The sequence below is a fragment of the Pagrus major genome, chromosome 17 (assembly GCF_040436345.1).
Source record: "Pagrus major chromosome 17, Pma_NU_1.0".
NCBI lineage: Eukaryota > Metazoa > Chordata > Actinopteri > Spariformes > Sparidae > Pagrus > Pagrus major.
In genome coordinates this window covers 17,039,810-17,294,083 of record NC_133231.1, presented here as the reverse complement: position 1 = coordinate 17,294,083, position 254,274 = coordinate 17,039,810, and the positions used below count along the sequence as shown (strand labels likewise).

The following is a 254,274-nucleotide window of genomic DNA, read 5'->3' as shown; positions in this document are numbered from 1 at the left end:
TTTAAATAAATGGTGTCAATAGTGAAGAAGTACTATAACCCACCAGGTAAGGCAGACTTGGACATGAGAGGAAGCCCTCCTCCTGGCGTACTCAGCAACCTGAAAATTAAAAAAGTCCCTCCGGAGCTGCTGAGAACAATAATTCACAACACCCAATCACGAGACGCGTATTTTTCAGTCAGCGTCCTAATTCTGACCAATGATGAGCCCCGGGGGGCGGGGGGAAGCCTTGACGCACTGAGGCTCGTGATTGACGCAAGCCTTGTTTCTAAATTTAGGACGGAGGCAGAGTGAGATAGCATAGAGCCCATTCATTGTAACGGGGCGGGCCCGACTATTTTAGCGTTGTGATTGTGATCCAGCCAAGCCAAATATAGTCGTAGACAGGTATTTTTAGCCGTAAAGCGCGTCCCCGTTTTCATTCGGCGACCTGGGCCATACAGTTTGACATGAGCCACGGCTCCAAAATCAGCACACTCAGTGTTAACCTGCTTTTCCGTAGGGGGATAGTTTTACAGTCAGCTGATATTACCGTCATACCCAGAGAGAAACAACTGTAGTCCCGAGCTGTCGACAGTAAAACAGGTTCTCTCTTCACCCGGGGACAAGGTTGGAAAAGCGGGGGAATGAAAAGACCATTGATCAACAGGTTTGTGAATGTGAAGGCTTGCAGCTTAGCGCCGCTGCTGCGCGCTGCTTCTTCCTCACCAGCTCAGCACACACTTGAGGCGTTTTTAGCTGAGAGGACCGGTCGGAGGAAAGCCACTGTAGTCAGGCTGCACGCCGCTGCTGAAGGGGAAGTTATAGCGGTCAGGGCGAGAAGCTGGAGGCTGAAGGTGTTTCAATAATGGAAAAAGAAACAGCCGTGCGTACACTTTACGCACTCAATATGTGCCAGTCCGCCCAGGGAAATCCCTCTCCTGTGTTCCACCTTCATACAGATGTTAGCTGACCTGCAAGAAAGCAAGACATACATGTGCTTATTATGCATGTGCGCACCAAAACATCCAGTGACCCACATTCTCCCAGTTTATGTCATTCACGTGTGCAGTGAAATGGTCAGGGGATACAACCTGTTCCCGTGAAGTTTGTTTGTAACGTGCCTGAAGAGTGAGTGTGGTGATTAATGTTGGAGAACACATGTGGTCACTCCCACAGTGCCAGGATCAGCTGCAGGGCATGCAGGTCACATGCGGCCAGGCCTCAGACTGCCAGGGACTCCAGTCTGACAGGGTGGCCAGGATTTCCCCTCTTCATTCACATTTATACACAGTTACTATTCACACCTGCTCAAACACTTGAGTAGTTTGTAGTATTGTCTGATGACTGAACAGCTTGACTGGCAGGTGCAGTAACTGCAGAGTGGATACTGCATCCTTACTCCAGGTATCATGACTTCCTCACTGACTCACTGAGTTTTAATTTTATAATTCTGACTTTTTAATCTCATAATTTACTTTTTATTTCAGACTTATGACTTTTTATCCCACAATTGACTTTTTAACTCACGATTCCGACTGTTTATCTCGTAATTGACTTTGTATTTCAGACTTATGACTTTTTAACTCATAATTATGACTTTTTTTAATCTCATAATTATAACTTTATCACATCACCATGACTTAATTTATCTCATAATTATGACTCACGGTGGGATTAAAAAAAAAAATCATTGTCACCTGTTTGTTTTTTGTTTTTTTTAAAGTAAACTCTTGGAGATGGGCTTCCATAGAAGTGACAAGACAATTATACATTATTTCTAAGTTGACCTAATTCCATCTTCATGGCTTTTTGGGGCAAAACATATCCTATAGGCATAGATCACAAGTTTTTCTGCATGTCCTGTTCTGTTGTCTCTCTCATCAGAATCGTAAAGCGATGCTTGGGTCATGTAGGGTGAACTGTTATAAATGGATAATTTGTTTTATAGAGGAGGCTTTGACAATTATTTAATTATTTCACAATGTTCCCTCTCAGTATCTATGAGCATGCTTTAGAGGTTAACATTGTGAATGGATCATTTATCCTCTAATTGTCTTTATAACTCGTCAGCTTCCTTGTTTGTGTCCCTCTCCTTGTCTCTGTGTCCCACCTGCCCGGTCTCTCTCCCGCTCCTCCTGGCTCCTCAGAGGGTATCAGCTGCCTTGGCTGTGACCTCACCATGGTGACGTGTAATCCAGATTAACCTGCTCTCTTATTCCGCCAGACATGGAAGTGATTAGAGATTATGACCGTGTCCTTTTAATAGAATTGGACGTGTGGGTAATCAACTGCGTCCACCAGCGTCGCGTGTCAGGTGACGACCCACTCACACACACACACACAGTTGTACCCACATGCACAAAGCACTTGTTTTTGTCAACAAACAGGACACTGCATGGGTTTGGTTGCATATATTTCTTTGGACACTCAACCCAATATTTTACCATATCCTGGGGCTTCAACTAATAATTATTTTCATTACTGTTCGTTTCTTTTGTCAAACTAACAGTCCAAAACCCCAAAACTTGCCATTTAGTATCATAAATGACAAACAAACACAGATACGTTCAAATGTGTTTGTGTCATAGGTTATGTACCATATGGACATTTCTACAAAAAGAAATCACGAAAGCCGTCTTTGCCGACCAAAACAGGTATTTTAAGCCAAAGCATGATGTTTTCCTAAACCTAACCAAGTGGTTTTTGTGCCTAAACATAAGCAGACAAAAGTACAGCGTTGTGATGAGAGAGGAAGTCAAATTTTCAAGTTTTAACTCTGCCAACAGTTATTCTGGCGATTGGGACGAAAAAAATTATATTTTTTCTACATGAAAACATATAAACAAACATAAAACAGTCCATTTCCTCTTTGCGAAACATACACTTTCTGGCTTTTTCAGGAACCTGAGCTACCTTATCTCAACAACTGGCTCGGTGCTGAAGGAAGAGAGAATACATTTTAGAAATGTAAAAGACAATTTGGCAACAAACACTGCCTTCATAGGAGGGTGTGTGCTGAGTGTGTGCATGTTTCTCCTGTCTGTCTGTCTATGAAGTTAGTGCCCTTGAGAGTTCATCTCTTTTTACTTCCATCTTTAAAGGACACCTACGTCCTGAATTAGAGCAGAATTAGAAATGCCATATTTAATCACATACTTGGGGAAAAAGGCTGTTGGAAAAGGAAAAAAAAGGTGTGCAGTTTTGTTAACCAACATTACCAACCCAAAAGTTAAAAATTAAAAATCTATTCATCAAACAGTTTGTTCTTTGTAACCTCTATTCTTGTCCTCGTTCTCGCTGCCATTCATCCAATATCCTGTTTAATCTGCTGCTTTTATTCTGCTACTATTTAGTTTTACAAAACAGGAAAGGGAAAAGTCAAAACTTACTGAAAACAAGGTCAATCCCATCCCCAGACATTGGTCGTGCTTGCAAATGGTGGCCAATTTGTGACAGACAAAAAAAGAACATCTTGAATGAATGTTGGGTGAATTTTGGTTCCACGTACTTTTTCCACCAGGCAAATTGAATTTTACAAATCAAATAAATTCCTTTTGTTCTTCCTTTTCTTCCCGCATCTAAAACTAATTATTCGGCAATAAAGAATAACACTGACAGTTTGAGTGTCTGCTGCCACTGTACTGAACTGTTAAACGCTGCAGACTTGTCAGTATTGTCAGATTTATGATAGAGGAAGTCAGTCCTTTGCATAAAAAGTGCTTCGTTGCTTGCTTGTGCACAGTTGTGGTATATGAACACTGGTCCAGCATCTTTAGGCCTTCTGTGCGGAGCCGCTGACTATATGGTGGCCATATTGTGCCGAGACGCTCTGGCTTATCGCAAAGCAGAAGTGAAAAGTGATTGTGTCAGTTTGAATGAGCTCTCTATGTCTACGGCCAAGGCACCAGCACTCAGCGCTCTGGTGACACTGGAGAAAGAGGAGAGCGGAGAAAGAGAGAAACAGAGGAAGGCTTTTATCTTCGTGTCACCAAATCTGCTCCAACTGTACGTCAGAGTGCAGGCGAGGACGGGAGGGGGCGGGGGTGCGGGGGAGAGGACTGCTGGCGCAATGGCAGGGCGCTCAATGGTGGCATTCTTCCCTTTCCTGCGGACACACAGACAACACAACACACGCACACACAGCCGCACCAGGGGGATTCCCCTCGGGAGTACCCAAGTGAAGTAACACAACCCATCACTGCCTTATCACACCAGTGCCCAAAGACAGGAGAGAGGAGTGTTTCCATGAACCGTGGCACAGGAGGTGTACTGTATATCACTCAGGGATTGTGGGCCATTATATGATGCTATCATGATGTGTTTTTCACTTTTTTAAACGTGTGTGTGTGTGTGTGTGTGTGTGTCGAGAGAGAGTGGGGGGTAATGCGCAGCAGCTTGTGCGTAATGTTCTGTAGTTTCCCTCGCTTGTTTGATGGCAGATTTATCACCTCCGTTTTTACGACCCTGCAGTGAAATTGGACTGCATGATTCAACGCTTTATGTGTACATTTTGGAGGTTGTGTGAGTCAATCCCAGCGCCATGTTTGTTTTCGCTCTTGTGTGCATTTATCTGTGTTCCTCTGTGTGTGTTCAGCGGTGCCAGTTTTTACACGACCTCCTCCACCATGAAACCATGCACTTCTCTTCATTGGCATTCTAGCTGAGCAAGTGAATGTTGTGCGATGCGTGCGCAGGATAATTTGCATGGTCCTAAAGAAATGTGTGGATTTAAGCTGCTACATTTATCCTGTCAGATCCATCATCTAGTAGATGACACAGGCTTGTTCTGGCTGTATGGAGAGGTGTACAGGTGCAAGGCTCTTGTGTGGTGTTTCTCAAATCACCTCAGAAATCTATCCTGAAGCACTTACAGAGAAGCTTCTTTAAGCTCCATATGAAAAGAACGGTGTATACATGCCTCTCACACACATATACACACACTGTTGTGAGCAGCAGGTGTGTGTCAGGCAGGATCCAGCAGGCAACAACACATGACAGTGTCTGCTACTTCATACTTTCTTAAGTGGCTCATTATCTCACTGATGCCAACCCCCCCCCAGTTATATCGTCAGCCTCTCAGACTGAATCACATACAAAATAAAAAAAAAAAGTCAGATTAAAGTCTGGATTAAATATTTAAGTTAAAAGGTGGAGTAGACACTTACATAATCATTGTCAGGTTTTGTGATCGAAGCTGCAATTCACTGAAACTGGCTCGACCACTTTATAATAACTATTATTGTGAGTATTGAAAGTTTGTCTACACCCTTTGAGCCTGGGTATGCTGGCAGACAAGGCAGATATGTCTCATTATTAGCCAGTCTGCAGTTATGTGCAGGGGCGGATCAAATGCAAGAGTGCAGACGCAGAGACGGTAGTGGCTGACAGTAGTCATTCCGTTTTTAATGAGAGACTGCAGCGACAACAGATCAGTAATTAAAAGTAGGATTTGTATTGTGGAGTTTGGACTGTTGATGGACAGGCTTATCAGTCATGTCAGTTACACACAGATTAAAACAGGTTCTGAACAACAAGGATCCCATGCGAGTGATGTCGCATTCACACCCTTAATCACACCCAGGTTTATTGACAGAGCAGGTATTTGTCATGAATATAATGTCCCCCTCAATTTAGAAATGTTTTTTTCTTCTTGTTACTTCACCTACATGTTGCAGAATGTATATGTACAATTTGACACTATAACACTATAATGTTCCTCAGTGCACACCTTAAATTTGTTTAATACGTGTAAGTACAGGCATGAGTTTGTGACGTGTCGACCAGTTTGGAAGCCAGTTGTGGTCCAATATGCAGCTCGCAAGTGGGAGGCGAAATATTTTGCATATTCATAGATGCTGGAGTTTTCAGTGATGGAGAAGGAGTAGGTGTAATTTAAAATTAGACATTTTCAACAATGTACTGTTTGGTTGAACTTTTTTGGGAAGAGTTGAGAGTATTTTCATATTTCTTTAAACATGTCTGGATGGGATCTTTAACCCTAAGATGCTCATTGTTTCCAAATTCTATATTAAAAGAGTAACTCCACCAATTTTACCCACAGCATAGTTGTGATAAAGTAATATAAAGCCTTTGATGGTTTCAGAGGAAGCTGCATGTAATCTGATAAATTGATGTTCCTCAGTGGCTAACGTGGCTGTGTTGCTTAACTGCTGTGGGTCACGTGTGTGTTTGTTCACACAGATAGCGTCACTGTTGCCACTGCCTGCACTATCTTTCTACTTGGAGTTTGCCTTTGATAATTATCAATAAGGATGATGACATGATTTTCCTTTACCCCAGATGAGAGAGCGAGAGAGAGAGAGAGAGAGGGGGGGAGAGATAGAGAGAGACAGAGAAAGGAGGGACTTCACCTGTTTTGTATATTCTCTTCATGTCTGTGACATATTCTACAGATATGGACATTAAAACTGTAGTGAAACGCTGGTGTGATGTCGATATAATTGGCCACAGATTGTTTTCAGGTGTATTTTTGCAGAGAACTGCTCACATGTTGAGGAAAAAATAGGCAAGACTCCAGATCTCTGGATGAAGCGCTGCTGCAGCCCTGCTCTAACCTGTTTACATGGGTACCAAAATGAAAAGCAATATGTTCTGCCATGCGCACATGCACCGCTCACGCAGGGTATGTGCCCCAGCCATAAGCATCGTGGGTAATGTAGTCCACTGGCCTAGCGTTGCACTCCCATTGCACTCCTATAACACTGTTAGACTCAGACAGTTTGAAAACAAATGATCCAAATCAATACAGCAGAACAGAGAGGCAGAGATATTGCCTTTGTTATTCCACACATTCTTTTTTTCCTGGTGACTACATTACCCACAATGCAACTTAGCAACTGAGTGACATCACTGGAGGCAATGTATCAGATAATAGGCAGCTTCCTCTGGAGCCACAAAAGGACTCCCCAAGACCCGTAAACACACTTTACTGTGTAAAACTGGAGGAGTTAACTTTAACCTTTAACTTTGCATGCCACAAAAGGTCACACAAAAAGCCCTGAAGACAATGAACACAATGGAATTTTGACATTTAGAAATTTTGGTATTGAGCAACAGCATCAGATGAAACATTTCCAGGCACATGTCTGCCAGCTGTTCATAGTTTTGGACACTGAATCCCAAAACTGTCTAGTTTTTAATCGATTCTGTGTCTGTGGTCGCTTAGGTCATCCTGCATTTAAAAAAAAAGAAAAAAATCTTTTCAATAAATAACCATGCACCTGCCAGTCAGAAGCCCAGCCTCTGACCTGTCATGTGAGGTAACTGGAAAAAAACAAACTGTGTCACTACTGCAGGTATTAAGTTTACAACTTAACTACCGGCGGCGAATTTAAGTGTGCGTGGGTGCAATTTGTAAGATAGTGTGTGAGTGGAAATATTTGAACAGTGGGTGTATGAGTCACCTTCGTGTGGGCAGTTGTTTAAAGGCCATTTTCTAGGAGATGTCAGAAACAGGAACATCTATTAGTATATGTGTGTAATAAGGTGTGTGATGTGGTTTCGTCATTTTAGTTGAAACATCGCAGGATTCCCCCTCTGATCGTGTTGAGATCGAGATATCAGACAACAAACGGCAGAATCTCCTCGTGGCTCAGGCAGTAGAAAACACCCACAGTGAGCGGTGAAGTAAGTGACATGAAGCAAATGTTTGATGCAATCTATAAATAAGCTTAATATGAAACATGCTGGTGAGGGCCTAGAATGATGCAGTGGATGTTATTTTTAAAGCTTGGGAATTTCAGCTGCAGGTGACAGTGACAGTGACAGTATTTTAAGTATCTGGCGATGAATTTACTTGTATTTGTGCCCGTGTGAGAAACAGTTGCCCTTTAGTTATTCACATATGTGCCCTTCTTTGGGGAGACACTCATGCCACCTGGATGACTGCCCTGCACGCCTCAATTAGTTTCACCTCCGCTCATGCCACTCCCACACCTTCAGTCCAGGTATTTGCCTGACAGCTTGTAATTGTAGTTCGGGCTTACTTCATATAAAGGAGTGATGACATTTCAGTAGCTGAGTCAGTGTCTTCGTCGCCCTTCAGATATTCAACACTTGAGCAGAATGTGTGTGTTTGTGTGTGTATTCTGTGATTTTTACTCAGCGTATGGGGTCTAAATATGTGCACGGTGTTTGACGCTCAGAGTAATGACACTCTGGGTCACACACTGACCACATGGGCATGTGCACGGGCAGACACACACACACATACACACACACACGCCCACTCACACTTGCAGATAAACAAGTGGTTGCATTTCTGCATGAGTCACAGCCGTGGGCAGAGGTGGAAAGTTTCCTTGTTTGGGCTATTCCCCCCTGCTGACACTTTTTGATACTTTTTTGAAGTATCTGATGCGTCTCTGATTACAGATCAACTCGAAGTGGTCAGTGGATCAAAAACCAAATATTTCCCCTCTCTTGCTCACTGACAGAAAAAAACACATGATGTATTACAGACAGTCAATACAATCACCAGAATAAATGATGACAATGTATGTTTCTGCAAAACCATTGACATGTTGAAACTTTACATTTCTTTAGGTGCAATCTTCTTTTTAAATTGTGACAACGCTGCTTATCATCTGGTTAGGTTTAGGTACAAAAACCTCTTGGTTAAGCTTAGTTTATGCTTCTGCGTCAGGTCGACGGCGTACCTACGCCGTAGCTACGCCGTCGACGCAGACCCCTACGCCGTAGCCTGACGTGCACCTCCAAAAAATCCTAACTACGCGTCGCGTTGACGCGGACCGTAAGCGCTGTGATTGGTCCGCTCAGAACGTAATTTCCGGCAGTTGCTTTTTCCGATCGTACAGACCACCTCCGCAAACGTCTTCTCTGTCGCCTGCGCTTTAACATTTACAATATAAGCATTTGTTCTTCAATATTGATCCAACTCCAAATACAGCTGCTCCACCTCGGTCGCCATTGTTTACTGTTGTTTACTGTGACCGGAAGAAAAAGCAAGGATTCGGCTATAACCCCTGAAACCACACAGCCACACCCCCCTGGCGGCATGGCGGTGAATTGCAGAGCAACGCGGACCCTCGACGCAGAACTTCGAATGCTCAACAACGGCGTCACGTCGACGGTGTAGGTACGGCGTCGACGTGACGCAGAAGCATAAACTAAGCTTTAGGGTTAGTCGCGCTGTCTTAAATATTGAGGGGGACAAAAAAGTAGTTTGATGAGATCCTCTCTTGAGGAAACTGTGTGCTTGGCTGTCCTGTCACTGTAACAGACTTCAGGTGCAGGGAATAACAACATTTTGCACTGCAAACAAAAGAAAAATCACCAAAGAAAACAAAACATTCTGCAATCAATCATCTGAACCGTAGTTGTACAAAATCTGGTTTTACGCCATTGTAATTTACTTTAGCCTGACACGTAGCTGCTAACTTGCTCTATATATCCAATGGTTTCGCGATACAAATGTCTCTCAATGGTCTCTTGCTTAGCAGGCATCTTTTGTAGCTATCACGTCCTCCTCCAGAGTCAAACCCAGTATCAAGGCAGTGTGTGAAATAGTGATGAAATGTGATCTATAGGAGTTTAGGAGCACATTGGCATGAAGGGTCAATTTTTGTGTGGCACAAATTCGTGTCTAACTATTTAAAAAACTGATTGTAACATATAACCACAAATCACGATCTTTCCCTAACTATGATTTGACACTTATTATAGAGATGTTGGGATGATATATATGAAATGCACAACGGTAATGCATCCGTGGTTTACAGAAATGTACAATTCCAACATTTTATTCTTGCAGCTGGGATGTATCACACACAGGCTGTATTGAATTTAAAAATAGTAGTGCAAGAGGTTTAAAAAGGAATAGTTCAAACTCCCTATCCTGCTACATTTACTGCTTTTACTTTTAGAAATAATACTCTTGCTGACATGGTGTATCATGCCCTGTTGGATTATGTGTCCTCATTTATGAGATTAGTGGTGCTCTATTATAGGACTTTTTCAAAGCAGACATTCTGACTTTTCATGGTAGGAAAAGCTCAGGTGTTAGTAATAACAATGACAGTGGCTTTGTTCTATTCAAAAATCACAGTAAGCCGTAACTGTGCGACAGTTAGTCATTATGCACAGTGTCATGCAGGAACCTGAACTTGAAGCATGCAACTGTCATTTTATTATTTTTCGACTGTGACATGTCAGAATGTCTTCCTTAGAAGTGCCTAAAAGTGAGTTTGTTCTGAAGGAGATCTGATGAACAGTATATATAAGCTAACCCAGGTACAATATATTAAAAATGTGTTTTATATTGTACTGTCATTGCAAATGAATGTTAAATACAAAGACTGATACAAACTATGCTAATAACCACAGAATATTATTACTAGTAATACATCTACTACCAAAAAGGACAACTTTGTTTTGCATTATTTTTACAATGTTATTTATTGTTAACATCAATGTTCCTCTTACTTAATGTTAATGTTATGTATGTAATTTTATGTTATTTTCAATTAGGTGCATAGTTCGTATTTAAGTCTTAAGAAGTTTTAATTACAGCTGCAACAATTAGTCACCTTATGGATTAGTCAACTGAAAGAAAATTATTTGGTTGCTATTTGGGTGCTCGATTAATTGTTTCAAGCAAAATGCTCAGTATTTGCTGGTGCCACCTTCTCAAAAGAGGATTCAGTGCTTCTTTAGATCATATGTGATCATAAATTTAATATTTTTGGTTTTGTTAATCGAACAAAGGGAGCAATTCAACAAGAGAACTTGGGTTTCTGGGAAGCTGCAGTGGCTGATTTTCACTTCTTTTTAAATTTTTACAGACTAAACGATACATCTTGAAATATTTGGAAGATTATCATAAGATGCAGCCGTAGTTTTATCTCTTGAGAAGATAAAACTTTGACTGATCTGCTTGGGGAAAAATAATGAGGAAAACTTGCCTTTCTCCCTTTACCTCCCCGGAAGTGCCCTTGAGCAAGACCCTGAACCCGCAACAGATCCCAACAGATCAGACTGTGGTTGTACTGAGCGGCCGCCAGCCAGGAGTGAAAGTGTGTAAGCGGGTGACGTTACAGGGCGTACCTGTCAGTTGTGTTGCTCTGGGTGAGCTTAAGGTAAAAAAAACCTCTTTGCAGTAATCAGCCATGTTTAACAAAGCTAAATGATCTAGTCTGTTGTGTTGCATCATCACAGTAAATGTTCTTGTCAGCTGAAGTCTGTTTAAAATCTCACGGCTGTTTGACTTTGCATTGCAAGTATTCAGCTTTGTGCCCGACTGTGGTACTCAGGTCCAAAACACCTTGATTGAGACATTTATTGATTTGTTTTTTTTCAATTATCCATCCAAGGGTTAACAAATACTGACAACCAGCCAAGCTTCCGTTCACTCACTCTTTCATAGTGCATGAATGAAATGCCGTGCAGAGACTCAATTGTTCAGGAGACATAATACGTTTATGCTAAATGAACTTCAGGTACGCAGTTCAGCTTAGAGGGAACAGCAAATCTTGGCTCTCAGGGACAAACTTGTCTGATCATGTCTTCTCCCGTGTCTGTCTGTGAGTGAGCACACGTGTGTATTAGTATGTGAGCGCTTGTATCTACAAGTTTATCTTTTACCAGTTGACTCATTACATGTCATAATTAGTCAGAACCCCATCAACCTTTGATATTTAGTTCAGTGTAGGTGAATGGGATTAAAATCATTCTTCAATGCAGTGTCACCAGTTTAACTTTTAACACACAAACCTTTAGAAAGGTTCAAGGATGGCTGACTTACATAACTGGCCTTGTGCGATCTGCAGTTAGCTACGAGTGTTCATTCTAAATATGCAGACATTTTTCTGGAAAATAAACATAAAAGTGATGCAATTAAATAATTCTTGACAGGTTTGTAGATTGCTTAAAAGTTTTAATCTTTAGGGAGTTTTCAAACCTGCTTATTTTGGTTCACAAAGATCCTCCTCCGAAGAGTTCCTGTGAAACCTAAATAAATGCAGTGGGCGCAAAACGAGGAACTTCATAAGAAAATTAATCATTTTTATGAAGAGTTGACAAGCATTGATATTCCCCCTTATTCACCACAAAATGTCCCTAAAACTATCATTGTTAAAAACAACTCAATATCACATGGTATTGGATGAACTTGCAAATTCTTGGATGGTGTGACGCTAAAACTGTCTGCCTTAAGTTTATGCAGAAGTGTCTAACTCGACACTCACATGACATTATTTAGTATATTTCATCATCTGACAATGTGAAGCATATTTCCGTCAGACAAAACCAGAAACTAAACACCAGTTTCACTTCTTACTTGGGTCTCATTTTGAGAGCTGTTGGTATTTCAGGTTGGAACATTTACTTACTAACCGTGCTTTAAAACTGATCTGAGAGCGAGATCTGCTCTCAAAAACATTTATTGTGCAAATCGAGGGCGAAAGTGACATTTTACCAATCTCACAAGAGAGCCAAACAAAAAAATTTGCATCCTTTGTTCTGACTTTGTTTATTAAATTCAATCTTAAATATTAAAACTTCATAAACATGACGTGTTGAAAAAAAACCCTTTTTGTTTTATTCATTTTACTTGTTGGTATTTGATTGAAAACTCTGGATCAGTTTAGAATTCACGTGCCCTTTTGGCAATAGAAAGAGCTCATCAAGAGCTCTCATTTGATAGATATCGCTCATTTTTACCCGCTCCTCTGGTTGAAATGTAAAATACAGCAGTAGGTATATAAAGATTTTTAATGGCTTGAAATATGAAGGTTATAAGGGGAAGGAAATTGTGTTTTCTCATCTTGCTCTATGACCAAAGATTGCTCGACAAGCTGAGGTAAGAGTTTTGTTCGTCTGCACAATTAAAACATAGTAAAACAAGTATGATAATGAAACTTAACAGATGTGTCCAGGGGAGAAAGGAAGCAAAAGGCTTACACTACAAATCCTCTCTAATATGGAAAAATAACATCAAGTGTTATCAAACATCGGGACAGGAATAAAAAAGGACAAATCAAAGACAGGCAAAAAAGAAAAAGTAAAAAGAAAAGAAACTTAAAAAAATCAAATAAAAGGTAAAACGTAGTTGTTTCCTATGAAGTTATGAAATCGTCATTAAATGTTCATTAAATGGACAGGAATGATCTTGAATAACCTCATGCAGTTGCCGTCATTACTTCCGGCCTTGTCGTTGACGTCAACAAGAAACTTTCACAAGTTTGAAAATATTTCATTTCTTGTTCTGTCTTCTTCGATCTCCTTCGATCTCATTATTAAAGGTCAAAGTGCGCTTTAACGTGTTACGGCGTCTCATTTGTGATTAACATCTTGCACAAGAGAATCCATTTTGTTATTTAAGTTGTCTTAGCCCTCGGCTTTGACCTTTTCCTTAAGTAAAGTTCACCTCTTATGATTCACTGTATTTCACCTCTGACTTTTAAATTCCATCTCCTTCTCACGATTGAAACCCGGCAACAATTACCTGGGTACGGGAATCTAACGTATGCAACATGGCGTACCGTGGCTGCTGCGTGGGCATTAACCAGCAATAAACCCAAACCACCCATGTGTGCTATTGTGATCTTCCCAGAAGTCCTCGGTGCGCAGTGAGAGACACTCCCAGAAATTTCCATAAAAAAGACTGGTGCATTAGGACTACCCTCCTGATGTAAGACCAGCTGCATACCTGAAAAGCAAGTATTTACGCATGCCGCTCCCCGTAACTGGAAGCGCTGACTTGTTGTGTGGGAGTGCAGTGCCCAAAAATGCTGACATAATTTGCTGCTGATGCAAGATGTTCAGAGGGAGTTCCAGCGTCATGTGTAATTTTCAGGAATATTGGAAATCAAAGATCTGTTTAATTGTCAGTACGCCTACATCTGAACGCCCATCTGCTTGTGAAACTACAACACAGTGAAATTATGTTTAAAAAAACATCTTTTTGCATCATTTGAAGACGTGCGCTCCCAGTGTTCTCTCCCACACACACACACACACACACACTCAGCTGACCACATAATAGAGCTCCAACCACACTGGAGGTTTCTGAGGCTCGAGGTTCTGCCAAGTTGAGACCACCGAGGTCCTGCTTTCTCTCTTCAAAGCTCTGATGCATACATAATGATCTGCTGCAGTTTGATCTCTATGTAGGTCACTTGGAAGTGTGACAGCTATTGTGAAATCAAGCAACCAGTGGACATAATCTGAACCCTGCTCGTAAACATTTGTTATCTAAACACTACGTAATGGTTTTCATACGTTCGATCAAGGCAAATGGCAGAAGAGCTCGATTATGAGATGTCAGCAGCAGCAGCTGCTCTTTAGAAAAAGGCAAGGTCGTTTTCTTTAAAGCATTACAACTTTTTGGAACACATATTTTCACCTTTACATGTAATGTTGATTCTGTTATCATTGGGGAAAAATGGCTGTGAACAAAAGCCGGCAGGTTGTAAACTGAAAAATGGTCAAAATCAAAGCAGCAAAGGCTGAGGTATCCTGACTCTTCGTTGGGTCAGGCCCCTAAAACGAAGAAACCTACAATTCCCATTATGCAACTCAGTAGAGTGATGACCTGATGTCATCATCTGTGTTATTTTTCAGAACTTTTGAAAGTCTCTTTTAGAGCCACAGAAGAAATAACACAGCAGAGTAGCTCTTGAGTGAACAGAACTTTATATATACGTCACACTATATTGTGCAGGCGGAAACCTAGATCTCCATGAATGGATCTTACACCGTACCAATCACGCTAAGAAAGAGGATTAGTGTCTTGTTACCTTGGAGAATGCTGGTTCCAGTTAAGTGACAGGAGACAGTGGAAGTAACGTCCATAATTTGCACGAGGTATCATGAGCACTAGGAATAAGGTGGATCGAAATAGGTAAAAATTAGCTTCTCTCTATCGTTAGCGATGTTGTTTCTACATATCTGTGAAGAAATGTATTTATTTGCATTGACTACTAGGGGCCTATGTAACACAAAACACAACTGTGTGGAAACAAGGTGTTAAAATAAACTCCAGCATTTAGTTCACTCTGGCCAGCCATCCATTTTTCAAAAAGTTTAAAGGTGTGTTTCCTAAACTTTTGGTAGAAACTGTTCTCTGTTCAAACTGTCCTTGTGAAGGCTATTATTACAGTAGTGATGCAGCAGTGAGCTGTGCCTTGTAAGTCAGCAGTGCGTTAGTGTGAAATATCTGTGATTGAGTGCTATTGATCCTGCGGTGATTAGTGGGAGTGACCATCAGAGCGGCTTTGGCTCTGTCACTGGGACGAAGGAGACAGCACATCTCCCCTCCCTTTCTGTTGAATAATCTGCTTACTCACCGGATGTGATTCACCTAACTAACTCTGTTAGAGAGAGGGTTGTGTTGTCTAAATGTTTGGTCAGTAATGTTGTGTAATGTTTGGAAAGTTGTGTGCTTATGAGATAAATAACTTCATCGGGGCCTCGTTCTGGCTGGCTGCTGTGCTGCTTTGAAATCCACATCCAATAAGTGGCTGAGGGGTCATTAGAAAACGACGGTGACGTTATTGTTTTGGATTGTACTGTGAACGCAGAGAATAATTCTGACTGGCCGAAGAATGTGTGTAGCTATTGGGGGACATTTATTCCAAGAACCCCACAATATGATGAATTTTATAATTAATTTTTTAAGTATATTTTGATATCTGTAATGTGGTCATCGTGTTAGCTACATGCTCTCCTTGTCGCCCTGTATATTTTGGTGGCAGATCATCATGGATCGTTCCTTAACCAAAGGAATGTGTTCGTTAGCTAGAAAATGATTTGTGTGCGTCATGGAGGCCTGAAGCGATTTTAAAACAATTTTTACTTTACTTTAACTTTAAAAACTTTTTAACTCACCTGTAATGTAAGGATTGCCCAGAGGTGTAATTATTTATTTTAAGGCCTCTAGATCATGTGTTAATTATTACATGATATGTTAAAAAGTCGTTTTTCTTGAGATCTCGAGAAAATTATTACGTGAACTCTGGAAAACAACATTTGTTCTTCCGTGATACTGACATATATAACTCATGATCTCAAGAAAACAAGTAAAATGTAGCTTGTTAACACGGTAAAACAAAGGAAATAATTTCTTTGACCCATGACCATATAGGGCTTCCGTAGACGACATTACAGCTAGTGTAGTACTGCATGAGAGGGAACGACCTTTTGATTTCTTGTGATAATATGTTGATTTATCTTGTGTTCTGGAGATAAGGACATAAATTAATCTGTTATCATGTGAAAACCTTTGATATCTCGAAATAACAGCATTAACAAAAATAATTGCACCTATTTGGCCGTTATGGGCTTCCATAGAATGAGTTTCTGCCATCCTCAATACAGTATTACGGTCTGACTTAAGGGATCAATATACTTTGCACAACATACGTCATGCATTTCCTCCATCAATTTCAACACCATGAACTGGTGCGGCTTGACTCAGTTTGACTCAGCACTGCAGGGATTTCCATTTTCCATTAGAACAAGGCTACTGAAGGTGTGTCTTGATGATCCTCTTGTCTTGAATTGTGCTCAAAGGAGCGGCTGTAAATACTCTTCCTTCCTGCATTGCTATCTAAGAATAGCCGTTAACAAAGCTCCGCTAAATACATGTTTCTTTTTCTGTCAATTCTTCACGATAAAAATACCTTGTTATTAAGTTTTTTTATTATGAAGCAGTGAAGTCAGGAAGTGTTGGATTTTCATCAGCAGTAACTTAACACAACTTCTGAAACAGTTTAAGCGAACATGATGAAACTGTAGAATACAGCAGATGTCTGAAAGTACAAACAGAAACACAGGAGAGAAACTAAACTTCAAACCACAGAGATTCAGTTAAAGCTACTAAAGTACTGAGAGCTGAAAGCAGAGACTTTTAAAATTGCCTTTCGAGTTGAGACTCGTAACACAGGCTTGCTTGCGGGGGAGAAAGGGGGTCGTCATGGGTTGGCCACGGTCGCGTTAGCCCCCCTCCGGAGAAGTTTCACCTTCACCGTGTGGCTCAACTCGGCAAAAAGTGAATTTATCAAAAGAATATGAAGAAATAACAGGTTTAGACGTCTATTAATTGTGTTGCAGAGATATCTACTGAAGTTAGCATGCTAAAATGCTAGCCCCAGCCCTTTCTGTCTCATTATACCTCTCCCTGCTCCCAGTCTGGACTGCTAGCTGCACGGCTAACTTGCCAATGCAACCTACAGTTAGCAGCAATTAGGAGTCTGGAGCGTTTGAAGTGACCTTTGACAGGTGGCCAATTCTTACATATCATTTCTCCTGGTCGTCTTTTTTCTTCTTCTGTGGTTTATGGCCTGCATGCATCTCACGTTTGCTTTATCACTTTTTTTAGTCATTGGGAATGTCTGTCTAGTTGTCCGTGTCCTCATGTGCGTGCTAGTAAGGCGTAAGATACAAACAACAACAGGAACGTGCAAAATAAAAGATTGCTCCACAGCGTCAATGGCAGGCCATGACATCTGCCCCTCCTCCCCCACAACACCGTCACCATCACTGTGTCTGCTCCACTCACCTCCTACGTTACTCTTTGTTCCTCTTTTTCTGTTCCTGGGTACACTGTCCTCTCTCTGTTGCCCTCTCTTTAAACTTACCACTCAGTCCTTCCTCTGCTCTCTCTTTCCCTCCTTGTGTTCCTTCGCTCCATGAGGGGGAACTTCCACTGCAGCTTCTATCCAGGAACAGACTTCCACTGTGGAAACACGGCTAAATAATACTGCTCCGGTTCGCTTTCCACACTGAGCAGGGGAGGGGGGGGGAGCAGGGCTTCATGTCACTGCACATTTCCACTTGTTAACGTACAAATGATTTCAAAATAACCTGGCAGCACATGCGGGTACGGACATTAGAGAAAGATCCCGTTTTATCTCACCATCCATCATCGGCAGCACTCCCATTCAAATAACAGCTGAACTTGCAGCGAACATCCAAAACAACTGCAACATGCAAAGCAGGGATCTATATCTGTCACTGTGTTCGTCTATTTTTTTTATCTTCTCCTGAAAGACAGCTGCTGTAATTGGTCACTTATCAGCTTTAATGGATACACGTAGTTAGGAGCTTTAGGGAGAACACACACTCACACACACACACACATGCACACACCCAGGAAACACAGGAAGAGTCATCATATTCAAAGCAGACAGGAATAGAAACAGAATACATGAGGTAACCACAGTGGCGTAAGCAGTAGCCATTACCTCAACAATGACCATGAGTAGTAGCCTTTATTGTGTCTGGTTGTGTGTGTGTGTGTGTGTGTGTAAAGGCACATGCGGCTGTCAAAGATGTCTTTTCCATGGTCAAGATACTCCTTTTCTCCATGAACGTATCTGGTCTTTACATAAGGTATGCCTGGGACTTACATAATTCCTGGCGCTTTAAGTTTCTGTGTGTGTGTGTGTGTATCTGGAAAGCTTGTGGAACTGCAATTGTGTGAGAGTGTGTGTATGTGTGTGTGTCCGTGACGCCTTGGAAGCTCTCCTGGCCACGACTGTGGAAATGCTCCACTGCCCCACTCCGCTCGGTGGGGACAGTGGTGGAGAGGCGGGCGGATGGATGGATGGATGGATGGATGAATGAATGGGGTGTGGGGGCTCTGATGGAGGAGAGGAACTGTTGGACTGTGGCGCTGCCAGAGAGACGGTGGCAGGATGAGAGAGGAAAAGTTGTACTTGCTTCAATCTTATGTAAAGTAGGCTGCCTCTGTTTTTTACTTGGCTGCAGGGTTTAACTTGATGTGACAGGCTTTATGTCATATCACTGTCCCAGTTCATTTTGTGTTTTGTTCTTTTTGTGACTGGTGCTACAAGAAGCACATCAAACTTCTTAAGTGCTTTAAGTAACTACTATAAACAGTCAGTTGGTTCTGTATCAGCTGCTCTGATGCACATCTGTCTCTGGATCTGCGAGTGACACAAAAGACGCTTTAAAATCCAGTATGAGTGGTCAGAGCGTCCTGACTGAGATGCATCCTGATTTTTATCTGATTTGCAAAACTTACTTTTCATTTTTTTGTCTGTCCAGACTCCCTCAAATCAGTCCTTATACAGTCTGGATATGCCAAAAAACATAGTCTTAGTAAAAATAAATAAATATCTTTTTTTTTTTCTAGCAGGGCGCACCATTCACACACCAGACTATCTGTACGCAACATGAAATATTTATTTTTCAACTTGTCCAGTACTTTGTTTTATGGCTAGATACCTGCAGAACTAACAACATTCCCATTAGCATCGGATTTAATTTATCTTTAGTGTGAATTAGCAAATGTTAGCATGCTAAAATGCTATAAGAAGTGATGACGACCTGCTAAACATGTTGACGTCATTGTAATCATGTTAGCGTACTGATGTTAGCATCAAGCTCAAAGTACTGCTGTATCAGCACAACACCTTACAGAGCTGCTAGCATGGCTGTAGACTCTTGTTAATATACAATTCATAGTGACAGTTGAGTTTTTGTCGTCACTTGATTTTGGTGGATGTTTTCTGCACACTCGAGGATTGTTTTGATTGTGAAAATCTCAATAACTAATCAAATACATGATTTAATAAATGAATCATATCTTTGTAAAGCCTAAAATATTAAACTTTTGTACTTTTTTCCCTTTGTGTGCAGCACTGAGTTATATAGTCTTATAGTCAACATTGCTTTTAATTTTTCCCCATAATTTCCAACGTTAACATCATCTCCTTGGTGTAATACCTGCTTAGAGTCTTGTGACAAGTCAGATGACATTGCCCTGCTGACATGTAAATAAAATATTTAGTGGACTATTTTCAGCTCTCTCTCGTTTGTCTTTTGTGTGATGAAGCGCGATGAAACTCACCACATAGGTGTTAATGTATTCATTTATATTCATTCTTGTGTATTTCACTGTGCAGAAGTAACTTTTTCTTCTGTATCGGAGGGACTGTCCTTACTTTGCATGATGGGAAGCCCCATTTGGAGCTGTGTCCTGCTATGGATTTGCATGCTGCATGCATGCTGCGGGTACATGCCATGCAAGTTCACTGTAACAACCCGCCTGATTGAGCACCTACCTATAGATTATTAGCTGTAAGGGTGCCTCTCTGAAGTCCATGTCTTCTGTTTTGTCTTTGTCTCCTGTTGTACATGAGACAGGAATTCATCCCGAGAGGCAGCATGTGTGTGTATGAGTGTGTGTCTTTCTTGTAGTGGAAACTCTTTGGGAATCTATGCCATGGAATGTCTGGGCAGGATTCCCTCTTTTCCCCAGCGGAGCGGACCATTCACACACACGGCTATCTGTACGCAACATGAACACGTAGCACAGCAAGAGCATGGAAACACATGTCCGTTTGTGTGGACTTAACCTCATCGTACAGTTCATGAGATTTTCGCTTTGGGCTACTCAGTCCAAATTTTGATTTACATGAGGATGTGTTACCAAATCACTAAAACAAAAACTGCCTCTGTCTGTCTGTCACATCTGCTTTTCCCCTCGGCTCTATCTGACTTCTGACTGCTCTCACTTTCTCTGACTTTTCCTCTCTCTTGCTCTTCTTCCCCCTTCAGTGGAATGCAACTTGAGTTTGACCTTGTGACTCATCTCTCCCACACTGACCACACCAGCGCTGTCTATCCTATACAGACGCACTGCTGACCCGGACTCTCATACAGCACAACACACACACACACACGCACACACACACACTCCTACGCTCACAGGCACACACACACAAGCACACACACACACACACACACTGTTGCGTCACTCTCCTGTGGTGTGGCCTGTAACTACTAGACAGCTGTTCCTGCTTAGCTGTCATGTCAGCCATGATGTCAAAGCTTTGTTGTGTGTGATTGCTGACGTATGACTGCGTCCTGTGTATGTGGGAGACACAATGTAGGCGAATGTCGCTCCTGTGTGACAGCGTCGTGGTCGAAACGGTCAACTGATCTACGACCTTCTAGCCTACAGTCAAGCTTTTGCGTCTTTCTTGTTACCACACTGTAAAAACGTGTTAAGTTTGGATCACAGAGGCGACTTACACTGCTACAGATGCACTAGTGACACAGACCTCATGTAGGCATTTGTGTGATACAGTGAAAACATTGCACTTTAAAGTTTAACTCAGAGCTGACTGTAGCTTCAGAGATGAAATGTCAGAACACAAAAGAGAAAGTTAAACCTACAATAATATTTTAAGATGTCTTGTTTTTAATGATACGTCCAGTTTATTACAAGTTGGATGTCATTTTTATAGTGTTGGCCATCATTTCTATCAGTTATGGAAGCATTGCACTCACCAAATTAAGTGCAGAGTTTTGGGCACTTGGTGGCATTGCTACAGTGAAGCCTGACGGGGCAAAACACATTCAGACAGGTTGCAAAAATCGCTAGTTTATCTAAATTTCTTTATCTGAAGTTCAAAGAGTACTCCAACAAGTACGCATTGCAGTAAACACTGCCAGACTCACAATGAGCAGTTAAAAAAAGGATCACAATCGATGCTGAGATATCATCTTATTGATGTCAAACCCTGGCGCCTACATCACCCGCAATAGTGGCTAATGTAGCAGATGAGGAGCGAGCTACAGAGGTGTAGTAAACTCACTCCACACCTCTAGATTGTTTTATTTCCAAACTTGTAGTTCTCAACCAACTCTGAGTCAAGTGACATCACTTGAGGCAATTTATCAGACTTTGCGCAACTCCCACTGGGGCTATAAAAGGCTATGTGCAACTTCTTTCACATATGAAGTAGTACTCCCCAAGACCTGTAAAACAGGCTTTGATGATAATTTGGTGCAATCATGTCCACGGAAAGGTGTGTTTACACACCTATGGCAATTATGGTTCAAAGTTGACCAAGGAAGTTGGATGGATGGATGTTTGTAACAGACAGTGTAGGTAACAGTTATTTTACCTTTCTTTGTCTCTTCCAATTAAGCTTGAGTTACTGTGTGTTGGTACTTTGGACCTGCTCCAAAATGGACCAATGGGGAAACTACTTGAACCCGATATAAACTAATCAAAAAAGGGAACCTGCCAGAAATGAGGACAATTAAAATCTAAAATGTGATGGACCGAAGGGTAAACCCACTGTGACATCACCTATTGGTTTGTAGATTACTGTTTTGAAGCCTCAAGTCGGGCATTATGGCCATTGCTATCTGTTTTTAGTTTTTTTTAGCAGGAAGTGACCATATTTGGAGAGCAGGGCAGATCAGGGAACGATAATGAGAACTGACAACACGTCATGGTAGCGACCTGTCAATCATAAGGTAGCCACACGCTAAAGCATGCTCTGCTTTATCGTCTATTTTCCTCTAAATGGGACCACAATTTACCAAATGAACATCATGGCAGCAGCCTGACCAGCCGCCAGTGAAAGAGGAGAAGTACAAGTAATTTCCCCCTGAACATCAAGATTCACACTCTGTCTCATGTGGAAAAAATCCAACTTATGCCCTGTAATAATGATGATGCGCCATATGATCAGAGCTGATCGCGAGTCCATCTGGATCTACTCATGTACTAAATATGTTGACACACAGACTTGAGCCTCAATGTATTACAAAGGGACCATATGTGATTAGATTAGAATCTTTTTGACCTGGCAAACTCTGGTCCTGGGTCGGGTCTACAAGGAACCGAGCGGACATGTTAAGACCTCCCATTCATATCCAAATGTTTGAATTAAAAGCAGTTTATCTGGGTTTTTAATGATCTGTAGTAGATAGTGTGGCAGCAGGAGCTGTTTTGACAAAAAGCCTGTTTTCTTCTCTAAACTGGGTCAGGCAGAACTGCATTTGTGTGAAAAGTAAAAAAAAAGACGAAAGTGTGTCATTACTTATTTAAATATTCAATTGCACAGGATTAAAATTGTGCGTATGTGTGCACTTATGTGTGTGTATGTGTGTGTGTCCAGTCATGGTCACCATGGTGAAGTCCTACTAAAAATCGTCATGACAACTCAATCCATCGACAGCCATGTTGTAAGCCAAAACACGTAACCGTCTCCTACGCATCAACACCATTCACACATGCGCGCACGCACACGCTCGCACACACACACACACAACAAAGACGCCCACATGCACAACGACGTATACAACGAGTGTCAAAATAGAGTTACTTGTTGATGAGATTAAATTAGTGTGTTGTTTACCCTGCTCAGACTGATGTAAGAGATGAGCGCTCCTGTGATACAGCTACGACTTTTAATATCACTCTGTTAAGGCTCCTTTCTTATGTAGAACTGCAGTCGGACATGTTATAAATGTTGTATTGTTGAACATTTAGCAGAATGTGAATCCAAAACCAAAAAGGTAGAAGTGATGATAGACAACAGAAACATCTGTGTGTGCCTTTGAGAGAGAAGGGCCAGCAGCATGTGCCTGAAGGTGGTGTCACCCTGGGGACTCTCACCACCAGCTTACCCCAGTCACCTCAACACGCACACACTCGCACACACAAAACACACCCTGCCCCCAGCATCTACACTACTCGATGCTCGCGATAGAAGCCCCCCTCATCCGTTCCTGTATCTGACCCATTTTCCTGTGTACACTGAGCGGCCCTGCCACCCACCCCTCCTTGTTTCCACTGGGGTGGAAAACACTAGTGGAGTGGGAAAAAAAGAGGGGAGTAGGAGGACAGGGGAAGTGGAAGACGAGCTCAAGGGGGGAGGAAAATATCAGGGTGAGTGAGTGCGTCCATTAACCCCCCCAGAGGTACACCGCGGGGCGGCGAGGGGATTGGCCCATGTGTTTGTGCGTGTGTTTATGTGTTTTTGCTTATGTGTTAGTGGAAGGTTGGAGTTGTTTCTGAAAAATACATCGAAAACATCCTCTATCTCTCTCTTTCTCATGCTATGATGTCCTGTGCTGAGAACATCAGAAAACCTTTCAGTTTGGCCCCTTGTTAACCTCAACTAGCACAGCTGGTTGGTTTTTAATGTTTCATTCCATTAATGGAGCTCTTTTTAACAATTTGAAGCAATTTACATTTATTAATCACTTTTTCAGCGGCCATGCATTGAAACATGACATGAAAATTCAGACGTTTCCCGTCTGTCTTGGTTGCCTATACAAACCTGTGGATGATGCGTTTAAGTTGTTTAATGCTGCTGGACTGTGAATTTCTTTGTGAAGGCCTCGGGTCAGATTTTCTGTGACAATCCAAAGGATGTGACTTTATGCATGTTCTCGAGTAGCTCTCTCTGCTCTGCTAACAGAGAGCAACAGTGGCTAATGTTAGTTAAGAATTAAAGTCCGCTAACATGAACTATCAACTGGCTTCCAACACAGAGCCCCTTTAAAGAGACACTCAAGTTGCCGTGATTTGAGGGCGAAAACATGAATTAGGAATGTTTACATCGACAGTTCCGGAGGCATTAAACTAGGCTACACAAAGCATACCCCATTAGAAATGCCGGTATGCCATTGTGTATGGCAGTAATAGACAGAGTAGAGGAAGAAGAGGTTGTAAACTGGAAACAAAACCAGTTGTGTGCCAAATGCCAATAAACCTCAAAGAAGAAAAGGAAACTATACTTGTCGCCTTGGCTATCTACGAGAGAAAAATAGACAGAAGTCTTCATTTCCATTGGGCAAGTTGTGAATATTATTTCATATCAGCTAGTATTGGTATTAATACCCAGGAAGAAACAGAAGGTGGAAACAGCTTCTTCGTCTTCTTCTTCATCTTCTTCCCTTGGAGCAGCTGATCAGTCAGAGTTAAATATTCGTGTTTTCAAAAGATGTGCATTAAAATACACTGATGGAAACACAGCACAGACATCCTGTCACTCTCTAGTGCCTGTACGGGAAACACCGGATCTTACACTTTGCACAATACAACTTTTTGTTAGAGATTAAGGTTTGTTAAACCCTCCATATGTGTTAAAATGGCCACTTTTATCAAACTGCACGCCCCCAGATGACCTTTCATGTTGGCAAATCTGATAAACTTGGGTGATGCTATTTGAGTAATATAGAGACTTGACAAAGCTCCCCCAGAACCACAGAAGCCATTAAAATATTTTACAACTGTTTCCCCAGACTGAGTGGCACTTCCCTATTGTATAAATTGACTATGACATATAAAATCAATGTGTTGCATCTTTAACGTGGTGGCTTGGTATTGAACTCACACCTTTCAAGCAGCAATTGGTTTCCACTCATTTCAGTACACTACGAAAATCACCTTGTAGAGACTAGAAAGCTAGTTCAGATATCTGAGTCGTCTTTATTTTCGTGTCAGCGTTGGGACATCCTCATGTAGCAACGTGGGTCCTTGTTTGTTGATGCAATCAAGCACTCATGGGGAACTCCAACTTCTGACATGGGATGTCAACAATAAACAATACAAGGAACTACAGTATCACAGTGACATCATGTTTTATGTGTTTTCTTATTATTTCCTGATTCCTCTGGTTTTGAATTTCATACGTAACCTATGACTTCAATCTTCCTTGAATGCCATACATGGAGTATTTATAGCAGTATGTGCTTGTAACTCCACTTCCAGCCCCAATATGTTTCATATATATATTTGAAGTAGACTTTTTAGCAATGTACAGTATGTAGGTTCTTGTGTAAAAGATCTTGAAAGTTAAAAAGGTCAAAGTTCCCACCAACAGACCCACAGAGAACACTGCTCCTGAAACACTTGGATATTTCATATTTTGCCTTTCCTGGCAATGTTGATGAGCCACAGTGTTCGCCAAATATTTTTAACAAATATCTTGATTTTATGCTCAAAGTCTGGGAGCCATGCGTCATCCTCCAATAGGGGCTATAAAAGCAGCGTTGCTCCGATAACAAATGGGGCAGTGCATAGTGTGTGAGTGGTCGCGCAAGAGAAGGAGAGATAGCTCAGGTGGTTGTGTTTAGAGCAGACTGGTGTTAGTGACCAAAGCAGAAGGGAAAGTTAAGCAGAGAAGTTGTCTAGTGTCAGTAAATGTCCAGTATAGGTTACAGTTTGACCATGAATAAACTCTGCAGCTCCTCAATACACAAGACGAACTTCTGTTTGCGTGACAGCTATCACTATTCCTGCTTATATCCCTGCTGCTGGTCCATGCTAATAATCCATGCTAAGGATGTTGATTTTGCCAGAATGGCAGTCTAGTTGTGATAGTAATAACTACGTATGACTAATCACGCCCCATCTTCTGTTTGAGGAGGAACATTTACCATTGGACAGGAAGACACACTGACTGGAGGGGGGGCTTTAATTCAGAGAATTTGTTACATCATCATGTCACACATTTGCATAAATCATGCCTAGTGACTAGTTTAGCATGTACGAATTGATTTAGCACAGCTGCTCTGTTGTTGTTAGCTGTGCTGGCTCAGGCGTGTGTGAGCTGACCAATCACAGCAGACTGGTTGTTCAGGAGGGGGGACCTTAAAGAGACAGGACAGGAGAGGGGGAATACAGAGCTGCAGCACTCGACAGAATGAGAAAACGAAGAGAGTGTGTCTTCTTTAAAAAGAATGGACACAAATAGAAAAGTTATGATATGCCTTAGAAAATGTTTTTTTATCAGTATAAATATTATCTCATTTGTAGATGAAGGCCCAGGTCATGATGTGATCCTTAAATGGTGGTAATGATTTGTGATTATTGAGCATTACATTTGTTCAGTCTTTGAAGCAGAAAGTGTATCTATGTTGTCTCTTCTGATATCAGCATTAATTGGGCCTACATTTCAAGTTTCAGTGAAAAACGAAAACACAGCACAGACTGGGTAACACCTACGTTTCACTAATCATGTTGCATGCAAATGAAGCCAGTTCTCTCGATACTCACACAGTCCTGTGGGGTTTGAGGTTTAAACTGAACGACTGGGATGGCCCAGACAATCTGCCATGTTTTCCTCTGAATCCTTTGGTCACAAAGCGAGCAGGTTTGTGGTCCAGTGATCAAGGTAGTGACAACGACACCCACGCGACTCTCACATGCTGGTTTCATCCTGTTACCATGTGATGTAAATGGAAGTGAAAACACCCACTCTCTCCTCGGTGCCAATCATATGACATCAGTATTGCAATGACACAGCTTTATTATCACCTTGGTAGTCATGTGGGTTATTTCAGACCAGACAGTAGGATTAGAAAGTGGCTGATTGGTTGGTTAGTGATACGGATTTGAAACAGTGTGTTGGTGTGTCTGCGTCTCAGTACATATAAAAACAAGTTACTATATCATATGAGCAGTGGTGGATGAAGTATAACGATCATTTTCTGAAGTTACCACACTGTGAAAATACTCCACTACGAGGAAAAGTCCTGCATTCAAAACTAAAATAAAAGTATGTATAAGTATTATCAGCAAACTATATTTAAAGTACTCACTTTGCAGCAAAATGATCATGTTCAAGGTTGTGCTCATTTGAACTACTTTATATACTGTTGGCTTGTTTAATCTACAGCTATGCATCATATTCTTTAAGATCACCATATGTTTGTAGGGTTGCTGTCCTATAAGAACCATGTAACTCTAAAAAGTCACATTTCAGAAAGATCACATTTGGAGATGCATTGTTTTCACTGGACAGGGAGGGTATGAAAAACTGAAACGTAACTAGTAACTATAGCTGCCAGCCAAATGTAGTGGAGTGAAAAGTACCTTATTCCTCCCTTAAATGAAGTGGAGTAAAGTACTTTGAATTTGTACTTAAGTAGAGTACTTGAGCACTGATGGAATGTAACTAAGTACATTTACTCATGAGTCTACTGTCATCGTAGAATTTGTGAGGTACTTGTACTGTACTTCAGTATTTCCACTTCCTGCTATATATTACACTTCCACTCCACTACAGTTTGGAGACAAATATTTTACTTTTTACATCACTACTTTTGTTTGATAACTTTAGTTAGTAGTTACTTTACAGATTACATGCTGCATCAGAGCCAAAGTAACAGTTTTTTTTAAATCAAGTTATTTTATCAGCAATTTGCTAATCAGAAAAATGGTGAATATCAGAGCTGATAATCGGTCGACCCATAGTATATACCCCCAGCATATACAGGCATGTAAATATATGTATGATTTACTTTTACTGGTAAATTTAATACTTAGGTATATTTTTTTTGCCAGAAAATTACTTTTGTGTGTGTGTGTGTGTGTGTGTGTGTGTGTGTGTGCGTGTGTGTGTGTGTGTGTGTGTGACTTAAAACTACAACACATTGCATCAGATCCACCACTGGAAGACTGTGTCGGTGTTTGTGGCAAGGAAGTGTGCACTTTCACTGGTTGCTGTTGTGTCTATGTGTGTTTGTGCATGTCTGTATTTTGCATATGTGTTGTGTGTCTGTGTGCGCGTGTCTGTATTTGTGTATGTGCTAATCCTGGAGAGTGAGATGGACACTTCCGCTCTTTATCTATAAATATACCTTCCACCTTGCATCACTTCCTCTTTCTGACACACCATGCATGCAAACACACACACACACACACACACACACACACACACACACACACACACACACACACACACACTTACGTATAGGTGCGTGTAACTTAACAACGCTTAACAATTTCCTTATCTGCCATTGCGTGGTAACCAGGCTGTGTGTGCGTTTGATTGTGCGTCTGCCCGTGTGTGTGAGTGGAAAGTGGTTTGGTGTAATGGCACAACGTGTGGGCTGGGAAGCAGCTGGTGACTCCAGTTAACATGCTTGGATGCACAAAGGCCTGTGCAACAGAGGGCTACTATATCTGTGATAGCACGTACTGTATGTATATACATTTATGGGTGCGCGTGAGTGTGTCTGCGTGTGTCATCGTCGAGTGTGACTTACTGAGAAAGAGAGTTGGAAAGTGGTGTCTCACTACGTGACGTAGGTTTCTGGTGTTTTCCAAACCAAAGAAGTGGAACTAGCTGTGACGAGGATGTGATGTCATCATCAGTCTTTATTTCTCACTCTAACTGCGGCCCCGCGCCTCACGCTACTCTTTTGTCGCTTTCTTTTTGTCTGTGTCTATATTTCCGTCTGTCTTGTCTCCGTACAGTATCTGTCTCCCTGTCTTTATCTCTCCCTCGTTGCACTGTAGGGGAGTAGGCGTTTGCTGGCTGTTTTTCTTTTTTCTTTTTTTTATGAATGGGATGTGTTGTTTACTCTCTGAGAGAGCTATTTCTGTCAGCGCGATGATGAACACATACAGTGTGACCACACTAACTTCCTCCTCTATAGCCCTGCTTCCTCTGATTGGCTAAGGCTCGCCTCTCAATGGCAAAAGGCTGTGCGTCTTCGAGGTAGTTGCGAATGTGTGTTTTTTCTTTTTTGTGGGAGTACTTGTGTGTGTGTGCGTATATGCATGTGGGCCAGAGTGTTGAGGGGTCTCAGCAGGCCTTGTTCAGATATAATTGATAAAAACATCCTGTTTCCAAGGGAGAAAGAAACAGTTAGAATTTTTTTCCAAATGATGTCATACAGCCCACAATGAAAAGAAAATTTATATTTCAAAGTTTGTCTGCAGCAGCCTCACAGCTATCAAGTCTTTTACAACTTTCTTAATAGAAGGAAACACTGAAGAAACAAAAACTGAAGCACTGACCACTTTTGCCTAAGACTAAAAATATGTTATATTATTAAAGATCTGTTCATATTCATAACAATCTGAATAAATTAAGCTTTCTTATCAGCAGTGAGATTTCATGTTAGCCCCCTTACCTGCCTACTGAAGCGGTTTTGTACTTGCTGTCACTACAGCCTCCTCAAGTCTTTACAAAATAAATTGCACACACAGCTTATGCACACACTTGTATGTAAGCTCTGACACACAGAGACAGTGGCTGGAGGGCATTTACGCTCACATACTTTAAATGAATCCACCACGGTTTGGATAATGCGTACATGTAAAGCCTGCGGTTGTATTTTTTATGGGATGATCACAGGACATGTGCAGTCCTGTGCCTAATGACCCCTGTGTGCTGTCAATATGCACAATAACCGTGAGTTTGTGTGCTTGTGTGTGAGTGTGTGTGGTAGCGGTATGTGTGGGAGGAGGTGTTTGATTGATGTGTGAATGCGTTGGGCTTGTAGGGTTGGGGGTTTAAAATGATAGAGGTTGTGTCAGGGGGCACCGGGGTCACAGTGACTTTCACTTCATCCTTTTCTTATGTGATTTTGATGAAGGGCAGCGTGCAGAAAGTCACGGCCTCATGTTTGAATTCCCTGTGGTCTTGTGTTGCTTCTTGGACAGTTCAGATGAAGAGCTGAATGTTTAATTAGCATGCCATAAAGAATCTGCAGTAACAAGCCACATACAGCGCTTGAAAACACAAACACAGACGAGCACACACATGCAAGCTCGCACAATAAAGCTCCCACATATTAATATTCTCTACTGTACGCTACAAACTCGTCTAATTCAGTCACAAGGTCTCTGTTGTGGACACTCTTTTTCGTTTATTGTGTGTGTGTGTGTGTGTGTGTGTTTGTGTCCTGATTAGCGCGTTACTAATCAAATCATAGTTAAACTATAAGGTCAAGTTAATTCTCCTTAATTACAAAAAACACATTTATACCATTTTCACACCAAAATTAGCACGTACATGCAGGTTTTCAAAACCCTCTCCAAATAGGCAATTGACACCTTTCCCATTGCCAGTAGATGAGTTTGCCTCTCTGTTTTTGTTCTGCTATGTCACGTTCAACATCACAAACACGCCGGAAAACAGGGAACAGCAGAAAGCAGCATGGAGGCCTGTGACAGTGTTATGGTGGTTACTTTTTTATGTCTTTAATTTCAGTCTGTCTTTAAAACTCAGTGGTGCCCGAATGAGGCTCAAGTACAGCTTGAAGAGATGGATGGATATCTAGTTATGTGCCAACATACTTAAAGGGTAAGTTCACATAAAAAATTGTATTCAGTCATTTTCTACTCACCCCCATGCTGATAGGTGAAGTTTCGTAGTCTACAAAACATTTCTGGAGCTTCGTAGCAAAACAGTGTTGCAGCATTCTCCTAACCAACTGAAGTAGATGGGGACTTGTTTGGAAATGTAACCCCAACTGGAAAAAAAACCATAACATGGCTCCATACAGCTCGTACAGTGTAAACCAACTCTTCAGAAGCCCAGAGATCCTAAATTGATTTCAGAAGACATTATTTCCACCCTTGACACATGGTTGAGCATGCACCTACTTCAGATGGGGTACATGCTAACGCTGTAAGCTTAGCAGCTATGACGAAAAAATATGTCAATAAAGTTTATTCAAATCAATTTAGGATCTCCAGGCTTCTGGAGACTTGAGCCAGATGAGTTGTATAGAGCCATTTTAATTTTTTTGTTTCAGTTGTTTTTTTTATGTTTTAAAACAAGTCCCCATCTACTTCAGTTGTTGAGGAGAATGCTGCAACACTGTTGTGCTGTAAAGTTCCTGAAATGTTTTGTGAACTACAAAATTTCACCTGACTTTCCGTCAGCATGAGGGTGAGTAGATAATGACTGAATTTTCATTTTTGGGTGAACTTTTCCTTTAACATCAGTGTGCGTCATAGCAATGCATGTGAAAAGGGCCGGAAATTAGCGCGTCCAAATGAGTGCATATTTTCATCACTGCTGATCGGTGCTTGACCTGATAAATACCACTGAGTCATTTGACCTGGTAATGAATGCCGATTGAACCCTTTCCCACTGAATACAAAAGCCAGATGCTAGTGTGTATTCTTAGGGTTTTTGTTAAGTGTGAAAGGAGTAATAGACATAGTTTCAGTGTTGTTTTCCAGGTCTTAACATACTGTATCTGCTCTCTGTGCTTCCTGGCTTCACTCCAATACAATGGAGGCGGTTGAAATTGATTTTTTTGGATGCTGCTTCTTCTGTAAAAACTGTTCCCATGAAAACTGCTATCAGCGTCATCTGTGGATAATCCAGAGTGATGGGAATGTGGTTAAAATAAATATCAGGTCTAGTTTTTAGCGTCACTCAACCTCGAAGACAAAAGTCCATTCATCTCCTTTGTGATGGGTTGGAGGCAGAAATCTTAAATGCGGATATCTCGTGGATGACACAAGACATTTTTGACATGACACCTCCAACTGCTGATAAGATCAATTATTACTATTGTATAAATATTTTTTAAAGCCTGAAGCAAAGGGACTAGACTACTTTTTTTGAATGACTCCTTTCCAATGGAAAGTCTATTCTTGGATGTATAGACTGAATACGGCGCCACCACTGAGCCTTGCTGCATATTTGTCTCTGTCATTTTAAATGACACCTCTGTAACTGTTGACAAGACAACTCAAACTGCAGAGATATTGTTATTGTTCTTTTTATGGTGTTCTTTTAAATATTTAAATATTTCTGAAACTTTCCCAGAGATCATAAAAGTAATTTTTGTCTGTGTAATGTCCGATGTAGAGTCTATTGACTGACACTAATGTGAATGTGCAGTGAATTACAAAACAGAAAAAGCAAACCAAGATGCAAAAACAAAACAAAACAAAAATTATGCCTCCGTGCAGGCAACTACTGTGGCTGAAGGCATTATGTTTTCGTGTTGTCTGTCCATCTGTCCGTCCCATTCTCATGAACAATATCTCATGAACGCCTCGAGGCATTATTTTCAAATTTGGCACAAATGTCCAATCGGACTCAAGGATGAACTGATTAGAATCTGATGGTCAAAGGTCAATGTGAACTCACATAAAACATGTTTGGCCGTAACCCAAGAATTCATCGCTAACTAGGACAAAATTTCACACAAATATCTAACAGGAGAGAAACTGGAAGTGCTGGCATTTTATTTCCAAATGTCAAAGGTCAACTTCACTGCGACATCATGATGTCAGTCACATACTGAATTGGTGACACTACTCTTGGGTGCCCACCTCGAAACTGTGGTGATTGTAGAGATCTTCTGCGCTGCTGCGTTGAAGATGTGGATGTCTTAAATTCTGAGCAAATCTGCATTGCCAGAAACTGCAAAAGTAAAGTAGAAATATGTTTTTGTAAACTGGGTGAATTGACCCTTTCACACAGTTCACCTCATGCCCTGCCTGCAAGAAGTCTTTGTTAAAAACTCTTGGCCATAAGCTCAGTGAGATTGTTTTGTGAGAATTTGAATTTTAATAGATGCATAAAAGCTAAAGTGCCAAGTTGTGATGTAGCAACAGCAACAAGTAGCAAACATGGCAGCCACTTGACAAGGCCTTTTAAGATTAAATGCACGTCATTGTGTTTGACAATAACATAAAAATCATGAAAACAATGTGCGATGAAGTTCTTTTTTCCAAACTAGTTCTCTTGCTCTGTTGCCCACTCACTACACTGTCCGATGTTTCTTTTGCCAAAATTCAGTATTGACATCTTTGCCTGCCTGCTGTGTGTGTTTGTGTGTGTGTGTGTGTGTGTGTGTGTGTGTGTTTGAACTGCTCTGAGGACATCCAGTTTGAGTGTTTCTCCTCCAATGCTCTTTCCGGTTGAGGAACAGTAGTTTTTCTGTCGATGGGGCTTATGGATTGGCACATTCAGCATCCTTGCCCCCACTCACTCGCCCACACATGCAAACACAGGAACAAACTCGATTCAGACTTTGTTGCGTTGGTCAGGTGACAGAAGGAGTGCTTTTTGAGATGGAGCATTATTGTGGACAGAAGTAAAACTAAAAAAACTGGGCAATTGTCCTGTCATATTAACCACTTCATCGCGTTGTTGTTGGATTGTGCATTGTGGAGAACTTGAGGACAGACACACAGAGAGCTCTTTCACATAAACCGCGATGCATCATGCACGTCAAGGTTGCACCCGCTGTCTACTTGAGCATTAGTGTTGAGCTTTTATTAATCAAGACAGATAACTCATGGCCTGGCAGAAGCTGTAACCTCTAGCAACAATTATTCAGTTCAAGAACATGCTGTCTCCTTTAGAACATTATCAATACTGATGCCACCCACAGCCAGTCATACATGAGAAGAGTCTTTGTGTTTGCATATTTTTGGTGACTTTAATGTCATCTGACATTTATTGATGGATTAAATGTTCTTTTGTGGTTGAAGAAGCTTCTACAGTTTCAGTCCACTTGTTTTAAATAAAAAGCGGAAATGCCGAAAAGTTGATGCTTGTCTGGGATAGAACATTTTATTAGATAGAAAATTCTGTGTCTTTTGCCAGACTGTACCATAACAGACTTAGCTATAACAGTGTTGATCTCTGATTCACTCAGAGAACGATGCCAAGGATAATACAATAAATAGTGAAATTTAGTTTAAGTATTTGTTCTTTGTGATACCAAGAAACTGACTGAGTTATGTAATGTAATGTGAACACTATCAGCTCTGCCCTCGTCTTTCAAGACTCAGGCTTCATTCGGCAGCAGAGTTAGCAACTCATTAACAGTTTGCTCGGTTGGATCCTGTTGGGTAAATTATTGTCTTCCTCTTGGTGTCTTTCTTCTCTTGCTCAGTGACGTCACGCCTGTGTTGCTGATGTAATCTCCTGTTTGATGGAAAGAGCCCGTCATCGGGTCATCGGGCCTTAGAGAGTGATGTCACATGCACGTCTTACTCCAGCAGCTTTACTATACACACCAGGGACACGGTAAGCCGGGGAAGCCCACACACACACACACACACACACACACACACACACATAGCCACACTCACTAATCCAATTAGGAAATTAGTTAGTAGCAACCTGGCCCGGGCCTCCTCGGACACACGCTGATCCAGTTATTACTGGATGGATGGTCAGGGCAATCCCAGTGTTTCCCTGCTCTAAGGTGCTTAAGTGGCACTGTGCCACCACATCAGGAGGACACCTCATGCGCACAAAGGATCCCCTTTCTATTTTTATGGACATACTCACTGCCTGTCCGATGAGTCAACAAAGATGAGGAAGAAGCCAAGAAGTGACTTCCACTCAGTCAGCAGAGTTGCGGAGAGTGAACCGGAAACCCAGAGCTCAGCCAGGGTAAAGAGACTTTCCCCTACGCACTCGGCTCTGTCTACACAAAACTCCTAATCACATGCCAGGAATAGTCACACACAGACACACTCTGGAAATTATTAACAAGAATGCAGAACAATCGGCGGATGGGAGACCTTGGGATGCTGCTTTCAGCCAGTAAACATGCCCTCATTTTCCATGTGCTAGAAAACCATTGATACCATTTGTTGTGAGTGCGTGCGTGTGTGTATTTGCAAAGAGCCTCTTCATTAAACAACACGCCAGAATGCGGCACACTCCAAACAAGGCCACAAGTCCATACAGAGGCTCTTACCTCACACTCACAGTGTAGTGAGGCTCTGCAGAGCTGTTATATTCTCTTTTATTCTCTTCTGTACACACACACAAACAAACCCCGCGTACCAGGAGGGTGACCGCGTATCATGGCCTCATTTCATGTGGCGAACTGTTGAAGTCGCGGACTCGCATGCGTACGCCACATAAACGGACAAACAGCAAACAGGCGGGAATGAGATGCCACAGCTGCGTTTTGATGGAGGACGGCTCATCAAAAGGCAACAGGAGCTAAAGAGAGTTAGTCGTGTCTGTCATGTGTCATGTCAGACCCTCCCTTATGCTAATGTACCATTCATCTGTGTCATAGAGCGATAATGACTCTCAGCGCAGAGAGCCTCGCTGAAGCACTCAGAGAGTAAAGCCCCGCTGTCCACTCACAGTGAGCCTCTCTGTCTGCATGCTCCACCGACCTGTCTCTACACCTGTCTGTGTTTCTACCTGTCTCTTTCCCTGTTTCTGTTTGTGTGTCTGTCTCTGTTTCTACAGTTCCTTGTCTCCGTCTGTCTGTCAAGCCTCTGTCTGTCAGGCCTCTGTCTCCACGCACTGCTCTTTTTTTTTTGTCTGTTTCCCTGTTTTTTGTTTCTCTGTCTGTTTCCCTGTTCAACCTCGTCTCTCTTTGTCTTGTCTTTGTCTCCAAAATGACTTCACAAATGTTTCATTTACACAAAAACATTTTTCTTTAACTCAATGTCAAACCGTATTATTTTTATTTCCTGGAAAGCAGTCCGTCTTAAGTTTTTCCTCCTGGCATGCCAGTAAGTAAAAATCCAAACCGCAATAAGCAAATTTGCAATTGTGTTTTTGCCTATTCTGCACATTTATCTTTTCTCTTTCATTGAAATAAATGAAAACTGATCTGCCTTCATTTTTTTTAGGAAATTATATTAAACAATCTGTGACAATCTGGTTATAGAAATACCATTTGCATTGTTTAGTCATTTGTTTTTTAAATCTGTTTCTTAAAGGGTGCATAATCAGCCTACTCTACATTCTTCTTTGATTGTCAGAGGTGGGTTGGTCACAAGCGGACGTTGTTTACTGTAAACTGTGATGTGCAAAAGGCAAAACAACAACTTTTGTTTAGGCAAAAAGCTGAGTGAAAACGAGTTATAACCACAACTGCTTTTAAAAAACTGAATCCTTTTGGAGCCTTATGCAAAATATAGTTCGTCTGAGGTAAAAAATAAAATAAAAAATGGTGTAAGTGTGTGTGTTATGAAGTGTCTCATTCAGTCCCGGACAGCTTTCTGTGTTTCCCAGTTGAGCAGCATATGCTAGCAGTTGTCCAGAGTGAGTGGACGGCCTGTCTGACATGGAAAGTGAAGGGAGGAGAGAAACTGAGGTTTTCAGCTTGAGGGGACGTGGGGGGGATAGCACATAGCCCTGGGGAGGTTTAACGATGTACAATGCAAGAGTGTGTGTGTGTGTGTGTGTGTGTGTGTGTGTGTGTGTGTGCGTGTGTGTGTGAGAGCATGTGAGAGTGTGTGTGTGTGTGTGTGTGTGTGTGTGTGACTGCCTGAGGTGAACCAGGGGATGTTGATGCTGATGTGTTCTGATGGACTCTTACACAGACACAGACCCTGCCTGTGACTCACAGACGAGACGCACGTATCCCCTGTGGGACGGCCCGAGGAACACACACACACACACACACACACACACACACACACACACACACATTCATATGCATGCCAGGTTGGATATCTGCAGGAGCCACTCATGGATCTTGTTCTAGCAGGAGAGAGGGATTGGAGCGGGGAGGGCAGTGTGGGATCGTCGGGATGTTTGACTGCCAGTCTTCAGAGACCGAAGCTGCACTTGAAACATCTCATTGTCTCTCTGTGCATTTTTTTTTTCTGCAGTGAATTTCTCTCGTGAAATTAGATTGGGACTTCTTGGGGTTTCTCGCTCACCTCTGGCTCACCCTTTCATTGTCGTAACTGTGTGTAAGCACAATGTTCTGCTCTGTTGCTGCCCATAGGATCGGCCATGAATAGTCGTTATTGAGCGGCTGTGGGAGTTTTCCGGGTGCATGGCTGACTTCTCTCAGGGCACTGACCGCAAAAGTTTCGGACGGAGACCGGAGGGTGCGGGCTTGATAAAGATGGATGATGAGGCTGGATGAGGAGAGCGAGGCGGCACTCAAGTCGTAGCTCTGAGCCAAAGACTTTGCCTCGTTCTTTCCCTGACTCACTGCACATAATCAGACATTAAAACATGAGTAAAACGCTTACATTAGCCATCACGAGGAGGCTAGCACGCTTTCATAGAAACACACTAGATGAAGACGAAGACACAAACACACAATCTTGCAGACGCAGAAAGAGCCAACGGGTTAATATGAGCTGTGTGTGACGCCAACCGTATGCTCGTTATAATAGTGCTGGGAGCCTCCAAGTGACAGATATCACACACACACAAACTCATACACACACATACACAATGGATGATCAGTAGGTCATTTTGAGATCAAAGCATTCATCACAAGTGACTGCCCATTTTTTAGGAGAAAACAGAAAATGACCTCGTTATCATCTCAGTCAGCTGTTAGACGCTGCAGCCGTTTCTCTGTGGACTCGAATCCATAGAGCTCTTTGATTCTCTGAAGTAATGATGAATGTGCTTGAGAATCTGGTTGAGAGCGAAGATGCAGCATCACAGTGTGAACTCAGAACAATAGAGAAAGTTGTAGGTTGCTTTGTCCGACGCAGAGACAGACATTAACAATGGCCGAGGGCAGAAATCGACCTCGAAGGTGACTGTGACTTTACTGCACAGCGATTTAGGAGTATCCTTTCACCCAGTTCGGACGTTTTCAGCAAGCTGCCAGCTATTCATACTTGAATGTGTCTATTGTCCCTCATGGGCTCCTGTAGGTGAGCTGTGGGAACTGGTGACGGCGGGATTCTTTCCAGTGCATTCTGGGTGTGAAAAATGGATTTGATGGTGTGTTTTTTTCCTGACTTAATGAGAAAAAAGAAAGTGGAATAGTAGACTATGTTGGCACCACAAAGCCAGCAGTAGGAGAAAATGGCAAAAAGCTGTGCCAGAAAACAAAACAAAGAAAAGGACCTCAAGGGCACTATTCTCTTCTGCTGCGAGTTTCTAACAGTGGGAAACAAGCATGAATGTGCGATATATTATGATTTAAAACAAATCAGAATTGGACAAATGGACTGCTCGCTTGCCAGCATGCAGTAAAAATGTATTATGTCTTTGTTCTGACTCTGGCAATGCAGAGATATGTGGTTGTGTGTGTGTGTGTGTGTCCAGTGAGGGATGCCCACAACTGCATGTCTGAGTTAATCTCCCACGAGTCCTTTGTGTGCAGGATATGTGTGTCATGTTCTCTCTCTCTCAACTGCTCTAACGTCCCTCAAGGTGTGCCTCTGTGCCGTTTCTGACATCATGTTAATATCAGTTTCTGCTGCCTGGTGAACCTGATCCACGTCCATTGTCTCAGCTGCTGTGACAAAAATCACGATAGAAGGACGGATAAACAAATAATGAAACAGGGGCAAAGCTGAGCCAATTGTGCCAATAGTTTATTCAAAACCTCAATATTATTTTCATAGTTTTGGCCATCAGTTCTATCAGTTGTAATCAGACCAACTACTCACTTAAAGTCCATTGTGTAGGATTTAGTGGCATCTAGTTGTGTGACTGCAGGTTGCAACCAACTGAACACCCCTCGTCTTGCCGCTGAAAATGCAAAAAGCATTCACACATATCTGGACCCCTCTCAGGACGTGGAGAATGGTAACGGAGGAATGTTGTTTTTATATTCTGTGCAATTCATTCATCCCTCAGTGCAAGCCTTACTTCATTTGTTTCTTTTTTATCTTTTCTTTAATATTTTTATTTCTTATTTATCTTATTCTCTTTTTCCTGTTCTATCTCACTGAGAGCTCTAATTGTGGAGTTGACTGGTTTGTTCTCGTCCAAAACATTTCATTGCACCATTGACCCTGTGTTAACCTGCATATGACCAATAAACACATAAGAAGAATGTATGTACCATACATCCTCGTAAAGTGGAAATACTTCCAAGTGTAAACTCTACCTCCTTTTTCTTATTTTATCGTCTCATCTTGCCTCTGCCAAGCAGGTCATGTTTTCACCTGTGTCCGTTTGTTTGTTGGTTAGTTTGTCAGCAGGACTACACAAAGCTACAGAACGGATAAACTTGGATGGAGGATGGGTCTCAGCCCAGAATAGACCCCATTAACTTTTGGGGCGGATCCAGTAAAGGGACGGATCTAGGAATGTTTTCTCACTTTTTTTAGTGTTACGAGATAGCAGGCTCTACTGCATTTTCGTTAATTTTATAGGGAATAGTTCATGGATCTTGGTATTTATGTGGCTGGTATCTGTGAGTGAGTACAAAAAGGGACTCTACTGAGTGCAATTCTAGTATTTGTAACTGTATTGTATTTCTATTCTCTTATCTTTTTCGTCTCTCTAGTTGGTTTACTTTTATTTTCTCTTACTCATTTATTTTGTGGGTAGTCACATTACTGAAAATGTTTAGTCAATGAGTGCATGTGCTTTTTCTACCTTTAAAACCGTTATAAATAAATTGGAGAAAAAGAAGCTGTTGGTTTGTTAATAACCTGTCTGACAGTTTTTCCTCGTCTTGGCTAACTTAGCTGTACTTCGGCGTGTAAAATGTCATCATACTTGACAGAAACGATGACCACATCTACAAAAATGAGACCAAAATAAGACTATTTAATAAGCTGGAAATCGTCCTTCGAGGCATGCGTTGGTAGTTTGGCCGTCCTGTGTAAACACTTGTCTATCTCTGATGTCAACACACTGTAAATGGGTTTACAATTTGGAACAGAGGCCAAAGAAAGGCTGTGAGTATTTGTAGTGTATCACCGCTCTGACAGATTCATCCTCTGTCCCTCGCTTCACTTTTCCTCTGCATTCCTTTCATCTGTGAGCCGCTTTCTTTTTTCCTCTGCATGACTTCATGAGTGTGACAGCGGATCACAGATTTAGTTTTATTCCACTTCAGACTGCTATTAGGTAATTGTCTGCACTGTTGTCTATAGTGAGGAATAAACCTGACCACTTAGGTATCTGAGGAATCCACAGCATCATCACATTCTGGTCAGATAACAGTGGAACGGCCTGATTCCTATCACCTGCGATGGTGTAACTGTCTCTGTCGACGAGCGTGTTTGTGTGTGTGTGTGTGTGTGTGTGTTTTGGTGTGTGGGAGTGAGATGTGTTGTGTCCTCATACCATAATAGGCTTCTCCGAATAACCATAAACCATAATGTCCCATAATTCTAGTCTCGTGAGTAGATACAGCCGGCCCTGGCCTCAAAAGGAAGAGACAGCGGGGGAGATAGCTGCTGTAACTCTCACTTTCACTCTATCTGTTTCAAACACACACACACACACAAACACGCTGGACTCTAATTCACCCTCGATGTCAGACAGCAAGGTTTCCGGAAGGAATTCCAGGCATCCCGGGAACTATCTTCCTGATTCCTAAAGGCTTAGTATTGTGCTCATCCCGTCTAGATCCTCAGCCAAGAAACACACTCACACACAGGCAGTCCAACAAGCCCAGATATCCACTTGGACGAGCTGAATTTACGTCGTGACTGAGCTGCAGGGAATGCTGCTGTAATCCTGGGCCGCGAGTGATGAATTCCATCGATGATGCTGAGCTGGCAAACACACGCGGGAATACCACAGAGGCAACACAATATGCACAATATGTTCAGGAGAGATGAGACAGAAGAAGAGAGAGAGAGAAACAGATAACCTGTTGAAAGGTGGCATCTCACTTAACTTGAATACATGTTGTGGACATGAGAGGTGGGCTTTCACCGCAGCTCCTATTACCCTCATGTTACTCTCAGGTTGATTTTTCCACTTGGAGGGTAAACTGAGGGTCCGCACTCCACTGTGTTTAGACAACATAGAGTCAGAGATGATGAGCTGCAGAGGTTTTCGTTTGATAGGGGTGGTAGCGACAATACGTGGACCCAAACACTTGACCCATATGTGATTGTTGAACATCTCATTCCAGATCCATGAGCATTAATATAACAGCTGTAATGTAACAGCCTCTACCTTTCTGGTTTCAGGCTTTCCTCTAGATTTGTGAATCAGGATATAGGCATTTTTTACCCCAGTCAGTCAAAACAACATCAGGTAGGTTGGCCCTGTATGCAGTTGGTGTTCCTTGTTATCTTACAGGTGGGTTTTGTTTAGGGTTGATGACCACACTTGGAAATACATTTCTTTATGGACCTGGCATGTGTCATAGGTTGAGTTTGTGGTTTTGTCATTTCCTGTTTTATTTTGAAGTTATATCCTCCTGTATCATGTCTCACTTTCTACTTCTTCCCTTTGTCTGTTTTCCCACCTTTGTGATTGTCTGCCTCTCCTTGATGTGTTTCACCTGTGTCGACTTATCCCTACCTCCCTTGTGTATATCGTCTGTGTGCTAGTTCCAAGTCCTCTTCAATACAGCATGATGTTCATTTTTGTAAATTATGATCTCATTTAGAGTAAAAAGACAAGCTATGCTTTAGGGCGTGGCTACATTATGATATGATATGTTGCTACCACGGCGTGTCTTCAGGTTCTCAGTCAGATCCAATCAGAATATCCTTCTCAGTTCCACCCTCTCATCCAAATATGGTCACTTCTGGCTCCAAAAAACCAAGATGGTGACGGCCGTAATGCCAAACTCGAGGCAACAAAATGGTAGTCCATAAACCAATGGGTGACGTCACACCCATGAGTAAGGAAAACAGGCAGACAAACGAAGAAAGGCAAGCTTAAAGGCGTACTATGCAGGATTTTCCGGTTTGTTGCTGTTTGTAAACACACCAGGTTGTTTGTAAATACACTTTAAGGGTTGGCGAAAGCGCCTGTATTTGACGACCTGGGAGTGAGACTCGCTGACGCCACAAAACACAGCAAAATAATAAGTAAATATGAAAATACAGGCAGAGGGCAGGGTCTCTGCAGATATAAAAACACCACACACTTCTCCTGAGTCATAAGTAATGATTAGAGGGATAGTCATTTTTATGAGTTCATACATTGTTTTTCTAAGGAAAATCCTGCATAGTATACCTTCAAGGGGTCAGCTAAGGTAACAGGCAGGCAGATGGTGGTGGTGGATGGAATGCTTCTGTATGTTCTGCGGGGATTTTGAGCAAAGTGAGAACAGGTGAGCAGGTGGGTGGGGCTGTCAGGTTATGGGATTATTGCAGGTCAGGAGGGAGTGAAAGGGACGGGCCAGGAGAGGAAAATGACAAGAATGAGGTGGATAGAGACAATAAAATATGATCCTGAACAGTGGTTTTCATTAACATCTGTAGCTTTTAAATAGCCATTGTTTTGACTGTTTCTGTTGTGTTCTTTTATTCCTATTTCATCTGATTTGAGCCGTAGCTGTCTATTATCTTTTTGTATCTTTTGTCTGTACTCTTGCACTTTTTAATTGTAAATCTTTTAACTTTTCTGTGTTTTGTATTAGTCTGCAGAACAGTTTAAATTTGCTCGAGTGTATTAAATCTGCTTTACAAATAAGTTGCCTTGACTTGCCAACTATGAGAAACTATTTTTGAACTTTGAAGTTATGATAGAGATTATCTCTTCCATCAACATCCTCAAAGTAAACATACATTGCAGTACGGGCCAGGTTTGTTGTTGCAGTGTGACTGTGGTTTTGTTTCTTTTGTCAGAGGACTTGTCGGCACTTGCAGTGCCAACAGTGCCAATGTAGAGGTTTTATTGAAATGAATAAATGAGTGGACTGCGCTTTTTCACACAGTGCTAAATGTATCATGGTTTGGGTTTTTGGTTTTAATCTTTTCCTGTTTTATTTATAGATTTTGTCCTCATGTGTCATGTTTTACTTTCCACTTCTTGTCTTTGTGTTTTTATCAGCCCCTGTGTATTTAAGTCTGTGTTTTTCCTTCAGTCTTTGTTAGTTTGTCTGTTTCCGTCCTCATGTCAGTCCCGTATTTCTCGTCTGTTCCCTTGTATTCTTATGTTTTACCTGTGTTTGCTGCTTGTGTCCTTGTATTAGCCAGGTTTATCCTTAGTTTAGTTTTTTCACTCCTGGATTACTCCTGTTCTGTTGCCAGCCTTTTTTACCTGCCGTTTGTTGTTTGCATTTTGGATTATAGATGTATGGACCACTGATTATTAGAGCTCGCTTTTTGTTTGTCTAGCTGACAAACCAAGGAGGAAGGACAGCTTGTCTTTGGTTTTGTCTTAAATCTATCACCCATCTGTGTGTGTATACTGGCCATTTTCATGCGCTCATTCTGTTGTGGCAGCATAGTTTCTGAGCTTTGAGTGTGAACCATCTGAACATAATCAGAAATATTTCACACTCAGCGCCAATTCCCACTTGTTCTTTCACTCAAATTGGAGATCTCGCACTCCATAGTGGACGACGGGTGAGTGAGTGCCTTTGGAGTGTGCGTGAGTGTGCAGCCGGTGGAGTGCTGTGTCCATGACAGACTCTTCTTCCCCCACTCGGCGGGAGGAGAAGAGTGGGCTGCTGTGGAATTGAGAACCCTCATCCCCTTCACTACAGTGGGAGTGAACCGCTGGGTCCGCGCTAAGTGCTGCCGGGCACTATTACTGTGAAAAGGACCCCTCTCCAGGGTGTCCTTTCAAGTGTCTGCTGAACGGGACACTACTGAGAGCCACGGCCAACTAGTGTGTGTGTGTGTGTGTGTGTGTCTGCATGTGTGGGCCAGTGTACCCTGCTTGTATAATCTGTTGCCGGGAAGGTTTGTGCAGCTGAAACCAGATCAGGTATGTGTGACAGCCACCGCGTGAGTGTGCATTTATAGAGCAGTGCGTGTGTGTGTGCCAGGTTACAGTATTAATAGACGGCAGTGTGTTTGTACAGGCCACTAATAGTCGGATGGCTGATATTAGTGGATCAGTTTCCATCACACTCTGTGGCGTAGAAGCGCCTGATTCAGCAGGTGTCCCCCCTGAATGTCCTCGATGTTCTCTGGCCCCCAGGAGAGTGTCTGGCTGTCCTGAGGAGGGTTTGCCTTGTGATGTGGTCAGACCTGCCAAGTGTCACACTCACACATAACGTGAAATCAGAGAAGTGTTTTTTGTCAAAGGGATAGTGCTGAGGGCTCTGGTGGAGCTACAGCACCTTGCAAATGCTTATACAGCAATTTATTCATTGATATTTAATCTGTTTATCCCCTTAACTGAGAGATAGAACTGAAAAGGGATACAAAAAACTGATAAATAGATGAATAAAAGTGTGTAAAATGACAATTTAGTCAACCAAAAATACTTTTTATATAATTTAAAATGATATATTTGCCATCTTACTCTTTATTTCTTAAGAAAAGACAGAAGTCTATGTATAAAAAGCAAAACGTTACATAAGAAATTAATGCAAAAGTGATATTTAAAAGACGATTTTTCATTTTTACTAATTGGCTCTCCATTCACTTTCCCATTTGCCGCCTATTTTATCACCGGTGTAGAACTCTGGGGCCTTGTTGTGGCAAAGCTTTCCTAATCCGCCCTGAGAGCTCCCCATTGGAAGTCATCTGTGCTAGTTGGTGACGTGCACCCTCGAAACCTTCAGGATGGCGTTCATTCATTTGTAGGTGGGTGTTTTTGGAGTAGAAGCTAATGGAGAAGGGAAGTGGATCTCGGAGTTAGTAGACAAAGCTAATTAAGTGTGTCTTGGGTTGAGTGTTTGTCAATTGGAAAAACACGGCACAGTGAAGGGTTTGAATCCCAGTGTGGGTGTCCCTGATGGAAATGTAAGTACTCGTGGTTCTTTCAGGATAATTTGCATAGTTTGGATGAAAATGTGCCAGAAGGGTTACCAGTGTTGCTATTTAGATCAGAAGTCGCAACTTTTAAGTTTTCTAAAGGATCTAAAGCACTCTTACTTTGGAACGACGTACTTGAGGAGATGAGGCAAAATCATTAATTTCTGCTAAATCACTTCTTAAAACCCATTTTTATAGACATGCTTTTATGTGAAGTCATTTCAGTCTTTCTGTCCTTTTATTCCTTTCATTGTTCTGAATCTAGTCATCTGTTTCTAAGTCCTCTTATGTGATTTTGTCTTCTCATTGTTCTTTAAAGCTTTTATTTATTTGTTTATTAATTATTCATTTAGTTGTATAGCTTTCATGTGATTTTGCCTTTTTTTAATCGCTTTTAATCCTTTTTCCCCCTGTATTTTGTGTTTTGCCTTTTTGTTCTAACTTCTCCTCAGTCTGGGCTTCCTTGTGCTTGGCTTGACTGTTGAGTGTTGATTCTGTTATATTGTCTTGCATATTATTTTTGCATTCTTTATAGTTTCTTTAGCACAATTTTTGCAGCAGGAGGGGGAAAACAACATATATCAGGCCTAGTTTTCTACTGTTAGTGGTTTTGTGAAGAAGTGGTTATAGAGTTTGATCTCATCCCATTCAGCACTGTGTAGTCCCACAATTAAAGCTATAACATGACATAACATAACATAACATAACATAACATATCGTTATGATTTTGCATTACAAAATCTTTGAAAAACTCCTTGCAGACGTTGATCCTGTATGTTGATGCAGTTCTGTATTAGGGGTGGGAATCAGAGAGTAACTCACGATAGGATACGATGCAGTACAACACGACACGATACCATATGATCTCGATATGACCAAATACGATCTGATCCAATACAATACATTACAATCTGATATGATCAAATACGATACGAGACGAGATGATACAATCTGATATGATCAAATACGATACGAAATGATACAATACGATATGCTTTCATCCAAAAGGATCCAGTAGGATCCAATACGATACACAACGATACAGTACGGCTAATGGATTCATTGCAATCTAACAATACATCACGACATCTGTCTAACTGAGGTGTCAATTTCACAAAATTTGACATGAACTGAGATGAAACAATTTATAAAAAAAGTGCATTCTCAGCTTAGTGCTTCTTTATCGCGCACACTGACTGCAACTTGTCCATATCCATGTGTGGCATCATTCCAATGTAAAATAGGCAAAAACGGGCAAAAGACTGAATTGTCAGATAGCAGAACAGTTCTGGAGTAAATATGTTTAATGTTGTAAATTAAGTTTACAGAAGTTTACACCACAAGATGCGATGAAATAGGGGAATCTGTTCAGAGCGCCTGCAGGTAATCATAGAAATATCAATATTTGGTGCTAATGTGTTGATAATTTATTGCAAGTGGAAGTGATACAATATATTACCATATCGATATTCGGGAGTGTTGGGGAGGGTTCGTGAGTAACTCTTTCAGAACAGAAAAGTCTCCTCAACATATGAGGAGTTATGAAGAGGTTGGCGAGTTTGATCTGGGTGCTATAACTTGAAGGGAATCATGTTTCTGTGCACAGCCTTAAAATGACAGGTGGTGTGATCATGTTCAAGGCACATAAACATATATATGTGTGTGTGTGCGCTCATATATACACATGGGTGTTACACAAGCCTATAATTACACTGTCAGGAGGAGGCTGAGTGGAATAATATACACTTGAATACAGTACAGGAGTACACATACGTGCACACACGCACACACACACACACACACTTTAACAGCATCATGAGTTGGCAGTGGGCTCCTTTTCCACCTCAGGTCAGGCTTAGTTCATGCACAAAGAGTGAGTGAGTGTGTGTGTGTGTGTGTGCGTGTGGGTGTGTGCGCGCGTGAGTGTGTGTGTGTGGTAACCCTGCTCCAGTTTTATTTTTAAAGTGAGCTCAGACAAAGGCCTCCAGTCAGACTGCTCTGAGAACAGGACCTTGGGAACATGACCAGTGGCTGTTGCGTCACATAGTGTGTGTTTGTGTGCGTGTGTGTGTGTGAGAGAGAGAGAGAGAAAGAGAGAGAGAGGGAGACAGTGTATCCGACTTGTCTCTTGTAAAGAAGTTGCTTGTTCGAGCTGAAAAAGGAACAAAAAGGAAAAAGCTCTTGAAAATCCTTGCCAGATGTGCACAACCACACAACCACACACACACACACACACTGTAACACTGTGCCCTTGAAAGCTGGCTTAGTGGACACTAGAATGTCAAGGGACGTCACTGTGTGATGTCATAGGAAGGATTTTATATGTGATAGGAGCAATTCACACACGCACACACACACACACACACACACACACACACACACACACACACACACACACACACACACACACACACACACACACACACACACACACACACACACACAAAGTTTTAGAGCACAGTGGACACAGTGGTCAGAGTTTGCCTTCGCACAGACCACACCACACCCAGCAAAGCACTTTCTCACCAGGTTTGTGGACTAGAAAGTAAAGAAAAGAAAAGAAAAGAAAATAAAATAAAAGAGAGAAGAGGCAAGAAGATGGGAGGATGATGGGGAGAAAGGAGATGGCAGGAAAAGAGATAGAGGAGAGTGTGTGGAGAAGAGAGTTGAAAAGATGAGGAGAAGCAAGGAGAGGAAACAAGGAAAGGAGAGGAGAGGGGAGGTACAGGAATCAAAAGGAGAGGAAAAGAGAGAAGGAAGAGAGGAGAGGAAACGAGCAGAGAAGAAATAAGAAGAGAGGAGAAGAGAAAAAGAAGCGAGGAGAGGAAACAAGTGCAAAGGAAAGGTGAGAAGGAGGAGAGGAGAGGAAATAAGAGGAGAAGAAACAAGAAAAAGAAGTGAGGAGAGAAAACAAGTGCAAAGGGAAGATGAGAAGGAAGAGAGGAGAGGAAATGAGAGGACAGGAAAACGAGAGGAAAGGAACTGAGGAGAGACAAGGGAAAAAGTGGAGAGGAGAGGGGCGGAAATAAGAGAGGAAAGGAGAGAGGGAAGAAAGGGACTGAGAGAAGAGGAAACAAGAGGAGAAGAGGCGAAAGGGGAGGAGAGGGAGGAGAGGGAGGAAAGGGAAGGAAGGGAGTAGTGTAGAATAGATGTGAGACAAGAGGAGAGAAGTTAGAGAAGAGTAGAAGAGAAGATAGGAGAGGAGTGAAGTAACGACAAAAGTAGAGAAGGGAGAATGAAAGGATGAGAAGACGAGAGGAGAGAAGAGGACCACCTCCCCCTCACCTCTTCTCTTTTCTTCTTTGGAAGCTTCTCAAACCTGTGGACACCAGAGGACTCGGGGAAGCCTGGCCTCAGTTACATTACATCACACACACACACACACACACACACACACACACACACACACACACACACACACACACACACACACACGAGCGTAATCTGTCCCATAACTACACCGCTGCCAGCCCCCGTCTTTCATTTCTCTCATTCTCTTTCTTCTGTGTTTTCAGGTCTTTTTCTTTCCAGCGCTCATGACGCACTCTGGCATAATGAAGCCGTTAAGAGGAGTCCGGTACAGAGGCTGAGACCAAGAGGAGGTGGGAAGGGGGGTGGGGGGGGGCGAGGCGAGGGGTGTAAAGTAACACCACACCAGGGCACTATATTTACAACGTGCCTCTTTAACACACAGCCTATTTATAGCTGCCAGATCTTTTCTCAGCGTCTACAGCACACTGGTGCACCGTCACAAACACAGGCATCAGATGGCACCGCTGGATTTACACTGCGCTGCGCTGCCAAAGGGAACACGCCTTATCCTCTAGCATTTTCCTGTGCACACCTCACCTCGCTCCAGCAGCCCTCCACCCTTCACACTTGCACATTCAGGACATTCACTCCTCACCGCTCTGTGTGTGCGCTCTCAGCCCTTTCTTTCCTCTTCTCTCACTGATCTGAGGATGAAAGGGGAGAAGAGGGACTTAACCCCGTCTCTGTCGTGGCTTGACTTGGCTATTAGACAGGACAGGCTGACAGGTCAAACAGGCGAGATAAGTGGAGGGGTTTAAATGTGGTTAAGGATTATGCACATTCATATGCAGCACTTTTTAAAGTTCTCCTACGCACACAAACTCGCACACCTGACTCCAAAAAGAGAGGGATTCATTCATAGTATCGTGACTGCCCCCTCTGGACTGTTTCACTGTGTCTCTTAGCGCACGAACAGCACCAACCCACACACGCATACACACTTAGGCCTAAGTAACAAACCAAATTACGCATTTGATCACATTTGTTCATGAAAGGAAGCTGAATTCTCAGAATTATTTAGGCCACAGCAACAACTTGTGCCCAGAGACACACTTTCACATCCAATTCTGACGTCTAGTGTTTTGATTAGCCTGCGGCCTGAGGGGTGGTTACTAAAATTAAGTTTTTCCTTCACGCCATTACAAAATCCCATCGTGCTCCCCATGTGCAAATATTTAACATTTTTTAAGCTCAAAGTAAAAGGGCTTTTAATTTTTGCCTTAATAAGCGATTTTCACGTTCAGCCTTTTGTTTTGATCTCCCTGCGTCTGAGTCATAGAAAGTCACTGTTCCTCACTGACACACTGGATCTGTTGACGGTTTGTTGTGTGCGTGTGGTTGAGGGAGCAAACAAGACCAAAAGAAGCTGGAAATGAAATAGATTTCTTTAGCCTGAAGGCCCTTTTTTTTAATCTAGAGTGATTCGCATAAAGATAACCACTGTGACAACTTTGAAGTGAGGAAGTCTGTGTTCTTACAAAAGTGATGGTTATAAAACATGTTGAGTCTGACCTCAGGATGATTTGCATTAAAACATTTTAATTATTTCAACTGTGGTGTATAAAACGTCAAGTGCTGTGAGGGTTTGATATGTTACTTACTCCAGCAATGGTTTCATTCAATCTCAGATTGTAGGATGTGTGCCTGAATAACCTACTGATCAAACTGGGCCCTAAAAGCCACTGGTTCACTAGATGTCAAGGGCTTTTGGTATATGAACCATTTTATTTGTGCTTAGAGAATAATTGGTGTGGCAGCAGATAAAACTAGACTAAAATCACTTACTTCCTCCATTTTTATCAGTACTGTTACATATCATTAATTATTTTTCCCTTTTCTTTGTTATTACTCACCCTCGTTACAAACACACATCACCCAGTCCCACATGTCAGGTTACAAATGTTTTGTAATGTTATATTGAACCAACTGTCCAATATATATCTTTTTTTAATATTATATGAAACCAATAAAAACATGATGTAGCATAGTTTTTTTTTTCTTTTTAAGTTAATCAACGATTAAAAGTAATAGGATATTTAGAATTTGGGTCCGCAGAGATGGCAGAAGGAATGAAAGGATGCTTAAAATGGATCCAGAAGGCAAAATATGTACATCTGAATTGTCAAGGAGCACTGTGTCAAAATCAAGTTTAAAAACTTTCATTATTTTAGTTTATATTGGGCGTATTATGACAAATTAACTGACAGAAACTGCTACTATTACCAGGCCTCAGAAAAGTTGAGGTTAGGTAGTATTTAGGAATCAGTATTTGGACCTTGGGCAGACATAGTGAAGCTGCCATGTATAGTTTGTATGGACTGTTCTTCATAGGAAGTAATGAAGACACATATAATGCACAGTAATGGCCAGGTGCACCCAAACAGACCAATCTAACCACGGCTTCAGCTAAAGCTGTCTTCATAGTTTTAATTAAATATTTGGGGCATGACTTGGTCTTGAGTGTGTGACCTGCATCTCTCTGTTTTTTTTCCCCTGTGGGGCATGTCAGTGAACCATGTTGACAGTCAGAGGCTGGTAGCCCATAATACAGGTATGTGATGTTGTGTTTAGTGGCTGTATGTGTGGGAGAGCTGTAGTGAGGCTGCTCTGAACCCTGAACTGGCGCTGTTTGTTGGGTCTGTCGCCGCTAGCCAGACGGCTGTGGACGCGGTCGAGGTGCCTACGGAGCATCTGAGTGTCGTATGTGGCTGCGCCACTGTGAGTTAAGGTGTGTGTTTACTCAACAGGGTGTTAACGTCAGTCAAGGATATTGATGTTTATCCTCACACGTGTCAAGAGAGAAGCATGTGAGTGCGTGTACACCACTTTGCTTTGCCATCATCTCGCCACTGTCCCCAAACACACACAGATACACACACATACAGAGACTGAATGTGTCCTGACTCAGCCTTTATCGAGCCAGTGTTAGTTAGTATAACCACCAGATGGCCATAGGACAACTATGGTAGTTTTCCATGTGTGTTGGAGGGCGGGGGGGTGCGGTAGGGGATGCTCAGTAGCTTGGCATTGTAATATCTATGGTGGGCTGTGTGAGAGCGTAACCACTGCTTCCTGTGCACAATACTACACTCACACACACACAAACACACACACACACACACACACACACTGACACAAGACAATTTTAGTGATTACGTACAACAATGAGGCACACAGAAAGAGCATCACAATACATCCGCTAATGACAGGCTGTAGTTAGGGTCATCCCCTCTCTCTGTCTTTCTTGGAGTCCTTTGAGGACATGTGGCCACTTTCCCAGCTCTCCCTCGGGAGTCTTTTCCAGCTGCTGCAGCTCAATGCGGTCCCAAACCTCAAACCGCGACTTCACTGACCACAGCCGCAGCCCGTGTGCTGACATCACTGTCCAGGCGTCCACGCAGACCAGCGCATACGCACTGCTGCAGAGACGTCACAGCTGAGATGACGGACACGTCGATGTCTCTCTGTGGAAGTTGTAGTTCCCAGGGCCTTTTGAGTTGTAGTTATTAGGGGTGACTTCAGGGCATTATGGGTGCTGGAGTTGCAAATATTTATGAGTTGCTATGAAACAGGTCTGGTGGGACACATAAGAAGAACAGAGACCTTATTAAAGGTGTATTTACACTGAATTAATGTGCTTACATTTGTATTTTAATATTTTACGAAAAGCATTTGTGCTGTGATATGACGTGTCCATCATGGTATAAATAATGATGGTTGAATTCTATTTAGCTGCTTCAGTTTCAGGGTCCTGGTTTTGTTCATGCTGGCTTACTTGGACACTTGAGCCATCATGTTAGTAACACTTGTGCTTTTCCTGCTGTGACCAGTCAAAACGCCTATAACCATCCCTGTGCGTGTGTGTGTGCGTAAAAACTGGGTTGAGCTCACAGATTCTCACATTTGTTTAAGAGTTGACTGTTGGCGTGAGTGTTTGTTCATGAGTTGAGCGTATGCGTGTTGTCCTTTATGTACAGTGATTCTGTAAAAAGTGCATATTTGATGGACCTGGGAGGCATCAAGCAGCATGCATGGATACTCCCTCCTTCCCTGTTGCTCCAGTCTGGCACAACAGTCATGTTTTCCACATGGAAGAATACAAATGTGCATGTTTGAGTGTGTGTGGGTTGAATTGTTGCATGATGAGTGTTGGAGGACTTGTGGACGAGTAATCAGGATCGACTGTAATATGTAACATTGTTCTTTCTTTTTTTGAGTAAGACCTTTACTATCTTTGTATGTATATTTGTTTGACTTTTACTTGTTACACTGTAAAACATTTATCAGTGTGCTTTTTAGACAGTTTAAAACTACAAATCTTAAGTTAAATTCACTTGAAATTAATTGAAAGTATATATTTATATTAAAGGTGCAATATGTAAGAATTGTTCATACTCAAAACAAACAAACAGCAACATATCACCAGAATAACGGCTAACTGCTGCTTATTGTAGTTGACCTTAGCTGCAGTATTTAGCTCGGTTAGCCGTGCAGCTGCCGTCCTGGGACCAGGGGGGTGCTAGTGTTTACACTGCTAGCACAGGACCTTTTGACCCAAGATTACCATGATGTAAAAACTGCGACTTTTACATTCTGTATATAATTTAAGGTCATTTTAAAATGTTTTCAATTCAAATTCTTACATATTGGCCGTGTAAGTTAATGATAAAGATAATTTGACACCACTAAATTCCAGTATGATGTTTTTCTGATGTACCTATTTGATTATATTTATGGATTGGTCATTTTTGGTTTTATTCAGTGCAGTTTGAGTAGGTATAAAGATAATCTGAACTATATGTGCCATCGAAGATTCTCGCACTGAAATAAAATATGTGTTTGTGAAAATGACATCATGCCTCAAAATTCTACAAAGCATTGGTTTGTGTGTTGTTCACCTGTAAGAAATGCAGAGCAATGATGATCTGTAAGTGTCCAACGTTCTGATTCACTGCTCACTATAGAGTCTTCTCTAGTGTTTATCATGCAGGGAAAAGTGAATGAGGGAACAAGAGTTATAGTGTATGAACTGTGGGACATGTAGCACAAGTTCACACATCCCTGGTCACTGTTGGGTGTCTCCCCCTCACTGTCTTTCACTGGCTGTCATCCCTTGAGGTGAACACTCTCACTTTTCATGTTCACAACTCTCACAACTCAATCTCAGCAGAAAAGTGAAGTGCGAAGGGAAAATAATCTTCTGAGAAATGTTGAGGAGGAAGGATAGAGCAGCAGAGGGAAGAGCCTCAGGGGGAACAGGTTCTCCTGTATCGGGCCTGGTTGAGTCTCAGCATTGATCTCATGAATAATAGAGCTCCAGTGGCCATGTGACGATATTTGACGTGACATCCAATGACAACCTGGATCAGCCACTCCACAGAGCCACGCACAAACACACACTTGCACGTGTGCATATTTGTGCACAACCTTGTAAATCTGTGACTAATCCAGTCTAATCTGTCTAACGATGAAAACATTTTAAATGAAAGTATCCAAAAGGTCACGATTAAGTTAACAAAACGTGGAGCTGAATCAAAGTTATGTCTGTTTGGCTACAAATCACTGACTCACAACAGAGTCATCAATATGAAACACCCTCATAAAAGAATAACAATTTCCCTGCTAAACAAGACAAGCTCTTGTGTTTCTTTGTGTTTCTCTGCTTCTTAATAATACATAAGGACGCAACTAAAGTCCAATGCTCAAAGCAAACACACACACACGCTCCCAATGTCATGTTTACTCATGTTTGCTGTCTGTCCCCATTCATCAGGCATTCACTGTGACAAATCTGTGTGTGAAAAATCTGCAAGTCTGCATTTTTCTCCCCCCAGCAGATTGTATCTTTGTTTTACCTGGTTTTCTGCTCATCGAGTTATTCGTGCAAGAGGCTGGTGAACATCATGGAGAGGAAGGAGCCAAGAGCGGGTGAGGTGAAAGGAGATGGAGGAGGAAGAAGCCAGTGGTGGAAAGTAATTATGTACATTTGCTCAAGTACTGTTCTTAGGTACAGTTTTGAGGCACTCATACTTAACGTGAGTTTGTGTAACTTTTTACTTCCATGTTTCAGGGTGGAAGGTTTGTCCGCTTTACTTATCTACATTTACCTGACAGCTGTTACTATTTGCTTTTTAGTTTATGATTTTACTGAAAAAACATATTGTAAGCTTTTAAAATACAATGCATCATTAAAGATTAAAGGTGCAATATGTGAGAATTTTGTTTTAAAACATTAAAAAATTAACTAAAATTATCAACAGAGTGTGAAGAAATAACAGTTCTGATGTCATGTCAAGGACATCTATGCGTTGTGTTACAGAGATATCAACTGAAGTTAGTCTTGTGTTAGTCTCCTGTGCTGTCTTGTAATACCAACGCAAGCTCCCAGTCTGGACAACTAACTGCACTGCTAACTGAGCTAACTAGCTAACTGCAGCTACAGTTATCAGCAGTTAGCAGTTAGTCTGGTTATATGCTGCCCCCTATTTGTTTGGAGTTTCCTTGCTTTGATAGGCGGCCAATTCTTACATATTGAACCTTAAAGCCACTGCTTTCCAACATATTACTATTTTTTCCACAAAATTTCCAGTCTAAACTGTTCTGATTGTTTCTTTTAAATAATTGTTTAAGCCCACAAACATTCAAAGATAAAAGTCTTTAATTTATATATATATTTTCTTTTGTTATGTTAACCCCAACATGACCCTTCAACATGATCTTATGACCATTATGCTTACTTATGCATTATTGCAGTATTTAACCATACTTTTCTGAGGATACATCTATTGTTCTACTGAACTCTACTTATGATTTTAATTGAAGGACTTTGTTATAATGAAGTATTTTGAAGTGCTGTACTGGATAAGATATGTATGCTGCTTCCGAGTAAGAAAGGGAGGGAGGTAAATAAGTTGAGAAAGCAGAGACAAACACACACCTTACCCCAAGGCCACTGGGGAATTATGACTAGAGGACTGTCATTATGTTATTATCCCCTCTGTCACCTGGGGCTTGACATGTTAACACACACATGCACCAACACTCATGGACAAATGCACACAAGCCCCCCTAAACACTTATCCTGATTTACAGTTGAACATTATGAGGGAATTCCCTGCTCAGACCTGCAGCAGGTAGGCAAGTGAAAGAGAGAGAGATAAGTACAGTATAGTATGTGCTCATTCAGGGACCCCTATGCAAATTCTTGAATCTTGTAAGCAGAGAGAAAAGCTGACGTCACAGTTTCTGGAGGATGAGTAAGTCAGGGCAGTGTGTCAAGACGGTGGCTGCTTCCTGATGGGTCACAGCAATGCACTGGTTGAGAGGTTAGAGAAGTGCTGACATTGGCTGGAGGAGAATTGTGAATGAAAGCATAGTTTGCAAAAAGGGGTTAGACAAACACGCTGTGCATCCCAGCAGCTGTAAAATCCAAGCCTTACCTACAAACAGAGCTCTGTTGCTTGGTTTTGTATTCAAAGCTGGAGGCTTGTACTGTGTGAGAAACCAATTCACACAATGTCCTTTCACTCCCTGAACACTTAAAGGAGATATATGTAAGATTTTTAGTCTAAAACATTCAAAACGTTTTTACATTCTGTCAAAGACATCTACGTATTGTCTTACAGCGTTATCTATTGAAGTCAGCATGTTAACTAGCTAGCCTCGGCCTGTCCAGTCTCGTAATACCACTTTTTACCACAAGAGGTGATAGTGAGCGTATTCTAACCACCGGCTACCAGTAAGAAACCACATCCAGCGTTAAAGAAAATAAGTGATAGAAGAAGATGTAAAATAAGAGTTAACAGCGGTGTTGCTTTCCAGCCCCGGAGACAGATCTCGACAAGTAAAGGGATGAAGTTGGATGCTGAACTTGCAACATTTCTTCTCTGGTAGGCTGTAAACAGCCGATTATACTAACACTGGCTATTTAGCTATAACTTATAAAGGTAGCTAATAGCACAACAGTTTGTATGTGTGCTATGTTAGCTGTTTGTTAAAGGAAAAACCAATAGGATTGTAACGATCATTGATTATGAAAACAATAGTGATTAGTCAATTAGTCAAGCTAATGCATAAGTGCCTTAAACCAGCATTCTTACTATGGGCCAGCAAGGAGCGTCACAGTGGATTTACACTTACAATAGGGTCAGCCACCCTAACTTTCTGTTGATATGCTGCCCCCACTTTGTTCGGAGTATGAACACGACAGGTGGCTAATTCTTATAGTACCTATAAGATTGCTTAATGCACCTTCACGTGCTGCAAACACACAGAGCCCATGCAATAACATGCCCTGACAGACCTGTTAAGAAGGAATGAACATGCCATAGAACTGAAAGAACATGTACTATATGCAAATCAGGCAGCCACTACAGGCAAATCAGGTGGGCTGAAAGAAGCTGTTGATGTGAAAAGGTTGTCCAACACGTGTTACAATGTTCTGATATGATCACTCAGTATTTTATTGACTTCACGTTACGAACAACTGCATCAATAATGGTGCAAGTGAGGAAAGATATTACGTTCATAGACACAACAAGAATATTTATTTATTAGCTTTTGACCCATTAATCAATAAATAATTAATAAATATTTTGATAATTACAACTGATCAAATTACAGAGAATTATATCTCTGCTCTGCTGTTTCCCACCCTTTTTAGCATCTTTTAGCTCACTGTTTTGGTTTTAAGGCCTGCAAATTTGATTGATTTACTGTCACCATTCTCATCAGAGTCAATTCCAGACACAGCAGGCGGCTGTTGTCAAAGAAAAAACTCTGATAAACCCACCTAATGCTACCTGACCAGCACCAAATGACAGAGGTACAATGTTAGTGGCGAAAATAGTGGGTCTTTTAGCAGCTTAAAAGCCTGATGTTTACGTCAGAAGTTGGTGCAGATCATAAACAGAGATAAAAGAGTTAACAAACATACAAACAGAAGTCCGAATGAATTTGAATCTGGAATTGCAGGTTTAAGTAAAGAGGAAACTCACTTACTGCTCTTATTTAAAGCCGCAGAAACCACAGCAGCAGAGGTAGATGATGTTAAATCATTTATAACTCTATGTGATGCCATGTTATTATATTTGCAGAGAGAGAGAGAGAGAGAGAGAGAGAGAGAGAGAGAGAGAGTGACAGAGAGAGAAAGGATGTTGACATTCCTTAATGAGGCATCTTGTAATAAACAATGGAGAAAAAACTCCCATCTACCGCACCCAATCCATGCATCTGTAATATGTACACACACACCCAGGCATGCATGCACACCACGCACTGTAACATTCAAAGTCATAAATCTGGCAATAAAAAAACTATTTGTTTCATCCCAGTCAACACTTCTGCTGAAGATGCTCTGTGCCAAGATTACACCTCGTTTTGCCTTTTCACATTCAGAATATTGATCTCAGAATATTGTCTTTTTTTTGTGCAATGTAGGAAGTATTAGATATAAGATGACTGAGCCAAGAAAATGATAAATCTAACTCAGAAAAAAAGAAAGAAAGAAAGACTGCACGTCATTGTTTGGGCTATTTCTGCTACTAATGTGGGCTTAGATATAAAATAATGTTGGACTCAGTGAAAGTGAGTAAGCCCAGAATTGTCATATATATATAAAATATAACAAGAGAACTGTGCCCACCACTTGTCATTTTACAGTTGTGAAAGATGTCCATAACAATTTCTAAAGGAAATAGAAATCCCCATATTTGAGAAACTGGAAATATATTTTTGCATTTTTGCAAAAAAAAAAAAATAATAATATGAACGATATAATGAAAATAGTTGCCAATTACTTTGGTCACTTAGCTAATCCAATCAGAAACTTGGAATATTAAAATTTTCACTGGCAAAGCCCAATCAGCATAACTTGTAAATACACTTGACGTTAAGTAATTACAGTTCTTACGAGACCCTGTTAGAAAAAAACGCTACGAAAGTGCCACCCTGTATGCCCCTGGTAGATACATGATAAAATGCCCTCTGGTGTGGTGTTCCAGTGGCCAAAACGTGGTAAAGAGCCCTCTAGGGTGCCCTTTACTTCACTATAAATGTATCACGACTTTTGGTGCGCTGGTTCCTTCTTTTTTTGCCCCTGCCCCTCAAACATCCTGAGTCCGCCACTGCCAGGAGGATATATCAGTAAGAAATTCCAGTACATGATGAACGAGCCAAGAAAATGATAAATCTGGCTCAAAGAAGAAAGAGAGACTGCGTACGTCATTGTTTGGACTATTTCTGCTACTGATGTGGGCTCCGATGTAAAATGTTTGACTCACTGAAAGCGAGCAGTCCCTGAATTGTCCAATGCAAAAGCTATGTCACAAATATTTCAACTATTTGCAAAGAATCATGTGATGAAATAATAAAAACATGCTCAGAGTGTCTTTCAGGCTGCATCAATATATTTTGACTAGAAAAATGATTGAGCTTGGTGATCCCCAAGTTCAATGTACAACTCCCCTCCTCTGCTGCTGCCCTGGAGCTCTGCACAAGGAGTGGAAAATACAGTCGCCTAAAAATACACTGCACATAAACAACACACTTACAAACACATGGGCACACACACACACACACACACAGGCCAAGTGTCTTTAATATTAGAAAGCACAAGGCTGACACCTGAGACACTCAGCCCAGCGGTGTCACACCCTCCTCCCCTAACTGAGTCCAGCCCTGGCCAGTGTGTCCCTTACGGTCCAGTCTGATCCGCTCTGCTGCAGACTGGCACTAAGTGAAGTGGGGGGGGTAAGGGTAGAGTAGGTGGGGATTGGGGGACACATGCTTATGACATCACAGTCCAGTTGGCCCGGCATGCTTGTGGCAGTCACACGGGGTATCACCAGGCCTGGCGCGTCCTAGCCGCTGTCGGGTGGGTATGTGTGTGAAAAGGTCACAGAGACCAACACAGGATTCTCCTTATCGTATCGTAACCCCCCCCCTTCCCCATTCAAACACACAGACACACACACACACACACACACACACACACACACACACACACACACACACACACACACACACGTATACACCGAAAAAAACTCACTCACTCTAGACTTTTTTTTCTTCATAATGTGATATATTCTAATGTGGTTTGAGACACTTGTTGTATTTTGTGCGCTTGCTGTCTTCTCTTAAAAAAGGAAGATTGGTTTCCTCTCTCGCTCCTTTAAAGTTTGATTCATCTCTCATCTCTGTCTTCAGTTGAGCCTCCACATTGTTCCACTCTTTTAAATTCTTTGCATATCACTACAGACCTCTTCAATTTCTTTTGGTTTTCTCCCACCATCGACTGTCTCCACTTGTTTCCATCTTCCTGTAGTTATTCATATCTCTCTCCAGCACCTTTTGCGTCTTGTTCTCTCTCTGTCCCACACTCTTCTTCCAACTCTCTGTGTATTTGTTTTCTTTCCTTTGTGCTTATAGATGCGTCTTTAAGATCTCATTTTCCATTTCCAATTGACTGGTCTGCCTATTTTTAAACAACTCTTAGTCTCATTTGTCAGTTTTTTGTCTTTAACATTTCTTTCTTTTTTCTTTTTCTGTCTTTTTTTGTCCTTTGTGATATATTTATAGTTCTTTATGCCACTAGTGTCTCATCTGAACACATGATCATATACATTTGTTGAGGAATATTTAACTTTATTTTTATTGTTAATATGCTCTAATTGAAAATTCTACAAAAAAAAAGATTTGTTTAGGTAGACATGGTATGAATTTTATCTTCTTTAGTCACATTTATCCACTCTAATTGAAAGATAATTGATCATAAATCTGGACTAGCTATACTTTATTATCTGTGATGTTTGCTCTGTCAATTCAATATGTAGAACAGCCATAAAAGTGAATGCCAGCACTGTGGGAACCACCCAACAAAAATGAGTACATGGTGTCTGACAACAACAAGGTGACTAACATAGATACTTGGGAGCTGTGTGTGCTTCGTGTTTGTGTGTTTGTCAAACACAGTCAGAGGGAATTTTACAATAACATATCACCTTTCAAGTTTATATACTGAACGCGTTAGCAATTGGTCGCTTATTTACATATCGAGCAAACACAAAGTCAAATAGTCACTCTACTTTTAGCTCTGTTTTTGGTCTCTACCAGCAGCCTTTAAAACTGCTGTAAGAGTTATTACCCTTTTTTTAATTTGAACCACACTGCTAAAACAAAAGCGGATCATTCATGATGTTCATTGCAGAACTGTTTGACTGCATTTGTTTTCACTGAGTGTACCAAATAAAGTGGCAGCTGTATGTATGCTAATAAGCTTCACAGAAACCTGCAAAAGTTGTATATTAGTAGTGGAGTGTAAATACCATATCTTACCAACAATAATCCTGATGAGCTCTCTTCCATATTCTGCTAAATATGAAAACTGTGGAGGGATGAACTCTTCCTTTCGTCTGGTCTTTTCTTTGTCTGTTTGTTTGTGTGTCTAGTAAATTCACAACAGTCAGCTGCTTGTGCATAACCACAAAACTGAAGTCATGTTTTTAACAGCTGTTCTAACAGATAAATTACAGTGATAATTCCTTGTCATCATGGCTCCCTGTGATTAAAGATGGTGAAAATTTCAATTTTCTCTCACAGAAATGAGAGGAGGATCTGGTCATGGCGATTCCAACTTTCTCTGAAAGAAGCACATGTACACTGCTGTTTAGGCGACTTTAATCCATTAGTCCCTTATATGTATAGAAATGTATATGCCTGAAACAAATAATATGAATGACCTCTGAGTGTACGCACAGTATACCCCTGCAGGCTCAAGTCATGGTTTTCCCTTAATGCTGTCTGGGGGCCATATTCATAAAGCTTCCCAGTACTAAGAATTACTAGTGACGAAATTCTATGAAAATTCTTAGAATTAAGATGTTTTCTAAGATTTTAATAAAGGAGTTTCTTTGGTACTGTAGATAAAAAAGGATTTGAATATTACTGAAGACAGAAAACTGTTTTGGTCATTGTACATGTTCTGTTATCAACATGGAAATAATTTTATCTGAAAATTAACACATTGTGAATAGATGATTTTCAAGACTAAAGTTAGATATGGGACACGTATCTCTGGTTTACTACAACAAACCATATTACAACTGTGGAGTGTGCAACAGACAGACGCAACAGAACAAAATAGAAACATAAGACTTCTATTTACAGTTGCACCTCTCTTTGCAGAGTGAACGGGCCTCACACTGTTCATCTTTCATGCATGAAGCACGAGGTGAGTGTGTGTCACACAGAGGATTAGTGAGAGAGAGAGAGACGAGGTACCGATTGATGCAGACTCAGCCTTGGCTCCAACTCTGACTCTCTTATTTCTGTCTGAAGGATGGTCCAAGTCCAGAAAGATCAGGAAGCCCACACACACACACACACACACACACACACACACACACACACACACACACACACACACACACACACACACACACACACACACACACACACACACTCCCTCTGACCCTACTGACCCACATGCAGTTATATGGCAGCAACCATGTGGTCTGGATGGCAGAACATGTAGTCAGATTATTTTACAGTGAACAAGCTCTCACCTCTCAGCACATAGCCTGTGCTACTGAACACTGACCATTAACAGACTGTTGCACCAATTGGCTGCTATGCTCCTGACTAATCACTGGTCTTATGATCACAGCGAGTGCACCAACATGAACTCACATTCACCTAAAAAACAATTAAGTAATGCTTCAAGGTGGAAAGTAACAGTAAAACAATGTGCTGTACATTTATTTAATTACTATACTTTGTTTCTATTTTTACATACTGATAATAGTAATAATAATAATATTAACAAATGTTTATTTATGGAGTATTTTTTAAGCAAATGGCACAAAGTTTTTTCTGGAGTGAGAGATAAAAGACAATGACGGGACATAAGTATCTTAAAAACAGCAAACAAGTATACAACATATATTGACAAAGTAAAAATACACAATAAAAGAAATATACATACTATGTATAAATACAGAAATGAGTTGTGAAAAAAACATTTTACTAAAAAGGATAGAAAAAAATGTTTCTCAAAAAAAGTCAATAAGCTGTTTTATGCAAGTTTATACTTTTACAAGTAAAAGTAACGTAAAAAAGAGCAAAAGTATCTCTTACTACATTTATCTGATGGCTGTATTCACTCTGATCTTGCAGGTGACAACTGCCAAAGCAAAACATACAATACTATATTGCATTCCCCTATGGATTAAGCTTTACAGAAGTATATAAAATGGTCAGTTTTAGCATCACATGGAAGGACACATTATTTAAACACTTCTCACACATTATCAGTAATGTAAAACTTTGAAAGGGACCATTACTAAGAAAAAGTAAGACTACATTTGCTGCTGTGAGTTCATTTTTTATTCTATGTACCTATTTATTTACTTTAAAATGCATTTTTATTTTTAAAATTGTTTTATCGCTGCTGAATACTTAAACGTACGTATGTGTATCTATGTATGTGTGTGTAGTATATACAGTATATATATATACAGTATATGTCTAAATAAGAGATGAGATAAATAGGAGCAGAATATTTTTGTATAAGAAAATGAGTTAATAAGAAAGTGGAGAGGGCATAAGATTAAATAAGTATTCTTCCTTCTACTACTTTTTGAACATGTGTGTTGTTTTTTCTGTTTCATTATTGAATTTGTTGTGTAGGTTTTCTTTTCTGTTTTCATTTAGTTGTTCTTGACTTATTTTTGAAAGCTTTTATTTTAATGCTTGTTTTCATTTGTTTTTAGATGTTATATAAGATGAGTTCTGATGGTGTGCTCATGTTCGATTCATAAAAGATGCCGAATTTTAAAACTTTGCTTAAGCAGGTTCTGAGAATACCTTTTGTAATTTACCAATCTGTGATCTATAAATCTCAAATCAACTTTGATTGACAGCACCTGCCTTCTGATTTCCACTTAAATAATGCCAGCACAGAAAGGTTCAGTCAGGAATAGCCATGGATCACAAGAGAAATCTGACTTTATAGAAGATGAGATCACAGTGATGGTAGATGAGATTGAAGCCAGGGTACACATATTATTCAGTGGACTACATAGTAGGTGGAGAAGAAAAGCCAAATAAAACTATACATAGTTTGATAAAGTCACACTTAAGATCAAAATTGATCACAAGTCCTTTTTAAGAATGAGGCCTCAGATCTCTTTAAATGAAATTAGTTTGCTCATGGGTCTGTGCACACCTTTAATCACAGTGCAGATCCTGTCGCAGGTGTCCCCACTTCCCCTTAACCAGTGCTCATTCTTTGGGACATCCCTCAGGATTCACTTGGTCAGTGAGCGTTGATCGATTCCACCCGCCTGTCCATTCATTCCACGCTTTACCAACCATGTGATCTGTTCAAAGATACACACACATACCCAACATACGTAAGTGTTTGCATGACTGGGCGCTCACACTCATCTGAAGGAGGAATATTCTGAGCTTCAAACCATACGCCCTCCGCTGCACCTGATATCCTGATCGACTGTGTTTACCTGCAGGGTGGAATGTCTCCGGGCATAAACATGAGTGTGACGGATGAGTGAGAGAGTGACATAGACATAGGGAGAGAGAGAGAGAGAGAGACTAACTTAAACATTTTATTTTCCCCTCAATGTTAAACCACACAGCCGCATGTGCTATGTAGAACAGAAAATACATGTGACCTATTTACAAGTCTCCTCATGTGCATGTGTGTGTGTGTGAGCACATGCGCATGCACACCTCTCTCTATGTCAGGGACCATCCCTTGTAAAAGCGTGTGGTTTCTTCACAGGATATGGGTTTCTGGTGAAAAAGACACAGAGAGGAAGCGCTCTAAAGAAAGCTTCTCTTCTTTTTCTTTCTCTCTCACTCCTCTCTTTATTTCTTTCCACGAGACAAACATCACCTCACATGTGGATGTTCAGGATGATTTATGTAGAACAGAGATACAGAGTTTGCTCGTCTGGGGACTTAACACGCACCTTGATGAAAGGTGTAAATTGTAAATTCCAGTTTAAAGAAAAACAAGTAGAGTTTCCTAAGAGCTGTTAACATAGACCATAAATGTCGTATTTAATCTAAAGTGGTTATTTATAGTGACAGCGTGTAGGATTCAGCAGCCAACAAAAATACTCACTTAAAACAGCAAAAACTTTTAAGGCCCTCTGTAGAGTCAGTGTTTGGTTTGTCCATTCTTGGCTCCTGTAGAAACACGGTGCAACATGGTGGACTCTGTAAAGGAGTCCATGGTGGACTCTGTAACGGAGGACCTGCTGCCTCTGTATATGTAAAAGACTCGTTTTAAGATAATGAACACAGAATGATTCTTAGTTTCAGGTGATTGTAGAATAATAGAAAAATAATTATGAATATTAAAGGGGACATATTATGCTTATTTTCAGGTTCATAATTTTATTTTGGGTCACTACTAGAATAGGTTTACAAGCTTTAATGCTCAAAAAACACATCAGTTTTCTCATACTGTCCAGTGCTGCAGCTCTGTACTACCCCTCTGTCTGAAACGCTCTGTTTTAGCTCCTGTCTCTTTAAGGCCCACCTCCCCTAATACCCAGTCTCCTCTGATCAGCTCACACACCAAACACCTTTAACAACAACAGAGCAGCTGTGCTAAATCAATTCTTCCCAAACAAGCCATTAGGCATAAATTATGCAAATGTGATACATGATGACGAAGTGTGATGTGACAAAGTCACGGAATTAAAGGCGGGACTACTGACGAGGCGTTTCAGAAGCAGCGTTACTGTATGAGAGAGGAGCTTCAGTTGTTGTGGACTCTGACCTTTTTAACTAATGACCTTTTACATGCACAAGAGCATTATATAAAACACTAAAAGGAAAGGAATAACAAAAGAGCACAATAGGTCTTCTTTAAATTCCATTTCTGCCAGTAGATCATCTTAAATCTTACACTCTGGACCTTTAAAGCTTTTTAAGTTACCTTGTGTGCATACCTATGAATAAAGTCCATGCTTCCTCTTCGTCACCTTGTATGAACAGTGTCTACTGAGTGGTTGCTGAATAATTAAGAAAACACACACCTTTTTTAGTAAGGTGCATCAAAAAAATACTAAAAGTCGCCCTCCAGTCAAAAATATGCTTTTCTTCTTGCTACAGTTGAATATTTGAGCTTCACTGTGTAGAATGATGTGTGTGCAGGGTTTGACACTAGAAGGCTGTTTTCACGTCATTGTTAAAAGTATAAATTTTCTCTGTGCTCAATGAAAATCCGATTTTAAGAGGCGAGGCGGGGCGGCGGAGCATGATTTGTGACATCACGAACAGTTTGGAAGCCAATCCTGGTCCAGTTTTCAGCGTACACAAGTGTGATGTGGAAACCTGAAGCCTCCAGTGCTCATACACTGAGAATGGACTTTACAGGGAAGCAGGAGACATCTAGCGTCCAGCACTTAAATGTTTGAAATTAAAAATATACATGTACTGCATACATGTGGTGCCCTTTATATATTGTTTGCCCCTGTCCCTCAAACAACCTGAGTCTGCCACTGGTCTGAAGATCACATTTTTGGCAAACTGCCTTTGTTTTAAGAATAAAATCCAGTGATCACCTAACTAACATCTATACTAACTGGGGCAGGTTTGTCAAATTAGAGCTCTCAAGTAAACAGAAAACATTTAAGTGCTGACATACTGAGTGATTTAAAAGCATTATTAACTCCTCTGTCTGTCCAAAACAAAAAGACTGAGGACTCTTGTCCCAGCATTAAGGAAATCTAAAAATTCTACCTCTTGATGAAACGCTGAGTTGACTTATATAGACGGTGTCAGGAGGAGTTTGGAACTACAGGTTGCAGCAGTGTGGAGGGTCACAGCGCTCCACATGCTGCCAGTTTGACTCCTGAACACTGAGGGACCGCTCTGCCACAGCTCCTTCATATTTAATTGTAATGTTGAATTATTCTGGCTCACTGCCGTGTTGTGCCACCATGAATTGGGCCGTGGAGTTTGTGAGTGTATCTCAGTCTCTCTCTCTGTGTGTGTGTGTGTGTGTAGGACAGGGACGAGAGGGACAGAGTGATGTGGCAGGAGCCTGAGTTTGCCACGAACACTGGAAGCCTGTGGGAAAGCAGAGCCATAGCAACAGAATGAATTAATGAACAGGATCCGAATGCTACGTTTAACACAAGGTACAAGCTCACACGCACACACACACACACACACACACACACACACACACACACACACACACACACACACACACACACACACACACACACACACACACACAAACAAGATTAGCCAGCTTGTGGTTTCATATTCAACACAGATAACCTGGTGATGCAGTTTGGGCCAAAACCACCTCTACAACTACAAAACACTCGGCCAAGAGCTCACAGCAGCGCATACCAAACATCAAAATCTTATTTAGCTTAATGTGAACTAATCCAATCTAGAGCTTTTATTCCACTCAGATCAGTTATAGTGAAAAGGAATTAACATGCAGAAGTTGATTATCAAATTGATGAATGATTACACTGTGGGTTATACACTACACAGTATTAACAATCGACACACAGAACATGTGTCTACCTCAGTGAAGACAAAGTTATATCTTGATATCCTCTGAGCCAGTGAAGTCAGTAAATAGTCTGCAGCGCCCCCCTCAGGAAAAAGCAAATAACACCTGGAGGAAAATTCATGTGAAGCACATTTAGGGTCTTTTAGTTATTATTACAGGGAAACAGACACATGTAGACACATGCACACAGTATTCCTTATATGCAAATCAGCCTTCAGATTACCATCAGCACAACTCGCAGGCCAGTTTTGTGCCCCGAAGAACAGTTTTGTTTGAGTGTCTTAGGGAATGATTTACACAAAAACTACTCCTGATTTTTCAGTTGGTATGAAGCATCAGTCAATACTGAAGCCACCAATACGCACGAATCTTGGCGAAACAGTAAATACGATAGCACCTTTTCATTTTTAACAAGAATGAATCAGAAATGCAGCAACTTGCTTCATATATTTTTTTTCTAAATCTTTGCATATATCAATTAACTTAAAAGAACAAATCCTGAAATTCCAGGACTGCAATATTAATTAAATAACAACTAACAATGGCACTCAGAAGAGCGCATACCTCCATGAAATCCCAGCAGTCCCTTTTTGTTCTCTCTCATAGATGCCAGCCACCTGAATACATCTGTTTTTTTCATCAAGATCCATGCATTATTCCCTGAGAAACAAAAAAAAAATGTGGAAAAACACCCTATCTCGTAATGTTAGGGAGTGAGAAAACAATTCCTGGATCCGTCCCTTTATTTGGATCAGCACTAAAAGTTAATGGGGTCTATTCAGTGCTGAGATTCAGGTGGTTTTCGTGTAATCCTGCTGACAAACCGGAACTGCTCGAAAACATAACCTCCTTGTTGGAGGTTAAAAAAAAAACCCCATCAACAACAATCTCCAAAAAAACTAAGAACAGGACATCTGGGCAGGCTTTCAGATGAAATTGCAATCAGGTGTGTTGCAAATTAATTATATTGTAAATATTTGGCAAAGATTGTTTCAATATGATGGCTGCAGAAAATGCATATTTGCCATCACCATGTTTTGAACGTGTTTTAAATAGTTAAATAGTAAAACGGTGTAAGCATTGGGGGGAAAAAATGCTTCAAAAAATCTTGTGTTTTACAGGTGTTGGACTGCAAATGAGAGAAGAGTTCATGGAGTTTGGGAGATGTGGCCATTTAATGAATTTTGTGTGAAAAGATTCACAGGTCACTGTCACTCATTTTGCCTGTCTGCAATTATTGAGAGCGGCAGAAAAAAGCATCAGTATCAGTGGTGATTACAAACCCTGGGGGCAGCCGATGCCTCTGTACCTTTGAAGCAGTATGCATACTGAAAAGTCAACACTTTCATCCAGTCAACAAAGACAAGTCAGGACTTATTTGCTCATATAGATAAGATATAATCCTGTTACATGGATGAGACCATAAAAACCTCAAATCAGTCAAATAGTTTTAAGTAGCTGGAACGTGTTTAAACCAATGTAGCATTTGATGAACTGTCAGTCACACTGAAACAACACTTTTCTATGGCTCTCCTTTCTGTTATTCCTGCTGCTCTGTCTAAAAGCACAACCATTCAGAATGCAGTTTGTGTTGCTTTTGGCAAAAGATACAACTTTCAATAGTCTGGCTGTGTTTACAGAAAGATCTTAGTGAGAATACTGCATCATTTGTCACTGAAAATATGGTTGAGAAGCATCTTTTCTCTTTAAACAAATAGGCTCACCCAACTTGAAATATCTCAAACACAAAATGTTATTTCAGAAAACAAAATAAGGATACATTTAAACACACGCATTGATTTTACTTTTTTATTGTACAATAATACAATTACATTTGTACAAATGCTGTTAACAAAAAAAGAAGCAATTGAGGCTACAAGAAAAAATGTTTGCTGGGGCCCGAAAACAACAATGTCCTTGAGCACTAAACCTTCACGCAGCAGTGGCGAGAATGGCTACTGCTGCTGCTTGGAGAGACAACCACATACTGAGGAGGCCCAGCATGGCTTCCTCCCGTTCACCTCGTCAGATCTTAAAGACGCAGGGTGAGCAAAAGCAACAAGTCAGTGCAGATGAAGATCATGTACTGAGACGGTTGCATAAAAATCCAGTTTGTGTGTTGTAGTGATATTGGAGCAGGGAACTCGGGGAATAAGGATGTTGTTCGTTTGTTGTTTGGTCCAGGTCCAATGTGTTAAGACGCCGAGGCGCAGGGTCAAAGGTCATCAGGAGGGGTTTAAGAGCGGGTGTACTTCCCCCAGATGTGCAGCATGAAGACTGAAGCGATGAAGAGCAGACTCATCACCAGCACTGGCACCGGGCCGCTGTCACAACAAAGACAAACTGATTAATACACACAAACACACACACACACACACACACACAAAATCCCATCATTTGCTGTAACCCCAACCAGAGCGTGAGTCTTAGTGGAGAGGCTGATTTTATTGATGAGCTTTGGAAACAAGGAGGGGCTCTCATCGCTGAAGGAGGGACTGAGTGGGGGGTGGGGGTAGAGGGCGCATCGCTAAGTAGCAGCATTGCCATGCCAACCATCTCTTCAGCAGCCCCCCTCCTCCCCCTGTCAGGAGGCTGTAATTGAGTTGACCTTTCAGAGTGGATCCTTTAATGAAGCTTTGAGGCCGGCGTCTAACGCAGGAACAAACACGCACTCAATATACAACACTGTATGGCGAGTATGCCCTCCTTCGACTGCTGGAGAGACGCACTCAATAACCACCACAGCACCATCGATCAACCACGGCCGGGTATGGCCAGGAGACAGGACGTCTTCTCTAATATTAGGGGCCAAGGATGCAGCAGAGTACAAGTTTAGGAAGTTGTGAGTTTTCTAAATGTACACTTTCCTAACACACATAATTGTGTGTGTGTGTATATATTCTCACACACACTTAAATCAAGCTGGTCCACCGCTCATGAATGATTTGTTTTACCACAGAGGCACGTCTGCCCAATTTCCTGCCATTAAACACCCCTCCTATTCTACCTGATGAACATAAATAACACTGATGAAGCACTAGTGTCGGAAATCCTGAGAATTAGTTTGTGTTTGCGAGGGGATGAAAGTTAAAAATGTCAGAGGTTAAGTTTGTGAGTGTGTATGTTCCTGTGTTCTTGTGGGGATCATAACTGCTTTTTATAAACTGCACTTACACTTTGAGGCCTGGTGAGTCTTCTGTGTAGAAGCGCCACATGCCACCGGTGCCTGCCGATCCTGTGGTTCTGCCACCGCTGCGTGTTCCGCTGCTGGTAGCTTTCCTGTGGAATACACACCAGTCAAGAATATATTGACACTGCCAAGTGTTTCAGCACGTAAACATATCTCATAATCATTCCTTATTTAATTATGATTTATTTACCCATGGAGCAATTGTCATGTTACAGAGTGACAAATTTAACACAACTTTCTAAGCTGCAACAACTAATCGATTATATTATAACTATTAAAGTAATTGCAAACTATTTTGATGATCAATTTCTCGGTTTGAGTAATTTTTTAAGGAAAAGAAAAAGATTCAAATTTCTTAAATGTGAACACTTTCTGGTTTCTATGTTCCTCTATGAAAGTAAACTGCCTATTTTTGGGTTGTGGATTTAAAAAAAAAAGACATTTGAGGACGTCATCTTAGAGTTTGGGAAACACCTATTCACATTTTCATTATTTTCTGACATTTTATAGAACAAACAACTAACCGATTAAGCAGTTTCCTAATACCACAAATATTTTGATCAAAAACCATCACAGCCAAAAATAATAAGAAAAAAAAGTGTCCCTTCCTTGATACCCTATATTCATAATGTAACTAACTACAGTAGCTGGTGATGAAAGAGTGCAATGATTCATGGCTGCTTCACTCATGTGATGAGATTAAACGGAGGTTAATGAGGTAATGAAGAGGGTGATAGTAATGGGTAATAATGAGAGAGGTAACAGTGAGCCTCTGATTACACACTGATTAAGTCCACAGCTCAACATCTATCTGCTGCTCTAATCTACTGAGGACACAAAAAAAAAAAATGCAGGGAAGGGCCATCTGAAAATCATCAATCACTCTTTACAGTATGATGACATGAGCAGGCGGGGGGGCAATGCTTGGGGTACTTGGAAAAATAATTATGGAGACTGTGTGCAGGCAGTGACGACCACATAACTTATCTATAATGTGTAATATATAATGGTCTTCTATGGCTTCTTTTTCACAGTGGAGGCCAACATACAGATGTGGGATGAATGAATGGAGAAACTGACAAAGTGTCTAGAAACAGTGTCATGGTATACAATAAAGACAGCAAGCCGCCACAGCAGCTTCAATGCTTCTTGTCATGGTTTCTCGAAGTTTGTGTACTGTACTGGAGTGTTGAACGGTGGTGGTGCCTTTAGTCCTGTATGGATGAATCTTCATTCATTATCTTACTTCAACCTTTAATGCAGGGCTTTCCTTTAATGTGTCACTCATCTGTATGCACTTATAGCAAGTTTACGAAACTGTCTACTGTATAAAGTGTATAGGAAAAAGTTTGGTAGATTGTATGTGTGTGTACCTCTGTCTGACTGTGGAGCCTGCTGCGCGGGGAGCCACTGTCTTGCTGGGGGAACGGCTAGACGCCCCAACATTGGTTGCACTTGCTGCTGGTCCAGGCTGAAGGGAAGACATCACAATTAATACACATTAACACATATTAACAGGATATAACTCCGTTATACTCTCTTCCTGACCATCTGTCTGATCTGTCACACACTTTTACACGTACATAAACACAATTACAGCTAAAACTAACCTACAACAGTCAGATACATATATTCAACATGACTCTTGAAAAGTTAACTTACATTTCATAACTGTTCAGTCTGTTTATATCAGAGACTGATTGTAAAGGCCTTGGCCATTGGTCCTCACAGCTCATTCATTGCTTTCAACTTCTACCTTAGTGTTAACACACAGAGTATGAACCAAATGTGTTCAAGGGCATATATATTTATGAATTACTGCTGGGCCAGCTCTAAATAGGTGTTTTCGGACTGTTTGGGTTGCTGATGAACAGCCACGTCCACAAATGATGAGCTGACGTTAGCAAGCTAGCTAACACATAGCAAAACGTTAGCCCTAGTCCCACGTCAAATGATTGCAGTAGAGCTGGTTAGCTTCCCTGTAGTAAGACTTTAAGATGAAGCAGAGAATCTTACCATTTTGTTTTATTTGTCCCGATGCGAGCTGAAACCCTGAGCCTCTCTTCAAGCTGATGTCCACGTCAAATGAACAGCAGGCAGTCAGCGTGTGAATTGACCAAAACTTGAGAAGAGGTCTCACAAAGCTGACGCTTGTCTAAAAAGGACACGACTGCTAAACACAAGACCAGTGTAGGAGACCGAGCAGAAGCCTGACCGGCTCACCGCCTTCACCAATAAACCAATGAATAGATAATCATTTTAGGAGGTAGTTTTTGTACTGCTGTAATAAAACATTTTTTTTTACTCTTACTAATTTTTTACTATATTCATTTTAGATATGTAATTGTACTTTAATATAAAGGCAAATAATTTGCCCGCCTTGAGTGTGAGGGAGACGTGTCTCACAGGAAGCGCCACCGTTGCATCAAGGAAACTGGGCGCCATTGTGGTTCCACCAGAAGCGTGTGTAGCTTGACTACGATAGTTGATTCGAGCCAACATGGCGTCGAAACGATAGAGTTTCTTGACAGTTTTCTTGCTGCTACGAGCGTCTGGACAAGCATAATCACAGGTTTCAAAACTTGGATAAGCTAGTCAAGAGATTCAGGTAAACAAAACTGCATTATTATTAAATTATACCGAGATGTAGCTCTGGGTTCAGTTACAAAGAGAACTGCCTCTATAGTTTGCTACGGAATTTAATGTCGATAGCTACACACCGGTAGGCTAGTATGCATAATGTTATCCTAGTAAGTTAGCTAACATTAAAGAAAGCAGTGTCTTGTGGTCCTTCTTCAGTGGCAGCTAGATGATTTCTTTATAGTAGATAGCGGAGTTATTGTCAGCCAGGGTGTTTTGCATGAACTTAGATGTAACTTAGGTATATGGAATACAGTTATACAGTCCTGACATGTAGTGCTTCAAAGGGCAAAAGTTATAAATTAGGTTACTAAACCACAAGGTCTGATTACAACTTTGTCAACAATGCAGCTCTGGAAAGTTTCTTATTCATGTGGATTCATAAACATCTAGTTCCTTCTGCTGGAGAGGCGTTTGAGATTGTGTGAACTGAAAACTAGATTTATCTTTTTATATGTCTTGTTCTTATGACTTTGGGGAAATTTGAAAACTGATGAGCACAGGACTATGCTCCTGTGCTCATCAGTTTATTTCTGCGTGACATGATAATCTACATGATGATGAACTGTATTCAAACCCTGTCTGCAAACAAGCACTGTGTTTTGCAAAAATATATTTCACATTCAACTTGAACTTTTTTCCATTCTTGTATGCAGGATGGTGCGGGTGGTGTTCCTCCATCCAGACCTTGGCATTGGTGGAGCCGAGCGACTAGTGGTCGATGCTGCCGTCGCTCTGAAGTCTCAGGGGTGCAGCGTTCAGATCTGGACAGCCCATTATGACCCAACACACTGCTTCTCTGAGACCCTGGACCCTGACCTACCTGTGGCACGTTGACTTAACATTCACCTTACTACATTATGTTTTCCCTCAAAGATTTTTTTATTTAATTCTTATTATTCTAACAGGTATGTGTGGGTGACTGGCTACCCACCAGTGTGTTTGGGTACCTGCATGCTCTGTGTGCCTACCTGAGGATGATCTATGTGGCCCTCTACCTGGTCTTCTTCAGCGGGGTGGAGTACGATGTCGTCTTCTGTGATCAAGTGAGTTGTGTCATACAGGAACTGACTACCTGTCTGTTTGGTCGTCACTCATTTGACTTCTTCTGAGGCGTTTGACTGTCTCTGTTCAGAGAATGGCTTTCATTGTCAACAGTTACCGGTCTCTTTGCACGTCACACCCTTTAACTATACTATGCTGAGAAGTGTACACTCCCTAGCTTATTTTCACGTGTTTTGTCTTTCATACAAATGCACACAGCTATTACCACCTTTCTCCCGCTCATAATTACAGTCCAGATAAAACTCATTATTTAGGTCTACATAGACCAAGCCTCACTTCTTCAATCATAAAATTACAATCAGTTAAGACATTTCATGAACACACAGCGCGTTTACAGGATTTGTCTTAGGATGTGTATTTCAAAATCAGATACATTGTTTAATATTAACACAGTATATCATTCCTATTTGGTCTCAATTATTTTATAGAATGTTTAGCTTTGTTATATATTTTAATATTTAGTATTAAGTTGGACATTCTTTACTTTTTACTGTTTTGATTGGGTTTTATTCCACTGCTGTATTTCCTTCTTACTTGCCAGAAAGGAGGAACTTTTCTTAAGGAAGACATGTACGTTTTTGTTTTTAACCCTTGTCATTTCCCTCCAGGTGTCAGTTTGTATTCCGGTGCTGCGACTGTCCCGTCACAAGAAGAAGGTTTTGTTTTACTGTCACTTCCCAGACCAGCTGCTGACCCAGAGGAAGACGACCCTGAAGAAGCTTTACCGAGCTCCCATCGATTGGCTGGAGGAACGCACCACTGGCATGGCTGATATGGTACGTAAAGACTGAGGGCTCTGTCATTCTCCAGGTTTTTTATCCTGATGGAAAAGTGGACTTTTAAAGCACAGTGGTTAAAAATGACACAAAGGTTCTGCACAACAGTGTCAGACATTTATTAGATCAAGCTTAAAAATAACAATGAATAAAATAGAATAGTTGTAAGTGAATTTCAAAAGGTACTTATCATGTGACCCAAGTGTTTTGAGGGCCATGATGGTGAATGCTGTGTTGTTTTATGCACAGAATTGTCAGAGGGTCCTATGTTAGAATTTCAAGATGAAGGTACACGAGAGCCAGAGGCTTAAACTACACATCTTTTAAGAATATATATATATTTTAACTAATAGGATTTATTTTTATTATTTTAAACCTTTGTTTTTGCATCTTACACAGGAAAGTGACTGTCTGAGTTTAAAAAATAAAAAGATCTGAATTTAATTTCAACTTTATGCACAAAGTTGGTTTATTACCCCAGACATAAAATCTCAGATAAATGCAGATAAACAATATTACGGTAAATGAAACAGTAAATCATCATTTCAATCATCACACAGCAAACTGGTGGTGACAACAACATATAGACCTAACCCATGATCAGGTCACCAAGTAGATCGTCTGCTGTTATCTAATTTTCAGAACAGTAATGTTTGCCTTCTTGACTTGCTAATAAATGAACTGTTTGCAAAGTTATGCTTATGACATATTGCATATGTTTGAATATAGGGGCAGCAAAGAAAAAGCAGAACTATGTACTTACAAACAATCTATTTTTGTTATATATGCAATGCCTTGCGATAATGCAAATATGTAGCTTGAATTTTTCTGTACATGGGTAAGGCAGTATAATGCAGACAGCTGTGTGTGTGTATATATATACACACACAAAAAAACCTCAAAAAAAGCTCAGGGCGCTGATAGAAAGGAAATGACATTCTGATTTTAGTCAGACTTCAGGATAATCAAAGGCCACAGGCTGTCATTCAACTCATAGGAATTAAATTGCCTGTGATATATATGTGAGATTCTCATGAACTAATCTTTCTGTACTGCCTCATAGATTCTGGTAAACAGCCAGTTCACTGCGGGCATCTTCAGGGAGACCTTTCTTGGTCTAAGAGGAGTCCAGACAGATGTCCTCTATCCCTCCCTCAACACGAGCACCTTTGACCAGCCGTCCACTGAGGCACAAGGCCTGGAGGGGCTGCTCCCTGAGGGAACCTCCTGCCTGTTTCTCTCTCTGAACCGATACGAGAGGAAGAAGAACTTGGGGCTGGCACTGGAGGCTCTTGCGGTCCTGAGAACCAGCCTTCCTCCTGACCAGAGAACAGGCATTCACCTGGTGGTGGCGGGGGGCTACGATGACCGAGTTACTGAGAACGTTCAACATTACACTGAACTGAAAGAGCTGGCAGCGCAGCTCCGCATGGACGACTGTGTCACCTTCCTGCGCTCCCCGTCTGATTCGCTGAAGGTGGCGCTGCTGCGAGGCAGCGCAGCCGTGCTTTACACCCCGAGCAGAGAGCATTTTGGGATAGTTCCCGTAGAGGCCATGTATTGCTGCTGCCCTGTAATCGCGGTTAACTCTGGGGGGCCCCTGGAGAGCGTGGCAGATGGGGAGACGGGCTTCCTGTGCGAGCCCACGGCGGAGGCCTTCTCTAAGGCCATGGAGAGGCTGGTGAGGGAGCCACAGCTCTGCAGGGACATGGGACAAGCTGGGAGGAGGAGGGTACGAGATAAATTCTCTCTTCAGGCCTTCTCAGACCAGCTGTATGGGTACATCGTCAGGCTGAGCCAGTGATGAGAAAGCTGGAGGAGAGGCAGGAGACAGGGTACCGGCAGGAAAATGATCCTCTACTGAACTTGGAATTGTCTGTGTACGTCTAGAGTGTGCAGAGAGTTGGAATGGATGTATCCTTACAGAGAGTGTATGTGTACATGTGCAGGGAGGTGGGTGGGGAGGGGGGTATTATGAGGACTTAGAGGACAATCAATCAGCATTCCCCAGGAGGGGTTGCTGAGAGGGAAAAAAGGACGGAATCTCTATACCAATTAAGAAAAGAGTAACGAGTTTACCTCGCCTATCTCTGGAAAAATACCACCCCTGCAAGTGTGTACGAGTGTGTGTGTGTGTAATGTTGTATGTTTAGCCATCAAGAGTCTAGCAAATGAGCGTACCAAAAGGATTGATTGTTAGAGTGAAATGTTTTGCACTGTGTATTTTTTTTTCTTCCTGCTTTTCTACAGTACTCTTTGTCTTTGTGTGTTTGGGGGATAAAGAAGAAGAAGAATGTAGTTACCACCACGCGCCATCAGGCAGTGAACAGTCCCAGATCGATAAACAGGATGCTTTCCGCTACTTCCTGTCCACCCAGAGCTTTGTTCCCATCCTCGCATTCAGAAGATGCTGCTGGCTTGTCCATGACTCTAGCTGCTGCGCGGAGGTTATTAGCAGATGATAGAGAGTGTTTGGCTTTATTAGATGTCTGGCTGATGGCCAGTGTGTCTTTGTCTGGGTCATTATCAATGGGGAGAATAGCAGAAGGTCATTGTGTCTGCTTGCTGCCCTCCTCAGCCCTCCTACTATATAGAAATGCTCTTATTGACATTCTTGAAGTCTTAATAAACAAGAGGACACATAGTTTCCTGACTCTTATGGGGTTTGCTTTGTTGGTAAGTTTTTTTGGCCTTTAATAGAGTTTGCTAAGGATTTTGTGGGCGAGCGTGGAGTCAAAGAATGTTGTGCCATCCTTTTTTTTCTTTTCTTCAAACAGATTTGATTGTTAAATGAAACATTCTCAGGCAAAGTAGCAGCAAATTAGTTTTATTTTTGCTCATTAACAAACAGGCTACACAGATGAAGCTTCTCTCTCCGTCCGTTGCTGCATTATCATTTGCAGTGTTTGAGTTGTATCCTTGTGCATGTCATTTTTTTTCTGGAAGGGAATCTGAAAAAGAGTAAAAAAATAAAATAAAATAAAAACCATTTACAGGCTGATCAGCTGTAGATTAATTATCGGTGTTGTTGAGCCTACCTGGTTGGACACAGCCTCGCCGTATCGAACAAACGTGGCGAAATGCTCGCTGTTGAAGTTCATCAGGTCGTATTTGAACTCCTGGTGCAGAAAAGTTTCCCAGCGGCTCCTCATCGTCTCCTGGGAAGATGGAACCAGCTTGTGCTTGTTGTTGTTAACCCTGATGGAAGTTCCCGGAGCCACTTTGATGTCAGTAATACGCTGAGCGCAGATTCTGGTCTTCCTCAGAATACTGCCAGCTTTTTTCTTTGGAACCATTTGTTGAATTAGGGTGCGACAGGCTTTCTGCGTCAGGTTCTCATCTTTGAATCATGGGAAAAATACAGTAAGGGGAGAGAGGTTAAAAGAAAAATACGCTTTTAGTCAAATAAATCTGTTACACCTAGTTTTTTTTAAGAAAGCTCTACAACCCCCGATTCCAAAGAAGTTGGGATACTGTGTGAAACAAAAAATAAACAGAATGAAACTCAATTGAAAACAGTACAAAAACAATATATTATTATAGGTTGGCTGATATTATTGGCCGATATGGGCCCATCATAGTTATTGGTATCAGTGTATATGTTGTCGATGTGGTCTGATATAAAATCATAGTCGGTAAATCACCAAAAATAAGCACAAATTTCAAAATGGCCAGCTTCCTGTTGGGTTTAGGTCATGTCACCAAGAGACTTTTTTTTTTATATATAGGTATAGGGGTCATACACATGAGTACAGACTTTCAAAAATGTATGTGAAAGTAGCCCCAGGGGATGTATTCTAGGGGGTGTTAGTGAGCCATTTTGCCACACCAATGGCCAAAACCCATAAAATAGATACATTTTCACCACGTGTGAATTATGTGCAAAGTTTCATGAGTTTTTGAACATGTTAACGCCCTCAAAAATGCACTTCTTTTGGAGGAGAAATAATAATTCCTTGCATTCAAAAAGGGGCTTCACACCAATAGTGTTAAAAAGAGGCTTGGGGTAATTTATAATTATTAAATCCTCTGTGAAGTTTATTGTTTTAGTGCACTGACGCCATTTTGGATAATAAAGTTTATTGTTAAACTATAAAATATCCTGCCTCTGTCATGTACACATCTTTGTCTTTGTCAGTGTTTGATAACCACATTTGAGGAATCTTTTCAGAAAGTGTGTGTTCACTTATATGCATAGCCGATGCATTAACATAATTTCTTTTACTCCCTAGTAAAGGTATTGGCATCAACCCCAAAAAAATCCAGTATCGGTCGGGCTCTAATATTTAATGTGCACCTGATCAACTTCATTGATTTTTGTAAATATATGCTCATTCTGAACTGGACTACAGCAACATGTTGCAAACAACAAAAGAAAGGGACTGGGATTTTTTATACAGCTTTCCAACTTTTTTGTACCTTTTTGTACCTATGCATTTAAACAAAAAAAAAAAAACACATTTCAGTTTCTTACCTCCCACTCCAAAATGGATGATATGGCCTTCTCCGACATACACAGCCCAAAGAGACACTCCTGCCCATGGATGCACAAACTCAATCAAGTCTCCGACTTCTGCTGTGGACACAGTCTGATCAATCTAAAGAAAAAAAGAGTAAAGTCAGAGCAGCACACAGTATTGTTTCTTTTCTTTCCACTTGATTTCCTGACTGAATTCAAATGAGAAGAAATTGATATTTATGATGGAAGTCTGGGAAAGTAGAAGAGGATTGACATAAAATCAAATAATTTGATTGGTTTTTGGAGAGCAGAGGGACGAGAATGAGTGAGACAATATTCAGCAAACAAAACTGAGGTGCAGCATCAGTGATGATCTTAAAATAACTAGACTCAACATGAAATAAAAATACATTTTTACTGCATGGCACAAAAACCTTCACTGTGGAAAATGTGCCTGTTTAGCCCACCTCTTAAAGTGGAAAACAACATAAGCATGCACATACCTTGACTATTTACTGCTGAATCAAGATAAAACAATATGGATATATTAAATAATGCTCACCCCTCGGATTGTCATTTGGGAAAAAATGCTATTCCAGTTTCCCCAAAGGTCCATTGTTGGTGTGAGCTGAGGTCAAAAGACGGACTGAAGCGCACTTTCCAGTTATTAGGTGGCTGTGGCCAGGTTGTGTAACAGTTGAAAGGTCTTTATTAGTTGCCTCTTCATTGTTTCAAGATAATAGCCAACCTAATATGTTACCTATTAATCTAATATGTGATCTGTTATCACATCGGGTCGAGTCGGACATTGTGAGACAATCATTCAAAAATAAATTATTCTGATATTTGTCTCAGTTTGTTTAAAATGTGTGTCTAACCTGCATTGAGTTTTCAATTCCCACGTCTCATTATTGATTCAGATATTTTTCTTCAGAGTCAATTTCAGAAGCTGAATGCAAAGAAACCAACAGTGATACTTCTTGTTTTTCAGAACTGAAAATTATTTGTCCCTATAGGTCCAATTAGTTCAGGTGGCCTTGGTTTAATATGAAGTGAGGTTAGGTCGAGCATTTCTGATTTATCACAGCGATAGACTTCAGTCAATTTATGTTCGTGATCCTGATATTTTGATATGTGCGAATAGATTTAAAACATATACATATTTTTTAATTTAACGTTCAGGATCTATATAGGCTCAGAAATCCCTGTTTTTGAGCCTATATTTATATATTAATATTTATAACTGTGGCATTTGCTGTAGGTTGTTTGATCTGTCGCTGTTGTTTAAATAAACAAGCAAAACATGTAATTTTCATACATAACTTTTGTTATAAAAAAAGCAATTATTGATTACATAGCCTTTTATGGGCAAAATTTTAGTTAAACTGAATAATCACGGAATGCGTAATAATGAGAGTAAACCGAGGGATGATATACACGAGTCAGAAGACAAAAAAACAAACAAACCAAAACATCCATGGACATTTTCAGTAAGAATGCACAATTATAGAACAAGAATCAAAAAGCAGGTGTGTGTGTGTGTGTGTGTGTGTGTGTGTGTGTGTGTTACGTTACTGCAGTGTTCCCACATGCGGAGGTATTAAGAGTAGATGATGAGGAGGGCGTCGCTGCAGTGATTTAGGGGCCCTGCGAGGCAAGATGATAAAAAGGCCCCGTGGAGCCCGTAAGGGAGGGGGCGATGCCCAAACACAACCACACAGCAGCAGTAAACACTCATCAGACTCCATTCACTATAAATGTGTCCCACTTTACTGCCTACACCGGAAGATGGTGTCTGAAGACTCTTTTCCTCACTCTTTACAGAAACTGTCTTTATACCTCAAAGTTGTGAAAGAGAATCAATGTCCCTCCCTCCCTCCCTCACACCCTGCCTCCCACTCTCTCAGTGCCCTGTGGTGGGGTGGTTATTGAGATCACGGTGTGTCTGAGTGGCAGTGATAACCGGTACCCAGGTGCCACTGGCACATGGTGTTTAATTAATTAATGAGACCGCGGGGTTGGTTTTTTAATTCCACCTAGCCAGCACCGAGGTGTGGGGGGAGATAGCCGCGAAATGTTTAGGTATGTGTTTTCAGGCGAGGAAAAGGAGAGATGTATGTGGGAGTGTGTGTGTGTTATGGGTGTATATCTATTTTGTTGGCAGTTTGGGAGCTGGCTTCCTTGTTAGTGGAATATTAAGTATGTATGGAATATTTTTACTCTGACTTTTAATCACGCTGTGTGATTGGGAGTTAATCATGGGCTAAATGGAGCTGATGATGAGAAAAACATAGTGTTAATACATCAATCTGAACTCCGGCACACTAACCAGGTCATGGACTCATTGCCCTGAAACAAAGAAATGTACGTTAGATTCAAACAGAATGCAGGTAGGGGATGCGTAGTGTGGTAGGCAGGTTTAGATATAATGAAGTGTGGGATGTAGGGTTAAAATTGTTTGAGGTTATTTAAACAAAGTGATTTTTCTTTGATAGTTTGCGGGGGTCCTGTGAGATTTTAACAAATGCAACGCGGACGAGATGGGAACAAAACCATTCCCATAACTATCCTTTTCGATTTAGTTCCAGAAGCTGAAGTACTTGAAGAAAGAAAAGTTTTAAAGACCCTTATCAGAAAGTGAGTAGTTCACCTTTAGATTACTTGAATGCACCAAGATGTATATATATATATATATAGCTTAAAGAGAAACAAGGATAAATATAAAAATACAAATAAAATGTGCAACATTGCAATCACCCATCTCAATATTTCTTACATGATGAAAAAATGTATTTTGAGGTTTAAGAACTCAAAGCTTTTCTGTCACTGTGCAATTAAAAGTTTTATGTTGCTGCCCTCTCTGATTGCCAGCTACAGAACAAAAACACTTAAAACTTTAAAATGAGTTAGGCGAGGAGAACACAAACAGGATGGAGTAAGGAAAGTCACTGGGTTCCATAAAAACATAAAAATGAATAAAAAGTGAGGTAAGCAGTCCCAGTTTTTGGATGTGTGGCAGCAGCGAAACAGGATCAGTGTGTGGCTGTAAATCTTTTCACATTCTGTGTTCCTTCAACCTATTCTAACAAACAAAAACATACAAAAATGACATTTCTCTTGGGCGTAGTAAAAGGTGTTTTAATCGGTGATCAATTAACAGAGCACCAAAAAAATTATTATATTCTCACTCTTCTGCTATGGCTCAAGATGCATTACTATAACGTCACCTTCATTCTCGCTCCATATTTCCTGTTTTGCAGGAGAGACAGGAGGAGTTTTACTGGATAAATGCAGCGCGGGGAAAGAGCCTTCCTGCTCATGAATGATAGAATCTGCTTAAACAATAGAAAATCTGCATTTGTATTCACAGCTCATCTTTAAGAGCTGTTTTACATGGTACATGTTAGCAAATTATGTATTTCACTCTTTACTGCTTCCATAAACTATTCAAATATATTAGCTTACACCTCATAAATGTTAACACTGCACAACTCTTATACACACACAGGCAAACAGTCGTAGGAGCTGATATCAGAGAGGAAAGGAATGATTTACTAAAGCTACATAAAACTCTTCTCTCTGTGGGAGATCACAATAAAACTTCTATAATCTGTGATAGTGGAATATTATAGATAGCTGCTATAAAAATAGCTTTATGGCCCGGCGAAGAGAAGCATTACGACTTGTTCTACCCTGCGTGTTGTGGTTTAAACCATCTTATAGATTAAAGATAAACGAGTCCATAGATTTCAAACATCAGACGTCATCTAATTCACAGTGGGTTTCTCCATAAAATGTAAGGAGTCTTGTTTCAGATGTAAAGTTATGAGGGAATGTCCACCAGCATTGATCAGGTGCAGTCAGATAAGAAACAGCACAAGCTGACAGAGAGATAAACACAAAAGATTTTCGCACAGTCTGTTCTGATACACAGATATGGATAAGATATAGTCATTAAAGTTTCCAACAAGCATTGGAGGGGAAAAACTCTGTTATAAATTGGGAACAGCAGCTGGAGGCCGTGACTTCTTGTTGGACATCTTGTTGGAATGTTCCAGCGGATGAGGCCGAGCTGGATGGACAGATAAACTGTTCGCCATTAATAACTTTAAGCCACAAGTTGACGTTTCAACATTTCTTTTTATGCATGGATTGAACGAACATGAAACAACATTACAGTCAACTTTAGAGGAGTCGAGATGGAAGTGCTTTTACGTTTGGATATAGCTGTTTCCACCTGCTTCCTCCCTTTATGCTCAACCAGGCTAAACAAGCCTGCATCCAGACTTCTAATAACTCCCCAGATCTCAAATTTATTTAGCAGTCTAGTAGGCGTGGTGTGCCCGATGACAAATGTTGCTGGTGGTTGGAGAAACAATAGACAGAGTATTAAAGCATCATTCAGAACGTAGATGCCATTTTCCTACATAGCTAGCTGTATCATGTTCACGTTGTATCTCTCTGACTGTAATTACTTTACAAGCAACCAAGTCATAAAAAAGCATTCATGATAGGCTCTTAATTATTATTCTGAGTTACAGATATCAGAAATTTCTGACAGCTGTGGTATCTTCCTCTTAGAGAAAAGAACTAGGCCTACGTACGTGGCAAACTGGTGACAAATTGGCTGCAAAGCCTCCATCGCTGGCATCCAATCTTAACACTAATAGACTCTATTCACATGGCGGCCATTTTCCTCTGGGATAATGTTAAGCTGCTGTGTTTCAGGTTACAAACATAGAGAATCTGAAAAAACTATCATTTCACCACCTCCTGATTGATCGGGATGATGGATAATGAACATCTGGAGGTGCATCGAGCAGTATTTCAATATAAAACAACATATTTGATAACCCAACAAACTTTTTGAATTGACGTATTCCTGTCACACTTTCATTGTGAAAGACATCGAGCTAACTGCTACGAGCAAGCGCTACTGCAGCTTCTTTTCAACTGGAATCGCCTTTGGTGGGATAGATATGTTGCTCACTACTCATTGGTCAGGACAAATAAAAAAAAAAATAGTGCTCCGGACAAGAAATCGATTAACATGAGCACAATGTCAGGCTGACTTAATGAAGCAGAGCAAAATAGCAGTCCAGTCTGATTATTAGCTAAACCTAATTGCCCCCTGGCTCCAGCTCCATCCTTGACACACAGACATGACGTTGGTATCGATTTTCATATACAACTCTCAAAAAGAAAGCAACAGCAAAATGTTGAACTATTTCTCAACATGCTGAATAGCCTGCAATGTAGAGCTTAATTCAGAAATTATATCATGAACTTTCTGCTTTCATTCATCTGCTCTCCTGAATTCGTGTCCCAGATAAGCATACTGTACGAGTGTGAACACACACAAGCACACACACACATCCTGGCTCCCTGGTTGCCCTTCCTGGAGCAGCAGGGTAATGCGTGAGGAGGAGGAGGAACAGGAGGGGGAGCAGGGGGAAGAGAAAGGAAGAGGCAACAGGAGAACAGACCTCCCATTGAACTTGGCTCCCTTCCAGCACTCATTCACTTAGTAATCAGCTGTGAGTCAGTCAGTCATACTGGCTTTAAACAAACACATTAACATTTGAGTGCACATTACACGAGCGCTCACTTGCGCACGCACAAACGCATGCTGTCACCACATTAAACACATACACAAACACACACACACACACACAGAGAGAGAGAGAGAGAGAGAGAGAGAGAGAGAGAGAGAGAGAGAGAGAGTTTAGCACCCTGGGTGTTTCTGCTGCACTCTTACCTGCTGCATTTTTCTGATTTTCAAGTTTTTTTTCCTCAGAAAGTGTTTGTTTTTTTACAGACGTTGGCCTAAAAGGTGTGTTTGGTCTAGTTCTGGTGTGTTCTAGCTTAGGGCGACCACAGGAAGGAGTGTTGAGATAGACAAAGGTGTGGGCTGACGTACAGAGGTTGGCTTGGTGCACCCTGATCAAGGGGTACCATGGACCACCTTTGTCACAGAAGGAGCTCGCAGTTGCCTGCAGGTTTGACTCTACAGTGCTGCGCAGGAGAAGCAGAGCAGACCCCCACACAGCTGGGGAGGATAACCTCCGGTGATTACACTCACAGGGGTGAATGTCAATCACGCTGTCTGCCTGCATGTGTGTGTGTGTCTGCATGTGTGAGACAATGCCCCTTGATTGTTGATGCAAGTATGCTTTATGTACAACTATGCGATCTTTGTTGTGTGTATGTGTATGTGTGTGTGTGTGTGTGCCCAGTGCCCAGTGATGGCCCGTTAGATTGAGCTGTCAGTCGGCAGGCAGGCAGATGAAGATTAATGGAGCGTGCAAACAATAAGAGGCTGGCAATGATCATAAATATGCTAATGGACATTATCAATACACACTCACTGACATGCATAAGAGTGTGTGTGTGTGTGTGTGTGTGTGTGTGTGTACAGTATTCATGCAGCGAAGATTTGGGATAGGAGGTGATTCAGGTTACTGAGTTAAAATCGTTCTCCCTCCCCTCGGGATTTACACACACACACACATACACACACACACACACACACATATTTTTTGAGCGGCGGTGTGTTGGCTGACTGATGGACGGGGGAGACGGGCGTCCCATGTGTTATGTTTGTGTTGTGGGCCGCGAGAGGGAGGGGAGGCGAGCTCATTGAGTAGATGACATGATTGGTGTCGCATTAAAATGTGTTTATTTAGTGTTTGTGCTCGTGTGTGTGTGTGTGTGGGTGTGGGTGTGTGAGAAGGGCAGTGGATATAGCGATGATGTCTGTGCCAAGCCTCTGATTAAGACTACAGGTTCAGCTAATGGCACAATGAGAGGCTGATTAAGAGAGGAAGAGATGGTGGAGAAAAAAAGCGGGAGCGGAGGGAGATGAAAGGGGTAGATAGACAGATCTATTCACTAAACTGATGATGGGGCTCTTTGTTGTCTCATCCCATTCTGTGGTTCTCTGGGGGTCCTTCCTGTGTCTGCAGCATACGCTCATTTTTTAAATGAAAAACCTCTTTCTTTATCTCTCTGCCTCCCCTCCTCTATTTTTCTCCCTCGCGCCCATCTGGGTCACACGACACATAAGAGCAATACAGGGGCCCCCGAACTGGAACCTGGTCATCCACTTCATCACCTGAAAACACACTTCTTAACCTCCTTCTACCTACTTTTCACCTCTCCTTCTCCCCTCTTTTTTTCTGCTCTATGAGGGTCTGCAAAATCCACTGGGAAATGTCTGGGGCTCAAGGGGGCTCTCCGACCTTCCTTGTCCTTTAAACACACTCCTGCAGTCACAGACGCGCACACACCATCCGCCCAATCCTGATGGAGAGTGTAATTTGTGTGTGGCATGGTGGCGATGGATGGAGCATGTAATGTAGACATAGGGAAGTGGTTATGATCGGGGCTAATGAGCTCACAGGGGATGCTGGGATAGAGGAGGCTGGCCAATGACAGGCTTGGCTCAGATGCACCTCTCTGGAGGGTCCCTGCTGAGCTGAGACCCTCGAGGCCTCATGGGAATTTGTTTGTGAATGAGTCTGGGTAGTTCCCGTTTGAAAACCCAACAGTCCCTGTGGTCATTAGGCATTCATTCTGCTGAGCTAGTTATTATTGCGCTCCGTGGACAGGGGTACTTAAGCATTTAGATGTCGAATCACATCGGTCATTAAGTCAAGGTCACTGCTAACTGGTAAAAACAGAGGGACTTGCTTGTTTTTGGAGTGCGATTGAAAGCCAGAGCAAACTCAGAGAAACTCAGCGATGATTACTAACGCTGGATCAGTGTAAAGTGTGGGTGTGTGCGAACAGGTGTGTGTGACAGTGTGTCATTCTCTGTGTGTCTCATTACCATGCATCGTGTGTCAGTGTTGTCCAGGAGGCTGAGCCTCCGCGCTGCGCTCCAGGGGAGAGTTATAGATTACTGGCTGGAGCAGGCAGGGGCCAGGGGAGCCGCTGGAGCCCAGAGCCGAGAACTGTAGGCTGGGCACGGCTCTCAGCTCATCAGCCCGTCTCTTGAGGCTGCGGAGCTTAACCTGGAGCAAGGCTCTGATTAACCAGACTAATGACGGTGTGGCCCCCAGCTCCCACTGCCCAACACCATAATCACTGCTTAAGGCCCCGGACAGTCGGCGAGTCTATATGGAGAGAGAGCGGTGTCACAGCTTAATGGATAAGTCGTCTGACAACAAGCATTTTAAGTCAGCTGTCAATACGAGCTTTGAGAGCCACTCACACGGCAGGACGCCGATGTCTGAGAGGCTGGAATGAGATCAAATACATTCAGAGCTTAAATACATTTTTCTGTGTTTGTCAGCTGAATGTTTTCCTGTGGATGAGTGTGTGTGGAGGTGTTTAATGAGCGCTGATCGATGCCTCATCTGTGCCGCCTTATCTCTAAAGCAAACATTTCATCAGCACAATGGAAGCTCTCAGCCTTTGGTACACACGGAGACCCCCACAGACAAACTGCACAAACCAAACGACGTATGCAAATAAGACAAAGACAGACATGCTTTTGTTTCACATCCTACTGTTAGAGAGAATCACCGGTAAAGATGAGTGTCTATATGGGTGTGAAGGTGTGAAGGTGGAGGTGCATTTGCTCTGCAGACAGAAGAAGACGCCAATAGTGCTTACTGTCCTCTGTGAGTGAAGCGATTTCTGACAACTCCCAAATGAAGCCCTGGGGGTGACGAGACCTGCAGCTAGATCACAGAGCTGCTTTATGACTGTGTGTGTGTGTTTGAGAGAGTTAGAGACAGAGGTAATAGCTTGGCGTTATAAGAGGAGTTGAGTCGATAAATGATCTCGCCTCTATCCGACAGAGGATGAGGCGGGAGGTGTCTTCATTGAGTTTAGATGCCAAAATAAGACAAAACCAAGAGAGAGTTTATTTCTGCAGCTACATGAGGGAATAAAATGGTACTACTGCAATAGTTCTCCACACACAGTATAAACCAAGGGCCAACAAAAAGCGACAGAACAAAGAGGAAGCAGACCTGTATCAAAGAATTAGGCGAACAAATCCCTTTAAAAATAGCTTAGAAAATGGAGTCCGCTGACATAAACTAACGCTTCGAGCACAGCACAGGAGTCCCTTTAAAATAGAGTCAGTGAGGATTTTAGAAATACCTTCTCAACTATGGTAAGTGTTGTAAAAGAGAGGGAAAGTCGGGGGTTACATGTGGAATTCACTTTTAAACATGTCATTTTCATGTTCACTGCAAAATAAGCTACACCAGGCTTTGGCGGCACAAACAAAACTGTTAGTCGGATCGATTATCGTTGGTTTTGCTCCTATCATAGGATTTGTTAACATTAAGAGAAATGTGGATTATGCCCAGCTGCATCCTTTAGGGTGTCAGAGGGAAGAGAAGAAGCAGAGCAGATATGAGTATGCAGGACGTACGTTCAGGGGCTGTTATTGACTGACAGCCCTGACTAAGCAATCCGAATCACTGCTGATCCCTCCATAACATCCAGGGCTTACCTTGTGTGTCCGGACGTACAGTTGTGACTGCACCAGCCATGCGTTTTTCTAGGAGTGTGTGTGTTCACGTGTGTTTATGTGTTTAGCTCTGCCTTTACAAGTACCGGTAGATGGCTAAGCAGAGGACGGATCCAGGCATGCACTCATAGCAGCTGTGTTTCTGAATGGATCCAGCGGCCATTGTTCTCCTGTCACTAACTCGTCTCTCAGGCCCAGGAGACACACCGCTGACATTTACCAGACCCTCCCCACTCTCCCCTTCCCTTCCTCCCCCGCCTGTCTCAACCTCACCTCATCTCTTCTCTCCTACCCTCCCCTTCCTCTCTCCTGTCTCGTTCTCTCTCTCTCTCCTATTGCTCCCATCAGGTCCCTCGCTCATCCTCTCTTTCCGTCACTCCATCGCTCTCTGTGGCATGATGTGCGGGGACAGATGTGTGTGGATATGTGTGTGTGAGTGAGACAGTGAGTGTTTGTGTTAATGAGTGGCCCTTTAAGGCTATTAAGATAAGATTGGTACGCCCAGAGTCCCTCATTACCCAGCAAGCATTGCCCCCTACACAGAATGGTAATTGGGAAGGAGAGAGAGAGAGAGAGAGAGAGAGAGAGAGTGTGCGTGGGGGTAGAAGTGGAAATAATAGGAGGATAAACGAGGGATAATTGGGCAGATCGGGAGCAAGAGGAGCGATTGATCAGGTTGATTTGTGTCTGCGGAGAGAGGCGGTGTGAAGAGACGAGGGGTTAAAGGTCACGCACTCTTTGTATGTACACACACGCATGTTCACAAGCGTGATACAAGAAACACACGTGTTTTACATTCATGAGTGGAGTCTCTTCAGACCTGCAAACAGTCCAATGTAAAACTAGAATGGCACTCAGTAGAGCGCATACCTCTGCTACTGAAATACGCCTGATTTTCTTCATCAAGATCCATGCATTAACGAAAGTGTTGAAAAACACCCTATCTCGCAAAGTTAAAGAAAGCGCGAGGAAAACTCACTGGATCCTCACGAAAAGTTAATGGGGTCTATTCTGGGCTGAGACTCATCCTCCCTCCAAGTTTTGTGGATATCTGTTCAGTAAATTTTATTTAATCCTGCTGACAAACCAACAAACCAACCAACAAATAAACAAACAGACAGGGCTGAAAACATAACCTCCTTGGCAGAAGTAATTAAACTTGTGCATATATTCATCACACGTCATGTGTTTTGGCTTTCGAAAAAAACATTTTACATTGCTAGACTGTGAGTCTGAATATGGATGTCAGTCAGCCTTTAATCTCCCTGACAGTCACTGTTATCTAGTTACAGTTTCAGTCTGTTTCAGATTGTGTAACAACAGCATCACCTACAGGACACAGACATGAACAGCCTCATTCACGCCTCCCTCACCTGCTGTCCTACAAAAAAAATCTGAAAATCCAAGGATTTTCAACACTTTGCTGACATTTTAAGCCAAATACTGAACCAAAGTAAATGGTTAAAGTAACTGCATTATATATTTAATCAATTCAGGTAGTTTTTTTGATTTAGCAGTGCAAACTTGCTTTATATGTAAATAAAGGTGTGTGATAAAACATTAAATATGGCCGTATACTGTCTGTAGAGTTGCTACAATAAAAGCATTTAATGATGCATTGACTAGTTGTCAACTATTAAATAACTCAGCAACTATTTTGATAACTGATTAATCTGTTTCAGTAATTCGTTGAGAAAAAAAAGTCACAATTTTGTGATTCCAGGTTCTTAAATGTGAATATTTTCTGGATTCTCTTCTCTTCATGACAGTAAACTGAATATCTTTGGTTTGCGGACAAAAAAAGACATCTGAGGACATCATCTTGGGCTGTGGGAAACACTGAATATTTTCCCCATCTTGACTGATTAGATGCAAATAACCCATTGATGAATGAGAAAAATAACTGAATGATTAATCAAGCACTAGTATTTAATGTAGGGGTTGCTGTCCTCATTATGATGTCTAAGATTCTGATGCAAATTTAAAATTATTTCCTATGTTCTGTTAAGATGGCAAACCGTGTTAAAGTTTTACAATTCAGTGAGTGTAGACCAAATGGACTGACTCGTTAAATATCAGAGTATTGAGGAAATAACATGATGATGGTGATGACTGGTCACACATCAAGTGTAAAGATATTCATTTCACTGTCACCCTCATGTGTCTTCCTGAGTCATTGTTTCTACAAAGGGCACAGTAGTGATCCATCAAACAGCTACAGATGCTGCAGATTTCTTCTGTTTTTCTAAACTGTGGAGATTAAGTAGTGCGCTCATAATTTACCAGGATTTCATCTTTTATAAGTAAGAAACAATCCCACAGAGGTTTTTATAAGTATAGCTAAAATTTTATTATCCTTTTTTTTCCACCGTAAGAGGGCAAAATAAAAATGATGAGTTGTGTATTTTACCCACGAAAAAAAAAAATCCTGCTGATGAAAGAAAAACAAAGAAAAGTAAAAGTGAAAGAGTTAGTAACCTAAGAGGAGACTCTCTGCTGGCCTGAATATGAGGTTCAAACCATGGCTTTATATCACCATCAAGTGGCAGGACTGTGTACAACCTGATGAAGACAGAGTTTAGAGAGAGGACGGTTAGATGATGCTTTCAAGAAGAGTTTTGTTTCAAATTCATCCATTCACACTACGTACACAATCGTGTCCATCCACAACTTCTGTATGAATTCAGAAATGAATCAGGACAGTACCTACAGGCTCACCTGTACTGCAGTGTTTCCAGACGTGGAACACTGTGAACCAAATCCACAAATTATACCTGAGATGCACATTTGTTTTTCTACATGATATGTCAGAGAAGCTTCACAATCCTCTATGTAATTTTAAATTACATCTACACCTGCATATAAAACAAACTGTTACATTTGTTTCATGCAAGAAATTGCAGTGGAAGTAGTAAGATAATTTTAAGGAAGACGTTAACAGTACATCTAAATGTAGTTTTGTTTAGTCCTACAAAAATAAAGGATTTCTCCAGCAGGATGGTGTAGAGAGGGCCTTGAAACAGGAAGATAATATTTAATTTAACAATTGAATGACAAAAAGTATGATGAATCTAAATTTATTTTTGGTGTGTTTAAGCTTACGGACACTCAAAAATCTAAAATCCTGGATGTGGTTTTGAATATGACAATATGTCCCAGTATTCTCAACCAACTATAATGTATACTTTTGTTTTGCTCACCAGTGGTCCGGCTTCTTAAGCATCAGGGGGAAACAGGTTTGGTCGTCACACTTTTTACCTTTATCCTTAAGAGGAATTACAGCATTTTTAAACCTTGGCATTGACATGTTTGGTTGTGTAAATGATTCATACTTAGTTTTCCGTAATGTTTTCAGACACTGTCAGAATAACAACCTCAGCTGGTCAGAAACAAAACAAAGCACTTTCAGTGGACGCAGCTTTCACAGCCAGAGTTGCCCCAAAGGATACTTTGCAGCCACTGCAGCTGTGTAGCAGCTGCCAGCTGAGGTGATCTACTGGACTCATTCCAAAACTTTTGTAAGTATAAATCATTTACATGCCCACATATAGGGCCCAGGTTTACAAATACCGGAATTTACCTTAAATAGATTCTCTCTCAATGTGTAGTTGAAGTGTCAGGTAGGAATGAGATAGCTGTCAAATACGTCTTGTGCAAGAGTTTATCGAAATGCAACAAATACATCTGCACTGAAACAACTCAAACATGAAAAGTAGTGCATATTTTTCCTTATCTAGCAGAATAAAGAACAATACAAACAACAATAATACTCATGTCATCCTTATGTCAGTCACTTACTGTCATATATGACGACAAACCCTGAGGAGAATGTGACAAGCATCCGCAACTGGGGATACTTGTCACTTGGCTTGGGGAGTAACAGAAAACAGTACATGTAACAGGATTAAGTAATTAGGATACAAATAAAATGTAACTGTACTCTGTCCAAGTTACAGAAAAAGATGTTAGATTACAGATACATTTAGCAAAAAAGGGGGATTACTAACGATATGAATGATATACTAGTCTCTAACCACGCACAGACACACATGACAACACGTCACATGTCTCGCACAACATCACTACATGTGTTCATTAAGATTAAATTAAAGTCATCACATTGATATTTATTTATTTTATTTACAATTTACTCAAGTACTCTACCTCTACTTTCTACTTGAGTATTTCCATTTTCTACTTATATGTATAATTTTCATTTTACTTGTACTTTTGATACTTAAGTACATTTAATATCAAATACTTTAAGACTTTTACTCAAGTACTATTGTATGGGTGACTTTCATTTTTACCAAAGTAATACTTCAACACAATAGTTTTACTTTTACTCGAGTATGGCTTTTGGGAACTTTTTACAACACTGTTTCGTATTAACATAGTCCAAAAGTAACAGATGCTTGGATTAGGTTACTGACACTATTTATTTCTATAAGTAATTGGTAACTGTATTGGAAATGACCCTGTAGGTGACCTCTGACCCCGATTCTGAAAACTTCAGTACCAACATCTTCACCAGAGAGCGAGATGTAATGAATGTGACACCCAACCCTGCTCTCTTCTACATGACACCTTAAATCCTCCAAATCTCTAAAATGTGAGTGTAAACTGCTGTGGAAATACCTCTCCATCTATCTGTGACTGTGGGGCATTAATCCCCAATCGATTGATCCTGATAACAGCACGTAGCGGCTCCTCATTGGACGTCACTGTGATTGGCTGAAGAGGAAGAGGAGAGGGAGGCCGGGCGAAACCATTCACCCGGACAATACTCCGACTGGAAAATGTAAAGATTAATGAGCTCTACTGGGCATCTAGATTCGGATTTCAAAGAGGATTACGGGCGTGTATCCGCATTAGATAGTGAGGTTACAAATCTGGGTAATTTAGTTTTGGATTAGCCTGTTAATCTCACGGTGATCGGCGGTGGCTCCCCCCCCCCCACACACACACATCCCTGCGCACAAACAGCCGATCAGGCACTGAGGATGCGGGGATGATTGTGGTGACGCTGCGATGGGAAACCTGCGAAGATGGCGAAATTCAAACAATAATGAGGATCCCGTTTGAGTTTCTTTTCTAATCGCTGATTTTTTTTTTCTTTTCCGGACACTATTTGGCGATGATGAGGCTCGTGCAGCTGTCGGTGCTGCTGATCCAGAGCGGATGGTGGGGGGTCGCGCCGAGCCCCACCGATGAAGGAGCGCTCCGGGCCGGCCACGGAGAGCACGGAGAGCCGGGGCACCAGGAGCCGCACAAAGACTCCTACAGCACCTTCGCCTCCGAGTTCCTGGAGTCCAGATATCTGTCCGATGACGGTGAGTGATCTCCTGCATTGTGCTAAAGAGTCCAAGCTGCTGGATTTTGTTGACATCTCGTGCGCCATAAGCAAAGTCATGCAAGCTTGTGGCAGCAGAAAAACAAACAAAAACTGCAGCAGAAACTGAACATGAGCTGTTTATTATTGTCTTGGATCCGACCTGTGTCCATTGTGAGAGGCCTTTCAGCACCCAGGCCAGCTCCCCGTGGTAGCTGCCCAGCCCCCCTCTCTCTCTCTCTCTCTCTCTCTCTCTCTCTCTCTCTCTCACACACACACACACACACACACACAGTGCAGATGGCCTCCCCATAGTTGGCCCTTTGACTGCCTCCACAACAAGCATAAATTGTTTTCTGCTGATTTTGCATTTTGCAGGTTATCCCTTCCCCACCGCCCCACCGGTGGATCCCTTCGCCAAGATCAAAGTCAGCGACTGTGGAGTAACCAAAGGCTGCATAAGGTAAGAGAAGGATGCATGTTTTGCCAGCTCTCCCTTTCTGAACACAGCTCCACTGCAGCTCTGCCCGCACCCCCCCACCCCCCGGGCTGCGTTATCCTAGATGCTGCTGTGGCCTGACTTCAGAAAAGCTGGAGCTAAACACTCTCCTCTGTCAAGTTTTCCTGTTCTCATGACATTCAGTTAAACAGTGCCCCAGTTTGGCTCTCACATTATTATGAGTAATCTCTACCTCACATTCTCTGAGTGCGTCTGTGCTTCTATTCATTTGTCTCTGTACAGATATGGGAAGCCAGGGTGTGATGCAGAGACGTGTGACTACTTCCTGAGTTACCGCCGCATCGGGACAGATGTGGAGTACGAGATGAGTGCAGACACAGACGGCTGGGTGGCTGTAGGTTTCTCCTCTGACAAGAAAATGGTGAGCAGCTGCACAATCTGTGTCTAACTTGGGACAGATCAACATATATTTGTGTCCGCACAACCAGTTTTTCTTTCATTTATTGCTTTTACAGACAGTTACTGCATATGTATTGTGTATATCTGTAATATATAACACATGGATGTGTTGAAAATGATGCATCTTTTTAAGAGCTTACTGTCATTAAAGGAGCACTATGTAGTTTTGGGGAAGACATTTTAATCAGAAGAGAAAGAGCTTCATCGACTGATTTTTTTTATGCCTAAAAAAACTAAATAAACAAACTCTCTTTGTTTTCATGACTGAATAAACAAGCTGACCTTAAAGGACAACACAGTTTCATACTGTTTAACATTGTTTGTATGAGGCGGACCCTGCCACCTTTCTAGCTTCAAACAGTGTTCTGGGGACCTTATTTTCCAACAGCTTGTTGGAAAACTACATAGTGCCCCTTTAAGTTTGAAGGTTTTTATTCCAAATACGAGTGTCCTTTGTTTACCTTCTTTTCTTCTGAATTGTTTGACTCTAATAAACAAAAAGATTACACACAGACATTTAATGATAGATTACCTTTAAGGCAGCAGGGGTCCCAAGATTATACCACTTTGATTGAGCACTTGCAAGACTATTAAGGGCATAAAGGGATGGAACAAAATATCGATACAGCCTTATATCATATCGCTTCCTCTTGCAAAAGAGTTTGCAATTGGTTTTTTTTCACAAATTAGACAGATATCCTGATATATTGTTAGATGATTGTCTTGGAATGTATCGATTTTTGCTGAATCGCCATAGCGCGATACTTTCTTTATTGTGTGCAATGCATCATGAATCATCTCTTATCTTAACCCACTCCTACCGGTGTCCAAAATTATGCTTACTTTACTTCTATTTATTGTATTTATCTGGCGATGCATGTGCTCTTGGAGAGTTCGAAAAAACTGTTTTGTTGAAATTGTCGCACCAATCAGCATTTACAAACATTAATTACAATCAAATGTTTAGAGCCTCATAATAAAGGCTGAGCACTATGTCAGTATTTATCATTTATTCTCTGATATACACTTAATCATTTTTAAAACATATTTATTTCAATTTGAACCTAACAATTCAAAGCATTTAAAAAATGTCATCAGCTAACATATAGTCCTTTAAAGCAATGTTATGTAGAATATTGGCATTTTGCACGATTTGGTGCCCTCCACAATTTTTTCAGTGCAATGCTTTGTATTAATCCCAGGTCTGAAACAATTTGTGAGACGTAATGTAGGTGCTAACTACAAGCAAAACTCATTACATCATAACAATGTTATGTGTTGAAAACTTGTATGTTGAAGTAAACACGTATGTAAGTTACATAGTGCAGAAACAAGTGATGTGGGGAAGAGTGGCTGAGACAGAGACAACATTCACCCTATTACAAGACACTGTAACATCAAAATGATTTTGAAGCTATTATTTTAAGGTAAAAAACTTACATGATGTAGCTTTTAAACAAAATTCATGGCTGAGCTGGTGTATTGGATTGCATTAGACTGCACAGGTGTACCTAATAAAGTGGCCACTGAGTCTCAAGTACCTCCAGCTATTATGTGACAGCTCTCTGGCAGAAAACACTGGGGCTTACTGGCATGAACAATAATAGTACTATCTGTCCCACTTACTTTATTTATATCTTGTATCAGATTTTTTTCAAGTAATGAATGTGTCGCACTTTGGAGTGAAGCTCTTCTTTCCCTCCTGTTTCCTCAGGGAGGAGATGATGTCATGGGCTGTGTCCACGATGATAATGGGCGCGTGCGGATTCATCACTTCTACAATGTTGGCCAGTGGGCGAAGGAAATAAAGAGGAACCCTGCCAGAGATGAAGAGGGCATTTTTGAAAGCAACCGGGTGACCTGCCGTTTCAAACGACCGTTATACGTCCCCAGAGAGGAAACACTTGTGGACTTACACCTGTCGTGGTATTACCTGTTTGCATGGGGACCTGCCATACAAGGTGAGTGATCAAGCTTTAGCATCAAGTCTACTCTCTTTTTTGTTTTTTTTGTCTTTTACATTGTTTTAACTTTTCCTGCAGGTTCCATCACGAGGCATGACATTGACAGCCCGCCCGTCAGCGACCACATGATCAGTATCTACAAGTATGAGGACATCTTCATGCCTTCTACAGCCTACCAGACCTTCAACTCACCGCTCTGCTTACTGCTCATAGTAGCACTCACCTTCTATTTACTAATGGGGACGCCATAATGAAGCACAGCAGAGCACACAGCGGAAAAAACAGGGGAGAAAAAGGTGAAGCAGCAATAAAAATTAGTTGCCATTTTTGTCTGATGCCACATTGAAGTGTGCGATTTGCACAAAGAGACACTGTATTAGATATAATAAACACAATAGAGAGTATATATTCATTACTCTGAGCTCATCTTGACAAAGTATTAAGCCTATAATCTAGAGGTGTCCCGTACTGGTGTCAGTACAGATAAGAGGTTTGATAAAAGTAGTGTTCTAGTATAAATAGGCCAGTTATTTTCAGTATTTATGATAGCTTCCAAGCTTTAAAAAAAATATGAGGACGACACACCCCAGTAAATAAACCTCACAATTCTTCAGAATACTGCATGCACCGGGAAATCTGGGAATGATTTCAAAAACCCACTGTTCACTGGTGATGAGAAGACAGTGCCTCATCTAGAACTTGGCTTAAACACAAAGGTTTTCTGGGGACAAAGGGAGCAGCTCACAGCTGTTTGCACACACACTTCCTGTCCCTCTACCCTGTACGGATATCATCCCTTGCAAAAACGAAAAGAAAAAAGACGGTTTATTCGGTTTCCAAGTTTCCAGGGGACAGTTTTCCGAAAAGTTTTTTTTTTTAGATTAACATGGTAAACACATCACCATGTTAATTTAAAAAAAAACTTTTTCTCATGTTTCCATAATTTCCTTTTCCTTTTATGCCCCCCCGCCCCCCATTTATCAACCACAGTGGCTGTTGGGTTTGTTTATCAGCACTGTGGCACTGTTACTGTGTTTAACAGACAGAGAGAGACTGTGACATGAGTTACTATTGCCTTCAGCAAGCAATAACACACTGAACAGGAGCAAACTGTCCACTGAAGATCAGTTTGCTTGCCTGGACATGGACTTATTTTTCCCCCATGCTGTTATTGTAGCCTTTTGATCTGTATTAAAAATGGATGCATATGTTAAAAACCCACTGAAACAGTCTGGTACAGTTGTGTTTATTATCAAAAAACCTTTTAAGGAACACAGGGAAGTACAGCCCTTCCTGTGCATGAGCAGGCAGCTTAGTCAAAGAGCACATAGGACGTGATTTTTAATAGAATAATAATAATTATTTTAAATTATATTTTTGTCTGAGAGTACACAGGCTTAGCAACCTGTTTATGTGTAACTTTAAATGTTGGTGTAAATCAGGTGTGGCAAAAGTCTTCCAGGGTAACCATCAGTGACAATCCCAATTTATGATTAATAAAAACCTTCTTTTTTTTAATGAAAAAAAAAAGAAGAAGAAATTAAACGTTGGTCTTGCCTCCAACAGAATTTTTTTTTGTGTGTAGCTGAAAAGAAAAGTCACAGATGCTATATATTATGAATTCAATAAAATTATCATTGTATTACATATTTACCATCAGCGGGGTTTCAAGGGGCCTGCTTTCTTGGCTTCTATGCACACATTTTTTTCTAACATTTGCATACAAAATTAGACCTTTAAATAAAAATGTGTCATGTAGTCATCAAATATTGGCTTTAACAGTAAGTTAACAAGACATCATTCTAAAAACACCTGATAAAAACACCTATTATCCATCCAAGCCACATGCAGGACTTCTGACCTCAGCATTTCAGTCTGCATTTCATGTGATTCTAGCGTCTTTCTTGTTCTGATGCCTTAAGTGATGAGCAGTGCTGTCCTCCACCCTGTAGTCTTTGAACATTACCACTGTGTGGCACCAAAGAAATGAGAGATGCTACACATAATAGTTTTTAAAATAATAGACTTGATATAAAAGAAAAACAAGGACAGTATGTGTTTATGTATGTATATATATATATATATATATATATATATATATATATATATATATATATATATATATATACATATATATATATATATATATAATAATAATAATAATAATAATAATAATAATACTGTATAGAAAAGAAGAAGTGCCCATACTGCGCACTGGTGAGTACCTGCCTACTAGAGGAAAGAAAAAAAATGAAAAATACAGATGGCTATGGTTGTAATAACTACAACAACAACAACAACAACAACAACAACAACAATAATAATAACAATAATAATAATAATACAGACCACTATGGTCATATTATTATTACTATGATTATTGTTATAGTTATTGTTAATAATAATAATAATAATAATAATACAGGCCGTACAGGCTGGTCATTATTATTATTATTATTATTATCATCATTATTATTATTATTATCATCATTATTATTATTATTATCATTATCATTATCATTATTATTATTATTATTATTATTAATAATAATAATAATAATAATAATAATAATAATACAGTTATTAATAATAATAAAATAGTAATAATAACATGGATATGTTGAAAATGTATTATTAATAATTAATACAGTTATTAAAGGAAAAAAGACAGCTGTTTATGTTACGTACACTACATTACCCATAATGCCCTGGCATTTCGTCCCTTGCTACGTCACATGTTTTCCTCCCTCACGCGGTGGGTGCTCGGGTAGGATACCGAGGCAGAATCGGAGAACATGGCAGACGAGGACGACTCGGCGCCGGAGCCTGCCGCCGCCTCTCCCCCGGAGAGCCCTCGCCGTGAGCGGCCTCATACTGTCTCTTTCTCCGAGAGCGTCCAGCCAGCCGTCGGGATGGTGAGCCAACTGCTGACCCAGCCGTCGTCCCTGAAGTTTGATAAAAACATCAAACAGGCCTTCTATAACACGGGGGCGATGATCTTTGTGGCTATCTGCTGCGGGGCGGCGGTGCTGGTCTACTTCATCCTGGAGGCCTTCCTCCGCCCGCTGCTCTGGGCAGTGCTCTGCGGGACCTTCCTCCACCCCTTCAAGTACTCCCTGGCCCGGCTCGGCCGCTCGTGGCTCAGCGGCCTGCAGGAAACCGGGACGCCCATCGTGGTGGGGACCCTGCTGGTGCCGGTGTGGTGTGTGAACTACGGGGTGGAGGCGATGGGCAGGCTGGTGCTGGAGAGGCTCACGGTGCTGCTGGTGATCGGGGCCGGGGCGCCGCTGGTTTACTTCTTCTACCTTTTCTGGAGCGTCATCGGCATGCAGGTGATCCTCGGGCACATCTGTGGGATCATCGGGAGCGTGCTGGACTGCTTCCACACTGTGTGGGTGAGTGAACGGACAGTGACAACTGGTGACACTGCCGTAATGATAACAAAGACCCTCTGTGTCACTGTGTGGATGCCACTGGGGTCAGATTTGTCAACCCGGTGACCCCAGACGGGCTGCAGACAGCTCAGGGTGGGACATATGGATAAAGAAACCAATATCTCAATGTTAATAAGACAAAATTCAGTCTTGATTATATAATTATATTTAAAATGATGTAGTGCAAATACCCATGTTGTTATGTGTTATTAAATATAGAGCTAAAACAACATGAACATGAATCAGCAACAAGTCTGACACTCAATTTATCATTCAAGTCATTTTTTAAAGCAAAAAAAACCCAAAGTTCACTGGTTTGTGCTTCTTCACTGTGAATAGCTGCATGTTGTGACTGGCACTCTTCACTTTCATCAGGAATTTAAAAGACCACGTTGACAAAATGGTCTTTGTAGTAAATTATACTAAAAGTAACAGTTTCTACTCAAACAAATGTTCCAAGTTTTGATTAAGTTAAGTTCAGAATCAAGTGTGCAAGTTAATCCTAACATAAGTCAATAATACTGAATCAAAGGTACCGCAGGAGGACAAACAGCTGAAAAATGTCTGAATTGCACGTCCTCGAATGCGCCTCATAACGTGTTATCTCATTAACCTCAATACTGAAAGTATCTTTCTTGGAATATATGGGTAAATTTGTACCTCAGCTGATCTAATCTCTTTTAGTTCCAGCGTCTGATCGTTCAATACCTTATTATTCCCAAACAGCTCCAGGGGCCCGAGTCCAGGCCGAGCTCTGACCAGATACAAATTGCATTAAATGTTCCTCCTCAGACAGTCTGTCCTTTATCTAAACGATAGAGAAAGACTGTCACAGGGCCCCTGTCTATAAATAGGATGGAGGACACTATATTAAATTACATCGGAAGATGTCTTTGTGTGCAGAGGAACCAGTTAAGATCTTTGTGACCAGCTGATGACAGACTGGGACACGACAATATTTCATGCTTTTCTTACCAAGCGGGGGGTTAAGAGAAGTCGGGGCGTGTTTCACAGATTAGGAAAAAGACCAGTCATGTTATACACACATTAATGACATTTAGAGACGGAAGCAGACACTTGTTTGAATTATAGATCCAGTGACATTTATTAATGTCAATCATTAATAAATCATTAATTTATTAATCCAGATATCGTCTGCTGTGGTCTTGTTGACCATCAATCTCTCCAGTGATCTTAATAGCACCGGCAGCTGTGTTTGGATCAATATCATTGTATACAAAACATTCTTCAGATATGACGACATGGCAAATTAATGCAACATCACATGTAAGGTAATGAAATTGATGTTCGGTGTAATGTTCTGTTGTTATGCATTTTATTAGACAAAACTCTTTAAATTAGGGCTGCAACTAGTGATCATTTCCCTTATTTATTATTCATCGAAAAATTGTTTGGTCTATAAAATAGTGAAAAAATCACCATCGTAGTTAGATGACCAAAGATATGAGTGAAATCATTACATTTATTCAGGAGTGGTGCACCCCAACATGAAGAACGTCACTGCCACAGCTAGTTAAAATGGGAAATTGCACATCATGACCTAGATAACAAAACAAAACAAAAACCACTAACAAGCATAAAGTCTTGTGTGGAGAAGTATCCCTTTAATTGCGATCAGTTTACCTAAATGAACATTATTGGTGCTGCAACCGATCAGTAAATGTTGAGGTAAATGTTGTTTGCACAGTGTAATGGCTACAGTATAATGAAACCATCTGCGTTTACCTTGGGTCCCTGTAAAACTCGCTATACTATTGTCTCTACCATCGGGCACGCAGTCACTTGGGAGAAGGAAGATCAACTGGCGATCTATTTCTGTTGCAGACTCTGATGATAAAATAAGTTCATGTTTTATCCTGTGTGGTTTTTATTTGTGACTCTGGGGAAAATGGCAACGATCCAGTTGTCTTTGCAGAAGTGGTGCCAACAATTATACCGCTTGGAAATGCTAGAAGGGAAAAGTTGTCTGTCAACATTTTTAGTAAAATGATAACACAAAAAAACTTTTTTTTAATTTTATTTGGCCAAGACAGCATAAAAGTTACAGACAACACAACTATAAACAAGGAAACAAAGAACATAGACAAGAATCCTGAGGATAACGGCCTAGAATTACATTAATTAAAATCAGGCGCAGACCAGGTCCCTCAGGCAGTCCAGTACCTGACTGTCACGATGCAAACTGAAGCTGAAGAAGGGTGAACAATAATATTAAAGTATTAAGTTAATAAATTCTGCGACAATGCTTAAAGATTCTGGAACAATACTGTATGTGGAAGAAGCATCGGCCTCCTGTATCTGAATGCACCCGATGACAACCCGTCTGTTTGTGGTCACTTCTTCTCTCAGGTGTGCACTGTGGTGATTGGCTACTTGTTGGCGGTGTGTTTCAAGTGGAGTCCCCAAACCGAGCACTACCTGAGGGCTCTGGCTCTTCCCGTCTGGGCCGCCCTGCTCTTCTACATCGGTGAGTGTGTGAGTGTGGGGAGGAGGTGAAACCTGCTCAGACACGCTGGCTGTCCTCTCATACTTCTATACAAACGCCGCTCTTTGCCCCCTGGGAGGATTTCTTCACATTTCACAGATAGTTCGAAGCATGCTGCAGAGAATGAGGCTGAACACTGTGTTTTTCCAAAGGTGAGGGAGTGAAGTCGTTTTTCTAGTTAAGATAAGGCGCTGTCTCTGCGGGTCCACAGGTTTGATTACACGGAGCACATGCAGAGTTTCATAGTAAGATGAGGAAGTGTTCAGTATTTTTAGAACACGTAAGGCGTGGTGAAATGAGGTGTTGACTTTCAGGCGTAAATGTTAAAAGTGACTGAGCGCTTTTAAGAATAAGTTCTGCTCCAGGAGGAAGGTTTTCACATGACCGTCGGCAAATATGAGAAAATGTTCTCCGTCTGTCATGTGCCTATATAAAAATGTTACGTACAATTGGCCAAAATGAGCAATTTTATCGCAGTAATTTCTTCCTCCTGACATATGTTCATAATTCTATGCCAATAAAAATCTAGAAATATGTTTCCGCTGGTCAGACAAGACATACTGTATTAGTGAAGTCGAAATCAACGTTGCTGCCAAGAAATAACAAAAATAAACAAAATATCTTTCAGTTTAAGATCATCATGTTTCTCCACAATATTCATCACCCTGATTTCTGGATCTGTTTTTAGTGTCTCTGACCGGCTCGTGGAGGGTGCCCATATTTGTGGTTGTGGTTGCTCTCCTTATCGTGGGCTCCCAAGAGAAACCACCTGTCCCTGGCAGAGGTGAAGATTTATGGACAGAGACACACACACACACACACACACACACTCTAAATATACTAAAATAATTCCAGTAAATGTTTTTTTGAGCTATAGAAGCGCTGGTAGATGGATTTTGTTGCCTTGCTCAGACTTAGCCTAGTTCGTTCCCTTTGATCACAGTCTTCATGCTAAGCTAAGCTAACCTGCTGCTGGTTGCAGTTTCATATTTACTGTACATGAGAGCGCCCTTGATCTTCTTATCTATCTCGCAGCAATAAAGTGAAAAGGTGTACTTCATAAATGTTGAACTAATTGCTTTATAAGCCAACAGAACCAAAGAGAAAGAATCTTGTCGAGCAGCTTTCATCCTTCCAACAGTGAAAAAGTACATCTATTATAATAACAATTGTAACTTGTCTTGTCACCTTGTTATTCTTTTCCCAGTTTTACCTAAAAAAATAAGTGACGGTTTGTCCTCTAGACCGGTGTGACCATTAGACACTCCACCTCTGCTGTAATGTTTCACTGTTGTTTTCTGTCTCACTTATCTCCTCAGGAGAGCTGTCGGGGCAGGTGCTGTCATTCGCTGCTAACACTATTTACATGGCGATCTCCTGTAGCAACCTTCAGGTGAAAAGTGAGTCCAGTGAAAACTCTACTACAGGTAAGATACTGCCAGCTCTGTTACAGGGGTGTTCAGACAGAGGGAGAACAAAGTGCTGCAACAATGGACAGTATGAGAAAAGTAATGTGATTTTTGAACATTAAAGCTCGTAACATTCCACATTTCCATTTAATGGACATTGATCTGAAAATCTTCACAGAGATACCCATCAAAAGAAGTCACTTCTATTTACTTTGTATTTTAATAGAGAGGTTTATTCTACACAGTCAGCATTTTTTTTGACCCAGCTTTTAGCAGCCATTAGAGGAACTGCAGCTCAAGACATGTCTGCTTTGGTTTCACCATGCAGCAGTGGTGGTTGGCACTTCATGTTTCAATATTCACTTTATTGCCCCATATTCTGCATGCTGCATTCGTAAAACATGTAACTGCATTCCACATACATAAAAGACACGTAAAAGTAAAAAAACAGAGCGAGAGACAGAAAACCTAAGAGTCCAACAAATGTCAATTCTCTTCCTCTTCTTTGCCTCCTTTGCTCCCTCATCTCTTTAAAGGTGTCCAGTCTGTTGGCCCCCTTCCTTCGACGCCTGGATTCCCTCGGGGCTCTCGCACATTACCAGTCGGCCTCTTCCAAAGAGAGAAAAGCTCCCAAAAAGCCAGCGATATCTACTTTATTCTCCTGGTCTGGGCCATCGTACTGGTTCAGGTCTGGCTCAACCTCTGGATCCTCCAACTGCTGCCTATCCCTGTGGCTGGTATATATACACACACACACACACACACACACACACACACACTTGCATGCATACACACTCCCTTTTCGCATGCAGATCTGCTGTACTCAGACTGACGTTGTATTGATACTTTAGTGTGGGTGCTGAAGAAGCTGGTGGTCCACTTTGGCCTGAAGAGCTTTGCAGAGAGGACGCTCGCCTCGTGGTGGGCGGTGCTGGAGAAGCTCGGACGTGAGCGAGAGGAGGCCCTGCTGCCGGGACCGATCAAAGGCCTGGCTCTGTTCCTGCTGCGTATCGACACTAAGGTAACGTCTCTGATTGATCTCCAGGTGCTGCCGGCGGTGCAAGCGATTCCCTTATTTCCTCTACCTTTGATTTCTCACATCCTCATCCAGCCACACACACATCCTCTGTCTCAGCGGTACATAGTATATTCATTAGTGTCCGTCTGGCCAATAAATGTTGAAGGACAGGCCTACTGGGTGCCTGCAGTACAAAGATTATAGGATAAAATAATCTGTAAGTATTGAAATAGTTTTGAAAAAATATAATTCTCTGTATAATGTTTTTAATGTATAACAACTCTGAGGTCTGTGTGTAGTGGTATTGTGTTCACCAGGAAAAGATTCCTCACATTGTTTGAAGAGCACAGCGAGACCATTTTCTTGACAAACAAGTTCCACAGTGGTTTTGTTAAGTGTGTGGGATGATTTAATTAGTCCTGATGGTGTGTTTGTTTTTGAGACACGGCAGGTGGCAGACCACACTTGCAGTCCCAACACCAAAAGGCAGGCAGACAGACTAGTGAACTGGCGAACACGTGGAGCGTTTGGCAGCCAAAGAACCAGAGCTAAAAGAGAGTCAATACTGTTTTATGAACACAAACAATGTTAAGCGGGAACTGTTGGATGTGTTAGGAAGGCAAGTGTTTGCTAACATGACGTTGAAACATAAACATAAAACATACGTGTCTCTGCTTCATGTTTGCATCCCAAGCTAGGCTACTTCTTGAGTTTTGGTAAGGATATCTGAACGTGAGCAGTTCATCAGTTTCTTTCAATCGGGGATCATTTCAGAAACACTATGTTTTAAAAGTAGTAGCAAGTAGTCACACAGTGAGAAAAGTAAATCATGTGCAGAAATCAAAACATTTGATGTGTAATGATCGATAATCATTCACTTTGTAGCCCTCTGAATCAGAATCAAATCATATCGTCGGCTGCTTAGAGATTCCCAGCCCTTAATAATAGAGCCAGTTGTGCTGCCTCAAGTGGCCAAAAGATATGCTGTTGTTGTCTTAAAAACACCTTAAAGTAGGGCATTTTCACACTGAACGGTGTCTTTCTCCTGATGTTTTTTAGGATGTAGTTATGTCATGTGTTTGTTAACACAATAATTTGCATCCCACTGTGTAGCTAGTGCACACTCCCTGTATGGTCCGTAGTTAAATCCTGCCTGCCACGCTCCACTTCCTGATCCCTCAAGAGGTTGTGTTCCTGTCGCACGGGTACATGTGATGACTGCTGCACAGATCTTTCCAAAAATAATCTTCCCAATGTCTCTTTGTCTCCTCCCCAAGCTCTGGCATTGGCTTAACAAGCAGGTAATGACTCGGAGGAGCAGAGTGCTGAGAGAGACTGACAGAAAGAGTGTGTATGAGAGGAAGATAAAGAAATACCTGTATGTATGTATGTGTGTGTGTGTGTGTGTGTGTGTGTGTGTGTGTGTGTGTGTGAAGGCGTGAGCACACCTTGTAGTAGCTTGGACTGGCACTTTCCCATCGACTCTCGTCACCCTCTCATCATGTCTGTCCGTCTGTCCGCTTTCCTGCTTCCTGCTTTTATTTTGACAGGAAGCTACGGTCGGGGAGGCGGGACTCTCTGGTCCCTCGGCCTCGTCCGTACCTTCCCCGCTGTGATCTAACCGGCCGCTTCGGCTTGAGAGTGTATGAGTTGCATGGAGAGATGGCTGATGCGGGCAGAGCTGAGCGGGAGGAGGGGGGCAGTGTTTCTGGATACATGTTGGTCGATGAGCCTGATGTTAGCGATGGAGGAGAAACACTGCCCGTGGTCTCCCCGAGGGAGCCCTTGGAGAGATGTGATTATGCTTCAGGAGCTTTATTGGGTGGGAAAATGGGGCTGGGGAAACACAAAATAATGGAAACACCTAAGAGTTTGTCAATATGAAGCTAAAATTGTACTTTTCGAAGAGCTTTACTTCTTTTTGTGGTGTTATCATGTGAGGCCTAAACTGTATGTAGTTGCGTATTAGACATTTGCTGAAAAACAACTATTTAAAACACACCATAGAAGAAAAATTGCGCAGTAGACGATATGTTCCTTGATTACCATGCGCTTCGGGCACTGTAGTTTATTTTGAGTCGATCCCACATATATCTTCTTGCTCTCATAAATATCATGAGTACTTATTAGCGTACTGAATTTGTTGTTGAATGTTGTCCCAATAATAAAAACATGTTTTACAAAGGGGCTTGAATCTGATTGCTACAAACAGGGTAGGGACATTTTATTTAGGGACTGATTAACATTGTGTTTGGTTCAATCCTGAGACTACTGAATAATATAAAGTTAGTTTGTAATTGTAATTTTTGACTTTATCATGATTTTAAGGTTTTCCTTATAGTGTTTGTTACAAGAACTCTGGCTCGCTGTGTTGTGTTAAGTGATCATGATTTTTGCAACTCTTCTAAAGCAAACCCCGACTGCTTATTGGTTCTCAGCTCAACATACTGCACAAACTTCCTTTTTGTCTGATTAAGTTATTTCAAAATAAAAGTCCCTGCTGATGGTGGTGTTTCCATTTTTTTGTTAAACAATTTATTGCTGTTCTGGATTTAATCAGTCAGCAGGCCAACTACCATTCCTGTCTAAGGTAAGGCTACATTCTTAGAGATGGTCAGAAAAAAAATGACAAATATTAAATATAAAACAGTTTATTTTGGACTGTATCACATTGTGTAGCTGAACTGCAGTGGGGCCTTTACAGCCATATCATTTCACCATAGCTATAATGACAAACCATCAGGACGTGGCCTTGTGGGAGAGAAGTGTCCACTAACAAAACCTCTCCCATTAACCTCCCATTGACTCCAGTAACACATGGCTCTTCTTGTGACCTTTACTCGGAGACTAAAACTGTAACACGTTGGCTGTTGATGCAGTTTTGGAGCATTGAGAAACCTGAGTTAAGAATTTCACCACCTTTCAACACAATGAAATGATGAAAGACTGACGTGCAGGTCTGCAACAGTTTTAAAATTAAAGTTACTGAAGGTAAAGTCGTGCATCCAAAAGCACACAGCCTGAGCTTTTCACTTGCATGTTCCCATGTTTAGGGATGTTTGCATGCATGTGTAGAGATCTCCTGCCTGTTCCTTAACTCAGGCAACTACCTTACTGTTCTCAGGGCCCGAGGGAGGCAGCTTTTAGATCCAAAATGGCTTCTTCACATGGGAAGGACACAGGTTTCTCCATGTGTCTGATCACTGTATGTTTCCAACCTCTTCAGAATCGTACTGACTTTGTGTCTCGACTCTGTTTCCTCCCTCTCTATATGTACGTAGATGGTCGTGTGGCTGGAGCGATCTTTGGATAAAATCATCAGCATCTTCATCATCTTCCTCCTGGTCACAGGGACCCTGCTCATGGCACTGCTGCTCACTGCTATGGTACTGTTTTTGTTCCTTTGAGCTTCTTTTCTGTTCTGAAACATTGTCTTGGATAACAAAGTAACTTTTATCTTTCTAGGTTCACCATGAAAGTGTTCACATCATCGACGTAACCAGTAACCTCATCAACGAGACCGTGTCTAACCATCCAGAATGGGCCAAGTATGACAGTTTGCTCTATTTTTATTTGTAAATTTCTTTTTTTCTCCTCTGATGAAAACTTTGTGTCTTTTCTTTCTTACGTTATCCTCCTCTAGTTGGCTTCCAGAGGCTCGTGTGGTGCAGAAGGCTCTGAATTCAGCTGCTACTAATGTTTATCAACACGGTCGAGAATGGATAACACAAAAGGTAAGAAAAACATTATATATTAAGGCTGCAGCTAACTAACTTATCAATTAAACTGTCGACTATTTTCTAGATGAATCAATTAAAGGTGGAGTATGGAAGAATTGATCACTGCTGCTAACTGTAGCTGCCGTTAGCTAGTTAGCTCAGTTAGCTGTGCCGGACTTGTAGTTTGGAGAACCAGGGGGGGTGTTGATGTTTACACCACGAGCACAGGAGCTTTAGACCTGGATGTGTCTGGGCTAGCTGGTTAGCATGCTAACTTCAGTAGATATCCTTACAACACTGTACTTTAATGTCATCAGGTCAGAACTGTTAGTCACATTCTGTTAATCGTTTTCCTCTTTTAATGTTTTCAGCTGAAATTCTTACATATTGTCCCTTTAACTGTTTGGTCTATAAAATGTCAGAAAATAGTGAACAATGTTCATCCCAGTGTCTCAAAGTTCAAAGTGATGTCTTCAAGTGTCGTGTTCTGTCGGTCCAAAACCCAAAGATATCCAGTTTAATGATATAAAACAGAAATCAGCAAATCTCCGTATATGAGAGGTGGAAAACAGAACTTCTTTCATTTTTGCAAGAAAATTACTTTAACATTTAACCGATATATATGATCAGCCAATCGATTAGTCGACTAATCTTTGCAGCCCATTGATTTCTCCACTGAATACTTAATGCCCTGTTATGCAATGAGTCTTTTCTTGTTTTGTGCAGCTCCATAAGATGTTAGGAGACAAGGTGAACCACACGGCTGTGATTGAGAAACAGGTTTTGGAGCTTTGGGACAGACTGTACCACTCCTGGTTTGTCAAAGTAAGTCCATTTAACTTCCATACGTCGGTGGGGGGGATTTCTCCTCTTACAATGTCACGCATACAAAATATTTCATGCATTTTCCAGAACACCACCCACCCTGGACGCGGTCGTGGTCATAAGATGATGACTCCGAGACAGAACAGCTGGCTGGGAGACATCTTGGACTGGAATGACATCGCCTCCTTCCTGCAGGAGAATATTGAGACTCTGCTGTCTGTGAGTTTGAGCATGTTTATGATTTGCATGTATTTTGCTTTACATGCATCACATGCAACATTACAGACACTTTATTGAACACAGTCAGTGCTAAGGGGTGTAGATCATTTGTTTGTCATGATATTTCTGAGAAGAAGTGAAATTATATTTATTGACAAAGTAACGCTGCTTGTCAGCTCTGCCCTGATTGGCCTTCAGTGGGTGTTACAACAACTGCAGGCCATAAATCGTTGCTACAGTTAAAGCTGTGTACCTCAGAGGGGTGTACAGTTTTCCTGTGGATGACATGTTTACTGTTGCCTTGTTGTTTTGTAGATCCTGGAGTCTCTGTGGGTGGTGATGAGCAGAAACGTTGGCCTCCTCATCTCCACCACCACCACGCTCTTTACGGTCCTGTTCCACAGCGGCACGGCTCTGCTCAACTTTGCCCTCAGTCTGGTATGAAACACTGACCGCTGTAAAGCATCTACAACATATTCGTTCTCAGTCCTCACTTGGAGATGTGGAAGTTAGTAAAACCTCTGCAGTCTGGTCTTAATGGAATCATTTGCAGCAGATCTTGAAGCTTGATACATATCTGAGTTATAAAGGGCACGCTTATTCTTAGTTGTACATACTTAGGTGGTGATGTATGAGTGAAGGCAGTCCACATGTACAAGAGGACTCCACTCTTTATTGGGTTTAAGAATCTGGATTAGTTGTGCAACAGCAAACCTGCTCCTCATTTTTCTGCAGGTGATTTTCCTGACCACTCTCTTCTACCTGCTGAGCTCCAGCGGTGAATACTACAAACCTGTCAAATGGGTGATCAGCCTGACCCCCCTCTCCCAGCCGGGACCCTCCTCAAATATCATCGGCCAGTCTGTGGAAGAGGCCATCAGGTAGTCTCACACACACACACACACACACACACACACACACCAAAACTCATCCCGAGTGTGCAGTGACATTTAAACACTTCTCGAGGACGTTATTTTTGACCTTGTGTGTGTGTGTGTGTTTGTTTTGAAGGGGAGTGTTCGACGCCTCTCTGAAAATGGCCGGCTTCTACGGCCTCTACACTTGGCTCACTCACACCATCTTTGGCATCAACATCATCTTCATTCCCTCTGGTGAGTCAGCGTGTTCACAGCAGAACCGGCTGTCAGTATACCTGCAGCTGCCCAGTCACAGTCAGTGTCGTCTCACCCTTTGTGTCCGTCTCTCCTGACATGAAGCGCTGGCTGCCATCCTGGGTGCGGTGCCGTTCCTGGGGACGTACTGGGCCGCTGTGCCAGCAATGTGTGACCTGTGGTTGGTGCAGGGCGAAGGTGTCAAGGCTGTGCTGCTGCTGATCTGCCATCTGCTCCCAACGTATTTTGTGGACACAGCCATCTACTCTGACATATCAGGGTATGTGTGTGTGACAGTGGTGTGTTTGCATAGATGCATCTGACCAACAAATGTCAACAAACCAACCTCCTGGTTGGTATCCGATTATGGCTTTGTCTACATAAGTGTCTATAAACAGTGCGAACATTTGCCTCGGCCAGTTTCATCAAGTGTCAGCTGTTTGAAATAGACAACAACACCAGACTGTGGGCCAGATAATGCTTCATCTCAGCTGTTGTTGGCAGCCAGGCCATGTGTCCAAGTCTGTTTCCCCTTTGAACATTGTTTCCTGTAGCAGTAGCCTTCTAGTTAGGACTTAATTTAGCTTAATTTTCGAAAATATTATCGAAACTGCAATACGGCTAAGAGCAATATCCAACATGTTTTTAAATCCAAGACTCAATAGCTGCCATAATGGTGTGTTAATATTGTACATTGTTTAAAGGTCAAATCTGGAAAATAATGGAAAAATCTCAGATTTTTGACTTTGTACGTCAGCATCAGCCAGTCGGCCTTCACGATAAGATTCTTGATGTTTTCCGCAATTAGGTGGAAAAAATATGTGCTTACGTCAGTATCGGCAACCTGCCAAAATGACTTGGAAAATATTGTGCATCCCTGGCAGAAATTATGCAGCTTTGACTAAAAAGTATTTAAATGTAGGAGGTCTAAAAACATTCGGTGTGCGAGTAATGTGAGAATCCCCTCATGCGTACGTTTTCGAACATATCTTCTTGGTATTTCTTTGTCTTGATCCGTGTCTTGTCTTTGTGTCTCAGGGGTGGACACCCATACCTGACAGGTCTAGCAGTGGCAGGCGGCGCGTACTATCTGGGTCTGGAGGGTGCCATCATCGGACCTATCCTCCTCTGCATCCTGGTAGTTGCAGCCAACATCTACAGCGCCATGCTGATGAGCCCCAGCTCTGCAGTGCCGACACCGGTGCAGTCGAGTTGGCCGGTCCACCCCATGAGGTAAAGATAAAGCTGAAACACAGAGAGCTGATCTGAATATTCAGAAAAATGCAACAATACCCTCACTGTCCTCTTCTTCGTCGCTCTCAGGACCTATGCAGAGTCCACCCCCTCAGTCCTGAAGAAGACCAGTGAGTGAGAGCCAGAGGTTGTGTCCCTGTGGAACGTCACCTGGCCTCCTATTGGCTGACTTCTCACGGGAAGTGCTGCCCTCCCTGAAGCTCCTCCCAGGAAGTCAGCCCCCCCCCCGAACCGAGAAGAGGAAGCAGCGTCTTGGCTGGTCACCCATGATGCCGTCTGCTTACCAGCGCCGCTTCTCTAAGCAAAATGGCGCCAGCTGCTCTCACAGAAGACCCTAATATTAGAGATGCGAGTGTTCATTCTGATCCAAAACATGGACCAACGGCATCATATTGAGCTTTATGATAATGAACTGTGGAGACGTTGATGCTAATCACATCACCTCTCAGAACTTAGTGCCTAAATTGATTTTGTAACATTTAAAAATGCCTAAACTTATCGTGCGGTGAATTGTAAGATGAGATATTTTATCTACAAAGCCCCTGATTTCCACCCCGGCTGTGTTTATGCAGTGTTTGCACTCCCTACCTCTCTCCTAATGGAGGCTCTAGTAGAGTTTGTAGTGAAGTCTGGTTTGTGTTAATGAACTGAGCACCTGGCTCCCCAGAACGAGTTGGTGACTGTTTATTTAGTTTAACTTAATGTGTCATTCATGATTCTTTCAGCTGTTTTTCTCCTCACACACCTAAAGTTCATCAGAAATGTCTTTATATTTTCTACTGGCCTCGTCCACTCCTGCACTTCCTCACGACTACAGTCTGAGCACTTTTCGGAACAGAGAGTAAGAAGTAGTTTACATCGCTCGAAGCTTTAATGAACGAGCTGTACGGATGAATCATGTTTGTAATGTGACACATTGATCATACATGGCTACTGTGTTAGCTGCCTGTGATAGCGGGGAGGGCTGTGATGTGTTCTGTGTTGGAACAAGCATGTAGTTCAGCAGCGGTTTAACTGAATTGCTGTAGTTTTTATTTAGTACTTTTATTACTGGATGCACTGACACAATAAACATCATTTTAACTGTGGCATTAATGGTCGTTTTCACTGTCGTGTACTCTCTCTTTATGATTTTCCATTCATTCATCAAATGTTTGGTCTCTAAACTTCGAAGGAAATGGTGAATAATGCTCATTACACTTTATAATTAACAAGGTCCACATGTCCAAAGATAATGAGTTTATTATGATTATCAGAAAAGTTGATTAATCCTTGGCTGAATAGAGTTTTTTTTATTTGATTGAAGGACAATCTTCCCTTATTTTCAGTCCATGCGAGCAGGTCTGCCTGGAGATTTTAATGTTTACCAATAAACAAACATCTGCTGCTAAACTAATTTACCTGCAAGCACTTATTACATTTGTGCAGATGATTCTCATCACAGAGCAGAGTATTGTTCTGCCTGCAGTGGATGAGTGATCTGTACTGGGCAGCTTCCAGGTGGGATTATGTTGAACTGTGAGAATATAAAACAGGCTACAAACAGAAAAGAAAGAGCATGCATTTAAAATCTAACGTTCCCTGGACGAATACAAGTCAAAACTTCCTTCTGTTTGTTTGTGTGAGTTGAGTCAGACGGTGTCAGCTGTTCTGTGAAGGCTTTACAGATTGTCAATGTGTCAGCGAGGCGCTGCACAGATGGACCGCATAAATATCAGAGCCGCAGGAAAAGCGACGGTACGGCTGCTGAAGGAGCCAGACGCCTTTCAAATGAAGTCTCCAGTAAACTAATAAACAAACATGTTGAGCACAGGAAAGCTTGTGACGGTCATTTAAAATCTGAGTTTTTAAAAATTTTGTTACAGAAAATAGAGGAGAGAATCAACAGATTAGGTGTTGTCCTAAAAGCTTGAAGTCCAGATTGATCTTCCTACCTGAGAGACTTCCAGGTGAATTTACACTGATCATCTGTAAAAAGGCAAAGACTTTAGTGTTAAAAACACCATATTCCAACACCAGAAACTTCATTCAATCTTACAAACACAGAAGAAATGGAGCAGAAAATAAAACATCATGTTAACCTGAGCTGAATCGGGACGATGCTGCTGTCTCACAGGTTCAGGCTTCAACAGTTTGAAAAGAGCACTGTGGCTCATAAAACCTCCTTCTTAAATTAGTTCTGTCAAAGCAATAAATCCTCATGTAATGACATATTTTACTGTATTCATACGCACTTGGTTAGTCATGTACTTATAGGAAAAGTATCGCCCTATAGTATTTCATCTATGTGCATTTTACATTTCATTTTAATGTGTCTTTAATTATTCCGATTCAGATATTTAAATGGAAAAGAGATGCTTTCTCCTGACTTGTGATGAGGTGAAACCACTGAAAAACCTTTCCCTGTACATGTAAGCAAAAGAAGAAGAAAACATACATGAATAAATAAATATATAAACATTAAAATAATGTTTTAGATTGGACTTTTATTCTTAGATTTTTTTTTCCATATTTAAAAGTATATGTTATGTTCTTTTCCTTTCTGTCTGGGTCCCCGACTGGCAACGAGGCCCTGGGCAGGTGTCTAGAATGCACATGACCAGGTCCACTCAACCAAAGATGAGTCTAAATGAATGAGATTAAGCGCAGTGTCTTAATAATAAAATAGAAAGCTGATGTCACAAGCAAAGATCAATAAAACACTAAAAAAACCAACCTCGTTAAGATGGACAGCCTTCTGCTTTCAGAAATTCACTCTGTTCCTCTGTACGTGCTCGGGTAGTTTCCCTCCGGGCTGCAGTCTGATTCGGCTTTGATCCGTTTCTGCACATCAAAGTCTCCACACAGTTCTTCTGAGGTCTGCAGCACATAAACTGGAGCATCTTCCTGAGCTCTCGCAGCTCCAAATCTCCTTAACGGCAGAATCACTCAGTCAGTTCGCACAGAGTGAACAGAGGGAGGAGGTGTATCCTCTTCTTGGACTACAGGGCAGGTTAATCTTCGTCGAGGAGAAAATCACTCTGCAGATTGACTTTTTCACGTCTCAGTTCTCAGTGCCTGACATTTCATTTTTTTTTTTTAGGCGTTCTCTGAGACAAAATTTCAGCTAGATTAAATCTGTAATGAGAAGCTGTTGCAGTATGAAAACGTCCCAGCGTCTCATTTCCCATACAGGAGACGAGTTCAGAAAACAAAAGCATCTTTTATTTAACATGTGTATGCAAAACACCGCTGTCTAATATGTCTTCCTGATGGCTCTCGCTGGGTCTAATCCTGCCAAATGAATAATTCAACAGATCAAGTGAAGGAGTTTGAATAATCCACTCAACACAAAACATGTAGTGAGTCTGCTGCCCGACTCTATTACCTTCACCGCACTGTCATGTTTATTAAAAAGACAGAAGAGTCCCATTTTCCCACAGGACTCCTCTGGCTTCTGCCCACACTCACCTCCTCTGCAGCGCTGTGGCAAGATAAGACAGATTATGATATTTTAACACCCATGGGTGCCTCATGCAGCTGTGGTCACACTTCACACCCCATGTTCGTGTGGTTGCCACTGGGCCCAACTCTTTCCACTGAAACCAAATTTTTTTTACAAGTGTATTTTGTTTGCATACTGCACACAAACAAGCTGGTTTCACACTTCTCTACTGAGAAAACCCAAAGAAATGCAGCAACCGGCCGACAAAGGCGACCGCAAACTATTAAACATGGATGTTTATCAAGTGCAATTTCAAATATTTAAACAAAATCAGATTTTTTTTTAATGATATATGAGGAAAGAAATGCATTTGGGGCTTTGTCAGGCCTCGAGGATACGCAAAGTCAATGTAAACATAACTTTAGTTTGTTTACAAGAAACCTCCAGAGGGAACCGTCCAGCAGAGATTTTTTGGTCAAGAATCCTTGAATCAATATTTGTTTATACTATTTGTTTATAGAAATAAAAGGGATATTTACCGATCTGCTGTTTTTAAACTCTCAAGTCTGGATATTCACCTCAAAAATTCACTATAGGACTTATTCAATTCATTACCAAGTAACAGGGGAACGCTGTGCAAAACAGAATGTGATAATTTACTGATGCGCTACAAGCATTCTGCACGCACACTGTCTCACTGATGCTTATGACATTAACTCCTCACGTATGAAGTCATCTTTCGATACTCTATAGTATCGAGGCAAACTGGTTGGTGCCATGAAAGTTCAATACCCAGCTCTCGTCCGTAGTTTGCAGTAACGTACAGTGCCAACATTTACACTGGCAATTGCGGTGCTTAGATCCCATTTTTGTGAAGTGTTCCTGTTTCTGACTGAGAAGACTGGTGTGTATTTGAGTGTGTGTGCAGACAAAAAGAAGAAGCAGAAATCAACATTTTCCTGGTATCGTTCTGTAAACTTTTTCGCCTTTATTTTCTACATTTGGATCAGCTCAGTGTGGAAGCCTGGACATGTCGGTTATCTTCAAACCCCCACCTGAACAATCGTTACCCTCCCCTCTGTCTCACGGTCAGAAAATAAACGCTCACATCTTCACCACACAGTCACTCGCTCAGACATGAAATCAGTCAACGGCCTCCTCTCGCTACCACGTCCACAACAAAGACGAACCGGTGTCCTATGTGTAAACCCCTCCTCCACTGGAGGAAGCCCAAATGGTTAAAACCTTTATGAAACTCACCTCTCCTGCTCTGACTCGCAGCCGCAGGAGTGATACAAAATAAAAAAAGAAGAATAGAGAGAGCATGATGGTTGAAATGAGAATGACACACTGATGTAACTGCTCAGCTGTCTGCCTCACTGAGATATGAATAGTGAAATACTGCAGGTGAGCTTTCAAAGAGAGATATGTAGTTATGGATTAAGATATGCCTGCTGTGATCCACAGTTCAACTCTCCACTCCCGTGAGCTCTTTCCAATTATCATCCTGTCCCTGATTAACTCTCCAAACACATCTCAGCGACTCCTCTTTGATATCCTAACAGCCGCTCTCCAGGATTTTTTTCCTATTGTAGATAAACGTCCTCGGGAGAGCGCGGACACTCGGCTCTGTTTAGAAAATAAAAGCAGCTTTTTGCTCTTTTGTACAACGGACGCAGTGATGTGCTGATCTGCCGTCAGTCTACGCTACGGGCTCTTGGTTGTCCAACAGCGAGGGAATCTGAGAGCTGTTTGTTCAGGACTGGGATTAGTACTGAAGACACGCGCACACACCCACACATCCATCCACACACTCCACCGGAGGAAAGAAGCCCTTGGAGTGTATTTTTTTCCAGAGGTCATCGAGAGGAAGATATGAGAAAATGGATTTAAGTTTCCGGCTAGTGCAGCCTTTTTCCTATATGTATACATAATGTGTGTGTGTGTGTGTGTGTGTGTGTGTGTGTGTGTGTGTGTGTGTGTAGTGTCTTGTGGGAGAGTTCCCTATGGTTTAACACTACGTTAGGCAGTGAGCATCAGTTACATATGCAGAGTCCGCTGTGTGTGTCTGTGTGTGTGTGTGTGTGTTAGCTCTACTGTATGCATGTTAAACATCTTTAAAGACAACAGAGACAGACAGACAGACTAGGGTTACTGCTCTGTGGCACTCTCACAGGACTGTAGAAACAGACAAAACCATGTAAAAACTGGACATAGAAATCTCAAGATATCACAAACATCATATTTCTCTATCTCTAGATCTCTGCCGAAGGCAGATGTCTGGTCCTCGTGTTCGGTCCTCTCGCTTTTTTTATGTGCAGTCCTCTGGAAGTCCCTCAGCGAGAAGTCTGTAGGGTGAAATGCCGAGGAGTAACACCAGAGGGAGACATACACTGCTGCAAGACTGTAGGAGGGGCTCTGACACGCTCACACATGACACACTCACTCAAGACACACTCGCTTACACATGCATCCTTCTTCATAGAGTTCACCAGAGTTAATTTTCAAAATCCATTACAAAATTAAATAAAAAAGAAAAAAAGAAATCAACAAGGAATTCAGCTCCCTTCTCAAAGCATACATTCATCTCAGGACACACACACACACACACACACACACACACACTCTCTCTCATAAGAGGCAGTCAGTAAACGTTAAGTGATGAGTTGAGGGGTGGACTGCTTTGTCCAGGGAAGCCGTGAGTGCAGAACCAGTCAGTCTCATATCCACGCCCGGGAGCGAGTCTCTCTCCTCTCTCCGTTAGAATCTCTTTAAAAACAACAAAAACAAAAACGACAGCCATCGTCTCCGAGAGGGAGTCTTTCCTCGTGTCAAACACACTTCTCCCTCTGATCTCCGGCAGAGGTAGTACCGTCCAATACGTCCACATCTCTTCCGAATCCCCTCATGGGAAGTCTTTCCTTTCCTCGTGCCCAATTGTAACAAACGCTCTCCGTTCCCCTGATTGCTCGCTCTGGGCCACTGTGTGTGTGAGTGTGTGTGTTTGCAAGTATGCGGAGTGTGGTCAGAAGACCTCTGGTAGTGTGACGTTGCGGAGTAGCCACTGTTGGGAGCGTGTGTGTGAGCAGTCTCTGACGCTGGGCACCTGGCTGTCCTCCTCGCTGGCCTTGTCCAGACACTGGTTACTGTTGACGTGGATCAGGGTCAGCTTCTGCTCGGCAGGGAAACAGACAGAATGTGTGTGTTAGCGTGTGCATGACGGGATGCAAATATACTCTTGACTGGCTCATTTTAATCTACATGGCTATGCAAATAAAAATGTGTACATACAGTTCCTCCTATTCTTCAATTTTTTTTTTTTGAGGCTCGGTTTAGTCTTGGCTCAGCTCTCAGTGTGAAGCATGCTGTGGTTGAGTTGGGTAATGTGTCAACTAGAATATATCACCCTAAAGCTGAAGACAGTAAATATGTCATAATGACAGCTCTTAAATATGTGTTGTCATAGTGTGTGAGGATTGGGAGTGCTCTGGGTTTATTTAAGGTTTAAACTAGAATTACCACCTTGCACCAGTCAAGTTGCAGTTTAGACTTTGAAGGAATTTAATAAAAGGTATTAAGTGGAGTTCTTGGTGAAATGGTAGTTATCACTGACATGTATGATTCCAGTGAGAAACATGCTGTCTTCACTTAGAGACTTTACACAGAGGACTGAGAGCTCTGTCACATGGTGCAAGACAATCACCTGAAGCTCAATTACAGCTTAAAGTAGACTACTGCTGTATGTCTATTAGTGTGTAAGTTAACGAGAGAAACAAAAAACAATCAAATTCCTTTTATGTGTTCACATGCTTGGCAATTAAAAATGATTCTGACTGAACAGGAGAAGCTACACATTTCTAAAATGTGGATGCTTCACACACATCTTCAACCTGGCAACACAGCTTCAAGGTGAGCACCCAAGATCAGTGTCAGTGATTTAGTAGTTAACCAAATGTTAAATATAGTCACAATTCTGTTTCTGAGTTATGGCGTTAAATAATGGCTCCAAAAGTATTTTTGTAGAACATCACGATGTCAGAGTGAAGTTGACCTTTGACCTGTTGAATATAAAATCTCATCACTTTATCCTATTAGACGTCTGTGTGAAATGTTGTCATTATTATCGTATGAATTCTTGAGCTATTGCCAAAAAAAGGTTTTGTGAGGTCACAGTGACTTTGACCACACCAGTGAACGTTTGTGCCAAATTTGAATTCCCTCCAGGTGTTTCTGAGATATCTCCGGCCATGGCTATTGCCGGCGCAGAGGCATAAAGAAGCTGTGTTCCTTTCAATTTCTTTACTTATAGACAGATTGATGCACATTCAGCACCCCTTTGGTGTTTTTTCCCAATTTTTCTCTTTCCATTAAGGGACACGCTTTCTAAGCTGTTCATTGTAAACTGTAGTGATTCATGTCTTTCTGCAACAGGAAACACTGACACTTACAAAGTGTGGGGACATAAAATTAAGTCAGTAAAATCAAAAATGTATTGAAGTTTTTTGTCCTGTTTTGTAGCTTTTTCGCATTTACTTTTCCTCATTGTTATTTTATCAATGTTGCTTTTTTAATTTATGCCAGCTTCAAACAGAAAATACAAAAATGACAAGCCTTCAACTTGAGATGCTATTCTGGTGCAAATGCAAGAATACATTTTCTGCACCAGACCTGAATGAGAAGCCTCTGCGTAAGTTAATATGTACATGTTTACTCCACCAGTAAATCCGTGCATTTCTCACTTCCTCAGATACTGTGACATCAATTTCTTCCACTCACCACGGGGTCGTACTCCCACAGCTGGTTGCCTTTGAGGTGATGACACTTGAGCATCATAACGGGTCCGTTTAACTTGGACACGTCTAGACACAAGTCGTCTGTCCTGATCTCCTTATTGGCCGTGTAGGAGAAAACCTGCACGTCGCACAAACAGTTATACACTTTAAAACAAATCTTTTTCCGCATTCATACTCCACAACATTCTTCCTTGCACTTCTCTCCTTCATGAGTACTGACAGGAAAGACCCTGATATCACAGTGGAAAACAGTTTTTACACCTTTTTTAATGATATCTCTTTGTTTTGCTTTTTTTTCTTTGTCTTGGTCTTTAGATACCTGGTTGCCTCCCATGCCGTGGCAATTGAAAATGCCGACTTTCTCATTCTCCTTGCGAGCCATGTTGTCCAGGCACTGGTTGGTCTCCACATTACGGATCTGAGCAGAATACACACACAGAAAACACATGAAGCAACACAATTACCTGAACATAAAACCACACCCTTTGAGTCAAACAGGTTTCAGGTTTTTTTTTTTAGTTTTTTTTTATGTCTGCTTGGATTTCAGCCTTAAGGAAGTGAATCAGAGTTGTGTCTGTGTATCTAAAAGTCTGTGAGTCAGAGAGAGTGTGTATGAGTGTGAGTGAGAAAAAGCGTACCTCTCCCAGGGAGTAATAGTGCCTGGGGATCTGGGAGTCGGGGTAGACGTTCTCCAAGTACCAACTGAAGGGTTTACATTGAAGCTTTTGTCTCAGAGACGTGCGAGACGTGATGTCACCGTAGTCCACTTTGGTCACACCTGGACACACACACATATTAACACAAAGGTCAGTAACTATGGCGCCAAACTACATTTATACAGCCCAGTGTTTCTTGACAGGCTGTCAAATTCATTTTCCATGTGCACATTATTTAAAAGGGTTTCATTGGTACTACAACGTAGAATGAGGTCACGCATTGATCTGAAGCACCCACAGCTATACCCAGTGTCACTGAATGCAGAGCTTACCATCTGATGGTCAAGAACCTGAAACTGCCAAATGCTGAAGTGACACTTCAACAAAAATCTATTTGTTGAACATCAAACCTCTCTAGACGAGGTGGAGTGGCTGCAGTTAGCCTGAATTCATGACTATTAGAAAAGCTTCCATAAAATGATCTTATTCCTGGAAACACACATTTCAAACCAGTCTTGCAGGATAATCTAATTCTTCTTTGTCAGTAATGATGTTTGCTCAATATGTTCCAAACACTGAGCAGATAGTGTGTGTGTTGGTTTGTCCACAGTGTAGTACCGACCTCCTGCTCCTCATGCTCATCAGTCCCATGATTTTTATAGGATGTGCAGGGTCAGACTAGCGTGAGTTATAACAGAGCAGCTCTCCTGACTCATGGAAGAGCAGAAAACACTCGAATGTATTATACAGCCAGGCTCCAGACCTCTGAACTGCTCTCTTGTTTAAGCGATTCAAAATAGTCCAGTTTCATTTCTCTAGGTGGAAACAGCTTTGTGGGTGGCACTGATAATAGGGGCATCTTCAAGTCAGAAAAAATAGTTAAAGAAAAGCCATAAAGTTTGTTGTGAGTTGACTTACATAGATATAACCCTTAAACCAGCCTACTTCCTGGATTGACACCATTATCTTAAATGCTCTGAGCAACCACTACCACGAACATTTTCTGTGCCGACTCAAAATGACTTAGACAGATGTAAAGTGACTACTGAAAACCAGAAAACGGTAGTGGTCACACCGAATAATTACATCACAGTTCAGTCTATCAGGCTACATGCTGTAACTTAAAGGGCACCTCAAACAAACAAATAAAGGTAAAAAATGTTAAAATGGTTCGCCCAAGTAAAGTCTATGTGTGGGAAACACTGCTAAATGACTAACCTGTGCTAAAATTATTGGAATTGGTCTGGTAAATCGCCTTAGCCGGTAGCCACTACACAGGCTACCAGCAACTGTCGTTGAGTAGGCTACATAGTTAAATTGTGTGAGTTTTTAGTGCGTTTGTTGTTAATCTTTCTGACTTTGTTGTGCTGTAGATCCTGAGTCAGTACACAATGTTTTATTTTTAAAAACTGACGGGTTGCACTATGCTGTTCCGCTGCCTGACTTCCTGTCTGACTTGATCTGCTCTATGCTGATTGACGCAGCTGCGGTCCGCTTATGTCAAAAAAAAAAAAGGTGGTATTCTCCGCGGAGCAGAGCAGAGCAGAGAGCTGCTTCGGGGACTCTAGAACTGCCGTATCGCGCCCGTAATGTGGCCTGGACAGTCCTGGTGGAATCTGGAGGTTAGTGTTATAACCGCAGCAGCTGTTACTTTCTTTGCCTGTAGGTGGCAACATCAAAATATGTATTTCTGCAGGTCTAAACTGCTGCTGCTGACGTTATTTTACTACCTCGTAACTGGTGCAGATTTTTGTATGTTTAGAACTGGTTTGTCAGCAGTCGCCAGAACAGCTCCCCCTTGTGGAGAATCTGTAGCGTGCTAAAGAAAAGTGAACGATTGAGTTTGTGAGTGAGTTCAAAGCCAGTTCTAAGAAGTGCTTTGCTTCTAAAAACATTCACTATTTAAAGAATTTACTTTTGGTTGTCTCTTCATTGCCAGCCTGTGCGTGTGTGTGTGTATACGTTTCTGTGAGTCAATAAATGCTTAGTAGCGTGAAATTACTTGCCGCCCCCCGTCCCGCACTGTTGGGTCACCACTGCAATATCGCACTGTCACCGGGTTAATGGATAGATCACAACTGCCACAGAGATTAAGCTCCACACACAAGCACATATATGCATGCTTAAATGTGCACACACGCACACACACACACACACACACACACACACACACACACACACACACACACACACACACACACACACACACACAGACAGGCCAACTCACCAGGAGAGATGATATAGAAGAAGTTTTTAAATTCATCCATCCAGACTTCAGCCAGGCGTCGGTTGTTTTTGTTGATGATCTGTCCCGTTCCTCCGGGAAACGTGTAGGGCGTGGCCTTTCTGAACACGTGACCCACGTGAGAGCATGTGACGATCTCCAGGGTCCCACCGCACTGCCAAATCTGTGAAGCACAAAGAACACATTTATACAGTATACAGTGTACAAATGACAGAATATAAAGTCTGATTGCTTGATGAGCAAAGGCTGACTGGTGAACTCTGCTAGGAGCTGGATGACACAGCTCGCTCCTGTCTGTGTTGCGAATAAAGTTTGATGAATGCCAGTCAGAATGACGCCCGACAAAGAATTAGTCAAGTCAACAATTTAGTCAGAAACTCACAAGTGTCATTTGTGCATGTGTGTGTTTCTGACCCCGAGCAGACACTCCTGACTGCCTGCCAGTGGATGGAAGAAAACAGTCATGTCGATTGGCTGCGGGTGTGTTCACTCACTCTGAAAGAGATTTCCAGGTTCTCTCCACCCCAGATGTCCATGCCTGCGTCATACGTGCCGATCTCCTGGAAATAATCTCTGTCTATGGAGAACAAGCCGCCTGCCATGGTGGGAGTCCTGCAGAGGGACGGGAGAGGAGGTTAAATTAAGAGCGAGGTGCCACTTAATTCACCGATGGCCGGCTTTCTAAAAGGTCACACAGTATCTACAGATTCCATCGCAGATCCCACAGTTTTATATTTCACTGCTCTCACCCCCTGTGCTTCGGCGCTTTCCTGTTTTTATCATTCACTGTTTTTCTGCTCACTTCTCTGTTGGTTGTGTTTAATGGCCTTCCCCTATTTCTCCCCCTCACAGAACGGTTTCCTCCTCTGTAGATCAGGCGTATTTTCCTTACTGCCTGTTTTTGCTTTCAGTCGACATCCAAGTTCACTTACCAACACACAATACATTGCATACAAACGGACAAACACAGATGAAACACATCCTGAGAGCATGCAGGGTGACAGTTTGTTTACAGCACTGGACTGAGAGTGGGAAATAATAAGCAACAAGAACACTAGCTTTCTGAACAACACACATGCTGTTTAACAATCTCAGATAATAACAGAAGAATCAAACCGACGTGATGACGATATCATTCATACATATACATTTTCTTTTTACTATAAACACATCAAAGCTCTCTAAACTCTTCAGCTGACAATTAAACCACTATTTTTACAAGACTCAACACATCACAGAAAAAGAAACAAAACCTACTAATTTGTGGGAATCCTGATAAACACTGTCGTGCAACACAATCTCTAATTAAAGACATTTATCCAAACAGTGAGTGATACACAGTGTGTAAAGTGATACACACAGAGATGTTTATTGCTTCAACCACACTGACATTGAAAGAAAGCAAATACTGCTAAAATAAAAGGCAACTCAAATTTAAATAAAGGATTTTTCTCTCAGCTCATCACTTGGAGGAGCTTCAGCATCGGACTGACACGAGGTCCTTTAATGTGTCATTTAATAGGTCTACTCTCAACCTTGGATACTTCGTTCCACATTTTTTCTGTCCAACAGCTGAAACGAGAAACTTTTCAAGTGACCTCAGACTTTTGCACAGCACTGTAAATTATAAGGTAGACGAGCCTGTAACAACCAGTTTAGCTGTTGACATTTCCTCCCGTTTCGTCATTCCATGAGGCTCCTCAGAGTGTCACAGCAACAGGCCTGTAATTGCTATGCATTAGCTAATGAAGAGAAATTCCCAAGGTAGTCGTATTAGCAGCCATTTAGCACCAAATGCACATGTGCGAACACATCTGTGTTACTCTGTCTTGACTTGTTCTACTGTATCTGCTCATTTCCCACTGGCAAACTCCACAGTATGAGAGCTTTACTGGAGCTCGACTGAAATCTTCTCTGACTCACTCTGACATACACTGCGGTTATAAGTCTGCCATTGGGTGCCTGTTTCAGGCGTGATTCTCCTTCCTTCTGCTGTCTGTGTTTTATTGTTCTCAAAATCCCTGTCACTGCAGGAACAACAAACTTAAAGGTAGCAACGTGCACACTGAAAATGCAAAGTTACTTAAACCCTAATCTGGTCACTAAAGGTATGACTTTAAACAAGCTAGCAGTGGTTATTTTTTTCTTTTGCAAGAATTTAGTCATTTTGAGGGATCGGTAAACCCAAAAAGGAAAATTCAGTCATTATCTAAATCACATTCACAAGTCCACAAAACATTTCTGTAGCTTCACAGCAAAACAGCGTTGCAGCAGTCTCCTAAACAACTGAAGTTATTGGGGACTTATTTAAAGAAATTAAAAAAATCTATAAAATTCTTCAGAAGCCCAAAGAACCCTGCTGGATTTGAAGAGACAATGCCAACGCTTTTAGCTCAGCTGCTACAGTGAAGATTTAGTCTTTAAAAAAGGACACAATGTTGTATCAAAGCTTTTGATCTCAGGGCTTCTAGGGACTTGGATTATGCCGGATGAGCTGTATGGAGCCATTTTATTCAGTTGTTGTTTTTGTTTTTTTTTACATTTTAAAACAAGTCTCCATCTACTTCATTTGTTTGGGAGAATGCTGCAAGCTGCTTTGCTGTGAAGCTCCAGAGATTTTGCAAGCTCAGGAGAATACTCCTGTAACTGGTTCATCTAGTCTGGCTCCACACCCATGGTTGTACAAGGTGTTACCTTTATATAATTGCACTGATTACACCTCCTAACAAGGGCTCTATAGCTCAGTGGTTAGAGCACTGGTCTTGTAAACCAGGGGTCATGGGTTCAAATCCCATTAGGGCCTAAACTTTACTTTTTAATCCTCAGTGGCCACAAACAAACATGTGAGACTTTCAATTAACACTTGAAGACACTCACAGGTGATCCACAAAACATGGTTTAACAGATTTAACATTGTTGAGTTTGATGTGTAAAATTATCAGTATTTTTTTTCTTTGGTTGTTTCTACGTTTTAAAACAAGTCCCCATCTACTTCAGTTGTTTCAGAGAATGCTGCAAAGCTGTTTTGCTGTGAAGCTCCAGAAATGATTTCAGGATTACAAAACATCACCTGACTTCCCTTCAGCATGGGGTGAATAGACAAAGACTGAAATGTCATTTTTGGGTGAATTTATCCTTTCATGCCAGGGATCGATTCCCCACAAGCAAAACAAGTTATTTTCGTGTATTATCCTTTTGGAAATTCTTTTTGTGTCTGAACAAAAACAACCACAACATTACAGCAATTACAATCAACGACAGACATTTAACAACAGTAAGTTCTCCCAGACATTATTTTGCCGAGGCACCATCGCTGCATCCTGGGTTTAGCACTGCCCAAGACAATTGTGATTCATTTAAAGAAATACAAACAAGCCAGAATGAGAACTGGTGCTGTGGATAAAGATCTGGCTATGCTAGAATAACTAAAACTTAATACACAAGCTCCAAACTGAAAAATAGCTCTTAGTTCTAATGCAGAACTAATTCGTGACAGGGTTTATGTAAATCATGTCATTAGTGTAAAGTGCTTCTTAATTTCCTGCCCTGACACTACATCCCATTTTTGTTTTTTAGGCCACTTACAAGACACCCTTAGGAACACTTTGTCACGCAGAGCTGTGAAAAACAGCTGAAAATAGGGACACAGAGTGTTACGTAAGATATATTATGTGTGTGACCTTGAATAACGGCGTCAAGCATGCTTCGAAACAAGAGCAGGAAGAAGAGATGATAGACAGGCAAAAATAAGCTCTTGAATTTAGCTCCCGGGCCTGGACCATGAGAAATGATACAAGGGACAAAATGACACAGAATCTTATTAACATCTTGACTTCAGCTACAGACGAAAGTTCAACTGATTCTTGCACTATTTCTGCCCGAGGAGCATTTTATGATTATTAACTGTGGTAAATTAAATGGTGGAGGGTGATTACTCCGTGCACATCAATTGTGAATGCCTATCAGCAATGCTACAGCTCACAGGATATAAGTTATTTTAAACAGCTGACTGGCTGACTTCGTGTGTATGATTCATGTGGTATTTTACTAATGATTCAATTATGTCCCTGCAGGCAAATTCTCTTTTCACTTGACTCAACAGAGAGGTCAGGGTCAGCTGCACAACAGCAGCCCGGAGCTGGTGGGGATTAAACTGGCTGAGAGACACTTCGATGCAGCAAGTCAAACCCGGATCGTCTTATTTGAAAGTTCATCCTGCCGTTATCACCAACCTGACGGGCAGCGTGCGGTCTCCTTTGCGGCGGTCCATCTCTCTCTGGGGCACGGGGTACCAGCGGAAGTTGAGCTTCCAGTTGAAGCCACCGTACGTCATGTCGGATCCTGCCATGTACTCGAAGGTATCATCGCTGATCACGTCGATGATGGGGCACACCACTGTTCTCCTACAGCAACGCACACACACACACACACACACACACACACACACACACACACACACACACACACACACACACACACACACACACACACACACACACACACACACACACACACACACACACACACACATCTGTCAGACTGCTGTTTATAACCTCAGGTGGTCATCAATCATGACAAAGTGCGCATCTGTGAGGTGCCGCACCTCCAGAACCACATGCATTTAAACAATGGACCATGCTGTGACTTCCCATCAGCCATCACTCATCACACCTTTGTAAAGCCTCTGTGTGTTTGGTGTGTGCGTGTGAGTAGCTGCTTGCAGAAAGCAGTTAACAGAGAATGAGTAATTAAACAGCAAATAAACACAAGGGCAAGGCCCCTGCAGACTCAACAATGCTTTTTTACGTGCGTGTGTCTTACTTGTCTTGCTTGATGCGGGCGAGCAGCGGCTCCAGCCACCCAGTTGTGCATTCGCAATGCGCATCCAGAAAGGTGATGACCTAGAAACACGGAGAGAGATCCTTAGACAAACCAGCCAGTGCACACACCATACGGAGAACAGGTCACTGGGTAGCGAGGTGTCACGCACCTGGCCAGTAGAGAGGGATGCTCCCTTAAGGCGAGCGCGGATAAGTCCAGACCGCTGCTCCATCCTCACCACTCGGACAGGGACTTCCAGCCTTCTGACGTACTGCTCCAGTGGCCGCTTCAGGAAATCTTAAACGTAGGAATAAACAAATAGAAAAGAGTTAATATACACACAAGACAGACAACACACACACAAGCGACTCCTCCAACATTCTGTAGCAATGGAGATCAAAAAGTTAAGTGTGTTTGTGCTTTTTGCTTGAGTGAATGTGCCTGAGCATGCCTACCGACTTCTATGCCACCTGCAGATAGCTCCCCTTCCTGCATTCACCCCAAACACACACACACCCTGTGACGTGCAACATCCAACCTTAGGTCCCATAGGGTGAAATGGTGCGGTGTGGTGGCGGATGGGGGGGATTGAGGGTAATAACAGAGTGTAATCCCTGCGGCTGGCGAATTAAAGACCTAATCTCTCCCAAACAGGGATTAGCAGCATTGCACAGGGTGGAGTGGCACACACACACAGCCCATATATGCTGACTGGCTGTTGGGCATCAGTGCAGACACACTCACACACACATAGATGAACTCTGCAAAATCATACAGTAGCTCTAAAAAAAAAATAGGCTAAGCCTCAAACAAGAGGCACAAGCACTGAAGGAATTATCTGCAATGTGTGTGTGTGTGTGTGTGTGTGTGTGTGTGTGTGTGTGTGTATGTATACCTCGCTCGCTGGCATCGTCCACCAGCACAATCTCCTCCAGAAGCGTGTGCGGAGAGCGGTCGATGACGGAGTGGACGGTTCGCAGCAGCGTGCTCCATGCCTCATTGTGAAATACAATCACCACGCTAGTACGAGGAAGGTTATCTGGGTATAACTTGTTCTTGCACCTATGAAGACAAAAAACCAAAACAATCAGAATGTGGCTTTGAACACGGAACGATGGAAAGATACTTAATGAGGATGTGGATATGAAGCAAATTTCAAATTGCTAAGATGCTGAACAGACAACTTGACTTTGTCAAGGCACAAGAAGTGTAAGTGTGTGAATTTGGAAATCCAACACAAACATGGTTACACAAAGACATGCGCAATAAGTGAAGTTGTGGGCTTTGAACACAGATAAAACTGAGCTGACAGAGACAGAGCGAGAGAAGAGAAAAACACTCTAGTAGAGACATCACAATGCAGCCTCTGTCTGATTGTAAGAGACTGTTACTGAGAGAGAGCTGCAGCTAAAGTGAGTCTACACAAAAGAGAGATGAACAAGAGGGAAATAGCTGCGGCTTAAACATCAACTAAACCACATTATTCAATCGTGGAGTTGCTGCATTAATCAACTCATCATTTATGGCTCTGTGAAAAAATAACATTTTTATCGACTTCAAATAAAGAAAAAACACTGAGCGTGAATAATGAGCGAGCATCCAAGCATGTATCCTCAAATTTAGATGGAGAAAGACACACACAGAAACAGCGGGTCAGCATGATGACAGTTGATTAGTGATGCTAATTAGAGTGTGAGTCATTATCATAGCAGTGTGGAGCACACACATCAAAACCCACTTACTGAGACACAGAGGAGGGCGGGCATGAGTGGAGATGGATATTATTGAAGTGGAGATGGTCACAGGCTTATTGAGATAATCCCCTCTGAAATATTATCTTAAATGATCATACTGGTGGGTTTGCTTTGTTTAAGCAATTAAGTATAAAGTTTGTGTAGTTTTAATTACACTTGAGATCTTTCCAAAGGATAGTTAATGTTTTAAGGGTGGTTTTATTTGATTTCAATATGACAATGAGCCTCTTAGCCTGTCGAACACAGTGAACCTCTACTTTACACCAGTTGCCTTTATATTTTCAAAAAAGTTCTGTCATTGTCTTGTGCCAATTGCCTACCCATTCCCAAGTGAATTTTCAGATAATCTACTGCAGTTTTTTTTTTTTTTATATCTATCACTTTTATTATAGGCTATATCATATACTGTAACAGAATATTGTGTTCATATATTTTTCATGTCTCGCTCATAAAAACGTTTATTACCTTGGCTGACAAAATCAGTTTGGGGTTGAAAGATGAAATTTGTGGGTTCCCACAAAAGCTTGATTGATGGCATTTTAGGCACTTTTATTTCAGTGTTACTGTAAACAATAGATGGTGGTTCTGCTAACAGTGGCACCAAGCATGCACTGACAACTCAGCATCTTAGAAAAATGGATATTAATGACAACAAAAGAAACGAGAAGAAATCCAGAAGAAAAAAGGGTTCTTCAAAGATGAGATGAATAAAGAGAATCCAACACTCAACAAGAGTGGTTGTATATGGAAAAAATGTTTTTCATACTTTGCTTGTGATCGTGTCTTTACATCAGTAAAGACACTGAAAGTAATTCTTTCAACATTGTTCCACAATGTCGTTGTGGTGTGGGTTCGACGAAAACTATATATTTATAGTTGTTGTTATAGTTATCGTTCTTGGTGTGGACAGCCCTTTACACAGCAATATTCATGTATAAAAGACATCTTTGGATAACTGCATGTGTTACAGACAAAGTACATGGCCATTTGTAAAGTCTTTAACGAGGTTTGTCACATTATATCTACGGTTTCTTAAGGCGTACAAGTCTTGATAATAATCTCATCAACCAAAATTAACAGATATATTTCCAGGAAACTGTTTTAAACCTTTCTCTAATCAGTGGGAAAAATACACATATTACAGATGGACTGATTTGCACAACAGATGGCAGAAAATATGGACTCGTTCAATTCCAAATGAATGTTAAATGTTGTTCTCCAATTAAAAAAAAGACCAAAACAAATTAGGCACACATCAGTGTAATTGGAGAACATGATTTAGAATCAACTGTCATCGATTGACGACAAATCTGAAACCTCACTACAAAACACAACTGAATATGATTTCTCTTCCTCAATCTTCAAAACTCCCTCCCCTCCTTGTGCTTCCTCTCTCTCTCGCTCTCTCTCTGACAGAAGGAATGTAACAGCAACAGAGGAGAGGAGGTCAACAATACACTCCATCCTGCAGCTGCCTCTGGAGCACGTTAAATAACACACACACACACACACACACACACACACACACACACACACACACACTCACACACACAGTGATTCTCAGTCTGTGTGCATGCTCACACTCTCTGCAAGGAAGGGAGGTCGATGAGCACACAAGATGATTCACTGTAAAAACAGAGACACCCTTTGAGTCCTTTAACTGTTACACACGTCAGTTCATTATTTCTCTCTTCATAAACATAACAACCAACACTTTCCACTTTTCAAAAACAGGACCTCTGTGTGACCACAAAACCAACATGTGTTGACACATGTGTGTCACATGATTTCAAAAACTAAGGAGTGGTTGCTCTGAGTCCTCTGTGTGTGTATCCAAACAGTCAGGGTGCTGGAGCAACGTTTGGCAACAGCAAAGCGGGGTAATGAGTTACAGGCTGTTTCTCCAGCCAGTGGATTGTAGGGATAGTTGGGATGGGCGGGCAGACTGGTTCTGATTAAACAGCATCAGTCTTGCAGCATAAACACACACATACATCTATGTATGTATTCTCATAAAAACATTGCAGTCAGGAGCTTAAAAAAAAAGGAGAAAATGTCAAGTTTTCTGAAAGGTGTGGTCATGGAAAGTGTTTTCATATACTGCAGATCCACCCAATTACATATGCACACACACACACACACACACACATACACACACACACACACACACACACACACACACACACACACACACACACACACACACACACACACACACACACACACACACACACACATACACACACACACACAGGCTTGACTGTAATGTCAGAATGACCTGTCTTTCATTTTTTCTGTACTCAATAACTGCACTGCTGAAAAATAAAAATAAACCATCAGTGACTTTCTGCTTCAAAGTTTCAGCTAATGACGACCTGATGGCTATGATGAATTCATTAAGTTTCCCTACACCTGCCTTTCTACACACACACACACACACACACAAATAAACACAAACGTACGCGTGCCTTCACACACAGACACGTTGCCCTGCTCGATATTGACTCTGTCTTATCTCCTAATTGGAAAAGCAGATAGACGGAGAGAAGGCTGAGTGAAAACACACCTAGTAATCAACTCTCGCTCAAAGACTAAAACCCATTTCACGGATCAATGTCCTCTTTCTTTCTTGCCCGTCTAGTGTGCATGTGCCCCTGTCTGTCAGTCTTGTGACTGTCAGTCAGTCTTTCTGTCTATCGCTCTGAAAACCTTCATTACTGATCTATGCATGTTCCTCTGCTGAAGTGCAGAAAAGGGGTGAGGAGTGAGGGCTGGTTTCCACCTGCTTAAACTAGCCTTGACATTTCTTCCGAGCTGCTGGGCGGATGCACGCCTGTCTGCTGTTCTGACTGCCTGTCTGAAGACTGAACGACCTGCAGCCACTGGCACTGACAGACACTTAAGTAACACTAAACGACTCATTATAGAGAAGGACTCGGGAATCACAACCTAGTATTACTGAAGCAAACAAAAGCGGTGTCTTTCTTCGCTAATCATTATCCTTGAAACTGACTAGTGTTTATTTCTGTTTGGTTTTCTTGACACTTTAGTAACTACAAGGAAGTGAGCTTAAAGTGTGGTACGCCAGAGCTGAAGGTGCTGTTACCTTCAAGGTATCAGGAAATTGTATCATTATTTCCTTAATGTGATGTATTTCCTGCTGAAACAGGAGAGTGAGGGAACAGTCTTCAGGGTGAGCCAAAGGGCTATTAGACATGGATTAGAAATGAATCTTACTTTATTGCTTGGACCTTTTAGTAACACATGCCGGTGCAGCATGAGGTCACCACATAAAATCTCTGGCAAGCTGTGTCCCACTTCCATACTCTATGATTCTTGGGGGTGGCTCAGGTGGTCGAGTGGTCACCAACTAATGGGAAGGTCGCTGGTTCGATCCCTGGCCCCTGCAGTCTACATGCCGATGCCGTGCCATTGGTGTGTGAATGAGTAGAGTATGAATGGCTAAATGTGGCATGTAATGCAAAGTGCTGTGAGCGTCTTGGAGTCTTAGTCTAGTAAAGCACTATATAAATGCAGTCCACTTACCTAAGCAGGTTTTAATAAAGATACTCAAAAGACACTGTGGAAGGGTATTATCTCATGTGTAGTTTGGTTCATTGGGTCCAGACCACAGGGAAAAAAAAAACATCATTGGATTTTAGTTCTGGTCCAGTTTGTGTTCACGCTGGTTTCTTAAAAACAAACCAAGAGCTGTGAGCTTATACAGACTGATGGGAAACTGATTCAAAGGACAGTTTTAGGCACTGTCATCCTGCGTCATCAGAGCTACCATTGAGTCATTTGGGGAAATCAAAATCCAGCAAGTAGAAGCAAGTCATGCTCTACTTTAATACTTCTCTATATGTTAATTTAGGTTTCCTGGTTTTAGTAGGGATAAAAAAATACATGTCAACAACAACACTTCCTGTTTTTTCACAATTAGACCCCCCACTTCCTCCCAATACACGATAATATGTAAACTCTCATACAGGGAGTTTATTGTAGCCGCATCAGACAGTTTGTTTGTTATACAGAACAATCGATTGGATCTGTCTACTGTTGATCACGGGCTAATATTAACCAACAGCAGTAGGAGAGCGCTACCAGTGGTAGTTAGCCTGTTGGTCAATCAAACTCCAGTCAAGAGAAGAGTGAACACATCTTCTTTCCATCAAGAAAAGCCTTCAGTGTCTTCTTTTCTTCTTCTTCCAATAATCCCAAGTTGTATCATAACTGAGGCTATAGCAGTATCTACGCTAACCTCTTTTCACTATTCTGGCTGACCATCACACCTAGACCACGCCTACAGCTGCCAGTAGTTCCTCATAGCACGCTGATTGTTCCAAACCATTGTGGTTTGTATTGCCTGAAGCCTGGCAAGATGGATGCATTAACAATCAATAATCGGTTAAAAATATAGGACATTTGACCTTTTTCCATTGGAAAGATGTTTTAATGACTGACATGATCTATGTGCTATACTTGGATGATAAACTAAATAATAATGACCACATTACATTAAAACAGTTCTGTTGCTATTCAACAACTGGCCCAACAACATCGATCATCAATTTGTATAGAACGTCTTGTATTTTGTATACAACAAATTACTTGTAGTTTAATTAAATACATTTTCAATTTAATTTTTGAAATTCTGTTCGTACCCATCTCTGATTGTCGGTGAATACATTTTGAACGCTTAAATCCGTAATGGCGATAAATCGATCTAATGGATCTAATGATTAAATCTGCCACAGAACACACAGACACATCAAACAAACATCAGATAGGCAAAAACAACAACAGCCTGAGATCATGTGTAGTAGCCATCATCAATGTCTTCACAGTCCAGGCAGACATTTAAAGTGCATGTCAACAATTATCATAAAAAATGTCATAAAAAATTAATAGTTAGTATACTGCACATCCCCTATATTGATTTCCCATCCTCTGGCCCATTTATTTTCCTTGATTCCATTCGATCACAGTTTCATTGAGTTATTGCCATGGGAATAAAGGGAATAAATGATCATAGGTACCCTTCCTGAAAACTTTACAATCATGAGATGGTATGATAATAGTTTAGCTTTTGAAGTGATGACAAAATCCCATATTTACTTACATAACATCCTGTTGCTGGTCTGTTTGCTTTCAGATCATGAACAAACAACACCGGATTAAAACTAAATGATATCACCCATTGGCAGACTGAACAAAAGCACTGAGTAAAATGCAGTTAGATCTGGCTCTAAATCAACAGCAGATTATTTGAGCATGATGACTGATCAACAAATTAAAGGAACCCTGCCAAATTACAGACCAAGCAAGCATTGCCTTGCTAAAAAGAGGAGACGCAGGAAAACTTGGTTCCCTGCAGAGCAAAAACTGTGTTGTCATTGCACCGTAATTGAACCTGTACTGAGCCACCTGCTATTTCACAATGCTAACTCTCAGAGATAGAAAACAAACACCTGAAATCACGAGCATATCGTCTAATATAACTGGTATCCACACTCCCAGCCTGCCAACTCTTACTGACACGAGGGATAGACCAATTATCAGTCTGGCGATTTATCAGGGCAGATACTCAGCATTTTTACGATTATCGTATTGGTGACTTTCGGTCAGATTGCCATTAAAATAAATTCAATTTAAAAATGTGCTACTTTGGCTCAGACAATGTCCCACATCTGATTTGTAACATATCACAATTAACAGCCAATAAACAATAAAATAATCTGAATCTGCAGAGTAACTAGTAACTAATTGTATCAAAGAAATGTAGCGGAGAGGAAGTATAAAGTAGAAAAAAAGGAAATACCTCATAGATTCATTCCATCACTTCTTATTTTTGACACTTCGCCACCACTCGCAGAGCACTGACCATAGCACACGACCCCTGCCATCCCTTCAACCCAGGCTTTACCCTCCTTCCCTTAGGCCGCCGATACAGACAACCAATGTTTGTTTTTACCTCCTGAAACAGAGCTACACTTCCTGCAGTGCGTAGTGTGTGAGCAACGGTGGTTGCTCTCAAAGCAGACTGGTGTTAGCGATCAGAGCGGAGGGGAACGTTTAGCAGATAAGTTTTGCCAGTGGCATTAAATGTACAGTACAGGTTACAGTTTGACCATGAAAAAACTGCAGGAACTGCAGCTCCTCAATACACACGGCTATTGGCTCAGGGGTAGAGCCAGCATCTTGTTATTTGAAGGTTGCTGGTTTGATTCCCCTGGTCTGCATGTCAAAGTGTACTTGGGCAAGATACTGAACCCCAAAACTGCTCCTGATGTGCTGGTCAGCACCTTGCATGGCAGCCACCGCCATCAGTGTATGAATGTATGAATTACTCTAAGTCGCTTTGGACAATAGTGTCTGCTAAAATGCCCTAAATGTTTGAGTACAGCTATTGCTATACCTGCTAATATCCATGCTAATGCTAATCCATGCTAGGATGTTGATCTTGCTAGAATGGCAGTGTGGTTGCAATGGAATGGATTACATATGACTATTAACCACACCCACATTCTCTGTTTTTGAAAGAATGTCGTGCGGTAGACAGGAAGAAACACTGATTGGAGGGGGGCTTTAATGAGTGGATTAAGAGTAAGTGACAGGACATATGATTAGCTGTAGGCAGGCTGCTCACCCTTCCAGGCGGACGTCAGGCAGTGACCGATTGAGAGCGATCATCTCAGAGGCCATGAGGTTGAACTGGTTGATCTTAAACATCTCCTTCATCTTCTCCTGGTTCTCCTTTGGGATCACCACAGGCTTCCCCCCTTCACCAGGCCCGTCCCGCGGTCTGGACAGGGCATCTGCAGCAGATACACACATATACATACAACACATTCAAGAGGATGCTGCAGAATGTGAGAGTGTGTCCTTGTGACATGGGGGGCAACACACACTCACCATCTCTCCCAGGTAGTCCTCTTTCCTTTTTATCGTCGCACTTGTTGCACTCACTGAAGTAGAGCAGAATGAACATGTCCAGCATCACCCACACCAGAGAGGTGGCCAAAACCACCTTACAGTAGGCGAACCTCCTCATCCTAAAAATGTAATGAGAACAAGAGAGAGAGAGAGAAAGGTATGAGTGATGAGTCCTGAGCTGCTTCACACAATCACAGGCCTTTCCAAATCTCTGCAGAGGAGATCACTCTGTATTTCTTCTCATATTTCCCTGACTTTCTCCTCACTCCCTTCAACCTCCACTCTTTCTACAAGTCTCTTCTCAATGCCTCCATTTGTCATCATGCCTGTCTGTCTGTCTGTCTGTCTGTCTGTCTGTCTGACTATCGGCTATTATCTTTCGGCTGTTTATCAGAGCCTCTCCAAATGGTCACCTTCACACTCAGAGAGAGCCTTAAAATGAGCTTGGAGGACAGCTGGGATTCCTTCTAATATCGCTCCAGTAGAGTATGAGAGCGTTTGTGAAAGTTTATCAGTTAGGTTGGTGTCTGGCATCATTACAAGTAGTGTGAACACTGACATTTGTGTTTTGGAGAGGATGTTTCACAGTATCTAAGCAAGGCTTTAGCTGCTTTCAAGTTTCAAGTGGAAAACACACATCCTCTGTATCAGAGTTCCCAAACACCCTGCAGTGTACGAGCCAATCTACCCTTACATTTAACATACCAAACCCCTGTGTGCTTGAGTGTAGTCATATACACACACACAAACACACACAGAGCGGAGAGAGAGGAGCTGTGATAGTAATTGCTTTTCTTTGGCAGGCAGCGAGAGACAGACACAGCCACATTAAAATTCCTCTGCTCTCCTTTCCTTCTCTCCTCCAGCACCATCTCTCCTCTCTTTGGCTGATTCTCTGCCTCAGTGATCCCTCAGGTTGCAGCAGCACAAGCAGAAGGGAGAAAATTAATTTGGCCACGGTGATTTCTTTTGTGCCCCTGGGAGGGGGGGAAAAAAAGGTGTTTGTGCATAGCTAGCTTAGCTTAGCTTAGTTTAGCTTTGCTTAGTTGCCGAGGAGGACGGCAAACTGCAGACGAGCATTTCTAAATTCCACCTGATAGGATTCTAGTAGCACAAAGTGCCGGGCACAGCAGAAAACAAGAACGAAAATCTGTCTATTCTCTCAAAGTTTGTCTTTTCTCAGACTTTTGTGCCTGTGAAGCTAAATAGTTACACTGCTGTGACGATGTAGCAGTTTGAGCACTTCTACTACATTAAAGCTATGTACTGTGTATATAGTAATGTCAAATATATTGAAATATCGATACTCATTTTCGCAGTATGGATACATCCGTACCAGCTGCACTTTCTCACTCTTCTCTCTAACAGTGAGACACACACACCACTGCAGTGCCCACATTGACCCGCCTCCTCCACCAGTGAATTTAACTTAGATACTGTTGTGCTTAACACACAGTGCATCAGCCTTGTAAAATTTACCTTTTTATAAAAATCTAAAATTGAAAACACTCAACATTGTGTCAATTTTTCTCTGTGCTTTCAAACATCGTATCGATTATCAATGTTTTTTAAGGTGCTTTATCGAACTAATAACTCCAGTGATGTATCCCAATGTATAGCAGCATAAAATCCATACTAATATATATTTTCATGCAGGGCAAAGACAGAACTAGAAGTTCTCTCAGAAAAGGGCAGAAATATCCAACAAAATAGGGAAACATAATACTGAATGTGACCCGAACACAAATGGCCTCTACAATCACGAAGCACTTCAATGAAAGGTGAGAGCTGCAACCGAGCGTCAGTAACAATGAGCACTAGGTCAAGCAATGTGCTACAGTTTGATAAAAACCCAATTACTGTTCTCAGATGCAAAGCTGACCTTGATTGGAGACTTAAATTCCAAAGCTCTCGCTTGTCATGCGATTCACAGACTTTTCTAACCTTTAGAGAGATTTCCTGTCAGGCTGACAAGGTGAAACTGGTGCTAAGAAACCTCCAGTGGCTTAACGCTACGCTCTGATTGTTAGTCGCCGAGAAGAAAATAATTCAATCTAATGAATTACAACTACAGCAACAAGGGTTTTGACAAGGTTAATCAAAGTGCATCATGTCACAGCAGTTTACACTGGCACTCAGTCAGCTACAGATTTAATCAAATTCAAAATTTGTTAAGTCTCTCAGTGGCCTGGTATCTACATGACTCTTCCTGTCTGCGGCTATTTTAAAAACTCTATCAGCATTTAGCTTTTCCTGAGCCTCACCTCTGGAGCTTTCTCTCTCAGACACACTGGAACATGAGATGGTTTAAGTAGGAAATAAGACACGTTTAATTTTATTTAGACGTTCAAATGATACATATTACACAGTTTTACATATAAAGTTTACAAAGTTTGTGTTTATCAGCGTTGACACAACTATTAAGTTTATTGGTTTGATTGACTGGCCATTCTTATGATAAGCGACTTATCGTGAATAATTTCTTAAGCAAAATAAAACACAAAACATTCACAGGTCATCTTATGTGAGAGTGAACTGAATAACTTTGGATTTGTGAGAACAAAATTTAGGACCTCACCTTGGGCTTGAGCAAATTTATATATCAAACAATTGATGGATTTATCAAGAAAATAGCTGGCAGAATAACTGATAATGTTTACAAATTTTCTGATTATCATGAATGTTTTGTGAACATCAAATACACACATTCATTTGCAGTTTCACAAGAATCTCCTATACATTTCTTGAGTGTTACCAGTGCAGCATGTTCGCACCTTTGACTGTTGTCGTGGTTCACACACACACAGGTGTTACTCTTAGCACTGCATGTGTAAAGGCAGAGCACATGGCAGAAGACTGAGTGCTATAACTAATTTCCAAATTCCTTTCTTTGATATATAATCTGTGTTTTTTCTGTAAACCACAGTAAAGTTCGAAGGTATTCTCCTCTGATACACACTCAGGACAGCTGAAAGCCAACATAAAACAAAATAAACATGGTATAGAAGTCAATTATATTCCTGTAAAGTAACTGGAAAATTCCCAGATCCTCCCGGATATCCTCAAAGAATTCATCAGATTGCTTGTCTCACTGTTCAGATCACTCCTCTCAAAATTCTTGAAATTCCAGGAGCAGTGGGAAGCCTGAAATTCAGTCCCTGCTCTACAATCACTTCTCTCCTCTCTTTTGCTCTGTACCGGCCTCGCTTGACCTCCATGCAGTAACATGACACGACGTAATATCGCAGCAGAAACTTGGATATACCTCATTTTTTCTCCTTTCCTGGCGCACAGGCAGAGCCTGGCACATAACAGAGCACAGACGCCAACATGGAAGCGCTCTGTCAAAGACATACATATATTCCTGCTCACAAAGTTGTGTCAAAATGCTGTCAGAGAGATGTCAACTGGTTTCCCTGAATGCTATGTGATCACAGCGAATGTGAAGCTAGTGCTCAGCAGCACTCCAAGCAGCGGCAGCAGCAACAGGAGAGAAGATTTATATGCGTGTACATTGAGTAAATGCATGCAAACACGCTTTCCCATCGCCGTCTTCCAGCCATGCCTCTCCACTCACTGTATTTCTAATCAGGCATGGCAGCGGACACCTCAGGTCTCCTCTGTGCTCACGGCAGCCCCAGGCCCAGCTTCATGTGTGTGTGAGTGTGTGTCAGTGTAGTTTGTGCTGGGCGCTCAGCTCTTTGAAGTCTCTTTTAAACAGCCTGGCTCCCTATGACATTAAACAGACACACAATTCACCTTCGCTCCATCTCTGCGCTCTCTCCCTTATCCATTAACATATCACGTTACCTCCATCCTTCTTTTATACCTCCATCCTGGGCATTTTGCTCTTTTTTTCTCTCCCTCTGCCACCCAACCCCCACTCTCCCGTTCGTCTCTTAGTGATGTCGTCTCCTTTCAAGAGCGGTTGCCATCACTACTTCCCGACAAGAACACAATTTCCCCCTTCACATCCTTCTCTGTGTCTCTCTTCATATCCCCTCCTCTTCTCTTCTCCTCAGGCTTAATCCCCCTTTAGAGATTGCACAACCAGTGTTTCTCACAACCACTTGGAGACAAACTCTGAAGCGAGAGGATCCAGAGTTTTGCTCGCTTTGCAATTTATGCCTGGGAGCGAAGAGCATCCCTTCTGGGGATTTTATGTTTATATGTGTAAAAGAAAATTAAGAGGGACGGCGGAAGATCGTATATATGAGGGAGTGGCAATGAGAGAGGGGGGTTTGTGTGTTACTAATCAGCACAAAGTTTATGCTGTTAAGTTGTATAATAAACTACAGAGTTTATTTGTTTTCTTTCTGTACAGTTACTTTAACCACTTTCTCCGTCATAAACAAGTGTGTTAAAATACTGCTGTCTGAAGCATTTTCAATGAGAAAGCCAGAGATGCTGCTCAAGTGTGTGAGCTGTCCTTGGGTCATGTGCGCTCGATAAGCTCAACAGTTTCCAAGACAACGCTGATGGCCGCGGTGATTTTCTGAACAGTCGTAATGCCTCTCAACTGGAGCAGAACAAGGCACAGGCTAATATTAGTGAAGTGAAACAGAACAAGGCGGCCTGAAGCGCAGTCTCTATTCCCCTCTGTGGAGTAGCCGAAGTACATAGCCGCTGCTGGCAAAAAGGCTGGGGTCATTTCATTTCCAGGTCGTAACCTTGACTGCAGAACACAGACTGGCCCCGTAAAAAGAAGGAGAGCGAGACAAGGACTGGGACAGAGAGAGAGTGAGAGTACAGACAGAGTATATGTGTCTGAGGATATTTCCATAGGATGAGTGAGTTTTAGTATACATGCAATTACAGGGTTTGCCTCAGTGTTTTATAGTGGGTCACTTCGGTTCAACTTCACTAACATCATAAAAGTTACTACACTTTTATGAAATAGAACTTTAACCTTTAGTGAAAGAGAGCGGAGGCATCGTCCACAAACCTTGATTTATGCATGTCACATTTTTTCATACAACTCATTTATGACATTGAATATGTTGATAATGTTGATAATTTGAATCATCAGAGACCCCTGACATTAAATCTAATTTTGACCTTATTTTAAGCTACATCATTATAGATAGAGCAACACATGACAGCAGCAAAGCAGGCTATAAACTTTTACAAACCTTCTCTTGTTCTGTAATGACCCAACTACAAAACCGAAATAAAAAAGAAATGGACGGAAACAGTGAGGGCAACAAAGGGCGCAAGCAGTATAACTCAATTATGTCTGCTGCTCGAATGCTCTCTGCTCCGGAGCTGAATGTTACAGAAGTCGGCTTAACTGCTTTTGAACCAGACTCAACCTTGGCTCAACCTCCTCCACCTTATGGCAAACTGGCATCCAGTACAATTGAATCTTTGGCTGACTGTCAGCAGCCACGCAAGGAAAACTGATAGTTTCACAAAACAGATGATGAACAAAGGCATTAAAACAGGTAAAACATGCAACTCATGGGGGCTGTTACTCTGCAGGTGCAGTGGCCTGTACTGTAACTTGGCAAGGCATTGAATAGGAGGTGAGGTTTAGACATTTATCTTGAGTTGATTGTTCTGCCAAAGTCCTTTCTCCAGGGTTAAGGTTCCTATTTATAAGAAAAGTTGATTTTTTTGAGTCTCCCAATGCTTTTCTTACAAATAGGACCTTTAAGAATGAACTTTCATACAGAGTATTACTTTAATATTTAATAAGCTTTATTTCTAAACAGTTTATACATTTAACTGACCCTAATAAAAGTGCATACATTTGTGTAAATTAAGATAATATTAGTCACTAGTTAGTCTTTATTCAAGGTGTTCCCCACACATAGACTTTACTTGTGCGTTTCAACCAGGTATATTTGGCAACCCATTTTAACATTTTATATAGGGCTGCACAATATATCGTTTTAGAGTCAACATCGCAATGTTTACACTTGCAATAGTCACATCACAGAATGTTCAACGTCATGTAGGGCAGCCTTGGCCATTTTACAATATGAGTTATGACATAGTCAAGGCATTTAAGGCAAGAGGCTAGACTACATAATATCAGGCAGCCCTAATTTTATACTTTTTTTAAAAAAAAAATCCATCTGAGAGAACAACTCCATTCGCGATTGATTGAGTAGTGAACAATCTGCCCTGCTCACAATTACACATGCTTTGCAGAGTGAGAGAGAGAGAGGCTCTCTGGTATTACATCCCTCTGGTACAAGCACTGATTGTGTCGTTGTTTTGCACAGACTTGTAAGTGCACCTGGTTGTTGCCATGTTGTTTGGTGCACCTTAGTTTTGATCGGCTACATAATTTACAACAAGCTTCTGCTGTTATGACAACAGAATCACAGGTGAAAAATAAAACCAAAACCTGAGGTGTGCTTTTTTGGCGACCATATAAAAGACACTGCTGACAAAGGAAGCAGATAACATTGTTGGGAAACACAAAGGTGAGGCAAGTCTGTGTCTGTAGATTCTGGTAGACAATTAATGCAACACTACGTAATGTAAGAAAACTCGTAAAGCGATTCCAAAGAACACAGCTATTCTGTGGGAAACACTGCACTTATATATTTTTAACACACAAAACTGATAAAGTCCAGTATTGATCAGACTTTAAAACACGAGCACTCTTTTAAAAGTTTACAAACTCAGTGTAAAGAAGGCCAAGAGTAAAACAAAGAGAACTGCCCATGGCAGCGTAAAAGTCCCAGCTGAAATTGATTACCAATGCAAAACTTGGCAGAGGCGCAAAGTGGAATTAAACACTTCAATCTCCAATCACTCCGGCATTTTCGGCCAAAATCAATATACATTATTGTCACGGCGGGTGTTCCCTTGGCGACTGGAGAGAGTGCAACGGCTTGGCTATACAGTACCAGCAAACCACAGACACACAGGCAGGCACACAGGACATGTATAAAAATAAACCAGTTACAACAGGCATAAGAACACACAAACCGCAGCAACATGCTTCTTGGTCTGTGTGACGCCAGTGTGCTGTAATTGTTCTTTTAACAACTCATCATCCAACATTTTCTCTCCATTCATATTTATTTCTGTTTCTAACAGATAGACTTTCACCTCACAAACATGCAAAGGTACAGAGTGGCGGCTGTGATGGCACTTTTGGATGACACAGTTGAAGACATAAACGACAATACGACTATTTACAAAATTAACACACCACCACAGACTGTGTGTTAATTGGTGTTAACAGATTCTCACACACACACACACACACTCACACACACACACACACACACACACACACACACACACACACACACACACACACACACACACACACACACACACACACACACACACACTCAGGTTTGTGTCTTCAGTATGTCAGCTGCTCTCAGCCCTGATACTCCTGCTACTACTCATGCCAACCAGGCATGCCAGAGCCTCATAGATGCTCTGGTATCACAGCAGGGTTTCCCTGCCTACAAACTACTTTAACATTGAACCTTGACTTTTCTCTGAACATAAAAAAGCGTCAAAAATGTAACAGACATTAGACTGTGCTTTTACTCTCCAGACAGAAATTTGTTCCAATGAAACCATACTGTTCTAAATCCAAATCTTATTTCAGTGCCACAGTAAAATAAGAGCAATGTTCCTGAATCTGAATCTGAAGTATCTATAAAATCAGAGATAACATTATTTTACACAAATATTTGTTCTTTCTGAATTGTTAAATATTTATACCGGGAAACCTTTGAGGAGAGAAAAGAGAGAACAAACTTTTGTTTTCCATTTTTTAAAAGTCTTAGCATAATGTTTTTGCATGTCTAAGCCCCACAAATCATTTATAATTCACATAATGGCCCAATATTTTCCAAAACATGCTAAATATTTGAAATGGGTTTTCTTTTTTCGACCTCCCAGGCAGCTGTTGGTTAAGATTAATTTTGATACAGCACAACAAATCAACTGGCAGGGACTTGAAACTTGACTGAACACTATTATCCTTTACAGGAAATACACCATGTTAAGATGCTTTGTACAAAGTTATGCATGACACTCAAACACTTGAATTCAGAGAACCACACACTAATCAAACATGATCAATGCTATAAGGCTAATGTGGTTTTGACAGCTCTTCAAATTGAAAGTCTCAGCAGGCAAGTATTGTACATTCTGTTGTTAATACGCATCATTATAATATAATAAATCATAATAGAACAACGCCTTTATTCATCAATATGCCAACGATAAACCACCAACGGGTTTCATGGAAAATCTGTCTCAGTACAAACACTTCAAAGTAAACAACACTAAGGAATTACAAAGCATGTTTTGCATTGGTGGTACTTTGGAAATGTAACGCCTAATCAATTTTAATGTAACCTACTTTGACCAATGAGCTACACAAAACCTTGCTTTCTCTTGAACACGCTGTCTTCCTGTTTGGGTGGTCTGAACAGTAGCCGTAGTCCATACTATAGTAGTAAAATAACCACTCCAGCAATGTCAGCACCTACTGTAAGACGTAAAAGAACGTGCCTCAATAGCACAACTCAACAGCTGGGGCTCAGTTTTTAAGACACAGGGTCAGCAAGCATCTGCAATGCATCGGAGACACAAAGCAAAGCCGTCCCTGTCCACGGATCTGCACTAAAAGTTAATGGGATCTATTCTGGGCTGAGACCCACCCTCCATCCAAGTTTGGTGGAAATCTGTTCAGTAAAATTTCAATCAACCAACCAATAGACAGGGGTGAAAACATAGCTTACCAACCAAGTCTATCTCCAATGCAATTAACCTTTGGGAACATCTAAATCCTAATACACTTTGAATATCTTCAATAGATTAAATACACTTATAAACAAATACAACGTAAACACAAAGGAGCTGCTCTTAAAGGGAGCTGTTCAAGAACATGATCACTAAGTAAATCCCAGCATAATAACACAGCATCCAGAATTCAGAGATGGTTTTAAACATATATAAACAATAGCAAAAGCACTGTTGGCATTAGGGCACCATTAAAATAATACTACAGACTGTCAGATCCATTTCATAAGGCTCAACCATTCGCACACTCACCTCTCCAAGTAACTAAAGGGGTCTCTGGTCAGATGTGCAGGGTGCTCCACCAGCAGAGAGGGCGGAGCGTCAGAGATCCCACGTCCTCGTTCGGTCGTCACTCAAACATGCTCCTTGAAGAAGAGAGAAAGACACAGACTAAAAATTTTGTTTTGCTACAGATGTGAAAAAGCAGCATGGATGCTAACCAGTTTTTTTTTTCACACTCTCGTGTGATCTTGGATCTATGTGTCTAAGTCAGGAAATACTTTAAAGGTGTATTCATTTCATTCATCTCTTTAACATTTCAGCCATAGTACTTCGGTTTGGGACTGTGTTTTTTTCAAAATGTCTCAGCAAATAGATATAGAGCGTTCTGATCGCACCTTGGGGATGCAAAAACCACAAAGTAACCACAGGAAGACCCAAGAGAAGCTGTTACTCACCGGCCTCAAACATACTTCCTGGCTATGCACGCACAATAATAACTCTCTCACTTAATCACGCTGTCAGAGTCACATGTCACCAGGCATGTTTCCAGTTGTCAGTCATTCACACACGTCAGTGTAGCTCTGCATCTCTTTGTATTTTGTTAGAAATCCATCATCCTCCATCCTCCCTCCTTCCGCACCCACCCAAAGGTCAAACATAACCAAAGACTCTCTGCCAGCCTTGGAGCGGGATAAAAAGAGAGACAGAGGGATGGAGGGGTGGAGGGATATAGAGATGGACAACTGACGGATTCTCAGAACTGCTCATTTTTACTGGATTAATCTGCTATTTTTGAAAAATCCGCAGAGAATGAAGATGAGAGTGAATATGACTCAGTTTGGGTATATGTGTATGTGCGTGCGTGTTTCTGTGTGTCCTTCAATCTGGTCCTTGGCCTACTTTAAAGCCAAGTCATCATTCTGGTCCACTGGGGCTTCGGATTGCCAGCCTGTGTATGCATGTGTATATTAAGAGTTTGTATTACAGGAAGAGCCACACCATAAATCTCTTCCTGCCTGCCAGCCCACACACTCCTGCGTTAGAGTGAGGAGGCTGTACTGCAGTGCAGGTATGCTTCAGGATGTGAAGGTTCGTGGCCACCAAAGGTGTCTCTCTGGGGTGAGTCATCATCTCTCATCTCCTCCCTACTTCTTTTCCTTTCTCTCCCTCTCTCTCTTTGTCTTACTCAAAGATGTCACGAGCCGTCTCTCTTTCTATCCCCCTTTTCTCTCCCATTATCTTATACACACCTCCACAAAGTTTGAGTGGAATGTAATCCATCTGCAAATTGGAAGCAGGACAAGCAAGAGCTTCTATAAATACTCACCAGATTCCCCTGACAATCACAAAATAAACCTAGAGAACCACACACAACACTGCAGTGAAAATAGCAACCCATCTCTGTCTCTGTCTGCAGAGCAAACCTTTCTCTCCTTCTCATTCTGGTTTCAGCCCGTCTCATGCTGTAGTGACTGCATGAGTGTGATATGTTGATGAGAAAAAGAGCCAAGAGAGGAGAAATTGAAATTCATTGAGGCAGGAATGAAAAAGCAAACCTTGTATCACATGGTTTTGCAATACTGTACATAATCATGATGTTAATGACATACTGTATACTCCAAGTCTGTGTGTTTTACTGGGCTCCTCTTTAGCAGTGCAACAAAGTTGAGAGGTCTTCCACATATGCAGAAACCTCTAGGATTGCAACAATATGAGATTTTAATACTACAATAACCATCTCAGAAAATATCAAAGTGTCATGGGGTCATAGTGTAAGGTATTGCAAAATTATTATTATTTCCAGTTAAAAATGGCCTGTGATACTCTTGTCATCTTTTGTTGCCTTTCCTCTACTCCCTATTTAGCATGGATTCAGTGTTTTGTGCGTGCATGGGGTGTTGCAGGCCCCTCACGGCTTTCCTTTCTCACACCACTTGAGACGTGGGGTGTGTGACATGGAAGGAGGTCAAAGGGAGACCTGGAAGGAGGTGGAGGGGAGGTGCAGATGGCATAGGAGGGTTGCAACGGTATGAGATTTTCACAGTACTACTATAATTACGCAATTATTATTATTGTCAGTTACAATTTCCCTTAAAGTAATGGAAATAGAAGGGTTATTTTTGATTGAACAAACACATTATTTTTTATTACACAATATATCAAACATAAAAATGGAGAAAAAAAAATTGAAATATATATATATTAATGTATTAATTAATAATACTGATATGTTGGATTTTAATACCTTAGATAAGCAAATGAAGATATGCACTAACTGGCAATTTTTATATCAAATGGGTCAAAGACAACATCAGCAACAGACACCAGTCAAATGCTGGTAAAATCCAAGTGGCTGGTGGATTTGCTTCATTCCTCAGACCAAAAAACTAAACAAAAAAACCCCAAACAACAGAATGGTAATCTATTGAGGGCTGGTAAAATGTGAGCATTCACTAGCCATTTGGTTGGGGGACAAAAAAGTTTATTTGCACTGTGGTTGTAATAACTACCGCCTGATTTCAAACACACACAAATATACTGGCTGTCAACACAAAGAAGCGCACACCTAGCACACCTAGTACATCAATATGTGATGCCTCAGTGGTTAGGCTAACAGATGGACATTTAGTCAGATGTGTAATGCAGAGCAAGTGAGCAGAGATGGACCTGTCCAAACAGTGAGCTGTGCCAGAGGAACATGACATTATGTATGCCATCACTGCACTGACACAAGCCTCCACAGAGCAGAGACAGAAGTACACTGTGTGTGTTTATGTTTCCAGGTCAAGAGGCAGTAATGCACCAGAATCTGTCCTCTGACATGATCTCCATTCGTACTTTAACAGTTTTCACTTCAATCCCAAAACACGCATTTTCTGTGGGAATGGCTCGATGCAATCTGTTGGATTGGCATTTGTGCCGATACTGGTCTTATTGAGCAGATCAGGTATTGACCTGAAATGAGCAATCGACATTAAATATAGTTTTCTGTTCTGCTCCATTCATTTGCTTCAGCATTCATGTGTTGATGTGTTAAAATCTCAAGTCAGGGTACGGTAAGATTTATACTGATGTTTCTGCATTATGGTTACAAATAATCTCATATACTCTCTATCAGACTATAATTACAACATGCACAAAAAAGAAGACAGTAAAGTAAAGACACTTCTGTACAGTTCTGTACAGTGAGACAGTGTTATATAGATTTTAAATTTGGGAAGATAAACCACTGGTAAAATATTCAATATTGGCAGATACAGACTTCAGATCTAAGTTGTTTTTGGGACAAAATCAAAAGTTGGATCAGTACATCCCTAATTCTCTGACTCTTACAGTCTCAGCCCTCCAACTATTTTGTACAACTCCTTCTTTACTTCGTTCCAGCTGTGACCAGCTGAGAACCAACACAGAGAATGCAGCACAGCAGCCAAAAGGCTGGGTCCTCATCATCCCACCCTACTCTTGCCTTTATCTCTATCCCTAGAGAACACTCCCTGTTATTAATCCACAAAGTCTGTCTTTTCTCCCACGCAGACCTCTTTCCATTCTGCCTGGGTCAACGTAATTCCGATCGTAAATCCGAAAAACCTGTGACTGAGGCAGCCTAACAAATGCAGAGGTGAAGGGGAGCTTATGGGTGGACTGATGATGAAATCTCTGCTCGCTAACACAAGTTGTCTTTTCAGCAAGCAGAAATCACTAACCACAAACATCATGTGGTTTACCGTTTGTATGCCTGAACCCACCAACACCTTGCCAGCTAAAGTTGGCATGTTTAAAGCTTGAGCGCTCTGAGGTTTCAAAGCAGGACTGGTGCCAAACAAGGTTGAGGGGCTCTGAAATGACCTTTGCTCTGGACAATTTAGAGGCTAGTGTGGTCTGAGCTAAAGCTAACAGACAGTCAAGTCAGTTCTTCACATTTCCCCAAGCTTAGCGTGAACTCACTGTGATCAACCAGCCATGGCAAAGCACTAAACCTACTGTTCCGCTCTCTCTCTCTAAAGGCTGCCAGAGAAAGACACAGAGAAAAGAAACTGGGTAAGGCAGGAAGAAAGGTTTCTTTCTCAAAACCGTGATAGCTTGCTTTGAGCATCCGGTGTCTGTCTGTCTGTGTGCGTGTGTGTGTTTGGTGCCCAGCCAGGGTGGTTTCTACATGTGTTACTCTGTTTGTAGCGTATGTTGTAACAGAGGGAGTCCAAAGATGACATCTTTGGTCTTAGCAACAACAAGCTGTGCTGAGCCTGTGCAGGACTGCAGCGATATACACCAGGTTCAATATATATCGTGGTAAGAAAATCAACTTTGTAGATTTGTTTATCTATGGTATTGAATTCTACTGTATTATGGTTATTGGAAATCTATATATTTTAAGTTGATAACAAGTTTCATGTCTGTCAGATAGGCATGGGTCAATACGACAACTTAATGTCACGATTATCCTGAACAAATTAATTATGATTCATGATATCATCCAAATAGTAAAGGTGCACTATATAGTTTTGGGGGAGAAATTGATTGATTTTTTTATGCCTCAATAAACTGGATAAACAAGCTCTTCCTTTTTTCGTTACTTAATACATTTAATTAAGCAACTAACCTTAAAGGACAGCTCAATTTCATACGGTTTTACTTTGTTTATATATGGTGGACCCTGCCACCTTTCTAGCATCAAACAGTTTCCCGGGGACCTTTTTCTTCTCTGAGAACAGCTTGTTTGGTCAATTTTAGAAAAATGTATATTTATGAGTTTGTATTATTACTTCATTAATATTGTTTAAAATTTTGAGTTTGAATTTCTTCTCCAAAACTACACAGTGCCCCTTTAAAACTCCTAAATGGCACAAAAAAAAGATGTACCTTTCATTACTTTACACATTCTTTTTGAATGAACATCCTCAAATCCTTAAATAAGGTAATGTATCAATGAAAGATGAATAAATGGAGGGCACCTCACCTCCCTGTTGTTCTTTAGATGAAATCCATAGCATTTCCACACATCCGATATAATGGTTTTTGGTATGGATTTATTTCAGCAGATAATGATAACCGACAATTACCTGCTTCTCGTGGGATGTGAGATAACGGTTAACTTATCATTTTTGCATTTTAACAATTAGTTTATAACCTGTAGTTTATGAATAGCTGAGCGTGAGAAAGGTTGGCAAAGATAGATAGTTTAATATTCCATAGCTCTGATAAGAGTTGTTGTTGAAACTCTGAACCTATACGAGCCATGTAAGTCCATGAAAACAAAAAAACTGATGACATAAATAACTGAAAGAAAATCCTAAACCTAAATATATTGTGCATCTCTAGTTTTCCGTGAGAGATACAACAGGTTTAGGATTTTGGAATCACTTATATTCACCATTATCTTGATTCACGACTCTCCCAATATTGGAAATTCACCACGATCAACTTATCCTCAGTGTTTTTATTAGCCATAAAATCTTTTATCTTCCAATCCCGACTGTTAGGACATAATATTTTGTGAAACTATAGTCAAGCATTTGATCGACCAACATAAACCCTCTCTGTTTTCATTCCTTTCACAGTCATTGTAACTGATAATAATAATAATTGTGTAATAACTGTACAGGATTAGAGTTGAAACAGTATGAGATTTCATGGTATTACAAACTGCAACCCTCCACCTCCTTCTAGGTCTCCCTTTGACCTCCTTCACTGTCAAACACCCCATGTCTCCAGTGGTGTGGGAAAGGAAAGTCGTGAGGGGCCTGCAGCACCCTATGCACGCACAAAACACAGAATCCATGCTAAATAGGGAGTAGAGGAAAGGCAACAAAAGATGACAACAACAGTATCACAGGCATCTGTAGCTGTAGCTCACCATTTCTGACAGCTTTCCAGGGGAAGCCCAAGGAGGAAAAACAGGAATGCTAAGAATAGAGCAATGAGAAATAGGTAAGAAGCGGCTGGTTCAACCTCCCTGGACACGCCACTGTGTCACACTTTTCCTGGATGAAAAGACTCGCACAACAGCCTGCTTTGCTTTCCATAATAATGACGTGCTCTGGGAGCTGGGGGCCTGTCACTTTCTAGATATACTGTATGTACTCACAGAGGGAGGCAGGGTGGGAAGAGGAAGAAAGAGGGACCCAGAGACCGACAGAAAAGGACAGATGAAAGGAGAGTCACAGAGAAAGAGGGATCTGTTTCCTGTTTACAGAGAGCAGAGAGCACAAGAAACAGAACAGCAGGCTGCTAGACTACAATACACACACACAAACACACATACACACTCACACACACTCACTACCTTCCCTCCTCTGTGTCCTGATTGATTACACAGAACAGATTTAGCCCCAAACTTTCCCATCTATCTCCGTGTGTCTTGGTGACATCTGGGGGCATGTGATTTGTTCTCAGTTCCATATCCTCCTGCTGTCCCCGCTCTGGCCAGCAGCCGTGTTAACAGGATCAGGCTTACAGTAAGTGCGTGCATGCCCCCCAGCTGTGTGCTCAAACACTCCCGGCAACATTCCCAATCCAGGACAGACTTCCTAGCAATTCTACGCAGCATGCAATCTCCTCCTCTTTGTGGTGTTGGTGGCAAAGAGTGGGTTTAACACATTTTCTTCTCAACAGAAGTGGGGTTTTAGCTGTATACACTGCGATAACATTTATGATCCAAAACTTTATTTTCCATGGGGTACTTAACAAAAAGAAAAGTGCTTTTTATGTAACGGCTTCAGTAGGCCCAAAGTTAGGATGACATGATTCATGTCCAGCAGACATCTGGAGACCCCATATAATAAAACTAGTGAGCTGGGAGAGCGTGCTGAGTCACTGCAAGTGTGTATAATATATATATAAGTGTGTATACTGTAGTCTGCAAATAAAGGTGTCTATTAGCTGCTGTCATCGGCAGTTATCATGTAGTCCACCTGCTTGTTAGCACGATGGTCCTCATTTATCCTATTTAATATTACTGGTTTACAGTTGAAGCAGTCTGACCTATGAGACTATATTTCAAAAAGTGGACCCTAAATAGCCAATTGGCTGCTGCAAAATACACAATCAATCACTGGACAAAGTTCTAAACGCAGACACACTCATTTCCTATCCAAGCTAGCGCTATCAATATTTCATTTAAGCAGCTCCGTCAAGAGGTCAATAGCCCCTACACACACACACACACCTAGTCACACTACATAACCTCCAATAAGCTTTCACTGAGTTCCAAATGTTCAGCAATAACTTTGGCTTAATGACTGCAGGTGAAATCCACTATGAGCCCGAGGCATGACTAATCTGGCCATCCTCTTTCCAATCTGGCCTTGTTAAGAAGTCACACTGATTTTCATCTCTATTTCTAACACTGTGCCTCTGCGGACCCTGTTCTAATAAGGCTGGCTCCACATGCAGTTTTGGAAAATTTTAAGCAAGTCTATCTAAGAACAGCCAAATAATTTAACAGCCAAAACGCTGTGTTTCGGGGTATCTGAAAATGCATAGCTAATGCACAAATTAAAAAAGTCAAATATCAAGTGCAGATTGGCCCCTGCTTTACTGCATTTTTTAAGCCAGGCTAGTCCCCCTACAGTAAGTACGGAGGCAGTATCCTGCTGTTGTCTCTCCCTGGAGAGATGTAGCCACACTGACCCACATCCCAGCCTCTGGCAGATTACACTGCAGCACATGTGACACACACATACACATACAAACACACACATTCCCAAGTTACATGAGCACAGTGTGTCTGACATTTGTGGCTTGTAGTAATGCAATTTCTGACGGCTTAGCATACACGCCCGTGCATGCACACTAAGAAAAACAATGGGCCTGTTGTTCTGCAGTCCATCAGCAAGGAGTATCTGTTGATACAGCTATCAGTGTGACCGGGCCAGAACAACTCCACTCAAAGAGTCCTCAGACATATAAACACACAGACACACACACATGCACACAGACACTCAGAGTAGCAGCCTGGTAGCAGATAAGAGCTAGAGATGGATGGTTGTGTGTATGCAGGCCCAGGGGGGAGTGCTGTACCTTGGTCAGGGTGAGCCTGGGGCAGATAGCTTGCTGTCACACAACGAAGACAGAGCACAGAGCTGCCACAGCACGGTTTTGTCCTTTCTGCCCTCCTCCAGTTCTCTTCCCTTCAGATCCAACAATTAAACATTCTTTTCTATTTGGGATACACATTTGACCTGTGGCCATGTTTACAGCACTTAATGATCTAAACTAAATTGAGAGTGCAATTACACTTTTGACAGTGTAGTCAGACTTCTAAATTTCTTCTCTTTGTGGAAAAGACACCATTATATTTGTTTGGCTTCACAGTGCTTTAATTAGAAACAACCCTGTAAACAAAGACTAAACTAAAATGTCACTCAGTAGAGCGCATACTTTCGCCAAAGCCCAACAGTCCTCTTTAATTCAGTCAAGCCTAATCTAATATCACACTTGACAGCCCTGTATCAGTCATAACTGCTTAACCATGATTTAAAGCAACATAATGTAACTTTTCTACCTTAAAATAACAGCTTTAAAATAATTTTAAAGGTACAGTGTCTTGTAATAGGGTGAATGGTGTCTCTGTCACAGCCACTCCTCCCCCCATCACTTGTTTCTGCACTATGTAACTTCAGTGAGAGGGTAGGATCACAACGTTACATACATGTTTACTTCAACATACGTAACATACGTTATAAGTTTTCAACACATAACATTGTTATGACATAATGAGTTTTGTTTGTAGTTAGCACCTACATTACATCTGAGAAATTGTTACAGTCCTGGGATTTATATTTATGATGGTGGTGTTGCACTCAAAAACTGTGGGGGGTGGCAAATTGCACATAATGCTCATTTCTACCTAATGTTGCTTTAAGCTCTCCACATCTAGGATTTGCATCAAATTGTACTTTCTAATAGATACCAGCGACCTAAATACATGATTCTTTTCCATCAACATCCATGCATTAATCCCTGAGAGATTAATGAAAATGCTGAAATCTCACAATGTTAAAGAAAGTGAGGAAAAATTCCTGGAGCCGTCCCTTTATCCAGATATGCCACATCAGCCATCTATTCTGGGCTAAAATCCATCCTCCAGCCAAGTTTTGTGAAAATTTGTTCAGTAGTTTTTGACTAATCCTGCTGACAAACCAAACAACTAACAAACAGACAGGGATGAAAACATAACCCTACTACTACCCTACCAGTAGGGCTGACTGGTGGTGACAGGCCTGCTACTGTAGGTAGTACCCCTGCCATTGTCCTTGACCAAGGTACTAGTTTTAGAACTAGCGTTAATCCCCCGTCCCCTGCACTGTGGCTGCCTGCTACTGAAAAACAGTATGGTTGGGTCAAATTCAGAGGACAAATATCCCCACAGAGATCAATAAAGTGTAACTTAAGGCCACTGTGCACACACAAAATACCCTCCTTTTAATTGAGTTACTGCACAAAGTAATTTTCTTTTGAGATTTAAATTCCTGTCTCACAAAACAAACAGGCTTATGAGCAGCTGGATGGAAAGGCCAACGCACACCAGCAAACAAACAGTGTCAAACACATTAAAAAGGCACACAAACAAACAATCCAGGCCAGAGTGAGGAGAGACATCTGTGTGCAAGTGTGTGACACACAATTGTTTCTTCACGAGTCAGCAGAAATTGGACATATTCCACTTCCTCCTATGGCGGGTGTGGGGAAGGGGGTGGGCAAGGAGCAGGGCTGTCGCCATGGAAACTATGTCTTTTCCTGTCGGGTCATATCTCAGACTGAAACAGATGCTGTGAGCAACATACGGGCTCATGAACAGCACACTATTACAAAGAAGGGAATTGTTGGAGCTAAGCTGAACATAGTGTATAGAGTTACTCAATGATACCAGGCTGAGCTGTCACAGACCCTTTTGTTTCAGTCTGTTCAGGTGTTCAAGGTGCCTCTTACAGCCTCATACTATCCAAGCACAGGATATGTTAATGCAGTCAACCACATCATTGGATGACTAGAAGTACTAAGTAAAAGCTGACTGCAACAACAAGCCAATCGCAATTTCGTTCAAGCTAACAAAGTTGCATTGACATATCCAGGTGTAAAGGGAATGTGGAAAAATATGATTTGGATATTTTCCTGATGACTCAAATGAAAGTAGGGCTAACAATTGACATACATGTCCTGTATAGACATTGACACCTACTTTGCCCTCACATATGCATTTCACTCACACCATATAATATTCATGTCCCCAATACTGACTCATCTAACATGGTCCCCAGCCACAGTATTCCAGCTACCTTTCATCTTTTTGATACTAAAGGTGTAGATCTTTCTGATCTAAACCATTAGGTTCGGTCATTGCTTGCTGCCAACAGATGTCCTCAAACCTGTGGTATATTATTTTTGGGCTACTTGGGGAAAGCTGTAAACAAAACAGTGACATATTACCTATTGAACTGAAGTGACAAACTTGTTACAGCAGCAGATGCCGAGCTGCATTAACACATCATTCACACTCTTTTGACTAACATTGTCTGCTTGTCGGATGATGCAGGGGCCGGTAGTGTGTTGTTTTTCAAAGCTGTTTGAGAATGAGGGCTGCTACTAATGATTAATTTAATAGTTGACAACTAATCGATTAATTGTTGCAGCTTTAGAAAGCACTTGGCTGAGAGGAATTTCAGAGTCGTCGGATAATTCTCTACGGGTTCATCACTAAAAGTGACCCATTACACCTCACAAATCCAATGATCCTTAAAGTAGAGCCGCAATGTTTAATTAGTTAGCTGTCAACCATTACATTTAATCACCAACTATTTTGATAATCAATTTGAGTCATAAGAAAAAAGTAAAAAATTCTCTTAATTATGATTCTTAAATGTGAATATTTTCTAGTTTCGTTACTCCTCTATGACAGTTAATTTAATATCTTCTGGCTGTGGACAACACAATACATTTGAGGACCATCTTGAGCTTCGGGAATCACAAACATTTTTTACAATATTGACGTTTTATAGCTCAAACTGCTATTCAATTATTTGATAAAATAACCAAGAATTTACTGACAATAAAAAAAATCATTACTTGAGAGTTATCCGCTTTAAACATTTTTACAAATTTTCCTACAAGATCCTGCAAATGCCACAACAATGCCTTGTGTGTTAATCATTCAAAGTGCTGAAAATCATTGTACCCTGTTCTCAAAGACAAAAGAAGCATGTTGCGGTATCTTGTGAGGGACCCATCATTCATTTACTGGAATGTGGATCACTTGCAAGTTGAGACTCGCTTCTTCAAAATATTTATGTATTCCTATCCACAATCATCCATCACAGATTTGAGTTCTTCTTCCCATAAAGTTCTTCCCATAAAGGGTTCACACAGTCAACACTGTGGAGTAGAGACTGTGTAAATAATAAATACAGAACAGTATTTACAACTGACCACTTGAAACAATGCCCATTAGGACACCTGGCTGGCTGCAGTAGAAAGTAGGGACAGACTATGCCGAAAGACTTCCTCATTGTTAGGAATGAGCTCTACAACATTATCCGACAGTGTGAGAAACACTTCATTCAGAGCAGCAGCTTTTATTTGTATTGGATGGAAGTTAAGAGTGATCTCTGCCATATTGTGCAGTAATTCAGTCTTGTACTTATATTGCTGTCTACATATTACCTCATGATGTCATCCAGTTCAACAATGGAAGGGCATAGGCCAGCAAATTGAGAACAGAAATAGACCATTCTTTCCTTGTCAGAGGAGAACCAATGCAGAAAACAAGAGACTGCAGCTAAGAGATGAATTAAACCTCTGCTGAATACTGGGCTAAATCCTATTTCCTTATCAATAAGCCAGCAGAAACAGTGTGTCCGTCCAGCTGAGACACACTGAGTGTGACAGACTCTGAATCATCTGTAGAGGCCCTATATGCACTCTAAACATACTGCACCATAGCTTAGGCTTGCTTTCACAGCTATACAGTATTTCAGTTACCAGCGATGCTGTTAATAAGGAGTCAAAGTACAGTGAACAAGGCAGGGTCATTGAGGGTTATCACAAGGGATGACAAACAGCAAAGATCATACTCACTCTGCGCCTGCACATGAGCACACACATTAACAATTAATGGCCACAAACAACACATACACTGGACACACATGCACACAGCTTCGGTTTATGTGTTTGTGTTGGCCTTTAGCTGGTTCCAGCCTCAGGAGGGAGAAGGGAGCTGGCAAGACTCCCTGGTGGCACTGGCTGACCCACTTCTATGCAACTCTATCCCTAATGTGACCCGCTGGAGAGCCAGAGAGGACACACAAGCATAGGCAAACACACACACACACACACACACACACACAAATGCACACACGCACATGTGGAATTGCCTGCCTACAAACCCCTGAGGACTGAGAAAAAAACCTACTAAATGCTGCTGATGGCAATCTCTCTCTCCTTCTCATCCCTCTCCGCTTTCTGTTTCTCTCACTTTGTCTAAAGATCAACCATTTAAGTCTCTGCTATCTGATCTAGCTAAGCTAGCTATCAACATCCGGAGAGAGTTTCTGTTAAGTCTGCACTAAATCTAGGCCACCAGATTGGAGTAGAACAGTCAATCTAATAATACGAAAGGCAGGATACAGGTAGCACACCCAAGACTGCTCTTTCAATAACAAGATATATATGGCCTACGTATATAAGTAATCACAGCATCCCTGGTTCGAGCTCAACCAGGGACCTTTCTTACATGTCATCCTTTATCTCACGCTTCCTGTCAAAGTCTAAAACTGCACCAACATGCTTGTCATGGTACACATAAAATAGCTAGATCTGTGAGAAGTAAAGCTGCTTTTTGCTGCACTGTCACACTGCCAAAAACCATTGATGCAAAGTGTGGAGATAAATCTGTCTGATGTGTGCTGTGATCAGACAACATTATTAAAAACAAAACCCACCTCAGAGAGGAAGTAATCATACGTCTTACTGACAGCTGGTGTTTGTGCAATGTTTTCTTGCGAGAGGGGGATTTGATCAAAAAGACAACTTTGAAGTAAACAAAGTCAAACTGACAGTTCCACTGTGAGAACAGACGCAAGAGGTGTCACTACACTTGCTCTAGTCTTTTGTGCAAACATATTAATGTATTCAAATTGAAATTGAAATTTTGATTTCAAGGTTGCATTTTTGGTTTGCAAGTTAGATGATTAACTGATCTCTTCATTTTTTGGAAAAATGTGTTCATTGTTTGGTCTGTGAAATGAGAAAATTAATCATTTCAATTTCCCTGAGCCCAAGTTGGTTATAACCAAAATGCTTGTTATGGCTGGAAAAAATGCACAAAACCTTGCAGACCCAGATCAGGAACAGGTATCCAGCCCAAGCTCTCTAAGAAGACGAAGAAAAACTCCCCATGAACCTTAGAACAACCTTGAAAGGACACTGGAAGAAACCATGGGAAAGGCAATTCAGAGAGAGATCCCCTTTCCTTGGATGCCTTGGTGTTTGCGCATTTGTACTTTAACACTCGAAAAGTGATCCTTCATACGGCCTGCGAGTGGCTCCGATCTGGCAAACAGGAGTGGACTGTCCAAGTGTCATCACTCCACACAGTATGTGGGCCAGATGAACGTAGATGGCGTGGGCCAGATCGTGCGATGCCGGAGCACCCGGAGAAAACCTGTCTAGCACAGGGATGACAAATGTGTGTGTTTGAGCAAATCTCTGTGCCTTAGCGTGGATCTGGGCTCTAGAAGAGCTTTCAGAACCATTTCTTCTTTTTTCTCAAGGTCATCCTCAGTGTTCATCAGCATCTCAAAGCATTTGAAGAGCTGTGATTCCAGGTCTTTAGTCTCCTCTAACTTCAGATTCTTAAACTCTTTCATCTTGTCCACTGTGCCTTGAAGCTCCTTGTTCTTAAAAAGCAGCACTACAACAGCATTCTGAGCATTCAGAGATTGTTTCAAGCTGTGATTCCAGATATTTAATCTTCTCTGACTTCAGACTCTTATCCTCATGCATCTTTTGCAGTGTGCCTTCGAGGATCCTGCTGTACAGGATCAGTCTGACAGTTTCTTACAGAGCATTTGGATCTGTGATTTCATATCGTCGCTCTCCGTCTTCAAGGCGTGGACATTAGACTGGCCCTTATTTAGCTGGGCTTTCAGGCCACATATCTCTTTCTCCATCAGCTGTTTCTCACGGCTCCACGTTTTCTTTTCTCGGAGCTGATCAAGGATATAAGTCAGTGCATCCTCTTGGATTTTCAATTTGACTCTGCCCTCAGATCCAACTTGGGAAAACAAGTTAGCTGATTTCACATATCTCCACAATGCAAATCAACTGAAAGTCAACCAGAAGTGACTGGTGTTGTTGTGACTGGGTCTATTGGATACCAGTCGTTTGAATATATGAATGAAATGAGTCCAAATGTGGACCAACATTTTTAATAATTAATAACTTGCCTGAAATTTGGTGTAGAAAGTATCTCTTGAGAATGATCATGGGAGGGTGTTGCAAATAATTGCCTCATTGTTCATTTTGTTTTAAAATGGTCCAGACATTAATTCAGCAGTTACTGTTGCTTCTAGCTATGATTGAACCATGTCTCGTGTGCACTACATATCCCAAATTGTACATCACAAACATGGGAACAAACACACACACTGCACAACAGTGGCTCATACCTTACAAACAATACAATATAATATTGGGCTTTACAGGAAAGACTCTACTGTAGAGCAAGGACTCTTAACATCATACATTTAGTGGCAGGTTCTTGGTATGTACACATCCTCGTACCGAAACATCTGAAGAGGTCTATTGCGAGTGTTTCTCAAAACCACATATCTAATCTTTCCCAAAACATGACCAAGCAGCTTACCAGCAACAGGAGCACCAGACAGTCGCGTACTCATAATTTGGTAAGGTTAAGGCAAAAACACTTTTAGGTTTATTAGGTTTAGGAAAACATTGTGGTTGATTCCTCTTTCCAGTCGCGCCCTGAGGAAAATCCAGTGCGGGTCCAAACCGGTTAGCGTTTTGCTTTTTGTAATTTTTTACTCTGATATATCCTAACTAATAAAGGCTTTTTAACTACATCCTTGGCTTGGGGCAAGTGTACCTGAAGTAAGCCTATGTGCTTCTGTTTTCTAAGTAAAAAAGAATAAATCATGTGCCATGACCCCTGGGCTGGCTTTCCTCCCTGAACTCAACAATCAATACATTTTACTGTAAAGGTGAAAGGCCCAGGATTAAAAAAACACTCCAAAAAAGCCCAAACTTTACAGCAGGCTCGATGCACCAAACCTTTACCACTAATTCCTCTCGCACCAGCTTCAGTATTCCCTACACTAGACTTCAAACAACTCCAATATGGCTGGCTTTGAACTGACCATCTGTGAGGATCTCCCCATTCAGAATATCGCATTCAGAGATTAATAAAAACAAAACCCGCAGCTACTTCAAATGTAACACCACAAACACTACTCTCTCTGCCTGGTGGAAAGCACATGACATACTTAACCTCAAGCTATGTCCTTCTACTCTCACCCCTCTCAGGCCTAACCCTGTGTTTAAAACCAATAAGGAACCCATCAACTTCCCTGTGTGGAAATGGAGAGAAGTAACCAGCCCGGGGCACCTTTTTAGTGGCAGCTCTCTCATGACCTTTGACCTTCTCAAACATACATACTAACCCCACCACTGTCATTACCAGTACATTAAGCTGAAAGAGTGCATGAAAAAGAAAATTGATGTCCATCGATTTCCACAACTCCTCCCTTACAGCTAAAACAAAGTTAATTTTGACCCCAATATCGCAGATTTATAAACTTTATAAATCACTACAATGTCCTGCACAGAGTACACATTAACCAGTCACAAAACAGGCTTCACAGACAGCAACACCTCTGCACTCTGTCCCACTGCAACATACAGCCACTTCCAGTCATTCTGGCTCTGTTCACCAGTTGGAGGTCATGGGAAAGCTGTCAGAGATCCAAAACCACAGAATACTTCTCTCCCCCTCCATCTCTCTTTAAAGCAATGATACCTCACTCACAATACCAAAATACCTCCAAACCTTCCTCCTGATAGCATTAACTGTGGCCAAAAAAAAACCATATTATTCAACTGGAAAGACAGAAGAAAATTACTATTAAACCACTGCCTCAATCTGTTAACAGACCACGCCAACCTAGAAAAGCTTCTTTCAACCCTAAAGGAAAATATGATTCCACTCCATTAACACCTGGTCTCCTTTCCTTTAGCTCATCTCGAGCGGATATTTCTCTACACCGCTTCAATCATTCAAATTTTAACAAATTGCCTGCAACTCATTCCTAAATTATCGCAAGCTGACAAAAGAATATTCTGCTGGGTTTTTCTGCAAATGAGCAATTAATATCCAGGAATTTAAATGGTAAACTCTACCACTGACTACAGACACGGTCCAGCCATATACTAGGTTTTGATCTAGTCTTGTTTGAAATTACCCTAGGAATCTTGTCCTGCATTATGTTCTTTAAAAAAAAAAAGTTTGTTGTGGCCAATATCAGCTGATAATATCAGCCAACTGATATATCGATCAGGCTCTACTCTATAGTTCTGCTGAGATGCCCTGGCCTACAAATCGAAAAAATGTGCAGCTAAAATAATGAGCAGCCACTCAGAGGAGCATATTGCTCTGCTGCGAATATCAGGTCTCAGTGGCTGAGAGAGAGAGGCTTGATCTTTCTCTGCCTATTTATGTAAGCAATGACGATGTAACAAAGCAGGGTGACCTAAGTTTTGGGGGACACACAAGCTGGTATGAGCTCCTGCTGCATACTGTGTACTAAACGTGTGTACATGCATGTGTCTGTTTATGTGTACGTGTGTGTGTTTGCATGTCCGTCTGATCCGGCAATAGTCTGGAAGGAGGAACAATGGCATTCCTGTGCTCTGAGCTCCAGGTGGCTGTGGAAACCCAATCCCAAACCAAGCCTTGCTGGCACACAGAGTGCCGGGAACGCCGAATGCTGCTGCCTCCCTCCGGAGACGTGGGCCAGAATAGAGCTATTGTTCCAGACCAGCTCGGAGCAATAAATGCACCACAGCCACCCTCTATGACAAACACATACACTCACAAATACCAATACACAGAGAGGATGTCAGAGATTTTCACCTTCGACTTTCACTTTCATATCTAATATACTGAGAAACAAAATCAAGGAAAAAACAAAGGTCTACTCATTTCTGATGATTAAAAACACAGAAAAACAAAACATCTTGGTTGTATTTGTGCATGTGCTTTATAATTGGGAGTTTTGTAAACGGTAAACTAATTATTACATTCCAGAGCATGCTATCATCATGATTATTACCACCTGTATTACCACTGACACAGTGGAAACACAAACAACCTGGGCTATTACTTACACCTACCGTTTGTATGGGCCAAAACCACAGTGACGTATCTATACTACACACACACGTTTCGTCATTGATGTCACTCAGTTAATAGCACAACCGCATTTCATCCTAATCCACATAACCGCCTCTCACTAAGTTAGGTCCCGAAGACTGGCCAAAATGTTTCCAATTTGTGAAAATCTCAAATCAGCCCTCACAAATATTGGAGTAGTGGGATACATACACACACAGGCACATCTGCCGAAGCCTGAACTCACACTCAACACACACAGGGCAGGAAACGCATCATGCCGACTCCACGGCCTTGAAATGAGGAACATGATTCATTTCCTTTCAATGCTGGACAGTCATGGCTTAACACAGGGCTAAGTTCAGATATAAAGCACCGAGGCAAGGTCCTGGACATGACACACATACAAACCCAGGTCAGGAAAAACGCATGTGCTGCTGTGAACTTGCAACTCACATGTACTATGTGCACTTTAAGGCAGCAACCGTTTTTTTTTTTTTTTTTTACGATACTGACCTACATGGTCAAGTGAAGCCAGTGCTTCTTTTATGTGATTTGGCTGCAGATGTTCAAAGCATTGATCAAAGCCATCGGCCCATGTTCGGGCACTGTGGGACCAATTCTACAGGTAGTGCAAATGTACAGCAGCTTCCCTCCAGCTACACTGCATATTCTCCTCCTGCACATGTACAGGTAATGCCACACACACACACACACACACACACACACACACACACACACACTGGGGGATAAATAATACATGCTCCTCTTTTCTCTCCCTTTAAAGAACATGACAGATTAATTTAATTGGCTCCCTGTCAATCCTACATCTTCATCTGCTCTGCTCAGCAACTGCAGACTCTTGCAGGATTGATAGCGAATCCATTTTCCTATCTCTTGAGATAATTACAGCATTGTTAATGCACGCTCACACTCGTGCACACTCATTCTCCCTTCTGTCGCTCACTCAATGAGTCTATCTTTCACACACAGAGGTCAGGCCCCACATGCTTCAACCAAACCCTATAAAAGGTCTCTTAGTGATTGAATTACACAAAATGTAATTAACCTCTGTTCACCAGAGGACGAAGGCCCTTGAAATCTGCAGCCCGACAAGAAGAGAAAGAGGTTCATTCTGGCCACTGGATAGTTTCCTCCTGTGTGTATCAAGCTGAGCTAAATCATCTGACCTCTATCAGGACACAGGAGACACAACGAGCACCATCCAGGGGTTAAATTCCGGGTGTACAGCTCATCTTTCCTGGCTGTGATGCAACACTGAAGCTCTGAAATGTGTAGAGATAAATGAGGAAGCGTCCACCATGTAGAGTTGTACATACACAGTCCATAAAATCAGCATTGTGTGCTCAACTTTCAACATGGACTGCCTTTTTTTGTATGCCTGTTCAGGCGGACGGGCTGACAACTGTCTCATCAGTCATTTGAATGGACGGTTAAGAAAACTCGCTGCAGTCAAATGCGGCAAGTGTGAGATACTGTTAACCCGGCAGTGGCCCATTCACGGCACATCGACAGCCAGGAGTAAACGCGAACATAAGATGGCTAGAGAAAGTATTTACGAGGTTATTATCGACCGTAAAGGCATGGTTTCATTCAGCATATCCCCGGCTGCATGTGGAGCAGCAATCGTCGGCTAACTAGCGGTGAAGTAAAGTGACATTTTGTGTGTTTAACGGTGAGTCGCATCACATCCCCGTTGCTTGGCTGCTTCTGTCAACAAGCACCTCTCTGCCATAGCGCCAGTCTGCGGCTACCAGATAACGTTTAGTGGTCCACTGCCCAGAAACAAGCCAGCGTTTGACAGTGTGGCTCACATACACATACACACACACACAAAAAACTTAAATGCGGCTTTTTTTTAAACATAAAATGTTCGCTTACCTTGAGTGACGAGGCGGCTCAATCCTCCGCTAGACCGCAGGAGACCGCAGGCTAGCTACGAGGCAGAAAACTGACGCCGATACGGTACAAAGTATCACAGCTAAGTTAGCGGGCTAGCTAGCTTAGCGAGCTAACGATGGAAGGGGTGGGGGGGCGGGGGGGAGTGTGGTCCTCTCTGTGTCGTCGAGACAAACCAGTCCCCTGAATTAAAAAAAACACACACGAGGTGTGGTGTTCTCACGTTGAACGCGGCTACGAGAGCGCAGCGGTCCGGTGTCAAAGGGATGTGGTAAGAGTGGAGACATCCGACAGAAAGGAGCACGAATGTGATGACTGCTCGGTCGGCAGTGCAGCTATGCGGTGTGGGCTCTCTCTCCGGGCGGACGCGCTGCCGCTGCCTGCTGGCCTGGCTCTGTCTCACTGAGAGAGAGAGAGAGAGAGAGAGAGAGAGAGAGAGAGGGAGGGAGGGAGAGGGAGAGGGGGAGAGGAGCCTGGCTGCTGATGTGCGGAGCAAACAGGAGCAGCATCACTGCTCATCCCTCCCTTCATTACCTCAACCCGGAAGAAATATAATAACTGATCCCATCCTATTTTACATAGTCCAAAAATGCGAGAGCTGCATGCAAATGCTGTCATCAATGTGGGTCTGCTGCAATCTCCCAGTGTCTTTGCAAGTGATATTGGCAACATTCATTTATGTATTTATTTTACAAACAAAGCTTTACATAATGAGACTGGTGCAGCCTGAGACAGCACCAGTCAGATAGTATTGGTGTAAATCACTCATCATGAATCACAATATGGTAAAAAAAAAAAAAAAACCCATCATATTGCTATTACTTTGACTGATACTGCAATATGGTTCACTGTTAGTGAGAATGATGGTTTTCATTGGCTCTGAAAAATCTATTAAAATCATGATAATGTGACATTTGTTGGGGTCTGTACCAAACAAACATGTTTTCTCACATCTGGAGAACAAGAGTCGTAGGCCAGGACATCTCTGCAGCACTACTACACTTCCATTAGAAAGCTGTTTTGTCACACATTTTGCGAATAACTGCAGTCTTACTGGAGGGTAAAATCTAAACATGAAGCTATTTAAGATGAAAGAGATGGGGCCTAGGCGTTGAATAACAAAGTAACCAAGCAATAAAACAATTTCATTGAGTAAATGATGCCAATATCCGAGTAAAAGATTTATGTCATCCACCTTTTTGCACGAATAGGCAGTAGTAAGTATTTGTATGACACCAGTGGCTCAAAGACCAAGTTTATCCTGTTTTATCCAAAGATGAAAAACAGCAACACTTTGGACCTCAGGGAAGCCGCTGCTGTTCATGCAGAAAACATGACTTGCAACGCACACCCAAAAGACTCTTTGTTTCATTAGCAGAAAATATTGAGATCAAACATGATTAAAACATGCCTTCTGACTTCGCTGTAGCTTTTATCAAGTGTCAGCACACCAAAAGCACCTCAATATTCTCCTCTACAAGTTTGATGTTTATGATGTTCATTTTAATTTTATTTCTTTTACTTGAGGGCATTGCAACTTTTCCTTTCAAAACCAGATACAAACTAAACAGTACTTTAAATTTTGAAACATATCACAGCCCACAAAAACACAGGATATGAAAAATGGATACAGGATCAGACATCCCCGCCATATTTCTTCTATCCTGAGTGATCCATCCATCTGCCTCCTGAACTTATCCGTCTGTATTAATCAGAGCCACCGCATGATGCCCAAAGTCTTATCAGGCCATTAGACTATACCGTCCTGACAGTGCAGGGGAGTCTCATATCTGAAGTAAAACTTCCAACTTGAAAATGCACAAATTTCTATGAAATACAACTGTGTATTGGAATATGTACGTAGACTACAAAGCACTGCTGTTAACAGGGTCAGTATGGCAGAGGGCCATAACTTCCAACTGTTTTTATGAGCCACTACTTGCAAACATACCATCAATCTGATGGGACGTCAGATGCAGCAAAGAGCTTGTCATTTATTGCTATATATTGAGGATAAAAATTGGACTGAAAAAGTAGAGAGAAGAGGGTAGAGAAAAGAAAACTGGCTCCACTTTTCCACAATAATGTATAGGAGGGCTGTTTATGGCAAATGGGATGCTCTCAGTTACAAGAAGCTATAAATAAGATGTCAACAGTATTGCTCACTATTACCTGTTCCATCAGGGGAGTGTTTAAATGCCTTGACTGCAGGCATAACCTTTTTCTCGTCACAATTTATTACCAGAAAAGGAGAAGCACTGGGGAGAGCTCAGTCCGTTGTCGGTGCCAGGCAGAGCTAGCTGCCTGACTCTGTGACTTCATTTTCTTCAGTTGGTGCCATTTTATCGATTGTAAATTCCCCTTTTTGATTGGCAATACATCTGCGGGTGTAATTTGGTTAAAGATTCAAGGCAACCATTATATGATGTGCAAGATATGGTGTCAGTCCAGTTTTACAGAGTTACACATGCAAATTGGTTTGTGTCAGCATCACTGCCAAACTCCTGTTGCACATAATGAAGTCAGTGAGCAGCCGTGTCTCATTTTTATGACTCAACCTGCAACCTGCACAGACAGAAAACACTCTGCCCAGACTTGATGAGATGGGAATCGCAATACAGCTGCATTTCTAGGTCAGGTCATGCAGAATGTATTCAGGAAGCGAGATTCAGCATGGTGAATGATTAAATATGCGATACACAGCCTATTTGCATTCTCCCCCTGACAAGCTTGCCGTCTTGTATTAGTCATTATACATCTGCAAAAGAATCTTACAACCTTGGGGTGTTTCTGTTGTCTGTAATTATAATCTTTCATTTGGAAGAGAAAACCTACTGTCAGCTGCTTTGGGGATGCACCAAATCCACTTTAAAGCTGTGAAGGCTTTAATCTGATTTCTGTTATTCTTTAGAAACAAATATTGCCCACATTCTTTGTACAGCATGTGTATATGTTAAGGGAGCAGGCTTAGGATTGAAATCTTCTAGATTTAAACAAACAAAGAGAGGGCCGTGTCCTTCACAACCCATAATTTATCAGAGAGATATCAGTTTCTTTAAAGGTGCTGTATGTAAGAATTGGCTCAGTTAGCTGTGCAGCTAGCAGTTCAGACTGGGAGTTCAGAGAGCCGGGGCAGTGTTGGCGTTTACACTGCTAGCACAGGAGCTTTAGCATGACAATCAAGACAAACTGGAGCTAGCTGGTTAGCATGCTAATTCCTGCGAAACAACACACAGATGTCATACAGTCAAAACTGTTATTTCTTCACATTTTGTTGATAATCTTAGCAAATTCTCACATGTTGCACATTTAACTGTGATGTAAGGAACTAAACAAGACTAGTCTTGTCCACCTAGTTAGTCTGTTCGTTTTCAGCAGACGCTTTGATAACCCTTTCTATGAAGCCCAGTGATGGGAGTAACGGCGTTACTAGTAACGGCGTTACTAACGCCGTTACTTTTTTCACTAACGAGTAATGTAACTAATTACTTTGACTGTCACTGTAACGCCGTTGCCATATCCGACACCCCGTTACCGTGCGTTACTAGTCGCATAATGAGTTTTTTTTCCCTTAACTTCATGATTGAACTCGTGTGTGCCTGTCTTAATAATAATAATAATAATAATAATAATAATAATAATAATACATGAGTTTTATATAGCGCTTTGCGTGATACTCAAAGTCGCTTGAGAGAGAGGAGGATGAGAGAGCCGTCTCAGCAATTATTGGCTGATGTGTAGTGAGATTACGTCTTCAGCCAATCAGAGAATTGGGTATGTGTTTCCGCATGCATAGTGCCGGGTACAGAGATTTGAAAGAACTTTGGCGGGTGCTTTTAGCTCTTCTACGACAAAGGGATCGAGAGATGGAGAGTGAGGAGGAAAGCAGCAAAACCTTTTCCAGATGGAAATACCGGCACTACTTCAAATTCACCGAATTCGTAGGTAAAAATGTGCATGTCAAGTGCACATTATGTCCCGGAATGAAACCTTTGTCCACGTCTTATGTTAGCAACTCAAATTTAATGAAGCACCTGTCGATCGCTCACGCTTCAACCAAATTGGTGGCCCGCGACGATGCTAGCTCTTGTGCCGCTAATTTATATGGAGTTACAATAAATGCAAAACTCAGGTACTTGTCTTTGTTGTTGTGCACTCTATTCATCTGGCTTATGAAACACACGCTGAGAAGGTGGGGGCCGGGTGGTGAGGGTTACGGGGGCGAGAAACGCAAAAGTAACGGAATAGTTACTTTTACTAGTAACTAGTTACTTTTATTGTGGAGTAACTCAGTTAGTAACTCAGTTACTTTTTAGGAGAAGTAACTAGTAACTGTAACTAATTACTTTTTGAAAGTAACTTGCCCAACACTGATGAAGCCCATATCTGTAATGCATTATGAACACACTTATAATACTTTATAATGCACTTGTAGCACCGTATTGTAATTGTTATAAGCACTCACGAATATTCATAATCATTTAACAACAAACATAAGTCATTATCACACCAATGTCCATAATGCATTATAAACATTAGTATAATGTAGTGTAATGCCCCCTATAGGGCCCTACAACCAGCTTGTAATGTATTAAATCTGCCTAAAACACAGGGATTTTACTCAATGAGCACTTATAGTAACTTATAATCACATTATAACACATTATAATAGTGATTATGTGTTGATCATTATAATGTATTACAACTTTGTGAATTTTAACACACTATGATCCTAACAAATTAGTGCGTGACCAGCAATTATGAAATAGTGATGTCTGACCTAAGGTCATCATAACATATTTTATGAGTTATGATTATTGCTATAAAGCATTTGGAATATTCATGAGTTCATATAACTATGATTGTACAGCACTATAGGTGCATTATAATGCATTAAGAGTAAGTCCATAATGTGTCATAATGCATTACAGACATGGGCTTCATAAGTGTTACCAACCGACTCTTTTAATGTGCACTAATGCGACACAGTCCTGCTGAAAAGTTGAAAGGACACTTTTTTCATGCAGTGCACACACACAGGCACGCACACACGTGCATGCATGCATGCAGACAGACACGTGAGAGCCATCCATCCCCATTACAAACATTGACTTATATCCAGCACCAGTCAATGGCCTGCTGACACAGATCAATACGTTGGTCCTCAGGCTATGGCTTACATGTTAGACTTGCATACCACCCAGAGTCACTAGAGCAGAAAACTCCACTAACACACTGGCATAATGTGATTTTAAATGACATCCCTGGCAGCATGTATGCTTTTGTGCGTGTGTGTCAATATGAAAATCAGCTTCACGGTGAAAATGCTTTTTCTTTGGCAGCGGGACAGTTTCAAGAGGCTCACAGACAGCTTAGCAGAACACAAAAATAGCTTCCCTTATTTGACAGGAGAACTCTGTGTGGCACCCAGGTGTGTTTAGACCGTAAGCTTTAGTACAGCAGGGGCAAAATCTTTGACTTTGATGTCGCTGGTTCCAGCATGCTGCTCCAGCCTGCTGTCTGTCTGACACAGTAGGTGATGTGTTTATAAAGAAAAGGGGTGTGTGGGTCCAATGCCCCACGGTTACAGCTCATAGTTTAACTTCACCCATAAAACATTCATATCTGTTTGCTATTGAGCTCGAGCAGAGTCTCTAAATATACTTTATTCATGTAGCTGGCAGCAGCAGTGTGCCAGTGCTGAAAAATGGATGAGACATTTGGGAAGACCTTCCTCTGAATCAGCATTTCCCCTGCAAGTGTGGTCCTCTAGTCTCCGTAAGACAGTACAAGGACAGCAAAGTAGCAGTAAAGCTTCTCTGTGTGTGTCTCAAATACACCCCCCACACATACAGTATTACACCAGCATCCATCTCCCATCGACGTCTCCGCAGCAGCTCAGAGGGCACTGTGCTGAATCTGGATGCGGTAGATCTCTTGTGTGGTGATGTCTGGATGCTGACAGGTCCTTCCCTGGTGGGCCAGTGCAGAGTGATGGATGTGCTGGAGGCACTTTCCCCTCAAATGTGTTTGTATGAAACACTGTGACTGAACTACAAGTGAATAACCCTGTACCTCCAAAGGCATAGCATTCTGTTATAATCAACCGGCAGATTACCAGAGGCCACCTCAGCCTGCAGAGTTATTCTGACAGGGAAGCTTGTTGAATTTTACCCAAACTACTTTATAGATCCTGGTAATGGAAGGTTTTCTTAACTTCTACTCCTGGCAGGTCAGATTAACTGAAGTGTCTTTGGTTGCTGTTATTTAAATAGGACTTAAGCCTAGAATAAGTATTCAGCCGTGCTTATAGGCTAATTAGAGTGCTACTACAGTGCTTCCCAACCTCATTCTCAGTGATGTATCACACCCTCTGGTGAATATGAGTTTTTATACATATTGGTATATTTATACTCCTAATTTTTGATGATAATGTGAAGCACATTGTTGTGAAATGTCTGTCTTCAACTGTAATTGTTGTAACTAACAACCTGCAATGTGTTGCAAGACAGTTGTGAGGGTTTACAAAATGATTCATGGTACATGAAACAAGAACAATGTTTATAAATGTTTAATGTTTTGCTACTCAATTTTAGATTCATTTTCCCCCCCCTAACTTTCCTTTGATCTGTGCTTTTTTCATCTTGTGAAATACTGGATCGTTTCACCTCGTCAGGCTTAAAAACACTTTAAGAATGAGGTGAAACAATCAACAATCAAACTTATGGTTAAAAACTTATGTTCTTGACCACTTCAAAAACAACAAGATCTGCACTGTCTGATAAAATTCTTACCTGGAATGGTCAACAAATTGCAAAAAAGCTTGACTTTTAAGTCCCATATCCAGCATGTTACAAAAAAGCTGAAACTACTGTTACGATTTTATGATTTCACTATAGAAAACAAGTCTTGCTTTTTTTGTGTGTGAAACAGAAATGGGTAGAGTCTACATTTTTGCCTGTTATTGATTAAGGAGATGTGTTGTATATGAATGACTCTGCTCATTGTCTTCACATGCTGATAGCGTGTATCACGGGGCTCTGAGATTCATTACAAACTGTGGTCTCTTACTCATCATTGTGTGTTATACTCAAAAGTGAAATGGTCTGCTTTCGGTGCACTCCGCCTCAGTCAGTATGTTTCTATTTACAAAGCCATTCATTCTTCTCTTTTAAACTTGAAATGTGGAAATCACAGTCTTTGTTCTCTTGATGTTTTTGCGATTTGTTGTTCCCAAAGTCCGAAATGAAGAGAGCTTTTAGGTTTTCAGCACTCACTGCATGGAACAATCTACAGACTGAACTTAAACTTCAGAATAATGTACCACTGAACAGCTTTAAAACTATGGTGAAATCAATTGAGTCCAGGTTGTTTATGTAGAAATGCATTATCTGATAATTTGCTGTTGTAACTCTGTGTTGCTGCCATTCTTAGCCAGGTCTCCCTTGTAAAAGAGATCTGTGATCTCAATGGGACTAACCTAGTTAGAAAAAGGCTAAATAAAAACAATAGAAAAACGAGGAGAGTGGTTGTGGCTTACAACTCATGGACATATTTTATCAGGGAAGCAGAGACACAAGCAGACGCTGCCTCATTTTAGAGATTATCAGATGAAAAGGTTGAGACAATTGGTCATAAACATAAATGACTGCATAGGTCACATCAACTCTACTTAACCAAGAACATTTAGCAATCAAAACAGATTTATTGCTTGTATTTGGCTTGTTAGTGTACAGTTTGTATACTTTGAGAGCAAATGGCAACAAATAACAGGTCTTTTTCACTGTAATCTGAATGGAGATTACATTATTTACAATAACTGAGCCTTTCCTGAATCACAATGTAAGTCAAGTAAAAAAGCCTCCTCAGTTTCCTCCATTAGTGACTGAATAATTTGAACGTTCAACCTCATTCCGGCCCTTTAAATAGATAAGTAGAAGAAAATTGGTTAGTTTAAGACTTGCTGGACGTGCAGGCCTGCTTACTTTTGTCATAGTTGTGGCTACGTTATTATTATGTTATTTCATTAGTAATGAAATAATAATCAAGATAATCAAAAATATTGTTGTGTGTTTGAATATGAATAAAGCTCAAAGAATGGAACTGGGTGAAAGCCCTTGTAGATCAGTGCAACAGAGAGCAATAACTTCAGCCTGTGTTTATGGGTCACCATCTCCTAAAATACCATCAATCCAACTAGGCCTCAAATGCAGCTAATGGCTTTATATTGTTATAGTCTGGAAAATATTAAGGATCAAACTAATTACAAAGTATTTAAAAGAGAGAGTGGGGATGAGATTTGGCTCTTTAGTTATATATTGAGAATAATAAATCAAATACAAGATCAGTAAAAGGCTGCAAACTAAACATGCTGAGTATCAAAAGTACACTGTGAACCTTTACAGGAGGGTTTGCAGCTTTATCATCTGAGTCCTCTGAGGAGCTAAAAAGTCTTCACAGTGAGCGTTCATCCATTATATGATCCTCCTGTTTCTATTAGTAAGAAGAGTGTGTTTGCAGAGATTGCCTCCAGCTCTCCGTGTGCAGAACCTCCTATAATACACACGGTGGCAGCAGCACTCCACTGACAGCAGTCAGCTGCTGAGTCACCACTTACTATAATATTTGTTTTGGTTTCAGTAACACTCTGTTGTTCTGCTTATTCCACTCTACTTGATTTGATTTTCTTATTCATTCTGTTTTAAATTGTGTTTTAATACATTTCTGTGCCTCACAGCTCTTTAAATTTGACTACTGTAGAGCAAATTATCTCACCTGTGTGTGAGTGTGCGTGTCTATGTGTGCTTTCTGTAGATTCTTCAAAATGTAATTAAAGTTTTAACAGTGAAGGTACTCTTTATGCAAAATGGCCCCTGTCAGAGCGATAAATTATGGAGCCTTAAAGATGCTTTTGCTAATCTTGAACATGAGATAATAGTTTTTTGTTTTTAATTGTATAATTCCTAGTTTGTCATATGCACAATTTTCCAACAATGCTCATATGTATAAAAAAGAAAGCCAACTTAATGAGAAATGAGAAAAAGAGAATCTAAGACATTAGACATAAAATAATGCTAAGTTAAAATGTAGGAATAAGATATGATATATAAAAAAGTAAAAAATATAAAATATAATGCTGTGGTAGACTAATGTACAGTAGTGATAAAATGAATACACTGTCATGTGGACATGTTCTCACTATGTATAATCATAATGAGAACGGGATGCACATAAGTATATATACGGTTTAGGTTATTAGTGGTATAAAAGTATACTGAAGGTGAAGCGTGTGTTCCATTGGGGTACATATCAAGATAAAAACAATATATTTTTTTGTGACTTTAAGTTCTCTCCTGTTAGCTTTGTTGTGGGACAATTCACAATGTTATCATTCATGTGTTTTTCATGAAAACCCACCCATGCCCGACCAGATATTTGATTTCTAGATTCCTTATGTTTTGATTTTTATCTTATTACTATTTTCTTTTACAATATGTGGTTATGATCATTTTGTATGAGTCAAACGTATTCTTCTAATTAAAGATCAGACCTCAAAAAGTCACACAATAGCTTGCCTTATGGTTTTAGTTTCTTCCAAAAGTTGCAGGATGTGAGTGAATAAGTAAGTTTCATTATCAATTACCATAACTGCACAAATAATTGACATGAAAATCTCCCAAAAATATATATAATGCTGAGCTGCCCAAAGATCTATCAAATCACTTTAAAAAATCTGTTTATTTTTGCAGTTACACATGTTTTTAACTAAGATAAATAATAAATATTAGCTGTTTTAACGATTTCGTTCCTAAGATACCACCGGAAGTGAAACACTTCCATATCCGGGTCGAGCGATGTTTACTACCTCGGACGGCTAATGTTAATGCTACGTACGGTAGGAGGAAGGTGCGTTTTAATCGTTTATTACAACCACAAATGGCATCTCAGATCCCCATAACCGTCAGAGCCCCGCCGACAGCCGCCAGCTCTGCCGCTGTCCGGGGGAAGAAACGTCCCGGCAGTCCGGCTGTCTGTGCCGCTCCGCAGGCTGCCGGGAGCAGCAGCAGCAGCAAGAAGAAGAAAGGACAGCTGACAGCTGCAGCAACAACACAGACACAGACACAGGTCATCGATTCATCCGTCCATTAGTGTCCAGATCGATCATTTACACTCTACTGTATGGACTATTCTTATTTAATGAGCAGTAATGTTATTTGTTACACTGTGTCTGTCTGCAGGGAGCAGCTGACACGACTGTAATGTAGTGTAACTACTGAACAGCAGCTCAGAGCAGAGTTCACTTATCTTAATGTTGTGGTGGTCTCAAAAATAACTAACGTTAGAGGGGAGATGGATGAATTAATAAATATCAGGCCAACAGAGGTGCTTTCTGTAAGAGAGAGAGAAAAAAGGAAGAGACTTCACATTGTGGCAGACCCTGCCACATTCATGGCAGTACATTTCTGCCGCTTAAAGAAAGAAAAAGATGAAAATTAGGCTTGATGAATTGTTTTTTCCCCATGGTAAGTCATATCATGAGATACTAATTCAAAATGATCAGATAGAAAGACACAATTATGAAATAGAAAGTCAAAATGCTGAAAAAATGCAGTATTTGTGATTACAGTGGTGGTTGTTGGTATTAATGACGCCCACAAATATATTATTTTACTGCTTTCATTGGAGCTCAACATGAAAAAATATTTAAAATTTCAAAACTAACTGATATATTCAGTGTATTGTTATTCGGGATCGACTGATATGTTTACTTAGGACTTTGTTTATCCATAACTGAATAAAAAAGCTGTTGAGGAAAATAAGGTCACCAGAAAGACTGTTTGAAGCCAGAAAGGTGGCAGGGTCCATCAAATATAAACAAAGTAAAACAGTATGAAATGATGTCGTATAAAAAAATCAGTCAATGAAGGTTTTTGTCTTCTCATTAAAATTTCTTCCCCAAAACTACATAGTGCACCTTTAAGTACACATGAGCTTTCTGAGTCATTCAGTTGTATCTTTGTGGTTCATGTTACACTGTGTTTAGCCAAGAGTCGTCTTTGTTTACATTCAACAAACATGTGAAACAAGTAGCTCAGACTCAGATGTGATAACTGTTTGTCTGAAGAGGTGTTGTCTTTCACGTTTCATCAGGTAGCAGCAGTGGAGTCGGTGGCTGAGGTGAAGGCGGTGGCAACAGCTGACGGCGGCCCGACCGCCACCACAGAGTCCACAGCAAAGCCTCCACCGTTCAGAGACCCCAAGTTCATGGTGAGTGACTGTGTCCATCTGGGTCATTAAGTTTATCTGCTGCTGTTGCGTGTCCCTCAATTTCTGCCCCGTGTTTCCTCTCTTAATCTTGGCAGCATTCTGGGATCGGCGGGGCAGCAGCAGGTAAAAAGAACAGGACCTGGAAGAATCTCAAGCAGATCCTGGCTTTGGAGCGGACTTTACCCTGGAAGCTCAGTGATCCCAACTGTAAGCTTTTGTATTCAAAATTCTACCACATCTGTGTTTATATTTTAGTTTATATGAATAAAAGAGGCTTTATTTTATAGATGTTGTATTTGAAACTGAATCTCATGAACAGCAAATTGTGTCAAGAAACTATAACATTTAGTTTTGCTTAGTTAAATGCATATTAAAATTCATTTTTAGGTTTTAGGTCATGTTTTAGTCAAAGGAAGGCTTTGAAAGTCTCACCCTACATCTTGCTCTTTGCTGTTCCTTGCTGTATGTCAAAGCTGTATAATATTATTACATTATATATGAGACTGCCATGATGTGTCTGCATTACTTTAACAAGAAAGTTAATAATAGTAAAGTTTAATCAGCTGTTTCTGTGTTCACAGACTACAGCATTGACGCCCCTCCCTCCTTGAAGCCAACCAAGAAATACTCTGACATCTCTGGGCTTCCTGTGAGTGATCACTTTGCTAAAAGTCCTCATTGCACAATAAACAAAATGACTTTAAAGTCACACACGAAGCATACGCTGAATCCTCTCTCTTGTCTTTCCTCAGGCCAACTACACAGACCCTCAGACAAAACTACGCTTCACATCCTCTGAGGAGTTCTCCTACATCCGCCTCCTCCCCACTGATGTTGTTACGGGCTACCTAGCTCTTCGAAAGGCGACTTGCATCGTACCCTGACAGCTGAACAAGGATTGAAATCTGAAACGATTTCCATCCAGAACTGAACTCATGTCAGTGTAGGAAGCTTTTGGGTCAGCAGAGAGACTGACAGCGAGAGAGCACAAGCTGCTGAAAGGACTGCTGGAGCTCACAGGCTGGGCACTGCTAAATATTTGCACGACTGTCTTCAAGAAGATGAGAAGGTGTTACTGTGCGACAAAATGAATGCATGAAATGTGAAATGTCTGTTTTTTTTTACTACTTAAAACATGGAACATGGAAGTGTTTGAGTTCATTCTAAAGCAATCAATAAAATTGAATTGTTCTTATTTGTTAAAAGACATTTCCTAGTGTCATTTATGATGTTTTCTCATTAAGTGTTCCTTCCCTCAGGGGAAGGTTTGGCAGCTTGAGCTTTGGAGGACATACAGTTGTTTTTGAAGTATGATTACAAACACTGCTGCTCAGATGCCCCCTTGTGGTCGAACATCTGTTTCCAGTGGTGTAAAATCAGTGGGTGAAGAGAAAAGTAACAAAGCTGTTGGAAGATGTTTGTCTACTTCAGATGAACTGTTTTCATAAGGAGCCTGTTAAAGCCAACTTGAATTTGAACCCTGAATAAACATATGCATTTCCTGCCGAGAGGGACAAAATTACTTGCTGAAATTTGTTTTAATCACTCTTGTTGGATATAAAATACGACTTTTGACAATGAAATCCTAACCAGAACTTCCATACCTGTGACTGTAGGCCTGCGTGACTGATTCTTGCATTAGCCTGCGTGTATGTAAGTCTATGTAAATGTAGCTGGGCCAAGAGTCACGGAGTGGGACCGATTTCATGTGTGTCATATGTAAATGTAGAATTGGTTCCACATGCTTTTAATTCCACAGCTGCATTTGATATATGATCTGCTCTCTGACTGGTGGAGTAAGCATGTCTCATTAATCACACATGGCAGGCATCCAGGATCATTTACATGGTGTATTTTACGCTTTCACACACAAACTTGATGAATGAGGACCAGAGCATTTCTCATGCCATTGATTCCTATTATGCACAAACAAAGAATAAAGGCACCAGAACAATTATTGAGGATCAGGAGCTTGAGTAAAAATAAACCTGCATCCTCAATAACTCTACCTCTTAAACCACTGAGCTACGAGTCCCTCCCTGCTGCAATGGGGAGACATGCTTTCCAGGATAATAAATAATTCTCCGGCTCCTACAGTTCTCTGTTAAAGCTTTATTTACATACAAAACACACCACATGGTTGTCTTTATTCACCACAGCCCAGCTGTATGTGTTACCATTTAAGGATAATGCTGGTAGAATTCCACATACTGAAGGTCATATTAACAATAAATTGATCCTATTAACAAATACTGCCTTTATATACAGGTTTATACAATATATTCTTCTGTGCCTTAAGGTCCTAAAATCTATTAAAGGACATATTATGCTTTTTTGTTGTTTTTCTTCCTGTGCTTTATGGGTTCTTGTGCATTTAAAATGTCTTGAAAGTTAAAAAAACCCAACCCAAGCTCCTCTTTCCCACAGAAAACACTGCTCCTGAAACGCCTTGTCAGTAGCCCCGCCTTTAATTCTGTGACTTTGTGACATCACACTACTCTGAGTCACATATTTGTATAATTTATGCCTCGCGGCTAGTTTGGCACGTAAGAACTGATTTAGCATAGCTGCTCTGTTGTTGTTAGCGGTGCTGGGTCAGTCGTGTGAGCTGACCAATCAGAGCAGACTGGGTATTCAGGAGGGGGGACGTTAACGAGACAGGAGCTAAAACAGAGTGTTTCAGACAGAAGGGTAATACAGAGCTGCTACACCGGACAGTGTGAGAAAACTGATGTAAAGTAAACCTGTTTCTAGTAGTAACCCAAAACAAAATGATGAACCTGGAAAATAGCATAATATGTCTCCTTTAAGATAAACAGAAATAGGTGACACTGTTGTACAGGGCGACATGTTGCAGAAATACAAACATACAGTAGCTTTTCTGCAAATGAGCAGCAGTCTTACTTACGCCTGAGTGTTAATTTCCCCCTGCTCTGGACTTTTAGCAAAGCTGATGGAGGCAGTATAGTATATCTATGAGAGTCAGACCAGCATTTCCATTCCTGCTGTGGCATCAAAACCTCAACATAGTGATTAATGAACAGTGCCAGGGCTTTCTGCTACCCAAGCACACGACCCACTAGAGTGCGTCTGTGAGTGTGTCTGCAAGCATGTGTGTTGCACTCTTACATTTTTGGGCATCTATGCCACCTTTGTCCAACTAAGAAAGTGTACAGTTTGTCTTAAGGGCTATGCTTACAGTCAGGAATAGATTAGGATTTAAGGACTGCACGTCATTATTAAAAGTCCTGTGATATGAATGTCTATCTTTAAATATTTATTGCATTTGTCTGCTTAACTGGGTCTACCTGATCCAAAATACATGGAAACACACTAACATGCAATAAATGAGCCAAATTGAACTCCTCATGTGGCTGACAAATCCTGCAGGTACACCTGGCCTTGAAGTCACCACCTGGGTGCGCCAGAGCTCTGTTTATTCTGCCATCCAGCCTTGCTGTTGGGTACCATAATGAGTCATGTCAGGTCGCACAATTGTGTCCATTTCTGAGCAACGTCTGGGATTTATCCACATGTACTGATCTCAGTTCTGACTGCCTACCACACATCAGCAGCTCATAGTAAACACTGTAAATATTGTAAATACTGTCAATGTTTAGCTGGCAAACATCTTCATAAAAGTGGCATATACACTTTATTAAAACACTGATTTAAGCAGGCTGATAATGATCACTACAAGTTTCCGCATGGGCACAGAAATGGATGTAAACAACTTAGGACTACAGTTCAATCACATAATAACCGTCATTATAAATTGATTGTGATGTGCATAAACCAGCTCATCTTCCTCTGATGGAGGATTTGGCACCTGCTGCATTTTACAAGATGTGTGTTTTCAGAGAACACACACACCAACTGATGAAACCAATGAGTCACTCCTCTGTCGATAATATTTTCCAGTCGATGTATACTTTGCTGAACTTCTGCCAGCAAGTTTCTCTGACGCTGGGGAGATGCAGCCGGTGAACAAACTTCAGGTTGGTGCTCATTTAGGTCCTCTCTGCCCGCGGGTTTTTGTCATTTTGTAACATTTTAGTGATGATGGAGCATCTGTGCTGTATAATGACTACAGACAGTAATGATATAGGACTGCTTTTTCACCTGTTTTTCATTGGGCTTACTGACTGACTGAAGCATCATCATTTGACAAATGAAGCGTCTACAGGTGTATTTGCCGGACAAATGAGCACATTTGATTTTTCTGAAGTTATTGCTAAACGAGCGGATCAGATCCACAAAGCTGTCTCGCTGGAGAAGCACAAGCCTTTGACAAGAAGTTGGGGAAAAGCAGTTGGTAGGAGCCATGTTGCATTAATCATCTGACATGTCTGATTTCTTAAAATATATGAGAAAAATTCATGAGAACTCTCCTCAAATGTCAAGTCAGAGAAATGGACTGCAGCACTGGCTCTGGTGAGCTGATCGATAGACCGACTCCAGTGCCTGCTGAGGCAGCAGGGGAACTTTCATATTTATGTTTTTGACCTATTGGAACAGCAGAAGTAGCTCGGTGAACTTCTTTACTCCCTGCTAACAAAGTAGTAACAGTCAGAATTTGTTAGATGCTACTTTGATGTGCCATCAATGATTTCGCTTCAGCAGTTAAGGCACAGTGTTTATGGTGGACTTGGACTGCAGCAGCTTCAACATGACACTGAACAGCCAAATGAAAATGAGCAGGTAGACCCGTAACAAAAAAGAAAGAAAACAAAATGAACAGAGCTCCAAGTGCTCTCAAATTCTCGTCTGCACAACGTAAATCAAGCAGGTAACGTATTGTAGGAAATGAAAAGGCATCAAAAAGATGAGTCTGTTTGGAATAGTAACATTTTCCTCAGACATATGGTGAAATTACAAAGAAAAACTCTGTATGACCAAAATTACAATGTATTAAAGCTGCTGTAAGTGATATATTTTTATTAAAATATATGTTAAATAGCTCTATATTCTAAGAGTAACCACTGTTACAGAGTGTTTGCTCAGTAACTCATGTCTCTCCTCCTGCTCATGCAGTTAAAGAGAAAATACATTTTCTGGTATCCCTGCCTACTTTATCCAATCAGGACAGAGAACTCCATAAAGGGGCTCATAAACGTGCAGAGAGCGGGATCCTCCTGTTTACCTTCATGCGATGACAACCCTTACAGCAGCTTAAACTTACCATCCACCAAAAAATAAACTTCCACAGCCTCTGCCATTTATGAAAAAGTCACTTAATAGTCAAAAAACTCAAAGCTTTAAGAAAATATCAACATACGAGGTTGTGAGACAACAAGAGTGGGGCGTCATGAACTCTTTAACACTGTAAACACATCCCCTTCTGAAGGCAGCATTGGTCTTTATGCCATGATAAACTGACCAGCTGTTGACTCCAGCTTTATGTTTATCATATAGATGAGAAAGTGTTATCAATCCTCTTATCTAACTCTCAGCAAGAAAGCAAATACGTATATTTCCCAAAATGTCAAACTTTTTCATTAAAGGTTTTTTCCCCGCCTTGTAATAGGCCAAGCATCAGTGATGCTTGGGAAGCTCTCCTGCCCCTTTTCCCTCCAACATCCTCACAATATCTCCGTGTGTGTGGTCGTCTTTAATCACCGCTTGTCTTTGTTCATGCACTTCTGTCTTCTTGGGAAGCCTTTGACCTTCACCACCTTCATGGCCGTACTTTGTCACCGCTCGTGTGATTTGTCCCCCTCTTAACGGGAGCAAACCACATGAAAAACTGATGTTCAACCATAACTGATCATGCTATGGCTGCCCACACAGTGACACAGTTTCATGGTTCATTTAGCTGAGAGAAAGCACAGATCGTTGCCTCAAGGAGTCCGATATTTTTTTTTTCCGCTCTCCCTGTTTGAATGCAGCCCGGGTGAATGTGATGAGTTACCAGTTGTTATTGGGCTGTGGAGGTCAAACAGCAAAGTGTCATCAGATAGCTAATCAACTCATTCAGATATCATTACACTGGGCTAAATCCCTGTTAATCCCACTGAAGATTCCATCAGTGTTCCCTCACAGGTCAACTTGTTCCTCTGTGTGTGTGCGTGTGCTCTCATGTGGGCATAAGGGACGGAGAGAAAGGTAATTCTTCATGTTGATAGACAATGATTGTCCTTCAACGGGCCACGTTCGGCGTCTCCTCTCCGTCCTCCACCTTCTCTCCATTTTCCTGTCCTGTCCGCTCCTATCTCCCCTCCTCACCTTCCCTGTCTTCTCTCTCCTCACCGGGCTCCCCTTCTATCTCTGTTGGCTGGAGGATTAGCACTCTGCTTTGGTCTTTGATTGATGAGACTTCTGTCAGTCCATCTGTCTCTCTCCTTGTATGTTTGTGTCATACCCGCACTCACAAGCATGCTCTGTTTCTGGAGAGAAGAAGAAGAAGAAGAAGGGGTTCTGTTCAGGCCGGTTTGTAAGTGTAAAAGTCGCCTGCTGTGACTGTTGCCTGTAGAAAATAACAGACACTGGCTATTACATTATCTGCTGACCTCCAGCTCAGCTTGTTTGAGGTCCAGGGGTTTCTGGCACATTCGTATTGTGTTTCTGAAAACACACGTAGCCTCTTGTTTGGCAACAGACGAGTCCATTCATTTAGATATTTATAGCGACTAGTTTTTTTTGGCTATGAGTTCACTTTTTTAAAAACTCTTCACACAGTCAGTACAACAGAAGTCGACGTACTAAACTGTGGATCACTTTTCATTGCTTCATTGCTTGCTTCATTGCTACCACATCTTTCAAAGAAATCACTTAACCACCACCAAAACTGTGTATTTACCAGTATGCGGTGTACAATTTCCCATTTATGAAATGTATGTAAATGTATGTACAAACCATATATGAAACCAATTACACAAATGTGTATGTTTATGTATGTAAATCACATATTTTGGCTTCCTTGTCACATATATGATTATGTATACATATAACAAATATATGTACTGTAGGCCACATATACTGTATGCATGTAAATCATGTACATCTTAATATGTGTAATTCATACATGTTACTTCCATTTTACATTCGTTATTATGAATTACATAATGTTAACATGTGCGACTGCAGTATATAATTCCATATAAAAATTCAATATATAGATATTTTTCATACATGTACATATACAAAGGGATTTCATATATGTTTCAAACCAATATTTACATACACCGCGTTCCAAATTATTATGCAAATTGGATTTAAGTGTCATAAACATTTTGTTTTTTGTTTTTCAATTAAACTCATGGATGGTATTGTGTCTCAGGGCTCTTTGGATAACTGAAATCAATCTCAGACACCTGTGATAATTAGTTTGCCAGGTGAGCCCAATTAAAGGAAAACTACTTAAGAAGGATGTTCCACATTATTAAGCAGGCCACAGGTTCCAAGCAATATGGGAAAGAAAAAGGATCTCTCTGCTGCCGAAAAGCGTCAAATAGTGCAATGCCTTGGACAAGGTATGAAAACATTAGATATTTCACGAAAACTTAAGCGTGATCATCGTACTGTGAAGAGATTTGTGGCACAGACGGGTTCGTGCAGATAAAGGCATAATGAGGAAGGTTTCTGCCAGACAAATTCATCGGATTAAGAGAGCAGCTGCTAAAATGCCATAACAAAGCAGCAAACAGGTATTTGAAGCTGCTGGTGCCTCTTGAGTCCCACAAACCTCAAGGTGTAGGATCCTCCAGAGGCTTGCAGTTGTGCATAAACCTACTATTCGGCCACCCCTAACCAATGCTCACAAGCAGAAACGGTTGCAGTGGGCCCAGAAATACATGAAGACTAATTTTCAAACAATCTTGTTTACTGATGAGTGCTGTGCAACCCTGGATGGTCCAGATGGATGGAGTAGTGGATGGTTGGTGGATGGCCACCATGTCCCAACAAGGCTGCGACGTCAGCAAGGAGGTGGCGGAGTCACATTTTGGGCTGGAATCATGGGGCGAGAGCTGGTAGGCCCCTTTAGGGTCCCTGAAGGTGTGAAAATGGTATAATCGGCAAAGTATATAGTTTCTGACTGACCACTTTCTTCCATGGTACAAAAAGAAGAACCGTGCCTTCCATAGCAAAATCATCTTCATGCATGACAATGCACCATCTCATGCTGCAAATAATACCTCTGTGTCATTGGCTGCTATGGGCATAAAAGGAGAGAAACTCATGGTGTGCCCCCCATCCTCCCCTGACATCAACCCTATTGAGAACCTTTGGAGCATCCTCAAGCAAAAGATCTATGAAGGTGGGAGGCAGTTCGCATCAAAACAGCAGCTCTGGGAGGCTATTCTGACATCCTGCAAAGAAATTCAAGCAGAAACTCTCCAAAAACTCACAAGTTCAATGAATGCAAGAATTGTGAAGGTGATATCAAAGAAGGGATCTTATGTTAACATGTAACTTGGCCTGTTAAGATGTTTTTGATTGAAATATCTTTTGATTTCAGTATATATGACCTCCTAATGCTGCAAATTCAACAAATGACCATTTTCAGTTCTTTACAACCTATAAAATGTTTTGAAACTCTGTTGTGCATAATCATTTGGAACAGTGCATTTTGAGTTTTTTATTTTTGAAAAAAATACTGTTATCATTGGGAGGTTTGTTCAATAAAATTCGATTTATACCCCAACGGTTGATGACTGTCATTTGCATCGACTATTTAGGAAAATCAGAGAACAATATCATTTGCATAATAATTTGGAACGCGGTGTATATACACAGGATGTATGCATGTAATAATCATATTCTCACTTGTAGGCAACATCTAAGGCAGCATCTATCTATCTATCTATCTATCTATCTATCTATCTATCTATCTATCTATCTATCTATCTATCTATCTATCTATCTATCTATCTATCTACTTTTACTGACTTCCCATCCCTCTCTGTTGCTCAGATTAGCTCCATCCATCGCGCGCTGCCAGACCTACATCCAGGTGAATGAAGTGTCATTGGACAGCGAGAGGTAATAGGAGGGATGTGACCCTGCACCCCTCTCCACAACGGATGGAACCAATCTCACCAATCTGAGACAGACCATCTATTCATGCCTACCTACCGTGGTGTGTTTGTGTGTGTGTAATGATAGCGCCCATCCATTCACACGGCTGCCGGTGATGCAACTCAATGCTTTGCTGTGCTAAAGGATGTGTGTGTGTGTTTGTGTGTATCTTTGAACCTGTGTCTCAGACCTGATATTATATCACCGGCTCAGCTCCAAAAGCCAATTTACTGTCTGAGGGCTGTTGTGTGAATTTCAACCGCCGACTGGAAAAATAATCTTGGATGACTTTGAATGAACTTGTAAATGTTCTCTCTCCCCTGGGAGTGTGTAATGCTTATTTTAAGACCATTACATTTCACGTCAATCCATACATTACAGCGATACATAAACGGGAGTATCCAAACTGTTTTTTATATTGCAAAAATAAAAGCATTTTTGTAAAATGACAATAAAGCACCGCCTTGCTGTGAGATCCCCTACCCTGCAGCGGTAGAGAAAGTTTATATTGATACTGAGGGGCTTTATGAGCTACAGCGTCTCCAATAACTACTCCCCCTTCTCTCTCTCCTTCTCTCTCTCTCTCTCTCTCTCTCTCTCTCACACACACACACACACACATTAACAGCACGTCTCCTAGCCATATTCATACATTTGATACACCGCAGAGAGAGTAAAGAGGTAATTGCATTGACTTTAGAAGTAAAACAACAGTTACAGGCTTAGTGTGTGTGTGTGTGTGTGTGTGTGTGTGTGAGAGAGAGAAAACCTTTCATCCATCCATATCACTGTGCATAAGAGCACTGGTCCATTCTTCCTTATGCTCTGCTTGCCCTTGGAGAACAATACAGCACCTAGTGACTCCAGCAGATATAAGCTGCTACTATCATTTACCTTTTAAGTATGTGCGTGACTGTGTGTTGTGCTTGTGTTTGCTGGTGTGGGAGAAAGAGTGAGACGAAGAGTACGTATATGGAGAGAGGGAACGACCCTGAGCGCACACACACACACACACACACACACACACACACACATTCAGATGCACAGTTAGTGTTTTGGGAGAGTGTGATGGTAAATGAAGCGTGAAATGAAGAGTCAGAGATGTTAGAACATTCCTTCCCCAGGGAACCTCTACAGCGGACCGACACAGACCGGGCCAAGATAGATCAGGACGGCCAAAGCAAAAAACCTTCAATCTCACTGCGTCAGCACACCCCCTGGTGGACAGAGTGTGACGTTTCCTATCCTGCATGTGGGCGAGCACACATGACATATGAAATATGAAAGATCCACAAAGTAATAAACATGATCATTTAGACTAAACTACCATTTATTTTTCACTTCATTATTCAGTCTGACATCATGTACATGGGTTCAGACCACACAATACCAACCCCATAACAGTCCAACAGATACAGGGGGTTGGGACAGAAATGGCTGTTTGGCACAAATACTGATTGTTTTCATTGTCCTAGTGTTGATTGTGGAGGATAACCAACGTGGCATCTGGGAAGCCTCCTGACCTCCTGACAGAAAGACTAGCATGGGGAGCACAGTGTCACACACAACATTACAGATGAAGAAATCAAGCAGGTCGTGAAAGACGGCAAGCTGTGATTAATCAGGGACTGTAGTCCGGTTAGAATTTATGTATACTCTATAACCACTGATTCTGACAAGTGACCATCTTTCTTTTTGCAGTGCAGATATCTTATATCTCCAAACCCCAGTATAGTAACAGTGAAAAGTACAATCGGTTGTGTTTGCAATACCACTTTGCTAGCCAAAGGTAATAAGCTACTTTCATCACCCTGCAAGTGCTTGGGACGATGTGACTGTCCTATCTATGAGGGAGTAACTTGTCCAAATACAGACCTCAGCCATATGAGTGACATACTCCAACATTAAAAGTAAGTGGTCTTCCCCTTTAATGGCCATTGTTAACATTATTATCCCAGACTTGACTGCCGTAGCAGGTCATCTAATTCTATTGGAGACAGCTTCAGCCTTTCTCTCCTCCACCAGAGTCCATTACAATCGGGTCTTATCTCCTCTAATATGCTCTGCTGTTAATGAACAATCAGTCCCGTTAATGTCCTGCTAATTAATGGCCCATCAGCCTCTTCAGAGTGGTAATTAAGTGCCAGTTGAGGCGTCTAATTGGCATGGTTTCTGATTGGATCGAGTCACGCTCGACCCTCTGGGACACAGGAAGTGAATTATAGCGTTGTCATCGTTGTGGAGAGGACTTTTACAAAGACTGCTGACTTGCTTGTTTAAGAAATAGAATCATCTTGTTAACCTGAGTAGAAGTGAACTGAATGACAGTTTCACTTGAGTGACTCTGTCAGAGGACAAACTGTCAAATCTGAATTAAAGAACAATCAATGATGAAGGCCTCTTTTCTTCTACACTGATTGAGAGCTGTCACAGGGGTGGTTTGATGTACATATAATCACACAAGCGAATTTAGCTTGGTCTGTGCCCACATCAGCTGGCATAAGGAGGCAGGAAGTGCAATATTTAACATATTTAATCAGAAACGTATTCAATAATGTATTTAAATTTGATTTTCGATCACTTGGCGACAGTACAACAAGCTGTCAATACAACATCGATATACAGTATTATCACATTATGAAGTTGTAATGTTGAACGTGTTAGTAAACTCATGGCCATTGTTAGCTTAAAAGGGTCTTTTTAAAAAAAACTCATACCATGATGCTTTCCTAAACCTAACTAAGTAGTTTGTTGCTTAAACCTTACCAAGTAGTTTCGTTGCCTGAACCTAACCAAGTAGTTTTGTTGCGTAAACCTAACCAAGTAGTTTTGTTGCCCAAACCTAACCAAGTAGTTTCGTTGCCTGAACCTAACCAAGTAGTTTTGTTGCCCAAACCTAACCAAGTAGTTTTGTTGCTTAAACCTTATCAAGTAGTTTCGTTGCCTGAACCTAACCAAGTAGTTTTGTTGCGTAAACCTAACCAAGTAGTTTTGTTGCCCAAACCTAACCAAGTAGTTTTGTTGCTTAAACCTAACCAAGTAGTTTTGTTGCGTAAACCTAACCAAGTAGTTTTGTTGCCCAAACCTAACCAAGTAGTTTTGTTGCTTAAACCTAACCAAGTAGTTTTGTTGCCCAAACCTAACCAAGTAGTTTTGTTGCCCAAACCTAACCAAGTAGTTTTGTTGCTTAAACCTAACCAAGTAGTTTTGTTGCTTGAACCTAACAAAGTTGCTTTGTTGCCCAAACCTAACCAAGTACTTTTGCTTTCAAATTAGTCCAACCGAAAATATTTGATGCTTTATTGTGAAATCCAATGTGTTTACTACCTCGTTGCTAACAGAGCAGAGTTGTTGGCTGTAAAAACAAAACAACCAGCTGAAAGACACTGAAACGCTCCATAGAGCTCAGTGGAACTGCAGAGTCCAATGATAGTTCTCTGTGTGATACCTTTTACATCACATGTGATCATTTCACCAACAACGTAAATGTTGATATGTAATTGTTGACTAAAGCAGCTTTAAATAAAGTAAAAATAAAAACTGTACAAATGTAAAAAGACTCAATTCAAAATCCCTTAATGGTGGACAGGACAGAGAAAGCTTGTGGCCAACACAGCTTCAGTCCAAACAAGGCTAAACAAGCTTCATGCATGGCTGACAGTGAGCTCCTTCACTAATTAGTTATACCGAGAAAAAAACAACACAATAGAAAAGATTTCAAGGCAAACACGAGTTCAAAACCAGCTCGCATTATGAGATAGATACACATATGGCTGAATACTGGCTGCGAGCTGCTCAGTTAATTAGTTTTACTGTTAAAAAAGAACAGAAATAGCCAAAGGTTTAGGGCAAAGTTTAAGGCAAAGAGCAGACTCGATATAATACAAGCTAACAGTGTGAGGTGACAGTTTTCACTCACATATGGCTGACTGGTTGCTTCAAGCTGTTGGATAATGAGTGAGAGAAAGGTAACGAGAAGGGGAAGAGAGGGAGGGGTGGTGAGGAAAAGGAGGTTGAGAGTAAAGGGGGAAGGAGAGGGGAAGAGGGAGGGGGAGAGAAAGAAAGGGATAGGAAGAGGAGAAGGGGGAGAAGGGGATAAAGTGGTTTTATAATGAGGGGACAGAACAGACAAACACCTGAGTAGAGAGAGAGAGAAGGTTGGAGGCAAATAAAGACTCCATTTGGCAGCTACTGTACTCACACACACACACGCACACACACACACACACACGCACACGCACACACACAATGCACAGAGTATACTGGTTGCTTGGAGCAGCTTGGGATAATAAGAAACACAATAAGGTGGTTTTTATAATGAGAAACAACAGCTGAACCACCGATGGCAGAGAGAGGAGTGAAGAGGGTTGCAGGCAACGGACAGCTCCACTTACTGTACGAAACGAGGTTCTGCACGGAAATAGAAAGTCGTTATATGACACCTATACTTATTGAAAGAGAAGTATGGAGGCTGAGATGGTTAATGTGTCCCTGACTAAAAGCCTGGCCCTACGTATGATGCTTATACAAACTGGTGCCAGGTGGCAACACTAACAAGTTGTAGATATACAGTGAGACAACTGAAATCAGTTGTATGTTACACTCCATTAACTGCCACAGAAAATCCTGTCTGGTGTAACCAGTTATGAACAAGTTATATTAAGAGTCTCAGGACCAGTTACCATTGAGCACACTGAGGTCATGTCATTGTTTTCCAGTGTGAAGATCCATGTCCATGTGTTTTTTTTCTTGTTCCTACTGTTGATTGGTACATGAGTTGCTGCGTTGACATCATAAAAAGCTGAAACATGAGGATGAAAGTAAACATTGGATTGATGGAAAGAAACTTTTACCAATGTCGTGTATTGTATTGTCACTGTATCATTTCCTTTGCACTTCCTTGTCACTCAAACACTGAAAACAGCTGTCAACTCGCTTAAACGCTCTGAGCAATAAAACGGAAAATACCTTCTTTTTGGCGTCCATGTTGCTCTCACATCCCGACATGACACACTAAAGTCAGAAGAGCGACTTCCAAACTTGGCAAATGGGACCATCTGAAGAGCATGTGAATGCAGCATAAGGTCTGAAGTGACATTTTTTCCTTAACCTGATGCAATCTGGAAATAAACTGTCTAGTTCTGATAGTTTAGACATTGAGGTGACTTGTTTTAGTGTGGGTAAAGGAGTGTTCGAGGGGAATAGGACTCAGATGGTCTCCGTATTTCTAATTTCCAACTATCAGAATATCAAATCCTGCTTTGAACTTTAAGCCCATTCTTGGAGTTCATTAAACAACCAATACTGTCTGTGAACTTTAAAATGGGTAAGCCAACTCTTTCTCTAATTAATTAAAAAAGTTAACTTTTATTTAATTTGGGTTTTGTTTTACATTATCTTTGGCATTTAGTCTTTATTTAATGGTGACAGTACAGACGACCATGAGGAGAAAGAGAGCATGATATGCCACAAAGATCCATGTTTGCTTTAGTTATTTGGCCTTTTTTCATCATTGATTTGTGGAGAAAACTTTATAAGAAATGTGTCTATTATTGCTATAATTGATGTTTTTGAAAAAAGTAAAATGAAAGATGGAAGAGTGTTGGAGGGAGCTTTTGACAAAGGTAAACATTGCAAGCAAATATACTGTAACCTTTCACAACAGACAGTTAAATGTAATTCAGCCATGATTCATTTTTATTATTTACACATTTGCTTTATCTTAAAAGTCATAACGTCTTCGGTGAATTAGGCCTTTGCAACAGATTCCCATCAGAGCCTATAATGAGCCTCCATCAAAATAAATCTAACTGTATTAAATGTACAAAGTAATTGTGTTGTTGACATTGCAGCAGGGACACACAGCTCAGACAGATGACTTGACAGATACATTACTATAAATGTGTGAGTGGTAGAGACGGACTCATACAGATATCATGAGACGAGGAGAAGGACATTTAAACAAGGTGCACACATGCACGAGTTAAGAGGCTTGTTTTTCTTTTTATGTCCATACATGTGAGCCTATATACTGAATACTGAGGTGTGTGTGTGTGTGTGTGCGATCAGAGAGCTCTACAGCCTTCTTCTTTTTTTTCCTCCTGGATAAGCACTTTGTTGTCCTTGTGAGACTGCTGGTGCTTGGCTTCTCGTGCACGGTCACCAGGCGCTGTTCCACTGAGCCGTGCACGTGAGGTGACCTTCCTTTGCCTCTGGCTCCGTCACGCCTCTGCACACCACACACACACACAAACACACACGTACAGTCGTATGCACACACATACCTTTGGGGCCTCGGGATAACACACTCTGTCCCCTGCGATGTCTCAAACTGACATACATCCTGTGTTGTTCACTTTAATGGACCAATAGAAACACAAAACTACCATCTTTACACACATGAAAACATATAAAACCACCGCACATTACCCTTCCCCCACCACACACACATACACACACCAGGTAACATACAGTATGGCATCTATTTCCATCTCCAGGGGCAGAGCCAGGAGCTGGTCACACAGGTGTCACTTACACAATCATTTATCAGGTATAAGAATCTGAGAATTTTCCAGCCATCTTTAAAGTGTGTTAAGGACATTAAAACAGTCCTACTCTTAAACAAACTTGAGAAAGGTTAGCTTTCATTTGCAGGAGGACCCCAGCAGGGAAAAACAGGTGCAGAGCTGGTGCAGAAACACAGTGGGGTGTGCCTGCTCAGTCCTGTGAGAGCTGACCAATCAGAGCAGGGCTTTAAAGAAGAGGGCCTTAAAGAGACAGGCACAAAAACGGAGCGTTCAGTCAGAGGATGAAAAGAGATGCTGCATGAGAAAAACAATGTGTTTTAAATGTTAAAACATTTGAGTTTTTGGTACAGACATTAAATAAAAGTATAAACCTGAAAATGAGTGTGATATGGGGCTTTTAAGCAGTATATTGTGTACACTGATTTAAACACCAGAGACTTGAGACTTGATTTGATTTGACTGCTATGAGATCTTACTCCCTGAAGACCGGACTTGAAGTCGAGCGCCAAGCTGAAATCAATAACAAAAGCCAAGTTAAAAGGCAGTGACAGACGGGCTTCATGTAAGTACACATTTTGAATATTAAAGTAAAAGGCCTATACACTGAACAAGGTTGGTCTCAGCTATGTAAAACAGTGGTTACCAAAGTTTCCCTAAGGGAGCATGAAACCATTTCACAACCTCCACTCCACCCTCCACCCTAACCCTTACATACATGTTTACCTCAAGATACAAGTTTTCAACACATAACATTGTTATGACGTAATGAGTTTTGTGTGTAGTTAACACCTACATTATGTCTGACAAATAAGTTACAGACCTGGGATTTATATTTACGATAGTGGTATTGCACTGTCGGGGGTGCCAAATCGCACAAAATGCCAATTTTTACATAATGTTGCTTTGTAAAGTGTCACTTTACATATATGTGACATCATCACACAAATAGTTTCTGGTAAACTACTTTCACTATTTTAATAATACAACTAGAATGGCACTCAGTAGAGTGTATACCTCCGCTGATGCCCAACAGTTCCCATTAAGCCTTGTCCAGTATCAAATAAAACATATTTAAATCAGCTGGATACTGTTTTTTATTTGGATCCGCATCAAATTTTACTGACTCATAGATACCAGCCACCTTAATACGCTATATTTTTCCTCAAGATTCATGCATGATTCCCTGAGGAATTAATGAAAATGTCCTATCTCGCAATGTTAAAGAAAGTGGGTAAAACATTTTATGGATCCACACCAAAAGTTAATGGGGTCTATTCAGGGCCGAGACCCATCCTCCATCCAAGTTTTGTTGAGATCCGTTCAGTAGTCTTTGTGAGATCCCGCTCACAAACCAACAAACAGTGAAAACATAACCTTCTTGGTGGAGGTAAAAAACAAAACAAAACAAAACAGAAAGCTAAACTATATTGACATAAAAATACATTTTCATAGAAAAAAGTTCATCAAATACAAATGACAAAATAAAACACTGTATTTCAAATGCACATTTTAAACACATCTCTCAGACAAACTGCTCATCCCTGCCAGCAGTTACAGCGTTACAGAAAGTACCAGTTCACCTCTGTTAGAACATTTTAATGACAGCAGCTATAAAAGTGTTGCAGGGTGTGACAGTTGTTCTTTTAGCCCAGATGTTGACCTCGCTGTAGAGCCTCAGAGCTCCTGTGAACACGGGCAGAAAATCACCCCGGGTGTTACCATGGTTATCAGGTCTGCACTGACAGATGCTCATTAGAACAAACCAGCACACACGCACACACACATACACAGAGCCGATAACTTGATAGCTTCTCCTCACTTGAATAGTTCAGACTACTTTCTTCGAGTCTCTGAGTGTGAGACCTCTGGAAGCTGCTCTGAGGAGAACTTACATCACCCTTGCCACTTTATTAATTTTTAAACCATTGAGACCCTGATTCATTATGGATTTACACGTCCTGAGAAAAAATAAAACAAGAGCATCACGATGTCTTTTAACAAGGGTGTGAAGAATATACCTAAAATGTTTGGCTCATCTGAAAATGTTTTATGATTCTCATCCTTACTGTAAATTTACAACTAATAATCAGACTGGGAGGTGGGGAAAACCTCTTCACAACTATGGCTCCCAGAAGAATGATTATAATCTGACACACGTTGTTTGTTTGCCGCATCGTTAATTCAGTCTTTCATACCTTTGATTTACAGGTCATCAACACCTCTCCTGTTGAAATCGTTGGCTGTATCTGCGATTTAATTGTGATCTGAGTACGCCCCTGAGATATATTTGTGTTTAAATCCATATTCTCCCTTTTTCCAAAAAAACAGTGACATGTTTTGTTAATATTGGTGCTGCAATGTCCCAGTTTCTCCGTGGAGATTATAAAAGTTTAATCTCTCTTCTCTTGTCTTCTTTCCTCTTCTCATCTCTAACTGGCCCTGTATCTCCGCTCAGTTAAAGACATGCTCGAGCAGTGTGTTTGCAAGTAGAAAAGAGAGAGGTTGCACATTTTTTCCCCCAAACAGCACCAGCCTGCATCGCAAGCCAAGTGTTTCGTTTGTTTCAGAATAAGCAATACAAACTACCTTCGCTGTACAGTAGCAACAGTGAGTGCAAAAGGAAGAAGTGAACATTTATTCTCCACAGAGGCATATATATTTATTCATAGATTCACTTCATCAATGTTTAATGTGATAGTGATTTTTGGCCATCATGCTACAACCGAATGTGACAAGAAATATTCTCCAGACTTTTGATCCGGTCCGCGCATCTTCGCAATACACCTGAGTTTCATTATTCTGCATTTAAAAGCTAGCAGCAGGTCATAAATGTACAGCCGATTAGCATACAGTAGCGGTTATGAGCAGGCAGACAGGTGTTAATGATCCTCCGAGGACGCAGATATTTATTCATGGATTCACTTCAGCCTAATTCTGTTCCTATATCTAAATGCACTGTGATGGCCCACCCAATTTTCACTCGGTTTTGATGTACCTTAACTGTATCTCAGGCGCAGGACGCAGACAGAAAGTGTCATATTAAATCTTCATCATCGTTTTCCAATAAAGGCTTCTGTCTGTATTGCACAGATGTCTTCATGCAGAAAAACATTAAAAAACATGGTGATTTTCGTCGAGACTGAGATATTGACAGATTGAGTCCATCATTGATCTACTGAATATAATAACTTTGTTCCATTGTTACGTTTTACATGATGTTTTATTTACTAATTTAAGGTGTTTTTTTTATGCCTAAACAAACTAAATAAACAAACCCTCTTTGTTTTCATGATCGAATAAACTTAATTGACAAACAGACCTTAAAGGACAACACAATTTCATACTGTTTTACTTTGTTTAAATGTGGCGGACCCCGCCACCTTTCTAGCTCCAAACAGTGTTCTGGGGACCTTATTTTCCTCTGAGAACAGATTGTTTATTCAGTTATGGAAAAACAAATATTTGAGTTTGTATTATTACCTCATTAATAATGTAAATTTATAATTCTGAGTTTGAATTTCTTCTCCAAAACTACACAGCGACCCTTTAAGATGTATTTGTCTTGCTTTCACTGTGCATTTTTTTCTATTTAGCATTTGTGAGTTACATAACTTGAGGCCAAATAGAAAAAGATTGAAGTGTATGAATAATTATTCTCTTGTCTCTTGTGTGGGAGATAAAGAGACACTTTCTTGTGTTTTTCTTTGTAGACATTTCTGAATTTCACTGCTTATCCCAGCAGTCAAGCTCACTGAAATAACATTCTTATTTAAAGTAAAAGCCTTTGGGACGATTTTAAATTGAGTGACTGTCTTCTTCAGGGATTCTCTCAAAATTGTGTTGTAATTTTTTCTGTTTTAATTAGAGGTTAACGCACTTTTAGCACACCGCCGATTCAGAGTAGACAGACAATATTAAATTGTCCTCTGTGGATCGTCTTTTACAGATGTAATTTATTCTTCTTCTGCTCTATAACTTCTTTTGTGCCCCAGTAAAAGAGTAAAACCCTGTGCCTTTAAATGTTTGAAAAGCACAAAAAGCACATTTTATAACATAAGATTAAGATATGTTTTAATTTACAATACAATTCGCAAGCAGAAAAACAAACCAGGATGAAACGATCAACTGTACCATTAAATGAAAGCTAACATACAGAGATGAACAACAGAGGTTTTACACTTTTCACTTGTTTTTAATAGTGGGTCACGTACCTTCATTGTACAGTAGGCACAGTAAGCAGATAGATGGGTGTAAATAATCCTCTGTGGCCTCTGAATTTTATTCATAGATTCAGTTTACTCTAATTTTGCCGGCTCATTGTTGTGTCTGTTGCAGGCCCCTCCCTGGCGGCGGTGTGGCTCATACATATTAATGAGCGGAATCTGCATAATTAGATGCAGTGTTATCATAATAATAAAGGCCTACAGTATATAGTATCTCTTACAAGATCCGAGACCTCAGATCACATCTTTGAGCTTTGACCTAGAAAAGAACAAAGATGAGTGTGTGACTGCCAAGATCCCGCTTTAGATCCACAGCCATGGGCAACGAGAGGCACAGACACAAAAAAACTTTATCGTCTGTAAGTTGTCTTTGAGCCCAGCTCCTCTGTGTAAACATGATAATACATATATGTAGAGCGTTACAGAAGAACTGGTGCAAGAAGAAGAAGGAGCAAAAGATGGCCAGTTTTATGGGGCGAAATGTAACACGATTTAGAAACTGTTACATTTTTGTTTTTCTAGTGTCGGCTAATGGTTCATTAGCTTTCCTTCTTTCTTTTTCCTTTATTTCTTCCTCTCCTTTTTCTTTCTTTCTTCTTCCTCCCTTCTTTCTTTCTTTCTTTCCATTTAGGTCACTATAATATTGTCTATATACCTCTCTTCATCCACTCTTTGTCTCTCTCCACCTCATGATGCAAGACACACACACACACACACACACACACACACACACACACACACACACACACACACACACACACACACACACACACACACACACAGACTGATGATAATTATCTAACCCACAGGGGGGTTGCCAGCTTTGAATCTGGATTTAATGTGGTTTCAGAGTTTCATATTTACTTCAACACTTGACTCCACTGACTCACATACATACTGATACCATAGATGCAAGACACACGTGCGCACACACACACAATTGCACACATGCACAAAATCCCAACGAGGCACACATATGCACGTAAACACATTCACTCATGAGCTTGTATGGTCAAATTAAAAGCACACGCACGTACAGAGACACTCACATACATAATATACAATACATACACGTGCAAATAATCTCCTTTACCCCCCACCCATCGGTCTCTCTCTCTCTCTCTCTCTCTCTCTCACACACACACACACACACACACAGACCAACACACACACGCTCGCTGGCTGTGTCCTGTGGTCTGTGTGTGCTGATAAGGGTTTAATCCTGATTGGAGCCTCAGTAAAAGGCTTTGTTATGAACACTAAATAGACTGGCCCTCGGCGAGCACACTGGGACGCTGCTGATAACATATACACATGTGCACGGACACACGCACAAATGGATGCACATAAACACACGTATGCACACGTCAACATGCAAACAATGCATAGAAACTCAGGTTGCATGCATTATACATTACCTGTGTTAATTTTCCTCTACACAAGCATGACCGTCCTGTGCAGACACACGCACGCACGCACGCACACACTCCGTAAAATCTCCCCTTAAAATCGTGTGCATGCATGTGTGTCTGTATGTAAATGTGTGTGCGTGGAGTTTATCAGTGGCTTGATAAAGCTCTGGAGAGCGGTAAGTGTTGGCAGACCCCAGACTGAATACGCTGTAAATAGACTACTAATAGAGAGAGAGATTAGAGGACTGGAGGAGAGGACAGTAGAGGAGAGATATGAAAGAGAAGAGGAAGAAGGAGATGAGAGAGGAATAGTAATGTCAGCAGAGCCACATTTTAACTCCGGATTTGACCAAACATGGGAAGCATCCCCGTCAGGTCACACCTGTAGCAGCAAAGTTAAACTTACAGCTCTTACAAGTAGAAGTGTGAAGGTTATCTCTTTGTGAATGCACCTGTTAGCTGCCAAACACAACAGCAGGAAGCTCGTACACTTCTTATGAAGTGGCAGTGTATTGTCTTTTCTTGATGTTGTGTCTTTGTTCGCCCCAAAACTGTCCTTAAAAACATTCAACAAGCTGAATCATATCTAGTTGTCCTTATCAGTGAGCTGCTTTTAAGTAGGATCAGTCGTCCCGGTTACTGCTTTCATAAAAATTGTTAAATGAGCAGATTTAATTGCACAAAATGTAATTTCTGCTACTCAGACTCTCTCAATCAAAACAATAAAAACAAGTGTTACATTATGAAGTAGTGTGAAAACACATGCTGTTGTCTTCATTGTTAAAGGGTAAATCCACCAATTTTATACGTTAAAATGTGTTTACTGGTTTTGGGAAGTATATGTGAAAAAAGTAGCATGAAGCTGTTTTTACTTTGGAGGACGCTGCATGAAATCTGATAAAATGGCTCCATTGATGTCACTCAGTGGCAAGTTGCATTGTGGGTAATGTAGGCACCAGGTTTTGAAACATAGCATTGTATTCCTATTACTCTGCTGGACTCATATTGAAAACAAATGGTCAAAATCGATACAGCACAACCAGAGATATCATCCAACCACTGCTCTTTCTTTTCAAAACCTGGTGCCTACATTACGCATAATGCTCCTTAGCCACGGAGTGACATTACTGCAGGCAATTTATCAGGTTGAGCGCAACTCCCGAAGACCTGTAAACACACTTTAATGTTGCAGCCAAAGTTCAACTAAACTGACCCCAGTGGCATTGTGCCATCAATGGGAAGCAGAAGTTATGACACTGATCATACTACTGTAGCAAGGCATCAATGAAAAGTTCATTCTGTGCATCTCTGAAATCTTAAGCATGACAGGAAATATCAGAAAGGACAAGGATACCAGGCAATTAACATCCCGATGTAGTTAGCAGCCAGTTGACATAATGTTGTGTTCAAACACTGCAGAGCCCTCTCATACATTTCAATGAGGTCACTGTGCTGGCACAAGAAAGGGCTCTGGCAAAATACTGCAGGATTGTCCAGCAAAAAAAATTGAGCTTGGTCCAACGTTTGCAAGAAAACAATTTGGCGTCATCTGTCCACTGTGATGGACAGTCAAAGCCGAGAAAGCACACATAAATGGTTTGCCATTTCATTGTGGAAATTCTACTCATAACTGTCTAGAGAATAAAATGATTGTCGATGTGATAAATATCCGGGATTGTAAAATACTCTCTCATTGCATTATCGATTACTGTGCAGAGTTTCTGTTTCTGATATGGCTTCAAACTCAGTGATCTATTGCTCAAACTGGCCGTCCTGATCGTATTTTTTGCACCACACCCCCAACATCACCACTCCAGTCTGACTGCCCGTGCAGAGGGGCCTGCAGCTTGGCTGGTTGTGCTGTCTGCACGGAGGAAACGGACGTTCTACTGTATTATATTAGCCATTTGAATAAAGTAAGTTTAAAGGTGCACTATGTAGTTTTGATGACTGAATAAACTGAATAAACAAACTGACCTTAAAGGACAACACAATTTCATACTTGTTGATGAAGGTTCTCAGTCATCCAGGTCATGGTAAATCTAAGTGCTGTATCTTAGGCAAACTTGTCCATCCTAAGGACAAAACACCCAGGCATAAACACAGTAATGTAGTTTATGCTGTTCAATGCAGCCAGGACTGCACAGATTTGTACATTGAGGAGACAAAACAACCTCTCTATAAACGAATGGCACAACACAGGAGGGCCAACTCCTCAGGTCAAGACTCTGCTGTCCACTTACATCTGAAGGAGAAAAATCATTCCTTTGAGGACAACAATGTTAACATCTTGGCCAGAGAAGACAGATGGTTTGAAAGAGGAGTAAAGGAATCCATCTATGTCAAACTGGAATGACTGTCTTTGAACAGAGGAGGTGGCCTAATACATTACTTATCACCCACCTACAATGCAGTACTGAGTTCCCTCCCCAGACAGCTTAACAAACATTCACATCTGGGCTCAACTAGCCTTAGCAACTCACATGAAGGCCAGTCAACAACCCACAAGTGGCCCTAATGACTCTGAAAGCTCACACGTGTTCTTAACGACTCTGTAAGGACACTCCCACACAGGGTTTAAAACCCTGCAACTTCCCTCCAGTTAGTTAGAACTGAAGAAGCCTCTTGGATGAGAGGTGAAACATCTTCAAGAAACTGAAGTCCAGTTGCCTACAATACCTGTTTTACCTTGTTTATATTTGGCGGACCCTGCCACCTTTCTATTCTTATTCTTATTTTCCTCTGAGAACAGCTTGTTTATTCAGTTATGGAAAAAACAAATATTTCTGAGTTTGTATTATTACCTCTTTAATATTGTAAATATTTTGTTGAGTTTGTTTTACTAGGAGAAAGATCCCAATCCCAGAAGGTTTCTCTCTCCTGTAGAAAAATCATATACCCGGCTCTTGTTGTACATTTCTCCTGCATGGGTGCAGCAAAAATGGAGAGCCATCCATCCATTTTCCATATTCACTTATCCTGCTCAGGGTCACGGGGAGCTGGATCCTGTTCCAGCATGCATGGAGCGAGAGACAGGGTATGCTCTGAACAGGTCACCAGTCTACCACAGTCATGTGTATCTGAGTTGACCTTGCTATATTGTGACTGCTATATTAAAGTTCCTGTCTTACTCTTAAGACAGCAAGGCAAACAGATAGACAGTGTATCTGGATAGCCAGACGTTCAGGTAGGCAACATACATACTTAGTAATGCCCTTTTCTCTTCTGGTTATCACACCATGATAAGAAAACAGCGGATGGAAAGCTGAGACGATGATAGGAGGGGAGGAAGAAGGAGGGGAAGAGGGGCGATAGGGATGAGAGGAGGAGCAGGAGGCAAAAGGGGGGGTGGACCGGAGAGGAGTGGGGAGATAATGTACTGTAGGCTGATTAATGTCAAAGGCGCTGAGTCCTGAATACTTATGAAGCAGATGTCAATGGAGCTTTACCCCGCAAGGTTACACAGAGGGAGGGGTGGGATGGGATGGGAGCGGGGGTGTCAGAATCAGAGGCGCTGGACGTGGGATGAGGAAATGAAGGTGAGAGTGAAACAGAGGAAAAAGTTGAATGAGAAAGAAAAGAGGGACAAACAAAGCGGGGAGGTGATGGAGGCCACGTCCACTTCAAAGTTTTCCAATCGCACATCAGTTTGCTGTTCGAAAACCATCTTCTTTTGTCTGCGCACGGGCCACTTGAGCCAACAGCCATACGTCATTTGAATGCAAGCAGCTTTGTGCACTTTTTGAAGCTTTGTTTGTTGTTTCCAGAGCCATTTTGGACGCGTCACGGATCACACCACAATCAGACAACTGAGATCAAACATCGGCATTTCTGAAAAGCTCTGTGTCCTCCGTTCACATTAAAAGGCAAATCCACAGTTCTCAGATGTATTCACGTTGAGCTTTTTCTTCTAAAAAGACTTGTGTTTGTTGAATGGGACGCCAGGAAAAAGGAGACAAAATTATTCATTGAGGACATGAGGCGGGGAAAGAAAGCGGTCCAGACAGTGACGATGGTGTCTGTGTGTGTGTGTGTGTGTGTGTGTACAAAAACAAGAAACCTGTGGACTAAATCAGCAACGTCTGTATGCCTGAAAAAGCTCCCACATCTGACTGAACACCACAAGGTGAACATTCATCTTAAGCGAATGGATTCAACATCGAAAGGGCAACACACAGTGCAGCTGTAGCGCATAATGTATTCTGCGTTTAAAAAAACTGTCACACGCAAACAAACAAAGGCAGAGATACACTCCTGATCCCACTGATGTGGCCCTGTGGGAGCCGAGACCTGCGTCTCTGCCTGTCACTACTTGTAGACAACAATAGACCTGACACCCTGTCTGTTATTGATGACAGAGCAGCGACCTTTCACCTCTGACCTCCAGGAGCAGCCTTGACCTCAGGTTTGACCTCTTGGGACGGTTTTAATGATACAGGGATACATCTAAGGACCCCTGGGCAGGAGAAAGGTCATCGATGAAAGGTCAAGAGCAGATGTCCCACAGCCGCGGTGACCTCAGGAAGGGACTGGATCTGCTGATTAACCGACCGGACAGTCAATTTAGGGGACGAGGAATAGCGCAGGGGAGGAAAAGCTGGAGGTCTGTTATCAAAGATTACAGGTTAATGCTGCACAGAGATCATTCAGAGGACACTCTCTGTTTGAAACACGAGTCTGGAATTAGAGGAGGACAGAAGAGGGAGGGAAAGAAAGAGCAGAGGCGTGAGGAGCATCTCTTTCATGGAATTCACTTTATTATCTGCATATTTGCCTTTAGTTGTGTGTTGACTATAGAGACAAACAGGAGACGTGAAGAAAGAGAGGGGTCGGGTGTGTGGCTTGATACTTTAAGAATTAAAACCACTATAAAGGCTTGTTTAGAGTATCGATAATTGTGTCAATAGGATATGTACCAAGAATAATGTACCTCCCTCCTGTTAGATCACATTCTGGGCACGTAAACGTGTCATGCACTCAGTAAAAATGAAGACACAGTGACAGTTTGCTATTAAAGCTGTCCTGTGATTTGACATCCATGTGAAAGGGTCTTAGGAAAAGAAATGTTTAAAGGAGCACTGTGCAGTTTTGGTCAATTTATCAGATTTCCTGCATCTTCCTCTGGAGCCACAAAAGGCTTTATACTACTTTATTCACAGAGGCAGTAGTACTCCCCAAGACCGGTAAACACACTTTAATGTGTAAAATTGGTGAAGTTACCCTTTAATCCAGACCATAACGGTGGCAGATCAATAATTATCATATAAATCATTTCAATTGTCATAAGTAGCAGTTTTGAAACCACTGACAAATTATATGAACCTATCAACAGCAGTGTCAGATCAAAACATATTCTGTTTTTGTTGTTTGAGAATTAGTTCAAATCAGCTGTTAATGTGCTAATGCCTTGTCCTCAAGTTTGTGGATTCAATTCTATCTTTTAATTGACCTTCCTGGGACATATATGAAAATGACACATCCTTTGTGAGATGACCTTGTGTGTGTGTGTGTGTGTGTATGATGGCTGCATCAGTGCCTGCTGTAACTAATGCATGCTGCTACACACTCTGTTAAACCCCTCACCTGGTGCGGCCTCCATCTTCCCTTCTTCAGTGTCTTCAGTAACCTTCTATTGTCTCTGTACATTTTCTATCATCTGCTGATGCATGCTCCTGTACACACCACTGCCACTGACACACAGGCACCTACACACACCACCCACACACACACACAGAGCAGACACACACAGGCCTAATGTAGACTCCTGTTCATTGTTACACACACATATGCATCCTGTCCTCTAGCACTCTCACACACACACTCATAATGCAAGCCCTATGACATTATATTATAACTAATGCTAATCTTACAGAATCGCATTATTAGCTGTTAATGTATTCTGGGACACTATTAGCTGCTAACACTAATGCTAGGGCACTATTAATGCTTAATGCTAATGCAGTAACAGTGAGAGTCCTGAGCCAGCCCGCCCATCCAGGATTATGTGAAGCTTTATAATCCCTTGTTAGCTAGCAGCGGAGGCATACATCACACCTCCGAGCTAATCTGAGTGCTGTGTGACAGCTATACACCTCGCCTTGTCCTCATCTACTCCCATAATCTACTCCTTCTGGGATAGTCTCTCTGTGATGATACGTACACACAACAAAAACTCCCTTCAGTTTAAAGCAAACTACAGAATTACAGTCCGACTGTGAAGTATACTATAAATTGGCCATTAGCTGTTTTCTGCTTGCCAGAGGGGGTCAAAAGCCTTTATAGGCACGATATCCACTTGATGATGTGTTGTAGCTTTCAGAGTTTCTGTAGTGTTTAAATGCCTTTAGAGGGAAGTTCAGACTCGGTGGATGGAAGCCTATTGCCTTTTTTTCACTCTCCATTCTGTTTTCAGTTGTTGTCATTAAAGTCTACCTTTCCATGATAAAAGTAAAACCTTCACTGAAAGGGTAGATCCACCAACTTTACACGTTGAAATGTGTTTACTGGTTGTGCGAAGTATATGTGAAAAAGTAGTTTAAAGCCTTGTGTGGCTTCAAAGGAAGCTGCATGAAATCTGATAAATTGCCTCCAGTGATGTCACTGGCTAAGATGCATTGTGGGTAATGTAGACACCAGGTTTTTAAAAGCAGTCCACTGGTCTCACATTGCACTCGTATAACACAGTTTAAAAACAAATGATCAAAATCAATACAGCAGAAACAGAGATATCACCTTTTTTATTCCACGCATTGATCCTCCTTTTTAAAACCTGGTGCCCACATTACCCACAATGCAACTTAGCCACTGGGTAAAAAGATTGCGGTCATGGTTAATTGAAAACAACTGTTGCACGGTCTGTATAACCATAAAAAAGTCATGGTGCTTCTACAATTAAAAGACATTCACATTAAAGGCTGCCAGAGGTCCTTTTTATGATACATGTAACATACATAATGTAGATCATATTATAGACAGACAGACAGACAGACAGACAGACAAACAGACAGACAGACAGATAGATAGATAGATAGATAGATAGATAGATAGATAGATAGATAGATAGATAGATAGATAGATAGATAGACAGACAGACAGATAGAGCTGGTAAAGTCTGTGGGTAATGAACTCTAGAGGAGGTGTTAGAGTACAGACAATACAAAAGAGGACGAAGCAACAAAGAAAAGGAGAAAATAATAAGAATAATAGCTGAAAGAACAAAACAGACAAAGAGGAGTGATGCAGACAAAATGCAGAAAAGGGGAAAAGACAAACATTTCACAGAAAGAGGTATAATCATGCAGCTATTCAGTGGAGTCATTATCGGGCTGCAGGCTGTTCGCTTCTTTACAGAATAACAGCAGGGGTTCAGAGGAGCTTCTAAACCACCCACAGATACACACCGAGAAAGGTCCTGCCAGCTACAGTACTATCTTTAGCCACAATTTTTTTAAGTGGCATACCACTCAATCTCAGATTTTCTTCCTATGACCCAGGGAAGTGGAATGAGGATTTGCGAACTTGCAGATTAAACTGTATATTCCTGAGGAGGTGTTGAGCTGCTGAGGAGGTGGGTTTGATGCTGCCGTCTTATACTCTTAAATGATTAAAGGAGAAACAGGCAGAGAGGCAGAGAGACAAAGAGAGAGAGGGACAGAGGCAGACTGATTGGATAATTTCTGGTATCAGATGTTCACGGATAACATATGTTAATCACTGCTGTTAATGATGCCATAGATTATTAGGTGACACAGGACAGCCGAGACAAAAGGGCGGTCGTGTGTCTCATGGTCACCTCCCAAGGTGCTCGAAATGACAGTGCCATTAGAAGTGCATGGAAGTACTGTATGTGTATGTGTGTAACTGTGTGTATGAAAAATCCAGTGTAATTGCCCTGTCTATCCATATCCGCCCACAGCACCATGTGGGACCCCGGCTAAAGTGGCTGCCACTGCTTTAGAAATAGCCGCCTAAATGGCTGGAGGGAGTAGTAAAATACCCCATTGTCTCCATGGTCACACAGCTCGGCCTTAAGGGACCCATTTACTCACTCACTCCAACAAATAGAGGGCGACGAAATTCTTTCTTTGTGCACATATGTATTTTTTAGAGAAGTGCAGTGTGGAAGGGTTGTAGTTGAAGTTTTTGGAGCGACATGATTAGAGTTCCTGCTTTGCACAGTAGACCTGTCATATAATCCCTGGAAATCCCAAAAGCCCGGTCTGCTGAACAGGACGTGCAATTTGATCGCATTTGCCTTGTTAAAGGGATATCTTGACATTTTCAATCTAAGTTAGTTGTTTTCACAGGGGGGAACACACAGAGGGAAGAAGTTTCCACATTTGATGCTCATTTAACCCGTAATGTTTGTTAAAAAAATATTTCTATACATCGATCGGTAAATTGTGCCATGCAAACATACAATTCCTGGCGGTCAATTGTATGGTTAACATAAGAAAAAACCTTCGATGGGCATAATACATCAAAAAAGTACACCAGCTCTGGCACATTTACCTTCCTCTGCTTAGATGTGTAAAGACCTATGGTTGAGCGAGTACTCAGCTGAAACAAGTATCCAGAACAGATGACTTACGAGTACGATAAGAGTAAAATGTGTCAATATCCGTACTCGTGATGACAGAAGATCCTCATTGGCTAGATGTATTAAGTTTATTCATTGAAGGTTAAGGAAAAACTGCTCCTTCGAATACAAATGTACAGTAAATAGAGACTTCTCATCAGTCCATATCAATTTCAAGATATGGATTGGCCACCTGTCAGAGTTATACTCAAAACAACTCCAAACATGGCCGCTAACTGTGGCTAAATGCTGCTACCGTTAGCTAGTTAGCTCAGTTAACTGTGCAGCTAATGGTTGTGTTAGCTGACTCTTCCCGGACTGGGAGCTCAGAGCACTGGGGGAGTGTTGCTGTTGTTAACTTTTGGACTATTGCCTCTTGAGGTACAAAATGGCTAGGGGCTAGCTGTTTAGCATGCTAACTTCAATAGACATCTCTGCAGCACAATGCACAGACTTCTGTCATAAAATCAAAACTGTTATTTCTTCATATTTTGTTTGTCTTTTAATTTTTGATTTTTTTCAACTAAAAATCATACATATTGCACCTTTAATTAGCGAGGATGTCTCAACACAGAGCAGGACAAGCTGCTTCTCCCTGCTTCAAGGTTGTTTGCTAAGTTAACCCACAAATAGAAAGTGGTATCCATCCGCTCCTTTCTATTTTCTCTGTCTGCCTCTGTCTTCTTTCTCACCTCCTCCATACATCTTTGTGTTTACATTCACTTCATCTCCTCTTTATTTCCACCCATTTCTCTGAAAACATAATGAACCAGTCTCATAAAGCCCACATATACATACCGTACACACACAAACGGAAACTCTTGTTTAATAAGTTGATCCTCACTGCAGCTCTCTGAAAAGGTTTGTGTGTTTAATATTTGCATATGAGCAGAAGTGTTTGTGTGTCTTTGTCCATAATGTGGATCATTATGCATTTTGCTGAACATCAAGGCACACTCACCCTCTATCAGGAGTAATTAATCAAATCCTGTCACCAATCTGTAATCATTTACATCTCCGCTGCTTACTATATGTCTGTCTGGCAGGTTGAATGTGTGCGTGTGTGTGTGCATGTGTGTGTGTGAGAGTCACCTACACCATCTGGAGTATAGGAGAGTGTGCAAGAGCATGTTGCAACACAGAGGGGGTCCTCCGAAAACACACAGACACATTCTAACATCCCCCTCAAGCTGCAACGCATATCACACACAAGCACACACACACACACACACACACACACACACACACACACACATGGATTTATGTGTTCATTACTAACCGTAATCACAGCCTACATCTCACACCTGTGTTCTCGTCTCTGTTACATGCTCGGAGGTTTGTGTCCGCATATGTGTGTGTGTGTGTGTGTGTGTGTGTGTGTGTTTGTACACGAGGAGTGCTGCTGAGAAAGGAATCCTTCATTTCAGGATGGACAGAACCACAAACACTTTTACTTTGTACGTTTTTGTAACACACACCTGATCAATTGTTTTTTTTTTTTAAGAAGATATTTCTTCTTTGCTTTGGCCTTTACCAAACTGTGGGGAGAGATAGTTACCAGCACATGGCTCAGACCACTAGACCACAGAGACAACCCTGCAAAATCAATTTATATACAATTGTATCATAGTAATAATTGGATTTGGCTCTCTTAGGCTGTAGAAATCTGTGTAATCGTTCTTGATTTATGATTTAACTACTCCTACTAAAATGTCAGTATCAGTAGCTGCGTTAACATGGACCCTAATATTCCAATAATATTCAGAAGCAACGCTCAATCAGAATAAAAATGCCTCATTTAAACACCTCAATTGGAAAAAACTGATCTGATCAGGCCCGATCTGAATGAATTTTCAATCAGATCGAGAGGGGTGGTGTAGTTCTTTGATATTCCGATCTTTTCCCTTCAGTTGGATAAATATATTCTTTCTTCACATGCTTGATCCCGGTGGGGGTAACATCAAAGATGATGACAATACAAAACTAGTCTGTGGCCGATACAACTTATTTGTTGGGGGTCTTAAAGGAGATACAGATTGTTAAAACGCTTGAAACAAGTTGTTCAAACAAGTGCTTGAAAAGCTGAATGAAGCCGGAACCATTGACCAAATCGAGAACTACTGGAGGAGTTTGAAGGCCGCCTACTAACATTACAAGGCTAAAAGTCAAAACAGCAAAAGTGGTTCCGACCCGGACAGAATTATGGGTGATCTAATGTGAGAGCGACGGCTGGCGAACAGGACTTGCTACAGTGTGGGGTTTGAGGATCACTCGTCTGTAAACAGTTAAGATGAAATCACTAATCAGAGTGATTTCAATCAGACTGAAGAAATATTGCCCATCTCAACAAAGCTAGTGTTACCACATTGCCTTTAACCCCCTATTTGTATAATCCTGCTTTTTTCTTTTTTGTGTCAAACGATTAGATATTATCAATAAAGTTTAAAACGCCCCATCTCGCAATGTTAAAGAAAGTGAGAAAACATTCTTGGATCCATCCCTTGGTTCTCTTCCCAAACCTTCTCTCTAGTCCAGATGGCAGCTCCACCTCAGACTACATCTACTTCCCTCTACAAGTCACTCATGTGGTTTAAAAGCCATTCATACAATGTTTCCTTTCTGAATGACGTAAACAAAACCTAGACCTTACATGTTATTGGCCAGAGGTCAACAGATTAAATTCAGTAACGTGACAGAAAGGCGGCTTAAACACGAACTGCAGACGTTTCCACTGAGCATCGAAACAGAGCAGAACCACCCAACCGTGCCCGTCATGACTCCATGTTTCATCGAAGTATGGCTTTGTTTTTCTTTGGCCCTGATGTCTCCTCCTTTTCACTTGCTGCAGTGCTCCCGTCTGCCTGCCTCATAAATCCCACAACATGTCACCACATTCTGTCTCCAGTTTACTGTCTCAGCTCGCCTCAGGGCGGACAGGCAAAACTGACATAGTGGGCGGTGAGACTGCCCTATTTAATGTTTCCTTCAGTAACGAGATCTCTAATCAAATGAAAAAGCAAGCATGAAAGTATGCACATCCTGTGTTTACCGTAGACACTTTACTTCCGAGATCATCAAGTTGATTGAGGGCTACGGTTGTGTCTCTTCGGCTCTGTACTCAGTGGTTGTTTCATAAGAATACTGTTGCGTAAATCAGGTTAGCTGAACTTTATTTGAACCTGATTTGCATAAAAGGAGAAGATACACAGGATGTTGACACCATAGAGACAAACCTGCATGCGCTGTCTTTATGCAGTGATTGGACAAGCACTGTCCACCAGTGAGTTGGGAGCCACCTGATAGCTCTTGGTAGCAGTCTGTGATGGACAATATACAAAGAATGTAAACAAAGAGCGTAACAATGTGACTGTGGAAGAATGTGGATGAATTTTTATCCCAATTTGATTGATTGATTGAAATCTTTATTTTTTTTTATAAACAAACGAAACATCAAAAGAATAGTGCATATGAAAATTCTAATGACCAAAAGGAGGGAAGAAGTGTAATCTTATCTAATCCCACTCCCTCTCCATTAATCTTTAGCTAATAATTCAGCATAGGCTTCCTTATTTAATCATTACTTATGAATGAATAAATAAATAAATAAATACATAGGTAATATATATGTATATACATATATATACAAACATACATATATATATAATTTATAACCAAATATGTCCTGCAAAATATAATTACATTTATCATCCGTTATCTTATGTATCACAGCTTATATATTGATTTATTTTGTCTTCTATAAACATGTACTATTCCCATAATTAATTATATATATTATATATTCATGATTCAACTTTTGCCAAATAGATTTTATTTAGGGGCGTTTTGTGGGGGAAAAAATGTATTTCCTGTCGCCTACATGCATATTAACTGATACCCCTGCCTGATGGAAAGGCATTTGTTTGGTCAGAAAGTGTCGTGCATGTTACCTGTTATTCTTTTCTTCTGTCATTGTGTGACAAATAGCTGGCTGGCTCTAATAGTCTTAGTCTTCTTAAGTGACTTGGTTCAATAAAGCAATAAACCTCATTTTCCATAAGTGGGATATATAAATAGCTTGATTTGATGTTATTTTGCCCTTGACTAACCAGTCATCAGGGCATACAGTGATGATGCTATGATGTGGCAATTTGTATTGATCAATTGATTTATTGAAAGCCCCAGGGAGGACGAGAGTCGGAATAAGAGCCATGCTAATCCAGCTTGGTTTAAGGCTACTCCTGGCTAATGTCTGGTAACAGGAAAAGGAAATGGACAAATAGGACTAGTGAAGTCAGAGACTGTTGTGCCCACAGAGACCTGTCTCCACCATTACTCTCGGATCAAGCTGTTGCACTCGACAACAGACCTTGTTCTGAGCCAACAGAGTGCAGGACTACAGCGGGACGAGGAGAGGTGGACTCGGTGTTTATAACGTTGATGCAAACTTGATGGACAGTGTTTCCCTGATGTCAAACTTTTGATATGAAGATGTCGACCATGTCATCATCACCAACATTTTGCTGCTGATTACAACTACCCAAAGGCAAAATCAAAAAATTGTAGTAAAAAAGTAGTGTTTAAGTATATTTGTATATGAATGACTGTATATATGTTCTGTAATTTATACAGCATGAAGGGGTTTATAAACTTCAATTTTGTTACGCAACCCTGTGTTGTATTAAATCACAATGAAATTACGTTGTTCCTTGATTATCATTACATTTCAATGTGTATTTAGGACATGCTGCTGATGCTGCTTTACACATTTTGTACTTGACAAGTAGCCTAAACAAGAAAACTCATCCTTTGTGCTAAACTGTGATTTGTTTGCACATTCCACTACTCACTTCTTAGATATGTTTTGCATTTCAAAATGTCACACATAATAAAAAGCAAGCAGGTACTTCTGGATTTGAAGATTTTTGCAGCCATAACACTTTTTAGATTGCAGTATTGTAACCAAACATTTGATTTCATGCTATAATGAAGATAGAATCTAAACCGTTTATGGTGAAATAATCACATACCAAGTACACACTGCTGTATGGCTGGATTTAAAGGGAAATGAGCTGTAAATATATTGAATAAACAGGGGGTCAAACACAATGGCCACACATACATAGACCGTCTGCTCTCAACCGCACACACACAGGGTTGCACAAACATACATACGCTTACCCCATGTGGAGCTATAAGGAGGTTTGTTGAATGGAAGTGTTGGGATTAACATGTCAACAATAGCGTGGAAAAGGACACACGCGCACACTCCCTGGCAGACGCACTGAAACCAATCTGTGTGTGTGTGTGCATGTGTGTGTTTTTTCAGTGGGAACAATGCAGTGGCCTTCTCATTTTCATGTAGATGATGAAAGAACCCCCATCACACACACCCTCACACACACATTTGCAGCCCATTAATGCACAGCAAAGAGGAGAGTGTGATACTGTGTGTTAATTAAGGTCAAGTTCAGCATGTTTAAGTACTTGTTACTTGTGTTTCTCATTCATCCACACATGGTAAAATGCAATTAGGACTCAATAAATGTGCATTTGTATCCATTCAGTAATTCACTCCATGCAGAATTCTGTGTTGCTTTGCCTTCTGTGGCTGTATTCATACTCTGAACATGGATGTGTAATTGACTGGCCTTCTGCACGTGTCAGGCTCTCATCACAGTCTTCACACTAGTCATCATTTTGAAGCATCTTCACACTTCACAACATGTACAGTAGAGGCATCTGTTTTTTGTCCCAGTGCAACTCAGCTCTGGTCTAGGGAGGTTATTTCCTGTATTGATTTTAAGAGGAAACGTCCCAGCTGCAGCTCTCTCTTTGAAACTCTTCCTGAACAAGTCTCTGGGTTATAGTAATGACATTACTGAGTGTGTTCTCACAGAATAGTGAACAAGGGAAGCCCTGCCTTTGGGCTGCGAGTGGTGCATCCTTCCTGTGTTTCTCTCTGTGTGTCCTCAAAGATGTTCTTTCAAACATAAATCACACTTCCAAGCGGTGATGAATTCTGAAGAGTTCCCATGATCAAGGTTATTGTCCTCGAGTGTGTTCTGCTGCCTCAGACTGCGTTGTTCTATAAGCTAAGCCCTCTCTTGCCTTGGAGACTTCGCTAAATTAAAGGCATGCTGGCATCTCTTTCAAGACCTCAGATCTCTGTGAGGAGCGCTGAGCAAACTTTCAGTGTCTGTACAGCTCCTCTGAATCTCAAATTTTTTCATGCTCCTGCACACACTGCCATACAGTCTGTAACTTTATGTTTGTCTTTGAAGATACTGTTGTCAGAGGGCTTCCAAATGCCAATCAGAACAATTGAATCTATGATTTGACTGATAGAAGATGTTGTATGTTGTACAGATTATGAAGCCCTTTGAGGCAAAATTTGTGATTTCCAGCCATATGAATAAAATTGACCTGACTCGACTTGAACTCATGAAGCTGATTGATTTATTTTCGTGCTTTACATTGGTCTGCTTTTAACTATGTAGTAACCATAGTTTACATCAAACAACCAAAAAACTAACTTGGAATGGGAGACGTAATAAAGGGCTGCTGAGCAGTGCAGTCAAGGTTCAGTGTAAATTAAGCACATTTATTGTAGTTTGAAAAAAAGACAATTTAAACAGATTGTTTTTATCCTGGAATTCCTCCAAGCGTGGCTCGTCTGAGCCGGTCAAGGCTGACCGAGTCTACCGCAAAACTTGTCCGTCATAGATCTGCTAAAGAAAGCTGCTGTGTGCCAATTAATTTGCCTACTATTTTAACAATGTTGGGGAAACAATTTTTGTTTCTCGCTGAGAAGTTCCAATGTCAACAAATCAAACAAAAGGTTACAGGTGAACGGCCCTTTATGCAGAATGCAGATGTGTTGAGGTTGAGCACCTGTAGCACTCAACTGTCTTAAAAAGTGAGCAGTTAATTATAGTTCAGGAGGTTGATTTGAAGGTTTTGCTGAAGTAGACGGAGATATCTTTAGTTTTCTGAACATTTAACTTCAAGAAATGGTTTTCACTCCACGCTACAAAGTTTTCCGCAATTGGCTTTGTTAAGTTTAAGTTGTCGACCTGAATCCAAACCACCACAGACGTCACAGATCAAAAATCAGAAAAAAAAGAAGGCACTGACAAACCATATCATCCTGTCAGTAGGGGCATAAGATTGGAAATCACTAAGAGACTAACAGAATTGGTCTTTCCAGGAAGTGCCTCAGGATCTGACAAACCCCCTGGTGCAAAGGAGGAAGTCAGTGTAGCGAGATGGTTGGTGTGAATGGAGGGTCCACAAAACAACTGGCTGACGAGAAACAGCAGTTCTTTTCTGGTTATCAAACTGACAGTCAACATTTATTTTTTTAAGCATGGCCACGAACATTTGCTAACTCAACTTTGTGTTTATTATGGCGACCATGGTATCAGTGACTAATGGATCTATGAAAACAACAATTTCAATCCATCAGCCGGATGCAGTCTGGCAGGTTTCCCCTCCAGTCTCTAGAGTTTAGATGTTCAGTGCTTAAAGATGCTTCAAGACTTTAAGTAATGTCACTGTGAACCAATCTTTGATATTCTAAATTAAATACTACTTATTTCTCTCACTTACGCTACTGACATTTGCCTCCCGTGATGAAAGACACTTAAATCTACTGTATGTATTTACAGGACCTTTCAGTTGGCAAGCTTCCACATCCTAATTGGACTCTTAATTAGTGCTTTAATAAAGGCAGGTGCACTGAAAAGGTCAACCAATTACTGGCTAGCATTAGTGAGATGAAAATGTACAGTAGTGTGTTACCTGTTACAGGTGTCTAATTAGTGATCAAGATGTGGGCCATTGAAATTGAAAGTCACGCCTTTCTAAACCCTCTTATTCATCTCTTTACAGATATTCTCTACTTCATAACTTACATGAACACCTGCACTCCGAGCTACAAATATCATATGTTTTAATCTGTTTACTGAAAAGAGATGGGAGTCAATGGGTGAGCATCTCAAGTGGCTGAAAAACACATTTTCAGTTGCAACTATAGTTGACTAGTTGACTCACCGTTACATATCTCTTCAAACGCACTAATGCATGCAATATTTGCATTACAAGACAAACAGATTCAGTCTGTGGCAAACGTGCCACAGCTGTAGTAAAGTTCTTGTTCTTGCAGGAATAAATGTGAGATAAACTTAACATCAAGTGGTGTCAAATTAATTTGGTCTTTGGTACTGAAATTTCAGTGCCATAAAATCAAGAGTACAGAGTGTAAAAATGAGAAAGTGATGTGGCTAAAGGAGAAGAATAGATTTAACAAAAGCTGAGAGAGGAGACGAAAATCAAAGAGCATTAGCATAGCTGCTCTTTGTCCCCAGTCTGTCTCTGTGTCTAATGAGTAACCAATGGTCTGCCAGAGAGAGCTGAAGTGTGTGTGTGTGTGTGTGTGTGTGTGTCTCCCTGTGGACTTTAGTGTGACAGCTAGATGGATGTCGCCCTCAAACAGCAGCTGATTACTACACACGCAGTCAAAACATATGATGACTGAGCAGAGCTGAATCACCATGTGTTGTGTGACACGAGGTGCAGATTCATTGTTATGTTTGCTGCCATGTAAACAAACAAACATCTAAAGATGATGACGATGCAGAGCTGTCTGCTTCGAACCTGGTCTGGTCTGACATTTGTCAAGGTCTACAAATCATTAAGATCTAGAGAACAGGGACATTTGTATTTCTGGAAAGCAGGAGACAGGCAGCTGGGGAACTATATTTTTTGGACCATATCAGCACACTATTTCCTCTTCAAACGATGAGCTTTAAAGCTTCAGGAAATCCTGACTCACCCTCAGTACTGAAAACTCTGACCTTTCTGGACTGTTAGAGCAATGAAGAAATGAAGATTGGTGGAGAGGAAAAAGAAGGAAGATGTACTCCTTTCAAAGTAAAGGCAGAAATGAGGAGATTCTCACATTGAAGGTTGATGTCTGGACACAAAATATATATCATAACAAAAACAAAAAATCAAAGGACACTCAAAACACTGACTAAATGAGTTGATCCAGGGTCATCTATACATTTTGTCATGCAGGAAGATGTCACCTCACATGCCTTGCAGAAGTTTTGAAAGTTTTTTTTTCCTTTTTCAAGTTATTGTGATGTCTAAATTTACCCGGTGATTGATCTAAAAAGTTGGCCAATTAGCTGTAAAAATCTGTGACTGATCTTGAGGTAAACAGTTTATCTAAAATCGACGACCTTTCATGTGGGAAAAGACTAGTTTCAAGGAAAAGACACAAGAGATTACGTCATGAACTGCCCCTTTACTGTTAGTCACTGAATGTTTTGAATGGACAATATATCATAATTACGAAGAAGAAATCCTTCCTCTACATATGGTGTCTCCATCTGGAGAATTTGATATGTGAGACAGCTAGTTATAGCTATCCAAACTCTACAGTTGCAACCTGACAAAGATTATACAGCAGTTCTCTTATATCACCATATACAGTGTGCCTACCTCAACACTTTCAGTGCGTATGTGTATCCTTCTGGAGACCTGTTAATGTAAATATTGTCACATCTTTTCACCATATGAATACTTACTCATTCTGCGTGTGTCACTATTGCAAAATATTTTGCTGCGAAACCACAGATAAGTTCAAACTAGTTACATTTCTTCATGTTGAAACTTTACATTTCCTAGGTTCAAATTTCTGTTTCTCTCTTGTGCTAATGCTCTGGTTAGGGTAAGGAAACCATCATGTTTTGGCTTAAAATACCAACTGGAGATGTCCAGAGGTCTTGTTAAAAAACTTCTGGTCTTGTTGCCAAAACACGGCTGCAGACATCCAGTTCAAAATATTATTTATTTGTTGCCACAAATATGACTGGAAAGTGTCCTGAGGTGTCCTCAAAATTATCATGTGGTTTGACATTTACAAATGTTAAAATGCTGACTCAGATTACTGTCACCAGCTTGGCAGCCTTCTCACCTGTAGCTCTACCGTCATCCCCTAACCCTAACCCTAACGTGATATGACATGTTTTGTGGAAATGCCAATACGAAGCCTTTCACATGTACAAATACAAACATATCTGTGGCTTGCAGAAACATTACCTGACAGGTATATATATATATATAATTTTTCTGGTTGTTTTGTACCTCAAAGCAGTCCAGTGCAATTCAGCCCCAAGAACTGTTTTCACAATTATTCTAATCATAGTCGTCTTTGATTATATTCTATTAATCATCTCAATATAATGACATTGTGTTTTATGGGTATTAAAACATTAAACATTACACTTTAAAGTTTTTTTTAAATTTCATCTCCCTGGCTGTGCTATCTACTGTAGATAAGAACCCTTTCTTCTTAGAGTCGCATGGCAGGAAGCCAGATGCAGCAAAGATGACCTTTAAGTTAAACTTCAATGTAACTTTAAACTTTTGGCAATAATTGGAGTCATACTTGGTCACTATGGACACCGACGTATTTATGGAAAGGCACCGATATCATATTTACACCGGTCAGCCACAACATTACAGGACTAACTGGTGAGGTGAATAACATTAACCATCTCGTTAAGATGTAATGTTCTGCTGTTGAACCACAGGTCCTGGTATTCATGTGGATGCCACTGGACATGCACCACCCACCCAAACACTGTAGCTTACCAAGGACTCCCTGATGGCAGTGACACAACCCCACAAATCTACTCAGGAATAGCCCAAGTTACATGACTAAGGCCTCTTTTGGACCAAATCAGGAATTGCGGCAAAAACGCTACTCCTCCCATTCAATTGAACCTGGATAGTGCGTTTGGGCTGCAGTGGTGTGGACTACACAGGGTACTGAAAAAGAGCTTTTAAAAACTTAAGACAGATTTAAGTTTTGGACAAACACAATCAAAAAGTCCCCTTGTGGTGGCCAATCATGTAAGCAGGCGATTGGACCAGAAGCCAGACTATAAGCAAGGTTAGTAGCATAACAATGCAGCAGCTTCACCTTCGTTGTCTAATGGCGGTAACTAACTGCTTTTGGGTGCGTTACCGCCACCTTCAGGATCGGGGTGGGGCTTAAAGTTGCCACACACAGTTTTCATCACACAAACAGGGCATAGAAGGACACTACCTCAATGCTGCACAACCCTGCAGCTAATTACCGCAATGCCTTATTTGGTCTGAATGAGGCCTTAGTGTTCAAGGCGTCAACATGGCCTCCAAATTCCCCGGATCCCCACTTTGGGTCCGACTTCACTCCGCTGACATGTAGAGGCATGGACACAGCACCTCTGGCTGTTTCCTGTGGCACCAGGACTTTGGCGGTAGATCATTTGAATCCTGTGGGTTGAGAGGTGTGGCCCAAATTGGAAAAGCCCCTGAAACATCTCAAAGTACTGCACATACCAGTTTTCAAAGCACTGTCTCTTTTTCCATAATGACATACTGTAATTAGTAAAGGTGTTGACTCAAATGTTGTCTAATTCTGGAGTAAAATATTTTCAGATGTATTGTACAAAGATGGTTGCCGCAATATGTGCAGTCTTTTTTCTTAAACAGGACTTGTGTGTGAAGATAAAATTCAAGCAAAACTCTACAGTAGTTCAGATTAATAGCCATGTGCCGCAGAGCAGGCGGCACGGCTTTGAGCCAGCGGCCCCTTCTGCTCATACGGACAGGGCCAACAGCCAATTAATGCCCTTGTTCAGGTTTTGGGCCAATTAGAGCCACCGGTCAGAGCTGGACAAATATGAATTATTGGTCTTTTACCCAAAACTGGATTGAATGTGGTCAGTCTGCTTCGCATCTTATATCCAGAACATTCCTCTGCTTTGTCAGTTATTTACATGATATCATACTGTATACTATAGATTGACATGAGGTCAAATATGCTGAGTAAGAGACTGACAATAGAACTTTAAGAAAAAGAAACATCACCAGCAAATTAGCTGCATATCACATCAGTATCTGTACATGATGGTCACGTTGAGCTGCCCCTGTTGGCCCGTCCTGCTCTGTCCTGTTGTGGGTCGAGGCCCATGGCCAAGAGAGGAGAGGAGGGCCATCAGTCAGCAGCTTGAGCCAATAAGACCCTCTGCTCTGCGGTCGGAGCCAGACAGAGAGGTCAGGCCGGGGTCAGGTGGTCAAGACTGGGTTCAACAGTCTCCCTCAGTGACCAGCAGTAATATATTTCACACACACACATGAACACACACACACCCTCTAATGACTGGCAACCCTGTCCAACAGTGACCAGTGACTGTGACTGATTCTCTCAGCTGCCCAGACCTTCATTTATCACACGACCTGCGCCGATTTGAATGAGCTAGCGAGGAAAGCTGTTTGGAAAGAGCTCCGAACATCTCAATAATGCGCTCAGCACAGAGGTCTTTGTGAGTGTATAAACCCCGCAGTATGAGATCTATGTGCGATTACTCGCATGAACTAAGTACATGCTCCCAGAAATCAGAACAAGATAAAAAAAAAAGATAAATGGCGATGTACCGTGAAGACGAGGGGAGAGGGTTTGGTTTGATGCTAATCTTTTTCTCCCTCCTCTCAGGTGGCCTCTCTCAATAACACATCACCGATTCAAGCAGCATAAAAGAGCAATCACAGAACAATTTAACCTCTCCTGCTTCTGTGCTCACACTCTCGGCGCGTGTGACGCCACAGTAGAAGTGGCAGTAACTGCCAATTCACAAAGCTCCCACTCGACGAATTCCTCGCAAATGATAACTTTCGGGCCCCCTAGCGATAAAGTAATTTCTCCATCTCTCCTGTCGGGGGCTTGGGGGACAGCAGAGGGCTGTGATAATCTCATAAACAGAAGCTGTGTAGATATGGGCCATCTATTATGGCCGGGAACAGTAGCGCAGATAGCAGCATTTATTATCTGAGACAGCAGACAATACATTCTCATTCTGTGATACTACTGCTGACAGACACAGAGTGATCCATCTTCACCGACCGAGCGCAGAGAGAGGAGGGAAGAGAGAGGGAGCGACAGATGGGGGGTGAGAGAGGTACAGAGAGAGTGAGAGGGGAAGGACAGCGAAGACACTGAGAGAGAGAGAGACGGAAAGTTAGTGTGCATGGAGAGAGGGAGAGTATGTAGAGGAGAATTATTAATGCTCTACTCTGCCTCAGCTCTGCTTCTGTCCATTGTGTTATTAACAATCAGACACACTATCTGTACGTATACTCACATACTGACACAGACACACACACACACAGGCTCTTTTCCACTGGTTGTTGTAGCTGACAGGGCACCGGTTTGCTGTTGCCTGAGGCTACAGCTAAATAAATAAATAGGTAGATATAGTGGTTTTATTGCCAGAGAGTTATTTTACTGCTAATACTAATATTATAGTATAAACCAAGTGCCCACCCAGCCTCTGTCTGACATTCATTCCTACTGTTTTCCTCTACTGCAGCTGCTGTACTTGAAGTGGTACTCATAAAGCACTACAGGGATCATAAGCACATTATGAACACATAATTATTATATATAATGTAATCAGAGTGCGCTACAACAAACAGAACGTGTGAATGGAATAACTGAATACTTGCAGGGTGACCATACAACAAATCTTGTAGATTTCCAGCACTTTAACTTCACTTTTAAAGGTGTAATTTACAAGGAATGGCCAGATTTAAAAGGTATAGCTCCAAAACTATAGGGGGCAGCATAACTGCTAAGCAATGCTCACTATACAGGACCTTCCACTCCTTGTTGGAGCGAGCTTTGGCTGTAGCGACTAGCTACTGTTAGCAAGTACCACAGTTAACTGTGGTGAGGAGTCACCGTGGGCAATGGGGCTCAACCGGCCTCCCAGTGAACACAGCTTGACACCAGACTGGGACTAATCACAGCCTCCGAGAATGAATGATGCCATGTTGAAGCTAGCGGATACAGTAAGGAGGTGATTTACAGCAGCTCTGACCAGGACTATGACTCTGGATATCAGAAGACACGGCAGGTGGGGACAGGAGAGAGTGAGAGAGTCAGGCCTCAGGTAAACACAGCGTGCAAAGCCAGAATGTGAACTCTGTGAATTGAGGATTTATTTCAACAAAATAAGAGGTGATTGTGGAAAGACAAACCAAGACTGTTTTGGTGTTTATTTTGTTTATATCAAGTTTGAATGAAGTGTGTTTTATGATGAGTTAACGAGGCAATTAAGCTCATCTTAGTTCAGTAAAAGAGGGGAACTTGAAAGCAGAAGGTGAACGGTTGTATTTTCCTATTTAGTAAGTAAAAGTGGCGAACTTTGTGCTTTCATACTGGACACTACGGGGGCTATGGGACTATTGCCCTTTTGCAGTACAAAGTGGTATTAGGAGCCAGGATTGGCTGGGGTTAACTGGTTAGCATGCTAACTGCAGTCTCTGCAACACAGAACATAGATGTCGTTGTTTCTTCACACTCTGTTGGTAATGTTAATTATTTTTTTTAATGTTTTAAACTAATATTTTGGGCAAATCTTACAAATTGCCCAGCAACACAATACATAGACTAACAAAACCTTTCATAGACAGATGTAACACATCTGCTTGTAATTTATCACTGTGCTCCTTAACTCTCTAGTCAAATAGCCAGATAAGGAAAGAATGGATTTAATGAATGGCAAGTTTAGTATTCAAATGCATTTGTAACATTTAACTTTGAGGCAACTATTATCTTAAAGAGCTGGTGACCTTTAAAAATAACTTTTAATATTGGGAAATATGTTTATATAGAGTTAGATGAGAGGATTTATATCACTCCCATGTCTGCGCCGGGAGGTGATGAGCTTAGAGACTGGAAACGGAGGGAAACAGCTAGCCTTGCTCTGTCCAAAGGTAACCAAATGCACCTAGCAGAACCTCTAAAGCTCACTAATTATCGCAATGTATCTCCTGTTCAATCTGTCCACAAACAAATATGTAAAAACAAAAAAATTTGGATTGGCAAGGAGTTACTTGCTTTAACAGTTAATCCATCCAATGAGAACTTCAATGCAGAGTCCAGGAAGTGACTGCACCCGGCTGTTCACTACAAAATAATAACAGCACCATAAACCACACGTCATAAACCACAAAGGGTTGTTTTGACATCTCTGTTTGTGCACCTATTAAACAAAGGAGATACAACTGAGGTGCTGAGAGATGTATTTTTATACTTTGGCTAAGTGGCTCAAATTCCAGTCTTTAGGCTAAGCTAAGCTAATGGCCTTTAGGCCTCAGCTCTGTTCTTCCAACTCTCTGATAGAAAGCGAATAAGCACATTTCCAAAAATGTCAAAGTATTATTTTAAAACAAATTGGACCAGGTTTTTTTTTTCTTTTTTTTTTAGCCCTGACACCCTGGCTACTAGTAAATAACACACTTTTAATTTATCTCTGCAGGTTTCTGGCAGAAGTGCGTGGTGATGTTATGGAGGATAGGGATGTCTTGGCAGGAAACCTGCATCTTCAGAGAGAAGGAGCAGGAAGAAAGAAATAAGTAAACAAACAAACACGCATAAACAGAAAGATAATAATAGAGTAGTTGGCAAATAGATGATAAGGAGTGAGACAGAGTGGCGAAGATGGAACGAGTCCAGGTGATATTTTTATTTGTTTCTCAGATTCCTCCATTAACTCAGCGGTTAGAGCGCAGAGACGGTGGACTGAAAGAGAACAGGTATAAACACAGAGAAAGCTGTGGCTTATTATCAGTGTGTAATGACAGATGAGAGGAGATGCAATTAGAATGAGCCATATGGATGATCATATGGTCATTTTATAATTAGCACTATTTAAAATAGAACACAGACTCGCATGAAACAAGAGAGCGTGGTGGTTGATTTACAAATAACTTTTTCAAGAGAGTGATTTGATTCAATTAACAGACAATGCAGAAGAGGGATCTCAGTATAAATCTTCTTCTTGTCCAGGACTTGGTGCTAATCACTCATTATCATTCACAAAGTTCTCACACATCTTTTTAAATTGGTTCATTTGTCATGTTATGAGTAGTCCAACCCACCACCTATTCCTGCATTTCGATTAAAGTGTGACTGAACTCATAGATCAGGCACTGTTTCAACACTTGCATCTAAATCACTTTTACTGAATTGAATTTCTTTAGTACACATTCCTACCAATGTAAATTTATTGTATGTACTCCATTAACAACTACTGTTGAGTTTATATTAATGGGGAAAAAGCTACATTTACCACCACTGAGACGGAGCTGTTTTTTGTCTTTATTTAGTATTAAAATGTAATGAACACATTCTATCTCAAGAATTATAGATTTTGCAATATGATACCAATTACGATCCCCATCGTTTGGGGTATGGTTAATAATTTCTTCCCGTTATTATCAAACGTTGCTCCGGCTGTCTGTTCTGTAAATGACTAACAAGAAAGCTGGTCGTTCCAGTTTTGAGGGAAAGCTGTAAAGGAAGTTGTAAGGATAGTACAGAAGAAAGGAGATGGGGCACTCAAGATGGTGATGGTGGTGTAACATGCCTCTCAGTGATACTAAAATCTCCACCGACCTTCCAATGGAAAATGTAAAACAACCATTTACTGTATAAAATCTCGACTTAGCTTTAATTGCCAGCAGGAGGAGACTCCACTTGCTTCAAAAAGAAGTTAGATTGTATGTAAGCTACTATGCTACTTTTCTCTTGATTTACTATGGTCGCACTTAGAGTAAAAGAGATGATAAAACAGGTTATCCTTTAGGGCCTGGCTACCTTATATATGAGAAATTTTCTGCTGGATAACCTTTTGGAAAGGTTGGCCTTTAGGTGATAGTATAGAGATGTTCACAGCAAATTGTGCAAGATGAATAGATTTTGCACAAGACATTTATTGTTTACAGGTATTAAAAAGAATATTTTTCAGTTTTCAGACACAGTTTGGTTAGGTTTAGGCAATAAAACTCTTATGTTAGGTTCAAGCAATAAAACTACGTGGTTAGGTTTCGTTCATGGTTTGGATTAAAATAATTAAAATGTAATGCTTCAAGTGATAGTCCACAAACGAATGGGTGATGTCACAGTGGTAACAACTTACATGTATACATGATAGTTTGCATTTTTCAACGCTTACACCTAAACAACATTTACATTCAACAGTTTTGTTCCTTTGCCCAGTGGAGCTCTTGCATCCTTGTGATCCACAAAAGGTCACTGCCACACAAAATACACAATAGCGGCGACATTTTCACATAACACTCTGCAAACAGTGGGGGAAACCCTGGAGACAAACCTCACTGCCTGTGTACCAGAATTAGAAACATTCAAGTCCTCACTCAACACTCACCTTTACAGCTCACCTTCTTGTAGCTTTCCCCACCTCCTTTATGTAAATGTATTTTACGTTTTACCTTCACATATTTCCTGTCAGAAATTATTCTTATATCAATCCCGAGGCTGTACACACTTTGTACGAACATATTTTATGTTTTTGTGTTGTGAAAATCAAATCTGAAATCAAGTTCAATATGGCGACACGGAGAGTTCTGGTGCCTCTGAGGGCTCATGCACAAGCTATTCTGTCTTTACTGTTTCATAAAGCAGAAACAACATGAACATAGTCTCAGAAAATGCGTATAAGGCCTAACACTTATTCTAAAAAACACATTATATGAGCATAAAAAATATGATCATGGAATGGGTTCACTCAAAGGTCATTTCATTTCTTCATAACACAAGTGTGTTTGTAATCTGTTTGCCCTCTGGAGGCATATAAAGTTGATTTAGCAGTATTGACAGAAACATTATAACATTTGAACAGCAGAGTGTTAGAATAGTAATGTGTTGTCCTGCTGATGAAACATCAGGCGGCTGCTGATGCTGTAGCACCGCCTCAGGGATACATTCATACAAGACTGTGTGTGACTCTGAACATGAGTTTGTGTCCTGCATCGTGGTCGTGTACAGTATCTGTAATCGTGTGTGTGTGTGTGTGTGTGTGTGTGTGTGTGTGTGTGAGTGTGTGTGTGTGAACATGTGTGTATGAGTAACTGCGTGTCTGAGAGACGGATTAGACACAATAGTGGTGTGGATGGAATAAAAGAATGAAACCTCTGATAATATTGGAAACACTCGGCGAGAAGGGGAGGAGGAGGAAGGAGGGGAGGAAGAGCACCGAGCCTCTGAATCCACTCAGGAACAATGCTGGTTACTTTTATATAAAAATATATCTGATCTGTGTTACCAACAGCGCTAAAGGATGTGAATAGTTTATTGTTTAGAGCACTGAGTGTAAGAGGATTAACAATTTTTAACAAACAAATTGCAGGATTCATGTTTTTCAGTAGATCTTTGTTAGTTAAACATGCAATAACCAATTTTCTTTGCCACTAGGGGGCAGTGAAAACAGCCGGCGCTGCTTGGTTCAGTGTGAACAAACATAGGCGGCGTAAAGGCGAGCCTTCATTGCGGCGATAATGCAGAGTCCCTGTGTGAAAAGGGCTTGTGTTTATGCCCAATATTTTGTTTAGCCATCCATCCATAAAGTGAATCCAAATAATGAAGTTGCGGGACAAAACAACAAGACCAAAACAATAAGCTGAAAGATGCTAAAAATACATAAGTGAACTTGAGAGTCAGGTGCTAATTCTCTCAGTACTCAAACCTGCCCCGATTTAATGTGAATTTATGGATGCAGCGCAAACTCAATCTTGCCTTGTCGTCATGTGATCCAGTCCTGGAACAAACAAAACCTGACAACATCAACCTGATGCTGCCGTGACTGCCTTTGTACTGTACATTAATGCGGGCTAAATAAGTAATGTCAGTTTCAAAGCCAAAGCTTGCATTTGCAAACACTGCTGAGACCTTTTGTGTGAGTGTGTACAGATATTTAATTATTTGCTTGATATGCTTGATCTTGCCATTTAAAAGGTATACAGAGTGTCAGAATGGACAGAAAACAAAGAGAATATGAATTGAATTTTATGTCCTTTAAAAACTCATGGATAAAACAGAATGTGTTCTGACCCTTCTCAACCATTCGGCCTCCTAAATCACGGCTGAAATGTTCACTTTGCTGATAGTATTTCAATTTATCGTTTCTTCTGACTTTATCTCCCATCGTTCTGCTCTATGCTCCAAAATCACTGAATAAATGGCCCATTCTGTAACACAAATAAAAATGTTACCTGGAACGTTTCCATAACCCTTCCTGTGTCTCATCCCTTCTTTCATTTTCCCCCCCTTTCTTCCGTCCCACCCCTTCCTCTCTCCTTGTTTCCGAAATATGTCTCTCTTTATCACATGCGACATCGCAGGATAGGCCTGTCTGAAGCAGGTAATGATTTTTTTGTTCTTATTTCTGCGTTGAGAGGGATCAGAGTAGTGCTGGTTATCAGGCCATTTATTACCCTGCCAACTCGCCACTCAGCTGTCTGGCTAAATGCAATCTCTCCTGATTCACACAATTACCCCAAGATAGAGAGGGGAAGAGAAATATCCCTCACAACTGCATTGTGGGTCAGAGAGAGTTTAGGGAAATACACAGGGAGGGAGAAAGGCCAATTCAGTGCTTTTGCAACCAGACGAGCAGTTTGTATGTGCACAAGGGTTGTTTGTTTGGATGGTGTGAATCTGTGTGATGTTCATGTCCTGCAGGAGGAATGAACGCCAGGTGAATTCATCTTCTATTGCAGACTGTGAATCTTCTGAAATGGATCCATCACGAGCATTATACAACTGTTATACATTCTTAATCACTTCCTGAGGAACACATTAATCCAATATTTCTTCCAGATTCATCTAACTAATGAAGCATTTCTTGGTTTTCTAGATCAAGCTGTAAAGACCAAACGCTGAGAAAGACAATATGTGTGTGTGTTACACTGTGAGTAATGCAGCGTGTTCTCTGGGTCAACCAATGACAGCTGGTATTACAAATTATACATGTTGTGGTTGACAGAATTACTGCTCGGTCAGGCTGTCTCCTATAGAGAGAAATGCTCTTTGTGGTGCTTTAAATAAATAAATACATAAGGTCACAATAATCATGACAATAATAATCAACATTACACCATCAAGTTTGGTTGTATTCTCCTCTTGTACTCTTGATCAGAAAATACCTGACTATATAGATTGAAAATGAAAGCAGCTCATTACGACACATTTTTACGATTCTTGTTCAGCGGAGACCTCTAGTGATCACAGCTTCAAAGGAGGAAGTGAGGAGGAGTAGTGTAAAGAGTCAGGGATGGGCGGTCAAGTTCAACAAGCACAGGACTTTTATTCAGGAAGCCAGTGTGAAAACCATCGGTGAGTTTCTTTCAACTTACTAATGTAGTGAAGTTACGTCATGAACATAATATGTACGGAAGTTACAGAAATAACATAGTGATTTGAACCCAAACCATGTTTTTTTTCCTAAACCTAACCAAGTAGTTTAAGTGCCCCCAGGAAGCGTGCCAGACTTTGAAGCCAACTTTCATAATGGCCAAACCGTGTTATTACAGCATAATGTGATGCACTGAGGCCTAAATACACCTTTTCCCATAAGCTTATATTGTGAAAGAAGTGGCTGTAAAATGCTGGATACATTTTTTTTAAGTGAAATGACTCGAGCCATTCTTTCCACTATGATTTGAAAAAGTCTAGAAGAGCTGCAAAACGAAATCATTTATTGCTATTTAAATTAGCTGGGCGCTTAACCAGAAGTTAGCCAGCTGGGTGAATAATAAGTGGATATTATCAACTGTTCCTGAGGATCAGATATTTTTTACTCTTGAAAATGTATATGACACCTGATATTAAAATATAATTTTCCTGCTGTTAATGAAGCTGCTGTTTTGTATCTCCTCTCCTCTCCTCTCCTCTCCTCTCCTCTCCTCTCCTCTCCTCTCCTCTCCTCTCCTCTCCTCTCCTCTCCTCTGTTTTGGGACACTCTATCCTGTGCTAATGTACGCTGCATTCTGTTTCACCAGTACAGCGGGAGTCATCAAAAACTGCAAAGAAACAGGCCACATTTCTCCCCTAGCCCAGCACTTCTGTGTGTGTCTGCAAGTGTGCATGCGTGTATGTGTGTGTGTGTGTGTGTGCATGTGCCTTTGTGTGTATGTGTGTGTGCGTGCCTGATGAGAAGAGCTGCTCAGCAATATTTAGCGTTACTGCGACAGAACAGCTTTAGGACAGAACAGAACGAGGCTCACCTTCAGAAAAGACGAAATGAGAGGCAAAGAGAGAGAGGGGAAGAGACAGAAATATATTTTGACTTTTGATGCTCCTTGATGAAACATTTTGCTTTAAGTAAGAGGAAAAATGTCAACGTTACATCACTAAAACCTGTTTTTCACCCCTGAGAGAAAAAGATGGGTGGGAAAAAAACTGTAATGACATTTTGTAGCAGAAATAAACAGGAATAATCAAATTAATTACAACATTCACAATGATTTGTGACTTATTTGTATTACGTGTAAACTGGGACCTTAGTTTGTGCATCATGGATTTTTCTCACTATATCATGCTGCAGTTAGTGAGTCCTTTAAGTCAGTACATGTATAGACATGTATTATTAGATCCACCAGGCAGTGTGTGTGTTGGTTAGGGTCAGGGGTGATGCGTGATAATGACTCATAACTCTAAAACCACTGTTATGCCAATGAACTGTTTTTGTGTGTGCATGTGTTCGTATTGAGGTACAAGGCAGCAGCTGCCTGCCTGTCACACGCACAGTGCACTATATACACACCCACATCCACCTACACACTCACAAGCACACAGACCAGCTGGGTAGCGGCTCCGTGTTCGGCGTAAAACACATGTGTCGGCCTTCAACGTGGCACAGCATCAATTAAACCAAACAGGACATCTATCACAGCTAACCCAACGAGCAGCGTCTCACACACACACACACACACACACACACACACACACACACACACACACACACACACACACACACACACACACACACACACACACACACACACACACGTGTACAAAGAGCACATCAACATATCCTCCCAGAGTAAAACATAACATTCAACAATTTCACTTAAAAAAGAACAAAATTCCCAAGTTTGCCTCGAAGTAATTCATGATCTGCACAGCATACAACACGCTACTCTTAGACACTTAGGTTTAAGTATGTAAAAACTCTGAAAAAAACATTTTAATCTGAAAAAATATGAAAGTATCCTCAAGAAGAGCAACAGAGGAGGAAGCCCTCTTCAAATATAAGCCATATCCCCTCATGTGCTTCAATCTTTAGTTGAATAAAAACATTATTTTCAAAGAAGGTGTCATGTCCTCAGTTCAATGCAACTTCATTCATTGCTGAATGGGCAGTTCTAGACAGCAGCCTGCCACCCCAAAAGTCCATGTATTGATCTATAGATTAAATGCATAATATATCTGGCAACAATTTTAACAATTGCATAAATCAGAGACTGAAAATCATTAGTTTTAAGAGCTGAAAGTCATAGATATACAGTTGTAAAGTCAAATTATGAAGTGTAGCTCTAAGAGCTCAGTTTGATGATGATGGACAAAGCAGACTTTTTATTTAATCTTTAAAATATGAAGTAAAATTATAAAATACATATACAGTATATAATTACTTATTATTTTGGCATAAACAGTTGCAGCAAAAAAGCTAAATATCTGTATCAGAATATTTTATATATATTGCCTGTATTTTTCTAATCACACATTAAAAAACTGACCAGATTAAATAATACTGCACCCATGGCAAACCTTATTTGAGTATTTATTTTCGGGGTGAGATTTGCTCACATGGCCTTCTGACGAAATCAAAAATCTCCTGTTTGCCCCCAAAAATAAAGTGAGGTGATGTTAGCGAAGTGCGAGGATGACACCAACAAGAGAACACCCAGAGTTTTCCACTTTCGCCTGCAAGTCACACTCATGTGTGCTGCAGTGAAACATTGCCCCTTCCATCTTTAGAAATCACCCTCACATCCTCAACCTGAGAGAGTGACTTGCTGGCACCTGTTCTTTGCTGGGTTAGAACAAAACTGACAGCGATGAAGAAACATTTAAAGTTTAATCATAGTCAGAATGCAACACGAATAATGCATGGGTGGAGATCTGTGTGGAGTACTTTAAGTACTGTAATTACATGTTATCATGTTGAGTCAATGTTTATGAATTAAATAAATAGATGTGTGATGTATGACAGAAGACAGAATAACCAATTTGAAATTACTCCTATTTATAATACTTGAATAATAAACACTTGAACAGTGGCGATTCTAGAGTCTGTTGGGGCACAGGGCAAAAATTCCCAGGGGGCCCTTCCGACCTTCGGATGTTTTAAAGCAGATCTATCATGCTTTTTATTTTTTTCCCCTTTCCTCCAGTGTTTTAAATAGGTTCTTGTACATGTAAAAGATCTTGAAAGTTAAAAAGCCCAAACTCTGCGCCAACGGGAGCTCCTCTCCGCCACAGAAAACACTGCTCCTGAAACGCCTCGTCAGTAGTCCCGCCTTTAATCCTGTGACTTCTTGACATCACACTATGTCACCACGTCACACATTTGCCTAATTTATGCCTATATTCACGGGAATAACGCTAACTGAAAGCTGGAAACACGACAGAGCCGACTGGTGACGCAGTGAATGGTGCTCAAGCATGTGTGAGCTGACCAATCAGAGCAGACTGGGTATTCAGGAGGGAGGGCCTTAAAGAGACAGGAGCTAAAATGCAGCGTTTCAGACAGTGGGGGAATACAGTGCTGCAGAACTGGAAAGAACGAGAGAACTGATGTGTTTTTTTAACATAAAGCATATAAACTTAATTCTAGTTTTAGCCCAAAATAAAATTATGAACCTGAAAATGAGCAGAATATGTCTCCTTTAAATAATCTCACACAATGAAAAATGTACAAAATCCAATGTTCATACATTGGTAGAAATTTCAAATAAAACTACAATGTTGGCACATTGCAAATAACCGACATTATAAGGCCAGTGATCATCATCACATTCATTTTAAGGCAGCAGTGGTGCACAGTATAGGGGCTTTAGAGCTGTTATTGCAAAATGTAATAATATGAGTGGCCATCAGGAGCCCGTTTTCTCCAAATTCTTTGGGGGACCTGAAACATTTGTGTGGTTTCCTCTCCTGAGGGTGTGCCTCTCAACCTGAAGGACACAATATGTTTATACTGGAGTTTCCCCACTTTATATGTCATAATTAAATAAACATATAACGTTTACGTATTACTCTGCATTAATTCAGTGCAATAAGAGTAAGCTATTTAATTTATTCACCTTGACTCAACATGATTGATTTAAATGTGACACTTTATTGAAGTTATGTAATAGAATTAGATGGAAGACTGACATGTAATTAAAGTATTTAAAGTCACTGTTTTAACCAAATTATATTTATATACCTATATATGTCTGTGTGAGCCTGTATGTGTGTACTGAGACCTGTCTGTATGTATGCTGATTTCGTCAAGTCTGTGTGTGCATGTTTGTTTTCTGTGAGGACTGTGTGTGTGTGTTCACACAGCCTCTAATGATGATGAAATATGTTGCTAATGTTGTAGGTTATTTCATTCGACTGACAGTTGTTGTAGTCGTGTGGTGGTTGAATGATGTGCGTGCGTGTTAAGCCAGTTGTGCGCGAGTGCATGTGTGTGTTTAATTGGACCTCCCTGAGCCAGTCTCCAGGTGACGGAACTCATCTGCTCTTCCCCTGATTAAGGACAACAGATGGACTGGTATCAAAACACTACACCACACACACACACACACACACACCACACACACACACACACACACACACACACACACACACACACACAGACGACACACACACACACACAGATAACACACACACGCACACACACACACACACAACACACAGAAAATACTTCTACAGTCATGAGTCATCATCAAACACGTTGAACACAAACATACTGTACAAGTCATGTAATCAATACTTGACACACAGACTGGAGATATATCTGGAGCTACAGCAGAGATCCATGCATCAAGCTCTAATGACCCCGAGGCCTCAGTCTTCATCATCACCAGCCTTCTCATCATCACTGTCAGCTACCAACTACTGTATCCTTCTTCGTGCTGCCTCTCTTACACAACATCTCTTCTGCCCGGAGATCACAAGTTCATTTATTTAACCAGCAAAACTTAATTTGATTTTTTTTTTTTTTTTTTTGAAAAAGTCTCATTTTGTTAAGTCGTGACCAAAAACTAAATGTGTCTGGCACGGAAATTCCCTTTCCTGTTGCAAAATGAGTCATATTTGACAATGACGTAACTTTCTAAATATTCAACATACATGCTATTTAATTCATGAATACTTTTACTCATGCTCGTTGACTCACAGGCAGACTCCAACACACGCTGACAATCTCTGAATAAAATATCTTTGAAGCACAAAACCTTTAATGTAATATTACTGTAAGCACAGATTTTTATAGAAAGACAGAACGACAAAGAGAAAGAAGGAAGGAAGATCTTTTCTTTGTTAACACTTTATAATAACCATCGTCAACAAATGTTACATTTATAGTCAATTAAACCTTTCTTAATAGTTAAGTTACAGTTAACAAACAATTGCATGCTTCATAAACTGTTTATCAACCATTTCAAAAAGTTTATAAACGTCAGTTGCAACTTTATAATGTTTATAGATGAACTACACATTATTTATTAACCATTTATTAAGTATTTTAAACATAAGTTGCAACTTTACAATAAACAATTGTTTAAGAAAACAGCCCAGTCGCCCAGATGTAATGTTAGCAGTTAATGTTCTGCAAACCACAGACATGGCATATCACACATTACACTCTTATTAGCTTACTTTCAGATTGGGAGGTGGAGGGGATATTCCCGTTATTATAAGCCACGAGGCTGCCAAATGAGTGTCCACAGCTCGACTCTCCGTTTTTGTGGCGACCAAAACAGGAAGGCAATTTTAAGCCAGACCGTGATGTGTTCCTAACCCTAACCTAGTGGTTTTAGTGCCGAAACCTAAGCGGAGCACAAGCACGCCGTTGTGACGAGAGAGAAAAAGAAAATTTAACTGAAAGAAACAACAAGTAGCAACATAAATAAAGTTTCAGTTTTAGCCGTGGTTTGCAGAAACATACTTAGCTGGCATGTATTCTGCCGATTGGGTTGAAAAAAGTGGTTTATACAGCATTTCATTGTTTGTTAAGAGTGAAATAACTATTAACTTAAGTCTAATTCATAGATATAGCATGTATGGTTATTATAAAATGTTATCTTTCCTGAAAAAAAAAGCTGAAACCTTCACTGAAACTGCTGAAAGTCTGAAACAGGTGAAAAGTTTTATAGACAACAAAACTTCCCTGTCTTTCCATCCACGTGGGGGTGAGTAGATAACCGCTGAATTTTCATTTTTAGATTGAACTAACAAGTCTGCAACAACAGACCCTATTAGCTCCAATAAACTCTCTAACACCAGCACTGATATGACAGACTCTCCCATTACTGTAAATACTTGATCTTCACTCGGTTTATCTCTGAGTCATCCGCTGAACTTCCTCTAACCTTTGACAGATGTTCAGCAACTTTCAGCCCATAAACACGAGTCAGTGTGTCCAACACCTGCCTCATTAAAGCACAGCAACGTTTTCTACATCTTGTGAAGACACATTCTCAGTAATCTACACACCCTGGGACTAATTAAATCATATTTATACACTGTCATTATGGGTCTCAGACTGATAAAGTGTGCTCCCTCAGATTATAAACCACTTAAAACTTGCCAGTATTAATTTTTTAAAGTCTCAGGCTGTAGTTTATGTAAATGTCAAACTTGACAACAAGCTTTTAGACGGTTTAAGCTTTAAATTAAATCACTAGAATACTTTAATCAAACGTGCCATTCTTTCTGAATTATGGCTTCTTTTTAACATTTTTTATTAAAGTGACATTATTAAACTTACGCTCAGGGACTGAAAGGGAAAGTGAGGCTACATGAACAGAGATAATTCATTAATCTCTCAAATTATCTTTGTTGTTGTTACATAATACAGACACGGAGCAGAGATGATCCTCGATCTTGCAGTAAAACTTGTCAATGAACCCAGTGTGACCCTGGAGCAGATATTAACTCTGCTCTCATATTAATCCTGCAGTCACTGTAAAACACTCCATTTGGTCTACATCCATTTGCCTTCAGGGCCACATTAATGATAATTACGAGGCTCTCAGCATGCTAGTTAATATTCCCACATATAATCCATGTCATTGCAGAAAAAATGCTTAGCAGATGATAAAAGAAGAGGAACATCCCCCCAAAAAGTAGTATGAGGACTCCCCAAAAAGAAGCACGTACAATGGGACAATATTTAAAATTCATAGCTGAATCAAATCGATGAGTGCTTTAAAAAAAAAAAAACATAACAATTTCCATTCTTATCTCCCCAAAACATGGCGACACACACACATAACACACACATGCTCAAAAAATGAAGAGGAAGGGGGGGAGGAGGGAGAGGGAGAATGAAAGACAGAGAAAGAAAGAGAGAGGGGGGGTGATAACAGCTTCAATAAATCATCCGGGCCAGTCGCCTCTCCCGGGGGATGTGGGATGGATTAAATTAAGCACTCCCTCTACCCCTCTGTCTATCCATCCCTCCATCCCCTCTCTCTATGCCTCCCCCTCCCTCTCTTTCCCTATCTCTCTCTATCTCTCTCTCCCCCTCCTTCTGTCTCCCTTTCTCTATCTCTCTTCTCCTTACCTCTCTATCTCTGCCTCCCCCTCCCTCCCTCCCTCTCTCTCTCTCTCTCTCTCTCCCTTTTTCTCTCTCTCTTCTCCTTACCTCTCTATCTCTGCCTCCCCTCCCTCTCTTTCTCTCTCTCTCTCCCTCCTCTCTCTCCTTCCTCTCTCTCCCTCCTCTCTCTGCCCCTCTCTCCTCCGTCTCTCCCTCCTCTCTCCCTCCTCTCTCTCTCTCTCTCTCTCTCTCTCTCTCTCTCTCATCTCTCTCCTTCCTCTCTCGCTCCTCTCTCTCTCCCTCCTCTCTCTCTCCCTCCTCTCTCTCTTTCTCTCTCTCTGCCCCCCCCCCACCCCCTCACTGCGCCGTATAAATGCCAACAGCTGATCGCGAGACGGCACACTCACGGGAACAGCTCGCGGAAGCTGCAGAAAGAGAGACCGAGGGGGAGAGCGAGAGAAGAGAGAGGGACAGAGAGAGAGAGAGAGAGAGAGAGAGAAGGAGGGGACGCTGTTGATCCTTCCGGCCGCAGGCAGGAGTCTTACTGTGATTTCTTTTTTATAACCGACCCGAGTAAGTCGTCATCACCGGGAATTAAGGACTATTTCTGCGGCAGAGGGAAGGACGAGGTGTCCGACGCTTCTTCTTCCAAAAGCTTCCAAAAATCCGTTTTTGTTCCCTTCTTATTTTCTTCGCATCCCTCCTCTTCCTCTTCCTCTTCCTCCTCCATCTCTTCCTCCTCTTCTTTAAAGAGGCCCGAGAGCCGCGGCGCGCTGCAGGGTGCCCTCCACCTCCTCTCCTCCTGGTTTTACGGACAGAGACCCCGAGGCTGCCCCCGCGGAGGGAGCTGTCCGGTGCTGAAGTTGCATTTCTCACCTTCTGCTTCTTCTTCTTCTTCTTCTTCTTTTTTTTGTTTGCACGAGGACTAAAGCGGTCAGAGAAATAATCAATAAGTCAACTATTTCACCGGATCGATTCCCAGCAGCTCGCGCTTCCTTCCTTCCTTCCGTCCTTCCTTCCTTCCTTCCTTCCTTTCCTCCAACACCTTGAAGACAATCTTCCTCCTGCTTCGCCCGGACGAGTCACCACGCTGGCCAGGCCGTCGGCGCTCGGCTGTGTTTGTGAGTGTGTGTCGTTGTGTTTGTGACAGTGTGTGTGTGTGTGTGTCTGTGTCGCACCACCATGCCGAGGTCTTTCTTGGTAAAAAAGGTGAAATTGGATGATTTCGCCAACGGGGCGGACCTGGAGACCGCCTACCGGCACAGGACGGACCTCAGCCTGCGGCTCCATGACAAAGGTAGGTCAGGCTGCCCACACAGTCACACACAGCCGGCGAGCATTAACAGGTGTCTTCAGATACAAGTCGCTCTGACTGAGGAGGAGGAGGAGGAGGAAGAGGAGGAGGAGGAGGATGACAGGCAGGCTTCCAAAATAAGGCTACATGTGTGTGAGGAAGAGGTGGATTTACCAGGTGTGTCCTGGAGGGATTCCCTCACTCTGTCTTTAAAATCCACCCAAACAAAAGACAACTAAATATCCCATAATATTTCTATGGGTTGGGTACCTGTAAGGCTGATGTGGCTGTCCTCCAGGCGGATAAGAAGCCTATAATCATTGATTACAGTTATCACACTGTTATTACCTTCCTGATGGGGAATAAAAGCATCAGAGAGTCCTCTGCACCCGATGAGATGGACACGGTGAAACACTGATGAACTGCCAATCTCCAGTAACCACTACACACCCTGCTCAGACCAGGCAATCCAACAGCTCATTCACCGGGAGCACGGGAGCTGAAGCAGGCAGGGTTTTTATTCTAAGCGTTAGGAGTTGAGTTGTTACAGGAGCGGAAAGGTCACTTGAGAAATCAACTAAATCCAGCGCGTCCCATGTTTCATCGATTCTGGCTCAGAGTCAGCGGGGACTTTTCCCCCCTAGGCAGGCTAAGTAGGGTTAAAAGAGATAAAGAGAGGACGGTGCTTATTAATATCTGGTCCACTTTCACTGGGCTTGGTGGATAACAAAGATAAAGATCAGGCTCAATCTTTAAAGGAGCACTATGTAGTTTTAATCAGGAGAGAAAGATCTTCATTGACTGGTTGTTTTTACGCCTAAACAAACAAAATAAACAAACTTGACTGAATAAACTGAATAAACTGACCTTTAAGGACAACACAATTTCATACAGTTTTACTTTGTTTATATTTGGCGGACCCTGCCACCTTTTCTAGCTTCAAACACTGTTCTGAGGACATTATTTTCCTCTGAGAACAGCTTGTTTGTGTTATTACCTCATTAATATTGCACATTTTATAATTCTGAGTTTGAATTGCTTCTCCTAAACTACATAGTGCCCCTTTAAATAGCACATATACTTGCTTTATATTAAAAAAAGACATTTAACTTCCTAAAATATGGGACCTTTAAAACATCTAATATGTGAAATTCTGAGTTCATGACACCTAAAGTTGCCTTTTTAATACTCTCTAATTCTCCTACAGGTGCAGGACAAATAAGCAGTATAAAGGATGATCCTTTATATAACGAATGATCTGACCAAAAAGTGTTAAGCCACATATCTATTCTGCATGTTTTTCTTTGTTTTTTTATCTGTGCTCCCTCTCCAGGTATGCCTGTGCTGTTTTTGCAGTGTTGGCAGATTTTTGCAGGATGAAATAAATGCGTTAGTACTCTTTGTGTGGCTGCAACAGCTGCCACACGCCTTCTTTGTCACAATGTCACAAAAAACTCAAAACACTGACACGCCTGACTGCTCTTATCTCACTCTACAGGCACAGATGAACTGTTGAATATGAGTTAACGCAACAGATTCTGAATCAAAGTCACATTTCTGCACCTGGGGATTCAATATGTTGGACTGTGTTGGTGAAATTATTGAATACAGAGACTACTTTATAGCATTATTTCTAAATTCACTCTTTAGGCCTGACAGTGCTTTGTGAGGTCCTGTTGCAGCTATCCTGAGGACAGTGTGATTCATGTCTTTGTGCTCGTCTGAAGCTGTGAACTTCCTCACACCCTCTGACTGTGTGCGTCACATTTTACACGAAACAACCCAGAGATGCCATTGCCATGTAAATGAAGCCACTGCACTGCTTCTTCCTTCCACCCCATTGTCATTGACACGTTGTTGCACATCAACATGTGTATCCCGTGTGCTGTCTCGACTGCTTTTCTCTGCCCGTAAAGCAAAAAGCTGTCAGGGGTGTATTTATAATGTCGAGGTTAACAAGCCCTGCTCGGCTTGACACGCAATCTGCCGCCTCAGCAGCAACGTGCGACGCTGCCTGTCCCGGCAACCTTTTGTCTCCATCCCTAACATCTGATGGTAACTGCTTGATGCGGCTTTCACGTACAGTGCAGCACATGCTCTACCCACAACAACTCTCCGCTTTTGGAATAATTCATATCCCACCCATGTCCCGTGCGTTGTGTGTGATGGGAGTGTGCATTCAGATGGGACGCAGCTGCAGATATGTAGTTGCTGTTATCGTGTGTAGGCAGATATGTGGTGTCACATAGAGCTTGTTGAAATCCTCTGAGAGACTGGGTGAATAACAACATGTAGAAAACAGTTAAATCCTACATTTTACCCAAAAATGCACCTCCACACTACATTATGTTGCACATTTTGATGATGAAATGTCTTTAATTATGTCCAGTTTCCCTATTATGAACTTAGTCAACTGACATGCTTGAAAATTTCCAAGAAAGAAATGATCTAAATCTTGATATGTTGTAGAATAGCTCTTTTCCCTTGTGTATCTGTGGACAGTATGTTGTTTTTGGTTGGCTCAATGTAGGTGTAACTACGAAACAAGTTAAATGAGGGGAGTGCATTGGGTATGCATTGGGTGTATATGTTTAATATAGAGAAAAGGTGGAAAAAATAGCCTACTTTGCTACTATTGTGATTGGTGTTGTGTTTAAGGTTGCCTGGTGTGTTCAGGGACAGTTAAGTCTATTAACTTATCAACAAGTCATACTGGTGTAAAAGTAAAGATATCATGTTAAAAGGTCACCCATATGAATAGTACTTAGTCTAAAGTCTTAAGATATCTGATACTAAATTTATTTCAAAATAATTTTCTTGCAATAAAAGTAACAAGTGAATTATACATATATTTACATGTATCGGACCCGATATTCAGTATTTTTCCAATTTGGAATCAGTGTTTTGCTCTGTTTTGTATCCAATTGCCAAATTAAAGGTGCACTATGTAGTTTTGGGGAAGACATTTCAATAATTTTATGCCGAAACAAAATAAATAAACAAACTCTCTTTTGTTTTCATGACTGAATAAACTGAATAAACAAACTGACCTTAAAGGACAACACAGTTTTTATTACGTTTAACTTTGTTTTTATGTGGCGAACCCTGCCACCTTTATAGTTTCACAGTGTTGTGGGGACCTTATTTTCCTCTGAGAACAGCTAGTTTATTCACTCATGGACGATACAAATATTTCTAAGTTTGTATTATGCATTAATTTTGTAAATATTCAAATTCTGAGCTCTAATTTATTCTCCAAAACTACATAGAGCCCCTTTAATTTAAAAATGTGCTTTGGCTCTAGTGCAGCATGCAATCTGCAATGTAACACATACATGTAGTAGAGTGAAAACGTACAATATTGGCCTCCAAAATGTAGTACAGTGAAAGTATAAAGTAGCAGAAAATGGAGATACTCAAGTAAAGTACAACTACCTAAAAAATATAGGCCTACTTAACTCAGTACTTGAGTAAATGTACTTAGTTACATTCCATCAATGCCCATCAATTGTGTTTAGTCAAACCATCGAATCAAACCTATCATGTAACACTGATAATAGATTCAAAGACAGAAGGCCACAAAAAACTGACTGGTGTGTGTGTGTGTGTGTGTGTGTGTGTGTTGACACACTCACAAACCGTGTTTAGACTGACAGTTGAACCAGGGTGAACCAAATCTAAAGGTATTTCCTCGTGTGTGTGCTTCTAAATATGTGTTATTATGTATTTATGCACTGTGTTCATATGTTATTATGCAGTTCAATATCTAGTTTGTTATTATGTAGACACAGTCACATATTTACGATGCTGCTGAAAAACATACGTCAAACTGGAAAGAATCAGTATCTTTCCTTCTATCAAAAGGGAGTGTTGGCATCATCCAACCTGCCCATTTACTGTAAATCTATACTGTTTTAGAAAGAGTCTCAGTCACTGTATTTTGCCGTGCAAGCCTTCAACCCCCTGATCTGTGAAAACCTCCCCTCACTGTTGACTGCTCTGATTGAGCCTGCACGGCAGCCTCTCAGTCACTGTGCCAGCGACCTGCGCCGCACTGGATCTGTCCGTGGTGCTGATGCTCATTTTCACACTCTAAATCAGCTTTCTCAAGTTCAGGGTCAGCCTGTGTGCATTTATCTCTCCCAGAGGAAGTGTTTTAACTGCAACCTCTGAGAACTGGGAGGAATTATATTGCTGAATTATCTCTGGGCTAATACTGCAGGCTTTTTTTCACACTCCACTACCGGCGGCCACAGGTGTGCAGGAGGAGAGAGACAGATGTTATGTGTTACAAAAAGGGACTTTCACATATGTGAAAAGTTGTTAAGAGTAGTTACAGTTGGTTCTGCCTTCGTGATGGTGAATTGGGAATCATTCAGCATTTATGCAGGGTAAATGCCGGGTCTGGAACACAGTTGCTGCAGTATTAATACAGGGCAGAGACATATTGAAGGACTCTGGCTATCACTGTATTCTGTGTCCTTTTATACCTGACAGGTTGTAGCTTAGAAGCATTTTTATCAGTGCATTTAGAGTGAGAGGAAGTGCTCCTCAAAACTGCATATAACCACTGATGATCGTGAAATTTTCTGTTTCTATTTCTCTGTTGCCATCTTTTCTGCTCTTTCAGTTTCTCAGCACATACAGAACTGTGCCGCCTGTCATGTGAACATTCATGTCCAACCGCAACACTTTAACAGTGTTTTCTACATACAACACAGTAACATGCTAGAAACATGTGAGCGGCTGAATGAACCGGCTGTTTGGAATATTTATGTCGACCCATCGTCTCTGTGTTTTGTATCATACTAAATGCACTCAAATTGGATGCAGAGGCAGAAAATCACCACACAGCTGTATACAATGAGCTGTATATCAGTGTGTAAACAACGCTGTGTAAGCACTTATTTAATTACCCCAATCCAGACTGTGTAATGCTGGTCAGTATACTGAATATTTGTCATCACTGTCTCTGTGGAGAAGGATAGGCTTGAGAAAAGAGGACTATCTGATTTCACTTCCTGTCCAGCTGTCTACTGCAGTCTAATGGCGTCAATCCAAAAACTTTTTTCTCTGTTGTCTCTCCTTTAGACAGACATGTGCAGTACTTTCTATCATATAAAAACAACCCATGAGTCTCTCCTGTGATGTGATGTGTCCCTCTGTGCCTCTTAGGATGGTTTTAATATAGCTACAGCAGAAGCTACAATTTTTTGATAAAGGTAAAATGTGTGAGAAAACAGCATTATAATGAAGTCCTGTAGAGCTGCAGAGATGCCCTGTCCTACTAATGTTGTTTCAGATCTAAGAAAACATGTTTGTTTGATACAAACCCTGCAAAAATGTCACATAATCATGATTTTAAAGGGGCACTATGTAATTTTGGAGATGAAACTTATTAATGAGGTAATAATACAAACTCAGAAATATTTATTTTTTCCATAACTGAATAAACAAGAGGAAAATAAGGTCACCAGAACACTGTTTGAAGCTAGAAAGGTGGCAGGGTCCACCACATATAAACAAAGTAAATCAGTATGAAATTGTGTTGTCAGCCAGTTTGTTTATTCAGTCATGAAAACAAAGAGAGTTTGTTTATTTAGTCAATGAAGATCTTTCTCTTCTGATTAAAATTACTTCCCCAAAACTTCAGAGTGCACCTTTAACAGTTTTCAGAAAATGAAAAGTGTGATACAAAAATGATCATTCAAACTAATTGTGAATCACACTGCACTCATAATATCCATCAAAAATAATTAGAATATGATTATTTTTTTTTACAATACTGCGCAGCCTTTGGTATGAGTATATATCTTGGCTACATGACAGTCTGTATCTCTCATTCCCATGCCAGGCTTCAGTGTAAACCCATTTTTATTATAACTTCTTTAACCTAACACTGTTTTCTTTCTTCCATGTCAGCTGGTTACATCAGTGACTACATCAGCCCCGTTGTGTACGACGCTGAAAGTGACAGCGGGATCAAGGTGCCCTCCCCTGACCCCCTCTACGATGGTATCCACAGTGACTACGGGGCACCTGACTCGGAGTCTCCCGACAGTCCTGGCTCAGAAATCACTGACGGTTACATCAACGGAGATGCTGCGGTGAGCGAGGGTTACACAGTCGATGCCTTCTTCATCACGGACGGCCGCTCGAGGAGGAAAGCTCTCAGCAGTCCCCGGACCATCCAGAGGCACACCTGCAACGAGTGCGGCAAAACCTACGCCACGTCTTCCAACCTGAGCCGGCACAAACAGACACACCGCTCGCTGGACAGCAAGCTGGCAAAGAAATGTCCGACCTGCGGGAAGGTGTACGTGTCCATGCCCGCCATGGCCATGCACCTGCTCACTCACGACCTCAAGCACAAGTGTGACGTGTGCGGGAAAGCGTTCAGTCGCCCTTGGCTTTTGCAGGGCCACATGCGCTCTCACACGGGCGAGAAGCCGTTCGGATGCGCCCACTGCGGCAAGGCCTTCGCCGACCGCTCGAACCTGCGCGCGCACATGCAGACCCACTCGGCCTTCAAACACTTCAAGTGTAAACGCTGCAACAAGACCTTCGCGCTCAAGAGTTACCTGAACAAGCACTACGAGTCAGCCTGCTTCAAAGGCCCCTTCTCTCCTCTAGGTCCCCTAGATGCATGACCCCCCTGCATAGACGAAACAACAGACACAACTGCAGACATAAATTACCATTATCCTTACAAAATGAACTGCAGACACAAACAATCTATTTTTGGTCAGAATATGACCTTGCTTTCCCTCCTCCCCCTCTCTCTCTCACTCCTCCCCCCACCTCGCTTTCCTTCGGAGCCTATTCACGACGATGAAGATGATGAAGATAGCACAATTTTTCTCTCCTTGAGATTTGCCCACTTAAGGATTTAACTGATCTACGCATGCACTTCCTCAAAAAAACTCCTCTTCCTCTGTCTGTTCTGGACAGAGACAATAATACTAACATGGCTTCCCTCTGGCATCTAGATACAGTACAGCACCATATATTTTGGGACACTGATGGTGGTGATGATGACGACAAAGACAATTGTAAGCCTCTAGCTACTGAGTTCCTCCCTGCACTGAAAGGCAGTGAAAGAGTTTTTCCTTCTGATTTTGTTTTTTGGGGGAATAATAGTAATAATAATATTAATAATAATGATAATAATAACGTTCTGCTGCACCAAGTGACCATATTCTCTCCACTACTGAGGTAAAAATACTATTTATTTATTTATTTATTTATTTATTTATTTACTTATTTATTTGAGCATTTTTCCTTTTTTATTTATTGTGTGTTTATACTTGATTTGATAATGATGAGGTGATGCCGTTAACTTATTTGTTGCACTTTAATTTCTGTATATGTACGTAGGATATTTGCCAACCTCTTTCTATCACTACAGGCCAAAGCATATGTCACTTTTTTTAAGTACTATTTTTTCCTATTATGTTGTTTACCTTTTTACTTATTAACGTTTTTGCATGCAAAAAAAAAAAAAAAAAAATGAAATCTATGCCAACATCATAAAAAGCTTATGATTTTTTGCCAAAATCCTATAGATAGAACCTGAGGGCAATATTTTTTCTCTTGGAGCCTCCGTAGGACTCTTTAAAAGCAATAATCACCTAATGCATGGTATTTTATGATGAAGTTATGAAGTATTACCTACTACTGTATAGCAGTTTAAAAATCAGGTATGTTTTACTTCACCTATAGTCATAAACAGAAGAATACTAATATTACAGACATCAGGGAACATGCCAATGTAGTGTTAGAGTAACAAAAATAAAAGTCCTGTTTTTCCTCTCTTGTTATGCACTGCCTGCCTCTTAGTGAGTAGAACTAATGTAGGATGTAGGCTAGAGAGGCTGGGATCAGCTGCCTGCTGGGTGTGAGGCCTATTGTAGGATAGCTACAACCCCGACCGACCTGTGCTAGGCTAACTCTAGCATGAAATAAGACTGCTAAGGTTTAGCAGGAGAGGCTATTCTGGATTAGGCCTCCAAACATTTTACTCAGATTGGATCATTGGCCATTCTTTGAAAGGTTCTGGGATGTTAAAGATGTGTTGAGGAGATCTTTCATACATCATGCAGCCAAATAATGTAACAACAGACCTTTTAATAAGCATAACAGACCTATCTTATTTTTGTACTACTGACAATAAGAGGTTAATACAGAAATCAGATTGGAAAATTGTGTGATGAGATGTGCATTGATCCAAAATGTTAGCTAGAACACAACTCTCGGTATACTTTCAATAGTTTGGTGCATTGTTGAAGTTGGACCAAGGTCGGCTTTAAATGCAATGCATTATTCAACTACCCTTCCAGTGCACTTCCAAACCATAAAGCGTGCATTCTTAAACCACAGAAAAAGCATGCACTTTAGCTGGATGGTCCGACTGCAGCTTAACTTTCACAGTCCAGAAGACGCATTAGCCCAAGTCCTGATTATTCTGCAGTAGGCCCCATTTAACCCTCCTGGGCCGAGCATAGGCTAACTCTATGAGTGATATACCTACAAGGCAGGCTAACTCTAATCAACCCCGACCCGTCGATGGTTTACCCTTTGATTTCGGTCGCCAATACCAGTGTTGCTGAACCCAGTTCTCTGCAGCTCAGAAACCTTTTCTGCAGATTCACGGAGCTTCCTGAGAGACAGACTGAGGACACACAGATCTGCACAAAAACATGACGTGCTTATTTATATGCCATATGTATTCATTGTAACCTTGCATAGACACACTTGTGAGCACACAGTGCCTGCTGATGAGCTGATGGAGACACACAGATAATCTGAGTCTACAAGTCAAGTTTTCAACAATTGAAAAGAAATGTGTTTAATATTCAGATGTGAATCTCTGTCAAAGGAAATTTTGATAATTGCAGCTTCCTCAGGCACGAGATTACTCAAATAGAGATAGGGTTGGCTGATATCTAACATCATTTAGGGTTACAGGGACAAAAGGAGAGTCTGATACATGAACCCATTACCTAATTTCATTCACATCTCAGAGATAAAGTTTGAGGACCTGAATGACGTCAAAGGCGGTCAAATCTGACAGCATTCTGAAGTCAAAAAGTCAAAATGATGCAATGAAAGTCTTGGAGGAGATGATACAATCTTTAAGTCATTTACAGAGAGGCTTTTTTTTCTTCCAGAAAATGTCGCTCACAAGTCAATAAGAAAGAGGCAGTTTTTGTTGTGAGTGGAGCAATCAGTATGTGAGTCAGCAAATTGCAGGTCTTATCTCTCTCCCTGATGTGTGAACTAGATTTGAGCTGCAATTATTTGAATCGTATTAGACGATTAGTCACAGAGCTTCAACTTGTTAGGGCTTAAATTTTTGCCTTTGTCTTTTTTATCTGCGATTTTTAAGCCTCGGCCAAAAAAACAGAGTTGATAAAAAACGTTAAATTAAGTGCTTAAACACAAGGACTTCACAAATACAAATTAAAAGCACAAGGAAGGCAGAGAGAGCATATATGCAAAGAAAAGAAAAGCATTACCTTCATAAAGTATTTCTCGATTCAGGTCGGAGACATCGATCCCTGGTAGAGATATAAATAAGAATATGTTATTATCTCAATCACCAACTCTGAAGTCTTATTTCTCATTTCCATCTAAATAAGAGCGAAAACAGTAATAACACAGTCTGTACCGTAGCAACTGATCACAGTGTGACGGGTATAAAAGTTGCTGAAGAAAACCACTGAGAGGATCTCTGGCTGCGGTTGTTGTTTACGTATCACAAACTCTATCATTGTGTATGAAAACTCATTGCAACTTTGCACTGAAGTCTGACTGTCTTCGGGGTATTTTGAAGTCATTGTGTGGCTGTTTAGTGGTTTTGGAGGCAGAAAAGCTGAGTGTGTGCGACTGTGTGCGTCTGTCTCTGGGTGAGCTCCTGGTCTGTTCTCTCTAAGCACTTCCATCTAGTCATCTCCACCTTAAAGAAAGTAGCACAATGAAACTAACTAGAATTCAGGTAGAGAAGAATTAAAAACCTTGTACTAGCTTGACCTCTCTTCTTTTTTTGTATTTCCAAGTTAAAGAATGATGATAACCTAAATAATCATTTATTGCAAGAGGGTTTGTAAAGAATCCTTTGGATTGAGACATTTTTACTGCTGTATAGCGATATCTGACACACCTTATCTCAGGAGGTTTGGCTCTCTGCTGCAGAGAGAGGATCTCCTGGGGTTTTTTTTGAGCCAGAATTCAGACAATGTAAGCACAATGAACACAAAGCATTTTGTGGCACTTCATAATAAAGAATAATCTTAACCAATCAAGGCGGTTTGTTGTAGTTTTGTGTCTAATCAACCTTTGTTATATGTTTTGTTGAGTTGTGTACAAACATTATCACAAATGCTTTCAACAATGTTCAAACCCAGAGAAATCCATAAGTTTAGTCAAGGTAATGGTGCTTTTCAGGTGGTCACTACTTCTGGAATAGGGAAATCGGCGAACGAAACTAAACTTAAACCACAAAAAACTGTAAAGTTTTACCTCATCTGTGAACATTTGTGCCTGAGTCACATCGGATAGATTTTCATCAGCAATGGTGGTTGTCTAATGGTGTATACATCAACAGTGAAGCGAGTTTGACAGCAGGAACATTGGCGTTTATTTGCGTTACTCATCCAGTGTTTATCTGCCCCACATATTTTACTGTACATTAGCTGTAAGCTAACATTAGCAAGACAACGAGGGTGTGTGTGTCTGCATGGTCTCTCTTTTCCCCCCTCTCTTTTCTCTGTGATGTTATGTCAGTGAAGTAAAAACTATTTCCCCTCCAGCTCCACAGAGTGCTGCTGCAGTCAGGTTGATAAACAGGAGTGAAGATAAATCCCAAAAATTAAAAAGTAATCTCTGCGCTCTCCTCCCATCGGTAAAGGGTTCTGGATCAGATCAGAATCGGAAGTGACTCCAGGTGTTTGTCACTTCAGAGGGTCTGGCTCGAATCCACTCAAACTCTGTAGTCGGCTCTAAGCAGATGAGCAGTGGCTCTTTAACATGAGCCGGATTTTTCTGGGGTGTCACGATTTGAAAATGTTGGGAAACACTATTTTAAGGTATAATAAAGTCTTCTGTTAGTCTCATCGACGTAGGAAAGAGGAACAGTATTGGACTGTAGCTGCTCTGTACCTGAGTGGTGAGTAATAAAGGTTTTTTCATTCCTTTTTTAACTGTTATGACCCTGCTAATTTCTTGTTTAAACATCTCTTAAAGTGATACAATACGTTTACCTTTAAGTCAGAGAGGTGTTGAGTTAATTTACATAGTGGAAGACTCTGCAGCCCAGACTTTGTATTAGCATTGTCAATATTGTATGTTTAAAGAGGAACTGGGCTAACACTGGTGCAAAGTGTGCTCATTAGCACTCTTTAGGCTGGAAACTATCTACCAGTAATGGGCTGACTGGACGGTTAAAGGCAGCACTTGTTAATTCCATATTTGGACAGTTTGCAGTGGATAAGTAGGGTTTTACTTTAAGCCCCTGAAAACGGAAGTATTTCTCTTTAAACTCAATCATAAAACAATGCGTTTAAGAAAACAGTTTTTGATCCAAATTGTCCTGTTCAACATCACATTTTAGCAAGACAGAAATCTGTGAAACAACCCAAACTGTTTTAACTTTGGCAGAACATTGTTTTATTTTGAGACCACATCACTCACACTTAGAAGCCAATCGAGAAAAAAGATCTTCAGGGGGCTTAAAAAAATCACATTCTGTTGTTGCAAATAAAGGCAATAACATATTTCTAAAATCTACGTATTCATGAGGCTTTTTTGTTACAAATACAAAGAGGAACCCAGGCACCGCACTGTCACTGCTGATTCAACTGCTGCTTAATTCAAACACACTTTAAAACACACACACACACACACACACACATTATACACCACACACAATGTGCTGCATGAAGCCAAATATTGGAATTGGAAAGTTTTTTCTTCATTACTGCAATTTTGTGCAGGCACAAATCCAACCCCTCACCAGACAGAATTTTTAAGGGCTTGCTCTTTGCAAAAGTTGTCAAGTGTGAAGAACTGCAGGAACATAATGTAAAACTCCAGAAAGATGAAAATTGAAATACACTGAGGGAGAGAACTTTAACACTTGCTGGACTGAAAGTCAAACTTTATTTTTTCCTTTTTCAGTGACACAAATAAAGAAATGTACATAAAGGCCTGATGATGTTTCTGTGTACTGGCAGAGGGTCACATTGTCCAGGACATACGTGGACTGAACAGTACTACAGGTGCTTTATCAGGGTGCCGTCATGTGGGCTCCCGGTGACATTGGGAAACCGACCAGCTAACCTTTTATCTTGCAGTGACTTTGAATTAAAGGTGACCTGGTTAGGCATCGTTTCAGCTGGACCTCACCTCAAAGTAATAACTCTGATGTGAGGTCCAGCCTCATTGCAGAAGCTCCCATGAAAGCAGTAAAATCAAATATCTGTGGGGGTCGTCGACACATTACCAAATACAACATAACACACATAGACATCATAAAGTGAAAACTTTCTTCACATTCAATTACATTTTTTCAACAAAATTCTTACATATTGCACCTTAAACTGTTTTAATGCCATGTAATGTGGTTGAGGGGTGTATTGATCAGGAGCCCGCTATAGGCAGTCGTGCAAAAACATAGCCATCAGTTAGGAGGAAGAAAAGATGATTAAAATAGGAGACAAATGGTTACCATTTGTCAGAAAGCGCCCACTGGGACCTGTAAGGGTAAACTTATATTTGATTAATCTGAAATGAGTTTGTATGATCACCTGTTAAGTCATATCATGAAAGGGGTAGCCAATCCTTTGGTAAAGTTACAGTACAGTAGAAATCTATTGATGCTATGCCAACAAGGCACACAAGGTATCCAAGGCAATAAACTATCTACAGTATCTCGGGTAGTAAACCATCTGAGCTGCCTCAACAAAGACACAATTCAGCACTCTGCAGCTTTATGAAGTACAGTATATTTCCCGACCCTAACCAGAAAATTGGTTTCACAGCTGCTGCAAAAAGACAGAAAAGAGACTGCCCACGTCTATGAATCACCTCCTCCTGCCTGCCTGCTGTCTTCAAACTCTGCTCCTCATCTTTCTCTTCTCTCATCTTTTTTACCTCTGTTCTCCCTCCTCACATCTGGGTTTCCCTTCCACTCCCCTCCTGTCTCCTCTCATCTACCCTCTCTTCTCCATCACCTGCTCGCTCCTTCCTTCCATCTCTCTTCCTTCCTCCTTGCGTGCTCTCCTCCACCCCTCTTCCTCCAACCACCTCTTCTTTCTCTCTTCTGCCAAGTCAAACCAGGCCATCAGGCCTTTGAGGACCTGAAAGTCATTTAACTCCTGGTAGATAATAAGTCTTAGAATATAGCTCCTCTCAGATAATAAGCTTTATCACTTGATTGCTCTGCACGCTCCCTACTGTCTTTGGATTCATGTCCAGGGACCTACTCAAGCAAATCACACTATTTCCTTCCTGGCAAGTCAAATTAACACTGTGTGTGAACGTGTGTGTGTTTGTGTGTGTGTGTATCAACGACTACTCATTACAGGGAATGAAGAATTGCTGAGTGTGCTAAATAAAATAAACAGCAAAGGTTAGTTTCTCATAGTGAAGTGTCTGATTGGTGAAAATAGTTCAACAGTTAAAGTTTAATTGCTCACAATCGTGACATTAACCTCTTTACTTAACCATCATGCTGACTTTCATTTTGATTAGCTTTGATAGTACCACAGGAACACCACCTGTCCCCCGTCCTCTCCTGCTCTTTTACTTTCACGTTGACCTCCTCTCTCCTCTGCTCCACCTGTGCTCCTCTCATATCTCCTCTGTTCCCTCTTCGCCACTGAACCGCTATCTTAACTGAAACCACTGAATTTATACGCTATAATCATTAGCTTATACCTGCCGATACATCCTGCATTAGAAATTGGCTAAAGTAAATAGTCTAGGATCAAAATAAGAAGGGAAAGAAAGAAGAAGAGCTAAAATAAGTTGATAAAATGATGTCTCTACACTCAGTAAAAGAAAAGAACAAGATGATATTTAAATAGCTCTCTTAAGGTGATTTTAAAGGTCCAGTGTGTAGAAAACATGATTTTTAATTTCAGGTAATTATACACTACTACTACTCTGTCTCTAAATCCTAAACACTTGACCTTTAATTAGAAGAATATGGCAACTCTGAAGTCATTTTACAAATTGTCAATATGTATTTAATTAATTGAGTTTAATTTCTGCAAATTTTGGGGATATGTCTGCAAATTGACCAGAAAAGATCCAGATGTTGATGTCAAGACTGCAGGAGAGCTTGTGAGGAGTTAAAAGATCAATGATGTAACCAATGTAAGCATGCTGTTCTAAGTAAAATCTTGTTTCAGAGGTTTTGCTGACTCATGCAGGTGTAAAAATAATTATACTCAGATGGTATGAGTATGAGTATCTCTATGATAAAACTGATAACATTTTGTATATTCTCTTACAAAGCAAAACTCAGCAGTTGTATGCTAAGCTGGATGTCCCCAGTGACACCAGCATTTCACATCATGTGTCAGAGATGTTTAAAAAATGACTTTTCATGATGTCATGGCTAATAATGACGACCTCAGATTTGTCTGTGATCAGCTGTGGGAAATGTTTTGCAGGTTGAGAAAGCAGAAATTATAATGATCACATCACTCATCCTCGCTCTCTTTCCTTCCATTCCCTCTCCTCTCGTTGTGTCTCCTCTCATTCACGTCACTCCCCCTCCACCCAACCTCTGTAATATTAGGCAGAGCAGTAATCAGCCCAGCTTCCTCTGGGTTCTGTGATGTCATCTGTCAAAGCAGGCATCGTTATGTGCTTTATGGACTAAGTCCTGCCATGCTGTGATGGGATAGTGCTTATCAATTAAGACATGCTTTGAAACTGAATTAGAGTGCAATTTTTGTCTTTATCTGCTCTGTGAATCACTTGTCCTGTGTTCTTGTTTGAGAGAAAATCAAATACCAAAAGGGAGAAATTTATATTTTATAATTTTTGGTTTCATGATGGTGCCCCCCTCGTTTTGCAGAAGACAGAGATCTTACAAGAGACAGTCAATCAAATCCTGCATAAAGCACTTACATCATCATTCTAGCATAGGCAAAGTAGAGGGTCACACTAACTAACCAACACATCCTTATACCTAAACAACTTCTATCACTGTTCCTAAAACAACAGCGTAACAACGATAGGCGTACCCGACCTTCGTCGTATGCCTGCAGTTTGGTTGAGTGTAGGCAAGAATACTACTTGATTAGGTTTAGGAAAACATTGTGATGTGGGTTAAAATAACTATGTTTCTTATATGAAGGCACGGTAGCTTCACTTAATCATGTACGTGATGTTACTTTAGATAAAATCGTTCACAGCTTACTTTTGGTTTTACATGGGACATGAACAACGGCCTCTTGTGCGAAAGTGTTTTTTTGACCCACACACCCATCTCCGACCTCCTCCCTACGCTGGCTTTTTCACTTTTTATACTACTACCTGACTTCCTCCTTTTGCTGCTGTAATTATTACTATGGCCACAGGAGGTCGCCTCCTAACAAGAAACTTGAATATGGGTTGTAATAACCTGCTTTCACTGTCAACCTACTGTATATGGACATTTTTTGGATGAAGACAGGCTGGACTAACAGTCAGACAGCAGCTTGCTGCACAGTACAAGAGCCACAGTCTTTGAAAAATAACATAGATTAGCTTTCCTGCTAAAAACCTATTTCTTATCTTATTTACGAACGTGAACACACGTCTTGTCCCGCACCTCAGTTTGTTGAACAAGCTGCAACAAAAATGTTCAGGTAGGATGCACTGCTAACGTCAGTTCACAGGCTAGATAGCTAATTAGCTGCTCTACTGAAGCACATTAAACAGCATGTAAACATGCCTGCCACTTGGGTCAGCAAAGAGACCATCCTTATTCTTCAATACTGTACCACCAACAACATACTGTCCATCCATGACCATAAGGTTACAACGCAAGATTGTTCCCCTTGTCTGTCATTCCCCTGCTTAGGCTCAGCCTGCCAGCTGCTGTCAGTCAAACACATAGACATATAAGTATTTACTAAAACTCTAACTAAGGAATGTGATGCATGCGTATTTTTTAAAATATAAGTAGCTGAGACTTAACTGATATTTTTAGAATAACAAGGTGATGATGTTACAGGTGTCACTTGTAGCTATGAACCTACAGAGAGTCATAACCTGGATATAGCTTCCCTCAGCTTTGCACAGCGTTATAATGAGTTTCAGCTCATTGTGTAGCTGTCTGCCACACAACTTTATGAGTTTGATTCACTCTGATATTTCTAATAAACAAACATTAATACATATGTTCTGTCTAGTTGCTCAAGCTTGATGTTTTAAAAGTGATACATACTGCACATATCCTTTTAAAATCCCCCAGAGCTACTATTATAATAAAGAAATGGGATGTTGCACAAGCTTGGCACAATCCCATATGGGTAAGTAAACAGTATGTGCATCTACTGTACATATTAGACTTGCTTCCATCTTTATCTGCTGCCAAGCAGTGTGATGAAATATCTGTATCAGTGTAGCCGCAGCTTCAACTCCCACTCCAGACGTGTATGATGTTGAGAGCGAAGCGGTGTAGGACAGGGCTGTGAATGTTCTCACCACATCCCAGGCTATTTGTAGAGATGGCAGCTGTCATCAGAAACATCAACGGACTGACGACAAGTGCTGTTCACAACTCTAGTAGGTGGAGGTGTGGAATGAAGAGAGATGATGTGGAGCTAGTGGATAAACCTTTAGATTTCTCATTAGTCTTTGTATCGCAAGTGGTTCGCCTTCTCAATTAACAATTCATCATTGTGTGAATAATGAAATGCAAAGCTACAAAATACATTTGTCTGGTACAACCTACTCAATATGCACTGTGCAATTATGCATGTACTACAAGAAATATTATTGATCTGTACAAGTAAGGACAAGTAAGATGGAAAATGGAGAACAATTAATTGCTGTCTTTGCTTCTCTTTCTTTTGTTCTTTCACTCTCTTTTTCTCATGCACACAGATTTAATTTTTTTTCAGACAGCTAACTGGTAGATTCACACATTTATCACAGTAATACTTATTGTCAGAAAATAATATTCATGCAGGAGGGAAAAAATCCAGCAGAATATTTGCAGGAGGAATTAGTATAGTTGCTGCAAAGAAACCAAACAGCCAAAGAATCTTTCCTTCTGGATAAAAAATCATTAAAAAGATGTCAAAGCTTTGTCTCACATTAAAAATAGAAGCCACATGTAGCGTGTGTAGCAACAGGCCTTCTGGTTTCTACTCAATCTGTTACCAGTGATGGCTGCTGACAAGATGATAGGCGCTGCAACGAGATATACAGATGTGTCTGAGAGCATGGGTAAGAATACCCTAATTGCATGAGCGGTTGTGTGTGTGTGTGTGTGTGTGTTCAAATGTGTGTATGCTGCCTGCATCTGCCATGTGTGTTCATCACTGTTTTGGCTGAAGGCGATTTAGCTCACCTACAGCTGATGAGTCACTGTTTCAGGCAAGAGGACATAAACGCTTCAAGGCCAGCTGCAGGGTCAGGAAGTGCGAGCAGAGACCACATCATCTGTCCTACAATGTGAAGCAAATGTGATGCTATTTTTTACATCACAATGTGGTATACTGGAGACAGAAACATAGACAAGACTAAGACAAAAGGGAAAATCATAGCTTGTGTTATTTGTAGCCCCTAATTTGATACTTCTGCGGTGGGCTGCAGGCTGCGGATTTGAAGCGTCAGCAGCAGCGATACCTGCGCTTACAGTGACAGGAGATGTTGATATATATGTTTTATTTATTGTTTAGTGACTGGTTCTGAGGTTTCCTTTATTCACTTGCAGAAACCTATGGACAAATATTTTCAGAGCAGATGAATTAAAGAATTGCACCACATGATGTTACAGTACATGTGCACACTGAGCCACTGAAGACAGACTGAAGAGCTCTTGTCTCATTGAGTTTGTAAGGCTGCTTCTGTTTGATTGAAAAATGATTTGAAACATTTAGATTTTAACAATCCAGGCTAGTTATTAGTAATTTCGGTTGAATTAACGTACAGAGTTCGTGGTGTCACCGCGTGATACCAACTGCATTATACTATTGGGGTATGTGTCATACAACCACCATCTCTGGCGTTACAGACTTTTCTATTTAAAAAGTGTTTGTCTCCTCTTTTATAACATCTCTGTTAAAATCACCATTATACGTGTTACCTCCTCTTCATGAAAATCATCATCAACACCACTAACACCGCCAAGATAAGACCTCCCAACATCATCGGTTTTAATTGGTATTTAGCTGTGCAACTTATGCCATCTTTCCATTACATCTGCCGACCTGGCTCTACTTGGTTTGACTCGACGCGGCAACCAGTCGTGGCTGGGATTTGCTTTTCCACCACATCTGGCCTGCCTGCTCGAAGGTGTGTCTTAAACCAATGACACACTTGTCCTGAACCCCGCAGCACTATCGAAGTATCACCGCTAACAAAGTGGCTCCGCTAACAAAATGAAACAGTAAAACATAGCAGATGTCTGAAAGTACAAACATGGCGAGAGAAAATAAAGAGATTCAGTTAGAAGCTACAAAAGTACTGAGAGCTAAAAACACTGACTTTTAGAAACTTCTTTCTCTCAGGTTTCCTGCACAGACATGAGTTGACTACCGACAACACACACTTGTTTGAGGGGGAGACGAGGGCTCGTTACGGGCATGGCTCGGTTAAACTCAGCGGTGGAAAAACACCAGTACAGTAAAACTGACACTTGTTAAACCAGTAATGACCAATAATGTAACCTACCGGCAACAAGGAATTGATCATTTAAAGCAAATAGCAATAAAGTTAGATTTGCTGGAAGAAGCTCATCTCAGTGAGCGAGTTCTCAAAGAATTCAAGCAGCACTGAGGATTCTGTTGGAAGAGCTAATCCTCCTCAACAAACACATACATGAACAT

General features: G+C 41.2%; 7 protein-coding genes and 1 non-coding gene across 8 annotated transcripts; 6 read left to right on the top strand and 2 right to left on the bottom strand.

Annotated features, from left to right (window-relative positions):
* Positions 1-68,727: 68,727 nt before the first annotated feature.
* Positions 68,728-72,255, bottom strand: sec61b (SEC61 translocon subunit beta). Its single transcript, XM_073486098.1, has 4 exons — positions 72,139-72,255; positions 71,496-71,593; positions 70,107-70,211; positions 68,728-69,256 (listed from the first exon to the last, which is right to left on the bottom strand). The coding sequence occupies exons 1-4, from the start codon at positions 72,139-72,141 to the stop codon at positions 69,169-69,171; spliced, it is 294 nt and encodes a 97-aa protein (XP_073342199.1). The 5' UTR covers positions 72,142-72,255; the 3' UTR covers positions 68,728-69,168.
* Positions 72,256-72,641: 386 nt separating this feature from the next.
* Positions 72,642-77,596, top strand: alg2 (ALG2 alpha-1,3/1,6-mannosyltransferase). The gene is made up of 5 exons (XM_073486107.1): positions 72,642-72,730; positions 73,419-73,590; positions 73,671-73,808; positions 74,436-74,603; positions 75,667-77,596. The coding sequence occupies exons 2-5, from the start codon at positions 73,420-73,422 to the stop codon at positions 76,405-76,407; spliced, it is 1,218 nt and encodes a 405-aa protein (XP_073342208.1). The 5' UTR covers positions 72,642-72,730; position 73,419; the 3' UTR covers positions 76,408-77,596.
* A 16,087-nt stretch (positions 77,597-93,683) lies between these two features.
* Positions 93,684-97,018, top strand: frrs1l (ferric-chelate reductase 1-like; the record flags this gene model as incomplete). Its single annotated transcript, XM_073484621.1, has 5 exons — positions 93,684-93,885; positions 94,263-94,347; positions 94,627-94,765; positions 96,518-96,764; positions 96,846-97,018. Coding segments are annotated over 5 exons (846 nt in total), but the record flags the coding sequence as incomplete, so codon positions are not given.
* Positions 97,019-99,529: 2,511 nt separating this feature from the next.
* Positions 99,530-113,351, top strand: tmem245 (transmembrane protein 245). The gene is made up of 17 exons (XM_073485559.1): positions 99,530-100,162; positions 102,572-102,689; positions 103,396-103,491; positions 104,027-104,134; positions 104,653-104,853; positions 104,968-105,137; positions 108,416-108,520; positions 108,600-108,682; positions 108,778-108,868; positions 109,580-109,678; positions 109,766-109,897; positions 110,213-110,335; positions 110,633-110,778; positions 110,909-111,009; positions 111,115-111,289; positions 112,048-112,242; positions 112,333-113,351. Exons 1-17 carry the CDS (start codon positions 99,563-99,565, stop codon positions 112,379-112,381), a joined length of 2,592 nt encoding a protein of 863 aa, XP_073341660.1. The 5' UTR covers positions 99,530-99,562; the 3' UTR covers positions 112,382-113,351.
* Positions 113,352-116,637: 3,286 nt separating this feature from the next.
* Positions 116,638-165,604, bottom strand: galnt1 (UDP-N-acetyl-alpha-D-galactosamine:polypeptide N-acetylgalactosaminyltransferase 1). Its single transcript, XM_073485213.1, has 14 exons — positions 165,205-165,604; positions 145,935-146,047; positions 136,872-137,011; positions 136,606-136,774; positions 129,098-129,264; positions 128,372-128,499; positions 128,203-128,282; positions 127,614-127,784; positions 123,876-123,993; positions 123,364-123,544; positions 121,119-121,258; positions 120,800-120,898; positions 120,464-120,598; positions 116,638-118,859 (listed from the first exon to the last, which is right to left on the bottom strand). Exons 3-14 carry the CDS (start codon positions 137,008-137,010, stop codon positions 118,713-118,715), a joined length of 1,674 nt encoding a protein of 557 aa, XP_073341314.1. The 5' UTR covers position 137,011; positions 145,935-146,047; positions 165,205-165,604; the 3' UTR covers positions 116,638-118,712.
* On the top strand, positions 126,112-126,184 carry trnat-ugu (transfer RNA threonine (anticodon UGU)). Its single transcript has one exon. It is a non-coding gene; the product is annotated as a tRNA-Thr (tRNA).
* Positions 165,605-175,096: 9,492 nt separating the features above from the next.
* Positions 175,097-177,699, top strand: ino80c (INO80 complex subunit C). Its single transcript, XM_073485214.1, has 5 exons — positions 175,097-175,347; positions 176,374-176,490; positions 176,586-176,697; positions 177,072-177,139; positions 177,243-177,699. The coding sequence occupies exons 1-5, from the start codon at positions 175,159-175,161 to the stop codon at positions 177,372-177,374; spliced, it is 618 nt and encodes a 205-aa protein (XP_073341315.1). The 5' UTR covers positions 175,097-175,158; the 3' UTR covers positions 177,375-177,699.
* A 57,408-nt stretch (positions 177,700-235,107) lies between these two features.
* On the top strand, positions 235,108-241,869 carry LOC141012517 (transcriptional repressor scratch 1-like). The gene is made up of 2 exons (XM_073486021.1): positions 235,108-235,222; positions 241,142-241,869. Exons 1-2 carry the CDS (start codon positions 235,108-235,110, stop codon positions 241,867-241,869), a joined length of 843 nt encoding a protein of 280 aa, XP_073342122.1.
* The last annotated feature ends 12,405 nt before the right edge of the window (positions 241,870-254,274 follow it).

What these genes read in the sequence shown, in the direction of transcription:
- sec61b (XM_073486098.1), bottom strand. An exon ending in GGCTCCACAGTCAGACAGAG is followed by an intron (nt 70,212 to 71,495) that starts GTACACACACAT and finishes TGTATTCCACAG; the next exon opens with GAAAGCTACCAGCAGCGGAA. An exon ending in GACTCACCAGGCCTCAAAGT is followed by an intron (nt 69,257 to 70,106) that starts GTAAGTGCAGTT and finishes TTGTTGTGACAG; the next exon opens with CGGCCCGGTGCCAGTGCTGG.
- alg2 (XM_073486107.1), top strand. Translation starts at nt 73,420, where the DNA reads ATGGTGCGGGTGGTGTTCCTCCATCCAGACCTTGGCATTGGTGGAGCC. An exon ending in TGGACCCTGACCTACCTGTG is followed by an intron (nt 73,591 to 73,670) that starts GCACGTTGACTT and finishes TTATTCTAACAG; the next exon opens with GTATGTGTGGGTGACTGGCT. An exon ending in ATGTCGTCTTCTGTGATCAA is followed by an intron (nt 73,809 to 74,435) that starts GTGAGTTGTGTC and finishes ATTTCCCTCCAG; the next exon opens with GTGTCAGTTTGTATTCCGGT.
- tmem245 (XM_073485559.1), top strand. Translation starts at nt 99,563, where the DNA reads ATGGCAGACGAGGACGACTCGGCGCCGGAGCCTGCCGCCGCCTCTCCC. An exon ending in AACCATCCAGAATGGGCCAA is followed by an intron (nt 108,683 to 108,777) that starts GTATGACAGTTT and finishes ATCCTCCTCTAG; the next exon opens with TTGGCTTCCAGAGGCTCGTG. An exon ending in TGGCCGGTCCACCCCATGAG is followed by an intron (nt 112,243 to 112,332) that starts GTAAAGATAAAG and finishes CGTCGCTCTCAG; the next exon opens with GACCTATGCAGAGTCCACCC.
- galnt1 (XM_073485213.1), bottom strand. Translation starts at nt 137,010, where the DNA reads ATGAGGAGGTTCGCCTACTGTAAGGTGGTTTTGGCCACCTCTCTGGTG. An exon ending in CATCCCTCTCTACTGGCCAG is followed by an intron (nt 128,283 to 128,371) that starts GTGCGTGACACC and finishes CCGTGTTTCTAG; the next exon opens with GTCATCACCTTTCTGGATGC. An exon ending in ACCTGGAAATCTCTTTCAGA is followed by an intron (nt 123,545 to 123,875) that starts GTGAGTGAACAC and finishes TGTGCTTCACAG; the next exon opens with ATTTGGCAGTGCGGTGGGAC.
- ino80c (XM_073485214.1), top strand. Translation starts at nt 175,159, where the DNA reads ATGGCATCTCAGATCCCCATAACCGTCAGAGCCCCGCCGACAGCCGCC. An exon ending in CAACACAGACACAGACACAG is followed by an intron (nt 175,348 to 176,373) that starts GTCATCGATTCA and finishes ACGTTTCATCAG; the next exon opens with GTAGCAGCAGTGGAGTCGGT. An exon ending in GAAGCTCAGTGATCCCAACT is followed by an intron (nt 176,698 to 177,071) that starts GTAAGCTTTTGT and finishes CTGTGTTCACAG; the next exon opens with ACTACAGCATTGACGCCCCT.
- LOC141012517 (XM_073486021.1), top strand. Translation starts at nt 235,108, where the DNA reads ATGCCGAGGTCTTTCTTGGTAAAAAAGGTGAAATTGGATGATTTCGCC. An exon ending in CCTGCGGCTCCATGACAAAG is followed by an intron (nt 235,223 to 241,141) that starts GTAGGTCAGGCT and finishes CTTCCATGTCAG; the next exon opens with CTGGTTACATCAGTGACTAC.